Raw genomic sequence first — 274,131 nt, 5'->3', positions numbered from 1 at the left:
CAATACGCGGTTTTATATCCAGGTGAGCTCAGGCCAACACCACGCAGACCACAAAGAAAGGACGCTGCACTATTTAAGATATGGCACCCGAGAAAGCCTTTCCATCTCCTCTCATGATTTACAAGCTTCACTTGCCTTTTATCTAACGCAAAACTGAATTCCACCAGTAACCCAGCCCTTCAAGAATTAAAGTAATTTTGTGTTCGTGCGCCAGGAGAGACCCGCTCCAAATGCAGCTAAACACACTTCCAAGAAGCGCTCTGGTTTTAATTTAACACGTGAAATGCTGCTAATGGCTGTTCAACAAAGGGTGGAAAATCTAGCGCTGTCACTTCGAATCCACGCTGACCTGTCTGCTTCTCAGAGGTATTAAGGCTCATATTTGTTTGCTCCTGGTCTGAAACTTCTTGTTGATACATGCTTTCTTTCAAGCATTTCTGTGCGCCCTGCCCAATTCTAAAGTGTCTGTATGGTACTGAGCCAAGTCTTCATTGTATGGATTCCTCTCTGTCATGTTCTCACATGGTTTCATTGTATTAAATGACAGCTGTGAACGGTTCATTTGTCATCATACAATCTTCTCAATTCACATGTTATTTTTGTTTACAGTTTTATAGTAAGTCATATTGGAGCTCTTAATTATTTTATACAAGGGCAAGTCTCTCACGTGTGGTTCTTTAATGTTTTAATGTTATGATCTCTTCAAAAATGGCTTTGTTCTGCGTAAAGGAACACATGGGCCACAAATGAAGAAATTCCAAACATACTTTAAGACTCCATATTTAAGCTTTCCATGCTGGCTGATGCTTATGTTCACATTTGACAATGTAACACAATCACACATCTCTGCTCATCTGTGAAATAAAACTGAATAACATTTTTTTTAAGGTCAATGGAAAAAATCAGACTGTCAAAAAAATGTCACTCTGTGATGTTTTCCTGCCTAATTGTTCACACTGATCAAAACAGGAACAAGCAGGTGTAGAAAATGAATGAGAGACAGTCGGTGCTTATGTAAACAGGCTCAAATGTACGGATGTAATGTGAACTCGCTTTGAGCAGATTACAATAAAAGACTGAGTCACCTAAAAGCGGAGCCACTTGCTAGACATGCACGTTCAGTTTAGGGAAGGAAGTTGAGGGAAAAAAATAATTACACTACATATTATCTCATATTTGTTAGAAAAGCAATTACTGAATAACATATGATTATTAGATTAATTACATGTTTTGATCTTTTTTGATTTATCTACCACACCCTTACAAATGGCTACTACACTGCCTACAACTACTACAACTACTACTACATGCATGTACAGGGTCCACTTGTACCTTAAAAATTGAGTCGGCCATCCATCCATCCATCCATCCATCCATCCATCCATCCATCCATCCTCTTAACCACTTATCCAATTAAGGGTTGGAGTGGGGGATGCTGGAGCCTATCCCAGCTGTCACAGGTAGTTGGTATACAGCCTCGACAGGTTGCCAGTCTATCGCAGGGCTAGCACATTAGAGGCGATACACACAGAGTCACCAGTTATCCTAACATGCATGTCTTTGGATTGTGGGAGCAAGCCGAAGTACCCGGAGATACCCCATTCAACAGGGAGAACATGCAAACTCCATACAGTGGCTGGCTGCTTGGCCGGCGTCATGGTGCATGGTTAGCACTTGCCCCTCACAGCAGGAAGGTCACAGGCAGCAGAGAGTCTTTCTTTGTGGAGTTCGCATTGCATGGAAAAATTATTCAACTGCATTTTTTTGAGTTGAAACTGACAGAGCAGATTATTCAACCTCTGTGTATAATTTTTATGAGCAATTATTAAGTCCATATTTAATCATTAGTTTCGGTCAGTTACGTATGCCTAAAAGGGTTAGAGAGAGAGAGATAGGTCAGGATGACAAAGTCTACTGTCTACAAGCAAAAATATAATATAATAAGATATAATAAGATATAATACCCATCTGTTTGATTACTGGTCAAACAGAACAAGAAATGGTGCAGATGTCATCACATGTAACGGGAAACTGAGATGGAGATTTTATACTATACACCAAATGATTTATCAACATGGTGTCAGCTAGAAAATATATTTCAACAACATTAAAAATGGTCACTTAGGACATTAAAACCACCAGCTTACAGTCATCATTAAATTAAGTACATTCTCATTTCTAATGTTTCTATATCAGTATGAAGTACGACACATGCCGTGTAACACCATGTCATTATTTATTTAACAGCAATCAAGCCAAAATGCACAAGCACTATGTGAAAAATTAAGTAGACCTTTACTACTTCCATAGGAATGATAAGGGTAAGTGTCATCCATGTGCTGCTAATCAAATGCATTTGATTAACTGATCATCAGCAAGTGTGAGCACCTCTATAAAAACAAAAGTTTTGGAACTTTATAAAATTGCATCTTCTGGAACAAGACTGATGAGCCCACAGTGGAGATGTTTGGACATAATGTACAGTGTCACATTTGGCAAAAACCAAACACAGCATATCAGCACAAACACCTCAAATTAACTGTCAAGCACAATAGTGGACGGGTGATGATGTGGGCTTGTTTTGCAGCCGCAGGACCTGGGAGCCTTGCAGTCCTCAAAACAGCCATGAACTCCTTGGTATATGGCTGAAACTGGGTCATAAAACAGGACAATGATCCAAAGCACAGCAACAATACTATAATAGTCTAAAATAGAAAAGAGTCAAGGTGACGCAATGGCCCAGATAAAGTTCAGACCTCAAGCCGACTGAAATGCTGCAGGACCTTTGTGGCAGAGAGCTTTGCATAAACAAATACCTGCAAACCTCAATGATCTGAAGCAATCCCGTGAAGTAGAATAGGCCAAAATTGCTCCACAATGATGTGAGTGACTGATAAAGTCATACAGAAAACAATTAGTGACCCTGATTGGGGTGTTTTTGACACACTTTCTGCATTTTTGAGTACTTTTTGTGAAATAATGACAACCGTAAAATGCCATGTGTTGTTGTTCAAGTCGGGTTCAGTTGACCTAAATTTAAGATTTCCTGATATGTAAGATCCTAAAACTGACAGAGGCCACACCTTCTCTTTACCACGACTGTATTAATGCAAAGATACTCTTTAACATGAGCGCCCTGATGTGTCCGGCACTGTGACGTATGCTGTGCTTCCTGCCACACACTCAGTGTATGCAGCAGATCTCTTAGGAGATACTTTTACACGTCACTGCGTGTGACATTGCAGGCTAGTGTAGGACATGGCCTACTCAGAGATATGACAGACAGAGACTGTATTGTTTATTGATATTGTCACTCATGTCACCAAAGGAGTCCTCTGTGACCCTCCTCTGCCTCACACAGACAGAGCTGTGAAGATAATGGTCACTGAAAATAGACCCATCTTAGAGAGTTCCTTTATGTGAGAGTGCTGCGCTGTCTGTTGGGTGTCAAAAATCCCCCGAGCTGAATGCCTCAGTGACTATAATAAATATTAATTTGTTAGGAGACGAAACGTGAGTAAGCTCAACGAATCACCACCACATGGGGTGTGAGGAAGAGCGTCGTCACTCACACAGAAAAGCCTCTTTCATTATTTGTGAGATCGACAGAATGAGCGCATTAATGTTTGATGTCACGTCTCCGCGCCGCACTCGACGGGACCTCAGATGGAAAATACCCACGACTCCCCACAGAGTTTATAAGAGCATCTAACAAAGCTCACATAAACAAAACCACATCACGGCGTCTGCTTCAGTTTAGCGACAAACTGTAAAATAATAATAATAATAATATGAAACAAATGTCACATGTGGCTAATCGGCTTTTCTTTCTGTCTTTCAGTATCCTGTCTTCTCGTCATCTGTATCCACCGATGACTTATTAGATTTAAATGGCTGAAATTATTGAAAAAAAAAGAAGAAGGAAATGTCAAACACCTCGCAACCTGTTCATAGTCCTGTTCATGTTTTCTGCCTCTTGACTTTATGAGCCATTGTTGCGTGCCTCATGCAGCCAAAATGGGATACCTGTGGCTCTGTTTCCAACTAAACTTCTAAATAATTAAAACACATAGTGCACTGGGACAAAACAGTTAAACACATTTTACTCAGTTAACAGTCTTATTTAAGGATTTACTTTAGGCAGAAGGTTAGTGCTTTGTTTGATCCACCCTAATATATTCACGATGAGGTCAGTATTTAACCTTTGTCAATGTAAGGCTTAGTTTGAGAAATTAACGGGATCTTTTACTTACCTATATTAGACTATTTAGTACCAAGAGAGCATAATTAGATTTGCCATGGTTCATAACTTCAAAATAAGAGTTATGGGAATAAAATATGACAAAATCAGTGCTCTGGTGTTTTCCAGAAAAAGCAGCAGGAACTCTTTTTGGGGGGTTGGAGCAAAAACAGATCAAAATCATTGAATGCTCAACTCTTTTTCAGAGGAATGTAACAGGTACACAAGGTGCACTGTAATGAACAGGTATTGTCATGATCCTGGAGTTTTGTGCATGCAGCAGATTCCTGAGTTTCTCTTCAGGTTTCCTTTGTTTCTTTTGGTGTTTTGCTTGGATTTCTTATTTTCAGGTGCTCTGTTTGATTTAGTCAGTTTCCAGAGACGTTAGTACTGGATGTCTTTCAGTTCTAGTTACTGTTTATAGTTTTAGAATTCAGTAATTATTCATGTCATGCTTTACTTTGATATTTATGTGTCTCTGGTGTTTAGTTTTTCTTCCCACCCTGTCTGATTGTTCTTATTGTCTACACTAGTGTCTTGTTACCCTCTTGTGCCTGATTCCCTGATTGCCCTCATGTGTATAAAAAGTTCTGTCTTCATTGTAGCCTCTGTCAGATTGTCTGCTGGTCTGCAGTCCTCTTACCTGTCTGCTGTTTTTTTGGAAAACTAATATTTGGATTCCCCTTTGCTTGTTGCTGTTTTTGGACTGGAGCTATCATCTTTAAAATAAAGCTCTCCTGTTTTCACTTTGAGCCCTGAGTCTGCATTTAGGTTTTTTAACCTCACAATCCATGGCAGGTATACTGTACGTATAGTGTTGTGAAAAACGGTTTGCTCCCTTCCTTATTTCTTAGTCGTTTGCATATTTGTCCCCCTTAGTTAAGGTCAGAGTTCATGATTCAACAACAAGTGGTAAGTGGACTGCGCTTTTCTACTTTGCTTAAGCACTCAAAGCACTCTATACTACAAGCCTCATTCACACAGGCACTTTTTCTATGCCTAAGTGCTTTATATCTAACACACCGATGAACGGATCAAGTCGGGGTTCAGTATATTGACCATGAATACTTTAGCATGCAGACCGGAGCAGCCAGGGATCACATCACCAGCCTTCCGATTAGTAGAGGCTGATGATGGCTGGTGGTACATTTGCATTTACTCAGGTTACAAATATTTAAAAATCTAAGGAATCAGGAAGGCAGCAAATACTTTTTCACAGCACTGTAAATGGTTAGGTGGTGGAAAAATATAAATTACAACAAAGTGTTTGGATGCATGCGTAGTTGATTTTATTGAGACTGTTGATAAAGTAAATCATGGAGGATCATTAAGCACAACTCAGCAAGAAGACAGATACAATATCTTCTCTACAGACCTGTGACAAGTCCTCAGTGGATACCTCCATTACATAATGCCCATTAAACACCAGGGCAGCTCTTCTTCTGTGCAAAAATCTGCTCTTTAGCACATCTTAATATTTTTCTTTGAGTGCCTTTTTTGCAGCTCTGCCTAGAAGAACAGCATTCACGAGTCACTTCTTTTCACTTCTGCAGATTAAAAGAAGGATTAAGTGTCCAAACTGCATACTAGCCTAGAAAACTCTTCATGGGTGTCCCGTAGTTTGAAATATTATGTCAAACTGTTGATAAACTCTAATGATAAAGATCTCCCTTAAATTAATGTGAATAATAAAAAAAATGAGAAGAAGGGTGTTTAACACTGATCATTACAAGCATGAAGTTAAAACAAATAATGTTAAAATAGCGCCTGACTCACTGTGTTTTAGACAAATTTATGTTTTTAGTGCATGTTTGACAGATGAAATTTATTATTGGGTTCATGAGAACACTTTGCCAGGATGAACATCAGCATTTGGCAGCTACCCCAGAGACTGAATTACAGCTTTTTTTTCCTTTTTTTTTTTATTGATGCACAGCAAGCAGGGAAATATACCCTGAAACAAACAACGTGTTTAAGAAAGACAGGCTGCAGAGTAGGTGACCAAAATGACCAACTTTAGCTTGCATTTGAATTCCGTGTTTGTGCAGAAAAATCTGATTTGTAACAGAACTTTCTGCAATTCATTACTGCAAGAGTACAAATGTCTTATGTTCCCTTTTACTGTCGCCGCCCTTTGCACATTATCTCAGACTGGATATCGTTGTACTTCGGGCTCTTGTGTTGATCTGTATTCCGAATGTAGTGTGCAGAAGTGCCAGTTATCTGCCAGAGTAAGTTTATCTGTCAGCGGGCACAGAGGCCCGGTCACCCTTGGCACAGAGACAGAGAGACAGGGAGCAGGTAGTCAGGGCAGATATGGAGGGATTCGCATGGCTTTCAGCTTATCCATTAGGACATGCTACAATTCCGATATGGCCCCCCGCCAAATACCCAGCCATTGTGGCACTCAGCGCAGTATTTCCATCTGTTTCGCTCATTGCTCAAACATTGTACGAGTATTTGTTGGCATCATTCACAGATAGATTGTATGCATGCAAAAATATGTGCTAGCATGAGTGTGTGTGTGTGTGTGTGAGTGCGTGTGTGTAAATGAGATCACTTGGTACTATCAAAGTGCAAGCAGGCCTATGACACGGTTATAAATAGAAGGGAGGAAGTAAGGAAGGTTAAATCTCTCAGACACAGTTACTAAATGAGGAGCCATTTAAAAACCCGCATGTCCTGTTAGACCTTTTTTTTTATTTTTATAGCTAAATATTCAGCTAAATAGTCTGGCCACGGCCACACAAGAATCCAGTAAGAGGGAGTTTATTGAGCCATGACATAAACAATTAAGTCTAGGTCCTTAGAGTGCAGCAGAGAGCAGTGAAAGTTGTTGATGTGTAAGCATTTACAACACTGCATCCCACAAATCTTTAACCACCTACTCTATTTTTTTCTGCGAGTCAAGGCTGGACAGATGGGGTACATAGATGCACTTCTTGGCTAGGACCCAAACCAATGAAACTTGCCAGGAGCATCTGCATTCAGCTGTCTGTGCTACAAATGCAGAAAGGAGAAAGAACTGTGTGTATTATGTATTGTACGATCTGCCATATGTGCAAACATATGGGGCAGCAAGGATGTCTCAGTTAGGCTGATAGAGTTTCTCAGCTCTTTCATTTCTGCCCTCGATCATCCTCCTCTCTTGCTGTAATCCTGACTTCTGATATTTACCTGGCATGACTTTGACCCCTGACTTTCGGCAGCTGTCGGTGGCGCCCCTCTTCGAAGAGGGGACGTGTGGAATACTAGCAGTCCTCCCCAAGGTGGCACGGTGTCAGACTCTATGCTGGCTTTACGGTTTTTAGTATTCAAAGAGCGTCCGCCGGAGCCTCCTCCGACTACATTACTAAATAAACAGGGCAGGCTAAGTGTTGATCACAACCACTGAGCAAACATAAAGCTCCCTGGGGAAGGGACACTATTACATTGCTTGTTGTCCATTTGTTTAATGTGTCTGGATCAGTTTACAGATTCGAACTGAGCTATTTTGTTTATAACCTCAGGCCTCCGTGTCCGCTCCTTTGGCCGCTGTGCTAAAAGTGTGCTGCATGCAACTTGTTCTTGACTTACACGAGACCCACAGACGTATCCCAATGAAACAAGGTCACACTAATTGGAGGAGGAAGTGTTGAAGATGTCTTTGGGAAGTGGCGGCAGGGTTTGAGAATGATACCAGAGAGAGTCAGATCCTGTATCTGCTCTGGTTCCCTGTTCTAATCCAGCCTGGTATGTGTTGAGATCAGAACAGGTCCCTTTCACCGCAGCCATCCGGTGGCTGTGCAGTGGGAGTTGCTACGTCTGTAGTTCCCTTACTGCTGTGCACTAAAGTAACAGACAACGGTCTGGTAGACACTTGAACTAACAATCAAGTTTGCTAAAAGAAACTGAGGACTAAGAGACCCAACAGAAACATTCCCACAGTCCATTTCAAGGTACTAAACCCCAGGAAACATGGCACTAGACAGCTGTGTGTTCCCCTTGATGTATTTATATGTCAGCCGCTTACATAAATACTCTGTGTCACACATTCACACTCATACATACAGTCCTGTGTAACTGCACACATTCACAGTGAACACACACAGGCATACAGTGAGGCACAGACACTAACACACACACGTATCATGCTCCCTGTCAGTAAAACCTCAAGGATATTATGTCTCTCTAGGCAGACGAGACAGTTGATCACAGCAGCACAACCACATGATCACTTTGATGTAAATCACGCAGCACCGTCAGCTTGAAAACTGCTCGAAACTAAAGCACAAGAGAGAAATCTTGTCTACCATCAGCAGCCATAACATTAAAATCAGGGATGATGGTTAGGAGACAGATGACGTGAATAACTGCAAAACCTTGCATCCTGGAATTCATTCTGTGGCTACTACTTTGGCACTTTCAAACAAATTTTTTCCTGATGTTACCGCACTTCCCCAGCAGGATAATGCACCACACCACACAGCAAAAACTACTAAGTTACACCTCAGGGAACACATCGGAGAGCCCATTGCACTGACCTAGCATCCAAACTCCCCAGCTCCCAAACCAATCAAGAACCTGCAGGATGTGCCCGAACAAGCTAGCCACATAGGTCCCACACCACAACTCAGAGACCATCACAAAGACCCATATCTATGCCTCAGCAGGCCACAGCTGTCAGTGAGGCACAAAGGAGATCTATACCATATTATTATGCATGTAGTTTTATTGATTGTTATTCATTTTTAACATGTATGCTTTATGTATGCTACTTACCACAGTTAAGATGCATGGAAGGATTTATCTGAGTGAAAATGCCTTGTTGATGCCAGAGGTTGAAGGAAAATGGTTAGATTGCTTAGATATGATACGAAGGCAACGGTAACTTGAAGCAGATGAGTTACAACAGCAGAAGACCACACCAGGTGCCACTCCTGTCAGCTAAGAACAGAAATATGAAGCTGTAGTTCAGCCACCCAACATTAAAGCATGTGGGGGATATTTTCTTGAGACACTTTGGGTCGCTTAGTAGCAACTAAATGCCACAGCCTACCTGAGTATTGTGGCTGACCATGTCCATACCTTTATGACCATGCATGTACCCATCTTCTGAAAGCTGCTTCCAGCACCTTGTTGACTCTATGCCATGAAGAATTAAGCCAGCTCTGAAGGAGACTCATCTTTTATCACTCTTTTTTTAAACACACTGCTCACGATGCTTTAAAATAAGCCAACACTCTGCTTTATGACAAGGCAAGTAATGAAATGAGTTTGAAGTTTTCTCTCATTCTTAGATGACTCACTGCCGTGTATGATCCACCCCATTCTTGGCCTTGAAGTTAAACACTTTAGTGATTACCAAATAAACCTGACCTTCATATTCTCATTCCTATTTTTATAATTACGCATGATCATCCCAATATGGTAATGGCAAGGTTTAACTAATGGAGCGAAGTAGCCAGTGAGTGTATTTAAAATCAAATTACTAAAAGGGGAAAAAGGCAGAAAAAATATTTTAACATATAAAAACATATGCACAGTAACAAAGCCATAACATGATCAAACAGATCAGTCAGTGGGCCACCATTATATGCATCAATAGGTAAATAACTTTTTTTCTTTTAAAATCACAAATTGTCCCATAACACAGTCGGGTATTTCAATACTGAAAGTCGAAAACTACACCCAGATGCACACCTTCACTTAACGAGGCTCTCACACTGCAAAGGTTAGAAGTTCAGATTTTAACTGGACCACCCATGTGAACACGTATAAACTCCTGGTGCTGCCAGGCAGTCTAAATCCATTAAGGACACATGTTGGCAAAAAGGAGGTGAACCTTTCCAGACCTAAAAAATATGACTCAGGATCATGCTAAACAGGATGTGGCATTTCCCGGTCCTTTATATTCTGCTACTATTACATTACATTACCACTTTAACACCTAACAGACTCAACGATAAGGAGAATTAGCACACGTTGTTACTCACTGTTGTTATTCTTGTGATGATATGAAAGATGAGCGAAATGTGGCAGCAAACTTGAACTTTGCTTCATAACAAGTGGCTTCCAGTAACAAACTAAATGGAGCATATGGAGAGACAAGTGAATATAATGCCATGATAATCTAATCAGATCACTTGGGTGTAGAGGTTATGGGAAAGAAGACTTGCAGTGTCAACGTCCTTCCAAGGTTAAATAAATTAGTAATAGCTATGGGCTGCATGTATGGATCTTGGATCCTGGACTGAATCAGACGTTAAGTACTACTAAATATCAGAATCAGAATACTTTATTGATCCCTAGGAGAAATTATGTTGGTTGCAGTGCTCCAGTTCAAACAGTAACAAAACAGACAATACAAGAAGTAACAAGTAGCACAATATATACAATATATACATACATGTAAGTCACTTACTAATAAATATCTGAAAAAGAAAGAAGAGCATGTGCAAAAAGGGTGTAGCTATTGCAGTATATAGTGTGTTAGGTGGATGAGTTGTACAGGGAGATGGGCACAGGCAGGAATGATTTCCTGTGTCGTTCAGTGATGCTTTTTGGTAATCTCAGTCTCTCACTGAACGTGCTCCTGTGGCTAGCCAGCATGTCATGAAGTGGGTGGGAGGAATTATCCAACATTGTCTTTATCTTGGACAACATTCGCCTCTCCGTCACCACCCTAAGAGAGTTCAACTCCATCCCCACAACATTGCTGGCCTTGCGGATTAGTTTATTGAGTCTGTTAGCATCAGCAACCCTATGAACTAAAGAGTATGTTATAACCAACTGGAAAACACTGATTGACAGAGTTTGGCTCAAAGATCTGGAGTGATAATGCATAGTTATAAGAATAGGAATCAGAATATGACAGTCTGGTTTATTTGGTATTATTTACGAAGGTCTCGAGCTTCAAGGCCAAGAATGGGTTGGATCATACAAGACGGTGAGTAATCTAAGGATGAGAGAAAAGTTCAAACTCTTTTCATTAGTAGCTTTGAGTCTATCCGATAGCTGGAGTAGCGGCAGGCTTATCCTTGAGTTCACAGGTCATGCTTCAGGTGTCACATGCTGAATGGCTCTGGGCACAGGTTTGCCTATCATCCAGCTTTCAAAAAGTCAAGTTCGTAAAACACAGCATGGACTCATTTTGAAGCATCGTGAACAGTCTGTTAGTAAGCGTGATAAAAACATCGAAGGTTTGTGGGACACATGACAACATGTGAAACTTATCATGACTGAAACAAGATAATCTGGCATCGTATCGCACATCGCTCCCATTCCAAGACACTTTATCAGCTTAAGCCCAAATCTGAAAGCTCTACAGCTGTCTCTTTGACCTGTGACAGGTGATCTCACTGCAGGTTAGGATGCTGCGTCGGCTCATGTTACTAACAATTGGCATGCACGGGTTTGTGCGCGGAATCACAAGTAACGCCGCTGACACGCTGAAACAGCTGAGAACACTATGGATGAACGACAGCCTCTTTAATGGATGACAGACAGATAAACGTATACATGCTTATACGTATAGAGAGCCAGGAGGGTGATAGATAGACATGAGCACACTACATGCATCTCAAGGCACAAGTAAGATGTTTGAGTAAAAGAAAAAGGTTGCTAGTTGGATCTTTTGTGGTGAATTGTCGTTGAAGCAAAGGATCACTTATCCAGTTCTTGCTGGGGATCAACACACTCATGAATTCCTTTAGAAATTTTTTTCTGTTGTGTAAAAAAAATTTCACCAAAGGCATAAGAGTGCAAAGGGCAAAGCTTTGGAAAGAGATGACTATCATCTTTCCAATACATTTCTACCGAGAACAGAAGAACTTCGGTACCTGTCGCATGTGCATAACAGAGAGGTGTCAAAACTGAAACGTGATCGGCACGTCTGACAAAGGGGAGGCTGCTATGAGGGATCAGTTCAGAGAGAGACAAGCCAGGGTCTCCACAGCAGATGGGCGCTTTATCGTGACCGCCGCAGGGGGAAAAGAGCCCGAGAAGGGAGAAACGAGACCACAAAAAAGGCTGGAGACATGGCTGGACCGTGACACATGTCCCACTGTGGAGGGGGGATTTTATTCACCTGGCCTTTGGTGTGTCATCGTGTTACCAGTCCTGTCATGAGCCTCCACCCTGTCCGCCTGCGCTGCATTGTTCTGCGCTGCACGTGGACAAGTGAATAAAAGAGGAAAGATAATGAAAAAGAGAGGAGGGTAGGCAGTGGGAGTGAGACACATTTTGGCCCATTGTTGGTGCTGTATTTTTTTTAACACGACTAAAGTGAGGGATAATTCTGATCAAAGGCGTGTATATGATTGCTCTGGTGGGTTTTGAGGAGAGTGAATACAGTGGAGCGGGGGTGGGGGTGTGCGGCTGAGGTACCATGGAGGAGTTAAAAAAAATCATAGTGTAGAAACATTAATGTCATACTTCATCATGTAGCTCTTGAAAAGGCATGCCTGAGGAGCGCTCACTGTGTACCGCACCTGGGGTATGTTTTTAATATCATCCAATGTCTGTCACCATCTGTTTCGCTCAAACTAGGTACGCACAGTGTCTCCTGCTTGCATCTGGGACATCAAGACATCTTGTAGCCTTTGTTATAAGTTTTGATGTGCTTTCACACAATCATAAAAAAAGGAGAGAGAGAGAATAAGTCGGTGATGATCTTAGGAGAAGAGAGTGCCTTAATCATAACACACCCCAGATGTGCTTAATCCCAGAATAAGCAATAGGTAAAGCCAGTTTTGCTGTGCTGAATCCTTTTTTACACTGACGTAAAGACGAACCTTCGCTTGCACTGTTGAGAATCGTCATCCTTGGAATTAAAAAGATCAGACGGCAAAGGTGAAACACGAGTCAGCCGAGCAGATCCGCGTTGCAAACATAAAACAGAGGAAAACCATAATACGCAGGATTTACACAGCACTGCATGTGCTTCAACTTTGAGTCTGACCTTGTTTTGACTGAGATATTTATAATATAAACAAACTCTGTTACAAACATATTAAAAGTAATGAGTAGGAACACAGTCCCAGAGAGCTCCATGTCAAATAGCTTTGTAATAGAGCTGTTTTTCTAGGAAGGACCCAAAACACGCACACACACGCACACAGACGCACGCACACACTCACAAACACACGCATACACATACACAGGTACTGTACTTGACTGTTTGTGCACAATAAATACACCTAGAGGTTCTTCACGGGGAAACAGAGAGAGAGCTCTGTGCCAGCCTCCTGGAGGTGCTGTGAGATCAAGAACAGCCTACCTCCAGGTGGTAAAGCTAAGTTTTCAGGGGTGAGAGGTCACCAACATTGGAGTGGTCACACACGTGTTGGAACACTATTTACAGCTGCAGAGGCCCACCTCAGACCACCTACAAGTGCTCTTTCACTATAATACTGTAGGTACGGAGGAGGCTATGTACCTCATGGTCCACCAGGTGGTAGTAAAGGTCCACGCGGAGCATCTTTTTTTATCTGACATCCTAAAACGAATGACTTCCATCAGCCATCAGCCACATGACAGTGTAGCTGTGGTATCTCTGAACTTTGATCCTTGACTATATAAGCAAAAAGCCACTCAGGACTGCACAGACACTGATTTCCCTGCAAAATGAAACCACAGCGTAGCTGGATGTAACTATAAATGCGTAAATGGGAATGCACGTGTATGCATAACTACGACTTTAATTTTAAACAGGGTCCGTAACCTTTGGGCTCTTGTTCAAGGTCGCTAAGAAGTCCAGGTCAGAGTCAGAGTGTGGCTAACAGTATTGGAATGCCTGCTGGTTGTCTTGAGCAATGAGGCACACTTACTAAATTTATTATTCAAATAGTTAAAATAGAACTAAACTACGCAACATGAGAGCATCATCTCCCGTTCCAGTGCCATGAATAACCTTCGATCCTTGATCTGTAACCACTGATCATACTCAATTACACTCCTGCAGGTCCTCAAATTCCAGGTTTGATGAAAAGACATGCAATGAATTAGATATTAGCTACAGCTAAATGTAGAGCAGATGACACAGAAATTATTTATATGTCAAAAAAAAGTACAGTGTGTATTTTAACTGATCCTTTTATCACTTATTATTTTTTGTTCAATAAAACATATAGCATATAGTAAACAATGAATCTGTAAACAACAGCTGTTGACATTTTTTTTAAAAATGAATGAAAAAGCATATTTAAATAATCAACATACATGATTTAAATATAAACACACACGTGACAAGAGACAGAACGTGTAGAAGATATATGCAGAAAGAGCTTTCAGTGGTCAGCTGATAACATGATATCTAAAAAACACATAGCTCATTTTCCTGTCTGTTAGTTGGACATCCACCTGTTAACAAGCTCCTATATTCATCCATACAGTTTGTACAATCATTTTGCTAAAATAGGTAAAATCTCCACTCTTTCAGGGCACTAATAGACTAAAGGCATATTACAAAAGGTCATTCATGTGTTCACAGATTCTCTGTAGTTATTCTGCTGCCCATTCACCTGTAAAAACCACACCGATCATTATTTCAACAGCCTTTTTTTTTACCATATGGAACAAAAGCATTTGAAGATATGACTTACAGGACGTTACCAAATTCATGAAGCTATATTTGTGAGTTTACTTATCAATATCAGTTTAATGTAAACAGACTGATGTAGTAATAGACAGTAAAATGTTGGTGCGTGTGTAATATATGAGCGTTCATGTTTCTCTACATGGGTAAAAGTACTCCATGTCGCCCTCTGGTGGCAACAACCAACTATGAAAAGAATGGATGTTGTATCTTAACTAAATGGTAAAAAGTTTCATTACTTTGTATTACTTTCTTTAGTTTGGTAAAATTTACAGTTTTAATCCCGTAAGAAAATAAATCAGTATCATAGAGAGGGATATTAGTAATTTCTTTGTTAATAAAACTTTGGTTGTGTTTGTTAATGTTTCGACAGGAAAATGGTTTTCTACAAAGTTGTTTCATGTACAGAGTAACACACACACACGCACACGCACACACACACACACACACACACACACACACACACACACACACACACACACACACACACACACACACACACACACACACACATCCATGCTCTTCACCTTTAATAACCTCTTACAATACAATATGGGCTCCCGACTGGTGCTGAGGTTACTGACTATACACAGCAGTTTCTTGATACAATAAATTTTATATAGCAAAGTTGAGTTTAACAATTTGGATTTTAGATTGTGTGTTGTAATTGTTGCAAAAAGTTCTAATACTAATGGATGAAGCAGGCATCAGAAGGGACATGGGAGGCTTTGTATTATCTAGACTGAGACCACCAGCTAACAGGAAGAGAAAGAGGATATGGAGCAAATGCATCACAGCAAGGAAGTAGAAAGTTAAAGCCCCATTCACACAGGCCTAGAGACTGTTGACCTCCCAGAGAACCTCTGTGCATTCCCAAACACTGACCATGTAGTCAATGAAAACTTTAATTTTAGCACCTTACACATCTTCTGTGTTTCTAGTAGTTTCATGCAAAATGTCTACAACATATTACATTAAACTATTAATGCGATCTTGATAATAGCTCATAGAGACATGGCATTCCCCACATAGTGTCTGGCGTCCTCTATGATAATGTTTACCCCATTAATTATATTAATTGCTTACTGTATGTTGTTGGCAACCTGCTATGTAAAGAAGTCCAATGCAAACAGCCCCTTTTGAACAAAACATATTATTCTAACTACAGCAGAAATGATTTTAAAATTATTAGTACCATATGTGTCCATGCTTTTTTTATCCACATGCTCTCTTGTATAGAAAATCTAAAAGCGTGCTATAAAATATCTATAAACACATCATTGTGTTCTCATGAGCTGCATGGTCTTCACTGCAAATGACATTAGGTAAAACAATCAATACCTACAATTTATTGATTTCTCATTGCAGCTCATTAAAGAGTCCTTTGTGCCACTGGGTTTATTAATAACATCTCATTCCTGTGAGTTCTTAACAACAGGACTACAGAGCTTATCCAAATCTGGATCAAAAATTTTGATTTTCATGTTAACTTTAACCTATTTGTTACAATCACATTGTATCTCATTCTAGTTTTGACATTCCATTTGGATCCTGCATGGTCTATTTTAATAGGTTTACTTTGATTTTTGTGATTCTGATTTTTATAAGTGCCATACAACTAAACGGTTCATTGTTATTAAGTGAGTACTTTATTTAATATCTTTTTTAGACCTATTTTAGGAGACCTCTTACATGCACATCATCTTGAATTTCATTCTACCGCTTATCTCAGGCACATTAAATCTCAAGTACAAGCTACCTCATTGAAGTGTACAGTGCCGGACGTGCTTGTCTTTTTCGCACGTTAGACGGGGTGACGTAGGTGACAGACTGCTTTGACAGTAATTAGATGTTTGATAGTTGTGACAGGGTGACCAGAGGCAAAAGTGGCAAACAACCAGCTATTTCATCAGCTCTTCTAGAATGACTTTGACAAGTGCTTTGTTATTTTTTTGGTTTATTTTTTTTTATTATTATTTAATATCAACAATGCAGTTTAACTACTACTACTTCCAATACGGACAGTTTACAGCTATTGCTAATTTCCAACCCTTGACCTCAGTTGGACTCTTACATCCACAGTTCACAGGCAGAATTTTACAGCGTAAGTATGTGTTGGTTTACAGCCATCTCAGCTCTTGAGATGGCTGTAAACCAACACATACTTATGTATAATACTATCCTCCTGGTCTAAACAGTGTTAGTGATCAACACATCTGCTACTCACAAGGTGCAGCGTCTTCCTTGTGCCATAGAGAAGTCGGACAATATGGCAGCACATTAGAGTCTCCCAGCTTAAAATAGTCGTGCTCATGCTCACTCTCTGGACAAAAATCACCTTAAAATTTTCCAGTTAACAATGAGGTTGTGTTTGCTTCGATGGACTGAATGTTTACACTAAGTTGCCTTCCTGGAAAACCATCACTTGGAAACATTAATGTTTTCCTTTCTGATTAACAGAACAGAATTGCTGAAAGCTTTCTTTGTCTCATCTACATGCTGAGAACAGTGAAGCCTTGTACCCAAGACGCTAAAAGCATTTCCAGTGAATCAGCTGGTCATCACAACTGTATCGTTTGACCTGGAAAATCATGGAAAAAATGCCAAAGAATCCCCCAAAAACAAATAAATAAATAACAAAAAAACCAACAAAAGTGCATGAAACAACTAACATCTGCCTCCCTGAGGTATTATGTCAGGGGTTATTATTAGTGAGGCTAAGTGGTTGGAAATTGGCACATATTGATAGGTTTCGCTAGGAAGTGCAGCGACCCAGAAGTGTGAAAGGCTTAGCCTCCTCTGGCAAGAATGTAACCATACTGAGTCTCAACAGAGAAGAAAAGGGGGTATAGACGAGGATGGGCTACAGTTGGCAGCATGAGGTAAACACTGAGAGGCTTTTATCTGAGCATTTTCTCTTTACACAAGGATGAGCAGGAAACATGTATGACACTTTGTAAAAGGTCTGCTGCTTTTCTAAAACCCCAATCTGTCTCTCTCTAATTCTCAAAGCACCCAATGGGATGCAGCAGAGAGCTGGGGTGTGTCATTTCCTCACTTCCTCTGAAAGCAGCTTTAGATGTGGGGCTCACGTTGTGCCTCCAGCAATGGGTATCGGACATGCAGTTATTAATGTGCATAAGAGGAAAACAAAATTTGGAAAAGACACAGAAATCTGTCACGTGTAATGTCTTGACTTGACCGCGCCGGCCACATGAACAGCAGCACATGGACACCCTCATGCACGCATCACACACCAGCTTGATCGATGTGTTTTGCCATAAGAGAGCTGTGTGTGATGGGAAACTTGCAGGGGAGGTTGGGTCAGTGCGTTGCTTGCTTGCTTTCTGCCCTTCTGGGTATTCTCATCTTCTATCCAGCACTGACAGCAGCAGAAGCCTGCATTTGGATTTGGGGGGGGGGGTTCACTATTATACGCTGTGCAGCTTCACTGCCGCAGAACAAAGGGGCTTTCTGGAGAAAACGGTAAAGTAATGTTCTGTTAATTTAGTAAGTTTTGCATGAGTAGTATGGAGCAAACTGCTCTGAAGTTTATTTAAAGAAATTATTACTGTTATTACAGGGAGATTCCTTTCAACTCTTATTTAGGATTTAAATAAATACTTATGAGCAGTAATTGAATTAGGACAGATGCATACCCTGTCAGCAAGGAGCAATACGTGAAGCAGACAATGCAAGTTCAGCAGTGACATTGATTAGATGTGCATGCAATTTATGTGACTTGAGCCTTTCATATGAAACAATGCTTTGATGCCTAATGTGGGGAAGTAAGCGGTCATTTTAAGTTCCTTTGACGCACAAAGGCTTTGCTGAGAGGATAGCAAGAGATCAACGTGTTGATTTTGTACAGTGAATGTCTATGTGTACTCCACCCACTCTGTGGCATGTCTATGTGTACTCCACCCACTCTGTGGCATGTCTGTGTGTATGATCATGGTTAATAGCACAAAAGAAAATTTAGCTCCATCATTTCAAAAACATAAACACATTTAGTGGATTTTAACAGGTGTGCAAAAACAACATTGCAAAGACAATTTATGCAATATCAATAAGACTCACCACAGCTGTGACTGATTAAATATCGTGCCATCACTTAACTTAATTTTCAATGAGTCAGACTCATTGTTCTTGTTCTTAAACAATCAAATTATGAATGCAGTAAAGTGTCAGATTTACCGGTAACTAACTTCTTCTTATTCTGAAGATGCAGTTAATATTACATGGTATTAACTCCATTACATTAACAAAACATAACCCTATTTAATCAGAAATTCCTGGACTTCATCTATGCCATCTGTGTAATAAACATTTCTTATTTACAGAAAAAAACTATAATTTGACATTTAAACAAAATGCTGTTATGCTTCCATAAACCTCAGCTCCCAAAGAGACATCAATTTTGAAATATGTGTCTTGAGAATGACCGGATTTATGAAAGCTCTGGACTGTATGGAAGAGTTTTGTGGTGCATATATATTAACAGACATGAGTTCTTATTCCACCGCATAGGGAAGCGTGTGCGTCCCAACACTGAGGAGACACTGAGCTAATGGTCAATTTCTCCTGTCATTAAATCTTAAATCAAAGAAATTGAGAAATTTAAAGAGGGTTAAAAAGTCTCAGAATGTACAAAGAAAACAAAATCAGAGCAACCTGAACAAAATAAAGCGAGATGCCAGATCTAAATTTTTAGTGTCTGATTTCTTACCCCACCCAATGATGTCAACCTCAGATCCTTCTATAAACTTGTATACATCTGCTCTGTAACCCTGAGAAAGAAAAGCTCCCCTCACTATTTTTTTTGTTTGCTTTTAGCGGCATTGTTGGTAATACACATGGCCCCATGATATATCCATAAGATTAAAAGTGTACAGACATGCTCTCTAAAGTAGTTTTCAAATGTGCATTCAGTTCTGAGCTTTTCTATAGATTAACCAACAAAGATGCATGCGGGAAAGGACATCTCCAAAGCAGCTAGATTATAGAGTTTTTAATCTAGATACTTCCTAGTGCACTGGTTTTACCCAGTGTCACAACACAACGGTGTCCTCTCCTAAACCAAACAGTTTTCAGTGGGAATGCAGCTGGTGCCCACTACTCCCTACTGCGTGCTAAATGTAAGAAACGACAGCTATGAACAGGAAGTGTGAAAACATTTAAAGCTACCCCAAAATCAGTGTAGCTTTAAGCTATATGCTAACACCTGCTGTTTACAAAATCAACTTGTACATACACTGATGTTCAGCAATTATTGCAGGGATCTTTACCTTACAATATAAAGTGTCTAGAGGCCACTGTTGTTGTGATTTGGTGCTTTATAAATAAAACTGAACTAGACTGAAAAACTGAATTTACCATCACAGTTTACTGCAGTGTTTTTAAAATGAGGGATCTAATTTTAAAAGAAATTAAAAAAGGATTCAAGTTGACTATTATTTTTTAATAGACATAAAACAGTCACTCGAAATCATTCAGGACCATTATAGCCAGAAGAATTATAGTATGTGGAAAACCAAGAGCAGCAGCATATAACAAAGCAGGCAGATGACAGATGTCGTGTTGACTAAATAAGACTCGACACGAAAGGAAGAGCAGGGTCTGAGGTGAGTCACAAAGCTGGCTGGAGATGTGCAATAGTTTTGAGCAGCCTAAACAGCATGTGAGATGGACGTGGGCTGGCATTGGGATCAGCTGACATGAAGAACTGAGGCTGAGGATGATTTCATGGCCTGCCTGATCAAACTCTAAGCTCAATTTGTGAAAGTATGTGGACAATTTAAATGTTGACATTAACCTAAATTAATATGTATATAAAATATCAAAACAATCCTCCAATTGATACAAAAGAATATCACAATATAACCTCAAGACCTTTAGGGAACAGGAAAAAAACAGTTCTCACCAAACCTGACATGATTAATCCTATGATGATGCTTAGATGGCACATTACTGAAGAGAAATCCACAAAAATCAAATGCAGTGAACAGAAACAGTAACTAAGTAAAGTGTTACAGTTGCAGTCTTGCAGTCTGTTTTCAGCCTCACATGCAGTATTATAGTTGTTGATCATAATATTTTTTGCTGGGGAGTTAAGCAGCTCAAAGCTGAATATTGTGTGTGTGTCTGAAAGAAACCGTTGTGCACAAAGATCCACTGATGCTGATGTCTGTGTGGTTGAAGTCACAGAAATGGACGTGGAGCGTGGCTTCTATCAGCTGGTGGAGGTCCAGGACCACGTTCACTACATCTTTGCTTTCGTTGTTTCTGTGATTGGAACAGTGGGCGTTACCGGGAACGCCTTGGTCATGTATGCCTTTTACTGGTAAGCCACCCTACACATGGAAATGATCATGGGAACAAATATGCTTATCTTTTAGAGCTGCATCTTTGCGGACCTGAAAATAAGTTTGGAATATTTTAATATTTGATACATTTTTTTGTGTTCTATAAAATATGTGTCTTATTTACTTTTTACACGGCACCCTGAGTGTTTTTAAATTGTGGTTACACAAAAAATGTGATGGACGGATGAATTTTCTGCTATTCATTTGGATTTGATGATGCTCATAACATTTCAAATAATTTCAGTGAGCCATTTGAGGTGGCTCTATTCTGAGCCCTGGCTGACTGACCAAGCTCCTCATCCTGTCTGTAAGGGAGAGCCCAGGCAGAGGAAGGTCATTTCTGTCAATTACATATATCAGGGTGGGATCGTAGATCAACTGGTATATTTAAGTCTTTGCTTTCAGATTTCTCTTTACCACAGCTGCCCAGTACATCATTCGCATTACTGCAGATGTAGACTGTACCAATCTGTTAGAATTCAGTTCTATTCAATTCACTTCTATTTATGTAGTCTCAATTTCCAACAACAGTCACATCAAGGTGCTTAATATTGTAAGGCAAAGACCCTAAAATAATATAGACAAACCCCAACAATGATGGGAATCCCCCAGCAGCCTAAATCTATTGCAGCATAACTAAGGGAGGATTCAGTATCACCTGATCCAGCCCTAACTATAAGCTTTGTCAAAAAGGAAAGTTTGAAGCCTAATCTTAAAAGTAATGTGGGAGCTGGTTCAACAGAAGATGGGCCGGAAAACTGAAGGCGCTTCCTGCGATTCTACTTTTAAATATGCTCATTGCACCAGAACCCTACAGACCCTCCTGGAGGCGGTGGATCCACAGGAGGACAAGGCCACAGTGTGCAAATTTTCTCAAGCGTCTTCAATCTCCAGTTCTAGCATCCCTATTTTGAAGTTCGCTCAGGCCAGATACTGAGCCTGAAGTACCCTCTGATACGTCCATCTTTATGTGTGTGTGTGAGCATTAAAAAATATATCTGTGGATGCAGGTTGCAGTGAAAAAAAGACATCGAGATTAAAATGTTGTTAGATGAGTTATGAGTTAGCCAGTATAACAAATATCTGGGCAGCACAGTGGCACTTTAGTAACCTTAAAGCAAGTTCTAGATTTGAACCCGTCCAAAGACATGCTTATCAGGTTTTGATTTTGTGATTACTGTGCAGCTACAGCTATCATTTAAGCACTAGATAACATGTAGCATATAGTCCATTACAATTGTTGTATTTTACTTGAAATAAAGAAGCTGTGGAGAAGTTTTTTAATGTATAAATTCTACTTACTTATAGTTAAAAATCACAAAAATCATGTGGAAAACCTCTGAAGTATATACAAGTGGTTGAAATTCTAATGACAAAAGCGAAAATAATATTTTCCATTGAAGAAAAGTTTGTTTTTGTTTGCATATTCTTAGTTTTATAAAGTCAAACTTCTGAATCAGGCAAAATTGTAACTGGTGCATCTCTAGTTATGACAGATAAAATAAAATATAATTACATCCTATTAACATGTAATGTAGTAAACAATAGAATTTATTAATAATAATAATAATAATAATAATAATAATGCAAGTGACTTTTAACAAATACTTACATGTGTTACACATGTAACAGATGTGTTACATCTGTTTTTCTGAGTGAAACTAACCCACAATCAACACAAGCATTTCTCTTTCTTGTACAATTTTACAGACTGCAGATATTCAGGGCAGTGAAGAGGTAAACAATTTATTCATGCATTAAGATGCAAAGTACAGATACTCCAAGCACATGTCTTCACATTAGCCCGTAGGCATTCAATACGAAGAAATAGCTCAGCGCTAGACCTCCAGATTGAAATCAATGCATGAATTCAATAATTTAGTCAGCTACTATATTATTCATGTACAGTCAATGCTGTGATGCCACCTTGACTAAACAAAGAGGGTGGACAATAAGAATACTGGCGTTTGAGGTAATCTAACCAGCTACTACAGTAGCACCATTGTTTTCTTTGTATTTCTATAGTTTAACTAATATGATCATCTTATTGTCCCTCAAATTCGTACAACATCATTTTAATGCTTGGGGATCATCATTGCAACTGACCAATCATATTATTTTGATGTCATCACTTTGCAATTAAGTGATGTAAAAGAAAAGAAAGAAAGGCTGCGAATGAATTAGTCAGACACATAATGGGACTTCCGGGCAATGTTTAATTTGAATTTTTAGACTTAATTGACATATTCTTCTTCTATTCTTTTCATTTAAAAATATTTTTGGGTTTGATTAAAGTTGACCTCTTTGGTACATTCATGGTGTGTTTGAGGAGAAATGTTGCCTGGACAAGCTTTACTTTGGAGAGATTTCTGGGAAGTTAAATGTAATGTGTGTAAAATGCACATACAGTAATGCACAATTGCAGTCCAGTTATTTTCCTGACCTTGCTGACCTCAATATAAAGAGACACTTATGTTGACACTGTATTATTGTTCTCTATATATAATCTTTTGGATTTGTTGTTTAGAGGTTTCCCTATACATTGGATTTCCATTAAAAGGTCATTCACAACTGGCTGTCTGACCTCTGGAGATGAAATTCCAGCTTTGATTGATCTTTATTGCTAACAGGAGAAAATCTGTGTCAATATATCTGGTAACTGATTGATTTAGTCCTTAGGCAAGGCAAGGCAAGGCAAGTTTATTTATATAGCACAATTCAACAACAAGGTGATTCAAAGTGCTTTACAGAGACGTTAAAAACAAAAACAAATAAAAGGCTGTAACAAGGTAGTCATTAAAAAAATCAATTGTTATTGAAGCTGTGCTAGCATTTCATCTAAAATGTATTTGACACTGTTATTTGGTGTTATTATTACTTTGTAATTCCTTTGTTGAGTGGGACTATAACATACAAACTATTGGATGAACACCGAATTGACCATGTCTACAAACAACTCCAGAGCAAACTAAAGCTCTCATGATGAACACACAATGAGCACTGTGGTGGAGTAATAATGTCCCTGCCAGTCATGTTACAATGAAGAGCAGTGTGACAGTAAAACTGGTTTGTGGGATACTAATCGCTTTTAATGTGTTTCAGCAACAAGAAGCTGCGGACGCCCCCCAACTTCTTCATCATTAACCTGGCAGTCAGTGACTTCCTCATGGCAATTACACAATCACCCATCTTCTTTGTCAACTCCCTTTACAAGGGTTGGATTTTTGGTGAAACAGGTATTTTTCCTACATCCAAGGTTTTGCATATCAGAGCATAATACAAATAATTATATCAGGTCTTAGAATGAGATAAATAGAATCTGACAACAAAATGTAAGCCGACATGAAGAAGCAGTGTGTGAAAGGCTATGATATCCCCGTGACTCAGTAGCTCATGCAAACAACAATAACTTAAAGTAGTAGTTTTCAGTATCAGTGTTTTTCTGTATATCTTTCTGGAGGAATTTTGGCCCACTCTTCTTTACAATGTTGCTTTAGTTCACTGAGGTTTCTGGGCATTTGTTTATGTGCAGCTCTCTTAAGGTCCCACCACAGCATTTCAGGCAGACTGAGGTCTGGGCTTTGACTGGGTCATGGCAACTCCTTGATTCTTTTTTAGGCGTGCTGCTGTACATTTAATCATTTGCTGATGTGCTCGGGATCATTGTCGGCATGACACAATTTCTGCCAAGCTTTAGCTTCATACTTGACTCTAGAACACTTTGGTTAACAGAGGAGTTCATGGTTGACTCAGTGAGTGCAAGGTTCCCAGGTCCTGTGGCTGCAAAACAAGCCCAAATCATCACTTCTCCACCACCACAGCTGGTATGAGGATAATGCTAATTTGCTGTGTTTAGCTTTTACTGATCATTGTGACCAAACACTTTGGTCTTGTCTCTCCAAAGGACATTGTTCCACAAGTCTTGCGGTTTGTTCAGATTCAACAGGGGAAGAAACACAGACTCGAAACCAGGAGGCTTGTACTGGCAATCCTTTCGAATAAGTCTTGCTTGTTCAGTCTTTTTCTAATTGTACTGTCATGAACTTTAACATTTAATGTTCTAACTGAGGCCTGCATAGTTAGAAATGTAGTTCATGAGATATTTGCAAATTCTGCAAGCATTGCAAGGCCTAACCTTGGGGCAATATCGAGTTATGGGAAGATTGTGGGAAACCTGAATGCTGCAGACCAGCAAATTATCACAAACTTGTGGTTTTATAGAGGTGCTCACATTTGCTGATGAACAGCTAATCAAGTTCATGTGATTAACAGTGTCTGGCTGATACGCTCCCTTTTAGTTCATATCGAAGCAACAAGGATGTGCTTAGTATTTCACACACTGCATTTTCTGTTTCAGTTCTGCATTTTGGCTTAGTTTCTTATTAAATAAATGATCTGCTTGCAGCTTATCTGAGGTTGTATCTACCTAATGATAAGGACCAGATTGTATTTATTATGTCCTGATATGTAAAACCTTAGAGTTAACACAGGATGTGCTTTTCATTTTACCATGACTGTATAAATAATTTACATTTAATATTAAATATCTTTATCCTTTACACATATATCTGTTGTTCATATTGTAATCATATTGAAATCTCTTATTGAGCTACATACCATAACTTAATTTTAACTGCTGTAACGAAGACATTTCCTTACCAATGGATAAATAAAGTATGCACTTTCTTACTTTATATAGCACCTTTTTTTAGTTAGAATCTGTTGATGGTGGAAAAATGTTTAGTGGAGATGTGTTCACCAGTCTAACAGAGAACAAAAATAAATAAATGTGTACTTTTTTCCTTTCCCCCCTGCAGGATGTAAAATATATGCCTTCTGTGGTGCTTTATTTGGAATCACCTCAATGATAAACCTTCTGGCCATCTCTATAGACCGCTATGTTGTTATCACCAAACCTCTGCAGGCATTACAATGGACCTCCGCGAGACGCACTTACCTCATTATTGCCCTCGTGTGGCTATATTCATTAGCCTGGAGCCTCGCACCACTCTTAGGATGGAGTAAGTGACTTAATTTTTCCCTCCTTACCAATTTTTAAGTAAGCGTCCACCTTATCGTACTTTTTTTTTCTCTAAAGGTTCATATATACCAGAAGGTCTGATGACCTCGTGCACATGGGACTATGTGACCTCCACTCCAGCCAATAAAAGTTACACTTTGATGTTGTGCTGCTTCGTATTCTTCATCCCTCTTGGCATTATATCCTACTGTTACCTCTGCATGTTCCTAGCAATTCGCCAAGCAAGCAGGTACATCTAAATAAATAGATTTATAATATTCAATATTATAAATATTACTTTTTTTTGAATATGCATAATTTAATATTGTTTTTAGGAAGTCATTTTAATACATGTTTGCTGGAAGTCCTATTCTGGCCACTTGCATGTAAGCCAGTAAAAAAAAGGGGGAAAAAAAATACCTTTTCCAATAAACAGTACTCACCTTTATGGCGAGTACTGCAAGAAGTGATGAAAGTAGGGTTTTTGGCTACAACCCAGGGACCAAGCATCAGTTTTTAGTGGACTAAACTCAAGTTTTTAAGTCTGAGGTCATCAGGGCAGGATCTCAATGTTTCTGTCTACATTTGCAGGATTGTACATAGTCAATTTGTCCTATAGGACAATTAGTGCAGTTCTACTGCAAGCTCGTGAGACATCTAACTAATAACCTTTCCCTTTGACTGCCTGGGCTGTAAAGCATTCCAGCACATGCCTGCTTCAGCATAATTTAAAAGGAGTTTTGTGGCCATCAACATAATTCAGATCATAGGGTCGGTACACACTGTAAATGCTCACATGCACCTGGTCAGTTTGGGACTTCAGTTTAAACTAAGTGTATGCATGTGCAATGATGTTTAAAAAGGTGGTAAATGTCAAAGTGAGATCCCAGTTTCCCAGTAGATCGCTGTATGTGCTGCTTTTAAAGATCCCCTGACTCACTCCTCTGGCCTTCATTTCACCCTCTAAAGTCTTATAATATGTTACTGACCACAAAATTCTTTGTCTTCTTATAGAGATGTGGAGCAGTTGGGCAATCAAGTGAGGAAGTCAACACTGATCCAACAGCACTCCATCAAAACTGAATGGAAGCTAGCCAAGATTGCTTTTGTGGTCATCATAGTGTTTGTGCTTTCTTGGTCCCCCTATGCATGTGTCACCCTCATAGCATGGGCTGGGTAAATATGATACGTTAGCACTTAATGCTAGGATATGTAAAAATAGCTTGGTAGACCCTGGTTTGCAGGGAGTTGCAGGTAGTAGAACACCCTTACTTAAAGCATTTCAAGCTACAGTATAAGTATGATCATCTCTTATCATGTTTCATCTCTGTCCATCAGATATGGAGGCATTCTCAGCCCTTATTCCAAAGCCGTCCCAGCTGTTATAGCCAAGTCATCAGCCATATACAATCCTGTAATCTATGCCATAATTCACTCAAAATACAGGTAACTGCGATCATCTAATTAACTGACAAACTAATTCTGAAACGTAATGGCACAATTTGTTAAAAGATCATGTTTTTTTTCAACAGGATCACCCTTGCAGAAAAAGTACCCTGCTTGCACTTCCTAGCCCATGCTCGCAGGAAAGACTGCATATCAGTATCGCTTAGCGAATCCTCCTTAAGGGACTCCGTGCTGAGTAGACAGTCATCAGACTCCACATCCAAGCTGCACATAGTGTCCTCCATTACAACAACTGACACGGTGAGTACTGGATGCTGCACTAGTCTTTGAAAGTGAGAAAAATCCTGAGCATGTTAACTGTTTATAGCAGTATACAATTACCGTCCCATTCATATAAAGTGGGTTTAGTTAGATATGTCAGTAGTTGTAGTAGTTTTACCACAAGAGCAGTTGCATGTTGTAAATATGCAAATGTAAATTCTTACCTTGATATACATACGTGTCTTGTAGCATGTTTGGAATGATGTGGAGCTGAATCCTATTGATCAGAGTCATACTTTGGGATCCAGCTATTCCCTTGGAACTCTGAGGGATAGAGAGTGTCAGTCATTGACTAAACACACAAAAAGAAAGAAAAGCCGAAGCCAGGAACAGCTAAGGTAGGCCCTAATCATTTGAACTGTTGATTTCCAATTCATATTACTGGCAAGTCAAACGCTTTGAAGATAAAACATGTCTTTTTCCCACAAAACACTTACATTTATATTTCATTTTAATTCTCAGAGCAAGGTTCAGTGAACAGTTGTGATCACGATCTATTGACTGAGTCAGTTAAAAGACTTCTATTGCATATTGGAAGGAAGAGGAATACGGACAATCTGGAATCAGCCAAAGAAATGTAAAGATGGGTATGATAAGAGTTTAGACAAGAAGAAAAAAAAAGCACAAAAAATAGAGAAGGAAAATGATGATGATGATGAAGTCCTCATCCAGCCACACTTTGGATAAATGTTGAGCAAGAAAAATCCAGTGTAATCTTCACACTCAATTTCAAAGACTAATGTTTGGAGGAAGGCTGTTTTGAGAAAAATAAATGGAGTTACACAAAGCAGACAGAGAGAACTGTGAATTGACTTATGGTTCAGCAACACTAGCGTAAAAATAGGATGTCAACCTTCTTGCAACTAACTTGCTAAACTCAACAGTTACCCAGTAACTGCAAAGCAAAGAAACAATTGCAAGTAGTTACAGCCACTAACTAGTCAACCAGAGGTTGAGTGCTTAACAGTCTTAACCTCTGGGCAACCAGTTTTGACCACAAGGCAATTACACGGGTCACATTGTAGGAGGAACCTGTCTCCAAACAACTGTGATCTGACTTGAATTGACTGCAATCGCCAAGGTTTGCAAATAACTGCCGTGTCATTTATAAATGCAAACAGATCGCCAACGTGCTGCAATCAAGTCTGTGCTGATGAGCACAACTTGTAACAGTGGACACCAACTAAACTGGGTGCCAAATGGTTGTATTCTGGCTATTTTCCAATAACAAAGTTGCAGAGCACCAAAGACATTTTGCAGTTAAATTACAGTCACAATTGTGCAACCATGTTCAGTTAATTAATGTGCGAAGATTTCTTTCAAAAACAGTAGCTTGTTAAATGTTAAAGAGATGCACCAATCCAGCGCTTGGATCAGATATTTGTCCGATCATGATTCAAAAAGCTGGAGCAGAAATAAGTGGCATGATTCAATTGATTTGACTTGATTTGATTCAGTGTTGCACTGCCATAACCATGCCACTACTCAATAGCAGGCCAGAGGTTGCTAGCGGTTGCAGCAACATGTTTTCTTTGTATGTTTGCACTATTTCTTGACAAAATGTGGTCAAGTGAAATACCACAATTGTAGGTCTTTGACATCGTTGCTTTCCCTGTTGGCGTCTCTCTGTCTCTTGCTTTCACATTATATTCAATGTAACACTCGTTGGGCAATTTCATTGCAGGCTTTCATTGTAGTCACTTAATATTATCTCAGTCTCTTGCCAGCTCCACTCCACAACTGACACACAAGTGCACAGTTAGAGCAAGAAAATGAGAACCTTGTGCAACTCTGAATAATAGCAGCATATAACAATGCCTCTCACTAAGCTAAAATAAGACAAGACCATATATGTAAAAACAAACAAACAAACAAACAAAACAAAAAAACGTACTTTGTTTCCCATTGCCATTTAATAAGCTGTTAATATATGCATTACAGTACATTTAGAGCCAGGATATATCATTTTAATAAAAAATGTAATAATATTTCTCAATCTCTTTCTCAGAGTGAGGAATACAGCTTGCCAATTTAACATCAGCATCAGATATTTGGTATATTTGGCATCAGTAGATATCCAAAGCCACTGTGCTGGTATTGTATTCAAACTGGGAAAACGCTGGATAGGTGCATAGTTAAGGATGTTCTTTGTCTGCGTGTGCGTGTGTGTGTTTGTGTCCGAGGACTTGTTTATTATCATCTTGTTGTAAGGACGCTGAGGATTGTCTCTTTTTAAAACAGCACTGAATGAGGAAGCTAATTGTATCCATTTGTTTACATTATAACTAAGGCTACATGTATTTATATGCCTCAGTAAAATATGATCACTGCTGTATTTCATGTAAAAGTCTGTTCTATATTGTATTATTTAGAAGGTTAAATATATTTGTTTATAATGAGTGTTGCTCATCGTTGAACTGATTTGATTGCATTAAAGACACTGAATAACAAGAATACATTTTGTATTTGTTGACACGTGCTCTAAGTTTTTGTGATCCCGCAGATTAGGATTTTTACAACCTAAGACTGGGAAGACAGTGACACGGTTAGTCTGCAACTCAACATTTATCTGAAACAGAAAGCATTCTGATCCAACTTGGATCACAGTCAGATCAAAATGTTCTTGTACCGCTTTTATTCACTGGAAGTATTTTGGGAACTATTTTTATTATGAAGCATTGTGCAAGTCAAAGTATGTGAATTTATGTGCAAAAGACACAACAAATACACCGTTTTGTCAGTACATGTTCTCAGGCATAGAACTGTCACAATCACTGACATGCATCGAGTCTTTGTTCACATACTTATGTGTGTATTTGCTGCCATAAATAAAGGTTTCCATATGGTCTTTTGCAAATGATTTTCAGTATCTTTATTTTAATCTAAAGCAAAAATACATCCAAAATAAATCAGTTCTACTATTTTACTTTTAAGCGATTTATTACTGAATTTATTACTTTGCATATAACAGTCGACACTTTTGCATATAATGCATGAGAGCGAGAGGAAGCAGACATTCAGAGCAGGTAGAAAGGTAATTACTTTTAACAGTTTTCTGCTGCCTCCAGCTGAAAAAAGTAACAACTCCCTGTTTCATTCAATTACAATTAAATCATACTAAGATATAGCACTAGACCTTTTAATCCTCCCAGATATGGCTGATGTGAAGAAATGTAACAGTTAGCGCCCCGGTGTTCAAAAAATTCACACTGCCACAAAAATGACTGATTAAAAAAAACACTGGATAAAGGTATCACCTGCCCTTTCACCAGGATGCTGGGAAATAAAGGCTACGGCCTACATTTAGTACATTACTGGACTACTGTCTCAAACTTATCTCCCTAACAGGTGTGTGTCAGTAAATAAATGACTGGTTTTGTAATTACTGCATTTTATGTGTGATTTTTTTTTCCTGTGATGTCATCAGCTGTGTGTTACCCTTAAAATCCAAGCATGACATGACATGCAGTTTCACAGGATGTGAAGATTAAAGCTTTGCCTCTAGAAATGGTAACACAGATGTGTATCTAACCAAATATTATAGTATAAAAATAAAATACTGCAATCTAAATCATATTGTAATCTGTTTCATGCTTATCAAAAGTAAGATTAAGACAATAGGTAATTTTTATTTGTGCTAAAAACGTGAGACACATACAAAGATAGACATGCATACTGTAGGCTTGTGAAACAGTAATCGGATCATTGTGGATAACAAAATAAAATACTGGCACACTTCTGTCCTGTCTGAAACTTTAGCTCTGGCTATACTGATACTAACTGCTTAAGGGCCTTTAAGTAACAAACAAGTATAGGTCGAGGCAAATCCCTTCTGCTTTCATTTTCAAATGACATTGCACCCTCTGAAATAAATTTCTACCCTGAGGGCATAAATCACGTGGTATCTTCAGTCAAAGTCCACAGTGCCTGTGGATGTGAAGCATTTTTCTGACCACTAGAGGGCACACTAACACTAAAACCTAAATCACTGCCACATTAAAGCAGCCACATGATAACAAAAATCAAATTTATAAATGTAAGTGTAAAAAATGAGAAAAGGCTTTATTGGTTATACAATCCAAATCAATGCAAAAGGAGGCCTTAAACTCACACAAAGGAATTTGTGTGGGCTTCCTCTGTGAATATTTTACATGTATTTTACATGTATTTTGAATTTTAAACATTAATGCAGTTATTTTTTTTAAAATTCCCACCACAAATGCAAAGCAGGGAACACTGATGTCTCCGCTGATAATTCAAAATGTATTACAGCATGTCTGACCTGCACACTGGTACGCCACACGTTAGTGGAAAACATGATGACATCGCTCAGTGATGCAACAGGGGAAGTCAGTGCCCTGTCAGATGCTTAAATATTTCTTTCATAAGATCATGCAAAAGTATCAGCCTCATACCTTCCAGTAACCACTGACAATCAGCTACTGCTGAATGACTAACTTTCCTTGGCTCAAAAATGCCAGTGAGACTATTTTAACGTCTTCATTTTTGCTGCAGGCCTAAATCTACTTCTGTGCGACACTGCAAAGTTTGGCATTAATCCAGTACCAAGTAAATACAGGGGCACTATTGCTGATACCAATACTGATACAGATAGTTTTAACTTACAAAGGCAGTTTATAGGGGAGCTTGTCATGACTTGTTACATGAATCACTGTTCATTTGAACACATTTTAATGATCACTTTTTTAATATTACACAATAATTAGCTAACACAACAAAACACACCTTTTAGCTTTTCATGTATTTTTCTTTCTCTGTAATGTAAATGTATCTGTCTCCAAAACACTTTGGATCAACTTCTTTTGTTTAAGTGTGTTACAGACTATACATAAAATAGACATAACAGTAAACACAAAAAGACATTTCTCAAAGTGAAAGTTTGAGGTTCTTTTTTTTTCATTCCTAAAAAGAAAATTAATTTAACCTCCTAAGACCTGAACTCTTTCATGGCATGCATTTTTAATTTTTCTTTGCTATTTGGGTTGATTGGGACCTGATGAATTTAAAAACAAAGAATTAGCAGATTTTTTTTTTACCTAATTTTTGTTTTTGAGAAAAATGAGATCCACATATGAGGACATTTGTTTCAAATTCTGATAGAACAGTGGCAGTATAATGTCCTCGTAAGTGGATATCAGGCCCTTGCAGAGAAAAATTAAGTATTTTGGTCTAGATGTCCCAAAATGTGATGTCCACATATGTGGACGCCATGTCCTAGGAGGTTAACACAATTCAACGGGCCACATACATTACTGAATTTAAATGACAGAAACAAAGTATTGATTCTGTCAATATCAATCCGGTATCGATACTATTGATATTTTGATAGCATTCACTTGTAACTAAATCCATCACAGAGGTAAAATTATTGTTAATTAGACCGTTACATCAAGCAAAACGTTAACAGGTTGTAAATGAGCCAATTTAAGAAGCTATGGACACGGTTACACATTCATAATATAATACTGACATAGAGCAATAGCAGGGCAGTGTAGGTAGGCGGCTAGTGTGAAAAATTTGATCTTTATTCACACTTGACAGCAAGGTTTGTCAAGACTTATCTCAGGAGCATTCGGGTAAAGATTAAAGTCTCAGGTTTACTCTGAAAATTTAGGTGATACTATTATTTTGGGTCCTTTTTTAAAAAAAAAAATTAAATTCATTTTTTAAGCTTTCATATAACACAAGCTAGATATTGTCTATTTGTCAAAAGTGACTAAAAACAAAACAAAACAAACAACAAAAAAAAAACAGTGAAGATGGAACAGTTTGGGGGTTTTGTGGTTGTAGTAGCCTCTTTCACGAGTTTGAACTCTGTTGTAACTGTAGAGGTGGAGGATTTGATCTAAATATCGATAGTGTCAATACCAGCGTTGGTACTGGTATTGGACAGGATTGATACTTACTTAGGATCGATACTTAGTTTCTAGGAAGTTTCTAGGAAGTTCAGTATGTAGCTCACTGAATTGTGTTAATTTTTTTTTTTGGGGGGGGGGCGATATACCTTAAACATACAGCATAAGAAATGTCCAAAACTTTTTGTGTTGACTGTTCTATCTAATTTATTTATAGCCTATAACACACTTAAACAACAGAAGTTGAGCCAAAGTACTTTAGAGACAGACACGTTTACATTCCAGGGAGAAAAAAAGAAATATTTCAAAATACATTAAAAAAAAACCCTGAAAAGCCTCTTGTCTTAAGTCGTGGTTATTAAAATGTGTTCAGAACTTGTGACGATTCATGTCATAAATCATGACGCACTACATAAGCTGCCTTTTTACGGTATCGGTATTGGTAACACCGACACCGGCCCTGTATTTACTTGGTATCAACACCGAGATTTGCAGTATCGCATACCACCAGTTATCAAGTGTGCACTTGCAGTCTCATCCACTTTGCTTTTTATTCACCACCACTCACCTGCACTGCCCCAGTACTAAACAAGCCCACGCCTGCAGGGAGCCGCGTCGCCCCCAGTGAACTGCCTGGCGCACTAAAGCCCTCCTACCCGGTAGCCAGATAGGTTTGGCTTTAACGCGGAAGTTTCAGTTCCGCTCAGTCCAGTTGTTCAAAACTGAGAAGGGACTAAACACACTGCTGCTCCTCTCTCACCACCAAACCCGGCTCCACACAGCAAGGTGAGTTCTGCGCGGCACATCTCGCCAGTTTTCTTAGTAACAATTCAGAGAAGTTACGCTCGCTATTTTACAGCTTCATGTTTCCGTTACAAAGCATTTCCAAGAAGGATAACAGTATTTAAATTTTCAGTCCTGCAAACGGAGTTACGCATTTGTTTTACCCAGTTTGCGTGAGAGCGGTTTCAAGCAGGCTAAAAGTCCATGTGGAAATATTCACCATTATAGTAAACGTGTGCTTTATTGTGTCTGAGAGCTGCTAAGAGACTTTTGGTTCGGCTTCATTTCGCTTCTCTTACCTCCTTCAGAGGGGACACATGGGTGCAAACAACCATAGCTGTTACTACTAGTGCACTCATCGCGCACTGTGAGGCAGCACGCTAAATTAAAAGGGTGCATTTTGAAAAGCAGGCTAGAATGTTGCATGGTTGATAAGAAGTATTTTTTAATTTTGACATTGTCATTTATTTATGCAAAATGCAATCATTTGAGTATGAACAATTTCATGTGATCACCATTGCCTGGGTATGACAATGCAAACATACTCCACTTAAGTGAGTCAACATATCTTGCAGTAACTGCACAGGACAAGCGTTTGACGTGCAGACCGTTTAAAGTTTCGTTCTTCAGACCGCGTTACCTAGAGATCACATGTAGGAAACCGGACTTGACACAGCTGTAGTTTGACATGCTGGGAAAGCAATTTGTGAATGCTATTTGCATTCAATGTGTGTGATTCGTAACTGAGAAGGCTTTCCTACCGTGAATGGAATTTTCATTTTGAGTTTTTTATTTTGAGGCCTGTGCCATGTTTTTTTTTTTCTTCTTTTTAAATCTTGCTACAAGCAGGAACTGATGTTCTGAGTTACATATAGGTCTAAATGTAAGTCAAAGTGTGATTTGACACAGGTTTTGTGAGGCCACGTGTGCAGTAACATACAAGTTTTACTGTTTAATGTAAATCCAGGAACATTTGAGTTCAGACTGTGTGGTTAAGATCCAGGAAGTTAAATGAGTACATTCAAATGCCTGAGCCGATAACTTGATAGCGTAATTGTGCTGAAATGTTTATCAGAAGAAAGCAGCATTGTGATAGGAACTTGAACGATTTAAAAAAGGCTCAAATTTGTCCCCTAACCAGTTTAGAGAAGGTTTGACGTTAGTCTTGTTAATACTTTCTCATGCCCAACTCAATTGCTTTTCTATGAAGACATTAAAAGGTGTGTCTGCTCATGTCTATGCATGATATCACTGCAGATTGCAAAACAAGCAGCAACATGAGATGAGCGTAATGTTTGTTCTCTCCATATTAGGTAATGTGTGACTTGAGTCAGCGTGAACCAATTTTGTAGTATTTTTGCTTTCTTGAGACTCCTGAAAACTCATACTGAAAGAATAAGTTAAACAACTGAGAAACTTCAGGCCTGCGTGTGTGCATGTGTGTTGCCAAGACGTCATTTTCTGGGTCAAAGATCTTCCCGTAGCACAAACGGTATTTGTTTGTTGTGTCCTGTCACTATCCATAAAATGATTTCTTTGTCAGCGTTGGAGGTTCAGCGAAGTGAACTCAAGTGGGATAGTAAACAAAGCTTCTGGCAGTGTCAAAGGTGTGGTCGAGTTCCTTATTTTGAGGTTAGGAAGTTAGACGCTTTCATGTTCTTGTTTTTGGAGCTCTGTTGGTTTGTGTAGCTCTGTTGTGTTACAATAAATTGTTAAAGAATAAGACAAACATTTGTATTTGTGCTGAAAGAATGATTTATTAAAATATTTATATCAAATATGTTTCTCATGTAACGCTGTACTTTGACGAGCTGAATTGGGTGAATGCAGTTTATGGACTTTATATTTAGGAAGGGATTTTTCATTTTAGCCAAAAATACACTTCCTGGCTCACAACTCAGCCTTAGGTCACCCTGAGCAGGCAGACAGCTGTTTTCAATCAGTTTGAGTCTTAATATAGACTTGCATATTTTTCCTGTTGATTAGTTTGGTGTGATAATATTATTATTATGTTCTACAAATAACAGAGCTATGGCCACATACCCAAAAAGTATGTGTATATATATATTGGTAGTAAAACTCAATTCACGTACCCTTAATTTCTCACAGTTGCCACTACAGCAATGACTACGAGTGTGTTTTAATAAGTTCACCAAGTTGACAGTCAATGTTTTTCATTGTCATATAAAAATGTAGCCTAATGTTTTGTAAAAACACAACCCAGTCATATATTTTAGAAGAAAAATTACATTTAGAACGGCGTTAAAAGAGGTTAAAATGCCAGTTTTTCTTTCAAGTCACCCTGTTAACCTCATGGAGGTTTTGTGACAGCTTGCCTTACCTGTCCTAAATACTGCATACTACTGCTGTGTGTGTGCTTTGTGCTATCCAGGTGTTCACCTTCTCCATATCACTTTCACACATGATTTTTAGGCTCCCCCCTCCCAACAGTCTTTTGTGTCCTCTTCTTTTAAGGGTTCGTTCCCCTCTGGGCGTGATGATGAGATGATGTGCGCAGGCCAACACTCTGATCTGATTTATGTCTCATACAACTAACCAGGTGACGGGTTCTAACAGGTGCTGCTTTATCCCTTAGGGAACTTGTAATGGTAGCATGAATTATGACACCAAAAAGGCATAGCTCTGGGATGACAAGGCATTATTATTCATGAAATACCCATTGGGAAAAAATGCAAAAAATGTGTGAATATTTTTTTAATGCTCCTTTTTCACGCCAGGCAATGAAATTGTACACGGTACGAGTTTCGTTCTCTGATGTGTTTCAGCTGCCAGGTTATGTCCTTACAGGGAAATCTTCTCCACGAAAACCAGTAATAAAAGAGAAAGTTATTCAAGTACAAGGAATGCTTACGGATCTCGTGTCAGACCTTTAGTTAGTTAGAAAACCGTAGCTTTTTGGTTTTTAGATGTTTTTGAAGTTATTTGCTAAAAAATGTGCTTCCATATTTCATTTTCTTGTAATTAAAACATACAGTGTGTGACATATAATGGTTGTGGGTTAGCCTTTGATGCCATATTTTTGTGTCAGCCTGTTGGCTCGGGTAGAGATTAAATGTTTCTTACATGATTTGTGGTTTTTCAGACTTGACAGGCACAGTGACAGATTCACTGCCGTTGACAGAAGAGTCGCAGTGATTTTGTCTCTCGCTCACACACACGCATACACGCTAGAAAAGCATATTTTGTAAACATCCCAGTTTCCTCAATAATCAGTCTAATGAATTTTATGAAGCGCTAAATCGTAACATGTCACTGGATTTAACCTCAGTCTCACTTTCAATAAATGTTTGCCGCTTCAGTCTTTTAGGGGAAAAGGAATGCATGACAGGCAGGGCTTAAACCAGTGAAACTTAATAGTGCGTGAACTACATTACTTGCACCAAATAAGTTTTGCTCAAATAAGTCCTACTTTCTTACTAATTTCCATGTACATAATTCACATAAATAGCATATTTGGCCCAAAAGGTGATGTAGGTGGTGTCTCATTTAGCCAAAAAGGATGGCGGTGCAAAAAAGAAAATCAAACTGTTGCCAGTGAATTGAAGCTGATCTCTAACAAGTCTCTGGCAGTGCAGGGTATGCCTTTTCTTTACTCCCTTCACAGGCTTAGTACACTCTGTTTTTTTTTTTTTTTTTTTTTTTTTTTTAAGGAGAGGCCATTACTCATTCTGTTACACACCACACTTGGGATTAAAACAAGTTTTTAGCAAGATGTGAATGCAGATGGGGTATTTCATCTCTCATCTGTTGATCCTTACAGCCCTAAACCCCAGGAATGAAAAATTTGACCAGTCTTTCTATTAGAAAAAGAGTGGTGCATTTATCAAAATGCTTCTTTGTTGGATCATGTGTAGAGGAAAGTGTGATTATAATATAACATAATAGCCCCAAAGTGAAGCTTCAGAATATTGATTTGAGATTGATATGTGTTGTTCTGTTTCTAGGTACATCATGAACACCAACTACAATGTCTCCCTGGATGGCCCCGCCCCTTGGGGCTTCAGACTGCAGGGAGGGAAGGACTTCTGTCTGCCCCTCACCATCTCACGGGTGAGTGGGACACACACACACACACACACAAGTTATGCACGCTTCACTTCATGACAGTCACTTCAGAGGAATGCTGGTCATTCCTATTATGCCATTTGCCTTGTCACTGACAAAAGTGCGTGTGTCATTTGTCTCGTATGTGACACTCAGTGCTGCATTTAGACACTTTTGTTAACACTTCATGCCCCTGTCACTCTATCTCCCCTGACCTTTACATGCGTCACAGCAAGGCCATGCCTATTGTGAAAATAATGTGACGTGACATTATTTTCACAACATTTGTCAATTAGAAAAAGTCCCTTGAACCTCACGTGGTTGCTCTGGAAAGATTTGGGGGACGCGGCGTATAGGTGTTAATGGCTGATGAGCGATAGTGCTAAGTGTGCTGACCTTTGCTGACCGTGTGCTGTGGAAGCATAAGAACCTGTCTTCAAATGTCTTAACTGAGTGAAACTCTACAAAGCCACAATGGATCTGTAATAACTATTTAGGACTCGAAGTCACATAAATTCAGAAGTTGAGTGGCCGTATTCTTTCAAGTCCTGAGCTGGCTGATGGATCGCCCGCTGTTTAAAAAGTATGATTGTTTATGAGGTCTGGGCCTCAGCCTACACACAGACATACTGTTTAGGTACACAGTGTGAGAGGATTGTGTGCAAATTGCTGTGGTTGCTGCAAAAATTAAAGGAAGCCTTCAGTGCAGCTCACTGTTTGCAAAGTCAGAATCTATTTCTTCCCAAGGACATCTGAGTTGTCTTTATTATAGTAGCCTTTCCTGTTGTAAAGTAGGATTATAAGAAGGCAACTTGTCCTCTGTGTTTTGAGTGCAGCTGTGCTTCTGTGGGCAGTATCATTTAGTTCCCACTATATCCTGTTTTGAAACTGTAATCTCAACTCTATGACAAAGGTCAGTCACTTTGTTTATTTGTTAGTGGCAGGATCAGTTACAGAACTTTGAATATCATGTGAGGAGAGAAATGACTTTTCTTCTGTGTTTGACAATGTAACTCTGAGAGCATTTAAAAGGCCAGCATAGCTTCCCCGTCTATTTTTAGGTTTTGCAGCTATGATAATAGCGGCATGCAGGACATAACGGCGTGGTTGTCAGCAAACCTTCTTGTCATCGCATCTTATAGTACAAAACGCATTCACACAAAAGCATTTTTCTGTCTATCCAGATCACTTTGAGCACCTATATACTTTATGACAATTCGAAATTGACTTTATAAGTCTGCACAGCTATATATGCCCTCATATATAGCTATAGCTGCTGTATAAGAAACAAAGTCATACAGGTGAGCTTTGGTAGGGGGAAAAAAAGGTCAACAGAAGCCCTCTGTTGAGTCATTTGTGGTGTGGAGCGTGCCATAGTACTGCTGAACCAGGAACCACAACTTTTAGTGTCATTCCTGTGACACATTTTTGTCCCACCACATGACCAGTGAATGGCTTAGATTCTTTTTTGTTATTGTTAAGGCACCAGGAATAAGCTTAATCCTTTTCTTTGATTATCTTAGTCAGAATCTTGTGGTCACAAATGGCACTGCCTATAAATGATTGTGTGTAGTAGAGCGGTATGCCATCTGTAAAATTGTCAGAGATATCAGCCACATCCAGTTTCCAGGTTAGTAAAGGTCACTGTTAAGTTGGTAGGCAGTACATATGTGGAAACATCTGCCAACAGTTTAATCATTGCTTCAGTTCCTTCATTAGATGAGTGATGAGAAAATTGCGTTGACCTTGAGCTTATTTTAAGGTTCATTACAGATCCACAATGTTAAACAGACTTAATTTGGAGTAAGACTTACTTTGTTGACATCACATTAAAGCGTGCATGTATTTTTGCTTAAATGGATGAGATTGCTGTGGAATAATGATGTAATCACTTTACATATGTTTACCATATGCACGTAATTCAAAGATTATACAAAGAAAATGAGGGTGGTCACAAGAACACAGCAGCCTGTTGTTCTGATGCCTTTTTTAAATTTTGGTCTTTGAAGGAGTGTTGAAAAGATATATGCTCTGCATGAACATTTTCTATTTTTAAAAAAAAGGCAGGATTGATGTGCGCCTCAGATGTGTTAGAAAAATTTGAGTGAGTGGATATGTAATTGTTTACGTAACCTTCCAACAAGGCTGCACATTGTGAAGAGTGGATCACTTAATACTGTACGGCTGATTTATGGAGCAGGGATCCAATTGTGCATATTACTTGTGTGCGTGTCTCTGTTTCTCCATCCATGGCAGTCTGTGTTTGTTCACTTTTTAGGCATGTCTTCACAGGCTGACAGAAGAAAAGTGCAATTATATCATTACAGTCTAAATGTGTTGAGTCACCACTCATTGCTTTATTCTTTGCTTCCAAGGACCCAGACTTTCTTGTAATTTTTTTTCAAAGTAGTCTTGATCAGTAGTTCTTCAGGCTTTCTGAAGGTTTTTCAAAGGTTTCCTTTGGACATTGGCTGCTTTTTCACCCATTTTCAGTTCAGCCCTTGTATCTAAACATTTTTAGAGGAATATTTGGAGTTTTTTCCCCATTTGTTGAACCACTTAACACTGACCTATGGAGTGAGGAGTGAATTAATCTTGTGTCTACATGTAACAGACAACTTGGCAGTGCATTTTAAATTGTATCTTTGGGTACTTTATTGCTAGCATCCAGTTACAAAAAGGCAAGATCATCGGTGTATATACGACGAGATCTGGAGAGAGGTACAACAGTTAGTGTCTACAGCCATCTGTAAAACACAGTGGAAGTACACATTTTGATCCACAGTGTAATACCATCTGGAAAACATTTGATTGGCAATGGCTTCATTCTTCAGCACGACAATGATCCCAAACACACTACCAGTGCAGTGAAAGCATACCTGGATAGACAAACACACAGTGGAACACTATCAGTCATTGACTGGCTTCCCCAGTGTGGGATCATCCTGACAGAGAACAGAACGTAAGGCAGCCAATATCCAAAGAAGAGCTTTGAATGTCCTTCAAGAAGCCTGGAGAACTATTCCTGAAGACTGCTTAAAGACATGACAAGAAAGCTTGACTAAGTGAGTTCAGGCTGTGTTGAAGAATATATGACTTTCAAGCTTATTAGAACAATCTCAAATTTTTGCCTCTTATTGTATATCCATGTATGTTTATGCGTGTTTCAATAAATTGCTGCACTTATTTCTCATTTTCCTAACAGAATATAAAAAACAGGAAGGGTGACTCAAGACTTTTGCACAGTACTGTAATTCTGTTATGCCTGTCTGCATCTATCATGCCTGCTTGCTTGGTCATTTGAGGGTCACCACAATGATTTTTTTCCCTTTCTTTTTCCTTTCTTTTCCCCCCTGACCCCTCACTTCCTCCTCTTGTTTTTCATGTTTTTTGTTATTGTTGTTTTAGTGGGTTGTGATGCTTTAAGGGAAAATAATAGAAACTCATTTTGGCCCTGTGTTTACTTTGAGCGTTTCCACCCCAGCCAAGAGTACGTGTATTGTCAAGCACCACCGGCATATCACATTTTTGTTTTTGTTATGGTAATGCTATTTTGACACTGAAAGAAGAAGAATCTGATGGCGTACTATATCTGGGCAAAAACATCAACAACACAGTAGGTACATTTTACAGTTCGCACATTCACGTTAGGGAGGGGAAGTTTTGTTATGGTATGATAATACTGTTCATGTATTAATAGAAAACTCCCCACCGAGTAATAAATGAACGTTCATGTTTTGAGTCTTCAGTAAGAAACTGTGAAACTATTGCTCTTTTTGCAAGTATTGTGAATATTTTTGGTTTCCAGCACCCTTCACTGCGCTCTCTAATTTAACTTTAAACATGTTCTTCACTCGCCAAACATTCCTCTTCACAAACATTTTTCTGAGCCACTTTAAAAATCCAGTGTTTCAAAGGCTAACCAAAACTGCAGTTTAACTGCATCATATTTGTCACACCTCTATAAAACATTGAAATGGTGAGGATAAGCTCCAGTGACAAAGAGCTGCTTAAAATGTTTTCTCTGGAATCAAAAGAAGAAACATTTCTCAACTAAAATGCAGGTGGTTCAGAAAAGACACTTATTTGAGGGTGTTGTATTATTTTTGGCCACATAAGGATCAACTTTAGATATTGTTCTCAAAATGTTCATGTGAACTTGTCATGGCAAATTTACAGCAACTGTTGAAATCCAAGTAACAGGAATTCTCCTGGTTGCATAGTATGCAACCAGGAGAATTGGTTTTTTTTTGTTATTGCTACACAGTATTTGAATCTTGTTAAGCTCTTTGGATAAAGGATATTCTTGCTGTCTGACTATAAGCCATAATTTATGGCTCAGCCCAGGCCCAGAAAACATAAAAGCAAGCATTTCAGGAAACCATTGAGACAGATAGCTTGTGGCCTTTGTTGCAAAGCACCAAACATTGTTTTGCATTTTTTCCTTGTATAAAATCTCTTGAGCTTTGTTACATAGAAACTAAAATGTAGAAAGCAGTTAAATCTACCCAATATCGCTCAGTTTCATGATGAATACATGAACATAAATGCTACAAAGTACTTTTAACATTATGTGCTATATGCTGTTGGGTTTTCTGTCAGTCCTATTCTAGTGAATGTGAAATCTCTACAATGCCTTGGGGGAATTTCTTCATATTTGGAACTAGTTTCTTCTTGAACTTGAAGTTAAATCAGAATTTTGCAGTCAAACCATTTTTCTTGGCCGTCCTTGAAACTTTTATACACTAAAATGCTGAACAGTAAACTGGTAACATTTTAAAAAGTCCAAGCTTAACTTGCACTGTGGTATCATAGCTCATGCAAAACCACATTTCCTGCCATTACTCAATGTTATGATTCAGCAACAGAAAAGCAGATTGTTACCATATTTCACATTTATTTGGATACTTAATGGGTGACACGAGTCTATGGTCCCCACATATATACATATAACTGCAAGGTCTTAATTCTGGTTTAAACAGTCTTTCAATATGTGCCGGCTCTTGAAGATGCGTTCAGGTTACATATGGGTTTGTTGGAAACGTTATTTGTAGTATGTGTTTGATCTCTCTGGTGTCTGTCTTGAGTTGTATTGCGAGCATCTGCTTCCAGTCTCCCTAACGTTACATGGCAAAGCTATAAAGGATAACTAAGCTGTCACTTGATTTTGATTTAGATCACTCACACTTTTTTGGATAAAGTATATTTAAAAGTAAATCTACTTCTTTGATTTGACTTGCCAGTTTCCATGAACTAGAATAAGCACATATGCAATAAATGTATTGAAATGTTAGGTGACTACACAATTTTAATTTTATTTTTTATTTTTTTGCCAATTCTGCCATTAATGCGTTAATGTAGCAGAGCAGTAGGTAAAAACTGAAAATTACCGTGCCACTGAGTTCAATAAAAGTATAAAAGTCCAAAAAATCCCCTTTTTATTAATTCATGTAAGAGTTGCACAAATTATAGATAAAGGTAGAAACGGGCACTTGGCTTAATCCTCACCATGTCTAAAAACCTTTTCATATCATCTGGCTCAGCAGTGTTAGTCAGCCGGGTTTGTTTTTGACCTGACTGGAGAGCATTCAGTATTCAGTGCAGGGTTGGTACTGCTTTGTGTGTTTTGTTTGCGTTGCCATGGTGATTTGACTAAGACCTCCTTGTAGGTCTGCTTGGCATCTCGTGCTTTCTAGCAGCCAGACTGATGCAGAGCGAGACCGGGGTCAAACCATGACAACCGCTTTCTACCTCTGTTCAAGTGCCCTTAATTGGGATGTTTGGCTTAAAGGAGAAAGAGTAGCTACAATGTGGTCCCCTCCCAATGTATGCTGCTTCTCCACTGATGCATACTCTTCCGCTTTACTGTTTGAACAGTTTGCGCAAGGTGTTGCAGGTGTGCCATCTTAAAGATGACGTCTTGACAATGAGCTGTACTGTACGTGCTAGTACAGCAGGTTGCTGCACACTGTGCTGTCAAATAGAAGAGACTGTGCGGTAAATATTTACCTTTTGATGAGCTTTAAAAGTTAATTTTTTATGTGGAATTGTTTTCTATCACTCCTATGGACTGTTAACCTTAGGGCTGTATTGTATTTTTGGCATTTTTTCAAATAAAATCTCAAACATGTATTTAGGCTCTTTAAGGTTTTCTATGTGGTGTTCCCAAATAGTAACGAATCTACAGAAGGAGGTTGACACACTGTATTATTTGCAGGAAAGAATAACACAGGAGTTTGAAAGCATGCTAGTCTAAGGCCACTTTAATAGTAAGTACCAGTGAGAGGAGGTCAGTTTGCTTTATCATGTGCGTTTGTGATGGTATAATTTTAGGTCTCTGTCTTTTCCATATAAGGTACTCTATCTTACACTATCCTATACAGACGTGACATTCATTTCGCAAGCCTGCCAGCTCTTACCACAAGACACTTCCTCCAACATGACTTCCCAGATGAAAAATGACCGCAACCTTCTTCCTTACTCCGTAATTTCCTTAAAGCCAGGAAACTAGACACTGACCAGCCAGGGGGATGATTGCTAACCCCATAAAATTGGAGTGTGATCTTAAATACGTTGTATTACCATAAACACACCCAGTTTATTCAATTTATTATTGACAGAAGAAGTGCCTTCCTCTTCTTCTAGGAAGAGTTTTGCCTGAACTTAAGAAAAAAAAAGTTGGTGTAACAATGAAATCATAAATCAGTGGTATAAAAATACAGCACTGAGTTTAGTAAAGAATCCAAGAGTATTAAGACATTTGGCACCAACAGACTCCAGAGAGGGAACGCATGTGTCATAAATTTAGCTGTAAAAACAGAATCTCTTTTTTTCCACCAAAATAAATCTTATAAATGTGTTTTCTTTGTCTTTGTTTGCATATCACTATATTAAGGATACATTCATAATTGAGTGCACATTTAATTGTTCACAATCTTTTAAAAGAAACTTTTTTCCCTTTTTTCTTTGTGTCTCTCTTTGATTATGGCTTTATAACAGATGAAGACACATGGAAGCAATGGACATTTTGGAAACAGTGTTACTTTTTCTTGACTTCTGTTCCACTTGTGAGGTTTCGTAGGTGTCCTTTTTTGGTTTTGGTTTGTTTGAATATTGAGTTCTTAAAATGCTTTTTGTACCAGGAATAAATTTGGCGATCCCTGCACAAATCTGCCATGTATTGGTGAATTTAACTGCAGGCAGGATGTAGTAGTGCTGGAGTTAATACATGTTTAGTTGTAGTGTGGAACAACCAGTTATTATCAGTAACTCCACAGCAGTAAAATCACCAGTATGGGAGGACCACTGTAGCGCCACAGTCACACCATTATGCGGCTGGAATCCCATTCATGTAAACAAAGTTGGAAAAAGATGTCATTAATTTGGAAAGCACCAAATTTTTCAGATGTTGATCAACACACCGCTCTCTGTTAGCCTTTTTACTCCAAGTTATGCTGTGTGAAACCCTTTTGGATGATTTTATAGCAACATTTGAAAAGAGGTTTTTGATTCCACACATTATGTAATATGGCCTGGATAATTGGATTTGGCATAACACTTTGCTAAAACATGTTGATCTTTTGAGAGAACTGGAGAAGCACAGCCAAAGTTCCTGTTCATTACTTATCTCCGCTCCATCACGAGTGTCTCAGGCCTCTCCATTTATATTTATAGACCACGCATGCCGGGGATTCTTACTGTAACGCCTATTTGTTTCGTGGCCACATGAGAAAGACGGTGTTTGAGTGAAGGTTATCTCTCTGCTCTCTACAGACTAAAGCCCATCCAACAACGCATTTCTTTTTCTCAGAATATTACAAGAGCCTGTTTCTTCTTGTCTTGAGGTGCTGCATTTCTGAGAGCTTTCCATGTAAAGAGCAGTAGCAATCGCATCCTTACAAGGAGAGAACTTCCGATCTTGTTTTCCACCCTTTCTCTCTGCCTGACACTCACAGGCACAGGAAAAAAGAGACTCTGTTTAGTGGAGAGCCATGTCTCACGGATGTGTGCATTCACAACCCCTCAGCAGCTCTTTGCTGTTGGCCTCCGGAGCTGTGCAGCAGATTTAGACATAGCTGGCAGATGTCAGTAATCTCTGAACAGTGCTTACATCACTTTTATTGCCCCGAAGAGCTACAAGTTACTTTGCTGAAAGTAAATGTGTCACGGGAGACTCAGAGGCACACCTGCCATCATTTACGGAGTCTGGTCTGTGTCATACACTGAGTCAGTTGAAGCTATGATTGTGTTGTGGCTAGTGTAGTGAGCGCTCTGCCTTTTGTTAGTCGTACTTAGCATGTGACAGTGCTATAGTTTTTCCTGGACGCTGGTATGGGTAGATCCATCTAAGCTGGGCATTTGACACTTCCTGCTGTTGAACTAGTGGGAAACATGAGGAATGCACAGCTCCAGAGAAATGTGTCAGTCAATTCAAACCACTGTTGTCATTTCCTCATTCTTTCTGCCCCCCTCTTTCCCACTGTTTCCCCCTCCTTTTGTTACTATGAGAGCTCACACAATGGCACTTTCATTACGTTCAACTGGCTGCTTTTAGTGTTACTGATAACCTAAAGGTATTATCTAGCAGTGGTGAAAGTAAACACCTCGTTTGTCTTTTCCCCTTCTAAATCAGCTTTAAAATGATTAACTTAAAAGATAACTTGATGTTGAGAGATGAAAAACACGTGCATTTGGATACATGTAAATTTTATAGGTTAATACAGAGTTTTATGTACAAAGCTGGTACATTTCATTCAATAATCCACTGAATCAATCGACAAAATCCCTCCCTCAGGCTTCACACCCTCTTCGCTTGCATGTGCTGACACTTTCTGAGTTTTGCTCTTTCACAACGTTAAGAGACATTAACAAGGCCAGCACAGGATGAGTACGCAGAATCCCTTTTCTGCCTAAACGTGGCTGTACAGGTTTTGAGTGTTAAGAGTGTGCTGAGTGATTGATGAAGTGTACTCGCCCTTCTGTAATCACTGATCAGTCACCGCACCAGTCATGCCATCATCATGTTTTTTTGTTGTTGTTTTTTTAATGTTGATTCCAAAAAAGTCCAGCATGATAGCAAGGGATAGAAAACCTAATAAAACTCAATTTAAATAAAAATACTTCATGCTTCTCTTTGGTAGACAGTGGTAAAAATGTAAGCTTTTAATGTGGATGTAATGCTTTCATTTATATTACTTATGTTACTTTTCAATCTTGATTTCATTAAGTGGATACTACATAAACAGCAGTAGCTGTGCTACACAGCAGGTAAACACACTGATTGTGTGATGCACCCAAAATTTTAATGAATGGAAGGTTGAATCAAGCCAAGAAGTGGAACCAAATAAAATTAACTTCTACAAGAGAGAACACAATCTGTGCATCAGCACCTTTTACCATCACAATAACAAATTACGCAAAAGGGAGAAAAAAAAGCCTGGAGAGGCTCCAGGAATGCTTCTGGAAGTCCCTGCCTGACCAGGCGAGGACTCTTATTTATTTTTTTTTTTTTTAATGATTAAAATGAAAACTTTCAAACCATATGGTTTTGATTTGTGGTCAGTTGTCATTTGGTCATGTGAGTCATCTTTGTGGGAATGTTTTGGCTTTTTTATGGGCAGATGGTTTTGGGTAGATTTAGAGTCCTCTCGCTGATGTTGTGATGTTGATGCTGTGAGGAGAATAAGATGACTATCTTATCTGACAACGATTACATAAGACAGGAAGTGGAAAGGAATTCACAATAGTTAGTGATTACAAGGGAAAAAAATGAGCAAAGTATACATGCATCATAATTACTGGTTAACATTCTTTTGCTCCTTCAACTACACAGAGGCAGAGTTGTTTAAACTTAAATGCTATGTGAATAGCATTAATTTGAGTGCATAATAATCATACTTTTCTTACTGGTATTTTTTTTTCTGCGTCTTTGCAGCTGACTGATGGAGGCAAGGCCGCCAAAGCCAAGATGAGTGTTGGAGACATCATTCTGTCGATTAATGGGATTTCCACAGACAGCATGAATCACCTCGAGGCCCAGAACAAGATTAAGGCCTGCACAGGCCATCTCAGCCTCACTCTACAGAGGTAACTGCATGAAAATCACATCACTCACACATCTTGGGACTTCTTCAGGACAACCTATGAATTTCACTTACTTATGTGACTAGACAGACTTCCCTGGGACTCCTGTCAACATTTAGATTTTTATTAATATGCTGTCATAGCTGGTTTAACACAGCTTCAAAAGCACTATGAAGTGATTTTTCCTACTTGTGTGTATTGAAGCAAGTTAAAAGTATTTTGACAAAAGTTATAGTAAATATTTTAAGGTACTTTTTGTAGGACAGAAAGACTGACAACTGCAATAAGAAGCTTGATTTTTATAACTTTACTTTATTTGTGCTTTATTTAATTAGACATTTTTATTATTTAAAGCAGACGAAGTCTTGCTGTGCTAATTAAAACAGTTCAGTGTTTTTGCACTGAGCTGCAGTAAAATCAGTGGAAATTGGTTTTATTGGCATAATATTTTATTATATTTTTTTTATTTAATCATGTAAAAGCCTTATTTATAGTCAACTATAGCATATAATAAATCCTTTTATAGACTAACTTGGCCTTGAATGCATTGGTATAAACATAAAATAATATACCCAAATAAATAATAATCAATCATTTAAAAAAGTATTGTTTTATGCCTGGTTCATTACAGAAAAGTTTGTAATCAATAGTCTACAGATGTTGTTTTGTTTTTCTGGCTGGTGTAACGTATGGCACCAAATCTGCAGGAGGCATCCAGCTTTGTATCTGATCATGCTGAGTTCGACTGTTTTTCCACTAATTTCATTAGGAAAGTATAAAATTCTGAGACCCACGAGGATATAAAAGTGTAGTGTTAGTGTTTATTTTGTTTGCTTGTTTGCTTTTTTACCAATATTTTTATTGATTTGTCTCATAAGCTAGCAAAAGAAACAGATGAATACAATATGATCCACAAACTGATAGTTTCCATTCCACACATGGCAAAACACATGACAGTGAAAAAGAAATGCTTAAAAATCACTTAAAAAAGCAGCTTTCACGTAGTTCAAAAAGAGTCCACAAATCTTTGAAAACTTCAATTTTCTTGACATTCAGCAACTATTTTCTTTCTTTTTTCCCTCCATATACTTCTTCATTTCTAATGGGTTATCAGTCAGAATGCATGCTGAGGCAGGACGGACACACTATAGACATATTTCCCTGCACAACACATGTTAATCATGCTCTGTTCTCATAGCTGAGAGCAAACAAGCCTAACTCTATGGGAAAACACCCATAAACACACATTTGGATGTACTGATGTTTAGAGGAATAAACTTATAAATAGAGAAAAATGTGGATTTTCTGCCAAATGCTTGGCAACCATATCGCCACATCAGTGAGAAAAAGTGGCCTCTATCAGTTTCCTGACTGAACAGTCAAATTTGCTGTTTATCTTAATGGGAGCCATTCAGTTAATCTTCTGGAAGGGGAATGGAGTTGACCAGGGAAAGAATAAAATCCCAGGTTTTATGAAACTACTATGCTAATATAGAAGTGTAGGAACAGCATTAAAATCAATTTGAATTGTAGTAAATATCTCAATGTACTTATTGAACACAGAGAATTGCATTTAAAATATACAATACAATTTAATGTAGATAGTTAAGTATATTTATTGTAATGATCAAGATATTAGTAAATATATTAGATATCATCAGATATTTTTGTATCCAGTTTGTGATACAATAGGGAAAAAGAGGAGGGATTAAAATTAGCAATAGTGAAACTCTGTACTATTTTTATTGGCGAGTCTTTTGTCTGAATGAGGTGAAGTGGTGAATCTAACAGTGTATACGAATCCAGCGAAGAGCGACTTTACTGTCACATAAACAAAGAGAGCCAAAGCAAGCACGCACACTTTCCAAGCTATAAAATTTGTTGACAGAAAACTTAAGCCTGGTTTGCTTGTACTGTCATTCCATCACCACATCAAGGGAGAAAGGAGCCTCTGTGCTTTAATCGTGGGAAAACTGTCTGAAAATAACCCCGTCCTGCAGCTGTATGTAATCTAGTGCGGGTAATGGATGCGCAATGAAACATCAAACATTGCCATTTCAGAGTATGCGTAAATTCACTCAATAAACAACAAAAGCCTTCTTGTTGCAAATATTACATTACTGCAGTATTTTGTTTATGGCTTCATTTTCATATGCTGCTCTGAAATTTTATTATTGCTTATCTTGTTGAGTGACAGAGTATTTGAAATACTCTGTGCTTAAATACATTATTTATAGTGTACAGGGTGCATTATATTGGTTTGTATAAAAACTCTTAAGAATACTACAGTACATAACCTGATTAGTACTTTTATGCTGCTGTTTTCTGAAATACTTCAAACCCAGTGTGCATAACTGACACTTGGTGTGAAGCTTTACCATCTCCAATTATGTGCTATGATTTGATTGACTGTTTTGATCCTTGCTGATAAGACTGTTTGTGCCATAGCAACATTACAAGACTAGCAAGAGATGATTAATATGGCAGTTAAAAGATTCCTATATTATGTCACTCTGAAAAATGTGAGCTATGAAAAACAGTTCACTTAGAAGATATGTGACCATCCAAATAGCATCATTCATCTGACAACATTTAACAGTGCATTTTCTAGACGGCATATATGTATTGATTTTCTATCAGGAGTTTGATATGAAAGAATATTATGGTCATTAATATCAAAGTCTAAAAAAATGACACTTTAAGTACGTTTAATCTTGCATGAAAATGGCTGTAAAGTAAATTAATATCAGAACGCAATGATGTACAAATCTTATGAATCTGTATTTTACTCAAAGTAGAACACAGAAAATGAATGACATATTTAAACTGAGAAAATGTAACATTTTTAAGTTTCAAGTTTGAATTTAATGGCATCACAAAAGTTGTGACACAACCAAATTTACCACTGTGTAGCATTTCGTCGTCTTTTAAAAGTCTGGAGACCAGTTGCTGGATTTTTGAGAAAGGAACGTTGTCTCATTCTTGTCTGATAGTCCCGGGTTGTCTTTGTCATATTTTTTTGTTTCGTGATGTTTCAATTGGTTTCAGTTGGTGAAAGGTCTGGATTGCAGGCAGACACCCAGCACCCAAGTTCTTGTACTACGAAGCCGAGCCATAAAGCCAGTAGATGGAATATGTGGTTTAGCACTGTCTTTCTGAAATATGCAAGGCCTTTCCTGAACAAGATGTCTGGGAACATGTGATGCTCTAAAACCTGTATATACCTTTCAGTACTGATGGTGCCTTCCCAGATTTCCAAACTGCCAACTCCACATGTACTATACGTGCTAGAAATAATGAGATTTTTAAATCCTTTGCAATGCTATGTTGAAAAAATATATTATTGTGTAATCAACAATTTGTATACAGTTTTTTGCATTTTGATAAAGTTCTGCCGATATATGGCCATCAAATTCAAACCTAACTAGTATATGACCTTTACTGGTACATTTTCTCAGTGGTACATTTTATATCTTTTCTGTTTTGTGAAGAAAATACTGGTTTATGAAATGTAAAAATCATTTATTGTCCATTCTTCTTTTATTTACATTTAACAGTCTCCCAACCTTTTTGTATAGCTTCCAATGTGGAAAAAATAGGCGATCACTGAAGTGAATCTACATAAGGGCCCGGAGGAATTTGAAGTCAAATTGCACGACTTGCTTGTACCACACAGACACTGATTTCAATGCATTAATGTTATTTTATTGTTGCTAGGTGAGGATAAACATGTTATCATCAGAAAGGAAATGAACCTTGGAAGTGCCCTTCCTATCCTGTTGTTGCGTTATACAGTAAGTCATAACAAATGACTAGATGAGGGTGAGCTATCATAGAGTTTCTGGCAAATGGATAAAACCGGTTTTATTTTCCAAGACTGTAGTATAAGAAAAGGAATTTAAGCATCTCTGTTTGCGCATTGTCAGAATGTCATTAATCCGAGTGGAATATATATTATTTAGTTTTGCGGTTTCGTGTTTTGCATTGGAATCACAGCCAGGAAGACTCGGTATAATTATATTTAGTTTGGCTGTTTTTGTGGTGAATCCAGTCACTTCTATGGTTTAGTTTTACCGGCATGCACATTTACACACAAGACAGCATTTGCTGAAAATGGTTATTTTTAATGACCTCAAAACACTGGCTGTCTAAATGTTTCAGACTGAGATCTTCCACATCTTCCACATCATCTTTGTTGATGTGCACAGAGTCAACATGAAGAGTGGGCTTGAGTGAATTTTATCCTTTTTTTTGTTCCAGTTTCATGGAAATCTTGTTGCTGACCAGCTAACATTGGCAGCTGTGGAAAGAAGTCTTAGGAAAGTATGATAATTGATGTTTATTTATTGTCACTGAAATATGCAACACAGTGTAATAAAACACCATTTCCGAAAGCTTGTGGCAGGGTGCACCTGGTTCCAAAACCTCAAAGATAATACAGATCAGCACAGCCAGCCCCTGTGAACCACTCTTTTTGGATTTTCTTTTCCACATTTAACACTAACAGCGTGAGAATCCTTTTGAAAGGTGTTAATTGTGCAACTGCTATATTAATGATCCGATACAGAATGTTTGCTGCCCAGAAGAACCGATCATTGTGCTTTTGATTGTTTTCAAAAAGTCAAAAGAAACCAATAAATGGGAGGGAGAAAGTAGAAAATTGCAAAAATATCCTCTTCTAACCAGAATCCTATGAATTTGGCATCACTTTTTCTATCATTAGATTTGTATCTGCAGCCTGTGCTTTAGCTGCAGTCTATGTTTTTAGCTAAACAGTAGTCACCTGCTAGGCTGCTCTGGAGTCTGTCTGCAGACACATCTATATATAGCCAATGTACACCCAACCTGTCTTATGCTGTTTATATCACAGGGAGATACAGAACAATCCAATGCAGTCCAAAGCCCTCACTTACTGCTGGCTTAGTCAGATGTGGTGTGGTGGTTGGAAGAAACGTAAGAAAGGATGAGGGTTTATTAAATTGCTTGGACACTGCTTTCAAAAAATACATTAACTAGAATCTGTTTATTCTGTTGTGGGTTCAGTGATTCATCCTTAAGGAAAATTCATTTTCCAGCATAAATCAACCTGGTCTGGATGTGACTTGGGTTTGCTGAATATAATCAAACTGAAATCTGAATATCTTGTTATGATGCTGTAGTTCACTTTTTTTACATATTGCAATTTTCTTGCCAAGACAAGCACACGCGATCAGTGAGTATCACTTTCACGTGTGGAGGAGCTGTAATATTCAGAGTGATGCACGTGCAAATGACTGGTATGAATGTCCTCTATCAATCTAACACACGTGACAGCTGATACGGACAAGAGCGCAGGGTTCTGGCTTGGCAAATATACACACACCGGACGTGCAGAGACAGGAGATTACTATGTTAGTTAGTATCCAGGCAACTGACTGCAGCTTCAGACTGTCTAGTTACATGCTGATAAGCTTTACCTCAGTGAGTAGCATGTGTGTGTCACCTATTTAAACCTCCGTCCCCACTCTTGAACTGTCTGTTGTAACATTCACTATTTCCTCTTCAGAGATGCTCATTCATATTGAAATATGAAGGGGGGGAGGGCGCATGGACAGACAGGAAAAGCATTGTGCCAAACACATGCCGAGTTTTGCCATTGACCGGATAGGCTGGCTGCATAAAAACACAAATACAAAAAAATGTTTTTTCCACCACATCCCCTAATGTCTCATATCTGTTGAACTTAGTTGTTTTCTTTCCCTTTTTGTTTTTGTTCATCTTCTTTCTTCCATGTCTGAGAAAACACATTGTGATTTCCACATCAGCTACAAAGTTCCAACAGTTTTGCACAAGTTAAACATAACAGGGCAGACTTTGTTCAGCAGAGGTTTTGGAATAATGTAACCTTTTGTATGCATGAATTATACTCAGCCCTATCTTCCCATGTGTCATATCTGAGCTTTAATCAGACAGATGTTTCTATAGAATCTTTCCAACATCAGAAAATGCGTGTGAAACGCGTATGGGGAAAATTAACGGCCACTCCTATGTGAGCAGTTTTTCCTCTCCATCAAAAAGTGGATATGCGGGTCTGCAGGCTGGTAAGGCACATGTCTGTGTTGAGAAAGCTGTGTCTATTAGTCTCTCCATCATTCAGTCAAATGCCATATGCCAGACTGTTTCTCTTGGCCCTCAAAGAGACGCAGGCAGAGTGGAAATACGTCACATTGCTTTGCCCTCAGGCTTATTCCTCCTGTTGCCTCCTCATTCTCGTGTTCTGGATCTGTGGGTGTGTGTGTGTTGGTGTGTGACAGAGTGGGCACAGTGAGAACTCTATGTTGATGAAAACCATGCTCGGCTTTTTTTCTTTTTTTCCTCTGAAGAAATCTTTTTGGTGTCTAATTTAGAAGTCAACCAGATGTAATATTTATTATTCATCATTTCATTTGGTGCATAATCTAGAATTTTGTGCACATAACACGTAAATCTTTGCCTGTGACACACGATTAGACAAATACTAAAGGTGGAACTATGTCTTCATGAGTATATACAGTAATACAAGTAGTGGTGCTTTGATACAAAAGGAAAACAGTCCAGTAATCTTATATAATATATGAAATAATAGTTAGTTTCCATAAATTACAATGAGAGAATACTTCTCAACAGAAACCAGCTTCATAATGAAAAGTAGAACAACACAGATAGTTGTCACGACACCTTTGACACTCTTAGGTCTGAATATCTAGTTAAACTGAGCTTAACCAACACATACAGCTGGACTTTGAACCTTAAATACACACTTGTGGGCCCGTTGTGTTACGCAGTGTTTGTCTCTTTGTCGTAGGAGAACAAAAGCAGGTCCAGCTAGGATAGCAGAGGGGCTGAGCGGAGCAGATGTTCACGGGACCACCCTGTCAAGTGTTTGTTCAGTTTGCTCTGGGAAAAGGCTGACAGAGTGAATCCGCCCAGCTGCCCCAGTCTGCGACACTGATATCGGATACATACTGCCTCATTTTAGGCTGGTTTCTGTTTTTCATGGACTGTGCTGTTTGATCTTTAGACCTTTTGCTGTTTTCCTTGGCACAGTGTGATGTTTCCTTCATAAGCAACTATAGCCTAATGGTGCAATGGAATAGTACACTGGAAAATAAGCATACTGTATATTAACTGTTAAGTGGAAAACCGTCAATGCAAGTAAGGGCACAGATGACATCAACATCTGGTTGAAGGGTGGGGCTCTTTAATAACCTGGTTTTGGCTCAGTTATTGCACTTCAGCACAGTCAGAAAGGAAATGCGTGAATTTGTTGACTGTTTTCCTTATAAGGGATGGCAGCGAAAGGAAGCGAGCCAGGGGACATACCGTAGCTCCTGGTCCGGAACCAGCCTTGCTGACTCACTGTCTGTCTTTTTTTGTTTTTTTGTTTTATCTTAACGAGGCATAAGAGGCACATTGTCTTCATGTTCAGACCAAATATAGGACACATTGTTATCGAATGCCTCTGTCTGTATTTGAATCTTAAGAGATCACTAAGCGTGTTTTGTGCTTGTCATTATTTATATATGCTGTTACAGTGGTGGTGGCTCAAGGTAAATGTAGCCAAGCATCCAATTATGAAATTAAGAAGAAGGATATGTACAAGTAATCACTTTAGACTGCTCTAAGTGTCTTTGTATGATGTCAGTGAGAGCATATATCCCTCATATGATGATCGCAGCCATACATCTCTGGTTTATGACAGGCAGCCAATCACAAGAAAGTAATAGAAAGATGCATAAAACAGTTTCTTTTAGACAGAGAATGAGCTGAGGGGCTGCAGCAAGGCTCAGCATAAGATCAGTAAAGACTATTGTGAATTGTAAAACATGCAAGGTTAGTGAAGTAGACTCTAAAAATGTATATGCGTAAAGAAAAGACTTAATACGGTCCACTTTTAAGGCCTTAAATTTACCTAACAAGGGCTTACAATTGGTTAGTTTTGTTTGACGCTAAGAACTGTGCTGGTTATGATACTTGTGAATACGTGATGCAGATTTCAATGTTTTCCTGAACATCTCGAGAAAAACAGATTAGTCTCTTCTCCCACAGCAGCTAAAACTATGGCAGCTGCTTTGGTCATAAGTACAAATCAAATCTATCCCACACTTCCACACCAGGGTGCACAAGAAAACATGCTTTAAATTACTGTGAGTTCACACATACTGCAGGTTGTGCTTGTTGCAACACTTACACGATTTGTTGTTAATCACTTATGAAAGAATACTGTGTTGAATATTTCCTTCTCTCCAGGCTGCTATTTCTTTGTATCTGTTAGAATACATAAAAAGTACGTTTAGGTGCCAAAGACATTATATTATCACACATTGTGATTATTATCATTAATACCTTTACTCTGAATTGGTGCAAGGTGATTTTTGTTTTTAAAGAATATAGTTTGGGTTTTGAAGAGTTTACAACTTGGGCAGTAAATTACAAAACTTTTTTTAAATTAAATTTTCCATGCAGCCATTAAGTTTCTACATTTAGGTCTGTATAACAGTCTGTGTAAGCCTTTGTTTAATTAAATTCCCCTTGTTATAGTTATTTGTTTCTCTGCATTAAATCTATTCAGCAGGTACACTGCAACCGCAAACTGTTCTCAAACCATGCGATGAAACATGACGTAATCTTATGTGCACTTCCCTAGAAATGTAACAACACACCACATCAACACAGTCTGTTACAGGTATAAATGCTTGCAATGGCGTCAGCCACTTGCGTAAGCTGCATTATAGGCTCTACGTAGAGAAACTCTAAATTAGGGTTTGGCAGTGGCGGTCATATTCAGGCTTGTAAATCGGGCTGTTTTTAGTGAACTGTATGGTTGAGAGTTGTACATGAGATGTCTATACCGAGTGTGCATTTTGCATTAAATTGAAGCATGTGGATAAAGTGCATATGTCTGTCCTTTGAAGTGATTCTCTTTTCCCACCATGGCCTTTGTTGAAATTGATATTGATTATGCTTTTTACATGCTTTTTTTAATTGCAAAATGATGCTGCAAAGATGTTTAATGAGCGCTGATTAAATAGTCTTCTTTCTGTCTTTTCAGGCCCTCTGCTGCCCCTCCTAAAGATGGAGTGCCTAAGGTATGAAGGAAAATATTTTCTATAAAAAATAGATTAGCTTAAGCTATTTTCATCTCTATTTATTTATGAAATAGTATAGGTTTACATGCAAGTAAGCATCCTCGCTGTGCCCTTCTGAGATTATGTTGAACCACAGTTTTGGTTTGGCATGTGCAATGGCCCAGAGCACCATTTTTAACCTATATGGCACAAACAAAGTGTGTGAAAACACAGTTTATTTACATGTTGTGCTGTGCTGTTGGGAATGCTGGTTTAGAGTACACGCATGGGATGTTTTGTTGTGAACTTGTTTGTGCATGTTGTTTGTCTTCACTTTCATGCAGGATGAACCTCAAGAAATCATTAAGCCCGTTCCAATCACTCACCCTTCCCCAAGCACCACATACACCAAGCCAATAAGTCAGGCCACTCCTGCATACAACAAGACCGCTCGTCCATTTGGCGGCAGCAGCAGTGGGGCTTCCTCCTCACCGGCTGCTCCTAAAGTCGCTTCTATACCCTCTGAGTCATCCGCTTTTACACCAGCTGCCCCTTCCCAACTGCCGCAACCTCCGTTTCCGCTGAGGTCGAGCCAAGCTGCCACAGACTCGGCTCCAGCCAGTTCAGTTCCCAAACCCAGCCCTGGTCGCTCCACCTTCACGTCCTCATCCACCTCTTCCTCCTCATCCAACTCCTCCTCTCCTGCCAGAATGACAACCACCTCCTCCCATCCTAACGTCCCACAGCCCTCTGTCTATAACACACCTATTAACCTTTACTCCAATGCCAATGCTTGTGAGGTGGCTATCGGACAGAGGCGAGGTCTTTTGGAGAGCCAGGGAGTGTCAGAGCATGTTAATGGGTATGTACCATTTATCAATCTAAAACGAACTAAAGATGGAAACTGGTCTATGTTAAGCTGATATAAGCGCAAACTATTATTTAAGAATATAAACACAATATGTGCTTCAGTAAACCACAGACATCGTAGCGTCTCAAAATTCCTAAAATATTGCCTTAAATGAATATGAAATATCCTAATCTGATTTTCCGCTCTTACCTCACTGGCAGTGGGAGCCCGTTTACACTTTACAGCTGTCGAACAGATACTCTACCTACACTGCAGTACTTGCATTAACATTTGTTTTTAATTAGCTTAAATCCTTGCAGCTATGTACTTCTAAAGACCACAGACGAAGCAGTTTGGCTGGATTGGTCTTCATCAGCAGGTTTTTGGATCAGTAGCCGGGCTACAGTAGCCTGATCTAGGTTTACCACTCATTATTTTTTTCTGTCAAGCGAAAAAATACGTCATAGCGATGTGATTTATGTTACCAGAGTGCACTGTTGAACTATACATTGGTGAATTTATTTTTTAGTATATAAACTATGGAAAATAACAGACATTGAGCGCCATGATACTGAAGTACAAAATCCTTTACATGTAAAACTACTTTCTCGTCAGTCTTTTCTTTGCCTGCAATCTTGGACTGTCGGCCTCTAGAGGGTGTGTGTGTGTGTGTGTGTGTGTGTGTGTGTGTGTGTGTGTGTGTGTGTGTGTGTGTGTGTGTGTGCTAACCTGCATGTCTTCTTGTTGTGGTTTCTGTGGTTTCCTCAATGCACATTCTCTCAGAAGGGTGTTCTGAACTATACTTGTTCTTTCCAACTGGTCTATTTATGTTCCTTATGGGCTTCAATTATTTTCCATTTACCCTTTCTTTACCCACAGGAGGAAGAAGAGACAGATACCAAGTTAGTGCAGTGAATGATAAAGTAGCTTTCTAACCATGTGGAATGTGATTATAGCCTTTACATCTCTCTACTTTATGATTACCGAAGGCATGCTGCTTGCACCTCTTTGACCTAATCCTCACAAACCTTATGTTTCTATTCATTAACTCACGATACTTGCTTATTTCAAGGTCCGAGGAACTGTGAAACCCTGTAAATAACCAATCTCTGATTCTAACCCCCACACGACACCCAGCAGGAGGTCACTTCATACTGTTAATTATTATTTTTTTAGTAGCATCAGGCTCTGTGCTGGTTAATACCGTGTTTACACCCAGTGAAGTCTGGCCTGTCATCACACTGGGCCTCTTAAGTCACTCAGCTCTGCATCTGTCTGGCTCCATCTGCTACTGTGTTTATTCAAGGCCAATCAAATCACAGCCAGTGTATTGTGTTTTGGTTGAGAATAGCCTGTTTTGTGCGCTTTTTGATCACACCGTGTCTCCTCTCTCTTGAAACAAACACACAGTGGAGCAGCTTGCATAAACTTGGGCTTTTGACATTCAATCGACTCAAAGCTTAGACCAGTACTCGAACACTACACTTATTGTATTCCAGAGTACGGTAAAATTAGTTTGGGTGGAATAGACGAGCCCTTAATTCGAGAGCACATCACTCCCATCTTGTGGTGAATTGTGGTCATTGTCGCTGTCGTTTCTCAGTCACTCCCTGCTGTTAACATGCAGTCCGTGTGTTGAATTAAACTGTTTTTGGCTTCTCTTAACTCATGTCATCAAGCATTAGACATTAAGCAGAGTTTTTAAGGACATTTCATAGATTTTATTCACTGGCTGACTTTTACTCCAATAGTGAAATGTAGAAAAATCTGGGCAGTGTCACATATAAGCAGTATAATGTCATACTAAATATTTGGAGCTTTATGAGGCTTTAACTTTGAGATCATTTCTGTCCTTGTTCCTTTTCTCCTCTGTACATTCTCATTGCTCGCCTGCAGAACTTCACCTCCAGCTAGACCTCGGAGGTAAAAATCAAATAGCTTTTAGGTCACATTGTGAAACCTGCATCTACAAGCTGCACCTTCTATTGATACTGACTCAGTACTGAGCTTTTTGCACATGTGTGCACAGCGTGTGTGTCGGTTGCCGTGATGGCAAGAGTGTTACACCTCAAGTGTGCATTTAAAATTCTTTGACTGTGTTCAATATTTGAACTTGTACTAAATTCATTATTTGTGTTATGTCGGGCAGTTATTATCCTCCTTGATGCATGTTTAAAGCACAAAAGTTTATCACGTCCTTAATATGATTTCTTCGTATTTGTTTAATTATAAAGGAAAGCCGCTGTGCAGCCTGAGAATCATTCATCCCCACTAAGTGATGCCAGCAAGAAGCGTCTGATTGAGGACACAGAGGACTGGCACCCACGGACAGGCACCTCCCAGTCACGCTCCTTCCGTATCCTGGCCCAGATGACTGGCACTGAGAACGGTGTGTACCAAAATAAAATGCTGAAACTAGCTGGACATTATTTCAGGAGCCAAGAAATACTGTAAGGACCAGTTCAGTATTAAATTCCAGTTTCTAAACCACTGCTTGTAATTGCAATGTAATTAATTATATTATATTTATATTATATAGTATATTTCTACTTTCTTTAAATCTGACTTCTAGTATAATATTTCAAATAACAGCATTTTTATACTCAGACTTCTATTGCTGGTGTAGATTATAGTGATTTTGCAGCTTCCTCAAATAATAGAAAAAAGCTTTCATCACCATATGATTGATTTATTATTTCATATTACAGTTTTGACTGTAAGTGACATTTGATGTTACATGAGCAGGCTGTGGTTTGGGCTTTTCCTCCAGCTCTAAGGGTAGTGTGTGCAAGTGTTTGTGGATCAGTTCAGATGCATGATGACATTTACAGTGGCTCACTTCAGTGAAGTAAGATCAGATGTCTTTTCCTCTAATTTTGTCAGGCACACTTACCAGACTGGTGTGAAACACATGTGATGTATTCTGTCTGGTGTGTCTGCAGCTGAGCAATTGGAGAATAGTTCAGGAAGTCTTATCACAAAATGAGCCTAAAATAGGTTTGAGTAGAGGTAAAGCTACAACCTGTAGAAAGCTGACCGTAAAACCTTTTCTGGCCTTGTCTTCCTTCAGAAGCCGATAAGCTTTATGTCCACAGCCCCTAAATTATAAAAGCATGTGTCTTCATACATGTTCACTGACTATTTACTCCACATTCAGCTTCATTTTCATTGGTGTTTTTGGTTATTTTCTGTTGCAGAACAAACCCCAGACAACAGTGGAAAGAAGTAAGTACTGTAATCTTATTTGGTGTATGTTTGAGGGTTTTTTCCCCCCCTCTGTCTGGCTTCATTCTTCTCACTGTCTGGGTGTCTGCGTTTTGAGTACTTCTGCAGAAAGAAATGCATCTGCTTTGGCAGTTGTACTGTTATAAGAAGTTCTTGATCGCAGAGGTTTTGGATTCAGAATTGGCCCTCAGAATAATTGTATAAGCATACGGACGAGCCTGTGATTTAAAGTAAATCACTGATTTCCTGATCTTAACGCTCGAATTATTCTTAATTTGGAGAAGCCAATTTCAAAGCTCTCGGGGGGGAAGATGGGTGAGTGGAGACAGCCACGGGCTTAGCCTAGGCCGTGATTTCTACGGCTTTTCTCATGTTGAAGTTGAGTTAATCCGCAGTAAACACAGTCTGCCCGCTGTACCAGAACCCCAACCAACCAGTGTGTCATTCACTCTGCGCGTTGTGGGTTGTTAAATGGTACGTGGGTAAAAGCAGCTCTGCCAAGAGGAGATTCTTGCTCTCCTTCTGTTAGTGACATTTAATTCAGAGAACTTCTCTTAAGGGAGAAGTGACTATTACACATCTCCTTTGTTTAATAAATAAAAGTTTATAAAGAGTAGGTTTTTGCACTTCTTTTCTATACTTCCTTAATTCATGCCTTTGCTTCCTTGCTTGCATGTGTTATCTTTACTTAACTTACTTAACCTTTCAACCTTTCCCTGTTCTCTTCTTTTCTTTAATCCTTTCTCACGGGGCAAATCAGATTGAACAAGTTGGACCCAGAAGTTATAGGACACAAGTACAACAAGCTGAGAGACTGGCATCATGGCGTTTCAGCACGAGTGCTAAATGTGTAGTAGAAAAGGGTTTGTTTTGCTTAATGCTCTATTTAATTTTGACCATTATTAAATTTACATTGTCGGCCTTTGCGCAGCAGCATAGTTGCACCCATCATTTGGCAAACTCTTTTAAAATGTCCAATTCTAAAGTAACACAAAAACAAACGATGTTGCAAAAATTGTTTTAAAGTATATTTTTTTCTGGTGACATGTAATGTGTTTGATTGCAAATGAAGCACAACATGATTCTGTAGTGTATAGTATGTGTTTCTGTAGTGAATTGTTCATATCTGAGCCTCCACTCTTAATCTTATTCTTTATCATTCTGAGCATTTTCTGTGTCTTTTTCTTGTATTTTCTATACTAACCAAAGTGATATTTGTCCACCTTGTATGATTTTACCTCAATAAACTTCTTTCTGTATTGCTCTTGATCATTTCCCACTGTTTTATTCTTTTATTCTTCTGTGATGGAAAAAGTCACTTTGCCAGTAAGAAATTTCCAGTTTTTGAATGTGTGTGATGTGAAAGAATTTTCTGTACATGAAGAATTTAAATTAAAATTTCCAGTCATGTAATAAAAACTCCACAATTCTGCACCTTGTGGGGCATTAGTTTAAGCACAGTCCCACCAAAGCGTTTCAGTTAGGTTGAGGTCTGGACTTTGATGGGGCCATTGCAGCACACGCGTTCTTTTCTTTTTCAGACATTATGTTATAGATTTCCTGCTGAGCTTGTGATCATTCAATTAGCTTTAGCTGTTGGACATATGGCCTCACATTTGACTCTAAAATACTTTGGTATTCAGAGGAATGCAAACAAACCATATTTGTGCTAACACAAATGCTAAATGCTCCAAACCAGTAAAATGACAAAACTCATGCTGCTCACACTCTGATCAATTAATCAGTTGGAAGTAGCTACACACCCTCTTAATTCCTATGGAAGCAGTAAGGATGTACTTTGTTTTCCACAGAACTGTATTACATTACATTATTCCAAATAGCATCCAGTTTGAAACAGTTAACTATTTGTCACTAGAAGAACTTCTCGGTGTATTTTTGCTTGGATTGTTTTTTTTATGAGTTACTGGTCATTCAAACAGTAACGCATTACAGACAGCATAAGACAGAAAAAGCACATTGGATGAGATCAAAACTACAAATAAACATAAAACCTCAAGTCTATTGTAACACACAGACCTAGTTGTTTGATAAGATTCAGTGTGATCTGGCTGAAAAATAATCCAGATGTACAAATTGTTAACCTGTTGGAGCAAAGCTGGTCTGCCGAGTGATCGCTAACTGGGATCCCTTGCCGTCTGTCACTGTCTCTCCAACGGTTGCAAGTTTTCTTACATCAAGGGAGACGTGGTTAAAATGGTTCCATACACACATTTATTTTCAGTTCAAAGAAGACGGTTGATTATGCAAATGTGAGCCAGTGACTCATCATACTGCTAGTCATTAAAGCTTAAGGTGAAAACATGGTTCAAGTCTAACTATAGGTTAGGGCCAAACAAGTAGTAGTTATGGGTTTATACTGCATCAAAAAGTCAATGTAATGTCCTCTGAAGTCATGGAGAAATTGCTGTGCACACATGCGTGCGTGTGTGTGTGTTGCTGAATTATGACATATGTATATCTGTTTTTAGTGAGTCTGTTGAGAAAACCAATCCCACTGTGCACACCTCACCTGCAGCGAAAACATACTCCAAACCTGCAGTGGCACCCACAAATGGCAAGGTTGTCCCTGCTTCCTCATTTAAAAGTCCTGCAGCCCAGAACAAAGCCCCCTATCAGCCTGGAGCTCCATCAGGTAGAGTAACATCCTGTACAGAAATCCTCCCCTTTTCTCTTCCTACTTCTGCTGTTTACAGCCACTTACACGGTTTTGCTTCTGCCTTGAACATAGATCACGTGATGTAGTTGTTGCTTCTAGCCTACAGATGGCAGCACCCATTCATCTTACCTGACACCAAGCTATTTAAGATTATGAGCTCCATAAAAGCCAGAGTTATTCAGTTAATGTGCTTAGATTATTGGCTTTTCCTAAGATCCCCTTAGCCAAATAGATTGTGAAAGTGAGGTTTTATAGGTTTTATTCTTTAAAAGCTGCTCTTTAAATACAGAATACCCTGGCATGAAAACTTTAGGAAGTAAAGCAAATTTTCTTTTGTTGAAAGGAATCAGCCTGTGATCATTATTATCAATCAAGCTGTATGATAAAAGCATGCTCTTGCACATGAACAGATGCACTGTGCATCCAAAAGTATTTCCCTGGAAGCCTTTAAAAACATCTGCTTAAAGGTGCCTCAGAGAGAGAGAGAGAGCAGGAGGCGACACAGTTAGGTCTTTGTTGTCTGTTATTTATCAGATTAACAAGTGCCTGAGTTCAAGTAAACAAGCACATATCTGTGAAAGGGGAGTATGTGGAATGTGCCATGCATCATTCAGATTTACAGTGTTTATAGGTTTAATTTATCATTTTCACAATTTAAATTGCAGCACATCATCATCATCACATCAGAATCATTTTTCATTGTGTTTGGATTAAAAGCTTTTCTATGCCTGTTTTCTAAAGCTGTGAGGAGGGCAGAGATAAAATCACAGCCACAAAAACAGACTGAGGTGAAAGAGCTGCTGCCTAAAAGGCAAATAGCATTTGCTACACGAGAAAACATTTTCCCCAGCTTTAAAAGTCTCAGTGTCCTTTGTGTTTAAAGACCTAAAAATCGCTTCCAGTAAGAATCAGTTTCTGTTAAAAACCGTTCTGTTTTTCCAGGTGTCTTGGAATTTGTTTGCCTCAGTAGGAAAATCACAGTTGGGTGGCTCTGTCCAAGCCTGATCTGTCATGGTTCAGGCACTGAAGTCATTAAATAATTCCCATTCCTCATCCGACCACACACACTCCTAATCTCTTCTTTTCTATTAACTGCATCTAGTAACTACTAGTTGTTTGTTTTCATTTTGAAACATAAACCAGGACTTTATCTTTTTTTTTTTTTTTTTTTTTTTTTTTCCTTCAGTCGTCTGACCCATAGCTTTTTCTCATTTAGGTTTTCCTAAGGGTGGAGCACTTCCTTCATTTGGCAAAATCACCAATCCTGCTCCAAAAGGACCAGACCGTCCCACCCCGCGGCCACATCCCGAGGACCTCAACTCTCTGGTACAGCGTGCTGAGCACATCCCAGCTGGTACGCGCACCCCGATGTGCTGCAAGTGCAACAATATCATCAGGTACGTCAGAAAAACTGCATTCGCCAAAGGAGCTTTGGAACAGTAAAACATTCTTCATCAGCTACATTTACATTTAAATAAGTCTAAAGGTCTGTACAGCCTACAGCTTATTATGCAGAATGTTTATATAAAACTCCTCAAGTGGTGCTTTGCTTATGTTTATGATCTGTGCTCAATCCCACCAGGGGACCATTCCTTGTGGCCATGGGTATGGCATGGCACCCTGAGGAGTTCAACTGTGCTCACTGCCGCTCCTCCCTGGCAGACCATGGATTTGTGGAGGAGGGGAACCAGGTGTACTGTGTGCAGTGCTATGAGCAGTTTTTTGCTCCCACCTGCGCCCGCTGCCAACAGAAGATTCTGGGGGTGGGTTAAAGTGTCTTTGTCTGCTTTAACTAGAAACTCATATTACCCTCCACTCTATTCCAGGAAATGAAGCAAACACTGATCAAATCCACTGAAGTGTGTGTGATTGCACATTTAAAAATATACAGCACATACTGTGTGTTGACATATATTCAAAAAAGAGCTGTAATATGATTGTAACACATATACATATGTAAGCTGTAGCTAACTTTCCTTAATATTGTTAACTGTGTACAATCATGTGTTTATAGCAGGCGCTGCTGTCCATCTGCTAACACTGAAATAGTCACTTTATTTTAATTCATTTTGTCGTGATAAATACAAAAATGATTCTCATTCAAAAGTGTTTAATTTGATATATTTTCTCCACAGGAGATCATGAATGCCCTGAAACAGACCTGGCACGTGTCCTGTTTCGTCTGCTCGGCCTGCCACCTCCCAATCAGAGGCAACACGTTTCACATGGAGGACGGACAGCCATACTGTGAAAAAGGTTAAACTATGTTTTGTAAAGAAAATAAAGACAATGTCTTGTTCAAACAGACTAACATTTGGTCAATTTGCTGTTCACTCAGACTACTACAACCTGTTTGGGACCAACTGTCATGGCTGCGACTTTCCCATTGAGGCTGGGGACAAGTTCTTGGAGGCTCTAGGATTCACCTGGCACGACACCTGTTTTGTGTGCGCGGTATGTTCAGGAGATGAATTCTCTGTGCAACAAGAGCTGGAAATCCACATAAGTAAATACTGCCAATGTTGCATTAAGTAAACCAAATATATTATGTTTGTTTCTCTCTACAGGTGTGCTCTACTAACCTTGAGGGTCAGGCATTCTTCTCCAAGAAAGACAAACCTTTGTGCAAGAAACACGCCCACACCGTCAACATCTGAGCTGACCTTCTGTGAATATACATAAGAGAGAGAGGGGGCATCAGTTTGCAGCAAGTTATATTTCAAGCAAATGTTAAATATGTTCTTGATTTAAACAAAAATAAATAAATAAACTGGATTACTGGCATTCTTTAATAATAATAATATTTGGTCATAGATTCCACTGTAAGCTTCATTCTGTGCTCTAGTATTGGTATTAGCTATTATCATTAGTTATTTCACATAACTTTTAGTAGAATATGCAAGAGTAAATTCAGTGCACTGTTGACTTCTTTGTCAGTTCCGGATCTACACTGATGCATTTTTAATACCCATGTTGTGGTGGTGGTGTGCTGAAGATGAGAAAAAATTAGTTTACAGGGTTTAAAAATTAAGCTTATTTAACTTTAAATAATAATAAAAACAAAGTATATTTTAGACAGGGATCACTCAGTCTGGCAAAACAATGGGAAATATTATTAATAGTAATTTTTAGTAAAATCTTTAAATGATGTGCTGTTTAGTTATCACAATGAAATGAAAACACCAGGCAGTAACCTATTAAAATGTGCAATTTATATATTGTGCGTGTATTTTATTATTGATGCATCTAGGAGTATTTTTGAAAAGACTTCCTAATGTCAAGTGAATAAAGTGGGGACATCCAGCTGTTTCTGTTCATGTTGTAAAGTCTATACTTCAGTAGTTAAATGTTTGAATGAGCATCCTTCCAGTGGTATTGAACCAGCTCCTGGCATTAAAATGCATTTTATTTTTCCTATTTTGTGCTAAACCATTCAATCACAGTTTTGTGGGATTTTCAGGTTACCAAAAAACAATTTTAAAATATATTTTCAAAAGTGGAGTTCTGCTGTCAGGTTTTGGTTTGTTTGTTTTGCACACTTTCTATGCATTCATTGAAATAAAACAGTCCAACATTGGCCGCCATGCATCATTTCAAAACCATGTTATTCAATTCTTTTGCACCGGACACTAGATCAAAACTGTTGTTGTTTATGCTCTGGTTATGAGACGTTAGATGGACAGAAAGCATTGAGACGAGTGTGTGATGTATCACTGCTTGATATGTGTCTGCTATAACTATTATTATGAGGGGAAGCTTAAGAGGCAGGCAGACGGGCACCATGCACTTAAACTTCAGTAAGAAATTTAAGTAGCTTACAAATGTCTATATAAGAATTAAAGAAACTATACTTGGTCTTCTGTCTTGTCTTGTAACTGCTATAGGCTATAAAGTGTGAGAGATTCAGGAATAACTGAAAACATATCCAGTGATATTCAAATAACTGCACCCTGCAGGAGCTCAGGTTATTGCCATTCTCCAAGACGTCAGAGGTGGGAGCTGTGGGACACGAGATTTAAGCAGCCTCCAAAAACTATCGGTAGCCTACACTTGGAAAACTCCAGACATAGAGGCACATGGGCACAAATAAAAGAGACCAGAGTAGATCTGAAATCAGGACCGGCTGGGATTTTATTGTGCAGCTTTAAGAAGAGACGGTAAGTATACTTTTGTTGTCTCTGTGGGAGCGCAGTTTCAGCTGCATTGGGAAGTACTCATGCAGTGGATGTCCAGACTTTCGTCAGTGAAACCCGGAGGGGTCCGTGATTTGTTTTCCGTGCTGCTGTTCAAATGAATTCAGCCGAAGTGCTTATTTGGCTCCCTACGAGGGGGGTTATTTAGTGGCAGCAGCTGCGGGCGATCTGCGCGACGCCGGACAGCGTTATTGGTGGAGTCTGTGACGGTGCTGATGATGCTTAAATTGATCGCGGCGGTACATCTTTGATGCCTGATCAGATGGACAATGGCCTCGGAGTTGCGTTATGATAAGAGACAGCTGTTTTAATCCACTGAGTAAAGTTGTTATCAAGGTCTGCCCTGTTAAATTCGACAATTTGGCCAATTTTGCGATAGATATTCAAAGTTGTTTTCATTGCATTGATTATGACGGTCATCTTCATCACCAGATAAGGTTAGCCCAGTAGTTCACTTATAATATATTATTGGCGCTTAATCTGACTTATTAAACTGATTACATATCAAAATCAAATTGGGTCAACTCCATCAGCTGATAAAGATCATATGATATAATCAAAGTCTATGTAATAATGTAATCACTGTGACTGATTTGATTTGCCACTGTTGTACTTATTGGTCAGCTGGGATGTAGATAATGCAGGGGGAATAAAATACATAAACAGTAAGATTTACACTGCCTCTATGACTAGAGGTAGATTGAAGGTATTAACAGTTCAATTCAATTTTACTTATATGCCACGAAATCACAACGACAGTTGCCTCAAGGTGCTTGATATTGTAATGTAAAGACCCTACAATCAGATAACCAGCTATGAGCAAGCACTTGGCGACAGTGGGAAGAAAAAACTCCCTTTCAACAGGAAGAAACCTCAGGCAGAACTAGGCTCAGGGAGGGGCGTCCATCTGTAGCTGAGGGGAGGAAAACAGGACCAGAGATGGGCAGTAACGCGTTACTTGTAACTCGTTACTTTACTCGTTACTTTTTTCAAGTATTACTGCGTTACTAAAACCGTGAGTTTTTTGCAAGAATGTCTCATGACAGTGACATAAGCCAGTGCGCTGTTTGTGGCAACAGCTGTGTGCAGATCAACAATGGATAATATATGGAGTGCGGGAGAGAGTATGAGCGTGCAGCATTTAAAGCGTGGAAGTACTGACCTTACTTTAAGTTTGATTCCATAAAAAGTGACAAAAATATTAGCGTCCGTTGTGCGTGGGAAGAAAACTTCTTTTTACAGCGAAAAAAACCCCCTAAACTTCCAAGCAAGCGCTGCGACACACCTGCACCAGGGCAAACCTCCGCCTACCCCACTCCTGCTTTACAGGTGAAAATAGAGCAACAGGACTGCTGGTCTTTGATTTTATTTATTTTCTGCTGTGTTTTACTTGCATCTATTTGAAAGAGTGAGTGTAAACACAAAAAAAATATTTTATTTTATGTGCTGGACTGTGCAGAAAATAGGTTTAAATGTTAAACACATTTCTTCCAGTCAGAGAATGTTACATATAATTAAATTTTTGCTTGATGCATAAAGTTAAAAGATTAAAACTAATAAAACAAGTTTTAAAAAGAGACTTTTCCATTTGATTACATTTTGTATGGTGGATTATGCAGAAAAAGTAGAATTGGGCTGAAAGATCTATTGCTTTATTACCTATTCAGGTTGTAAATCGTGTTTTTAAAAAGTAACTAAGTAACTAAGTAATTAATTACTTTTGAAAATAAGTAATCAGTAAAGTAACGGGATTACTTTTTTGGGGAAGTAATCAGTAATTAGTTACTGATTACTTTTTTCAAGTAACTTGACCAACACTGGACAGGACAAATGACGAGCTGTGGAAGAGAGTCAGAGATAAATAATGATTAAATGAAGAGTGCTGTATAAAGACCCAATGAGTGAAGAAGAAATACTCATGGGAATCCCCAGAAGCCTAGACCTATTGCAGCATAACTAAAGGAGGATTCAGGGTCACTTGATCCAGCCCTAACTATAAGCTTTATTAAAAAGGAAAGTTTTAAGCCTAGCCTTGAAAGTAGAGTAATGAGAGTGGCTGTCTCCTGAATCCAAACTAAGAGCTGGTTCCAGAGAAAAGGGCCCTGAACCCTGAAGGCTGTGCCTCCCATTCTAATTTTAAATATACCATGAACCACAATTAAGCCAGCAAATCTGAGAGTGAAGTGCTGTGTTGGGATGATATGGTACCATGAGGTCTTTAAGACAAGATGGGGTCTGATTATTCAGGAGCTTGTATGTGGGGGACTGTTCTCTCTGTGAGAGTTCAGTGGCATAGGGTTGATGGAAATACTTGACCATTGAACGGATGACACAAAGTAAACTGTCTATGACATCGTCTCATGTTTACACGACTATCTCTGAGCCCGGTGGGAGCAATACACCTCATTCAGGCCTGTGGTGTAGTCTTGGAACACATCAGCAGCCCCTCTAACTCTCTACAAGACAGAGAGGCTCTTTGAGGCACAACAGAGTGAGTGTTTATTGGTAATATTAAACTCACAGAGAGTGATCAAACCACCGCCCACCACCCGGTTCTTGCCCTGGCTCTGCCCCTGGCAGGAGTCACGCCTGTCCTTAGGCATGATGGCATGTCAAGTAAGGGTGGCTGGCAAGGCAGCCCTTTGTGGTCTACCGCAGACTCCTGCTACAAGTGTTTCAGTGTGGTGGACTCTCTGGCACTGATGACTAACACAGTGTGTGTATATTCTACTTGTTAGGCCTGTTATGCAGCAGCATGAGGGCTGCCCTGTCTGTGAAAAATGTCAGATGGAGTTCCCACAGAGCTCTGTATGGACTGCAGTGTTGACTAAGAGTAATTAACCAATAGATTTCTTCATCTGGTTGATTGAAACCTTCACGGGTGGAAATGTGTAGCAATGATGAGGAATCACAAGTGATGGATATGTGGCTTTAAACAAATCAGAATTTTAAATCAAATAGCATCATATTTACGTGTGTGGTGCACATAAATGCACAAACACTCCCAATCACTGTGGTTAGATACTGGCCTATGTCTGGATTTGTCCATAGGGCTAAACTTAGCAAGCTGCAACCTTTCACCTCAAGTTTCCTCCCTTATAATTACAGGAAGCAAGGACAGCCAATCCAGGCAGAGATCACTGCCGCATATTAACAAGCTCAATAGGAGCAGTATTTGAGGACTGCACAGGTAATGACCGAATATGTGGGAGGAGGGAGAAGTTTTTACCTACAGAGTTTTGTCAGGGCTGCAGAAGAAAAGCAATAATGAAGACTTTAGCTCATCACCTCACACTCATGTAACATGAGCACAGAGACAAATGGAGTATATCGAGATACAAACTATCAGAGATCCAGTTACAGACAGGCTTTGCTCAATGCCTTTTCCAGCTGCTAGGACTTTATATGTTTTCATCATTTCTTTTAGCTTCTTCTCCTCTGTGTGCACTCCCTGAAGGAAGAACATCTCACATCAAGAATTTTCCACAGGTATGGCTTTTCCATCTGCCATTCATTCACTCATATTTTGTCCAGTATTGTCTGTCATCCCATCCTAAAATCTCCATACTAAGCTTCTCTTTGAAACAGGAACAGTATTTAACATAGGTTGCACCTGGGAAGCTTTTCTCTCAGAAATCTTATCCTGCCTTAGTTAAATTCTTTATTTTAAATGATAAGTTTCTGTCGTCATTACCATTTGTAGATTTTTCCTATTACTCCTCTCTGGATATAATTAACCTGGAAGCACAGGTTACATGTTCCAATCTGAAATAGTCGATCTTGTTTCAGTTAGCTTAGATTCCCCTGGGACTTTGACAATTAATGCTAATTCACAAACAAATAAGTACAAATAAGTACTCATCGTTTTATGTAGGGTTGCTGATGAAAGACTAATAAGATGATGGGAGGTTGCCTGTAAGTTCATCGTATTACTGGAGAAAAATAGGATTGTATTAAAAAAAAAGAGGATGAGTGGAAGATGATTGAAGATCAAAGAGCAGAAAGGATAAGGGTACCTTGCGTGATTGGGTTAATGCAAAAGTGGGGAAATGACCTGAGTTTGAAATTTAGTCTGCAGTTTTATGACAGACATATGAGCTTCTTCCAGTAATTCCACTTTTTTTTCTTCCAGAGAAGGACAAGTGCTGAAGCTCTGGCTGGGCACGGTGACAGGATGCTTTCTGATGCCCTGGGTTTGGATGGTGAGTCAAACTCTCATGCACTCTCTATCCATGTGCCTGAGAACATTTCTTATAAATGGAATGAAATAGTATCTGTTTATATGCACATGACTGACTGTAAAACCGAGCTCTTTTGTTAAATGGGAACTCACAAATGTAAAGTTGAGTGGTCTCACTTGAAGCTCCACACCGATAATATTGTGAAGAAAATGTAATCCAAAACTAAAAGCTATATTGATCACGATAGGCTGTTTTCCTGGAGTTAGAGGTAGTATTTGACAGAGCTCATCCTGTGTGTGTGTGTGTGTGTGTGTGTGTGTGTGTGTGTGTGTGTGTGTGTGTGTGTGTGTGTGTGTGTGTGTGTGCGTGCAGTTAGCCTCCAAAGTGGCAGGCTAATTGACTTTCTGCTCGGCCTGTTGATAGGCTATGTAAAATAAACCGCTCTGACTATAATAGAATCCTGTTTTCTCCACTCAAGTTTTGGGTCAGGCTCAGACTCTCTCTACTGACCTGACTAACTGAAACGAAGAAGATCAACATCTGATATAGTGTAGTAAATTTTAGACACTCTCAGAAACACACCTGAGTAAATTACTAGAGCACTGTATTTATGAATGTACCTTCTCATAAAAATAAGACAAACAAAAAAAAGAAAGAAATTTAATTATGGTAACGTTAAGACGATGCTGAAACAAGGAAATAGACACAGAAATCCAAAAATGCAAAATGTCAGTATAAATGAATACCAGAAGAATTCATCAAATCCAATTCAAACAAGGGCAATATGATAGTGTAAGTCATGTTATTTTCACCCTTTGATTCTGTCTTTGTGTAACCTGCTGTAGCCACAGTTGTAGTCTGAGTTCTTTGGCAGTTGTTTGTCTGTATCACAACTGTGAAAGACAGAGTCACGAAACCTTACAGGTGGTTAGTAAAAATGAAGGTTTGAAGATAGCCATGGTCTGACTGATGAGACAAGAGGACCCCTTTTCCACATTCCTTTTAACTGTGAAGTACAATTTTTACCTCCCAGTATGATTTACAGTGGCTTGCAAAAGTATTCGGCCCCCTTGAACTTTTCCACATTTTGTCACATTACAGCCACAAACATGAATCAATTTTATTAGAATTCCACGTGAAAGACCAATACAAAGTGGTGTACACGTGAGAAGTGGAACGAAAATCATACATGATTCCAAACATTTTTTACAAATAAATAACTGAAAAGTGGGGTGTGCGTAATTATTCAGCCCCCTGAGTCAATGCTTTGTAGAACCACCTTTTGCTGCAATTACAGCTGCCAGTCTTTTAGGGTATGTCTCTACCAGCTTTGCACATCTACAGACTGAAATCCTTGCCCATTTTTCTTTGCAAAACAGCTCCAGCTCAGTCAGATTAGATGGACAGCGTTTGTAAACAGCAGTTTTCAGATCTTGCCACAGATTTTCGATTGGATTTAGATCTGGACTTTGACTGGGCCATCCAAACACATGGAATATGTTTTTTTAAACCATTCCATTGTTGCCCTGGCTTTATGTTTAGGGTCGTTGTCCTGCTGGAAGGTGAACCTCTGCCCAAGTCTCAAGTCTTTTGCAGACTCCAAGAGGTTTTCTTCCAAGATTGCCCTGTATTTGGCTCCATCCATCTTCCCATCAACTCTGACCAGCTTCCCTGTCCCTGCTGAAGAGAAGCACCCCCAGAGCATGATGCTGCCACCACCATATTTGACAGTGGGGATGGTGTGTTCAGAGTGATGTGCAGTGTTAGTTTTCTGCCACACATAGCGTTTTGCATTTTGGCCAAAAAGTTCCATTTTGGTCTCATCTGACCAGAGCACCTTCTTCCACATGTTTGCTGTGTCCCCCACATGGCTTGAGGCAAACTGCAAACGGGACCTCTTATGGTTTTCTGTTAACAATGGCTTTCTTCTTGCCACTCTTCCATAAAGGCCAACTTTGTGCAGTGCACGACTAATAGTTGTCCTATGGACAGATTCCCCCACCTGAGCTGTAGATCTCTGCAGCTCGTCCAGAGTCACCATGGGCCTCTTGGCTGCATTTCTGATCAGCGCTCTCCTTGTTCGGCCTGTGAGTTTAGGTGGACGGCCTTGTCTTGGTAGGTTTACAGTTGTGCCATACTCCTTCCATTTCTGAATGATCGCTTGAACAGTGCTCCGTGGGATGTTCAAGGCTTGGGAAATCTTTTTGTAGCCTAAGCCTGCTTTAAATTTCTCAATAACTTTATCTCTGACCTGTCTGGTGTCTAAATCCAATCGAGAATCTGTGGCAAGATCTGACAACAGCTCTTCACAAACGCTGTCCATCTAATCTGAGCTGGTTTGCAAAGAAGAATGGGCAAGGATTTCAGTCTCTAGATGTGCAAAGCTGGTAGAGACATACCCTAAAAGACTGGCAGCTGTAATTGCAGCAAAAGGTGGTTCTACAAAGTATTGACTCAGGGGGCTGAATAATTACGCACACCCCACTTTTCAGTTATTTATTTGTAAAACATGTTTGGAATCATGTATGATTTTCGTTCCACTTCTCACGTGTACACCACTTTGTATTGGTCTTTCACGTGGAATTCCAATAACATTGATTCATGTTTGTGGCTGTAATGTGACAAAATGTGGAAAAGTTCAAGGGGGCCGAATACTTTTGCAAGCCACTGTATCTTTATCCGGTTTACATTCAGCAGCCGCTTTGTTAGGCACACCTGTTCAACTGTTCGTTAATAGATAACAGTTTGTTCTCTAGTCAGTGCATTTAGGCACTGTGTGTGTGCCTAAATGCACTGAGCTGCAGGTCAAGGCAACCTGCAAGCTGAGCATCAGAATGGGGAAGAAAGGTGATTTAAGCGAGTTTGACCATGCATGGCTGTTAGTGCCAGACTGGCTGGTCTAAGTGTTTCAGAAACTGCAGATCTAGTGGGATTTTCCCATCACTAGGGTTTACAGAGAATATTCCACAAAAAAGAAAATAGTGAGTGTCAGTTCTCTGTGTAGAAGTACCTTGTTCATGCCACAGGTAAGAGGAGAATGTCCAAACTGGAGCAAGCTGATAGGATAGCAAGAGTTGAAATAACCACTCGTTACAACCAAGGTTTGCAGAAGATCATCTCTTAATGCACAAAACATCAAACCTTGAAGCAGATGGGCTACAGCAGCAGAAACCACTCTGGGTGCCACTCACTGAGGTGGTGCCCTCAGTACCAACTGAGAACAATATAAAACCCACAATTTACTTGAGCAGATGCTGACCATGCCCATCCTTTTATTACCACAGTGTACTCATCTTCTGATGGATGCTTCCAGCAGGATAATGTGCCATGTCATCAGGCTCAAATCATCTCAAACTGGTTTCTTGAACACGATAATGACTTCACTGTACTCAAATCTCTCCATCGTCACCAGATCTCAATCTAATAGAGCGCCTTTTGGATGGAACAGGAGATTCACGTCTTGCACGTGCAACTAACAAATCTGCAGCAACTGTGTGATTCTGTCATGTCAATATGGACCAAAATCTCTGATGAGTGTTTCCAGCAACATCTTGAATCTATGATGCAAAGAATTTTGGCAGTTCTCAAGACAAAAGGGAGGTGTACCTAATAAAGTGTCCGGTGAGTGTATAAAAAAATGTAATACTTCTTCAGGATGGATGTGGTCTGAGAGCTCAGTGGCATTATGGAAGGTCATCTTGTGATTGATACTTCTACATATTTTCCTGCATAAAAAATATTTCAGCCTACTTGCCTAGTGCATTTCAGCAATATAAACATACAGTACATGAATATAACTCATGGATACATTTTTATATCTTTGCATCTTGGTTTCAGCCCTGAGTTGGCTTGTTGCATCGTTTAATTAGCATTCCTTTTACATTAAGCAACGAGCGTGCCACTGCAAGACCCATCATACACAGCAAAATATGCTGACGCAGCTCCAAACCTGGAGTCCTTGTTTCAAGCGGTGTTCAGTCAGAACACCGCTTGAAACAAGGGTGTTCTGACTGTTTCAGAACACCCTTGTTTCAAGCGGGACTGTGAAAAATGGACTTCCTGCATGTAGAGAGGTCAATAATAGCCTGTATATGTGGGAAAGGATTGCTTGAACTCCTTCTGCGACAGTGACCTGCTGTCCGGAAAGAAAAGCGTCCTGAAGCCAAACACCAGTTTGAGTTGGAGAGTAACTCACACCCATAAAGAATGTCAAGAATCTGTGTGTTAAAGTTCACAATGTATCACCATCTGCTGCTGGATCCTGGCAAATAAAAGACAGCTGTGTGAGTCTGCATGGGTGGAAAAAAAGATGATACTAAAACAAAAAAAATTACAGTTATGCAAATATTTTCTCCATTTTTGTGTGTATATGTTTCACATGTAAGTTCACACAGCTGATATGACACTGTCAGCACTTTCACTCACACATACAAGTCTGACACGCTGGCAGCTCGACAGCCTATAATTAAACCCTAACTTACTGGTTTATTAAGAAAATACAGGTCAGCCGAGACCACCCAGAAACACAGTACGAGTCACCTGTTTCCACCGTGAGGGAACTTCACTGTTTCACTTCAGCACCCAGCTGTGGCTCACTGTAATTTTGCTCATATAATATTGTCTCAAGGTCTCTGAAATATGTTTCATGGCGCTTGCCTTCTTTTCCTGAGAAGTTCATGTTTCCTTATATGTGTATAAAGAGCGGGCTCTGCCTTTCACCTCATTCAAAACATGTCACCCTGATCTCATTTGACAGTTTGATCTTTCAACATACTAATCTGAAAAGCTTTGTTCTACGCTCCTCAGCATGTCTGCTCTGCTGTCGACCTTTTTCTGCACCGTGCCTGATTAATAGGAAGCGACAGTGAGTGCCAGTCAGACTGCGAGAGGAGATGGAGAAACACATGAAATCAATTTCTGTCTCGTGCGTATTTTTCCTGCTTCCCAGCCCTTGATGACAGATTGCAAAATGGGTTTTGTGTGTGTCTTTTGTTTTCCAGCAGGTTTGGGAGAGGGCAGAGGGTATTCAGAGTCATACCTGTGAGGCAGTCTGCGAGGAAATGTGCTGACATCAGAGATTTGCATTTTAAAGCCAGGGGATAGAAGAGGAGGAGGAGGATACTTCAGTAGAAGAAGCTGAGTTTGCATAGATCAGATCAGGTGAGTCTGTATTCAGAATGACATCTCATATCAATGCTAATCTGTTAATTAAAGACCCAGTCTCATCCTGGAACATACGGTGAAGAATGAAGCACTCTGTGTGCCGATGATTAAAAATAGCATTACCTTGAACCACATGAGAAGATCCTGCCAAGATAAAGTGTTCCGCATTTGTCACTTGCGTTCACGGCGTTTGGAGATTCACTTCACCTTGTCGTCAGCTTCTGTTGTGATGTTTGGATCCCAGCTGCTCGCTCTGCTTTATTTGGAAACAACCACACACATACATTGTCACACACGACACACGGTGGAATCCCTGACAGGGTTTGGGATTAGTTGCGAGATTAGGGAATGAGCCAAAAGAGGTAACAGGTGACAAACTCGTGTCAACACTTCATGAAAAGCACTATAACCTCAGATTAAATAAACTACTGCAGCAAACAAAAGGTGAGTCAAGTTACTGTATGTTGCATGAGAGCAGGTACAAGCTGCTAAGCCTCGTTTACTGAATGGTGGACAGTTACACTTTAATGACACCTGTTGTCCTTTGTTAAAACTGTTTGCATTTGTGTTGAGCTGTCACGGTTTTCAAGGCTTTCCCAACTTTTTCTTCTTTTTTTTTTGTGATCTGTTTTCCGGAAGAGATTATTTATTCTGTGTGGAAGTTTATCGCGTATCGTGTTACTCTGGAAATCTTGAAATTTTAACTGTTAAACCTTTTACAGCTACTCGTTGGCATTCAGCCTAATTTGACTCACCTAGGTAGCGGTGTTTGCAATTGCGATTAAGTTACTTGTTTTCTGTATTTGCGGCAAAGATGACTGATGACATCAGTGAAAGAAAAGCTCCAGGCTCCTCTAAATAAATTAGTTCAAGTTGCGTTGGGTCTGCCTTCAAGTGACGATATGGGAAACAACTAAAGCGACGCCTTTGGAAGACTCGTTGTTTTAAATGTGACTGCTTAGTAATATCAGCATATTTATTTTAGCCACCCAGCCTCACTGGCAACTCTGTGTGTATTTCAGTTCCAACTGTGGTCTAAAAAAGACTTGATACAGACTCAGTGGAGAGTATGTTCTGCTTTCTAAATGAACGTCCAAGGGAAACACATGTTGGCCACATCAATCTTTCATTCTTCCTTCATCTTTACTTACGGTTGTATCCAGACTCAGAAGAGACCGGCCTCTCTGCTTTGCTTTCCAAACCTCTTCTGTAGCTCTGAGAATTTTACGTAGGGCAGAGGCTGGATCAAATGACAATGCAAAGAAAGAGAGAGAGAGCAGGGAAGCTAGCTAACCTGCTACACGCTGGATTGTTATTGCAGGTGTTTAAGAGAAGTTACAGCTGTTAATTTCCTCTATGTGGTGACACATGTGGAGCTGCACGCACCAATGTTGCTGTGCCACAATGCACAGATCACATTTTAAGGATCAGGAGACGGTTACTTGGTTTCTGTACTCTACTGCTTCAACCTTTTTACTGACCTCGTTGCTGTATGCATGTAGACGTATAAGGAATTCATGGTTAGTTTCATTCCTGCAGTCAAATTCACTCATAGGCTACTTTGCATCTGTTTGTAAAGCATTGAAAATGTGCAATCTGGGACATTTTGTGCAGTCTGAAAGCCTGTTGGATCCACACTCTCGTATGTGGGTCTGATTCTGTTAACTCGATTAACTTTTTTTCTGTTTAAAGAACCTAATATTTATACCTGATCTTTGTCTGATTTCAGCTTCAGCTGCTTCAGTTTACGGTTATGCAAAAGATGAAATAACTAGTTTGAGTGACTAACCTGCAAGACTGTATCATGAAACAAGTGCAACAGTTATGTGTTTTAAACAACCACCTACAGCTATGTCCCTGTTTTAGAGTTCATTCTCACTCCCCAAATTTTTATGAAGTGTGTGCGTTTTGATGTGTTTGTTTGTGCTTGTACTTGTGTTGGTAGACAGGTGCTCCTTTTGTTCTCCAACTGTGTGCTGTAACCTCGAACAATTATTTTGATTGGTCATTTTTTCATAGGATCAAGCCGAAAGCTCATGTTTTGAGCATAAAACATGAAGAAATTGGAAAGTCAGTAACTTTTTTCTCTCTGATGCCAACGTAAAAGGTAAGCTGAAAATCCCCGATTTTAAAAACACTAATAATGTAGGCACACACACAGGCCTTTGCACAAGAACTGTTTTCTATTTCATTACATAAAATGGTCAAGATGCTGGGTGGTGCCCACTGTTTTTTTAAACCTATGTTTGTTTTACTTTTTGGAAGTGCTACAAATTAAGCAGTTAGAAGCTTTGGGTGGACAATTCTATGGGAGTACAAGTGGGTGAGTGGGAAGGCGGGGGTGGGGGAGCTTAAAGAAAAACCTCAAATGTGAAAACGACTGGAACTCCCAGGGTTTTCAAAACAGAACTCAAGATTTTGTTACACATACCTGGACAACTGAGGGCATGGAAAAAAAAAACCCTTCCATATGCACTCGACAGCTGGGCTGGTCAGAGAAATAAGACGAATAATGTAAACAAAATAGAACAGAGAGGACTCCCGGCCAACAGAGGCAGCACGTGTCAGCTTCAGAAATATGCAGAGCCACTGTCATCAATCACGGACAGGAGTGCCACAGTCACATTGACAGCTTTGGACAGAGAGGAGGCAGAGTTTTTTGGCCACTGTCTGTGTGTGGACTGAACTGTGGTCGCTGTTTCCCAGATCTGCCTCCAGCTTCATGATTCAGGTCTGACTGGGATTCATCCAAAGCACTCAAGACTGACTGATGATGGGGCATCGCGGCAAACCAGTGTCAACAAGCGAGTAAAGTTAATGGTCTTAACTTGTCAATAAGGCCTGTTGGCAATGCTCGTAGAGGTCCTCCTCAGTGTTGTTTTACTAGGTTTCAGTGTTGGTGTAAGCTGCACATCAGGACTGTACTGTGGGAATATTCCCTCGCTCTTGTGGGAATATGGTGGCTTGACAGTGGTAATAGTATAACTGCAAGCAGTAAATTGGCCTAAACCAAGCAAAACAGAGCAAAGGGAGAGAGACAGTCTTTAGGGGCAAAGCTGGAGTTTAGTCCCTAAAATTGAACCTTCCCCAGGGTTTCATCAGAAGGATGAATGATGTTGGGATAGAAGACGGGGGTTGAGAGATGCTCTGGCAAGGACAAAGCCCTTAGGGTTTTCACTCAGAACAAACTTTGTCTGTTCCAACATGTTTGGAATGGTACATTCTGTTGTTTGCGTGCATGTTTGTCAAGTTTAGTACAAGGGGTTAGTACAAGTGAAGTCCACTACATGTATAAATTTGAAAAAAGGAAGGAGGATCATCATTGCAACTTAGTGCTGAACATATGTTGCGTTTGCTGCTGCTTTTTTGTAGCATACTAAATGTTTTGCAGCTGTTTGTCCCTTCTATAATAGGTACAGTTTTAATTACCAGGTTGATGATTGAAAGGATCGCTTGCATGTGCATCTGTAGAGATAGCTGTCTAATGGCAGTAGTCATCAATACATTCTAACTACTCTGGTTATGTGATTTAGTGGCAAACTGTAATTCAAACTCAAGATATGAAGCATCATACCTGTCTTTTATCATGTGACAAGGGTTCCCCTTCACCAAAGAAGCAAAAACGCGAAGGAAAAAGAAAACGTGATCCACATCTGGAGAAAAAATCATCCTTTTCCTACTCAAGTTAACCCTCATGTCCTGAACTGAAATCATGGCACTAACACACAAAAACGTGCATAAACATGCTCATTTGCTCCCAATATTGTAACAATTACTTCTTGTCAGCAGATTTGACATGCAACCCTCCTTTCTGATAGCTGACAGTGAGCTAGCTTAAGATCAACAGCAGAGGGTTTTAAGCTACCATTATGCCAGCTAATGTTAGGCTTGAGTGTCCAAAAAAAAAAAAAAAATCTCATGTTCCCTCTGATAAACAATTTCATCACATTCTCCCATCTTATACAAGTTTATTTGCAAAGTGTCTGAGCCCAACAATGTTTGGTTCACTATAAATAAAGTTTCACTAATGCCCACATAGCAAGCAGGTCTGGCCCGGATCTGGTATCAAGCCGGCACTGCTGGCTGACTTCTGGCATGATAAGACGTATGTCATCCAGATATGGGCCAGGCCTGGCATAGATGGCACTGTCTATGTGCCACATCTGGCTCGATTGTGGTTTGGTTTATGTGGCCCAGGCCCATAGAAAACAGGTCTGGCCGGGATCCGGCATCAAGCTGGCACTTCTGACTGACCGGTGTTATGGCAGGGTGTATGTCAACCAGATGTGGGCCAGGTCTGGCAATGATGCACTATTTATGTTCCTATTTTCCTATTTTAGTTAGAAGACCCAAATGCCATGTTGCAATACTCTACTGCTATGGTAGCCAACGTTTCAAATGCAGGTTTGACAGGTTTGTGAGTGTACACTTTATCCAAAACCTAGTGAGGGTTTACTCATCTTTGCCAATGGGTGGCCGTAACTCAGGCGGTAGAGCAGGTCACCTATTGATCGGAAGGTTAGTGGTTCGATCCCTGGCTCCTCCAGTCTGCATGTCAAGAGTGTGAATGTGTATGAATGTAGTTAGGAAGCACTCAGTTAAGAGAAAGTGTGTGTGATTGGGTGAATGTGGCATGTTGTATAAAGCACTTTGAATAATCTGGGAGAGTTGAAAAACGCTATATAAGAATCAGTCCATTCACTGTCTGAACTGAGTTTTGTCATGTTACTTTTGCACTATTATGCACATGTTGTTATTACATGGCTTGATTAAGGTACACATTAGGCTGACATCTGGGGCCAGAGCTGAAACTGTTCTGGACCAGCACAGGGCCAGCAGTGTGTCTGCAACTGGCCCGTGGCTGTACACAACTTACACATGACCCACATACCGCAAAGAATGATGGCCCTTTGGTGGCCCAGATCAGGTTTGCCAGAGATAATCCACACATGGGCCAGCAAAGGAACACCAGTGTGTCTGCAACTGGCCTTGTGCTGGCCCATGTATGGGCCACCTTAGGCAAACCAGATCTGGGCCACCAAAGCGCCGTCATTCTTTGCGGTATGTGGGCCATGTGTAAGCACATTGTGTGGGCCAGATCTGGGCCATACCAATTTTGCTATGTGGGTGCTGACTAACAGCAGCTAACAGAGGCTAAGGGCGGGAAAAACAGCAGCGCCTACCATAAAAAAAGTTCAGGATATCCTCAGCAAGCGGACAAGAATTCGTCAGAGCCTTATTAACTCTTCGACTTGTATTGGACTCTTTTAACTAAGTTTGACAGTCTCCTCCAGAGTGAATAAACACTGACACATATTGGTAGCTGAGGTAAACAGAAGACTGATATCCTACACTACCAGAAACCACCATAGCTAGGATTATGCACTTGAAATGGGAGGGGTAAGAAAACAGATCTCAGATGACCGCACATCTAGTGGTGATATTTTACACAATGTAAATCGAAGCTATTTCTCCAGTCACACCATGATTTAATTCATTCATGTGATGGTAAATTTGACTGCCGTCTGTATTTAAATTCATACATAATACTTAAGATCAGACTTTGAAGATTAAGTTCTTGCTATAGATCTTTTGTTTCACTTTATATGTTGCTGCAGAAACCTAATCAGGCTGTAATTGTCTTACGCAGATGCACAAGTTTATATTGAGGACCCAGTACAAATAGAGTTCATAGCCATCTCAGTCCCCCGTGAATTCAAAGGATGGATCACTGCGTCCAATCGTTTCTTTACCCACTGTCTGTCTTCATTAGATACGGAGTGACAGGACAGCTGTTTCTATGCCTGGCATGTATAACTCAGTGTGCCGTCTCCTTGCTTTGACATTGAACCATAAAGAAGAATCATCACCAGTGAATCTGACAGACTTTGATCACAAGCCAGTCCAATGAAGGTGCAGGATTGATGCCTCATGTGAAGGAGAAAGTATGCCATGCTGAAAACTGAAAACTGTGCAGTGTGTGACACAATTGTACAAAACTTATCTGCACAGTGGACTATGAATGTGCTTTGCCCGTTAGGCAGATGTAAAATAGCTTACAGTATTACAGTAAATTGCCAATCAAAACCAAGGACACAGCTTTTCTGCAGTGACACACACACACACGCACACAAATACAGCAGCAGTTATGACTTCATCCTGAAGGCCAACAACCACAGATTAGTGTCATAAACAAACAGAAGCCATAATGAGACTGAAGTTGGTCACCATGATTGTTTACATTCCTTCACACAGAGCCTTCAAATGCAAACTGCAGAGATCATAAGAAAGCCATAACTGCTGATTAGCATCCAATAAACAATGATAAACATACTGCAGAGGATCATCGTGACATTTCAGTGACTTTTTACCCACTTCACTCTCAAACAGGATGTAGTTAGTCCTTAAAACGGGCCATCCCAATCTTCATGATGAATATGTTGTTGTCTCCATAGGATTAAGTACATGAGAGCTAGTTATGGGTTGCAGCGCTGAAAAGATTAAATGAGTTGCTGTTTGAAAACACTGCAGCAAGCTAATGATATTGATGGAGTAATGCCCTTCAGTTAAGAGTGATATAGTCTGCAGTGGTCTGAGATTCCATTTTCTGTGTTAGACGGACACTTCAGATGAAAAGCCTTGTGGTTGTCACCCTTGGATACCATTAAGCTGAACAGCAGTAGGAGTCTTTTACATAAACTTCTGGAGAAGGCGGAAACTGCCATCCATCATGTGTAGCATGTGATGACATGTTTGACCGTTTGTCCTCTCCCACTCTACACACACTCATACACACACTCATACACACACACACACACACACACACACACACACACACACACACACACACACACACACACACACTAAAAATACTGCCTGTTTGGGTCTCCATTGACATTGCCATGCCTTTCCCCATTGGAAGACATTTATCACTACATCTCAGTGTAAAAAAAAGAAAAGAAAAAAAAAGTATGTGTTTTTATCTGTATTTTCCACTAACCTTTTCATTTTCAGACAAGTGCAGCTCAGAGGCTACTTTCTGGAAGAGGGATTAAATGGAGGGCAATTCTGAAATGAATTTAGACTCATACAAATCAGTGTGATTGTCTGATTTGGTTTACAAAGCATGCATTTGTGTAATATGGAAATTGTTTCTTAAAGTTATTTTCTTTGTATTGGCTCAAACCCAGGCTGGATATAATTATAAAAGAATACCAGGCCACTCACTTAACAATACATTTCTCCATGTTGAGTCATCTGTAGGCTCACAAAAACTTTAATCCCCCCTTTTTAAACAAACATGATTTACAATAAGTTAATTCATGCAACCAGTAATTTATTGCAGCAGTAATAAGATACACAGCATGATAGTTATCTGAGTTTCATTCAAGTTATTTCTTGTTCTTTAGGTTCTCTGCTTTAAAATGTATTAAATCTGAAAACTAAGCATAAAGGTTGAAAGTTTCCTTTTAATATGAGTTGGTGTTGTCTTTTTGTAAGAGATGAGAATAGGTGGGTATGACAGCGAAAAGGTCATGAGGCTAAAAAAAGGAGCAATCAGAGATATATCAGCTAGAAAATGGAAACCAAGACTACGTTAAAGACAAGATATGTGGGTGATAAGAAAGATGTTCATATTGCGAAGGAAACCCTCTTTTTGACCGCACAGGAAGTGCAGTGCATGTTTCCATTTACTGTAGGTGTACATGTTTCTATGTCAGCAGTCAAGACGAGGTTTTGTGAATGCAACCTCATAAGATGCGAACCATCATCAAGCAGAAAAAGCAGAAAGAAAGGATTGCAGTTTGTGAACACAAATCAAAAAGAAACCAGCAGATTTCTTGATCAAAGATTTATCGACTGATGAAAAAGATTTTTATCATATATATTTAGCATAAAATGACTAATGACTATTAATGACCCAAATCTCATCTTTTGGAAGTGGTGTTTCAGTTATGGCTTGCAGAAGCAACAAATGAGGCATGAAAGAGAATTTTTATATGCCTGTTTTCAGTCAAAGCTCAAAGACTTCATCTTTCTTAAGGATAGCAATCGTAAATATATACCCAAAACTTATCTGGCATTTGACCTTTGCCATTGCTTTGTGAAGCTAAAAGTGAACCCAATTAGAAGAGAGGGTGAAGTTATCAGCTAGCACTGTTTAACTAGAATAGCATCCATACACTGTATGGGTACGGTGATAGACTGTATATAAAGGATGGACATAGGTTCAAAATTTAAAATGTGACGTGACTTAAACCTGCATTCTTCTGTGGTGCTGACAATTCAAATGCACCAGCAAATAGAAAAAATGCTTCAAAAGCTTAAAAAAAATCACTAAACAAAATGAAATCTCATCTGGTTTCAGAATACCAAGATGGCAAAAAACTCAAACTGAGTGTCTAATGCCATCTTTTATATACAGTGTATAATTGTGTTACTAAGACCCAAAACCTGATAATTATGGCAACAACTAATGAATTCAATAATAATAGTATTACTGAATGCCCCCACCAACAGCACAATAAATAAATAAAAACAAACAAACTGGTACACAGATTTCTTGGACAGTCTGTGGTTACAGTTAGCTACAGAGAAAGCCATTTTATTTTTCAGAAAACTGTATCAGAAAGACAACAATGCCAGCATAGTATGCTCAAGAGGTCCAGTTCAGGGGCTTGTTAGCAAAGGTGAAACCTAGCAGACATCTAGTGGTTCTAGTATGTCCACAGTTTCAGGACCCACTTGTAAGTCAACACCTGACCACGCCAATAAGCAAAAAAGGGGCTTGGCTCATATTTGGAGCCAGCTTCAAGTGGCTATTTGAAGGTAGTGCATTTTATGTTGTTGCAACAAAGGTTGCCACTAGAGCCAGTGTAGAATTTATAAGTCAGCCAGATTTCGAGAGATTTTGCATGTTGTCACACAGGTACAATACTTTACTGGTGAACCTCTTAATTTCCTACAGCTGCTCCTCTTTAAATACAATTAAACCGAGCAATTGTGTGATGTTGACTTTGGGTTTGGTACACTTTCTCTCTGGTCCTGGTAGCTTGTGCTTTCTGAGGATGACATCATGGGTTTCAGGTTGCCCGTTGTGGCTTTAGTTCCCAGGGGGTTGGGCAGACTGAGTGTAGGCCTGGTGAGCATGCAGTGAATAGACACTCATTCTCTCCTCTCCTTCTGCTCAGTCCACTGACCTCTCTGCTACCTCACTCGGAGCTCAGGGTTTGTTATTGGTTTTGCTGGGATGTGTTGACAGATGAGGCAGATGTGTGTTCCCCTCTTGTTGATAGTTTGGCAGTGTTGCTTTCAAAGTTTAAAAGCTCTCGGAATTAGCTAAGTAAATACAGTAATTTGGCTCAGTGCCATTGTAGTTTGATATGTTTAAAATATCCGTGTTACAATTAAGAAATACTGTTTGGTCTATCATTTGTTTGAAGGATGGAGAGTGGTTATGTTTTATTTGGGCATACGCAGCATGTGTGGGTCTGCTTAGATTTTTACTTACATTATTTGCATTAAAGCCAGTAGTTCCCTTTAAAAATGTGATTGTTGTAAGTGGGTAACATTTGCATTTTGTGGATAATAAACAACTTTTTTTACAATAGATTTCATTTTAAAACTGCTGGAGTGATGATGTATTTGTTAGTCTTTAAAATGACCAAGCAAGTATAAGTTTTTACTCAAGGTTTTTTTTGTCAGTTGCCACCAGTAAACCGGTTATCAGCGTGATTAATATAAAATATTTCGTAAGTCTGGCTGTTGTATCTCTTATTTCTTTTCATTGATTGGTCTGCTCTCTTTTGGTAAAGAGTTATGTTGATCACATGATTTAGCATCATTAGCTGTGGTACCATTTCTCTCTGCTTCATTTTCATAGTTGCTATGGTAAGTTGAACACATTTGAACGACGGCTGCAGATTCAAGTGTTAAATTATCAGCTAACAGTTGATAGCTTGGTTAGTGAGGTGCGTCACACAGACACAAATAGCTTCTAAATATTGCTATAAATATAAAAACAAAATATTAGCCATAAATGCAGTTCATGTAAAATACATTAAACCATAATATTGCTGGTTATTTCCATTAAAAATCCTCCAAAACGCAACCCCACTGGATACTAGTACATGTTGGGTAGGTCAGCGACTTGGAAAAGCTGATCACACTGCTAATAGTCTGTAAATTTAAATCTTTTTACAGTTTAACAAACAGCTTACATAGTTTTAGGGTCAAATTTGACACATTTTGACAATTGAAAGCAATAAAAAATACTATAATTGTCATCCTTTTAGTGCAAAATTGAGATACATTTTATTTGTATTTTTGGGTTCTAAGTGTTAATTAAATATTTAATTAAAATTTGACATTTATAAATTAATTTATTACAATATAGCAGTGAGGATGGTGTTTAATAGTCGTAATGTTTATACATGATTTATACATCCCAATTCTCTCTTGCAGTAGATATATAAGTAAATAATATATTTAAATCTAAGGAGCTTGGAAAGTTGCTTGAAGACGTTTCACTTCTTATCCGAGAAGCTTCTTCATCATTATGACTGCTTTGATTTCATGTCTTAATACAGTACACAAAAAGTGTCAGATCATTATGGCATTATGATGTGTGATAACATGTGTTTTTCTCCAAATACAACACACTCTCCCTGCTCTATGAAACATTAATTAAGGATTAATCATTCATTCGTTTATTAATTTTAGTAGATGTGTGTAGTTCAACATTTTGTAAAGACACTTGCTGTGTGTGTGATGGCCTAAAATATGCCCAGTGTGTAAGGGATGAACTCATCCCTCTGTGCAGTAATCACAGATGGGAATGGGGGAATTGAGTGTGTAGACTAAAGGTCACTTTAGCGTTTTATTCTTACTTTAAAGTTTAGACATTTTTATAGGAGGAAGCTATGGGTATTGACTTTTGTTTTTGGAGCCAGCCTAAAGTGGACATTTTCAAAACTGCAGTTTTTGGCACTTGTGCAATAGCTTCATTTTACAGCCTCAGAGGGTGATGTTTGCTCAGGATCTGACACTTTTTGTGTACTGTATTAAGTGCTGCCAGACCAGTTGTTATTGGTTGATTTTATGGATATTTTACAGGCAACACAGAACCCAATGTCCTAGTTGATTTCTGTGAGTGTCACTCACTCTGTCAATCATCTGTTTTAGTTATTCATAGGACCCTGCAACGTGAGCCTCGTCCACTGTGGGGTCAAACAGTGTGAGCCAGCTTTCCTCTGTTTCCCTTTTTCCTCTCCCTGCATGGACACACATGGTGATGGCAATCACACACACACACACACACACACACACACACACACACACACACACACACACACACACACACACACACACACACACACAGTTATCTTGAGATTTTGTGAAACAAATATTTTAAAGAAGTTTTCTTGTTTTCTTGTTTTGCCAAACTGTTTTGTGTAAAATAGAGAAGCACAAGGCTGATGTTGTTGCCTGTCTGGACAGTTCAAGAAGCTTTGCAAGGGAAAACTTAACACTTCACGATTGTGCATAATTGAAATCAAGGTCTGAAGGGAGGGATTTGCCTGTAATCCTGTATTGATCCTTCCTAGACAGCTTGTCTGGTGGACTGACAATCTGCTGTACCTATGGGCACTTAGCCACACAGGCTGCATGCCTTGCCACATCTAACTATAGCAGCAAGTACAAGCTGAGCCCAATTTGTGGTAGATTTAACGGCTCATAGTGGAGTCATTATGTTAGGGCGAAAAAGGCAAACTTGCGTAGTTTGTTTTCCAGTTTAAATGTCTGTCCCAGAAGTCTTTTCATTATTAGTTGTCGTATGTGCTTTTAATTCTTCATTCCTCCTGACTAACACACTGTGTTCATCTATCCTAATTAAGCTAAAGTGCACTAGAGGGAGTCCGCTCCACTCAAAAAAGTTGCCAGCCAAAGTTCAGGTTTGGAGGAGTCTTAAACCCTGTGCGTGTTAGTGAACGAGCAAACAGCTAGAATTTGTTGTGTATGATTATTTTTCATTACACAGGAATAATAAAGAGCATTTTTTAACTCAGCCAAAATCATAAAAAAAATTTAAAAAAAGCTCCAGTTTTATTATGTCAAAATACTTTGTTTAAATAATAAATTTCTTTTGTCTCGCAAACAAGCCTGCAGGGCTCAGCTATATTCATGTAATTACCAAATATGAGATTACTATCATGCTATTTTTGTTATTATTGTAGTATTTTGATGTAGTAATGTGAAATTAAACCAGTGCCCTGGTTTAACTCCTGAAGCGACCGTGTCTCCTCTCATTATTTTTGCATATTTGAGCTGTTAATTATCAAATGAACTGTGTGCATTTGGACTAGCTGAGAGAAATAGAGGAAAAACAAGGGGCTGACTGCAGAAATGTATATCCTGTTTATACACCACAATAGCTTGTCAGTGTAGGGACCCTTAACCTTGCTCTGTTTAAACATCATCTGTTAAAAACCCCCAAAACAAAACACAAAAACAAAACTTTTTTGCCTGTGGGTATGTGAAAAAAATGTTACCTTTCTAAGACACAAATACTCTGACAGAGCATCGAATAGTCTGACAAATCCCTTCCGCGCTTGTGTAGTAAAGAGATGCAGCCACGAAGGGAGCAGTGTTCATGTGTGCTGTCAAGAGCTGCTGTCAACACTTCATTGAGAAAGTGTCAAAGAGCATGGAAAGATCTATGAATAAGAATTTTAATGAGTCGGATAGAAATCTTTGTTTGAAATTTCTCAGACATTAATGCTGTACGTACACTTCTGGGGAATGAAAGGAATTAAAGTGTCATTTTCAGCAGATCAACTTCAAATGCGCAGAATTGCTGCTAATGATCCACATCTTGCTCTTAGGTCATGATTCTGTCCAAGAAGAATTGATAACAACCATCATTAATAGGAAACAATGATAACTGGTTCACTGAAAGATCCAGGAGTTTTGTGTAACAGTGTTATAAACTAGTGTCTAGACACATTCGCCGTCTTGCTGTCGCTCTAATTGAGTAAAAATATTCTGTAGTTATTAATCCAATTTTACTCATATTTTTTGCAACAATTTTGCATAATTTGCTTTTAAACATTTCTGTGAGACACCTAACTTCATAATTGTACATTATTTAATGCACCCCTCTGTTAATAGGAGCAACAAGACCACTGTAGATGATAATAGCAGGCATGGCTAAATTGGTAGCTACAGTCTGTCTGATGCATCTGTCTTTGGGACAGCAGTTACTCAAACACCCCTGATCAGTCAGTTGGAAGAACCCAAGCAGTGGCCTTGGTGACCAACTGGGTGCACCACTGCTTTACAGGATAAGTGTGTGAAGTATGGGTGAAAGATGTTATATACAGTGAAGTGTGCGAGCATAAAAATACCAGGCAGAGCAATTGCTGATGATAGATTGAAAAGGTTAAAAAAATATCCATGCCATCAGTTGACAGAAGAAGAGAAGGTAGACAGAAAGAGAGAGAGGGACAGGGACAATGGCTGGAGTGTGACTGAACAGCCAGTCGAACCGTGTGGTTGCATTCTCGCTTTGTTCCATTAAATCACAGTTGTGGCAGATGCAGGATAGACTAGGAGCAGCTGTTTTGCTCTCCGTTCTCCAGTTACAGACGCTGGCACTGCTTGCACTCTGGGGATGGGCAGAGGGGCACATTGTCGAGTCTTAATAGTGTTTGTTCTCTGAGGGTGGGCACAAAGAGTCCTCAGACCAGTACTCCATCAGTATTCTTGGCATCGGAAGAGAGAGATGTGGCCGAAGGTGTCAAACAGATTGGGACTGGTGACAAGACATAACATGCAGCTGGTCCCACTCTCATAGGACCCATGGCGCCATTAATTACTATGACTGGGGAGGCTACAGTGAACTCAAAATATTATTGAAATATGCACTTTTATTGTTGCTGTCAGTGGAAGTTAGATCAGATAAGAAGTGGGTATAAATTACATGACAAATACGGGGAAAGTGTAGAAATTTGTCACAGTTAACTAATTCAGACATACTGAGACAGTAACCTTTATTCCAGTAAAGAGTGACAAATGCACTATAACAAGGGCTTGTTTCCTTGGACAGGAAAATAAAAAATAAAAGCACTAATGAGGTATGAAAAGTGTACCCAGCTGCCTGACTCAGTTTTGAGAACCAAGCCAACAGCAGTGTCAGTGTTTACATTGTAAGGAGATTTTCTTGTTCTGTAGGATTCGCTTGTTTGTGTCCTGTCATTTTAATAGAATTTGGCATCTAGAAGCTCAGTTAACTGTATGTATGTATTACTTTGAACAGATGCCTCCCACACTTGTCATCTTGTTCTCAGTAGCAGGGGCATGTGGTGGTTTTGTTGCCCCTGTAGTCTCCTCTGGTGCCCCCATCAAAGCCACTGCATGAGAGTACTGTTAACAACAACAATCTAGCAACAGTAGATTCACTGGCACTTGAGTATTTTACTGTACCAAAGTACAGGCTCAGTGTATTTCTACTTTAAATATATACTTTAAATATATATACGACTACTTTCAATGATACAGGGAAAACCAGACAATTGAATGACCCCTTTATGAAAATATTTGGTGAAAGTGGGAAAGAAAAACTCCCCTTTAAAAGGAAGTAACATCCAGCAGAACCAGACAAAGGGAGGAAAACAGCGCTATTATATTTAAATTCTTGTGTAGCCACTTTTCATGTAATAAACCTGTCCAATGACATAAGGCAGCCTTCAAGTGCATAAATCACATCCAATGTGTTCTAGGACACTGATTTTCTCTCTGATTAAATATTCCGATGTCCTGTGGAACAAAAAAACACCCCAAAGCTCCCAAATCCCAGGAAACACCCCTGCAAAGAGAACTAATAGCTATATTTTTAAGTGTATTCAAATACATTAGATGTAGTTGTATAATGTTTTTGCTCGAAACCTAATAAAAACACCATGTACTGAATTCACAACAGTAATAATACCTTCTGTGGGGAACTCAAGCATTGGGTGATTTGGCCTTGAAATTTTCTTCACACTCTCCACATCTTAATGGTGCCATTTGACATTGCATATACCTTTATGTGTGTAATAGTTTCCCAAGCTTGATGTATCACAATAACCAAAACCAGGTGTATGAATACCTTGTGAAAAATATGGAAAGCAGAAGGTTTTAAAGTGGAACAGTCTAATAAGAAGCTTCTGCCAACACTTTCCAGTCTTCACAGCCAACACCAAGAGTCAAGAGAGTAGAAAACAACCAGATACAATCATTTGAAGAAAATCAACACTTTTCCATGAAGTCAGGGTGGATTTTACTAGTGTGTTCTGACTGCAGACACTTTCTGCTTCTGCAAGAGAAAACGTAGGCCTCGTCTTATGGTCCTGTTCACAAATAAAAAATAGATATTTGGCAGAAACTGCTGCTATATGCCCCCCCCACCCCCCCAAATGCTTTTTAACAATACAAATCAATATAACCCCATTTATTAATTTAACCCCCCCCCCCCCCCCCCCAAAAAAAATGCAATGATTTTCAAACCTTTTAACCCATGTTAAACGGATAATACATCATATGAACAATTTCATCGGCCCATTGAAACCCAGACACAAAAGGGAAAATACTATTGAATGGTCCAGAGACAAGCACAGTTACTTTCATTTCATTTAAATGCTAATGAAGAATCCACAATTACAAGTACAGTCTAATATGCAAAGATAAAAAAATATACGTGAATATATGAAATTGTGGCCTACTGACTAATCCATCACCATCCCTTGGATCTCTGTGCACTGACAGTAGGAGGATCTAGTTTTTCAGTTGCATCTAATGTCTTTGCATTTCCCTGACGTTTATTAAGAAACACGTAAACATTATTTTTTACAGCATCCTATCCTCTCTGGAAATGCCGTTATACATCAGCCAGACTGACTTACTAGTTTAGTTCTATTGGTCTTTGCAATCATTATATATCATATTGCAAAAAGTTATGTTTGTATCTAATAGCAGGAGTTGTTTAGTCTCTTTTTTAGTTGTTTTTTTCCCTTCATTATTTTATATGGCTCAGTTGCCAGTGTGCAGCAATGATGGATTTTTGTTGAAGTTGCCCAGAACTCATAAAAGTCAACATTAAAGCCAAGAAGTATCGAAGGACATAAGAACAGAGCTGCACATTATCATACTCCATTCCCAGCGACGTCTTTTTTAAAGTATCTCTTACTCCTGGAATGATGTGAAATACAGGCTCATATCTTAAAATAAGAGCCCAATTTAGACACGCAGTCTATACACTGCAATTTTAGTAGTAAAAACTATGTCTGTGGTTGCATATGATGATGCTCTGTCATGGCTGGGGCCGCCTGGTGTAGTCTTCCTCCTTGTCAGCACTGTGGGGATGGTGCCCTCCGTGATGTGCACTTACAGTAAGTGAAGGAGTGATGTTTCAGAGATGGGTAGCATTTCCAGTATATATCGACTGATGCGAGACGCGCTGGATGACACTGCATTCAGATACATTAGCGGTTGAGGGAAGCTTGACGGGCTATCGCAGGGAAAGAGAGGTTTAAGAAGTGAGGAAGGCAGCTGTTAAGACATCACCTAGCTTATAGTTGGACACAGAGACATCGATCGCAGGCCCCGCGCTCTTGAGGCTACTTCCTGTGTTTTCATTGTGCTATCATTGGAAGAGAGCAAACAACACTGTCAGGGGGAAAGGGTACTGATAGCTCCGGATCTAATGCACTCAGACCTCAAGGGAGAAAGATTTACATGGAATACAATGCCCAGTAATTTACTGCATGTCTGGACACCACAAAATAAGCTATTGCCGCTGGAGAGAGATATATATAATAATACTTAAAATTCTCACAAAAGAATCACAGCATATCCTAAAGTGTATTGTGGAGTATTAATCAGTGGGTAAAATTTGATTGTGACCTCATTGCCACTAGTGTGTGAGAGAAAGAGAAACACTAAAGTTCCCCACAGAATAGATCAAAAGATGCTATATACAGTATTGTGCTAAAGTCACCACTCATCTCATTATATTTTGCCTGAAAGTCATTATTTGTTATGACCACTTTTAGCCTAAACTCTCTTAGGCAAGCGTTTCTCGTAATTTCTTTAACTAGTTTTCAGGAATAGTTCTCCAGGCTTCTTGAGAAATCAAGCCACTGCTAGTCAGGTTCCAGATGTTATCCATGATGGATCAAAACCTGGCACTTTTTTTGTTTATAATTCTGTAAATTTTGATAAAGTCTCCAACACCTCTGGTCGAAATGCAGCCGAACACCTAGCCGCCACCGTGTTTTACAGATGGCTGTAGATAGTCACTGTTGCACTTCTCTCCTGACTCCCTCCATAAATTAGATGACACACTGCACACCATGGTGAAATATGCCAAGTATCTTTTTAGGAATCACCTTGATGCTGTAAAATACTATTTTATGCCTGTCAAACTGTCATTTATGACATTTTTCATAGCTTCAACAAAAAAAATGAAGCAAAAATAAGAATAACCAACAACAAAAGCTTCTACCCTTGTCCCTTCTTTAATATTTTGGAGGTGCAACTACAATGAAAATGCTTAAGTACAATTTTATGACAACTTCTTTTCGGCTTATCAATCTGTTTTCAGTTTCTTCTGAAAGCTGATTTTGCATTGGCACTCCATTTTGTTTGCATTTTGAAGTTGTTGGAATTTTTATAGCCGCGATTCCCCAGCATTCTTAGAAAGTAATATTAAAGTGTGCATTATGGGGTATGACTTTATTGTTAGGGTTTTTAGTGAAAAATAAAATAATAAATTCCATTGATTGTTAAATAATTGCAGGAGGAGAGGGTTCTTTATGATAATATATCAAATTGTTTGAGACGTACAACTCAGTTATGGCCAAAGTGCTTCATAATGTCACACAGATGTTAGATATTCAGAGAAACTAGTGCGTCTCTGATGTGGCTCTCTTTCACAGACGGTCCATCATGAACATCTCACATGTCTTTTATTACTCCCACACTGAGGATATGAATATTTCTCTGTGTATTAGACTTGTAGTGTACTGCATATTTGTCTAAAAAACAAATGGGATGCCTAAAATTATAAATATCCTACATCTTTTTGTGAAATTACACTATATATATATATATGTGTGTGTGTGTGTGTGTGTGTGTGTGTGTGTGTGTGTGTGTGTGTGTGTGTGTGTGTGTGTGTGTGTGTGTGTGTGTGTGTATGTGTGTGTGTGTAAAATCAAAAAATCAAATGATTCAGTGTGTTTTGTTTTTTTCATTTTCATCCAAAGCTGCTGAAATCCGTTTTTCATAAGACAAAAAACAGGTGTCCATATTTTCCACCATGTGTAGGGACTGACAGATTTGAGGGAACGCAGACTATGAAGAAGAGTATTATAAAGCAAATTACCTTTCCCACTGAAATAAGTCTTTCAGTGGAGCCTCAATCTAAGCTGATGGACTGTTTCTTCTAATTAAGGCCAAAGTTGTCTGATTGATAAATGAACTGTGGGTCAACCAGGCAACCAGAGACAGGATTTCGCTGCCAAGACTGCAAAGCCCCTGGGTTTCCCATCAGCCACAGGAGCAGATGGTTTAACACTCACTCAAAACTTCCTGGAGGAAAACAGGAATGTCTCATCTGCTTTTGTTAGAGCACGGGGATTATTATGGGCAGCCCCTTGAGTGCAAGGAAGCGAAGCCAGTGAGATTAGAATAAATAAATGGAAAAGTGTGTTTTGTGGTTGTTTTATTGGACACTATAATTAGTTGTTGTTCGCCAAGTGGATAAGAATTTGATTTTGGAGTCAAATCAAACTTCATATTTGACCTTCAGTGACTTCAAATTTAACCCCTGAATGCTGACATATTTACATGTGTTTGTAATTGGATTGCATGGCTGCAGAATTCGCATATTGGATTGTTTTGGGGGGTTTTTGTGCTCCCTAACTATGTCACAAACAGCAGGGATTACCTATGGCTTTACTATTTTATGATAACAGAGTAAAATTGAGACTTTTTTGATGGAGTTTGGTAATTAAGGAAAATTAATATGTTGACGTGTAAATAAATGGGAAAAATTGGCATGGCATATTTTACCAGCAGTTTAGTCTGACAGACAAGAATAAATGATGTAACTCAGTACTATCTTCTAAATTCTGACTTATCAAAAAAAATGTTGTAGGTGTGTAAGTTTAGTAAGAGCCATTTCAAAAATACCTTTGATCTTGAAGTGTGCCAGTGCGCCACCCGTAACTTTACTGCTCTTTTAGGCATTACCAAACTGCCTCTGATGGAAAAAAAATCTACTTTAGCAAAAGGTCAGTGTCCTTAATTTGCTCCAGCATGGAAGTGAGAATTTTACTGAGTAAGTCCAGCTGTGAGATTCACACATTTCAGCTACTGTGTGTCCTTGTCTGGTCAGAAAACGTACACCTTATTCCATTTACTCATTTAGTTAATTTAATAAGGCAGCCATGTGCTCAGGGAGGAATCACGGTAACTGAATCTTTTCATCTCAGTGTCTTTACTATGTTAGTGAACGGATAGCCTCTCAGTCTTATATTTGCTCATTTTGTGCTTATTTGATGTAAGAGAATTGAAATGTTTTAAAGAGTTAAGAGTTTGTTTTTTTTAAATAAAAGGACTTTTAAAGCCTCACCTTAATTTGCAATGACAAAGAAGCTACTAAGTTAAGCACAAATTTAATATTAAAAGTTGCTAGTGGCCGTGCACGTTAAACTTCTGTGGTGAATACTTTATCACTGTAGCCTTCACACCACTCACAAACACACAAAAGAGCTTTCAGCACCACAGTCGAGGGAGGGGTGTGGGCGCACATGGAAAATATGTGCTGAAGACTCCCTCCCTCTCTCTCCCTCCTGCTCTCACCCTGCAGCCCGTCTCAATCACACTCCAACAACACAGAGCAGGTAGTTTGACCAGAGGCAGTGGGCCGGCTCCTTCTGTTAATTCCCTCTGATTTATATAAAGCTGTAAAACGAAAATTTGTCCAGACACCATTAATCACAAAGGCTCAGAGCGTCTAGGCGTAGTGAAGAGATTCTTTCTGGGGGCATCTACGGGCAGTTAATTTGCCATTTAAACCCCACCTGTCTGTGTCAACTAGTCCATAGAGAGGTGCATAAATGTAGCCCAATAACTGTTCCAAGGGTTGGGCTGTATCCTTTCCTTCTTGCGTTACCGCAGCCAGGGGCAGGGACCACGTAAAAGGGGATTCAGTGGGCAAATAAATAACACAGGCTTGTTGTTTGTCTAAATAGACTGTCAGCACAGGGGCCAATTGTTCTGAAAATTTCTTGTGCAGTCTTTGTATTAAGACCGTTGCTTAAAAAAAAAAAGAAAAGAAAAAAAATTATTGAAGGTTCAAAAAATAGAGAGGAAAAACATCAATATTGCAATAATTTAATAATTCAGACAATTCTTCCAACTGTGTTATGTTTTCTTAAATAAATCTGTGTTATCCTGACAGCTTTGTTTGCTCTGAATTACAGCAGACCGTATCCTCTGGCAGCTGAAAATGGAACAAGATTAAAGACATTTGCTTGTTTACCAACTAAAATGTTAATTGGCTTTTGTTTTATTTCACGGTGTGGTAGTTTGGGCTCACACTTTCCACTTCTTATTATTCTTGACAGATTTGACACATTATATGTTGCCCGAGCTGGTCTCTCTATTAAATGTCCCCCTGCAGCTTAGGAATGACATTCAGTGGGCACACACTCTATTAGAGCTCGTTAAAGAGCACGCGATATGGGAAACACTACATATTCACAGCATCACAGTCTTGGGTGAACCTTAAAGGAAGCAGGTGCTTTGGTTGACTCGTGTCACCTTGTCCTTTTAAAGTAAAACTGAAAGACAACTACTGTGTCTTTTCATCCTTTGTTTTCCCTACACAAATGGACATGTAGTTATGTTTCACGCTGGCTACATTTTCTTTTGTTTTTTTTTTGAGGGGGGGCTTTTCAGTTTCTTCGGCCCTATTTTGCAATATGTCTCTGCAGTGGCTGGAACAGCTAATTGGAGTGAGAGACAGGTGGAGCCACTGTGTAACAATCAGTCCTATTAGTGGCAGAGCCTTAGCTCACACTAGGCAGTCTTTTTGTTTTTCCAGGGTGTACACTGAAAAGAGGGCATGAACTTTTGACGCTCTCGCCTACGGGGGCCCTAGGAGCTTGTCAGACTTCACTTACTGTGGTTAATATTAAAGTATCTATATTATAGGGTTAGTTGGTCAAAGCACCTCTTTGCACAAATATAGGAAGGGAAAAAGATTACACTGATGCCTCTGATACTCTGAAAAGATGATCTGCCTTTCATTATAACTCCTTTGATGTTTCAGATTTGTGTGTGTGCACATACAGACCTCAGGATTATACTTCTCTGCACTGATCAACACTTCCATGGCTGGATTTTTTTTTCTAAATTCATCATCACACATTTAAGTGTAATTACTTGCCTATAGGTCTGGTTGGCTCTTGCCTCATTCTAAAATTTTGTCTCAGCTTGTGTATGTGTGTGTGTGTGTGGGTGGGTGGTTTGTATGAGTACCAGTTCCATAGTGATGTGTCAGTAGGAGCCTGTCCAATGTGTGCAGGCATGTTGCAGTGTAATGGAAGCAGGCAGGTGTGAGGGTCACGGCCAGTTTGTGAGCCAGCGTCTTAACCCCTGCTGTCTGCTTTGTCTGACCGTCAGAGGAACCCCTTAATTAGACCCTTTAGTTAGTAACGTCCGCCCGATGCAGCCCAGCAGACATGCCGCAACAATCCTTTCATTAAATGCTCCTGGATGACTTGACAAGGAGAGATTTGGTTTTCCAGTTCCTGCTGCACAAAGGCCATGTTAAGGAAATTTCCTCTCATTTCTCAGTTTGAGAAATGAGAGCACTTTTTGTTCCCTTTACTGAGAAACGAGCACGTGTAATCCTTAGTTTGTAGACTATTTATATTCATCTAGTTGCTAGGTAAAAAGACACCCCCCCGTTCTTTTTGCAAAGGAAAATAGTTACAAAGCAATAAGATTCACAACATACTGTGGGTGATAGTGACATTATGTGCCTAACTGTTTATTAGTCTGTTATTTCAAAGCTGTAAAATCTTGCTTTTTTGTCATGAGCCATTAATTATAGGTTTACACACTGCTGCATAGTGTTATTTCAGCAAACTGCTGCTTTTGGTCAGTGTATGTTTGCAATATGAGTTACGTAACTTGCCAAACTAAAGAGATCCAAGTGGCCAGAAAATGATTGGAAACAGAGCTGTGAGGGAATTAGCTAAAGTGTGGCTCAGTGGTAGCCAAGTTCGCTGACAAAGACAACAGGTCTCACTCTGTAGAGATCCAGGACCACAACCTGGTCCAGTGACCTTCAGAGGCAGACACAGAGAACGAGAGTGAGGCAAAAGATTTCATTCTGCTGTTCTTGGCCAGTCTGCGTTGTTGCCTTGGCCATGAAAAATCACCTTCCTAATGGCACCTTCAGAGCCAGATGGACATCTCGGAGTGTTGTGCGGCTGTTTGTGCCAGTGCTTGAAATCTGAGCCACAGGTGTGTTTCAGGTGCAGCTACCAGTTTGTCAACAGAAAGGACCTTGTGCTTTGTTGTAACTGTAGGCTGAGCTGGGCTCCAGTGCTGGTGGTTATTTCTAAAGAGATTACGACATTGCTGAAGCTTTAATAAGGTTCTCACGAAGAAGCTACATACACAAAGAAAAGTATATATTTTAGTAGGAAATCTGATCATGTTGAAATGCACTGCAGCTGTAGATTTTGAGTAGCAGATTGAGAATAAAGAAAAAAAAAATCCCCTCACAGGTATATCAGTTAACATCTCAGAACACGAGGATGTAGAGTTTGCATGTTAGTTGTGAAATGAACGGTATTAGATAAACTGGATTACAGAAATAGACATTTATATGTTTATATGTGTGTATATATATATATATATATATATATATATATATATATATATATATATATATATATATATGAATGTTGCAATTATTCCATTAAAATTAATATATTTGCCATCTTGAGTGGCACAGTGGTTAGCACACTCACCTCACAGCAAGAAGATACTGGGCTCGAATCCAGATTCTTCCAGCTGACGCCTTCCTGTGTGGAGTTTGGAACTTGTGCCTACATGTGTTCTTTGACTTCCTGCTACAGCCCAGACTTAAAAACCAGACCTTAGCAAGCCAATGACGGACTGATGTGCTTCTTTGCCAGGAAGTTTAACAATTGCCAGTCTAAAAGCTTCCAAAATTAAACAACAATGTAGTGTAGTTATAGTTAGCTTTATCCTGAAGCTACTGCTTCATCCCATCATTCGACTCTTAATAAACAAATCATATTAATTATTGAATATTTCTGTTTTTATAGAAGATAATGCAGTCTAGTGGAGTGGGGGTCAAAGACAGGCAGGCTGCCTTAGCATGCATTCTGAAAATACAAAGTCCATGAGGCCAAAGCAAAATACTTTCCAACAAAACTTTAACCAGACAGGAACAACTAAGGGGAGATTAACAGAAACACTGAGAAAGAACAGGGGAATAAGACAAGGTACAATTGAAACCAATCAATTAGCTGGAGGACATAAAAGCAGCGTAAAGGTAAAACAGACAAAGGACTACTAAAAAAACAAGTAGTAACAGGAAAACACTCAACAGAGACGCCAACTTAACAAAAAAAAATACAAGCAGACACAATGGGGGCCAAACTAAAGAAATACAAAAATAAAATGCCAAAGCATGAATGAAATCAAACCAGAATAATCCCTCTAACCAAATTCAGAACACTAGAATAATCATAAAAACCAAAAGACAGCAAAACGTATTCCTAAACAAAACTAAGGCTCAAAAGTAACAAAATATGCAGATTAGCTAGGAAATCCAAAATAACCCCCAAAAAACCATGACCCTCAGTGGCTAAGCATGTAATTGAATTAAAACCACAGCGAAAGAACAAAAACTGAATGTTGTCACAAAATAAGCTACGAAAAGGGACAAGCATACAAATTAAAAATAAAAAAAAGTTTAACCCTGCCTTGTATCAACAGTTCAAGCTGGGCTGGTGGTGTATTGGTGAGGGGGGTATGTTGTCGGCACACTTTGGGCTCCTTAGTACCATCATTAAAATACAACAGAGTCCCTGAGTGTTGTTGCTGACCATGTCTATTATGACCACATTGTCTCTCATTATCTCTCATTATTATTAAATGTTTATTTACTTTAAATGAAAGAAACAAGGAAAGAACTTCAGCTAGCCCTGATGTGTAGCATAATCAGAGGTGTAAATTAGAGCATGCTTGAAGAAATTTAGTGTGTAATGTTGTTTAGCACTAAAAAATGCAAATACAGCTTTACATGTCCTCTCTGCATTCATTTTACTTGACTAGCTGGAGGCAGTGTGCAGTGAAAAGTTTATGAGGATCACAAACTTTTGACATTTATAGTCTGATGAAGAAAGTGCACGGTTGTGACAGACTTAATTATTACTTGCGAACTCTGCATTTAATGGTCGTCTTAATGCCGTAAATGCTAGTACGTGGATACGTGTTCCCAGAGAATTTCAGAGGAGTTTACAAGCATTGTTATTTTCAATCAGACAGGTCACATCCTAAATCAAACATAATTGCATTACATATTCTATCACAAGCTTTTTAGTTTCAGTTTGAAACTTCAGATGAGCATTTAACAGCCAGCACGAACCCTCCAGCGTTTTTTCAGAGGTTATAGTGATTAACAACAATAATATTGGCTGAGAAAAGTGATTCAACAGAAGTGTGATCATGTTTCAGTGCTCTCCGGTGTCACGTCGTAGTGTCATTAAGAAAGAGAAGGTGAGACGGACTGAGTGAGAGAATGAGACAGCATGACAGACAGAGGGAGGGGAAGGAGGGAGAATCTTGCTGTGACAGCCTTTTCACTCTTTATGAATGGAGTTTTTCTTCCCATTCAGCATTCTAAAAAGTATTCAAAACGTCAGTCTCAGCGCAGTGATTTGGCCCTACTATTGTGGGAATCTTTAATATTCATGAAGATCTTTCTTTTACTTGAAGGCTGAGGCTCTGCTGGGGATATTCACATTTTCCCAATATAGTTATAGATTTATATTCTGAATTATCCTTAGAGATTCAGTAGAGAAGGTGTCCTGTCTACACATGGGCATTGTTAAGTCTTAGCATTGTAGGCTGTAGCCTATTTGGAAATTAAAAAACAAAGAAACCCCCAAACAAATACATATAAAACAATAGAATTGAACATGGTTGTTGCATTATTTTAATGCCTCACACAGGAGTAAAGTGACGGAGAGTAAAGGTGCAGATGAGACACCGAGTGACCAAGGTTCTGTTCTATTCAGTTTAGATTTAGTTATGCAGCACTAATCAAAAGCTGCCTCAAGGTGCTTTATACCTCCTACAATATAGTATTCTGGAGAAAACCCCAACAATCAAATGAACTCCTATGAGCGAGCACTAGGCAACGGTGGCAAGGAAACAACATTATCATTTCTATGCTGATGACATTCAGTTGTATGTCTTTTAATCCTCACCAGCTGGATAGGCTGTTTAACCCTGATTTGTGCTTGGCTCTTCAATTACCTTGACCTAAACTTGAACAAAACTGAGGCCAAGATCATAGCGCCTCCCGATTTACATTCTGAAATCAGTCAGACTTACTTCTTTTTGTTCAGCTACTAAATCCAGTGTTCAGAATCTTAATGTAATATTTGATTCCTTCCTAGGTTTCCTCTTGCTTGTAAAGTCTCTTTTTATCTCAGCTTCTTACCAAATGCACTGCTGTGCGCAGTGTTCAATCACATGCTCAGAATCTGCTGTTCCACCTACAAAACTGAAGACCAGATGATAGAGCTTGTCAGTCTGGGGCACCAAGGCTTTGAAAGAGTCTCCCACTAAAATTACATTTAGCTGACTCTGTGGAGTCTTTTGAAAACCAGTTAAAAACCTTTTTGTTTAACCAGGTACCTTCATTAATTTTTTATTAATTACATATCTTAACTTGTTTTTGTAATTTTTTATGGCATTCAATTTTCTTATTTATTTTACACTTTTTTGCGTACATCACTTACCTATATTAAAACACACACACACAGCGATGTCACCTGGATCTCTGAAAACTAAAAGACAGAGCATTAGTTCAGCTCCATTGTATCAAATGTGGTTAATAATCTTTTCTTATAACTCAATGAAGAAAGGAAGCTAATCTTTGTCCTGCTGGATGATGAAGATAGTGTCACGCTTTCCTGACTCTTGCACCCCGATTGGACCATTTGGTCTAGACAGCTGTGTTGCCACGGTAATAAAGTGCTTTCCAGGATTCGGTGACAGCCGTTTTAACACTGAGCTGCTGAAAATCCTCCTAATTTCACAGAGCTGAGGGTCAGTTTGGCCCCAGCTGAAAAATCGTTCAAGATACGCATTCCATCTTCTGAGAGTAATTTCATCATCTGTGTTCTGCCATGGCTTTTTGTTTCACAGGTTAGCGGTGATTTTTCACAGTCATCTATCCCGTTCCTCTTGCTGTGTGATGAAATGCGTGCCCGCTTCTTTAAAGTCACTTTCTGAAACAAAAAACATGGCTCATTTTCATGGTGCATTGCAATGCTAGTGCTGGTATTAAAGTAGGGTCTCTGTTTCATAAGAAAATGTTTACTTTATGAAATGGAGACAGATTATTACAAACAATGCAATAATTGATCTCTGACTGCTAGAGAGCAGAATGTGAAGCATATAAAATCTGCAAAACGAAGTGACAATAATCTCTGAGCTAATCTACTCTCCACACAAGCCCTCCAAATCAAAGTGGGCGAAGTAGCACAGCACCCAGTTTACTAAGCCAGAGCTACGGTAGAGCAGCACCAAAGAAGTTACTGTACCTAAAATGGCAAGTGAAAGGGGCTCATACAAGTTTGTGGTTTATAGAAGAAACAAAAAACAAGATTTTTTTTATTTTATTCAGGTAAAAGCAGTAATTTGTTCTCTTCAAATAGCTTAGTGTAGTGCAGTTTACTGCTATTTTACGCCTCCTTTTCATGCTTACTGGAATTGTCTTGATTTTTTAAGTTACAGCATACAGCAATACTGCAACAATATTGTCAGAAAAGAGCAGTGAGAAGAGTGTTTTTGCGATGCATCGATGAGCTGTAATCAGAACCAACAGGGAGAAGGAAAAATCTTTAGTCTGATAAAGAAATTTTGAGCAGACATAAAAATAAAATGAGGTTATAAAAAGATATGTCCCAGGATGGTCACCCAACCATTCTAATAAAAGTGTCTCACTGGGGACATGTGCGTGCACACTTTTTCGGCTATGTATTTTTTGGCCCATGAAAGCCCTTCTTCGGCTTTGTGACCTTTTGATAACTCTGCATAATATTGTGCACAGGAAAGTACATCTGAATCAGTGGGTGTCTTTTGACCTAAACCCACCCTGTGGTCAGAGCATATTTCATCGCAAACAAACTAGACAGTAATAGTTGTTGCACATTATATTTCACACTGTAAGCAATAGTCATTAAATGAGTTCTTCATTTATTTAGGTCTGCAGCTTCTTAAAGGTGCAAGGCTGCAAGGCCTGCAAGAGAACAATTTATTAAGGAAAGATCAAGCCAGTACAAGCTGAAATATCCAATCGGTGATATTGACCAAGGTGTAATTCATACATTTAGAACAAAAAAATAGTTACGATCATCATAGATTTTATTTTCCTAGAAAGACAGAGCCACATAGGGAATTCCCATTCATTTTGAATTGATGATTGATCCTACAGCTGACTATGAGACAAACAATTTCTCAAGCAGTATAAATCATCTCTAAATATGTGTGATAGCAGATGTGCTATCACACAGGAAAGGAAGAATTAATTTAACTGAAAATCGCTCTCGCAACCAGTCTGCCCCACTTTGAACCCCTTTGTTTGGTGGAGTGACGCCCACCTACGGAGCTGCTTACTCCACTGGACCCCCCGTCACTGGCCTTTGGGCCCGAGTAGGCTGTGTGAGAGTCCAGAGAGGCTCCACGCTGGGCATTTGATGGAGCGCAGTAGGGTGTGTAAGGTGCAATGACCCATTCACATTGCTCCCCACGCGTTCATGCTCCAGAATAGTCTGACTTATCACAAGTAATACACAGAGATGCACAAATCAGGAGTGACAGCTTTAAGGCTGGAGCACTAGAAAGATGAAGAGGCTTCTGGGAGCCGATGTTCCCACCCAGTGAGACTTTCGGAGGGGACAGTTGTGGGTGGAGAAGCCCATTTGGCTGTTGTTGTTTTTGCCTTGTTTTAGCACCACATTTGCTTTTGTTTGTGTCCCCTTGAACCATTTGGAATGAATGAAACTCCACCCAGAAGACCCATACATACGGCATGTGATTGTGGAAATTCTTCCCTCTCTGAAATGTTTATGATTTCTATAGGCGCTCTTGTAGAGTTGACGCAATTTGGCACACGGCTTAGTCAATCCACTTGACTTTTGCTGTGCAGTGTGTCCCTATTGTTATTCATGTTTCTTCTGTTCGGTTGTAAGTTTGCATGTGTGCTGGATTAGTGTGAAGTTGCAAAGTTGTGGCGGTGCCTGGAGGTGTGAGCTCTAATCGCCTCTAATCACCTGACGTGTGATGGGCTGATCCCTGCTGAAGCTCTTCTAGTGGTTGTGTTTTCACCCCTTTAACACACAGGCTCACAGGAGCAACTGAACAAGATTGAGCCTTCATCTGAACTTTAATACCATACTGTTAGTTACAGATTAATGCCTGCGCGATTTTTGCCATTCACACAACACCTGCGTCTGCAGCTGTAGCTCAGCACACTTTAGGTCAAGATGGGGTTGTGGAAAGGTCGGTTTCTTTTTCTTTTTCCCTCTGATGATTATTGTGGAATGTGCCGCCTTTCTTCTTCAACTATCAAACAAATGAAAGGTGCAGATGAAAGCCTTTTATTTTATAATCTTTCTTAAGATTTTCTAATTGTTAAGGGGGAAACTTAGATGCCATTAAATAACCTCTGCGATAAGAAAGACATAAATGTCATGTCTGGAGCACTGGTGCCGAGCCAAGATGGATAACCCCGATAACCTATTTGTATTAACAACAAATGCAAATTTTCCTCTAGGTTCTTGCTTTAATTGTTCATACTTTCTCTGCCTTGCAGGATTTGATATCAGCTGGCTTTACCATAGTATATATACACATGTCCTCTGTAAGTTTATAGTCTTGAGTTCACTCTGTAGCTTCTGTGTCCCTCTTGGCATGCTGTGTGTTTGCATGCCTGTGGCACCAGTTCATAATGGCTTCATGGCTACCTTTCACACCTCATGGAGCCTCATGCTTGCATCCATCGCCCCGGTTCACCCCCTAATGCCCCCTCTGCACTGCTGTCTTTTCTGGGTATGAGGGATGAGAAAATTTGCACCGTGTGCCTGTGTTGTAGCAGCACCTCGGGGATCTGTAGATATACTCAGCTGTTCCCTCTGCGGTGGACATCGAAAGGGCTGGACAAATAGCACAGTGAGAGAGCAACAAAGTAACACTCTCCTCCCTCTCTTTTGCCCCCCCCCCCCCCCCCCCCCTTTTCTCAGTGTCTGTCTCTCCCAGGCTGTCAGTGTGGAGTAGTGCTGGAGGCTGCAAGGCGACTGTGCTGTGGGAAGTTCCTGAGAGTGCTGAGGGGGAAGTCACTCACAGAGAAACACTTGTACAGAAAAGAGCACTGAGCCTCTTTCACCAGAAGGATATAAAGTGCACTCTCGCACCTCCTCCTTGTTGCGCGGGGTGTGTTCGCTGTGCCAGGACCTCAGGGGCTTGAGGAAAGTTAATGCTGGCATGATGGTGGTGTGGCTGCCTCAGGAGTGGGCCTGGCAGGCTGTTCTCCTGGTGACTGGACTAGCATCACTGAGCCCTGGGTCTGATGGTGAGTGTTTTGATGTTTCTGCTGTCCTGCTGTCTTTATGTTTTGATTAACCGTTTGGCTCTTATCATAGGCATGTTTTCTTCCTGTGTATGTTGAGACTAGACTGGTTATGCACTTCTTTTACTGGTTGAGTTAGAAGCAAGTTTTCACATGTTTTATAGGCGATATCACACGCTGACAGGTTGATCGTGCTAGCTGTGAGCTAGTCGGTCTATTTTTTGCCCTGCGGTATTTATGATGAAAAGCTATTATGATCTCCACAGGGGCTGCCATGAAAACCGGTGTGCATTTATCTCTGCCGTCCTGTCCACCCCCCCAACCCTCATGTCCCCAAATCCCCGTTCATGTTTTGAATTGTTTGAAGATGGACAGCCAGTTGTCTTTTATTATGAATGCCAGCAATGTCACAGTGCCCCGTAAGGTTGTGACAAGCTGAACTCCCAGTCTCAAGAAAATGACACTTGCCCATTTGTTCTGGTTGGAGTAGGTCAGTATGGGTATTACCATGTTTAGGTGGTTTTCAGTTTTTATTGCTATTTGCAGATATTATGACACATAAATCAACACTTAAATTCTTTGTTTAAAATCTAAAAATTAATCAATGAATTCTGCAGTTTTTCATGTTGCATTTTCTTTTTCTTAAAACCTTTTACACCAACTATTACAGATAATTTTAAAAAAAAGTTAGTCCTAATATTAAAAAACAGAAACATTAAAAAAATCATTAGTTGCACCTTGACTTTCATACTTCGTAACAACAGAGTTTGGTGTCAAGCTGTAAAACCAGCATCTGCTTGCACACAGTAACATGCAGTGTTTATAAATTCTGCCATAAAGAGATGGTCTGGAAAATTTCAGCATGACTCTTAGCTGTGAGTGGATTTCCCTTAAGTGATAGATGGCATGCCACTTCTCTCATTTGTTCACCCAGTGCTGTGTTGGCCTCATTTTGCTCTCCGTTAGTTAAATTGTTTTCTTAGTATAGGATAGAGGCTCATTGGAAAACAGAAGGCTTCAGAAATTCAGCATCACAATTAATATTTAGATGATTTGATATATATGTATATATATATATATATATATATATATATATATATGTATATAACTTTCACAGTTGCTCTTGCTGATGAATCCTTTTTAGTGAATTAGCCCAACTCAGATCTAAACTATGCGGGTTACTGGAGCAAAACTCATCAAAAATGCCTCAGAAGAGCAACATTGATTTTCACTCTTCCAAAACTGCAGCGTTAACTAACTGGAGGCAAAGTGTCTGCTTATTCCTGTCAGCACAGACTGATAAATACCTCCCGAAATGAAGCTGAAGAGCTTCTTGGAAAAGTTTTATACTAAGGTTATTCTTGAGCTTCCTTAGTTTCACTCCCCTATGCTCAGCTTTTTCCCCCACTAACTTTTATCAATACCTTTTCTGTTTCCCCTGTGATTTGATCTTTTAAAGGTCACCCAAATGAGTTTAACATGTGGGAGGTAGCCCATAAATCTAAGTAGCACAGCCAGTTTGCCACCTGTTTCCCTAGGCTGGTAAGGTTCACAGAGAATAGATGAGTCCAAACACTGTTCATCCTGTGGCAATGGAGTGGAAATATAAAAAATATGGTCGGTTATATCATAATAAGTTAGGCTTTTTTGAAACTGATACATTGATATGTGTTAATTTCCTCCTAGCTATATTTTGGGTTAGGTTTTCCCCATGTTTGTCACTGATCGATAAAATATCTGTGGTATCGCTGCTGTTTCAGCTACTACCATTCAAGGAAAAAATGAACAAAAGTTGACGCGGGAGAAGTTGACATGGTATGTGTTTGGCTTAGTGACATGAAAATATAAAAGGTCTGAAAGTTTGCTTGAGTACACTGGAGGAATTCTCTTGAAAGATGTTTATAATCAGGAGTCTTCACTGAAGAGCTGCTACTAAAGTAACTTACCATTTATATTTTACTTCCAGCAATCTTCACATATTTGAAAAATGTGCATTGAACATGCAGGGGTTTAGACAGCCTGCAGGAAAACCTGAATAAGTTTAATGTTCTGTAGGTAGTGTTACATTTTTACTGCAATTAATAATTATGTTATTTAAACGAGATAAAAGTCTTGACTAATGCACGTACTGCATACATTATTTGAAGTTATTTTAAATGGAGATCGAGCGTTTTTGGATGCTCAAGGAGGATGATACCCAACTCAAAATCTTCCAGACAAACTTGCAGAAGCTTTTGCTCAGTACTTTGCAGGGACAAAAATTATATGCAACAATAATATACCTTTCCTTTGGAACATGTTTGTGAAGCTAAGCGCTGCACAGTAAGGTCAGAGTGTAGCGTGGCGTAGCGGTCCAGCAGTACAAAACAGCAGCAGTTGGTCCTCAGCAGGACCGAGCTCCTTCAGCGTTCTGTGTGCTGCTTCCTGTCAGGATGTGGATACGGTTCCCCCACACAGAATTTGATCCCCAGGCAGATGTGCTGCTCCAGCGGTCAAGCCTGGGAGTAAAAACTCTATATGTGTGTGTCTGTGTGTGTGTCTATTAGTCATTCATGTGAACCATGTTAATATATCTGCTTTGTGAGGTTTGGAAACTTGGGACTACTTTTTGTGAGTTTTAAGAACGTACTGAAGGGACTACTAAACCCTAGTTGAATCCTTTTGAAATATGAAATTATATAAAAGGGCCCTGTTGTCTAACAATTAGTTAACAAAGTTAACTATGTTTGCAGGCTTCAGCTGGGATTCTTACTAGACTTTAGAGGTGGCAGCAGGTGGATTTTGGGATTGTGCAAAAGTCCTTAGTCAAAGGCAAACATACTTGAAAATGGAATATATAAGGCAGAAAGAGAGTTTGTGTAATTCTAATGAGCTTCAAATTTAGAATTGGGTATGAGCACCTTTATTATTCCACACAGCCATGTTAGGCAAGCTTTCTTGATATTTCTTTAGGTAGCCTTCAGTAATAGTTGTCCAGGGTTTTTGGAGGACATTCAAAGCTCTTCTTTAGGTGCTGCGTGTTTCTTTTTTTTTTTTCATTTTCTGCCAAGATGATTCCACACTGTTTTTGTCTATCCGGGCATGCTTTTAGCACACAGACAGTGTGTTTGAGAACATTGTCACTGCTGAAAAATAAAGCTGTTGCAACCAGATGCTGTCTAGATGGTATTACATGGTTGATCAAAATATGATTTGATAAGATCCCATCAACACTGTCTGAAATGTAGTTTTTGACAGCCACCCTTCCACTGAGTGCTACTGAGGCTTCAGTGAACAGTAGAACAGTAGACTGATGAACTGAACGGTCAGATTTATCTCTCAGGTCCTGCATCAGGTGCATTTGGTGGATTTTTTCCTATTTCTTATCAACATGATTTTCAGATATCTGCTGGAGATGGTTTCTTAAGACTGCCATTTTTTTCCCTCCACTAGACCAGTTTGCTCAATTTTCTTAAGGACAATCTGTACTGGATACTGAGAAGTTTTTAGCTAATAGCTCTTTGGGAATCATGTTGTTGGTGCAAAAATACTTTTTATACTGTCAAACTGTGTTATTTTTGTCATTTTTCATAGAGTCAACTAAAGAAATGGGAAGAAACTATGTTTTTTAGACAGGCTGCTAGTAACAAAGAGCCTAAAGATGCATTTTAAAATTGGTTCCTGTAATGTCTAGACACAACACTGATTCATCCCTTCATTAAGGTGTCCTTTTATGCTTGACTGCACTGAACTGGGCTGAAAAAGAATCCAATGTTCATAGAAAAACTTTGAAAGACCTTCAGAAAGCTTGGAGAGCTATTGTTGAAGACCCCTTTAAAACTTTACATGAAAGTCTGTAAAGCTCCTTGAAAGCAAAACATACGTAATGTAGGGGTGGCTCAAGATTTTTGCACTATCCTGTATGTCCTCATGTTTTTCACCCTAAGATACTACTCTCCTGGCTGTACTTTCATATTTAACATATAGACATGTGAGTGTACTATGCTATACTTATAATATACAATACTTACATAGATTAAACAACCTTAAGTACAAAAGAGAAGCGTCTGCCCACATTTCTTTTTTTTGGGGGGGGGGGGGGGAGAGGCAGAATGGCTAAGGTGACATATTGTGGTGGCGCTATGGCTGCAGTCTGTAATGAACCCCAGAATTTTTCAGTCGCTTGTGGCTTTTTCCAGTAAGTCCAGACCACATGAATAGATAGACGAGCAGTGAGACGCGTTGATGGGAATTGTGGGTAGATAATGTTAAAAAAAATAAGAGAAGATGGGTTTGAGATGAGACAGATACACTTGTGGTGTCAGCACCTACACCTGTTTCTTGTCTATCAATGTGTGTGTTCGTCAGCCAGTGTGTGTCTGTCTGCAAACATTTTGCAAGATTCATACAATTATATGCAAGATTAAGAAGTTTAGTGCATCTGCGCACCCTATATATAGGCCTCTGTGTCTCTGTCTCTTTATGTTGCTGGCATCTGTTGTGAATAGAGCAGTTATTTCGTCTGTGTCTGTGTGTACATCTGCCTGTGTTTGAGTATTTGCATGTGGATATAGCAGCTCTTTGCTGTATTCACACCCATATGTAGAATTTCGTTTCTGACAGTGGAGCTAGTTTTTTTCGAGGGTGGGATTTGAGAAAAATGCAGGGCAGGGTCAACTCCATAAATTTGTTGTGGCATTATTGCTCTGTCTGGTGGGAGCCCCTGTCAGTCCTTCAGAAAGGCAGCCGATAAAGAGAAAACAGGTTGCTGGAAGCTGCGCGCTGGAAACCGATGACCTGATGTGGGTGTAGCAGCAGCAGAGAAGAAGAAGGGAAGAGTATGGAATGTGCTCCTCGGACATTTTCTTGTGTGTACGTGTACAATATGCGCACATGTGTGAGTGTCTCATGTGGCACAGGCCTTTGAAGCCTGTAGGGGGTTAAGAGGAATGAGAGTGCAGTGGCAGGGTGGAGGAGGATGTATGGCCCCTTTGCAGGTTGGTTGTGACCCCCTCAGGGTCAGAGTGCACCCGGCAGACAAGGGGGAAGATGCCTCTTTTTGAGAAGGTGATTTATCATGGCCACCTGGAGTAACTTATCCTCCTCTGCACCCATGACGAACAGTTAACAGTCTGTGCAGTGGTCACAGCTCACAGATTAAATGCCTGTTGTCTAGTCTGTGAAGTCTGCTCCTGTTATACAGCTCTGTTAATTGGAGTGCTTATTTTTCAAGGCATGCAAACCCTGTCGCATCCCATTTTTGTTACTGTTTTTATTAAAAACTTTTATTTGTAAAAAAGGAAAGTAAAAAAAGTAAAAAAAATAAAATAAAATAAAAAGCTTTTCCTTTTCCTATAAACTATCAGTAAACTATTATACATAATGTGCTCAATGAAATGACAATGTAGCACCTCAAACTGACTCAACTTAAAACAATCAGTAAAAGTCTAACATTTGGTTAGAATAAGGAAAAATGGAAGCACGTCTTCCATTAGAACTGGCAAAAATAAAGAAGTTCATTTAAAAAAATGCATGTCTTAAAAAACGTTTTTAAAAAAACACCCAAAAACCTAACAAACAGAACATGTTATCAAGTGGGAATTTCCATGATTCTTCCATGATGGCTCCCGTTTGTCATTACTGCCATTATAAGATTGTTATAGGGGTCATAGTCATGCTTCGCTTAGCACCATAAAAAAAGGAAGGAGGTTGTGTCACAAACAAGGCCAATATTGCTCAGTCACAGCCTTCAGAAATGAACAGAAATGAGAAACATGGTCATAAAGGTGGCAGATAAACTACCGTCAATAATGCAGACATGTTTGGAAAAGTTCAATCCAGTGTGGAAGTGCCCGCATGTACAGTGCCACTGATGGTGCTGAGCTGTGACTGAAGGTTCTCCAGCTGGAGTAATTCACCATAATTACACTTCGCTTGCTCAGAGGGTGTGTGTGTGTGTAATATTGTGTCAGAGACAGAGGAGCTGCCTGTGGAATGTGTGAGGGATGCAGATCAGGTTTCTGGGTGACCTTCAGCATGCTACGTCGCTGACAATGCAAGTTTGTGTGAGGGTCTGTGTAAGCTTATGCATCTCCAAGATGAGAGTAAATATAAGGAGGAAACGAAACGAAAGGTGGGCAGTATATATATGTGCATACATGGGTGACAGTGCACTGGTGTGGTGTTTTTAGTAGTTTAATGAGTCAAACTTAATGTGATTTCCAATCACCTTAAGTTTGACTCATGTGATTGGAAATCACATTAAGTTATAGGACACAGAATATTAGTAGAATTTGATGCCACTCTCCTGCAAATACATATTGCACAGACAAATAATGAGGCGATAATGGGTAAATAAATAAACCTCCAGGGTCTGCAGATGGAAGTTGGGATGTTGAAAGGCTGGAAACAGCAGGAAATGATGAGGTGGTATTGGCAGTGAGATGTAAGAGAGAGAGGGATGAGACATTCTGCAGCTAAATTAGACCACCTAATCGGGAGAATGCATTTGACACATTATGTGAGAGTCAATGTGAAGAAAATGTCACATCTTGGTTATTTTTCCTGTCTTTCTGTGATGTTTAAGTTAAGAGAGGTAGTTTCTCTTTGATTTTTTTCTTCCCATCATAGAGGCTTTTTAGTAGTTTGTTGAACATCAGTGACTCTGCAGTAAAATTACTCATATACTATGTACAGCAGGCTTTAAAACATGTTGGATAAATACCTTCATTATGACTTACATAACAGACAGTTTTTATTGTAGTGAGGTTGAGGGCCCATCCAATAGTGATTTTCGGCCTTATCTATATCCTCAATTTCAAATTGATGGCAACAACATAACTATATTTTTAATGAGATACCACAATGTCTCAGTTTAAACACTTGATACATTTTCTGTGTTCTACTGTGAATAAAATGTGAGTTTATAGAGTTTGCAGATCATGTTCTGTTGTTTAAAAATTTTACACAGCCTCCCAACATTTTTTTAATTGGAATTATATATTGGTCCATCGGTCAATGAACTGGCGGATACGATAGAATCTGCATACTTTGTACAGCAAGATTTAAAACTTATTGCCTTCATGTCAAACAATATATGTAATCAAGCAAGTTTATTTATCAGTACAAATTGTTTGAGACTAATCTGTTCGTAGCCAAATGAACTGTTTAGAAAATATGTAATCCATGTGCTGCTCTACGTAATGCTCATTTGTGTTTATGTCATTGCAGTTAAGTGGTGTCATGGTACAACATGCACCTTGTTTAACAAAAGATTAAGTGAGTCAGAGCTCTTCAAGACAGAAAGTTCCTTACAGACTCGTGAAACATTCCATTCTTGTGTCCTTGTTTTGAATATTTGCAAAACAGATGTGATAGAGAGACCAAGGCCACTGTGAGGGAGGATCTGAACACCTCCACAAACTTCTCCTCTGACAGAAACAGCAACACAGAGTGAAAGGACACAGAGTCCCACTTAAAGAATAGTCACTGTATTTGGTACTGCAATCTGATTTAGCCTTTTCATCACATACTCCTCTGGAGGATTAATCATGTCCCCCTTTTCATGCCTGGTTGGTTTTCTGGCTGTTTCTGCCCTTTAGATCTTGTTGCATCTATCAGGGGGAAACTTTTCTTGGATTTGACTGACACTGAGCACTAACATGGAAATGGGCATTCTTGATGTCTTGAAAGCCTTGACTTTGGCTTTGCTGTGTATCATCTGTTAAACAGGTTAATTTTTAATATATATATATATATATACATATATACATACAAGGAAAATAATGTGAAGGAAAAAGGAAAAGTGAGAATCGGACAGCGAGCAAGAGAAAGACATCCATCTAGTGTGGCACAATGTTGTTCCGCTCTTTGACCACAGTGGTCTTTGGGGATTATCTGCTGTCATGACTGGTTTGATTTTGCACTGAAAGACTTTATGCAGCTTCAGCTACTTTACAGTAAGAGTGAAAAAAAAAGCACATAAGCTGCACAGTTATTTTTAATTGAAAAATGTTTCTATACCAATGAGCAGGGTTATTATAGTGTGTCATACTGGTTTAAATAATTATACTTCTTTTGGAGATTTCAGCTTGCATTATTTTTTAGCCCAAATATTTGTTACACATGTGTTTTATTAATTTTACAATGTACGATTACAGGTCATAAATCTGGCATTATTCACAATCTAAACAATTAAATAACTAATTTCCTTTTGTTTAGCACACAGTAAGGTCAGGTCAGGGCAATCCATCCATCCATCCATCCATCCATCCATCCATCCATCCATCCATCCATCCATCCATCCATCCAAACCTCACATAAAAAGGCCTTAAACAATCAGAACCTATCAAATGTTTAAACTGAGAAAATGTACCATTTCAAGAAGAATATCAGGTCATGCAACACATCTCATAAAAGGTGGGGCCGTGTTTACCACTGTGTAGATTCCCTTTTCTTTTAACAACAGTCTGTGGGAGACAGGCTGCTGGACTCAGGAATGTTGTCTCATTCTGGTCTGATATAGGATTCTAGCTTCTCAACAGTCCTGGCTGTTCTTTGTCATATTTTTTGTTTCATGGTACTCCAAATGTTTTTAGTTGGTGAAAGGTCCGGATTACAGGCAGGGCAGTTAAGGATGTGGAAGTCCTTCCCTGCAAAGATGTAATCTGGATGGAAGAATATATGTTCCTCTAAAAACTGTATATACCTTTTAGGATTCAAGGTACCTTTCCAGATGTGCCGGAACCAATCAGAGACGCAAGATTTTGAAAGGAGCGCTGATAACAAGCTGGATGGTCCCTCTCTTCTTTAGTCCACAAGGACATGGCATCCATGTTTTCCAAAAAAGGATTTCAAATTTTGATTTGTTGGACCACAGAATAGTTTTCCAGTTTCAGGCCAGAGAGGACAGCAGCCTTTCTGGATCTTGCTCATTTGTGGCTGCTTCTTAGCATGGTAAAGATTTAACCTGCATTTGTGGCTGGCAAGCTGAACTGTGTTCACAGACAAAGATTTCTGGTCTGGTTCTGGTGTTTCTGATGTCCATGACAGAGCCATGCTTGTTTTGAGTTCAGTGAGGATGAGAGGAACATCGAATGCTGATTTTCTGACAAAGCTAAAAATACTGATTTTCAGCTTTGTCCCTTGCACACAGAGCTTTTTCCAGATTCTTTGAAATTTTGATGCTATTATGTACTGTAGATGATGATATATTCAAAGTCAATTAAACAGTTTTGCATTACAGAACATTATTCCTAAATTGTTCTGCAATTTATAGATACAGTTTGTTTGCAGGTTGCTAAACCTCTCCCCTTTGTTTCTGAAAACTCTTCCCCAGCTGTTTCTTTTTAGTACCGCTTCCTTTTTTCAGTCTTTTCCTCCCCTATCCCAACTTTTTTGAGGCACGTTGCTGCCAACAATTTAAAATAGAGCTAATATTTTTCATGAAATACTAAAATGCCGTAGTTTAAACACTTGATATGTTATCTATGTTATGTGTTCTACTGTGAATATGAGTTTATGAAGTTTGCAAATCGGTCCATTGATCAGTGAGGTGGGAGATGCAATAGATCCACATACTTCATATTATGTTTTCACTTGTTTCCTTGATCAGCTCCTTTATCAGCTCTGCTAAACTCTGACCACTTGGAGTTAAATTCAGAACAGCAGGGTTTCTTTCAGCAGCACACTGTTAAACTCCAAACAATGCTAAGATAGGAAGACATCTGACAGGCTTTGAAAAAGGGATGTGTTATTATTATTGATCAAATCACAGATTTTCCTGAGGTGCAGTGTACTAAAGTTCTCTGTCTCCTGTGTCTTCACTGTACAGCTAATATGTTGGACACCATGCTCCTGAAGAACGGGGGGAAGGGGGCATCGGATCGAAGGGTGGAGGAGAGCAGCAGCGCAGCCACAGTTTTAGCTCAGAACATGCTTTGGTGCCACTGCTACCATCACTGTCCTGAAGACTCTGTCAACAACACTTGCATGTATGCTGGACTACACACTTCCACGCTCACAAAACAGACACATACAAACTATTAAAAAACACTGTATTAAGCCCATTAAAAGACAACGCAAACATTTACTCGGTGTAAATAGCCAAAAGACTCATAATTGCGTGATTAGATCAGAAGCACACAAATGTTTTAATTCAGCTCCATTCTTCTGAAACCCCTGAAGCTTCGTGAGACACAGCTTATTTCTACTCTCATTATCCATTTCAGTTGTTTGTTTCTTTGTTTGTTTTTTTTAGAGATTACATTTTAATACTTAGTGGTACAAGGTCTATATGTGCTTAGATGCAGTTATTTAAAATATAAGGATATGAATGTACTATTTGTCATCTTTGCTATCGATTTGTTTTGTGTCATTATTACTTCATCTCAATTTTTTTTACTATATTTAAAGGTAAAAAATGTACTCATAAATATACATCATTTAGTGTGTAATTACATCTTCCTACAAATTGATGGATTCTCATAAGCTTAGAATGAATCCATTAAAAATATATAGGCGTTAATTTGTGGAAGCCACCATGTTGCCCTGCCATGAATACAGTGGCCACGATGGACATCACTGTTCATCACCACCGCTCTCTGCCCTTCCTCATTTCCATTTCATCCTCATCGTCCTCACCTCAAGCCTCATCTCCTGAACTGAAGTCAGGGCTCTTTCACGTTCAAAACATTCATAAATGTGCTAGTGTATTCCTGATATTGTCACAATTACTCATGCCACTAGATTAGACACGCGACTAACATGCTGACAGTCAAAAAAAATTATCTTCAAATCTAAATATTTATTTGGATTTCTGTAATGGTGAAATTGTGTGCATATTCTTTGTAGGACTGATGGTTACTGCTTCACTATGGTGGAGGAGGAGGAGGGGGGGATTGCTGTACTCACTGCAGGTTGCCTGGGACTGGCTGGCTCTGAGTTTCAATGCAGAGTAAGTCTGCTGCATGTGAATGCTGTATGTGAATGTGCGTGTGTCACCCGTGAAATCTTTTTAAACCTTTATAAGCTTTCCTTGACTTACTGAAGCTGTTGATGAGACCCATTTAAATAAGAATTGTCCAGTCCATTGTGTTTACTTTATACACAGTAGAAGAGCTTTTGTTATATTACAAAATGCTAACTAGCCTCCTCTCATTAGTGTTACATAGACATGCACAGTTCTGACATTTTGTTTGTGTACATGAAAGGACACGTGGAACGCACGTTCAAGGAGAGCTCTCGAGTGTTGCACGGATCAAGACTTCTGCAACAGAGACTTGCATCCCACCCTTCCTCCACTGATGACATCAAGTAAGACAAACACACACACACACACACACACACACACACATGCACTCTTTCACACATTTTTTTTTTTCACATAATGAAATCCTGCCCCTCTTTAAAGTGTGAGTGGCTTTCAAAACTGGCTCTTTTAGGACACGCTGGGTTGGTGATGGGTAGTGACAGTTTAAGCTGTTACAAACCACAGTGTGGTGCTGGAGTGAAGTGGCACATGCAGAGAGAGAGAGAGAGAGAGAAGGAGGGAGGGAGAAGGAGAGAGAGATGAAACGGAGCCTGCAGATTTGGCTTGTTCTCTCACCCTCTAATGAAAAGGACAGCCTCTCCCCAGGGCCTGCTTGAGTTTCTTGCCTCAGGACGGATGTGAGATATCTGTCCATCTGTCATGCCACAACCCACTAACTAACACACACATACACACACCTTCTCTCTCCCTCTGTCACATACAGTAACCTATGTGTATTTTTTATACATTCAAGCTACCTCTGCTGTTTTGTTATTTGACTCTTTTTTCGTAGTTTGAGGTTCATTCTTATCAGTTTTAATAACAAGGAACAGTTCTTACTATGATCTGAGGATAGGATAGAACAAAATCTCAATGGGCCAGAAAGAAGTGTTAAAAAAAAAGTTGCAAACGCGGCTTTATCACCAAGTGAAAGATTAGCACAAGAAAACAGCAAGCGCTGCTCTCACGTCTGAAGATGAAGTCAGTTTTTAAACAGTAACAATGGACAGTTATGGTAGTAATTTATTCTATGCATTATCTTTTCCTTTAAATGTAGGTTCATTTTAAACATTACTTATCATCAGTTAATTTGCAGTGACCTTATAAGAAGTTCTTTATCCACTAATTCTTATTGTGTTTGTGTGTGTTATTTTCTTCCCCACCATGAAGTATCACTGTTCAGGCATTCGTGTTTCTGTGCTTCTGATTGACAGGACCAGTGCAGAAAGTCTAGAGCCCCAGAGCTGCTTCAGACCTCTGGGGTTTCTGTAGATGTCCGTGTGACATCTGATATGTGAGATTTGGGAGCGGGATGTGATCGATAAGTCAGTAGGAAAAGGGGGTGCAGGGAAGAAATAGAGAGATGGAAGGGGAAAACCTGTCCCTGCCAATGAGAGATATTTGGAATGACACCCATGAACAACTGACTGTCACCACCATTTATCAGTAGTTGTTTTGTTAACTTTCCATCTTGACCAGACCAGGATTTTTTTTTTTTAATTTTTGTTTCATAATCGCTAAATTAAAATTTTTTTAAAAAAAACTAATTTACATCTTCTCATCATTACATTTTTAGATTACCACAGTATCCAGTACATGGCTCTCTTAATTTCAGTCACAGTTTGCAGCATCATCCTTGGTATCATCCTTGTATTTTGTTACCTAAGGTAAGAAGGTCGTCTCATACACACATAATTTAAACACTTTCACACCTCTAGATGTTCACTCAGCAAACTTTCTTTCAGATATAAACGGCAGGAGTCACGGCCACGCTACAGTATCGATCTGGAGCAGGATGAGACCTACATTCCCCCTGGGGAATCTCTGAAGGACTTGATAGAGCATTCCCGTAGCATTGGGTCTGGCTCTGGATCAGGACTCCCTCTACTGGTAAGCAAAACTCTCTACACCTCTGCTTCACCTCAAGCTGAGATTAACTGTGATAAAATAATCACTGTGTCACTCCATTTTTTGTAAATATATGCAGAATATGCAGAAGAAAATGTCACACAATGATTTTTAGTGCAGTAAAATTTCTGAATTACATCAACCTGTTCACCCGTATAAAACTTAAACAGAGCAAGATGCTCAGAAGGAAGTTTTTCTATATTTATAATGAAAAAAAAAGGGATTTTAAAGAGACTTGTCTTTGTAAAAATGGAATTTATTTTGTTTTGTTGTTTCAATAATTTGTTTCCAGGTGCAGCGCACCATCGCCAAGCAGATTCAAATGGTTAAGCAGATTGGAAAAGGACGATATGGAGAAGTCTGGATGGGCAAGTGGAGAGGAGAGAGAGTGGCTGTCAAAGTCTTCTTCACCACTGAGGAAGAAAGCTGGTTCAGAGAGACTGAAATTTATCAGACCTTCCTGATGAGACATGACAACATACTGGGTAAGGTCCTGAAAACTGCGAATTGAGTGTAAAAGAATGAATGCACTTAGTTAACAGTGAGCATCGGTTGCATTCAGCACAATTAAGGGTTTTTTTTTTCTTCTCAGAGGTCAGTTTAGGTCAGGAAAGTAGTTACTCTACGGAATGTGTTAATGTTGCAAATATAATGGTAAAGACAAAAATCCAAGAAAGAACAGTCAATTGCTGTATTAAATGTATGAAAGTTCATTTAAGAAGAAAAAGGTGAACTTCCAAATGGTACATCCATGAATACAGGAATAAGGCCATAAAATAACTAATACCAAAAGGAAATCTAAAGTCCAAGTTTGATATGCAATTTTATGCAAATGCATAAAAGGATCGACAGTTCCAAAAATAATTTCCCATTCCAAGTTGGTGTCCCATGGAGCCCTGGCACCCCCATCTTTTGCCATCTTGGGCGGGCGTACCACGTGACTTCCACAGACAACCATTCTAACATTTCCATCGCTATCAAAATCGTTTTTTTGGTGGGTTATTTTGGAGTTTCGATAGGGGACCATCTTGTTTGTGCCACACATTTGTTTTTCTCGAAGTATCTTGATGCATGTCCTCAGATTCAGCAAAGACTGATTTATATTACCTGCTTCAGGTATATCAGTGCCTTCTGTCCCTGTCCTGCCAGGTCGCTCACTTCATGCCAAGTCCACCAGGCACAGCTGACTGACACTTATCTGGTTCTTATCCTGGAGAACATTCTTGCCTTTTGCATCAAGAGGGGCCTGAGCCAGTTTAATAATGAACACACTGTGGGAGCGATTGGACTCTCTGTTCAGCCAAGTGTTTGCAACCTTCCTCTTTTTTTGACCTCTCCAGAACACTTGAAAAGCCTCCTCTGCAGATTTGACTTCCACCTCCAGACAACCAGCCACATACATGATGTGGGCATCTTTCCTCCAGGAGATCATAGATGTTGTAGTTGTAGATTTCTACATAGGAGATGAAGCTGCTGTAGCTGCTGTCATCATCCATGCCATCTGATTTAGAGGCCTCATGGCAGCAATTTCAGGATCAACCTTTAGGTTAATGGAGGGCGTTTTAGGAACAGACAAGTTGTTGTCCCGTCTTTGGCGCTCCAACAAAGCATCTACTTCAGTCTGAATCTCCATACCATTTTTATCATCAGTCTTAAATACATATCTCTTGGCCTAGTAAGGACCTATACTGTTGAAGATCATGTCAACGAATAGTAATATAAGAAAAAAAAGTACAATCTCCACAGTTTTTTCACATGTTAGAGGAATGCTGCTGTAATGAATGAAATGAATCTGTCAGCATGACTCTCTGGCAAATGTGTAAAATTACTTTAATAGTTATTGTATAATCATATTTTCTTTCTTTCTTTTTTTTCTGTGGATCTATTGTTAAAAAAACAGAAATTTCTGCAGTAGTGAGTGATAAAACATGATCTCTTCTGGTATTTATTTGCTTTTTATTACTTCATTACTTTGGTATGGTATGAATAGCCACGGGGGAGGACTTTATCAGAAGGAAAAGCTGTAAAACTTTTGAAAATTCAGGTAAAAGTCCAAAATTTATGCTGTCATTCCAATCTAGAGGGCTGGATTGGAGTGTCTCAAGCCAATTCTGGCCCCCAGGCCTTACGTTTGACACCCCTGGTTTAGGCTCTTCTGGGAACTCATTGACTGGACTGCTGACTTAGTCTCTGGGGTTAACGACTAATTTCTGGAGTTTCAGAGGGCTCTGGAAGTTTTGATAACTGAGTGCCAATGTCAAAAGCCCGGGAATGATTGATGGTTGCACATTTAGTATTTATGCATCTGCTCAGAGGGCTATATTTATATTTATGTAGGTTTTATAGGTTTTTCAGGTTTATTAACATTTGATTTCTATGTTAATGTTAAGACGATTTAGATTTAAAACTAAAAAGGTCTCATTTTGTTCTGCTTCCACACTCTGACATTAACTGTGGATGCCAGTTGCATGCAGGTCAGACTTTGAAATCTCTAGATTTAGAGGAAAGGAGTGTTGGGTTTGCTCAGAACTCATTGTTAACAAGTGCAGCAATTAAAGTCTGAACAGCAAGAGCATAGACAAAGACAAAAAAAAAAAGAAATATCTGTAAAGATACACATTTTTTTAACATGTCTCCAGGGAGATATAGTGATACACTGGGTTTTGCATATCAAAAGCAGAGGTAATAGCTGACTAACAAATGGAAAATGAGTACTAGAAAGAAAAAATACAGTGCATGGTTCCTACTTCCACCTCCACATCGTCTGGCATGATGTTAAGCATGCACTATGTTTGATTCTAAGTTTTGGAAGTTACACACACAAATGGATGTTCAGTGACTGAGCAGAAGTTGGTGAAATGTCCCCAAAAGTGAATGAAACCATGCGCATTGATTTCTGTGTGTATATTTTAATCCCCTCACACCAGCTATCTAATCCCCAGGATTCATTGCAGCCGACATCAAAGGAACCGGCTCGTGGACTCAGCTGTACTTAATTACAGACTACCACGAGAATGGCTCTTTATACGACTACCTCAAGTCCAACACCTTAGACGTCAAGGCTCTTCTGAAGCTGGCGTATTCCTCCATATCAGGCCTTTGTCATCTCCACACTGAGATCTACGGCACACAGGGCAAACCAGCTATTGCACACAGAGACCTGAAAAGCAAAAACATCTTGGTTAAAAAGAATGGATCCTGCTGTATTGCAGACCTCGGTCTGGCTGTCAAGTTTAATAGGTACACAAGACATTTTGAGTCTTTTGAGCGTTTATTTTAATTAAGGGGAATACTGGACGATGCTAAAAATTCTTTGACTCGTTCCTTTTTTTCCTCCCTGTCTCAGTGACACCAATGAAGTAGATATCCCTCCTAACCTACGCGTTGGAACAAAGCGCTACATGCCACCTGAAGTACTGGATGAGACCCTCAACAGGAGCCACTTCCAGTCTTTTATAACAGCTGACATGTATAGTTTTGGCCTTATTATCTGGGAGATGGCCCGACGATGCATCTCTGGAGGTGAGGAAGATGTGTTTATTTTGACTTGAAGTGTCTTAATATTTTATTAATGATAATTAATGGACATTTTCTTTCATTATAACTCCAGGTATTGTGGAGGAACATCAGCTTCCCTATTATGACCTCGTCCCCTCCGATCCTTCATATGAGGACATGAGAGAAGTAGTTTGCATAAAAAAACAAAGACCTTCATTTGCTAATCGATGGAGCAGTGATGAGGTACTCTTTCTTGCTTTTGCTTTATCCATTTTTAAAACTTAAATTTAATAGTGTTTATCTGTGAACGTCATTACATCAACATGGTTACTTACTTTAAAATAAATCCATGTAAATATGCATTAATCTGCATTCTAAGTGGAGATTTCTGCATCATAGTATGAGAGAAATGATGCATTGAAACAGCTGTTATTAGCACAACAGCTGTTAATCATACACTTTTCCAGAGTATTCTTTAGTTTACAGTTTACCTGTAAAACTTTATCAGTAAAATTATTTCCTCTGCCAAGGAGGTTATGTTTGTAGTAGTGCTTGCGTGTGTATCATTCTTCCTGTCTGTAAACATGATGACTGGAAATGTCTTGAATGGATTCTGATAAAACTTTGTAGCAGTGTAGATCATCCACAAAGGTCATTCAAGGTCAAGTTTATGATTTATTGGTCGGAAATTGAGAAAAAGGCTTATAACTTAGAAACTATTATGAAGTGTGGTGTGTATTGTCAAAATATAGAAAGCTTTGTATAAGGATTTAAAATATCATTTCATATTTCACCTTTGAAGTGATTCTACATTGGACTTTTTAAACTATGTTATTTCTACAACATATAGAGTGAGCATACAGGGAATGATATATGGGGATTCTTAATATCACATTTTTTTTTATTATTACTGTGTTATGTGCATTACAGTTATTGATTATAACCGCTTTTTCTAATTGATATTTATTATTAAATGCTACCCATTTATTATATCCACATGAATAAAAAAATAATTATACTCAAGTATATTAAAATGGGTTTCAGCTTGGCAAAGAATAAAAGCCTGCACTTTGCACATAAACACAACGCTATTCCCTTTTAAAAAAGTACAGCCCTGTTTCTAAGTTATAGGTTGACCTTGTAGGTCTTGGTGGATGTAAGGTACATTTTTGCTAAACATGTTTTTGCATGCCCATAAATAATTAGTAATCATGGATTAAACCATTTGCCTAAAATGTATTTGTATTCTTATGCATATGGTCGTGTGTGTCTTTAGTGTCTACGACAGATGGGGAAACTCATGTCGGAGTGCTGGGCTCACAATCCAACTTGTCGTCTCACAGCCCTAAGGGTGAAGAAGACTCTTGCGAAGATGTTAGAGTCCCAAGATATCAAACTGTGACAGAGAGTCCACAGAAAAGATATCATCTCCCAGAGTCTCGTCATTACCACTGGCACAGGCCACTCAAGCTGGCCAGAAGAAAGGGAAGAAAAAAAAGAGAGACTGTGAATAATAGAACAAATATAACTGACAGGGAGGATGAGTGATAGAGATAATGGTCACCGTAGGGCCAGAATAATGATATATACCAAGAAATTTATTATATCAGGGGACATCTGCCCTACCATTGTCTGAGGCGCCTCGCCCTCAGTGTTCAGACTGTGCTTTCTGTGAAAGCTGAGTGGTTTCTGGTTCCAGACTGTTCAGGGGGCCTTGCAGGACTAAAATCTGGAGGATGCTCTTGCGCTGCTCCTCTAAAGCCATATAGCAGTATTCTACGGGCAGTCTTTTGTACTGTCAAAGCTGCTTTGTGTGTGTGTGTTTTGCTGTTTCATTTTTTTTTCCTGAGTCAGCCGCTGCATGCTGTGATATCACAGTGGACTTATGATGATGATAGTCATCCATTGACCTCAGTGTAGAAGATGTGGATTCATACCATTATTATTATTACTGAACAAACAGAAACATGATTAATATATATATAGATATATTAAACAAACAAATATACATGCATACACACACTCAAGGTGAATCAAAAAAGAATCATCTGATTTCTGATTTCAGTGTGCTTTAATTCAACAGCCGGAGACAACAGACAATTTGTGAGGTTCATGTGGTTGTTTTTGTAATTTGACTATCGTATGGACATATACCATCCGTCCATATTTAGCCTTTTAGTTTAAAATGTACAGGATGCCATTTGAAACCAGATGATTCTTTATAACCTGTGTATGTATTTATATATATATTTATACATTTGTGTGTGTATGTATGTATATATACATACAACCTCTTTTTAGATCTGGGTTTTGCTATCCTGCATCGTCTCATCTTTCTGGTCATATTTCTTTTTCATCCATACAAAGCTGATCTGAAATCTATGTATTATTGCCTTGTTGGATGGTAAAATGCATTTTTGATCAGTGTCTATACATATATATATATATGTCTCATCCACTCTGCCACTGTAGCACGTGCCTTATTTAATCTGTACATATGTAAGTAATGATGGTGTATGAGTGGATCTGCAGAACATTCCCTATTAAAAAAAAATTTGAAAAATATATCTTGAAAGCCCATAAGGTTATTTTTTTTTAACACAGTCTCACAAGTCAAATGGTCGCACTCCATTTTCAATGTTGCATATAAATATAATTTATTATTAGTCTTAAAAATTCTTTCTTACAGTTTGTACAATAACTTGACAGATGAAATGCAAGCTGTTGCGAGGAACATCATGAGTGCAAGAAACAGACAGGCTACATTCTCACTATACACAATATTAATCATGAAGCTGAAGAACAACCAGGGAATGCAAAGGCTAGCCCACTGAGAATGTAGAGATTGTTTCAAAGGGATGCAAAGTTTGCATAGACGGCTTCAAGAAAACTGGGACAACTGCCATTCAAAAAAACAAAACCAACCAAGAACACTTGTATGGGCGCAACTGCTGCTCCATCAAAGGAATGTCACATTTACAGATCATTTTTATGCACAGAATCAGTGTCATCGTGATATTGATGGCTTCTGTAGTGAATGTACAAACATCGTTGTCTGAGTTAAAATCTCTTATCCTCCAAAAGTACGCATGAACGTCGGTTGATTGAGACAATATTTAGATGATCACCCTCCGTATTAAACCTTACATGTCAGGTATTTGGTAAAAAGCAGTTGTTTTCAGTTGGACTGGTCCTACAAAAATATACTGGTTTGATTTCCCTTTCTGCACCATCTCCCTCTTCGCTCTGCCTGGTATCTTATGTGAACGCGACATCATCAGGAACGTCACACAAATTTGCATCACTCATGACTTTTTTTTCAGTCTGGCTAATTTCCCATATCCTTTTGTTAACAGGATATACGATATGTAGAGATATGTAGTTAGCCAAATGATCCTGCTAAAAAAAGAAAAGAAAAGAAAAAGCAAAATAATCACCAATGCAACTCAAAAATATCACCCATAATAGAAAAGCAATAATTATACATAACATGACTAAAAGTATTAATAGCAGTTATAACAATACGTAAAAAACTGTGTAATGATTATGATCGTTGCGTTCCCTCTGTGTTATAAATGTGGCCGACAGAAAGAATAGTTACAGCGCCAGGTGTCCACCAGGTGGTGCTGTAATACAGTCAAACGCAATGAAAGAAGAAACGAAATAAGGTTCAGTAACAGACAGCATAAGATACAAAAAAGACATGTATAAATAGGCATATCATTAAATACTATGTTGTCACAGAACACATACTTTTCCATGGAGTTGCCATGGAGACTGATTTTTGGAGAATGAGACGTTCTTTCGCCGATCTTCCTCCTTTGATCCATTGACCTCTTTAGCGCGTGTCACTGTTGTGAGGGCATCATCCACATCTGCACAGTCCATCCGAGTAAACCGGAAACATGTTTCCAAGGAAACCATAGCCAAAAATATCAAATCGTTCGTACAAGAGAGGGAGAGAGAAAGAGCGAGGAGAGAAACAGCCTGAAAATGACTGGCAGAGATTCTTGTTTACTCTCCAAGTTTTCACAACCTTTGTTGCCAATATTTAACTGGGTCATGGCAGGGTAGACCTGGCTGTGACTATCTCCTTACTTCTTTGAGTGTACACACAGGCAGCTTCTGTGAGTGTGTGTGCGTGCATTTGTCATCGAGAATGACTTTTCCTGCTTTTTTTTTTTTTGTTGTTGTTTTTTGGGGTGTGTGTGGGGTGTGTTTGAGGGGTCCACCCTCTTTTCATATTCACTTTGTGTCTTCTTCCTCCCTGGAATGTCACTTGTCCCTGGCAGGCAGATGTCAGTGTTCAGTCACCGCGGGAACAAGGCTGTCATGGCGTCCCATCTCCTCCAGTACTTGGGCAAGGCGACTGAGGTTGCCGTCAGGAAAATGCTGGGCCTCCCACAAGTCCAGGATCACTCCAGTGGGGCTGGATTTGGTGGCAAAGTAGTTAAGATACCTAAAAGAGTGATCATGTGAAACCAGAGAGAGGTAGGTTAGAAAAGCAGATAAATGGTTAATAGAGAGGAATGAGTTTGCTTATTAGTAATAAAAAACTCGCTGGTGTGCTGCAATAATCTTTTCATCATCAAATACTTTAATTCTTACTTTCTATTTTTTCCTTCTATACACAGTAACCTTTCTGCTCAGTAATGAGATACTGTGGGCATGAGAGGAAAGCAAAGTGAGCACTGATATACATCCTTAAATGTATTTGCAGTCTATGCAGAACTAATGATCGCTTTGTTTTCTTTTAATGACTTTTGCTTTGGCTTTAAATTGATAGAGATATATTTATATATATATATATATTCATTCATTCATTCGAGTCTCTCGCCTTCACCCTTTGTCCTTCATGCCAAAGTCTGCCAGTGGTCTCGTCAATCTGCAGCTGCTGTCTGTGATAAGGCTGCCCTGCTGAGCTGGGACCTTAAAAATGGGTGCGCACTGTACGTCCATCACAAACGGAAGACTATCAAAGACACGGGGGTGATGTTTTAGAAAGAGGAACGTCACTCTGTCTCCATTGTTTTTTTCATCTTTCCTCAGCTCTGATGTTTATCAGAATGAGTCACATTCCCACAGATCACTCACAATCAAATTAAAAATAGATCACTTATCAACAGTTTGAGTCCCCATGGACTCTTAATGTTTACTTCTAATGAAAAAACAGCCGTTCTTTCTTTACTGGTACCACGCTATAAAAACCACTATGAATAAACAGAAAATTGACAGTTAATTAAACTGTACTTAGATGCTATTTAGGTGTTAGAGCCACTTAGACCCTATCCTAGGACACATTGGGTGAGGGGTGCGGTACACTGCAGACAGTTGGCCAGTCCCAACTAACACAGCAACTCAGATGATTCATGCTCACATATGCATCTAAGGCCAATGTAGAATCATTAATTAACCCAAGGGATCCCAAGGAAAACACACAACCTTCATGACAAAAGGCCCAAGCTGTGAAATGACAAATAAATATGTTGATAACTGGTTTTTTAAACCAATCGATGAACATTATCAGTGTGGCTATTTTAAAGTTGCATCTGATATTTCTAATACTTGTGTTTCAGCGGACAGTCCGGGTCCCAGTGGGAAAAAAACCCCTTTAAACCTGGAGCTGCGGTTTATGTTCTGTTCATTATGTATGTGTTCACTGGTTGTTTAGTTAGGTTAATAAATCAAAACTATGCCTGTTCAAAACATTAATCTTGCAGGCTGAAAAGTGACACTTGAATGTTTTCCAAGTGAGACCACAGATCAGTAATTAAACCTGTATGACTAAACAACAACCTCTAGTAATATGAACGAATGCATAATGTAATATATAAAAGGCTTATGGGTCATCTCCTCTCGTTAGCTATGATTCAATACATAATATGTAATATATAAGATGTATGGATGGCTGACCTGCTGGATGGATAAATGAATAATTACTTTTTTAAAACACATTCTAATATATTTCATTTTAGTCGTCTATATTAACAGAAAAATATTTTTTATAATTTAATTTACTAACAAACTAAACTTTAATGTTTTGTTTAAACTATTAAACTTTAAAGTAAAGCCTGTTTCTGTGGCCAGACTGTGATCCCCGAGGTCCTAAATGTAAGTCACCATTTCACCCTTTTCATTGTTTGTCAACCCACCTGTCAAGATTGAGTTTGTGGGCCAACATCCTCCAGTCATTGCCTCTGGTCTGCGGTGCGTCCAGGCTGCCGCACAGCTTCTGACGGATAGAAACAGGGATGCGAAAGGCATTTGGCCCTACCAGTGTCGTGATGTTGCTGGCAGGATCCAGCAGGGATGTGTCAATACTCTGGGAATCCTGTAAAGAGAGAATGAGAGGGATTAAAGCAGAGACACAGACTGTAGCTGTGGCTTTTTTCCCCTAGTTTGCAGACTGCCTGGACATAATTCAACACCTCGCAAAATGAAACATAATGTAGTTCAAATGGATTTGTAGCATAGGAAATTTCTTTTTCCAGGTGCCATAAAAAAAATTGAAAACCCTTCGTTGCGTCGCCATCCATTTACTGATGCAAGCTGAGTGATTTTCTTTTAAATATACTGCATCTGGAGGATTAAGCACTGGATGTCTGGCTACAGAAACCAGATCAAGACCCAGAGACAAATGAACCAAGGCCAGGCAGTAACACAGCTCTGCACTGTATGTACTGTAATTTATCTCATTACTGAGCACAAAGCATGAGTGCTCCTCCATCCCTCAAGCTCTATTCTCCTAGCCAGATGGCCTTTGTAAAGCAAGTGCAGCATGACTGGGGGGGGAGGCTTATTATACCCTCCTGTGCTCCTCTCTTGTCATAAGCAAGACTCTATGTAGGCGGCATGGTTGAAACTCCCCTGTCTCACACCTTGCCAGTTTTTGTGAACGTTGCAAAAAGCGGGAAGAGGAAATGGAAACGAGGTTAAATTCATTCCGAGCGTCTGGCTCGGTGGAAGGACAATGAGGGCAAGGTGGAGGGGAAGAGTCAAAACAGCTCTGGATGCAAAATTCATGTGAAAGCAGAGCACAAAAGTCACACAGACCTTTGAGGTTTCCATTATAATTTCGAAGGGTATGCCCCGTATCCAGTCAAGGTGAATAATTACTTTAAGCCTTTATAAATCAAGTGAAAGCATTAGGAGGGAAAACAGTTCATTACAAAATCAAATACAAGCATTTTTCCTCAGCCTGTGGTGCTAGTCGTGTAGTGCTCTTTTATGTGAATATAATGAAATCGGATGGTATTTAATTTGTTATACTTAAAGGTCTGGCATCCAACTTGAGCCTGACTGTCATACACATTTACATGCTTCACTCTCCTCGTGTCATACACCATCCCCACCCAATTTATTGTTTTTTTTAGGCTCCAAAATCTCCAATCTCCCTCTGACAAGTCAGTGGGGCTGATGCCCTGCATCACTGCCTGCTGCTTCAACCCCTCCACCGGCCCAGCATCCACCTGCAGGGGCGGAGGGGGATGTTTACTCCAAGTATCAAACGCTACCTCCGACAGTGTAGTGTCCAGCTGAAAAATCTGTCCTTCTCCTTCCACTTGGCGCACACATATTTTGCAGGTCAGGTCCACCGTGCTGGAAGAGAAGCGCTCCAGGGTAAAGCAGCAGTGGAGGTTCCTTTGTGAGCCGCTCCACACCTGCTGAAAGGAAAGCTCCTGCAGAGAAGTGGAAAGTGTAGAGGAGTTACATCGGTGGGAGAAACCATGTGGCACACTGTGCATGGCCTTTTACTGAAAAAGGAGTAAAATGAGCAGTTTACCTGGTACTTGGCTAGCAGTTTGCTCTTCCATAATGTGTGGGGAACATCATGGATGGAAAGCCTCAGGTTGTGGGTGCTGTCCTTAAAGATGAGAGTCTTTGGTTCATCCAACAGTTTCCCACCCATCTGCTTCTCCATTTGAAGGACTTCCTAAATAAACAAAAGCAAGCTTGAATAGCAAGGACACCATCTATGCCGACCTCAAAAAGCTTCTTCTTTATACCAGTTGAAAAGCAGACAAACTGCTGCTGTATTCCTGTGATAATAGTCTCTGGGGAATTCTCACAAGTACATTTACAAATGATTATTTTTTAATAAAATACTATATTACATTATAATCATCCGCAGGGCTTTACAAACTTAAATCTAGACATGCAAACCTGAAATCAACTTCTGTGTCCTTGCAGCGGGATCACTATCACTTCTCATTATTCATTCCCAAACTTAATAACTGTGTTCAATATCCCTCCTCAGTACAATAATCCTTCCTTATCTTTCCTTCATGCAGGCGCATGAAGGTATTAAACAGAATTGAGGTGATGAGACAACAGTAGAGAAGGAGGGATATATGTGGCTTATTTTGTGTTGTTGCAGCAGCTCTGTCTTTCCAATAGAGGCAACGCTATTCAAATACAGGCGCTTGTATCTCCTTATTGTGACACACCAACACAAAGATTTCTCATTCTGCCTCCCACACATCATCTGCTGGCTGTGCTTGCGCATAAACAATTCAGTTACAGTGAAAAAAATTCACAATTATATTCATTTCAGTGATACAAATAATGAGACAAAGGCTATGCACACATTCAGTACAGCATGCTGCGCATTTACCTTGAGTGCGTCCTGTGTGTCGTCCAGGCAGTAGACTCTGATGTGATACTCCATGGCTGGGCAGGTGACGGGGCCAAAGATGGCTAGTTTGAGGCGCTTAGTGGTGGCAGCGCTGAGAGATTGACCCACGAGGCAGTAGGTGCCCAGCGTCTCTGTCAGGATGTGGCAAGCCTCGTCATCCATTTGGATATAGCAAGGTGTGGTGAAATTCTCTTCTCCTACTACCACTATATCCTAGAGCGTGGACAAGGAGAAAGGGGAAAAAAGAGGAATGTTGAAGAATAAGCCTGGGTTTTGTTATGTATGTATCAAGCAAAAAATAGAAGTGGGGCATGGTTAATACAATTTTTGACTAGAGCAAAATATGCCATATCCAATTTTCCCTACATATCTCCATTTGCTGTTAAGTAAGACCAAACTATAGCTCGCACAATACTGCTACAGCAGTCATTTCTATTTGGTTGTATTGATCTGTTTCGTGAAGCAGATAACTTCACATTACAGCAAAAATGTTCACAGATAGATACAAGTACCAAAACTGGCATGTATGCTCTCTTTTGATTACTTTTTTGATCGAGCCCATTAGCCATTTGAAAACTGCAGTCATTTTCGTGATGGCTGATGATAAAGGCGGAAAATATAATTTTTCTTTACATAAAGTAAGCAAGACTTTCATTTATGAATGATTTTAGTGTAAAATTGTGCATGTTCAACTATTTAGAAGTCGACTTTAGTACTCTGAAGTTGCTTTTTCTTAAATCATTTGCACTTAAATCATTTGCACTTCTTGTTTCAGTTACATTTCATAGATGGACCTGCACACTGCTCAATGGTTACCCATGACCTCCCAAAAACCTTGTTGTTTTTAATGGCATAGGGCTGATTGTGGTTGGTGGTTTAATCCCCAACTCCTGCATACAACGCTGAAGTGTCCTTGGATAATTCAAGATATTAAACCCCAAGTAGCCTGCAGTGCTGCGTTTGCATACGCGCATAAACCTTAAAATTGTGTCCATGTTGCAGTGTAGAAAGTGCTATAGATGTCACAGTTCTGTTTATATATATGCATATGTATATATACACGCACATGACAGGGCGTGCCAGCATGAGAGAGCTACACAGAGGACATGCATCATGGATCAAATATATGAAATTCACTGAACTGGGGAATAAATTGGCAAAGGAAGAATGTTGAATGCCTGAGCCTACAGTGCTATGAGAGGGCTAAATCCCTCGACCTGCACAGCACTGTGTAGCTACAATTGTCATTGGACCACTGGAGCAAAATATAAGATTGACGTAATTTGAATTATTTTCTTTTAAGTGAAATGAAGAAGCTCAGATGAAGTTTTGAAGTCATAAATTTGACTTACTCAGTCAAAAGCATATAAATCAAGAGTAAAGCCTCTGAAATGCATCCAGTGGTTGAAATAATTTCCTCAGCTGTTTCCCAAGATAGAAATGACCCAGAGTAGACATCAACAAACATCACCCCGATTACTTCAAACACAGCATGAAAAGGAGGTGACGGTACAGAGGAGGGTTGCAAAGTGGCTTTCAGGAGAACAGCAACTGTAAACGGTTTAATGCATGTTGTCCAGGGAAACCTATGTGAGAACCATATTCTTGCCTTATTTGTACATCTGGCATTGCAGAAAAACTGCAAAATATGCAGCAATTTTATCAAAAGAATAGAAAATGTCACAGCTTGTTCGCTGAATTCCATGTTTGAAACCGATTAGATAAATAATCGGTACAGTGTCTTCTTTTTCTTTCAGCTGCCTCTTTATTTGCAAAGGGTCACCACAGATTTTTCTTGTAGATGCACTTCCTGTTACAGCCCTTCCTGGGATGTGTGTCTCCTCCTGGTCTTGAACTACTGTGTGATCTTTTACATGTTATTGTTAACCGCTAGACTACAGAGTTACTGTATAGTATATAGCATGGAGTTATGCATATATTAACTGGCCTACAGTAGTGAGTCTGTGTATTTAAAAGAGTGTATTTAAAAGCCTCAAGTGTGGATTTGTAAACGTTAAATTGGATTGGCTAATTAATGAAAACCACATATTTTTACATGAAATCTTTGCCACTGGGTAATTAATAGCCAAACTTGTACATGTGTTGCTTTTTTGCCACACATAAATGTGCTCAGTCACATTTAACTGAAACAGAATGAATTTAAATTTCATTTTAATGTAGAAAGCACAATTAATGTCCTGACCTTTTCACAGAAGCCGTGTACTCTGGAAGTAACACTTAGTGTGTGTGTGTATTACTAATATTTGAGACTGTCTCACGCGGAAAATGGAAGCATAAGTATCCCGACTATTTGCAGTTGACCCCTGTAACGACACCAATGCCAGGACACATTTCTCTTTCATTAGGATTGCGAGGTCTGAGAAGCCTCCTGCGACTCTCCCTCTTTTTCTTTAACCCTCTCTTCATCTCTCTTCATCTCGCTTATTCTTTCTCTCCGTCTCTCCGTCGTTCTCGCTCTAATCCAAACACTCTCACAGAGTGGCACACTGGTATTAATTCAGCCTATTATGAGAGACAGAAGAGGAATTACAGCATTTTATTGTGAGCTAGGCCGTTTAACAGCAGTATTATGGCAGATCATTAGACTCTTAACTGCTCCTGTGGGATGGCACTAGGGATCCTTATTGGGGGATAATTGGAACGCACAGTGAAAAAGTGGCCCTGCTTCATATGTAGTACTGTGTGCAGGCAGAAACAATTAAACATACAAACATACAGACGTTAATTTAGTCAAAAATTCATCAGCTGGCTTTTTTTTCCTCCCATGTAGACGTGGGAGGATTTTAAGTAGGAGAGTTACTGAAGCAGAAATCCCCACATGTTCCTCATTATATGACACGCCATCTTCATCATCATCACAACACCATAAGATTGTGTGTGAATCGGTGTGTGCGTGCGTGCGTCAACTGGGGAGGGCTGCAGGCTCCCAGACGCCAACGGAACTGATTATTCTCAATATAAATATCCGTGAAAAACTCCTTTGGAGGAGCTCATCTCTCCTGTATCCACTGCAGTGATGAAAACACATTTTGACAGAGCATGTCATATAAAGCAATATTTCACTCATGCAGCGCCGAGGCTGGCCTCAGAGGGAAAAGGAAACTCATACGAAGGAAGCCGCCGTCACATCGCATATTACCATCTGCATTTGTGGCAGGACGGAGATGTAATCAGTAATCATTTCTTCCTTAAAAATCCTCAGTTTACACTGAGCTTTATTGGTTGTGTCCAAGTAATTCATCAATGTCACGAAGGCATGTGGGGGCCAGTTGGGCAGTTTTTCCTCAGCTCTGTAAGTAACGTCATCGCATCAGCAAGAGGAAATTATGCAAGGGCTTGCTGAAAATTACATTATTTAAGTCACTATTTAATGATGATCTGACAGAAGGCCTTATTATTGGGTATAGACTGATGCTATATATTTGGACATGGCCTTCCTGAGAGTAATGCGCATTTTGATTATCATCTTATCATTTATGCAATAAGCCTGGATAGACTGGAGTCGTGTTACGTATCACTAAAGCATTGCCTTTCATTATGCTTCCTGTACTGCGCCCTGCTCCTGCTAACCTTTATTAAATGCTTTTATCTTTAAGGGAGCCTTTCTCTTTAAAAAGGTTTGAGTAGAAAGTTAATTAAAAACCACAAGGAAGGAAGACTTTTTTTTTCTTTTGACAGCTAAGAAAAAGATGCTGATAGCTGCCCGCAAGAAGGTCGGCCACGTCAGGTGAGAGATATGTTTTGGAGTAAAGCTGACCACCTGGCACATTTCTAACAAAGTTCCCTTCTAACAAGCAGATTTGTTTCAAGTTTCTCTGCAAATGATCCCTTGGTAATTGGTCCATTTCTGCATCAGTGTGTGACAAAGACAGCAAAAGGGAAGACTTGAAAAAAAGCAACACGAACAGAAAAAAAAAAAAAAACCATACATGTTCACACCTGATGAAAAACCTGCCGTTATAAAGGTACAAGGAAACAGCCTGGGCAAGAAAACAGTCCCAGTCCATTCCCTGCTATTAGAGATGTACTATTTCAGCTCCTAGGTGCAGCAGGGGTTTACTTTGACCGCTAGTATAAGTTGGACAAACAACGCAGGGGACGTTGATCCCTTTCACCTCCTCCATCCTATCAGTTCTCCCATGCCATATCATGGATTTATTTCTCACAGCATCTTTTCTTTTTCACTGCTCGCTAACACACTGAGCAGAGATTCGCTTGTAAACACATAATTTCAATTCTTGTGTGCGTGCGACCGTCAGAAGCCCATTTTCGAAACTCGAGCGCAGTCGATAGACATTAGAGTCTACTGTAGCACAAATTTCTCTGTGAATCTCACATCTCACCTCCCACTGATTCTGCGGCGACTGGCTTTTGAGCTGGATCAGCCAGTCCTGCTGGCCGTCGCACACGGCGCAGTGATGCATGGTGATGATGACCGGACGAGTCAACAGGGTCCCCGGGGGTCCGCAGCTCACCACGGGGCTGAGCACCGTTTGGCCATCTTCCACCGAGGGCCTGGAGGTGCACAGGGATAGCATACATACAATATTTAGCCACAATCTGACGGCACTCTCAGTATGTATGTGTGACACGGAGCGGTTGACAGCAGCAAATAAGGTTCTGGGGCGTCGTCGCATACCTCATGTTGTCCTTCCTGTGAACTGTCACATACATCTCATACACTCTGCCCTGAGGAATAGCCCCTGCAGGAATTAGCAGACTAACCCCTGGGAAGCAAAAAGCAAAAAAAAAAAAAAAAGATGAGTTGACAGGTATACAAGAGGTGTCTTTATACTGTCAGTGCTTGTTATGAGACTTTTGTAAGAATGTGAGAGTATAGAGAGTGAGACCAAGGCACAACAGGCTGGTGAATCCTGGCTGCTCCACATATTGAAAGGTAAATTATAATTTTACATTTAACTAGTGTGTCTTCATGCAGTGCTGCACAACTACAGAGATATGAATTGAATTTTTTTCATTTTATTCAAATGAATTTTTTACCTGGATAAACACAATAATAATTGCACTGCCGTTCAGTCCCACACACAGCAACTAGGTAATTTTACCACCTTCTTTTATGGTATCAGGAAATGATGTGGAATTTCATTTCTAAAAATCAATGATCTCTTTGCTCGTCACAGCATTGCCATATTGCTGCAGCAGGCGCGATTTACATTTTTCCATCTCAGATTTATTTGATAAGATGTCCTATCCGATATGCGCGTGTGCGTTTTTTAGAAGCCTATCCCCCAATTTCCATCATGCATACGCACACACAAACACACACATGGCTTCTCTCTGGAGTGGTGGTGGGGGAGGGATCTCAGATAGCTCATTGATTTCCCATGTCCTTGTACTGAACTTTTCAAAAGGTGACAGACAGCTTCTCCAGCTAGCTAGCGAGGCAATCACAACTCTGCCAAGGGAACGTCTCGCGCGCTGCTACTCTGCCTCACAGCAAAGCTTCAAAGAGATGAGAAATGCATTTTAAGATGCAAAATACCAAACAGCCACAGTGACAGCACCACAAAATATTTCATTACCCAGACTCACAAACAGATCAAATATCAAATGTGCTCTTTCCTCTCCCTATTCCTATGTAACATGATGAGGTGGCTGAGCGCAGCCAACAGCTGAGAACATTTTACAGTTATCAAAATGAAAAAAAAAGAGAAAAATTTAAGAAATGTGAGAAGTCTGCGTATCCTTTAATGTCACTGCTAGTTTGCCTCTGCCTGTCAGCATGCATCTGCGGCGCGTTACAAACAGTCTGCATGTGTTTGAAGTGAGGACAGCATGGCTAATGTAAGCTGCCTGAAACGGGACACCTCCAGCACTTCTGGTGCACACACCTTGGGTATCCATCAACTCTTGTCATACTATGTGCAGTCAATATGCTGATGGGCTGCACATGGCTTAGCTTATTTCAAAGTCGCAGATCATCAGGGATATACTGCTACAGACAGCAAAGTATTGAATGATAGTCCAAATCATGTGGAACATTTTTACTGCACATGCTTTAAAAAGAATTCTTTTATTTTTACTGAGAGGTTTGCTTGGGGCTTGCAAAGATTAAAAACTCTTAAGTTAACATTTATGGTTGGTTTGAACTGCCGTGTCTACTGAGAGCTGCGATGGTTTTGTATTTTTCACTTTACTGAAGAGCTCTTTCTATTTAAGCTCTCACATACCCAAATCTTCATATTGCACTGACAGCGAGAGCAAGTGTAACAAGTTTGGAAGTTTGTTTGAGCCCCAGAAAAAAAAAATATATATATATATATTTTGCCATTAAAATCCAATTTTGAGGGATTTTTTCCTCTTGCTTCTTGCTTAAGTCAGTAAGTCGCAATTTTGAGACACCCAACTTGAAATCTAGAGATAATAAACTGAAAATTTGACTTATGGATGGCAAGTCTTTTTTCCGGGGGAGAAAATGAGCTTCTATTAACAACTGAAATGAAGCTAAGCTTTGAGTAAAAGCAATCTCTAAACAGGAAGCACTCAGGGAGCACAAATCTTCACCAAGGCAGCTCACTCTCTGGCCAGTATTTACTTTTAAGGGAAAAGCACTGTAATTTGTATATATTCATTTTGTTTTCTTTGTTCTGTTTATATGTACTTTAAGAAGTTTGTAGTGCTGTAAAAGGCAGTTAAGGGTAGAATCACACATGTTTACTTGTAGGCGTGTGTAGGAGTAGGTAATGGATAATAGGTAATGATTTGTAAATAGCTTGAGCTTATTATATAATACTATACAACAGTATATTTCTAACTAACTAGGCAGCTCATTCTCTTTCTCTTGACAATACTTTCTTTAAAGATGTCACACATTTTGGGGTCAACTTGAAAAAGTGAGGGCAGAGGTCAAATGTCATATGAAGACGTAAGCCAAATTTGAATGGATTGCTAAGTTGACCCCACTATACACTCCTGCAAAATTTTATCAGAATTCAGACAGAATGACACGCATGCATGCAAACCCTACCAAAAACATAACCTCCTTGGTGGAGGTAGCAACTTTCTGAAATGTATTTTCTTGCAGAGAGTTGATGGCAAGATTGATATCACTGTCAAACGTCTTAACTAAATCTAAATCAAAGAAAATCTGCAGCCAGTAAACTTTTCTCAGCATAAAGACAGGAGGAGACGGCCAGCCTGGCTCTACCACAACCTCTAATGTTCACTAATCAAAATAAATAATGTAAACTTGCACTTTTATGAGGAGGGTATTATGTGCCAGATCATTTCCTGGTCAGACATAGTGACTTCCCGGAGTCTTGTCATCACTATGAGACTGGCAGAAATCCAGTGGAGACACCAGCAAGTTTTGTGTTTGAAGTTTCTTTTAATGTTTTTTTAAAATGGGATCTTTAAGGGAAACGTGGGCCGAGATCATCATCACCAGCACATTATTAAGTGAAACAAGAGTAGACATTTAAGGACACGGTGAGAAAAGCTGATGGTATATTTCATCTCCTATCAGGCTATACAATGAGAGGAGTTTCCTTTCAGTATGTGCACACATATAGACATTCACACATGCACATACACACAAGTGGAGGTGCTATTACTAAATGCTGATGTGCCACTGAGTGAATGAAAAATGTGGCTCCAATCATAACTCACAAAAGACAGCTAATGAGTTTTAAGACGAACACTGACAGAATCTGCTGGAAGTAGCAGATGCTGCTTTTCATGAACCCAACTCGTTTATTCATTTCTTAAACATTTTTTTTTACATTCCTGCATACTTTGAAATATGCAACATTTTTTCTTGATATCCAACTGAATCATCTATAAAATAAAAATATATAAATATGGAAAATCACTACCTATCTTTGGCTAGTATAGTACCTGAGTTGGGCACAATAAGCTGTCCTCCCTGGGAGCTGAACGAGCCCAGAGCAGTGCATGATGGATCCCTGGTGCGGAGCAACGTCTGGGTCTGTGTGCGCCGGCCCATTGTGTTGTCACCGTTGTCCAGTAGGCAGTGCGGCAGCTTAGGTGACAGTTTAGAGGAAAATTCCCCTCCTAGGTCATCCTGTGGAGTCACTAAGCCTGAAGAATTGTACACCTTAATCTTCAAGTTAGGGAGCGGGTCGAGCAGAGGAGAATTGGTCATGGGTATTTTGTCACCCACATCATGGAGAGCGTAAACTGGGCCGCGGTACATGGCAGCTGCCGAGGTCAGGTCAGGGGGTGCTGATAGGAGATCAGCTGAAAAGGAAAGAAAATAACATGGGTAAAGCAGAATAAATGTCTTAACACATGTATTGGGAAAGGAATCAGGAAGAAACTAACTTGAAGCCTATATATCCATGAGGAAATGAACTGCTGGCAGCAATCAGTGAGACTGCAGCACGGCTTTGCTCATTTGGTTTTTTTTGTTTTTTACTCATTAGGGAGGTCCACTTCACCACCAAGAAACATTACTCAGTCAGAGAAGTTTTAGGTGCAGCTGTGATTTATGAGTAACAGATGGCATCGTGAACGTTCGGTTTACCCAGTAGGATAAATGTTCAATAGCTGGACTGAGTGGGTGGAGCGAGGGTCAGTGGGGGCCTCTCTGTCCTCCAGCTTCTCCACTGTCTCCACCCCCTCACAAGTTTCTAAATGATGCAGATGTTAATGAGAGTCAGAAAAGTTGTTCCAGTAATAAATTAGAAGTAGTGCAAGTACTAGTGTGTCACTGGAGGGCATGTTTTGCAACATCCATCTTCAAGAATGTATGGCTCATATTTTCACAATCTGTATTAGGAAATTAAACAAAATATGCTTCTGCTCTCATCATATAAAACTGTATATTTTCCTTAGGTTTTCCCCCAAACCAGGTTTCAGATAACCCCCCTCCCCCCTCTTTTGTTAATTAGATTGCACAGGTGCCACGGACTGCAGGATGAAAGTGAGACCTACTTAACAAGGGATAATCTCAGCTAAGTGTCGCATTAACGTGGCTTGCAGGCTTAAGCTCAAGTCAAAATGTCATGACCAGCAAACAAGATTTGAGCAAAATATCACAGAAACTCAAATTGCACCACTGCTTGGTAATTAAAGCTAACACAATCATCTCCTAGCACATCATTAATGCCTGTGTCTAGCACCGTAAAACGCAAAATTTGAATGATTCCCTTAACTGGTCTGCTTCTATTCAAACACCAGTTCCTACACCACCATTCCTACTGTGTATTTGACACAGAGACATGAGAATTTGTTACACACTGCCACATTTCAGAGCAGAGAGCTGTCAGCAGAGATCAGACCTTGTTATAGTTCACATACTCTGTCAAATTAGATCAATCTTAGGCTTGCTCTGTTAATTTTTCTTTGCATGTAGGAATATTTCCCCTGTCACTGTTGCTCCTGCACACAGCACGTGCACTGATGGCAACACTGAAATAAGGGACCCCCCCTCCCCAACATTACAAATTCCAATTTAACCCTTGTTTGCACTGAGCACTGTGTGGAGGATGTGTCATTTCCACCCATGAATTATCTTCTTCACAGCAAATTGTGTGTGATGTGCTTTATGCATGCTTCAAACCTGCGCAAATACAGTATATAGAACATAAATTACAGCTTTTAGTAGGCTACTTTAGGAAAGACAGAGATAAGGTGGAAGTAAAGTGGATCAACTTATATGATTCCTCCAACACCACTGTTTTTTAAATCACCACCAATTGTTTCTGTCATGATCAGGTGGTTCAAAATATGAAATATGAAAAACCCCACAGTAACATCGATCTATATTATAACACTTAATATATTAACTATATCTGTAAAGGTGAAGGATAATGTTGTATTTAAGACTAAGGATATATAATCAACAGAAAGTGAAATGATTTAAATATAATGTTATTCATATAAATTCAGCTTCATTATACAGTTTCAGAGTTTGGATTTATTTTAGAAAATAATAAATAAATAAAAAAGCTTGAATATTGGTAGATTCTTTAACCTAAGTGCCTTCTGCTCGGGAGCTGTCTTAAATAGGCTTGGCTTCAAATTATCCTTTACTTTATAAGAGCGGTGACAGAAGCAACACCTTTAACAAGGGTTGTTGTTCGATGGTGTTTATCTTTTTGAATTGTCCCAGATTAAAAAGCTTCCTCTCTAGTCTCCTCATTGTATTTTTATCTCTTCTGCTTTTATTTATTTATTTATTTTCTCTTTCCAAAAGCTCACACTAATCATTTACAACACAGTTACATATTTCTGTCTCTCTCCCTGCTGTCTTTTTGGCCAGTTCACAGTGACCTGTCCTCATGCATGTAACTTACTTTAAGTCCTGCATCAACAGTCCAAATGTAATTACGCAGAGACTGGCCTTATTGTGCTTTAATGACTGGGCATAATGTGGCCTCCCATCACAACAGCAAGCTTTTTAATAGTTTCACCACGGCTGACGCACGTGCTGCCAGAGTCAGACGTGTCTCAGTGGGTTAAGGTAATGTTTGAAGATAATGAAGCTATTATTAATGCCAGTACTAATGAAAGTCATTCCATATGCCTGACAACACAGGTGTGTCTAAGGTCGAGTATTACATTTTTTTTTAAATCTGCTGAACTGAGTCTGTACCATTAAGTAGCAACACCTTTACTAAAAGAGGATTGAATTGTGCTTAAGTTTCAACAATACATGGAGCCACTTTCTGTATCTTAATTTTACGGAAACAAAATATTCTGTTTTTAACGCGGTTTTTGGGCAGGTTTTGAGAAAACATTTGGCACATTAGGTTCTTTCAAAACTTTGTGCATTTAAGTTTAGCCTCATTTGTTAAATTTATGACACTTCTTGGTAAAATAATAGCTATTTTCATTTGTGGGAACAGCTGCCACAGCAAAAGCAGACTGTCTGATGCAAAAAAGAAGTCATCAAGGAATGCTTGAAAACTTGATCCCATGATTTGCGGGTTTATTTTGCAACTGTTGGGATGCAAGTGCTTGAATATACAACCAAAAAATCTTAAAATCTGACGTGCGTGAGAGGCGTTCCAGGAAAAAGTTGAAAAGTTGTCCAAAAAGAACATTAGAGCAAAATCACAGCTGGCCAGTGAACATACAGGTACAAAACAGATGTAGACAGGCGAATCGAGGGCAGAACTGTTTGGTCAGAATACATAAAAATGTTTGGCGCAGACCAAAAACAGCTCACCAAATGTAATGGATTAGGGTTAGCTGCATCTGGGACCGGGCAGCTTGCAGTGATTGATTTAACAATGAATTCTTCATGATATCAAAGAGCAAATGAAGATATTGTGAGACCATTTGCCCAAAAGCTGAAACTAAACCATCAATGGACATTTTAACAGGATAATTATACTAATGACAAAAGGAAATCCACTAATAATGGGCTCAAAAAGAACAAATGGAGGGCTATAGAATCCCATTCAAATGGCCTTTTCTTCAAATATCTTGCAACTGAAGGGATTTTTACTTGGAAAAATGGTAAAATGTTTAAGACAGTGACACAGTTACGGATCTAAAAGTTCCTTGGATTAAAGGGGGCAACTCTAGGACAGCAAAGGTGCACTTACCTTTCACACAGAAGAAAGTTTAATCTATTTATGTACTGATTTGAGATGCAGTTACATTTTGATATATAGAAAAACCAACGCTCAAACGCTCACACACGCCTCTCTCGTGTAACTCACCTTTGCGAGCGGTCTTAATGCTGACCGGCTGGAACCCTCCGTTGAGGGCAGAGGAATCAATGATGTCAGAGCTGAAGTCCCGGTGGTTCTTCCTGTAGATGAAGAGCGCCACGACGACGGAGATAACCAGGCACATGATCACTGCTATCACAATACCCACATAAAGAGCTACATCATCAGTAGTGGGGGCCACTGGAGAAGGAGTTTGGGGACGAAAGACAAAAAACACAGACAGAAAAAAAATAGTCTTTTAAGATCTCGTAATGCTTCCATTTATGACATAAAGCCTTTTTCTCTCAGTATGCAGGACTTGTGATGAAGCCATTATCAGCAGGGTAATATCCTGGTTTACGATTGAGCCGGATATTAATAACTATCTACTGAGAAATAAATGCACGAAGTATAGCTCCAGTCTTTTTTGATTAATGCTGACCTGCTGTGGGAAACACAGTTCATGAAAAAAACACGAGGCTCTCTTGATTGTTAAAACTGAGGCGAGATAATGATGCAGGCAACTTAGTTTGACACACATCATCGGGCCTTTTTTCACTGTTTGCTTTGGACATGTGCGACACACTAAAAGGCACGCCAACATCTGTTCACTATCTTGTAGGCGAATGTTAAAAATGGCCTCAGAATTCTTGAAATAATACATACTGCACTGTGTCATGTGCAAGACCTTGATAAAATAACAATGTAATAACCATATAATAAAGTAAATGATGACAAAAATTCATTTAAACAGCACAATTAATAAAGAAGGCTGTTCCACCACAGTCCAGGGACACAAAGATTTCTGCTCAGAACCAAGATCAAAAGTTCTGAAGACAGAGATGTCGATGTTTTCATCTTCAAATTACCATGCTCTGTGCTGAAGTTCAGAGTCCGTCTCTGTTTTTGTTCTTACACACTGCAGATAAGATCTAGACATGGCTCACATTTCTCAAATTGTCTTTCATCTCCGTCTCCCTCCCAGAGACTTTCTGTCCACTATCCAGCTGGAGAAGCCTCAATGATTAGTAGGCCTGGCATGGATATATGTGCCTTTTAGAAATACAGACTCAGACAGGCTCTCATTAAAGATCAAACCTTTTAATGGATGCCTACTGACAGTCTGAACTCTCTTTGGTGTTTGATAAGGAATGTCCTTCACTGTCACCAAGTTGACAAATGGGGGTGAAGCTCTTATGTGGAGGACACGAAATGTCAAAAGGCATGTATGAGCATGTATGCACGTATTGTTCAACACATGCATGGACATTGCACAAGTGAAGTCATTGTCCAAAGAAAGGCAACCGCCAAAGCAAATGCTTACAAACACACTCTTATCAACAGGAGAACAAAAAGGTGTTGTGATCGGGCAGACACAACAATTTTTGAGATGATGTGTGTGGTTAAATTGCACAATATCTGCACCAGTAGATGGCAGTGTCACCCATAAATCCATACAGGGCGCTTTGAAGACGTGCATGATGGCCGAGCATTTGTGTAAATTAGCCTCGTGTGTCTCAGGGATACAGATGGCACTCAGCCTGTGTCTCTTGTGTTCTCTTGCACAAAGGAGGATAAAGGAGCGGAGCGAAAGGAAACCAAGAGCAGAGTGCTTTCGTGACAAGTGAAAGTCACGCGTTGTGTCATTTTAATCACATAATTCCTTTCTGGTTTCTTTTTCAGTAACTTATGGTTTGATGTTTATTCCGTAAAAAGGATTTCAATGTAATTAAATAAGTCCACTATTCAACACTTTATTTAAATCATATTACATTTAATTTCTTGATTAATCCCTATTGAATAATATTCAGAGTGACCTCCATTTCAATTAAAGATCATTTCTGTAATTTTTATTGAAAGACTACAATTTAAGTGGGGAAAAAAGGGTATTAATATTGTAGTGCTCCCATAGATGTTTTCTGTGAGGAAGGACATGCATGTCCCAGCCATGACTTTTCAGCCTGGAGTGAGACATCGCATTAAAGATACATCCTCTAATCCTTCCTCTAGCCCAGACACAAACAGAAAACAGAGCAGGGAGTCAGTGATGAAAGTTTGAAAATGTAATTTCACTGCGTTCCCTCTGCCAAGCTTCCCCGCAGTTATTTAACATATATCCCCTCAGTCGAATAATCTTCTATTCATGCTTTGATGATAAAGGCAGCAACCTGCTAAGTGTACGCATTAAAATGTATCACTTAGATTAATACATCGCTTTGAACGTGAGCCATTGTTGGAAAGTACAAGGAATGAAAATGAAAGGGATTATTGAACACTTCATTCTCAGCGAGGTTGCAAAAATTTACAAAGGGATGGGTGAGAGATGGAAAATAATGCCCCCCCCAAAAAAAGAAAAAATCAGCATAGATGTGCAAATTCTTGACCATAGCACATACCAACAAATGGGCTCTTTGAAAAGGACACATTTAAACTAACAACAACCAAAAAACAGCCAGATTTACAAAGACCTTTAGAACCAAGAAGCAACAGTCTTACAGAGGCTCGCCCCTCACTCCCACCAGAACATTGAGTCAGCCCTAAATTATACATGAAGAGACAAAAATCTTAAAGCAGCTGAAATCCACAGAAGAACTGTGCAAGAACAACCTACAAAAATTCTTCTAGCTGAGAATTTTGAAATTAAAAAAAAAAAAAAAAAAAAAAAAAAAAATATATATATATATATATATATATATATATATATATATATATATGTATATATAATATATATGCACACACACATACTGATGATATTTCTATGAGAACTGGTGATATTTTAAAGCAAATGGAGGTCACAGCAAATATTATTTTGAGTTTATGCTCTTGCCTGGTAACTGATCAATAAACAATGTTCATTTCCGAAAGCTTTACTATCTGGTAGGTTAAAATGTCTGCTTGACACGATGCATGAGCCGCTGGTGAGGCAAAGTTCGCCAGGGTAAAGAGCAGGGTCAGCTCTTACTTCGAGAATAGTAGCGTGGCTGTAAACAAGCAGCCTGCTAGCACAGACACATTACGAGGAAAGGGTTAGGGCGATCAAAACGGATCATATCCTGAGGTGGTTATGAAGTAAAAAACAGAAGAGCAACAATAACTCGCAGGTGGACACAGAAGAACATTCACAAACATGGGTTTTCATTTTCTTATGGACACGTTGTTGTGTTTTGTTTTATGCTTTTAGTGCAAAATGGCTATTTCTGAAATGTTGCTTTTGCTAAAAAGGAGGATCTGTATGTAAGACTGCAAATTCAGGTCGTGCACATTAAAGCAATAAAGATGCTTTAAAAAAACCAAAACAAAGGCAGACGTGAGAAGAATGCAGAAATAATGAAAAAAAGAACGAAATGGGGGGGAAAAAACAAAACAAAACAATAACTCACATGAATTTCCAATATCACTCTTGTCTTTTGCCTCAGAGGACTTCTGATATAAGGAACCTTAAAGAGAGAAGCGGATATGGATAGCAGAGACAGAGGTATGGAGAAGGGGAGGGAAGAGAGAAAGATGAGGGTGGGGGGGGGGGGGGGGGGGGAGGGGGAGGAGGAGAGGGATGATGAAAATCAAATTTCCAACAGAAAAACAAACTCAACAAATGAGACAGCAACAAACTCATGAGTAGGAGTGATGGCACGGGGAAGCGATCTTTCTTGATTTGGCCCCTCCTCTCTATATCTGTGTATGGAGATGGATGAGGAGAGCAGGGGAAACATGGAGGTTCTGTAAGAGAGTGGCGCGATCCATCAACTGGGCTTAGTGCCTTAGCAGCAGCAGGACTGATGCTGGCAGGTGAGGGGGATGGAGGGGCTGATAAAGTGTGGGCTCCAGCCGAGTCGGCAGAACCTACAGCCTTTCATCTGTCACTGGAAGGTGGATGGAGAGGGTAGTGCGCGAGATAAAAGGAATGATTATGTTAGGGAAGCAGGAAGTGGAAAAGGGCTGAAGGACAGTGATGTGGAAAGTTGAAGACATGCGATTGAGAGATTAGAAAAATCTTCAGCTAAGATAGGTTGGGTTTTTTTATGTGTGTATGTGTGTGTGTGTTTTTTGGCCCAAACTGGGGTCTTGGTTGGTTTTTGTTGTGGCCAGGTTTTTTACTGAAATGAAGTGCAAAGCAGGCTAGAAAGACAGAGCCAGGAATAGTGCACAAGCACACATAATATTCAGTCTCCCTGGGACATCCATAAACAACTATACAAACAATGAAGTCCTTATTGGAAAAGGGAGAGAGCCACGGGCAGACAAGTGGACTGACAGGAAAATCAATGGCCTGATAGATGGGATTGGTGTGTACATGTAATCAGGCAACCGGGATGCCGGGACGGAGCAGGGGGAGGTTGGCTGTTGCATTCAGTCTAACTGATGGCCCATTTGAACCCATCCTGTGGAGTTTCTATTCAGCCCAACCGAGTCTACAGCACAGCCGACATTAAAGGCATGCTTCAGTGGGTGGGCTCCGAAGGAAACGTCAGAGTGCCGAAGTTTATTCTTTATTGGCAACACAGAGCTGGGAGAGGAAGAGGGAAGCATAGTACAGGAAATCATTGTCTGTGTTTTAACAATTACTCCTTTGAATGTGACAGATTTCCAATCTCTGGGAAATACACTGTCATTTGGGGAAGAGAAAGTCATTTGTCACGTTATTTAAAGGCTCCTTACTCGTCTATGTTTAATGAAATTGCTAATTACATGACAAATAATATTTATTGACATTTTAACTAATCTTTGAAACCGCATATAAAACATAGAGGATATAACTTTATGGCGTTTGGAGGCTGAACTGAAACTTAAGAGTCTGATCTGAGGCTTAGGAGTCACGGCTGTCCTGCCTCTGGTGTTCGATAGCAATGAAGCGTGTCCCCTTGCTGGAGTCGGTGTTCCCCTCTCTCTAGATCAATATGTCAGAGAAAATGTTGTGTCAGAGAGCAGGGTTACCAAAGGCTTGAAAAACAACATCAGTATCAAGGGCTGCAGACCACAGGGGGAGCGCAAAATAGAGATTTAGATAGGTCAGGCTAAGTGAACAGTGAAAACTCTACATGTGTAAGAGTTGGGAACTTGTCTCTGAACACGCAGAGTGCAACCTTTCCAGATCAATTTAAAGACACGTAACCTTGTTAAATCCAACCCCTCCCCCCAAAAAACTCCCTGACAGTCTAAATGTGATAAACAAGCTGCAAAGTTAATTATAACAACTCTTTTTGACACGAGTCAGTTGTGTTTCTGCAGGAGGCAGTGATGGAGCTGAGCACCACGTTCTATTTCAAGGTCTGGTCTATCAAATTCCTTCGGTGGATTTCGGTGATGGACTGCAATTGAAATGATTTAAATAAATTCAAACAACAGAAAATAAGATCAAGCTGCAATGGAATCCACAGACACGTGTTTGCTCAGATCCCGGCCCTGCACTACAGGGAGCAGACCAGCGGTCCAAGGTGAGTTCAGATTGCACACAACTTCCATTCCCAATCATATTTGCCATAACATGAGCTTTCAGATAATGGGCCGTTCTCCTAAATGCTTGTGGAAATGGTCATTAGCATTGACATAAGTGGCTGCACCCTTTTAGCTTGCCCAAAAAAAAGAAAAGAAAGAAAATCAATCTCTGAAACGATCCTAAATCTATATCATTATGGCTTTATATTCTCTGAAAACTAGCCATCAATCTACCAAGAACTAATGCTTTTGGTGTAGGCTGAGTTGCAAAGGGCGTACAGAAGGGCAGGAAAGTGTGGGGTGAACATATGTTGTGTTGCAGAGGGAAATAAAACAAGACGAAGAGAGACAAATAACAGCACATCTGTCACGGCCTTCTTATTGATTTTTTTTTCTCTCTCTCTTGTGCTTCTATATGCCGTTTACATACGTGCTCCCTCGTAATGAGCTAATGCAACCTCTCTCTGATGTTAAAACGTTTCCTGAACACCGTCCTTAGCACATATAGAACATGCGTGTGACAGCAGGCATTTACTTCAGAGGCGTACAGATCCACCAGCCATCTGCATCTGAAGATGCATATTGATCATCAATGTAACCTACGCTACATCACATCGACAGGTAGCAGTTTACAACCTTATGGTGCAGCAAAAACTCAGATCTGCTGCACACAGCAGTCGCTAGCTGTATCAAATTTTATACATCTAGCAGCTGAGCTGCTGTTATATTATTAGTGTCACATCACCATCTGTAATAGGTTATACAGACGACAGAGGCATTTGTGACAGTGATTGGGTCCAACACCTACAGAGATGTTTATTAAATAGGAATTTTATTCAACTAGACACAGAGTTTAATTCACTTACTCTGCGATGCTCTCTCCCTTTCACAGACTCTCTCTTTTTATTAAAGGCACAGAATCACTACTAGCACTTTTGGTTTAGTTTTGATGTTTTAGGATGTAGGTGTTTCACCCTGTAACAACATAATACTGTGGCGCGCATGCAAACACATGCAAACACATACACACAAACGTGCATCAAAGCAACTGCGGCTCGATTCTAATCTGTGAATGTGTTATAAGGCAGAGGAAGCAGGATTGTTGGCTTCACTGGAGTGCGTGGCTGTTTTTAACTTCACTGGAACAAAGAGGAGAAGAAAACAATTCTCTGCCTGCAGAAAAATATCTGGCTGCACCACAAACTGGCTTTAGTTTGCTACTTGAAAGACAAAGTAAAAGCAAAGAAAGAAAAATGCTGGTGCATCTGGATGTCTTTTGCGGTTTTTTAAGTTATTGTAATACCAAATGATATGTATTTGTTCACTTTACAGTGAACATAAAGGCCAGCTCGGAAAAGAGGGCGAGTCCACACACGTGCTACTTTGTGGCCTTGCGTTTCCTGTCGTTGGACGCAGGAATCCAGAGTTTTTCAGTAAAGGTAGTAATCAAAGCAGTTTAGTCGTTGTGCCCCCTCCCCTTTGTGTAATTAGCGCATAATGACTTATTATTTTCAAATATACCTCCCAAATTCTTAGCTTGTGACAAGGATAATTAGTTAGATTGCTTCCCCTTGCGGCCAAGTACTTTTTTTTTTTTTTAAACATGTACTTATGCTTGCAATAGCATAAGTACACAGGAAGATGTGTGGTGGTTTTTGATTTTATGTTGCTTTGATCAAAAAAGCTTTTGTCTGTTGTGTACATAAAAATACAGAGAAACAGATCAAGTGCAGAGGACAGAGAGGCGTTTCGGCTTGTCTTATTGTTTATGTATGAGCGAAGTGAAACAGACTGGGTGAGGACAGGGTGAGTGTGTTATGTGAGGATGTGAAACACAGCGCGCAGTGATGAAAGAGCACAGTGAAAGTCCCGGTCAAAGGGTGAAGAGATTTCTTTTGTTGGCAGGTCAGACAGTCGCAGAGGATTAATCGGGTACTCACTCTGCATGCACAGCCCATCGGTGCAGTTCTTAGACTGGAGCACCATGCCCTCACAGTCCTTTCCCCCGTTTTTGGGTGCTGGGTCGCTGCATTCTCTCCTCCTCCAGTGAGTGCACTCTGTCCCACAGGTGGACCACTTACTCCACTCTGTCCACAGGCCATCCACTATCACATAACAGACAGGACAGATGAGGGTCGAGTGAACGAGATGGCAAATGAGAAGATGAAGATGAATTTAGCGCGCGAGCAGGGGGAGTGGGTGCGGTGGAGGCACAAACAGGGCGGAATTTGTGCAAACGTACAGAGTCGCATCAAATTGAATGCATTTCGTTTATGTGCACCTGAACTCAACACGCCCACGTACACATGGGCGTGTTATCATTTTAATACCTGGGCAGAGAGGATTACACGGTAGCTTCTGGATGCCTTGCCCTTCACAGATGGCACCGCCATTGAGTGGCGCTGGGTTAGTACAGCTGCGTGTGCGTTTCTGGTAACCACGGCCACAGCGGCTGTTACACACTGACCACTCTGTCCATGTCGACCATCCACCGTTCACTGGAAACACACGGTGGTAAAACATGTTAAATATAACTTGATTATGGTCTGTGAAACTGTTAAATTGAATAATAAAATAAAACACAAATTTGTGTGAATTAGAGTGAAAGAACTAAACCCATGAAATTAAAAACTCTGCATGTTTGTTTTCAGTGACCAGCTCATTAATTTGACTGTCTAAGAAAGCCCAGCTCAGAGGTTCAAGTGATTTGCCTACTATAAAATGTACCAATATTGTTCATTTTGTTTTGCATTTTGACCTTAAACTATCGGGCAATTACTTTGCACTGCAGACAGACAGTAAATTCTGGTCAGACAGCTGCATTTTCCATTCACTGATTCCCTCTAATGCCTCTCTTCCCTCTCTCATCCATCTCTGTCAGCGACTAAATCCAGCGCGGAGTGACACCAGGGCTTGTGGCTGAGAACAAGTCTGTGGCATTTCAGATGGTGGAACCAGGCCCCTTGGAGTCTCAGACCTTCAAATGTGACATGCTTATGAGTGAAGCCCAAAATATTGGACTCTGGGGGAAGACCCACATTTATTTACTGTCTGCTTTCTCTCCTCCATGAATAAAGGCTCTATCTTCTGTCTTTCGCGCCTCTTTTTTCTTCTTCTCTCCCTGCCATTTTCTTCTTATCAACTTACTGTTTCTAGTATCTTTGTCTGGGATTTTGCTGGAAACCTCTGGGATATAAACATGCTCCCTTTCCTTCTAATTTATATATCACTAGTATTAGGCATAGCCCTTATTCTCTTGGTTTTCTCACACTTCTTTGCAGGGAAATGTGTATACTTTCATGTACAGTAATATTGTACAATAGTACTGTCAACTTATGCTTCCCCTTTCCAAAAGAGTCTTATTTCCAAAACAGCTGAACGACTGTGTAAAATGCAAATGTTTCCAAGAGGTCTGAACCAAAGGCAGGCCAGTTTAGCACCTGGACTACAGACTTACTACGGACCCATATCCAAAAAATTGTACATACTGTTTAGCATCAACAATGCTGGTCACATATACCATGTGCACTAATGTTCCCCCCATACCATTTCTGATACTGATACTCTTAAGCTGTGCACCGGCCACAAGACCACCATCCTTTTCACCTTCAGCTCATCGCCCACAGGATGAGGCAGAGAGAAAGCTGCAGTGTTTCTGGATCTTATTTTTATACCATTTGTTTTTATTTGCAGAGGTTTTCAGAAGTGTTTCTGAACTCAAGCTGTGTTTTCCACTTTTCCACCACAGAATCATATCTGGTGCCACATGAGCAGCCAAAGGACACAGCCATTCGATAACAATTTGCAGCCTTTACCCTGGCGTGCTGAGATTTATCCAGATTCTCTGAATCCTTTAATGATATTACAGTATATACTACAAATGATACAATCCCCAAACTGAAACACTGCAGATTAACCGAACAGATCCTGGAGTACCAGGAGGTCCTGATTCTCTTTTTAGCAGCATTAAACAACTGTTTTTTGTTGGCCTATCCAATATTTTGACATGTTCAGCTTTTTCTTTTAGATGAATATAGTGTTTAACTGATTTATAGATCAGTGCAATCTCTTTCACACTTAAGACAGAGTCCCAGCCTTTTTAGGAAATCAGGGTATACATGAATGCTTGTGTAGTCCTCTTTGGAAAGGAAAAGGACAGGCTGACATCAAAGTGCTTTTTTGACACTTGGCTCTAATATACTCTGCTAGTAACATGAAATTCTTGAGGAGACGCTTGTCTCGCTGCCTTCCTATTATAATACTAACCATGCAGTAAGTCCAGGGAAGAGATAAGGGAACATGATGAGAAAATTCTGGCTTTGAAGCTAAACTCTGATAATGGTATCAGACATCTGGTCACCTTTATGGTATGTGCACTATATGCACATCCCCATTTATACGCCACCTTCATTTAGAAATATGCATTACACTGTTCGTGCAAAGTGAACAAAATCTGTAAGCACTTCTGCACCTGAAAGGGGGCAGTTGTTTTATTATTCAGTTTTTAGAGTTAAATTGGCAAAGCCATGAAAAGTTCTATCAAGCACAGGATGAACTCTGCTGGCCTCAGTTAAATGAGCTATCAAGCCAGTAGTCATTTCTACAGAAAAAAAAAACAATGTCTGAGGTTCAAAGGAACATTTGCTTCACGTGTCATTTGTTCTGTCTTAAGTAGCCTCCAGCAGCTGTTGAAGTTTAACGTCAGAACCGTGCTGTGCAATAACAGTCATGTTAGCTGATGTTAGAGAGACAGTGCGCGAGACTGCGTGAAACCACAGCAGGGGTCTCTTTAAGTACAGCTCAGCCACATCAGCACCTCTGCAGATCAAAAAAGAGAAAAAAAAAATCAAATCTTCCATTCCTTGCACACCTTCTGGCAGGAACAAAATGAGTGAATGTTACACGCTGCAGGAGAGAGAGAGAGGGAGATTTGATGTATGCAGAGTGACTTTGAAATTTGTTTTTTACTTTGAGCTGAGCTGAACTTCATAAAGGAAGTTTCCTCAACACTAGTGTCTCACTTTACTAATCAGCCGTGTGGTTAGTAAGAACAATGAGCTGGTCAGACACATGTAAACAACTTTGAATTGTATTAACATGTAGAAAGGTAAGACTGTAGGTTACCATAGACGATAACTGTGGCAGTTGTGCTGCGTCTTTTCGCCACAATGTTCTTTGCCACACAGGTGTAGTTGGCCGTGTCAGAGAGGCGAGCCTGTTTAATAATGAGGTTGTGGTCGATGGTGATGTAGAAGTTTCTATCGTCTGCAGGGTCGATAACCTCCTCGTTCTTAAGCCACTCCACCTACAAAAAAAACCCAAAGCAAATCAGGAATGTGGAAGTGAGAAAAAAAAACTGCGAGCTTGGAGGCAACAGAAATGCATTTTTTTTAAAAAAAGGAGGATGTGAAAGGAGATATAAGACAGTTTGACCTCATTAAATTGTACCAAAAATCAAAGTGAAGTGTTTAAACAGTGATCGTTTTTGTGTAGTTTCTGTCTAACCTCTCAAATAACTGTGAGTGCCAGGATTACTATGTTTACGTCTCTGAGGTCCTGCTACAAAAAGTCAATAGCTATCATGCTCTTTTTATTCTCCCCCTAGAACAAAGCGCTGCAGTAACAGCAGCGCTGTCAGACAACAGAGACAAGAAAACTCTCCAGAATTCCTCAGGCTGAGAAGCTCTCTGACCTTTTCTTTTGAGTTTCATTTTTCCAAATGAAACTGATATTGCACTCCAGGCACTATCGCGGAACAGAAGATCATTTCGAGCCTTTATTTGCTGTAATTCACCGAGATCCCTTTTCTCTCTTCAAGAAGAGAGAAAAGAAAAACATGTGCCGCCTCACAGTCCGCAGCCAGTTTGATTCAAAATATTTCCTGGTTCTCTGGTTTTCTTCAAAGAAACTGTCCAGTGATGAAGAGGCCTGGCAAACAGCTAACTTCCTGTGCATTGTGATAGACCATGAGTAACAGGGCCTGATAAGAGATAAGACACCAAGGAGGACTACAGAGAAAGATAAGCAGGATGTTTATAAAGGGGCTTTCTCATGAGAGATAGAATATCGCAAAAAGTAGGGCAATAACCTGATATGAGACTGGCCAAGACAAAACAGTCACTGTTGTTTTTGAATTTCTTAGGCAACAACACAGAAACAGCATTTTGTGCTGTGAAAACGTACAATACACTGGCCATTGTTATAAGACCGGCATTGTTAGGAGTTTCTCAAAAGAGAATACAGGCCGACTATGACATGCACTGGGATATCAGCATCACCGGCATCGCACCTCAGCAAGACTACCTGCTCTTTCTTTTTCTAGTTTTTGCTATGTACTAATAAAGGTTATCTTATCTTATCTTAAAACAGCGAAGAAGCTGTAAAATAGAGACTTTAAATACTTCCTTTCACAGTTAATTCTCAGTAAACACGTCCCAAATTGTTGCATACAACACATCAACAGGTACTTATCCCCATCACACACTTACATCGGAAAAAACACGGGGTTTAAAACACAATATCAGCAGAGCATTTCAGTGAACCTCTGTAAACTTAATGTATATTCACTGTTGATTTGGTGCTTATGAATTTCTTCCTCTATAAACATGTATCAGTCGAATCAATCTCACAGAGCCACGAGGGACGCAGTTCCATCACTTGCCGTCTATTAAATAAAACTAAACATTTCTCTCCCTTGAGAACAAAGTGCAGCATGACAGACTGTATATTGCAATATATAGGAGATACATCATTCACAGATACATCATTATTTAAAAAATAATAATTTCTGCAAGGAACTCATGCAAAAAGAAATGTTTTATGTTAACCTAGTTCATTAGACTTCTGTCTAGATTATTAATAAAAGCAGAATTTTACTGATACAACTGAATGACAACTGCAATATCTACATACACACACACACACACACACACACACACACACACACACACACACACACACACACACACACACACACACACACACACACACGAAGTAGCTGTAGAGGAATTTTAGCATTTTAGGCAGAAGTAGTTCTGTATTAAAGCAACTCAAAAAAGTTAGGCTACAGCTGACTTACAAAATTGGACACTTGGAAAAATGTTGCCTGGTCTGATGAGTATTAATTTCTGCTACGGAAATCAGATGATGGGTACAGAATTTGTTATAAACAACATGAAAGCCTGGATCCATCCTTCCTTGTATTAACGCTTCAGGATGGTGGTATTAGTGGAATAGTGCAGGGACACACTTTGGGCCCCTTATCCAGCAGGGTAACACATCATGTCATTCAGCTCCATTCATGTGTTCACTCTATTCAAATGTCCTCTGCAGTCACCAGATCTCAATCCAGTAGATCACCTTTGCAATGTGGTAGAACAGCAGATTTACATCATGGATGTACAGCTGCTGAATCTGCAGGAACTGTGCAAGAATTAGGACAGATTGAGGGTAAAAAGGGGTCCAATCTGGTACTAGCAAGGTGTACCTAATGAAGTGGCTGGTGAGTGTTTATAGGTAGTTGTTTGCTGCTATTGAGCTGTCTTCTTTAAATTATTTTGAAAGCAGCTCAGGTGGCAGTCAGACATCTTCTACAAAGTTTCTCTTATTATACACCGACACAAATAAGTCACATATGCTGTGTACATTACCACGATCTCACTACACTAGGGGCGATCGTGGCTCAAGAGTTGGGAGTTCGCCTTGTAATCGGAAGGTTGCCGGTTCGAGCCCCGGCTCGGACAGTCTCGGTCGTTGTGTCCTTGGGCAAGACACTTCACCCATTGCCTACTGGTGGTGGTCAGAGGGCCCGGTGGCGCCAGTGTCTGGCAGCCTCGCCTCTGTCAGTGCGCCCCAGGGTGGCTGTGGCTACAACGTAGCTTGCCATCACCAGTGTGTGAATGAATGGGTGAATGACTGGATATGTAAAGCGCTTTGGGGTCCTTAGGGACTAGGAAGGCGCTATATAAATACAGGCCATTTACAAAGAAGGCAATAACAAACTGTAAAAATATAACAAGAAGGTTTATATTCTATACGTATGTATAGAATTCTATATTCGTATATTTATATACGTAGAACTGACTAATTTAAGTGCAGGCATCAGGAGAGTTACTGAGTACGGGTCCCATACATTTTCTGTGCATGTGTGTGTCACCCTCAGTCTTTAATAATGAATAAAACTCTGAAACATTTCGAGCACTACGAGAAAGAAGGACCCCTATGTTCAGAGAACAAAGATTTGACAGTGATCTGATTGCCATTTTTTGTCTTTTGTTCCCACACACAAGCAATACCAAAAGCAAACAATCTAATGATGCAAACAGGAGAAACAATGGCTGTTTTTTTTTTTTGTTGTTGTTGTTTTTGACATGATAAATATTTTCTCTTTTGGTGCCTGCATCAGTGTGTGTTGGGCACAGGGAATTAAAAAGTGAAAGGTCTCTTCTTAGAATAGAGATTGACAGTTGATACAAAGAGGTGGTTATCCAATTTTGCACCAATCACAGAGGCTGCCTCTTCAAATGTGCTGTGTTCAGATGTCAAGAGCACTTTTATATGAGAAGGTAATTAAAAATTGAACAAAAGCGCTTTTCAGTGCAGATGGAGGGGTGGGAGGGAGACAGAGTGACAAGAAATATAAAGTGGTAGAAACTCATGTCAAAAGGGGGAAACGTGTGAGAGAGCTAAACTGAGCAATGGTTCACCGATTATTTTGTACTGACTATATTTAGGACTCATTTATAAAAGGTTGTTTGGCTACAGGGCTGTGACTGATGGTTTCTTTGTAAGGCAACTGATAATGCTCTGGACATTCGAAAAGATCACAAAACAGCTAAATGGGTCAGTTTTAGACTTGGCTAAAATGCATGTTTAATGTTTTTTTTTTTTTTAAATAGAGGTTTGCTGCTGACAGGTAGCTTAAACAGGTTTTATTATCAAACTTCTTAAAAGTAAAAGCAACAAATTTGCACATTTAAAGGATGAAACCACTCTATTTTTTGGCATGTTCCTTCATGTGATAGGATTTCTTTGTACAATATCACATATGCTCTGTTAATTTGAAACGTACTTTGAACAGGTAAAGCTACATGTTACAGAAAAAGATTAGGGTCACTGAAATTCATACACACACACACACACACACACACACACACACACACACACACACACACACACACATATATAAATTTTGTAAAATTCAAAGTGCAACATGCAAGCATCAAAAACTGTAATATTGTGTATATATATGTTTAGTGTGTATTGTGTAATATTGTGTATAAGTTGTATATGTTGTGAAAAAATACTTTTAGCATGACCTGTGCTTTTTCAGATGGATGTTTTTTAGAGACTCTTCTTTGCAGACTGTCTGTTTATGCATATGTGGTGTAATAAGTGTGGCGGATCAGGTGATCCTGAATCCTTCCTTAGTTATGTTACAATAGGCGTAGGCTGCTGGGGGCTTCCCATCATGCACTGAATGTTTCTCCTTCACTCACCTTTTTTCACTTACTATGTGTTTGATTATATATATATATATATGTATATATACATACACACACACACACACACACACACACACACACACATATATACACATATATACACACACACATATATATATATATATATATATATATATATATATATATATATACACACACACACACACACACACACACACACACACACTAGGGGTGCAACGATACACAAAATTCACGGTTCGGTTCGATATTTTTTCGATACAAAAAAAATGTTCATGCCTTTTTAATTTGTCATTTATTAAAATTATAAATATATATTTTAACTCAAAAGTACAGTTTTTAAATTTAATGTTGCTGAAACAACAAAATAATTTAAAAAAATCTATCTGATCGAGAAATCACTCATCTTTGGAAAAGAGAGTTAATTGACTATGTGCACGTTAGCATATGCTACTTCCGGTGCGGAAACTCCTGTGGGGAGCTTTGTTTCCGGTGTCCTATTCGCGCCTTGTTTACGGTCCAAAACAAGTTAAGCAAATGAATGAATCAAGCGGCGATTTACATTTCTATAGATGTCTTGGGCATTTACCCAATATATCTGTAAATGATGTTCATCGACTTGTCTATATTTTTCCCCCGCGCCTCAGAGCAAAAGAGAAAAGGGATTCAAATGTTATATTTCTCAGCTGTCCCTCGTTTATCGCGGGTGTTATGTTCTAAAAATAACCAGCGATAGGTGAAATCAAGTAGCCAATTTTATTTTTTGACGCGTGGACATCGTGGACATACAGTACTGCACTTCAGAGTCACACTGCTAGCGATCGATGCAGCGATTCTGTACTGTACAGGAGAGACGTCACGGAGGAGATCGTCTGCAGCGATCAGGACGCAGGACACAATGTGATGTAAAAAAAAAAAAAAAAAGCATGCGAACTTGCACTAAAAAATCTGCGAAACAGCGAGGTGAAAGGTGAACTGCGTTATAGCGAGGGACCACTGTAATTTTGAAGGTAAGTCACAACATACCTGTAGCACTCTCGTGTGATGCAACGAGCCAATAATCACTCCTGACGTTAGTCCGCTATAAAACTTTAATGCGCACTCCAGCACAAGGTAAAACACACACCAAGCCCGCGAACCGGAAGGACAAAACTCTCCCACCTTACTATTCCGGTTGGACTAGTTCTTAACACAACTTCAACTTAACAATGTTTATGCTCGGAGTAACCCCACACCATAACATAACAGCAATTATCAAAAATGCAAATAGCCAGCAAGCATAATATTTCAACATATTGACAACAAACTGATTACACATGAGGCATCCTAGTGTTTTCCATTTACATGTATCTTGGGTTGGGTCTGCAGATGCGACCTGCACGTGTAGTGTATGGTGTCTGGTTCACAATGTTCTGGCCGGGCACCTGCACAGCAGGTTGGGGCTGAGGAGAGGATATGTTTTGTGAGTCTTTGTCTGAGCATGTGTGTGATTGCGGTGTGAGTGTGGAACTGTCCATTGTAGAATGGTTAGTGTCCTGGCACTCAGGGTCATAGTCACGGAGCGGTGGCGGCGGCAGTTCTGCCACTGGGAGAATGTGGCGGCGATTCCTCCTGTAGGTTCTTCCATCGACCTGAATGATGTAGGATCGTGGCTCCTTGCTCTTCCTCTCCACAATGCCCAGCTTGTCGTAGCCTTTCTCTGTCTGCACGCGGACCACTTGTCCTTCTAGCAATGGCTGTAGCGTGCGGCTGGACTTATCATAGTGACGCTTCAGTCTGAGTCTTTTGTCACGAAGTCGGTCACAGATCTGTCCTGTGTCTTTTGCGATGGGCGCCAACAGCTTGCTGCACACGGGAATGCCCGCGCGTGTCTGACGAGACATGAGGCGTTCAGCAGGGGAGCCAAGCTGTGTGTCACGGGGAATGTTTCTAAGGTTTAGGAGGTCAAGAAACACATCGGTTCCATCTCTGTGTGATTTTTCCATGAGCTGTTTTGCACTGCGCACCGCTCTCTCTGCAAGGCCATTTGACTGTGGAAACTCTGGGCTGCTGGTTAAATGGGTGAAGTCCCACTGCTTTGCGAAGTCGATAAACTGTTGACTCTTGTATTGTCTGCCATTGTCAGTGAGGAGCGTGTGCGGTGTGCCATGAACTGAAAAGTGTCTCTTTAGCTTGGAGATGACCGCTGCTGTGGTCAAGTCACGGAGAAGGTCAATCTCGATCCATCCTGAATAGGAATCTACAAGAACCTGATATTGTTTTCCATGCCAGGTAAAAATGTCAGCGGCCACCGTTGACCATGGGAGGTCTGGAACAGGGTGCAGTTGTAGTGGTTCTCTCTGCTGATGTGTCTTAGTGCTGTTACACACAGTGCAAGAGAGCAGCTCTTCTGTAATGTCTTTTGACATTGCTGGCCAAAAGATGACACTCCTAGCTCTGCGCTTGGTTGCTTCGGTACCTGGATGACCTTTGTGTACTATGTTAACGTACTCTTTGTGCAGGGACTGGGGAATGACCGTTTTGTGGCTTTTCATGATAATCCCATCCTCCATGCTGAGCTCATCTCTATATGGAAAAAACGGAGCTACAGCAGGCTGTACTTGGCTCTCTCTGCTGGGCCATCCTCGCTGAATGACTGTGCTGAGCGCTTGTAGCACATCATCTTGTGCTGTGTGCTGCCTTAGCTCCTCCAGGCGAGCAGTGGAGATGTAGCTGACTGTCATCACTTCATAATCAGTGTGTTCAGCCAGGCAGTGTGACAGCGGGGCGAGCGGGGCTCTCGAAAGGGTGTCGGCTAGATACATGTACTTCCCCTTTTTGTAGACCAGACTGATGTCGTAACTCTGTAGTCGCAGTAACATCCTCTGGAGCCGGGCAGGGGCAGCATGGATGGGCTTTTTCATTATGGTCACCAGGGGCTGGTGGTCGGTTTCAATGATTGTTGCTTTGCCATAGACATAATCTTTGAACTTCGTGCAGGCAAACACCAAGGCGAGGAGCTCCTTCTCTATCTGAGCATATCGCGTCTCTGTGTCAGTGAGAGCACGCGAAGCGAAAGCCACCGGTCTGCCATTTTGCAAACATGCGGCACCTAGTCCATAGCATGATGCATCACATGTCAGTGTGACTGGCTCCTTGACGTTGTAATACGCCAATACTGGCGGGCTGGAGAGGCATGATTTGAGGTGGTCGAAGGCCTCCTGGTGCTGCGGGAACCAGCACCATGCAGTCTCCTTGTGGGTTAGTTTTCTGAGGGGTGCGGCTATCTCACTGAGGTTCTGTATGTATTTCCCAAGGTAATTGACCATACCGAGGAAGCGCTGTAGCGACGTGACATCCGTGGGCACCGGCATTGCTCCTATTGCTGTGGTTTTGGAGGGGTCTGCTTTCAGCCCGTCCTTTGTGAAGATGTGGCCCACATATGACACTTGATCTAGGCGAAATTTGCACTTGTCAGGGTTTAGCCTGAGTTTGATCTCTCGAGTACGTGCCAGCACTTTCTTTAGGTTGGCATCATGTTCGGCCACCCCGTGTCCTCCGATGATGATGTCATCCACGATGACAGAGCACGGGTAACCGGCAAACAGCTGTTCCATGGAGCGCTGAAACACCTCACTCGCAGAGTTGATGCCAAAGGGCATCCGTAGAAACCTGTATCGCCCAAATGGGGTGCTGAATGTGGTCAGCATTGAGGATTTCTCGTCGAGCCGTATTTGCCAGAAGGAGTTTTTTGCATCTAGCACTGAGAACACTGTCGCTCCTGACATCTGTGCTGCCACTTCCTCAACGCTGCGCATTGGGTGATGGGGTCTTTTCAGTGCTGTGTTGAGGTCTTTTGGATTTATGCACAGTCTGATCTCATGCTTGTCTTTCTTGTGTGCTGCCACCATCGAGGACACCCAGTCAGTAGGCTCGGTGACTGGTGTTACAACGCCAATGCGTTGCATGCGTTCAAGTTCAGCTTTGACTCTTTCTTGCATCGCGACGGGGATGCGGTGAGCTGGACGGACCACAGGTTGTACATCAGGATCTAGCATCATTGAGTATGTGACTGGAAGTTCCCCCAGTTCGTCACTGAACAGGTCATGGTACTGTGTGAATATGTGGGAGCTGAAATCTGTGCTGCTTTCTGTGCTGATCTGATGGACCTCAGGGCTCATTTTCACAATGCCCATTTCCATGCATGCTCGAAATCCTAGCAGTGGTTGCACTTCCCTATCCACCAAGAAGAAAGGCAACGTGTGACACTGCTTCTTTAAGCAACAAGGGAGTGTAACAGTTCCATTGGTCTGAATTCTCGTGCCTCCATAGGCAACAAGGCTCACAGCATTCTCTTGTTTGACAGTCTGTCTTCCGCCATTCACTGTTTCGAAAGTCTTGAGGGACATGACATTGCATTTCGCTCCTGTATCTACTTTCATTTCGGTGGGCTCGCCATTTATGTGTATTGTGACAAATCCCTCATCTTTCTTATTAGCTTTAGCGTGGATGCAATCAATCTGGCTGTCAAGCTCTACACCATCCACATAAAACGTTTCATCTTGGAGTGGTGGCTCACTCACTGTTAATTCGTTCACAAGCCGCCTTGCAGTCTGTCTGTTAGGGTGGGCTCTGTGATGGCTGCGTGGTTTAGACTTGCAGCAACTTTTGTAGTGATTCAGTTTTTTACAGTTGTGACACTGCTGTCCGAATGCTGGACACTTGTCTCGTTTGGCTGCATGGCTGCCTCCACAATTGGAGCAATTGGTGACAGTTTGTGGGAATGAAAGGGGCTTAGGCTTGTGCTTGCTGTTCAGAATGGGCTTTACTGCATCGACAGTGGTAGCTTGTGTTGCTAGTGTCTTGCTGTTTTTTTCAGTCATTTCATGTATTCGACACACTGAGATAGCTTTAGCAAGTGTCAGCTCGCTGTCTCTTAGCAGAGCTTTTCTCAACGTGTCGCTAATGACACCACAGACGATACGATCACTGAGCAGCTCGTCAGTGAGGTCCCCAAAGTGACAACATTTAGCCTTAATCTTCAAATCACTGATGAATGATTCAAGTGTCTCACCTGGCTTCTGATTTCTGGTGTGGAATCTATATCTTTCCATCGTCCTGTTGTGTTGAGGATTGCAGATTTCTCGAAATTTTGCCTTCAAACATTCTGGATCCTCTCTGGACTCAGCAGCAGTGAGTATCTCTCCGTCTGCACCAGCTGCGCGAACGGCAGGAGCATAAACGAATGAGCGTTCTCGTTCAATGGCGTCCGGTCCAGCAATATTTAGGAGAATGTAAGCCCGTGTCTTTGCCGGCTTGTCAGAGTGGGCAGCGGCGATGAAAATATCATACTCCCTTTCAAAAACACGCCAATTCTCGGCAATGTTCTCATCAAAAACCAGAGGGTCGGGTCTGCGAAATCCGTCCGCCATGACGGGGCGACTTCTTTTCTTGTCTTTTTTAGCGGCTAATCCAACACAGCGCACAATAAGCAGTGCGGTACCCCGAGAGGGATGCAAACATACGCGCTGGCGAGAAGTCCGTGCCGTCTTCTGACACCATGTAGCACTCTCGTGTGATGCAACGAGCCAATAATCACTCCTGACGTTAGTCCACTATAAAACTTTAATGCGCACTCCAGCACAAGGTAAAACACACACCAAGCCCGCGAACCGGAAGGACAAAACTCTTCCACCTTACTATTCCGGTTGGACTAGTTCCCCACAGTTATGGCAAGTCTGCACAAACAAATATTGCTTGGTGATCATTTAACCAATGATCTACAATACCCTTCGTAAATACTAATGTATAGAAACCCTTTGTTAGGTCTAATTGTTGAATGTTGCCATTGTGTTTCTTAAATTTGTACAGTCTTAGTTCAAGCAGTAGGATCAAAGCCATTCCTTTGATCCTAACCACCTCTAACCACTTTGTGCTGGGGGAGGTTTTATTGCAGATACATCCTATCTGGAAGATCTGCTTCTTTTGATGTAAACTTCCTGCGTTTACGACCCTTTGGTCAGCAGGAGGTAACACACACACACACACACACACACACACACATTCTTACCTACATACAGAAGTTCACACATATACATATAATGCCTTAGAACCATGTGGGCGTTGCTTTGTTGTGTTTTGTGTGAACTGTCTCTCAATAAAAGGCAGCGAGAGGAGGCCGGATTTGGGGTCATTGTCGTGCTGGACACAGATGAGGCCTCCCTTGCGCAAGTAATCGATCGAACGCTGTTGCCTTGTTTTTCTTTCATGGGAATAAGTCCTGGATACAGCGGGGTCTGAGTTTAGACCCAACACCCTTACCAGCAATCGTTCATTTTTTTGTGTGGCTTTTTTTCATGGTTTGTTAACATGCTGTGTAGGTGTGTACTTGACTAGCTGATATCGACATAATGGGGAAACATCTGGTTTTACTATTCTTCACCTGTAGTTTGAATGCTGAACATTTGCCTGTTTAAATCATAAGACCAGTCACTATACAGAGATGTGCTTCTGAATGTGGACGATGTGTCTTCTGATTCTGTAATGCAGTTCTGCTTGTTTTGAGTGATGTAAACAACTGATCGATCTAAACTCTTTAAACGTCAAAATTGATCATTAGATTTTTTATGACACAACAGTGGTGAGTGTTCCCACCTTCTCCTCTTTGTAACTTAATGCGATCTTTCCGTTTTCAAGTTTTGGACATGATTTTGGAGTATATCTTCGCAGTAGCGATTGACCGCAAAGTAAAGCTACCGGAAATGTACAACCCCACATCCGGTCTCAAACCAGGAAGTTAGCATTTTCTCGTGCACAGGGTCAATTACAGAGAAATGGCTCTTTCCAAAATAAAAGCTATACTATACGCTTCTTCTGGGCTCCCCATAAGGAGAATCATGTGCTAACGGCTGTCTAAATGACTCGGGTAAAGTCTGTAGCATGCGTGCTTGTTGTTTTTGTCTGCTTCCATTTGTCTTTGCACTAGGATGATGTCGGCGAAAATGTGCAGTCATATTCATTGTGTTCCCACTAGTGCTGTCAGCGTTTATCTCGTTAAAATGACATTAACGCCATAACGCGGCAAATCTCCGTTAACGAGTTACCGCGGATCACCCCGTGCGTGGGGCTGGACGGCGTCAACACGTTAACAAGCTAACTGCGCTAACGCACTAGTTCCCACCAATTGAGCATTGCATGGCACATCCGACATACTGTTTTACTTTTGTCCATGACCCGCTTACCTTCAGGGTCATGCTTCACATGAAAACCAAGATAGTGCCAAACGCCAGATCTCAATGAGGGTGGGGGAGGTTCAATTTCGGGTAGCGTTGAGGCAGTTGCCATGTTGCAACGAGCTTAGCTTCTGTCTTGCTAGCTTGCGCTGCGCTCAGTGGATCTGCACTCGACAGTGCAGCCTAGGCGGATTAGTCGAACGCAGATCCACTGACCGCTCAACACAGACAGCATCGTCAGAAGAAAAGTTGATAAAATAAATTAAAAATTTTGTATTGTTCGATACATATGCGTACCGAACCGAAAGCACTGTATCGAACGGTTCAATATCGATACGAGTATTGTTGCACCCCTAATATATATATATGTATATATATATATATGTGTATATATATATATATATATATTCTCAATTGAAAAGAGGAAGCACAGAGTTCAGATTCTTCATTTATTAGTGGTGAATATATATATATATATATATATATATATATATATATATATATATATATATATATATATATATATATATATTAGTATATTAGTTATTATTAATTATTATTATTATTATTATTATTATTATTATTATTATTATTATTATCAGTGTTGGGGAGTAACGGAATACATGTACCGCCGTTACGTATTCAGAATACAAAATATGAGTAACTGTATTCCGTTACAGTTACCGTTTAAAAAGGTGGTATTCAGAATACAGTTACTTTGGTGAAATAAATGGAATACACGGCGGTACTTCCTTGTTTCATATTCTCGCGGGTCAGGATTGTTTGGGTTTGTTTGACAGCTACGTTTTGTTGTTCCAGGCGGCAGTGTTACGGTTGCCATGGTTACAGGGTGACGCGCTCTCTCTCTGCCTGTTTCCTGGGTGAGAGAGCGCTTTTTTGTTGTTGTTGTTGTGCTAAGCTAAAAGGCAGAATGCTACAGGCATAGCTCTAAAGAATGTAGCCTGATGGGCAGTGTAGTCCGTGCTGCAGGGAGAATGGACTGTCATACACGTTATGTGTCTGTGAGCGAGGGAGGGAGAGAAAGGAAAAGTCCGAGCTGTCACGGAGCAAAAACGGGAGCTGGAAGCATGTAAATATAATAATAACCACTGCAGCCAAGAAGAGTGCCTGAGGAGCCAATTTGTAAAGTAAGCTATTAAGACTCAACTGTACACTGTGTTCGTGTTTTCCTCCGGAAACAATAAGTCCCTTTACTACGTTTCGGACCTTCAGTAACAGTAATAAATCACAGCAATAGTACATTCACGTAGTTGTAAACAGCATGATAATATATTAAGTATTCCATAGTATTCAGAATACGTTACTCTCATTGAGTAACGTAACGGAATACGTTACAGAATACATTTTGGGGCATGTATTCAGTATTCTGTAGTGGAATACATTTTAAAAGTAACCTTCCCAACACTGATTATTATTATTATTAATATAGTTATTATTAATCTCTGGCTCTCTCTGCTCAACAGTGCATCTTTTGTCCTGTGTCCCTCTCCTAACTCCCAACTGGTTGGAGCAGATGTCTGTCGGAGGTTTTTTCCTGTTAAAAGGGAGTTTTTCCTTCCCACTGCTGACAATTGCTTGCTCATAGGAAGTCATCTGATTGTTGGAGATTTCTCTCTATCATTATAGGTTCTTTACCTTACAATAATACAGTGCCTTGAGGCAACTACTGTTGTGAATTGGCGTTATATAGATAAACCTGAACTGAACAGAATCACAATCACAGCACGGCATTCTTCTGTATGATCTAATCTAGTACCAGTCTTTAAAGGGACTAAGCTACACAGTCTGTATACTAATTGCATATGTGCAGAAAACTTCATGTCACATTGAACTTGTTCAGGTTTCTTTCATGCCAACAGCTTCAAAAGACATAAACACAGATACACAAAGTTGTACACACACATCCAAATGCTCACGCTCACAGCTCGTTAGCGTCTGATTGGCAGTAAAACATCCGGAGAGGTAATTGGCACATTTCTTGTCATTAACGAAAGGAAATTGCCACATGTCAGCTGCCATAAAGAAAAAGCCTGTCTGGCTGAAGACAGCCAAGTGACACACAGTGAGAGAGTGAGCGAGAGAGGGAAAGTGAGTGTGGGGTGGGGGGGCACGTAGAACTAGGAATGGAGGGGGACAGGTAAATGAGAGATGGTAAGACAAAGAGGAGAAGACAGATGAGTGAGAAGGAGAGCAGGTGCACATCCAGGAGAGCAGTCACTAGTGTTCCAAAATATATCTAATACATCATCACTGAGAGGCAAGGACGGACAAGAAAGAAGAAAGATGGACGATTGGGGGAAAAAATGTTACAAACAAGTGACTTTGGCTTGAAGAAAGGAAGATTTAAGATGAATGAGAAGGGACAAAGTCTAAAGCATGAGGTTAACAAAGAAAAATCACATCGATATTCACAGATCAACATACTGAATTGTATTTACACAAATAATATGGATCGATTAAGAAAATGAAAGACAATGAAGCCAATAAAAGTCCATTGACTTCTTGTGCATGGACTAGACTAAATTATTTCAGAGGTGGGATCATCTGAAGTTTGCAAATCTTGTGCAAATATAAAATGCTGGGTTATTCCATTGGAAAGCCAAATTTGTTCAAGAAATGCAGCTTGTAGAAATTTGCATGGAACAAAAGAAGTGATGAATTGGTCAGTTTTTGATTAATTTAATGCATTTTTTAGCCTTTACTTCAGACAGATAGAGGAGAGAAGACGGTAAAGCAGGCCAAAGGCATGCAGTAAATGGCCTTGGGGCAGATTTGAACCAAGGCCTCTGCAACTGCCTTAAAGTACATGGGTTGCCTGTTCAATCAGATGAATTATACCAGAACCCTTTATTTCATTTCTAAATGAAAATCACAGAAAACGTATTTATAACCCACACCGTGATAATGTCACATGAAGATGCGAACCGAAAAGCTACATTTGTATACTAACGTTTGTTCCCATCATTACTGATAAATAAAGAGTTCATGGAAGGTTTTTTACGCAATAAGTTGTTTGGGGCAGAGAACCAAAAGTTTGTTGCACTGGTAAACACTGGAGGGTGAGCTCATGCTGAGCTGCTCTCGGTATCAGAGCATGCAAATGTTTGAGAAGTTTCGTGAACCACAGTGCCACCTTATGGCATTAAGAAAGTGCAGTCAGTGGCAGTGGGGCATGGCAGAGCACATGGTGTGACTAGCTTGTTCTGCTATGGATGATTAGTTTATGTTGTTGCCTTGCAAACTGTCCGCGAGTATTCTCAGTTATTGCATTTTAAATGTTGTTACAATGACATTTTAAGTTTGGTCAAATTTAACTGAAGCCAAATAACTGATTTTGGTATGGAGTGACTCTATATCCTTTTGCATTCCTGTCAAAGTATTAGGGCTTTACACCAAGTGGAGTCACAGTAAAGTTAGTACGGGTTTATGCTTTTCTGCAGCTTTACTCATGAAAAGCTTTAATAAAGTCAAGAAAAGTTACACCTTGTTTTATATTGGAAAGATTCATAGTGTAATCTGTCCAGCTTTGAGCCTTGAAGATGGAGTCTCATCACAAGGAGGGAATGAAGGGTGTACTCCCCTCAGATAGGCTACAGCCCCTAATTTTGATAGAGTAAGATAAGCAGCTAAAGAATAATGAGTGGAATTTGATGTGATAAAACAGACAGCAGTATTCTTCACAGAATTGGTGAGAATCTACTCAACACGTGAAGTCTCTACTGAAGATGCAGTTCTCCAGGAAGGAACATATCTGATGTTTAATTTCTGCTTTTGTACATCCATCCACCCACCCACTTATCCATCCATCATTGAAACATCTATCCATCCATCCACTCATCCATACATCCAACATAATTTTTTTTTTTAGCACGACCACTTGGGGTCAGCAGACATGAGCGCTTAACAAGACTGACATATTGAGATCTCATGGAGTTGATAAGGTAAACCTTTACAGTGTTTCATAGTTAGCACTAGCTGCTAAATGCTTTGATATGTTGTGTTATGTTATTTTACATGCAACTCCATGACCTTAGCCTGAATGTCTAAAATCAAAACTTAAACTAAACTCAGGGCAACTGCTTACAATTTTGACTTGATAAATGGAGCTGTAGCCCCTCAGTGCACCATTAGTTTTGCTCTCAGTGAGGCATAGCTCTATTTTGAATGACTACCCAGGTGGCCTACGTCCTTTAAACCACCCAGCTTTCAAATAAGAGTGCAGCTTCGGTGCGCTTCCACTGTCACTTCTTCTCCCACTAGCAAACATTACTGGCTGAAGACCTGGTTACAGCAGCAATGTAGGAGTAGCCACTGAGTGGGATGTTTCTGCCTGGGTGTGCCAGCAAAACACTAATTAGCCCAATAGACAGAACACACTGTATACAATCCTCTCACTTGTTAAGAACCACTGCAAAGCAAAACCATTCATTACTCATCGCTGTTGTGTCAGAAATAGAGTGTACAGAAGAGTGTGGGGGTGGAAAGGGGTGTGAAAAGAAAGAACGGGGAGAGAAAAAAAAATATTCCACAGCAATGTGCAAGACTTCTACGGAGAAGTCATTATGAGCTCTTCTGCTTTTCCACATGCACTATAACTATCTATCAGATGTAATTTATTCATTTCCCTTTTTTCACAGTATATATCCGCTCCAGGCTTGAATGACACACCTGGAGAATGAGCCACTAAAGGTTATAAACTGATTATTCAATCATTCACTTCCAGACAACAAGCCATATGCTCTGCATCTGCCTGCATGACAAGTATGGAAATGTGAGCTGTATAAATATTAACAAGTCGAAATGCTCAAACGTGTGATATCTTGAGATGTGATGGGAAAAATGTTAGTGTGAGCGTTAATGCCGGTATTACTTGTTGTAGCCAAACCAGTATATTTGTCTGTGAGGGTGTTTGTGGAGGAGCTGGAATGGGACAGGTTAGGGAGGAGGAGGAGAGAGGGCAAATTTAGATAACAGTAGTGGAGTTGGAGCGGTTACTACTGTAGGTGTCCATAGAGGAGATGGATCGCTAAGACTCGAGCCAGGAATAATGACCTCTCCCAGTTCATTTCCACCTTTAGCTCTCCTCTACAGTCTGCTGAGGGAACACAGGCATTTCTTAAACTGGCTCCAAGGATAGCGAGGCACTGCTTACTCTGTTTTCCCCTTTCCCGGTACATTTACCTCATACGTGTGGCAAAATGATACTCTTTTACCAATGTCTGTCTGTTGGGAAACTACCTTAAGAATCCATAGTTTAAAAATGTCTCTATAAATCCTCCTTCTGTCACTAAATGGATGATTAAATTCTGACAGTGATGATGTGATTATGGGATTTCTGCCAATACTTTTTAAAAAAAATAATAAATTCACCACATGTGGGTGGATAAGTGCAAGTTGGCTATTGAGAGGCATGGCACACATGTTATTTCATTTGAATTTTTAAATAACAACCTAGCACAAGCCATTACTAAGGCTCTAGCTTTCCCAGTCAGAGAACTGTTTAATACACTCTCTGCATTCAGTCCTTGGTTTCCCTGAGACTGCCCTGACTTTTAACAAAGCTTAGATGATAACTCCATCAAGGGAGAGGGTTTCTGTGCTGCTCAAGAGGTCAGATCTCACTTGATATACAGAATGCAACCTTCAGGAATACGAATAAACTGAAACAGCACAAGCCCAGTGCAAACAGCTTAAAGGTGGTAAGGAGTTTGTTTTTTTTAGGTGATAAAGAAATAATTTTCCCACCAAATAAGAACAGTCGCACTATATTGTATTCTTTGCTTGGGAAAATGTGGGGGTTTTGTTATTCTTTTACTATATTATCTGTAACAAATGTTATTTGTTTGCTAAAAAAGGCTTGTGAAAAATATGCTTCCAGATAGCCAAAGTTTCAAAATCTTACAAATGGCGAGTGGGACTTTAATACATAATGTTGGTTTGGTTTTGTCTTCCAGAATCAGTTTCTTGCATGCGGATTAAAGTAAACAATGTCTCAAGGGGCGTTCACACAGGAAGCGATTTGATTCACTCGTCATGTTTTGCTTTTTTGTTTGGTTGTTTGTTTATGGTCAGTCGCTCGCGGACATTGCCAGAGCAATTCTCTGATCCATTTACCATCCAGTCATACCAGTTGTAGCCTTTATTCTTACCAGTAGCTGCTTCAGTTGTTCGCAAGTCAAGAAGACTTTAACTCGGGACTCACCCACTTCATGTTGCCAGTGGTTATTTCACCTGTCATCATAATGTTGCCAAATTTCACTTTCTATGATCTCTGGTAAGAACGTTGCTGCAAATTGCTTCCTGTGGCCATCAAACATGTTAGGACGAGATGCTGGACTGCTAGGATATCAGCTGACACAAGCACGGTTGGTTACCAAAGAGCACTTATAGACCTTAAAAGTGCATCAGAGAGACACATGGGCACCTGCTAATTATTTCAAGAAAGTAATATCCAAATAGGATGAGCTGTTAATACAATTAAGCAATCCACTCAGTGATTCAAATGAGCAACTACTGGCTACAGCTGCTGTGTCAGCATCCACCTGTCACTAAAAGCAGCCACAACTATAATAATGTATAACTAATCTTTAATATAAGTGAGTGAGTTGTAGAATACATTCATGGATGGATGCTGTTCATTTAATTATGGAAGTCTATGGGGTCAGTGATTCTACAAGTTCTTCCATCTTTACTATACAAATAGATTCCACATGCTGTTGCTTGGTATGAAACTGTACTTTATGATCCACATCATTTTCTGAATTAACTTACTCGGTGACCTCTTATACCGCAAAAAGAGACACAGAAATATTTTCTGAGAGAATAAAGTCACTCACAACACCTTTATATTGATCAGAGACCCAAAATACTTCCCTCGCTGTAACACAACCACCACACACCATTACTATAGGGAGCAGGGATTCAGGAATTTTTTTTCTACAACAGTTTCTTTCCCTTCTCAGCAGAAGTCTGTCTTAATATATGCAGGGAAAATCATCTTCAGAATGAAATACATTTGACAAATAAACCTTACCCACCCAACAGTAGAAAGGGCTGTGAAGGCAGCAGACCTCACAAATGCGGGGCTACTAGGATTAATCGCAGTCTTTTCACGGGAAACCTGCAATGATTGACAGGTGAGTGCCTGAAGGGCAATCTTTAGTTGGTTGCCACAGGGATTTAGACTGGCCTTCTGACTCTTTCTTCCCATGGGTTACCTTAATGAAAATGCCCTCCCTGTTCCACTGGGCACTAAAGTGTTTTTCTCTTGACATTCTTGGCACTCTCATAACGCAACTATGCAGCATTTTTACAGCGGTAAAAGCACTCAGCTATTTTCTGACAAGGTGAACATATGGGCAACCGGTCGCAGCATGCCTTCATATCACTAATTAAGTAAAAGTGGGCTAAAAAACACTAATCGCTTACATGCTCTATGTGTGAAATGGGGTTGATGATGAAGCTTGATAAGTGCCGCATACCAGATATAAGAACTATACTGGATTTTATATAATAATGAAGCATTTTGAACATATTTTTAAATTAGCAATGACATCTTTCATGAACTGAAATGGATTGAATTTTGTGTCTCAGCTGTTTTAATTCATCTGCATTAGTTTTCTCCCCTCTCTGGATGAGAAAGTGTGAAGTAAAGATCTTTGTGTTTCCCATCTTTCTTCTTAGTAAGCCAATGGACTTAATCATGGCAGCAGGGCCCGTACCCTGCAGAGCATCAATGACTCGTTACCCGTGATAACACGGCAGGACCCCGACCGACTGAGGAGATGCCTGAATTAAAATCCTGCTTCCATGGAAATAGGCACAGTGCCTCCCAGTCCTGCGTAACCTCTGAACTCTTGTCTTTGTCTCAGGACTGTGACAAGCGCTCCGAAATGGAGACGGAGGGAATGGGCGAAGAAAAGAAACAATTCTTTTTGCTGTCGAGTTTATAAGGCTGCCACATATTAAGTATAAAAAGAGGCCGCTGCTGCTTGTCTAGAGGTCCTTTAGATGTGGATGAAAGAGCTTCCTGAGGGTTTTCAAAGGGAAGGATCTGCATTGAGCTGATGAGAAGCTCTCAGTTCCCATCTTTACCTTTATTACTATAACTACGGATAGCACTCAGCCACTAAGCCGATATAACAGTGAAACAGTGCACAGAGCCTTTGTGCCAAATCACTCCGATTCTCCTGTTCCTAGAATAGCCTCAACAGTTAGATTTTCCTTCTGCTCTTCATTAAGTACATATCAAATATTCATGGCTATGGAAACGTGTAACAATGACTTTAAGGGAGCCTGTTGAGTGTCTAATTTATTCAGACCATACAAGACATTCAGATGACTTAATCCCTGTGCTATTCCAGAAACCCAACTCGCTGTATTTCAGCTCTCAAAGGCCAAAGTTCCATTGGTAATGGTCACAGGGAGAGCCAAGATAAATGCCTGCTGCTTGTTTTCTTTGTGTGTGCAAAACTGTGTGTGTGTGTGTGTGTGTGTGTGTGTGTGTGTGTGTGTGTGTGTGTGTGTGTGTGTGTGTGGATTCCACAATTCAGCAACTAACTGTGCTTCAGTAAAAATAAGTTAAGTAAAGATGAAAATGGCTCAGATTGAACTTCAAGTACCAAAACCTCTGAGATGTTTCATGTGTTTTTTTATGAAAACTTGCTGCATCATCACAGAAGCAATCCAAGCTATTCAGCATAATGTTTAGTTTTCAGGGCAACAGCCCACGCAGAAAGCCAAGAAAAACTCAAAACCACTTAAAAAGAATCACAGGATGTCATTACTATGGTAAACCATCATGACAGCTTATAATGTAAATCATCTGAAAAAGTGGGAAGACAAAGAAGAACCAGGAGATAGATAATAGCTCACATCAAACAGAGCAGTTCTTTGTAATCTGAGATCAAAACTAATTAGGATTGACTTACTTTGATTCTGCAAAATGTGGGCTTCTTTCTTCTTTGAATGTGCAAGTATGTATGTGGTTGGGAGGACGCTGAACTACTTTGGTAACTAATCGTTTCAAACAGCCGAAACACTTTTGGCGTTATAGCTGATCTCGACAGAACGCCTTTTTGAAAGCTTAACTAAAACTATTCACCTTGAAGTAACACAAACTATCAGTGCTTTCAGTTCTAATGACAGCTCAGAATCTTTTCTAAAGCGAAACAACAGAGCAATATGTTACTACCTGTGGAACAATGTTTTTAGACACCAATCAACAGTAGCAATAGACAAGGTTATTACAGTTAAGTAAAAGTTAACCGAAAAAAAAAACTACACACAGAAAATAACAAAAAACTAGCAAGAACAATATTATGCACTTAAAATAAAAATATACTACATTGACAAAGTTACTGTTTTATCTGCACATTAAACAGAGAAGCTGCTGGGTCATTGAAACCCATGTCACAAAGCTCCTGGTGAACAGTTTTTGTGCTGATGTTAATGCAAGAGGAGGTTTGGAGCTCTGCAGTTATTAAGTCAGCAGAGTGTTGGCGACTTACGCATTATGTTCCTCAACACTCGGCAACCCCGCTCTGTAACTTTAAATGGTCTTCCATCTTGTGACTGTGGTTCCTAAATGCTTCCACTTCACACTTTGCCACTTGTAGAATATCTAGCAGGTAAGACATTTCCAAACCTGACCTGTTGCAATGGTAGCATCCTATAACAGCAAAATCTTCAGTGACCTCTTTATAGAATGACCCTAGTTACTTGATTTTACACACCTGTGGTAATGGGACAGAAAACACCCCAATCTGTAGACCAGTGCTTGTTTGTATATTGTATATGTATGTGTAGGAAATGTCCCACTTTGTTAGTTTTAGTCTGTTAACACAACCAGCTTGAGGTGGCTTTACTTCATCTTACGTGAAACTGTGGTGTCTACGTGAGTGTGATCTAAGTGTTTATACTGTAATGCCTCCTGTGTATGTCTTAAATTTCCCTCTGAAATACATCCATCTATGCTCTTTCTCTACTACTTTTGGAGGCTGTGGCTTATCCCAGTAGTCATTGGATGAGAGAAACTAGCAGAAACTAACACTGAAAAAAATAAGTAGATAAACTAAAGCCAAACACTTTTGAGCAGTCAACACTGAAACGTGCAAATATTTAAAATGAAACCAAACTGTAAAAGAAAAACTGCCAAAATAAATAAAACAAATATGCAGAGCCATGTATACAGAAGAAACTGAAAGTAGATTAAAAACTATTTAAAAATCAAGACAATAATAACTCTGGTAACAGAAGATGATGAGTGTATTTTGTAATACATGATGAATGAAATGCTAGATTTTCTTTAATATATATATATAATATATATATATATATATATATATATATATATATATATATATATATATATATATCTATATATATATCTAGATATCTATATATATATCTATATATCTAAGATATATATATAGATATATAGATATATATATAGATATATAGATATATATATAGATATATATATAGATATATATATATATATATATATATATATATATATATATATATATATATATTCTCAATTGAAAAGAGGAAGCACAGAGTTCAGATTCTTCCTTGTCATTTATTAGTGGTGAATCTATTTTGCAGTCCATGTGAATTAATTTTGGCTGGTGAGCCAGGAATCACACCGGTAATTACATGGAACGGACGAACAGTCTTTCTGTGTTTAGTCGAGTTTTTGGCAGCAAGTTCTCTGTATGCAGGCAAATTAATGTCCTTGCTGGTACACTGTCATGGGAACATGTCAGTGGAAGTTAAAACATGTGACAATGCAGTACATGGACAGTCAGCAGATGTGCATGCCTTACTTGTACTTTTTTATGACAGAGAAGCCACACGGCACATGATTTAAAAAAAAAAAAAAAAAGTGCTGTGAGAGTATGGGGTTTTTATGGCTCCGCCACAGCTCTGCCATCCTGCCAGCCTCTTGCTCTCTGGGCAAAGGCCTGCAAAGGAACCACAGAGTGAGCTGACAGCTCATTGGAGGCCTGACAACAACTCGGTGGATCCAATCCCCGACAAACCTTAACAGCTCTTCTCCTTCTGCCTTCATCCTCTCTATATTTTTTTGTGTCTTGAGCGGGTGAAATATGACAGATCTTTCCCTCAACAGCGGCTGCTACATATTTCTCCAGATTCATATGTAACCACAGACTTAGCCCATCTGCTTTTTCCAAGGTTTTTTCTCTGGCGAGCTTATGTGAGAAGAGGCCTGACAAACACAGATGAAAAAGCAGCATTTGGTTTTGTCCTTTTTCCCTCCAAGGCAGCTGAGTTTGAGTTCAGAAGAAAAGGGTGGGGGAACTATCTAGTGAAATGGGACTGTTGTCTTTTTTAGCAGCCATGAGGTAAGAGGGACTAGTTAAAAGAGCTGGAAGTGTGCCTCTGTACACACACTGAAAAGTCAGGTAGATCATGGAAAGAAAAGTAAATAGAAAGCAATTACTGACTTTAGTCTGAATACAAGTGAAGGGAAATCTGAAAAGACTATAATGTTTTTAAAAGATGTCAATTACTACAATAGCTAAACATCGTATGAGTACTCTGTTTTCTCAATTGATGGCCGCCTTGGGTATCTACACTAAAACAACAGCGGCTCCTTTACTCCAGGCGAACAGAATCTCCTGTTTACTTTTCACTGTACATCTGGATTGCCACAGCAATTCAGAAGGATGTGGTATGATTGTAATCAAGCTAGGTCTTTGATCGCTACACTGAGCTAATCCAGGGCTTACAGTAACCTCAGACAGGCTGTAGAAATCACCATTACTATACAGCTGTTACAGGAAAACTATCAGACTAAAGCCTGGATTGTATGAGGAGAGTCTGCGGAGTGCTACTCCTAAACTTTCGTCCATTGAGCTTGTCAGCACTTTCAGCAGGGATAAATGCTGTGCAGTTCCACTCACTTAACTCAGCTTTTCCGGGTCATTCATAAGCTTTTACAGAGTTCAGTCCCTACAACTCACAACTGAAAAAAACGCCTCCCGACCAAACCATCAAACCACACTTTCATCCTGTATCTATGGTCCTGCAATCTCAACTGAGCCTTTTCAAATACAGTCCTAATAGGGTTCTACTGTCGGGCAGGGAGAAAGAACGGAAGGGAGGAGATACTGGCCAAACTAAGGTAGCAAAGTCACACAACTGAATTTTTATTTTTATTTTTTGTCCCTCGGCAGATAATTACAATTTTCTCTCCTCCAAATTGCAGTGACAGGCCGATGTTCAAGAAATACCCAAAGAACTTTAATAACCCGTGCAGTGGTGAAAAATGTCCTTATCTGCGCAGTGTGGCGTGTCAGATTTATTCAGTGTTATTTTATTTGAAACCTCTGAAATAGGCAAGTTTAAAACTGAGGCAAATTCTGTAATCAACACACAGTTTCTACCTGAATTATTTAGAGAATAGAAGAACAGAATCAGTGACTGGCACTACCAAAATTACAATATATGCTAAAAAATGCATGAGCTCACTATGCAGTACAATATTGTAGGTGATATTTTAACATTTTATATACTTAACAAAAAATAATGCCAAGAATAATGATGGCATATCTCCAAAAATCCATCCCAAAAGTCAGTGAAAATTACCTCTTTTTAAAGAAGTCATTTGGGTGGATTTGAGGTGAGAGCATTTTGCCTGCATTTCCCTGAAAAGTACTTACCTGTTCAAACCAATTATCCTAACAACAAACGTGCACTGGCTCGATGAAACACCTTTTGGACCTTACCTCAGCAGCTGGGATGCCTTCGGGTGGGCGACATTGAAGTAACACTTCCTGTTCAAGTGACACTTCTTTTCCAAGAGGTTCCTGGTCAAATGTCTTTCTCAAGTCTGAAAAAACACATAAAAGACATTGTGTATTAGTGCTAAATGAAAGCGTATCATGCTGGAAGATCGATATGACAGTATATCCTGAAATATGGTTAAGATTAAACACAAAGCCGACCAGTGTTAATGTCACAAACTATAAAAACAATTAAAAGAAAAGAAAGGTTAAGTTGTCAATAAGACCTGCCTCTGTGCAAAAGCAGTATATATAAAACAGTCTATAGGTGAGTGTTATGTCTCCAAGCTCATCTTCAACACACACACACACACACACACACACACACACACACACACACACACACACACACACACACACACACACACACACACACACACAGAGAGAGATTGTTTGAAATAGATGGATGGAAAATAGGGAGAAGGGGCTCACTTGCGCTCCATCAGAAAACCAACATTTTCTTGGCGTGAGAGCCCTTATGGATTAGTGCAGGGAAGGTATAGTGGAGCTGACAGGCTAGGATTACTGAAGGTGTCATGCTACACTGGAACCTGAAGCCCATTAGACATATATCATGCTGCACAGACTGAGACAGTAGCAGTGGGCATCAACTGACGAGAAGGGGAGAGGAGAGGAGGTACAGTAGTACTTAGCAACGTTAGAGGCACTGAAGCATCATGTCTACAATCAATCCTCCAAACCCCAGTGATACCATTTTCACAAGCATTGCAAAATTCTCGTCATACACACTTTTATTGACACATTCGGTTTGGGGGTGAATAACTTCATTCAGCAAAGCACAAAAACATATTTTATTCCAGACAACAATTCTACATAACTTTGTTCCCTTTCCTGAGGAGACAAATGTACAATATGTGGCACCTATACTGTATGTGGATGGGGAAACGCGCACAGTCAAGAATGACTGAAGGGTAAAACAAACCAAAATGCTCTATCACCAGCTGTCTCTTTCTTTGTGTGCGTCCGTGCGTGTGTGTGTGTGTGTGAGAGAGAGTGTGAGTGTTTGTGTGCATGCGTGCGTGCGTGCCATCACAGCAAACTGCAGCAAGAAGTACCACAAAGGTGGCCTTGAGTAGTTGGTAGATATTTATACATCTGTCAGTCAATCAGAAATATGACAACCTACCAATGTCGAGAATGCAAGCTTTATAATCTAACAGATGTCACTGGTTATTCTACCAAAAATGCATTTTGAAATGTAATGTATTGTAATGTATGTTAATTTTTCATCAAAATAATGAAAAATGATGTCATCTACTGTATTTTATTTTACCAGGAAGTCTAACTGAGATGAGATGCTCAGAGGAGAGACTTGGACATGATTGCACCCATTAGAACTCTTTTCTCTAGAAAAACAACCACATGCCACATGTTACTTACTACATTTAATTAGTTTTACATTACGCTTCAAAAAAACAAAAAACCCAGTTATAAAACTGTATTTTGCATTACACCAATTTCCTGTAGCTTTCGATGTTGGCAGCACTGAACAATACAAGCTATAGAATGAAGGCTGACCTGAAGATCCTATCTTTGATAAGCCAACATGGGCTCTTAATTAACATTAAAAAAAGTTCACCCATCCCTTGGTCTATTTTTTAAATGCTTAACCAACCAGAGTCGTGACACTGGGGACAGAGAAGCGGGGCAGAGACAGAAGAGGTTGCCTGTCCATCACACAGCTAACAAACAGACACAGAGACTTGCATGATGACATCCACCCTTATGGCCAATTTAGAAAGTCCAGCTAACCTAACCTGCATGTCATTGGACTGTTGAAGCCGAAGTACCTGGAGGAACCCTAAAAGCAGAGGGACCACATGGAAAGTCCACAGCAAGCAGATATATTAGTTTTTTCTTCAACCCACACCTAACTGTGTCCATGAAAACAAATCCTGCAGTGACCTTCATTCAGGGACTCGATCTTTTAAAAGGATATAGCTGTTCTTCTTCAGAGAACACTGCTAATACAGTAATGTACAGCTGCTGACATTGTGTACCAACATAAGGCACAGATTTATTATATTTTATAGTCCTAGAATAGCACATGGACTTTAGATGTGCGCATACTGTCTGAAGTGACACAGATTGTATGGCAGGATTTGCACTTGAAAAGTCAAAGCAAACTGCGTGTAAATCTCTAAAGACTCTCAAGACTCTTAGGCACAGTGTGTAACAGGATACACTTTCCTTATCTATCATAGTAAAGAAATGCTTTTCAGTGTCTGGGGAGATGGTGTATGAATGGATACAGAATGAAAAGAGCATTACCACCTGTAATAAAACGAGAGATCTCCAAAGACTGATCACAACAGATTTTTTTTTTTTGTTTCTTCATTTGCTTTCATTTCATTCAATAGCTATTAGGTTTAGAGACATTATTTTAAAATAGACACGTTTCACTGTTTAGAATGAACTGGTTTGCATCCCCGAAGGGAAGAAGACAGATCATGTTCCTATTACAGAATACATGATGATGCAGCACCTGGAAACACTAAAGAATACCTATAGTCATTTTACGGTTCATTTTTTATTTGGAAAAATGATCCTTAAAATAACAAATTCATGAGGTATCCTTGTTCCAGTTCAACCCGAGAGTACCCGTGTCTTCAGGGGAATATGTTATAATTCAGCACATTTCAATGTATTGTAATGGCTGAAAGGGTGACTGCTGAATTGAAAGTAATTTCCGTAAAAGTCTGGTATGAAATTAAAAGAAAGAATGACTGCAGGGGTATATTCTTTGACAGAGGTTTTTCGAATTCAATCCAAGGACACACAAGCTGTTTGGTTTCCTTAAGATAAAGTGGGCAGGAGGAAAGGAAAGGAGATACATCAGAACTACTCTATAGCGATGGATGCTACCTTAACGATAAAATAATTAGAAGTCACGCTATGACAGGTACACACTGATAACTTTATGATTTATAAAATTTGCACTACAGTCAAATCTAACAAATTAAATTATCTGTCCAGGTACTCTGACTTCCCCCACAGTCCAAAAACATGCATGTGTCAGGTTAACTGGTAACAGTTGGCCATAGGTGTGAATGTGAGCGTGAATGGTTTCTGTCTAAGCTCTGCATTAGACGGGCGACCTGTCCGAGGTGTTTTGGCACCCCCGCCCCTGATCCTGAATAAAGTGAAAACATCCAAAAAAGAGAAAATATCTATTGAGCAACAGTTTCTGAAATACCAGACTTGCTGATGCCAGGTGTCAGAGGAGAATGGCTAGACTGCTTCATGTTGATAGGAACGCAAAAGTAACTCAAATAACCGTTTGACATGTCAAACCTTGAAGCAGATGGGCTAAAGCAGCCACGCGAGGCGCCACTCCTGTCAGCTAAGAATAGGAAACTGCGGCTAAAGCTCGCATGGGCTCAGAAGATTGGAAAAATGCTGCCTGGTCTGACAAGTCTCGATTTCTGCTGTGACATTCAGATGGTAGGGTCAGAATTTTGCATAAACAAAACTCAAATCATCTCCAGCTGGTTTCATGAATATGACAATAAGTTCACTGTATTCAAAGAACTCCCATGGCCACGACATCTCATCTCACATCACATACATGCAGGCGATGAATCGGCTACAAATGTGTCAATATGGACCAAAATCTCTCACGAATGTTTCCAGCACCCTGTTGAATTTGTGCCATGAAGAACTGAGGCAGTTCTGAATGCAAAAAAAAGGTCCAACCTGCTATTAGCAAATTGTTCCTAATGAAGTGGCCGGTGGGTTCATATTACATATTTTATTCTCTTTTTGTTTGGAACAAAACCCAATTCTTTTTCTTCCTTTAATTTCATAGCTCTTCTTAGTTAAATTATGCATTTACTATTCAGAGCATAAATTCGCTTAACAGGCAACACTGTTACTATCAGTGGCAAAGGCCAGTGTTTGTGTGTTTATGTGGAATATTCACACTTTTAGTCCTCAGCCTTCTTATTCAACTAAAAATTGAACACCTGCTGCTTTTGTAGTTCACTAATCAAAATGTACCTGTGATGAAACAGTATGTAGCATACGAGCGATTATTTTGCAATATAGATTTTTATTGGATGTCGGTTTAAATTACACCTCCCCGCTGGAGTCTCTCCTTTCCTCACTTCTCGTAACCCTGAGCGGTACTGCGGCATAGAGGGTGTGGGAGCAGCTGAGTAGACATTCCTGCGGGAGACACACCATTCTCCCCTCAGCAAGCAAACACTTCCAGCCTCGCAGGCCCACAGAAAGATACACATATGACAACCATTACCTTAAGTGGCTACTTGTCAGGCAAAATTACACCAGCACTGCGCACTTCAGAAATTATTACTTTTCTTGCTTAGTAAATCATTAGCTACTGGTGCAATCCGATATCAGGAGGCCTACTCTGAGAGTTTTAATCCCGAGGAAAGTCACATGCAATGCTGCTTCGGTTTTACCTGCTGCAAAAGTCCACAAACAGACAAGAAAATCAATTTGCTCTCTCTGTGTACGATTCCCCTCCGCCAGTCCTGAAAGCCATTTCTTCTGATTTGATTAATTTATTTAATTTGCTTCTGTGAAAATACTTTTATTACCCCTCGGTGGCAAGCAATAACTGCACCCCAAAAATAGAGGCCAATTAAAACGGTTCTGTGGAGGTCACATGAAGGGAAGGACACACAAGAAATGCACACGTTCTCTCTTCCTCTGACAGGCTCTCACAATAATTTCAGCCAGACTTCCAGCAAGTCTGAAAGCTCCTTCTTCAACACGGCAGCCTCTTAACTCATCTGCGCTAGATGTGACTCACCGTCTGATTAAAACTGTATATGTTTAGATGATGGGAGAGGAGAGGAAAACAACCCCAGTTTCCATTAGCCTAACGGGATAGAGTCTGGCTCTGACAAGAAGCCTGCCTGGAGAGAAAGCCCAGTAGAGGAGCTAATCCATTCAGCAGAAGCTAATGGGAGGGGAAGAGGGGTCCATTGTGATTTGAGGGATAGGTTAGTGCTGGCAGGCTGCTCATCACGGGTGATTATAGGAGGTGGAGCAGCGGGAGTGGACTCAGTGGGAGACTGAGAGGCGTGATTCGGATTCACCAGGCTAGTATAATAGAAGCAGTAATAAGAAGAGATACTGGTGTTGGAAATGAAGGGGAATGCACTAAATTCAGAGACAAACTGTGCAGAATATGGAGCAAATAGCAAGACGGAGTTAGTAATACAAAGAAGTGGAGATGATCGAATAAAAATAGGGAGAGACAGCTCCATCACTGCTAAGTTGCTTTTAATTGAGCGGTTCAGGTGAAATCCTGGATATTGACTTTGCGAGGTGCTTTCTGATGCACTGTATAGCAATGATGAAATCATTCTGACAGTTCCCCACCAAACATCAACAGCTCAAGTCATATCCTTATCCAGTGTTGACAATATATTTGACATAAACTACAATACACTCTCCAAGTGTGTATTGCAGGGTTTTTTTTTTTCCAGTTTGCCACAAGTCTAAAGAGAAACAGTGAAGATGGGAAAGATGCGTCAGTCACGGTGCCTTGAAACTACTTGACAGGAGGTGGAAGTGCAATGATCTAGCCGATACTATAATAGGATTTCCTTCAGGTGGAATTTTGACAAAAACGTGTAAGTAGTTGTGTCACGTAATAGCTGTGTTGCAAAAATGTTGCCTTGATGTCACAGTCAGACTTAAGCAGCTCTTGCTTTCTGCATCATGTCTTCTGGGGTTTCATTACCCTTTTTTTTCTGATTTTCTTTGCCACATCCTTTGGGGAAAACTGTTAAAAAAACAAAAAACTTTAGATCCAGTACAGAATGTTTCTCATTATTTAGAAACAATTGCGTGGTGCTTTTTCAGCAGGACGACAAACCGAGAACAAAGGAGGACCATACACAAATGAAGTCATAAACATGCACCACAGCTCTCCTAGTGCACAGACGCCACTTCAGCTCTTTTTTTCCCCCTCTGTGCTTCTTCTTCAGGTCTGTGCTGCCCGCAAGGAAACCAATTCTGATTGTACTGGCTTTTTACCAACTCAAGTTCAAAGGGACACTTGAATCTCATGTTAGCAAAACCTCCTTTTCACTGCTACTATCTCCAGAATCTGTGAAGATACACAAGTCCGTCGCTGAGATGCGTTTTCTTGGCAACCGAGAGGTTTTGTTTGGAGAGAAATACAAAGATGAGAGAGAAGATACGTGAATAATGGCCTGAAGAGAGGGATGAAAGGAGGGGGAGTATACTCACAGGCGATGCGGACATGAGCTTTGCGGCTCTTGGTGGTCCCAGCGGAGCTCCAGGCCACACACTGACACCAGAAATCCTCTGGCCCAAACAATTCCTCCACTTGCTGCCGAGTGATCTCTATGCTGGCCTCCCTCACGACCAAACCTGGGAAAAAGAACATAAAGGATTTTTTTTTAAATCATGGAGACGTGAAACAGTAAACAGAACAAAAAACAAAGAATTGGCCATGCAGGAAAATGACATTAATTTGAACACCAGAAAATATAAACAGATGGACAGCTGAAATGGTTAAAATAATGTGACATCATACACACCAAACCCAAACAATACATATTTGTGTCAGTCTGTCCTGATTCTAGAGCCAGAGCACTGAGCTGCTTGGGTCTGGGCCTTGTGGGGGAGGATTCTCGGCGTCATGGCTAACACAATCCTGTTTGCTAACTCCTCTGATTACTGCTCATCTGGGTGCCAGGGCCCAAACAAACAAATCATCCCCAAAACAAATGCCTCTACCCACAGCTGCCCCTCTAGAGCAGATTATGCTGCTACCATAGCGTGTGCACATCTCTGCATGTCTGTAAATGCCTATTTGTTGGAGCATTTGAGTTATGTACATGCAACCTAGGAACAGTCTATGCGTGTATAATGAGGCACACCGGCGTTTCTTGAAGATACAAGGACTTTCCCGTGCAATACAGTGCTTATTTCATTTCTCAGTCCATAATATTTTTTCTGACAGGATGGGACATTTAAGAGGACAATGATGCATTCAAAAAGGCTAGGTTGAGAAAAAAATGCATTTGCAACAGACTGCGTTTTGCAGACATCATGAGAATCTCAACAAGCATCCAAACTAAAACGAGAGCATGCTTGTAACTAATAGAAGTAAAGTATTCCATATGTATGGAGATGGTCCCTATAACTGCATTTGGATGCTGCTGGGCGCTGGAACATCTCGCATTTTGCATGGATCCACATTCAGCAGTCCTGCAACATGTGTGCAGATTTTTTAAAAAGAACTTTCACGCTGTGAATATCCCATGCCACCTCATCCCAACAGTGCTGCCCCATTAGGCTTAGATATGGGGTTTGTGTATCCTACTGGAAAGAAGTTAAGCTGATGTCATTTTCCTGGAACTCTCATGCTCATGTACCTGGTCAGCAATGATGTGAAAGTGGGACTATCAAATCGCTGCCAGTTGTTCTTGAATCGCCTTTTTGTATGCATTCCCCGCACCATTACACCATCAGCAGCTGCCTGTGCCATCAACACCATGTTGTTTGTATACCAAATTCAGGCCCTGACATCAGTTCCAAAACACTGGCTGTCATTTGTTTCCCCCCCAGTCATTAGTCATCGAGTTTTAGTGCCTTGCCCTGTAGAAAGGTTTGTTGTTAGCTGAGACGATGACTAACTGTTTGTTGAATTGGTAACAAATCTATTTTAACTCAGCACTTAAAGAGTGGTGCAAACTTTTGCTTTTTTTTCTATTTTTTTCTGCAAAAATGTTCAAATCTTTGGGTCATTTTAATCCTATTGTTGAACATTAGGTTGTCTGCAACAATCCCCTATCATTGTCTGTTAATTCAAAAAACCTAGTGTGGCTGGTGTCTCTTGACAGGGCACAAATTAAAAGGGCTGTACAGAGTGCATGCTAATTTAAACAGTGGGCTGTGGTGGAATTAATGATTAATGCCTGTGTTGACAAAAGACTACAACTGTTAGTCTGTAAGGGAGGGTTTCTTTTAAGTTAGAGATACTGTATTAAATGAATAAATTACCTATTTGCAACTTTCAGGGTAGGTATTGATAGGTACCAGTTTTGAATTTTGCACTTTTTGTTTTGCTACTGTACCATTCTCCAAGTCATAGCTGTCAAAATCATTTTACATCTTGGGTCGGACCAGTGAAGCTGCCCTTTCTTTCAATGTAAAGAAGTTTAACAACATCCCGAATGAATCTCTGAGACATCTTATCATAAGATAAAGAAGAGCAATTTCAACAGTACGTCTCAGTTTTCATACAAGATGAAGAAATGCTGCTCAAGTAAATGAAAAATCTGTCAGCATGACTCTTTGGACTTAAATTGTGAGAATGAATGTACAAAATTACTGAATATTTTCTGGTATCTCATTGCTCAGAGTGTTTTGTAATAATAAAACAGACCTTTTTTTTTTAAACCAAAGACCCATATAAAAAAATTTATAAGTATTTCTATAGCAGATGGTGAAAAAAAATGTTCCTGTCATGTCACTGTTTATCTCTATTACTTTGGTGTAGCGCGAATGGCCAGTGGGGGAGGTCTTACGAAAACACGGTTAAAAGTAAAAAATGTATGCCCTCCTTCACTTTTCCACAGCCTGATTGGGCCGATTCTGGCCCATGGCCATTATGTCCGACACCCCTGCTCTAGATAATCAAGTTTGGAGATTTCCACAAAAAATAAAAATAAAAAAAAATCACAAAGCAACAAAGCTTACAGTGTTTGGGCTAAGCCAATAAAGCAGAAAATATCATTATGTAGGTCTTACTGTATGTGTGCCTTATAGCAACCGCTGACAGTAGTACTGACTATTCTGTCAAACCATTATTGCTTTGTATTAGATGCAACTGTGTTATGTTGACAGATCTCCAAAAACAGCTCTGTGACATCTAAATCCAACATCTGCCAGAGCTCTAAACTGTATATCTGAGTGTATCTAACTTAGCCATTATGCTAAAAATATCTTTTTAACTAAGCTTACCTAAGAGACACCATGTGCTGTCAATGTGGCATCGCTATTATGTACAGTCTCAAAACTGTGTCATAGATCATTGACTCATCTGTGCTGCAATGTGCATTTAATCAGTGATCTAATCTCTGACTGACATCCAGCTCTTTGCAGCGTGAATCACTGCCAACTGATTCAGATGATAAGCTAATTTGCAACAATTTGTAAACTTAGTTTGTTATATGAAAACCGGAGAAGAAAAGAAAGAAGTAATCTGAATCAAGGCTCCTGGCTCAAATCAAACGTTGTGCCGAAACAACTCGGTTCAGTGTTACTTTAGTTTTACATATGTGCAGTCATCTCTGCCACTCATGTTAATGTAACAGCAGACTTTCTATCACTAATTATTATGTGAGAGATTATTGCCTGATAACTGCCTGAGACAGCATCTCAGGAGTGAATACTAATCCTGCTCTGCTGGTATGCCCATTAAAAACCATTATCTCTGTGTAAATCCTGAACCTTTTTCCTTAGATTATTAGAGCACAGCTCTGATTGGTTTATATGGTAGCTGTGTGACATTCTGGTTGAATGGAAAATGCAAAGAAAATGGATGGTTAAAAAACGAACATGCCATTTTATTTCAGGTTCAGTGAATTCACACAGCCTCCTTGTTCTGGCACAGAGCAAGCATAGTGACATCCCACACACTAGCTTACCTCTCATGTAAAATTTACACAGTGTGCCAGCAGGCAGGGGTACAGCCACGTCTATTGTGTCACCGTTTGCTTCGGCGTGTATGGCTTTCAACACATATGTGCGAGTGCCAAAGAGTGCGCCTCTGGTCGTCGCTACTTGATGCCAGTATGCTCGCCTGAGAGGATGTTTTGTTAGTTTGAGAATGTGATGATGGATGTGCTTTTGTGGGAGCATCACATCCAGTCTAGCAGAGGGAAAATCAATAGTGGAAACAGTAAGTAGATTCTCATAATTCTCAGAAGGTCTAAAACGTGCGCAAGAATCAGTCATTTGTTTTTTTTCTGTCAGCGCTGCAGACATAAAGGGCTCTACAGTGATCAATTATCCGCCTGATGTTGTTAGCATACTCTATACCATTAGAGAATCGAAGATGATGACGATGCCTGCAGTGGTTATCAGTCTCCTCTAAGAGTCATTCATGACTTCACGGGGATTACTAAACCTGGATTAAACTCTTCCTTTCCTGTGTTGCACTTCAAACACATCAGAAGAATCACCCTGATGGAAAAATCAGAGCTCTGAAACGAGCCCGCTGACCTCATCCAGTGACTTCATATGTGCTCAGCTAGAATTTCTAAGTCTGCTTTATATCAATACAATGATAACAAAATAAAACCGGCCATTCAATTTACAATCAAGGTGTGTAAACTGTGTCAGGGCCAGTGAGGCAGGGCTACTATCTTCCTAAGCCATTAATAACTGGCTAAATTAGGGGCTTCGTTTTGAGAGGATTCATTATTTATGTGGTTTTTAACATGAGCTAGCCTAGCAGCCTATTGTTAGCACCAGCAAACATTATTGATCAAACCAGCCAAGCAAAAAAAGGCGGCATTGGTCACTGAGGGAGAGATGGATGAGGTGGGAGGCATAAGTGCCCTGATATTCTTGTGAGATGAAGAGTGCATCTGTTGGATCTTTTAACTTATATCTCAGAGAAAGTGACAAGCTGTCTCCGGTGTACGTTACACTACCTGCACCTACTTATAATTAATTTGCTACTCATTTGCACAGATCAATGCACTCTCCACTCACAGAGACTATGAAGTGCCTTTAAAAATGCTACAATGTTTTGGGCCATGTTAAGCACCTACAAAATCTTCAAAAAGGTTTTGCATTCAATACCCAGTTATTTTGCTCGGGTGTTGTATCTGTCCAGGCTTACTTGCATGTCCTTTCTAGTTCTTTTTGCACCCAACAAACAAAATTAAGTCCTATAGAAGCAGTAAAGGTGCACTTACTTTGTCACAGGACTGCACAAAATGTTCTGTTCTGTAAAAATGTTCTTTTCACATGATTGTAGATGCGCACACGAGCCAATTTCTTTTGACCTCATATTCAGGGTGGGTAGATTACAATCTAGTATAGCATTTATTCAACTATTTCCTAGTTGACATCCCTTGTTTGATCATTTTACACAATACCACAGGAAAGGGTGTAACATAATCAGCAGAACATCACTCAGATATATTTATTGAAGCCATAATGTGCAATGATATTTTAGTAATGTAAGCTAGGTAGCTAATGCCTTGTTCTTACCTTTAAAATTATGAATGTTTTCTCAGTGGCTTTGGTTCTAAATGACCTGCCTTTCTTTGTGAAATGCCTGCACATAAAGTGAAGCTCACAGTGATAAAAACATTTCAGACAGTACTTTTTAATTCGCTTCTTCTAATGCACCTTTATCTACCAGATGGTCAGGAGAGTCTGTCGTCACATACGGCAGACAACTGAATAACCAATCACAGCAAAGCAGCCCTCCTGCTGATCCAATCTAGCACCAACCAATTTGAAATGGTTCATGGCCACATGTCAGAATGACGCTTCCTTCTGGCAACTGTGTAAATATAAGTTCCCTTTTTCTTTTGGACTATTTTTCCTTTGCACAGGCAAATGCACATGCTGTTTTACTTTTATAACTGGCTGCTGATCAAAAGAAACTCTTCAAATGGTCCCTTTATTCTGCATGTAATCACCTGCTCCTTACAAAAAGATCATGTACAATCATGCCACTTGTTGAGGTGTTAATCATTTTTATGCAGTGTATTATTTTTTTTAATGCTCATGTGCTACTTGTGGCTTACAGCACCTTAGATTCGTGGGAATAAAAAAACCTTTAGACGTTACATATACCTGAAGCCACTTCAGCACCAATGATGTAAGGCAGCAGGTAAGTTGGTTCATGCTGTGGTTAACACTGTACAGTGAATCAAGTCCTGTATTGCTGATTGCATTCCAGCTACTGATGACGCACACATTGTGCTTTCAGCCGGTAGGATTTCATGACGCAAACATCTTAAATTTTAAAATTAATGTCATTTGCGTTATTCAGTGCCTTTAAAAAGTATTCGCGACATTTACGTTTATATGTTTTACTGCCTCACAGGATTGAGTCAAAGCTGATTTGTAGCCTTTTTAACAGAAAAAAAGTCCTTTTTATAAGTAAAAGAGAGAGAGAGAAAGAGAGATGTGTTTTTGAGGAAAGCTTTTAGTTGGCAGAATTACAGCTGTGTAATTCTCTTTCCATTTCTTAGAGGCTGATGTTCCTGTACTCCAAAGCATGTTCAGTGACAGGAAAATTGTATCTTTTCCCTGACATGTGCTCATCAATCACATTTTTCCAAAGTTTTTTTCTGGGATGTCCCTGTGTTTTATTGTATGGTTTATGCTACAATACTGATCGAAGAAGGTGAAATCTTTTAAATAGAACCTAGTGTTATCTTTTTAACTATGTGCCCTTTAAAACCTTTGCACTATGTCTCTTCCCTTTGTTTGTGTATATTTGGGATAAAAGTCAAATATGTATACAGTGTTCCCCTGTATGTACACCACTGTGCAAAATTGCAAGGATAAAGAGTAAAATTTTAAGTTTTAACAATTAATTCAAACTTTGGTGAGAAGTAGAAAAAAAAAATCAGTATTCGGTGTGACCATATTCTGCCTTATAAAAAACAGCACTATTTCTCCATGTGCATAGTTTTTCAGCTTGTTAGGTGTGGTCTTTGCTTTGTTCTGTCTTCAGTCAGACTTGCCACACTTCTCTCTGTCTTCTTTGCTTGATGTAGCTAATCCCCGTGGCTCTGTTGTAGGACTATCTAAGGATAGATCGTTATGATTATGTCCACTGGGGCCAGATTTATTTCAAAATTCAAAGTCACTACCTGCAGAGGCTGCGACAGTGAGTTAAACTCCTGATCTTGGGATTCAGAAGCATTTGCTTCCTAAGCCACCGCCGTCTACACAACATCTGTGTTGGCAGAACAGGGTGATCTCTTCACAGAGCTTAAATGAGATTTAATTTGATACGACGTGCAAAATACCCTCAAAAGTCATGTGATATAATTTCAGACTTGTGTTTTGTGTTGATTACGGATACAGAAACACAATCACGGGCCAGAACTACACAGATTTAAAGCTGCAGCAGCACATTAGCACATTGTCTTCTTTCTTGTGAAGAAAGAAAAACAAATCAAGTGAGGCATCTAACAATGAATTTAATTGATTGTATTTAAAAGAAAAGTTGAATGGAATCCAGGAACACCTGTAATTTCTATCCTTTGTCTCATAAACATTTTTAATCTCGCAATCTCTTATTTTATGATCAGAACACCTTAACAGAGGTAAGACGAGAGAAAAAGAGAAAATCAAGATTTACTCGTACAGAGGAAGAGATCATATTTCTTTGGCCTACACTGTCGGTGTTATTGACCATGCTGGCCAGTTTCTATTGGTGCTTCCTTTTTGTCAATCTGGGGAAATCAGAGAGCAGTGGAGTGGGATGAGAAGGGTTACACACATCCACTGAGCTCTTGTGGTGTTGTGTGTGTTTGTGCTGGGTGCAAGAGCATAAATGAATGAATATCTTTGCAGTAAATAGCCTGTGGATATGGCTATGTAGAGTGGGTGCGTGTATGATGTGTGGGTTGTTTTCCATGTTGATGCTTTTAGCTAAAAACCTTCTGACATAAAGGCTAAGAGCCACTGATACCTCACCCTCTTCTTTGTCATAATCATAACTACGAAACACAAGCTCAGATCGGCGTATTCTACCTAAAGTACACTAGGTCACAAAATAAAAGTATTTCAGGTTGGAAAGCGTGTTGTTTTTCTTGTTTTTTTCCCAATACTCCTTTCATGTTTGTGCTCACTGCAAGAATCCTTTTGTCTGTGTATCTGCTTTTGTATCTTGTACCACTGCTGTAACACTTCTTTTGTATATGCTCTGGCTGTCATCTTTAACACTACTATATTTTTTTTTGCCCATACTGTATATTTCAGTAAAATGGAACTTCAGAGGTATTTTTTATTAAATGCCAAAGTTAAAACACGCTTTCCGATGTTCAAAGTGTATGCATATGTGTGTGAATTCACGTTTAAGTAAAGGAGAAACTATCTGTGTGTGTGTGTGTGTGTGTGTGTGCGCGTGTGTGTGTGTGTGTGTGTGTGTGTGTGTGTGTGGCAAAACAGTGGAATGAAAAGGGTAAATGCGATGTGATTGGTACCTGTGGGCGACAGAACGAACTCAATTTCCAATACAGCAGCTGAATGCAGCCAATCAGTGCTGGGCTGTTGTGTGTAATGGCTCTGGTGCCTTTGGGGACTGAATTCTTAAAAAACAACCGTACCGGAGCTTCACTACCATCACTTCCTCTTGATGCCCAACAAAACAGGTACGTAAACAGACATATCCCAAAAAGTTGATTCTGTTCATCTATGCGCAGCGTTTTCAGTGGAAGAAACGTTTCATCACTCACCCAAATGAACTCTTCAGTCTCAGCTGCATAATGACCGAAACTGGAACCACTGACTAACAACGAGGCACAAGCTCAGTTTAAAATGTAAATTGACAAGAACACTGATCAACAATCATGAGTACTATTCACAGAAAATTGGGAAATGACTGCAATCACAGCACTGAAAGATGTACCCTTTTCTTAGTTCAGAGATGGCCGTTCTCTTTTCACATATGCTGCTTCCTTGACTTCCCCGCTCAAACCACCTTTTCTCCCCCGACAAGGATGTGACAACATCATCGCTAAAGGAGTGACACCTGGTCTGTAGGGGTTCAGGCCCGACAAGGCAGCTCTTCTGTGTTGTGCCAAAAGTTGCTTGGTATCCCCAAATTACGGCAATCTTCTCAGCACTTAATCGCGTACACTGTTTTGCTCTTGTGCCAGAGGACCCAATCCTCGGGGCAGAACAATTTTTGGTGTACTGTAGGGTGTTTTCAGGTTTGAAAACCAGAAAAACATTGTGTTTTTGAGAAAAAAAATGCATCTCAGCTGTTGCTCAAACTCTTGACACATAAAGGATCACTAATGGTGATCTCCAGTGGTGATCATTTAAGCAGCAGTTATCCCAATTGAAAAGGGAACAACCATCTTGAACTGACGAGGGGGCCTACGAGTACATCTTTCCCCATGTTACAGTGCTGTGCAGCCATTCCCCAACTCTCTGTGAATGATCAGTGGCCAAGACAATTTGCATATTAACAATCAGGAAACTGAGCATGTGGCTCTTTGTTAGGCAATGGCGCTTGCTTCGGTCATTATTGCATCTGTGTTGTTTATGAAGTTGAGGAAACCTGCAGAAACTGAAGAGGTCACTTGAATGAGCGGCAAACTCTTTCTCCACTCCACAAACACTGTTTGAAAAGCTTTGTGGAATTTCCTTATCTGGATTATTGAGCAGGCACCAAAACAAAATATACACACTCAAATGCATAAACGCATGATTGTGATGGAAAGATGGTGCCAAATGAAAGATGCCACTCAGACTGTGAGGTAAGGTCAGCAGTTAAATATGCTGGACAATAAGATTTATAAGCAGAGATTCACATTGTGCGTATGTTTGTAAAGACACTTTTGTCAGAACTCATACTCATACACTTGCTTTTGGGAAAATATGAAAACATTATATTGTGATTCAAGGTTATGTTTTCAACTTTTTATCAGAACAACAATCTTCTACGAACCTTAACCAACTGCTTTGATTTTCTTAAACAATAATATGAAACCAAATCATATTTTAGCTGTCAGGATGCATTTCTGTGAAGAAAACAATTTTTATTAATGGTCTGTGCAGCATGATGTCTTCTAAAACAGAGTTGCTAGTCAGCACGTAGCCGATCTTTCTACTGACCAGAGTTCTCGTCAACCCTCTCCTCCACAGTGTGCTCCTTCTGGTGAACCCACTCGCTGTTGCACTTGAAGTAGATTTGGGTGGCAGGTGTGGCCTTGCAGTACAGGTTAACAGGCTTGTTCTTGACTATGTAGGCCTCCTCTGGTTCCATTAAAAATACGGGCAGCGGCTCTGGGGGGTCTGAGGGAAACGTTTCTGGCAGCTCACCGAGACCAATGAAGTCATCCTCAACTGTGAAGAGAGAAACAGAGGAAGAATGGTTAGAAGGAAAGAGAGGACGAAGTGGAGAACAGAAGCCAAAATCCCAAGACAGAAAGTGAGAGGACGGGATGGAAGAGCGGAAAGCAGACAAGAGACAGTGGGACAGTATTATAACCACAGCCTTTGCATGGGATTATCCATGTGCACAGCACACAGTGAAATCCCTATCATTTGATATTTTGGAATGTTTACACAAGTGTATTTTAGAGCGCAGGAAATTCTGTGATTCCTCTCCGGCAATAAGACTGCCTCCTCGGTCTAACCACAATCAGCTACTGCTGAGAAGCGAGCACGGCAGAGCCAATAATGAGAAGCAGAGTTCAGAGGTCGACTCCGAGGAACTGAAGTTATAAGCTGATCTATCCGTGTCTCCCATTTTCTCTCGCGTGCGGGCTCTTTGCTTTTGTCACTTACTCTCACACGGGCATACGAGCACGCACACATGCTCCAGATCTAATGACCTCAGGCTTCTGGCCCATTTTATGCCATTCCTCGGATACTTCTGCAGTAGACAGATATGCTTCCCTGTAATTACAAGTCCCTTTCATCTCCCTGTCTTAAATCACATACACACAACTGCATGTGCATGCACACACAAACATGGAGGGAAGAAAAAAAAAAGTGGCACAAATATATGGGTGTACACGCCCACCAAATGAGCCCGGCTAACTTTGTAACTCTTTGAAGAAGGAAGGATGAAGCCTATTGGCCATCCCATTTGTCACCTCCAGATCTGTTCTATTATTACCATCGAACCGGTAGACATTAATTATTCACAAGCGCGAAAGAAAGAAGGCAAAGTAATAGAGACAGAGCTACAGTGGGAAACATAAGGTGAGAGAGGGAGGAAGGAGGAACACTGGGAGACACTCAAAGTAACTCAGCCAGACAGACATGGATTGAGTCATTGAAAGAGAGTTGCAGCAGACAGACAGTAACATAGCACAGGAGGACAGAAACAGGAAGGCAGACTGTTCAGATAACAAAATACTTTATCAGCCCATCAGTAATTCTTCCATGTCCTTCTATCTACCCATTTCTCTGTCCTGTGTGGACATGCTGGAGCCTTGTTGTCTGACAGAGGTTGCCTCCTGGATGCTTTGAGAGCACTAAATAATGTCTTGGCTGAGCAGATATCTCCCCATGATGTCTCCCTAATGTTATCTCTCCCTCCATACCTGCCACAGATTGAAGCTGATTGCTAGGAAATGAAAGGGCAGGAGGAGTCAATCAGAAAATGGCCAAAGCCACCTTCAGCAAGGCGGAGGAGGGGTCTGTCTCTGTCCTGTTATGATGCAGGTGAGGTCTTATAAGAACCTGTCCATTTACCATTTGCACATCCTGTTTTGTAGGTGTGTGATTGCATTTCATCAAAAAAGAGTAAGCTTGGATGTATTTTTTATGGGCTTCTAAGCTGCTGCTAATTGAATATAAGCTATAAGTGACCTTTGACCTTTAGGGTTTGTGTTTGTGTACGTGCAATAAAGAGCCACATCAAGACCATTAGTTGTTTTGATTAACTTCCATCATTCGCTGTCAATTCAAGAAATAAGCTAAACATTGTGTGGCCTTTCCTCCCATGCATCTTTATGTACTGTAGGTGATGACTCTATAACGTACAAGTCTATTTCAGCAGACCTTGGCTTACACTGTTCTTTTCTGCTCTATCGTCCTCAGTCCACCCACATCCTCAGCCAGGGGACCCTGACCCAGAAACAGGCAAAGAGAGCCAAGGAAACTCATTAAAGACTGTGTTAGCCTTCTTTCACCCTCCATTCCTATTATCTCTCCATCTCTCCCTCTCGCTTCTGGCTCCGTCGCTCTGTCGAACTCTGAGGCAGGGAGATCTGAAACAGCCATGAAAGCGTGGCTCCCTTACACATAAAGAGACGCGTGTCTCATCTCCTCGCACACATACACCCGGCACAAGCGTTAATGTGCGCGGAGGCACGCACAAACTCGCTTACAGACATTGGACTTCATCAGCTTCCTCAGTGCAAGAAATAATAAATTCAAGTGAATGGAACTAGCCCTGCAGTGAAAAATCAGCCCAGAAATGGGGAAAAAAGAAACATGACAAAATGAAAGACCCTGACTCTTACCAATCATTCTGCTCCCCCTCAACACCCTGCATTAGTAGTTTTATGTTTGTGGCGTACGTTTCCCGTATAAGAAACATATACTCACATTCACTTCCCTGGACAGATTTGTTATTTTCGTTCTTTGAAATGTGACTGGAAAGCTTCTTCCTTGTCACCTACAGCCAGTGAAAGCTGGAAAGTAATGTGAGGCACCGTGCTGTAAGGCACAAGTGGCTGGAAACTAGCATAGACCGAATGTACAGGTCTACAATGAGCAACCAGGGAAATTAAAAGGACCCATCCAGCGTCGGCCGAGTGCATAAACAAACTATGCACCTCAACAGAGTCAGTTCACAAAAAGTAGAAAATAAACAGACTGAACTGCAGGAACATTAATCAGGAACACTTGCTTTCTCTGATGTGCAAGGTTTGTTAAAAGGCAACATACAAGGGTCTATTTAAGCAACAACCTGTGTTGGGAGCAATCTGAAATTATATATAAGTGATAACATTCTTCCTTTCATAAATGTGGGAGGATTTAGTTGGGTTGGGATTAGCGTGACTTGACAGTGTGGACTGATGCTAATTTGTTTTCATGCTTGCATAGTGGTGTGGTGATTAGCACTGGTCACCTTGCAGCAAGAAGATCCTGGGTTTAAATCCAGTCTGGGGCCTTTCTATGTGGGCTTCTTCCCCAATTCCAAAGACATTCATTGGTCATTTTAAATTGGCTGTGTGTCTTTCTGTGTTAGCCCAGAAAGTGACCTGTCCAGGATGCATCTGCTTATGACAGCTAGGATGGGCATCCACCCGCTGTAACCCTGAATTGAAGAAGTGCAAGAAAATGGATAGATGGATTGTACTTGGAAGTTAGCCAGTTAATAAGCCAGGTTTATTAACACCTCTAACCTGTTCATAGACACGATATGCTTGTGTGTTGATGTAAATTGTCCGTAATCTCTTTAAATGCACTTTTTGAATCACGACTGTTTCATGATATAGCCAATTACTGATCCCTGTGTATCGCATTTTGTCAATCACTGCTTAACATCTCGTTCCACCTTGCTCCCTCACCGAAACAATGCAGAGGGCAACAAAAGCTCAAACTTTTTCTTTTTCAGTTGGTGATAAAATAGTTTAGATGTTTAGGCACTGGCATATTAAAAATAATGAGTGCTCGTGACAATGCACAGTTATGTTGTGTAATGGCATATTGCAATGCTTCTAAAGACCAAACATGCATTATGAAATACATTTTTAGTGTCACTGTCCTTTTAACAAGAACATTAATATGGCATGCCTCCAGTGTTTGATATGCAATATGGACTTTTCCAAGCATCTGCGATTCTGTAACTTGACTTTAATCAGAAAAAATCTAAATTGCTTTCATATTGAGTGTTTAAAATTTAATGAAATATGTCCTTGCAGCACTTTTATTCAAATTGTATTTTGCTCTGTAATTGGGGTAAGTTTTCCTAATGCATACTGTAACTCTTATTAGTGAATATTTTAAGACTCAAATTGAATATTACTTGAATTTTAGATCAATTTCACAACACAAGAACAAAAAGAATTTTGAAGACAAATGAGCTGCTAAAGAAAAAGAAAACCCTTAAAAATAAGTTTACTGGATGAATGAATACTGCCATTTTGCATCGTCAATGAATTTATTAGGTAGAAGGCACGCTGGTCTGGAAAATGGAAAGACAGATCAGAATTAATCGAATTAATCCGAGATTAGTGAGTGGGAGTGAAGCAAGATAAGAGAAGGTCTTGGCAGTGACTCTCTATTTTGGCTTGAGTTCACTCCAATAACTGTGGGAGTGCAGCAATATTAAGGGATGTTTACATTTTGGACATGAACAAATCATAGTCAAAACAGGCTCATAGCACTGGCACAACAACATATATTAAGACAGAGTCCCTGAGATAAGAGGTACACTAAAAAAAGAAGTGTTGCATAAATAAATCACAGTTGCATAGAAAAGTGGGAAACCCACATCAGAGAAGAAAGAAAGAAATTCATAATAAATATGAGATCATATTTCGCAACTTCAATGTGGTCAACACTGAGATTTTGCAAACATGTGAGCACTAACCACGTGAAGTTGACCATTTTGGACGTGTGATAATCACAATAACAATGTAGGATCAAGTGAATGCTTCAGTTACACAAGCCTAGAAAGCAGTTTACAACTATCGGGCAACCTCTGGAAAAAATGTGTATTCTTAGAACCTTATTAGGTCCAATATGGCAAATGGTTCTAATGTAATACAAGCACAACATAACAGGAGAAACCTCTATACAGTAAATGCTAAACATATTGCAAAACCAGCAAAACCAAGAGTGACCAGTTTAATTACCCAGTGTTTACTTTGCTGGTTATTATTTTGGCGAGTTGACATTTTTGGCTTAAAATCATGTTACTGCATCTTAGATATGGAATAAAGTAATAATGGATAATTTATGGGAGTATTTATAAGTGAAAACTGGTTGACTTCATCAAAAGTCGTCCGAACAACGCAGTTCAAGTCAACAACAAAAAACGACCATAGCATATCTGGGGTATTCTGGACTTCAGTTGCTCATCCATTGCCCCTTTGACACACACGCACACAGACACACACAATGAAGGCATGTCATGGATTGACAGTTATATTGCAATGCATCTATCAAACGCTGATGGATGCACTGGAAACGAGTTGGGGTTCAATATCTTGGGCAAGGGCAGTTAGCCATGGATCGAACCACCGACCTGACAGTGGATGACCTGCTCTCTCTCTTGAGCCACTGAAGTCAGAAAAACTTGTAAAAGCTCTTGTTCTTTTAAATTTTGTGTTTAGGTGCCAGCTGTAGCCAAAGTCAGTTCTTCGCAACAGACACTCTGGATATGTCCAAATCTGGAACCAGAGAGATTTGTGTGGATTTTCTACAGTGAGTAGAAATAAATGGGATTTCAAAGTAAAACATTGAAACACAATATTACTACAAAATTTTTAGACTAGATGATAGGGCTTCAGTTTTCAAAAACCATTTCTGAAATGCTGAAAATACACTGTAAGGTGTCGTTTACTGATACAGGTGATACTTTTGATTTTTACATAAAATAAATTCTCATTATACATCTAGAAAATAGCCTGTATTATGTACACTATGTTTGCTGCACATACTATAGAATGAACCGTTTTCCTGCACCGCATGCCTGGTGTGAATATTTGTAAGACCGTATATCTTATATCATATATTGTATGTGAGTGCTTCTGATAACAGCATTTCAATGCTGGGCTGTGACATCACCGTGCAAGATAAGCTGTCTCCACTTTATCTGTACTCAAGCTGATTTATTGTCCCAAAGAAAGCACTGTATCAGTTGGACCAATGTTTCCCTTCCATCAGCGGTGAGTCAAGCATGAAAAAGAATGAACACCAACATAAACCTCCTGTCTGTTCATCCCCGTTTTATTCTGATTTGTCCACTTTGCTCTCCTCTCATTCCCTCTTGCCTTCTTCCTTTCACCTTCTTTTCACTCAGCCCTCTCATCATTCATGTATACATTCCTCGTCCGGATATAGAAAAAGACTGGTTGGCTTGATCGCTAGACAAGGGTGGAGTTTTACTCGGCGGTGTTTTGCTACTCCGCTATGGGGAAGGACAAGAGGTGCTTTGCATCTGGGTGGTCAAGCAGAATAATAAACCATCCAGCTGTCAAGTCAAGTGAAGCAGGATAAGTAGACTGTCAATCAGATCTCCCAATAAATGTACTTTAAGCACACCTACCCATTATATTGAGTGAACATAAATCTATGGTAATGACTTTCCCCAGTCAATACTTGTTAGTATTGGATTAAGTAAAGACCCATACATCCCACTGGCTCAAAATCGATATGTATGGCTGTTGGTTTAAAAGCAAAATCCTTTAGAAGCTCCATGAGAAATGGGCAGAATAAGTACAGGCTTCCTTCCACTCTGATGTCTCTTTCCAGCTGAGTGCTTTATATACACTCGTGTGTCTACACACATTGTCTGCAGGGTCCCGTCTCACACTTGGCTGCGGCAGGTATTTATTGATTACTGTTAAGGGCCAGTGACCTCTCCCTCGCCCCGTCCTATCTGAGCCTCTCTGCTGAGGCATGCAAAGCACACTCATATATCATCTCTAGGGAATCCTACCATCACACAACCTAGCAGGGGAGGAGAAATTAAAAAAAAGAAAAAGAAAAACAACAAGACATTCCCTAAAAGTCACCATTAAGCTCAATCAGTTCACTGCACATAGTCATGTCATTGCAGGCTGAAATCACAGCGACCTGGAGGCAGAGTTCACGTACACCAAATAAACAGAATGAATAATTAAATGTGCTCAGTATAGCAAACCCCAATTCATGGGTTTTATCTTTACCGGCGCATGTGATGTAATTGGAAAAATTAATGCGCAAACTGAGTTCGGCCACTGTGGTAAAGTACAAACACGCAGCTGAAAAATACTGGAATACTAAAGAAAGGGAGAAAAAGAGATGCACATGTAAAGTTTGCACGATAATCAGCTGCCTAAACTTTTCCACAGCTTCCCCTGTGACTTATAAGTGGCCAGATAGGTGGAGAATAAAAAAACAATATTAAAAAATACAAAAAATAAATCAGCAAAAGCTGATTGTGGTTTTTTTTTGTTTTGTTTTGTTTTTTGGGAGGACAGACCCACTTCTGTCTTTGTGACTTTGCACATGCAATCATGTCTTTCTCACTGTCGGCGTTTACATGTTCTCTCTGATCATTATCCCCGACCTTCACTTGGTTCTCTCTGGCTGCACTCTGGCAGGAGGCAGCTGGCGGTTGCCAGGGTCATGCTAGGCCTTGGTCACTGCCTGTCCAGTTGCATGATGGTGCCAGAAAAGACTAGGTCAAAGCATCATAATTATCAAGGTTCACCATTTCATTTTTTAAAACACATTTTCACTGCCCCAAAAACTATATTTTGATGTAATAGAAGACTAAATGGAAACTTTTAGATCAACACATTTTTAATGTTACTGCCTGTGGTTGAAAACACCCTGTGTGCCAGTCAAGCAGTTAATCTGGTCAGACTTTTTAGCTGGTAATAGAAATTAAATGATGGATTGAAGACTAGAAATCTGCTCTATGTTTCTCAAACCAAATGTAATTCTATTAATTAATAATTATTCAGTTATGTGATAGGAGACACTAAAGAGGTGAGAAGAAGCACGAGAGAAGCCAGAGACCTCGACAAACGAGATAGGTGAGCGATCTTTTTAAACTAAAGAAAGCAGGATTATATTCATTGTTCATCCAACATCCGCTTATGAGATTTTTCCCTTTACAAGTGGGAACATGAACACTGAAAAGTAACTAGGAAAAAAAACAAGGAAAAAAACAAGACATTTAAAATTTATGTGTAAAGACCGATAGTAGGCTTTTCAATTCAGTGAGCAAGTGGTTGAATTGCTTTGATGCATAAACGAGTACGACTATTGGCAATTAAAGCCCATTTAGATGATTTATGTTTCTCCTCTTTATTCTTTTATAATGTTTGAGAATGTGTTTGCATTCACACTTGTTGTCTTACAACCTTAAAGTTGCCATTAACTTAATGCATGACCAACATTTTACATATTTAATTTCATTTTGGGATGTTATTTTAGCTCCCCTATCCTTATGTGTCACATTCTCTGTTTTTCTATTGCTTTTTCTAAATGTTTTTTTCTCCTCAGTCTCCTGCAGTTATGATTACCTTCTCATTGGATACAATATACTCCCCATCCACCCCCCCTTTCCCTCCCGCATGTGCTCATGGATGAAAAGTCATTTCGGTGCTTGATTGGAGAATGATGCTGCTACTTAGAGAGTCAGTCCATCAGCACTGAGGGAGGAGAGCGCAAGGAGACAGAGAAAAGCTCTGGAGGAGAAGTGGCTCCCTGGGGCGTTGTAGCTGTGATGGGTGAGCTGTCAAACGCCCCATTGTCCAAATTACCCAGCAAGCACCATGCCGCCACCCAGGACTAATTTATGGTGCAGCAAGGCACGGCACATACATTGCTAGTCCACGGGAGAGAAAAAGAGAGGAAAAAGGTGTAAGGAACAAGTGGGCTGTTCAACCTAACCCATTGCAAAGAGGTACAGCAGGGGTTCAAACACAGACAGTACAACACAAACCCCAATTAACTTCACACAGGATGGGTATTTGCCATCTTTATGCTTCAAGTCCTCAATGACAGGTGTCAATATGAATATGTGTCATGCTCCCGTGCCTCCCTGCCCACCCACAATCCGAGCACTTGCATTCACTGATGCACAAACACTTAAATGATGTTTTAAAGCGGCCATTGCATACATAAGCCCCATTGCTTGGCTTCACTTGCAGACATAACGACTGGTCCTTTTAGCGCAAAAATGGCAAGCCTATTCACTTGTCACATGTCACACCCCTGGGTGCCCCAAACCAGACAGGGCCATCACCCTACCCCATACTGACCAGCGGGCCATGGAGTGGAGCTGTGCTTGTCAGAAGGAGACGCGCTGCACTCTCTGACCCCTCACTGTGCCCAACGCCTTGATGCGATGCCTCTACTTGGCTAATTGGCCCATAGCAGTAGGCAGCCTGTTTCTGCCACTAGCGAAAGGCCAAAAGGCCAGACATACAAACAAAAGATGACAACAGATGCACAGGATCATCTCATTAAAAAAAAAAAAAAAAAACTACGATCAGAATAAGCTACATAACTTATCAACAACATAAACTCTGGAGAAATTAATTGTGCATGCAAGAAAGTGTCAGCAAAATAATCTCATTTACATTTGTTTTTGCATTTGACATTTGGGCATTTGTTTTAAACGTAGCCATAAAGTGGTTCAGAGCATTTCTCAAATACCTCACATCAGCTTTAGAAGTGGTTTACCAATGTACCCGTGTCTTCAAAAAGACAGTGAGAGAAATCTTACGCCTTTCACCACCAGTGTAGACTGTCTTCACACTGGAGAAGAGCTGCTTATCAAAGAAAATTAACAGTAACAAACTCATTTTCAGCACTAAATTAGACTCCTGAAAAGACATGAGTACCGACAAGTAGAAGCTGCCAATCTGCTCATGAGCTACACTTCAATATTTGTCCTGTGTATATCAAAACATACTTTATCTGCTATACATGAATTAATTACTCTTATGGCCTTTTGTTACTTGCATGTAAAGCTCAAGAATTTTCCATTCTTCAAACCCCTTCAACATGTTTATGTTAATGTTTCTGTGTCTCGTCTAGCCTTGCCTTAGTGTAAAGCCATTGATAATTTGGACATATGCATACAAAGAAATCAGAGTGTGATTTCAGCAGATTTTTGAAAGCAGAATGTTTATTATACCATGTCTTTCTGCTTTGAATTACACCGCTCCTCTACTGTGCAGCTATCAGCCGAAGATGACATGTGACACTGCAAATACATTCAAAAGTTCTGAGTGGAGGACTTCTAAATGTAAATCATTTGTATTATATTATATAGACATTAAGACTCAAATTGAATTTTTGTGTATTTTTCTATGGATTCACAAAGCAATAGCGGTACCATTGATACAAGACAGCAAGGTTAGAGAAGACATAACAGCGATGTACAGGTGTAGCGATGAGGATCGTAACTGTATAACTACATAGAATCAAGACAAGGCAACCATCTCATCATTTCTCAGTGATGTGTTCTCATTTTATATGCCTACCTCACACATATATTCTAAAGCACTCGAATGTCCAACCTCACAAAAATCCCTAGCAGCACTTTATCTGAAGGACATTACAGACTGGAAGTGTGTCAGAAAGTGTGAGACACCATCCCCAGAGCATAGTCTATTCTGCACGTCTGTCACAGAATCTGGCTGCCTGCTTATTCCTCCGAGATGCACGGGCACATACAGCCCTCATGCCCACATCAACCTAAATCTTATTCTCGCCATCTCGTCAATCAAACTGCAAAGTGAGAAACCATAAAGAGACATATGGTGCCTTGAAAAGTTCTCTCTCTCTTTTTTTTAATGTTCTCTCCACAATTGTGCCTTCTACTGTGTTCACAGGCCTACCGCTGAGCTGAGGATTTGTGTATTTTGACCTGCAGCCATCTACTAAAGACCTCAGATATGATGGGAAATGAGAAGATCAGGATTTGTTGTGCGCCGTAATACACCAAACATGGGTGTATGCTCTAATGCGGGCTTTGATAGTCTAACCATGGGTGTGTATGTGGGTGTGTTTGTGTGTGGAGGGGTGAAGTATGCGTTTGCATGTGTGTACATGTGTCTTTGTGTGATGGCTGAATTAATGTGACAAGGCAGATGTAATGCAGAATCATAAATCTTAGCCCCGGGATCACTAGAGGGAGAGCAGGAGGTGATATATTAAAGGGCAGAAACGCGCACACACCCACACGCACAAATGCCGCCGTTATGATGCTGATAATAAAAACAAGACCCCGACCGCAATAGCCAGCTAATAGACATGACTCCGTATCTAGGCCTAAGGGCGATGACATGCACACACACACATGCAAGTGACACCAGATACACACCGAGAGCACAAAACACAAACTCTATCCGCTTTTCCAGCAATTTATTATGCCGCTTTGGGCCTAACAGCTCAAGTGTTAGATATGGCTGTAATACTGTTAAAATCTTAATACTGTTACACAAGCTCGCTGTTGTACAACATGCTAATTCTTTATTTACAGTGCAGAGAGCATTAGATGGCAGTAAAAAAAAATTGCAACAGTGCTTCTGTCGAGAAAACTGCAACCACTCACTTTATCAAAAACACAGATGAAGCCAGCTAGTGTTACTATAAGTTCTAAAAAGCCTCAGTCGCAAAAGAAGACTGACCAGCTGATCAGTTATCAGAGTGTGTCCCAACAGTCTGCTCAACAAAATCTGACAGCTGTCACCATCGACTCACTTGCTTTTATGCTGTAAAAAAGTAGTAGGATTTGCTACTACAAATCCATCTTGTGCTTCCAGATACATGACTGCCTGATCCAAAGATAATAAATGTAATTCACTTATAATAATAAAGGCTGATTTTTCTATGTTTCAAGCTTTATTCCTATAGAAATAGGTAATAAGCTATCTATATTATGCACACATACAGTAGGCTGGTTTAGCTACAAACACAATCCCCCTCTGAATTTAAGCAATAATTAATGCATTTCTACTTTTCTTCCGCATTTCTGACAATTCATATTCAACTTGAATTTACAGTCAAAAACTTACATCTCAGCAGGCCTGCAGCATATTTGCTCTTCCACGTAGATTAAGTGTGTTATTTTAAAAATGCTGAATTCATTCGAACAAGAGGAGCTGCACAGCAACACTTTCAGAATTGCAGCTTGTTTGGCTGCTTTACAAATAGTTCTGCGGTGCAGAATTTTTCCATTGTATTTCCGTACCGCTAGTGTGTCCTCCTGCATGCTTATTTAAGGGTAGCCAGGACGCTTGCTGGGCTTACGCCTAAAAAGAAAAGGGCTTTGTAAGCATTCGAGGGTAATTGCACCACACTGGTTTCTGCACACGGGCTACATTACATACATGTGTAATTACTGTAGGATGGTGACTGTGTAGTTTTTGGGTGTGCCAACACCCATTAGCTCACATGCACTTGGGTCCATTTGGGGGACTCCCTTACATGCAAAGCCCTGGCAAAATTGGTTTAAACAGCCCATGATCATCATGACCATGAATCAGCCCATTTCATACTGTTCCATTCTCTTGCAATAACATCTTGAATGATCCTCTGTATCCTTGCTTACTCAAATATCAAGTAATGAATCATTTCTATACAATCCCTGCCTTATGATCCAATGAATGCTTCTATAGGTGGTAGAGCAGGCTTAAAGTGACAGTGAGGAATCTGCAGTAATTATGGCGCTACTTCATTGTATAACAGACACAGACAAAAATGGACATATGATGCCAGTGCTGCACACTCATAAACCATGCCACTATGCTGCTATGACCCCGACCAAACCTGGTATCACAGGATCATATCCTGACTGCTTCCATATCCGGCTGAGATAGATTGCAGTTCACATCTGGAAACAGAGTGCATCTGAAATATATCTTGACTGACTACTTCAGATCAGATTCTGCTGCCCTGGTCAATTTTGATTTTGATTTATTTATTTATTTCACTGTGGGAAGAGAAACTGCACACTGATTCAAACCAACCCAGACAAGTTTCCATAAAGCCAGAAGGGAAAGTTTGAGGAAGAAATATGAGATTTCAAATCAAGATGTGAAAATAGAGAATGAAAAAAAGCTAACTAAAAGCTAAGACTTTAGTCTCTCTGCTTGGGAACTATGTCTAGTCACACAAATGTGACATCTCACAGAGATGAGACCCATCTCCATATGGAGGTCCCATGCACCTTCAACTATATGAGACTACATGTCGTATCTTGACAAGTATGCTTGTGTTTAGAGTCGTCCACTTTTGACTCGAGCTACAGACACAAACCCACAAGCGCAGAGACACATGTAAGTAAAACAAGAATAACGGCCAGAGGCTCACAGGTATTCGATACATGAAAATATTATGAGGCATTTGCTATTGCCTTTGGTTCTGAACCCAGTTGAACATCTATGGGGAATTTTGGACTGGCTTGTTAGCTTCGTCCTCCGCCGCCATCTAAACACCAAACAGCACTTCACTAGAGCTCCAAAGACTGAAAGTGTTCTGCTGGCAGCAGAATAAGAAATGATCTATTCCACTGAAACACTGTACATAAACAAGAACACGTAACAGAAATACAACACTGCCCAGCAACCTGTGTTTCACACACGCGCGTGCACACACACACACACACACACACACACACACACACACACACACACACACACACACACACACACACACACACACACACAAAGACACTCACGCACAGACATCACACCTGTTAATGGATGTGTTAAGAGGAAAAGACAGTTGGTAGGAGGGCGGGCAGATATTTGGTGCGTGTTTGTTTTGTGTGAGTGTGTGTGTTTGCGTACGTGTATGTGTGCGTGATGGGTGGCGGTGATGGAGGTGGGGGGGGTGACTCCATTAGGCAATCACACACCCTGCTCCACTCACCAGGGGACTACTGTCAGCCTGTGATTTTGCCCTGTACCCCTCCCAGCTCTCTGCTGCTCACTGCTGAAATAGGTCAACCACATATAATGGAGGGGCAATGAGGAGTAAGTATGCACTCCCCCAAGCCTCCCTCTCCCCATGTCCCTTTACACTACCCCACCCGTTGCTTCTGCCATGCCCGCAATAGAAAAGCAAGCCATGGCACCCCACGGACAAGCAGAAACCGGCTGGGGAGAGAAAGCCAAAGACAGCCACAACATGCCGACCTTGCAGCCACAACACTCGTTTACACAGCCACGCTTGAGCAGAGCAGATTCCTGGCATCTCATGTGGAATACGCACATTTACAAGACAAATCTGTAGCATTGGCTTAAAAAGTTAATCTCTGCTAAATTAAATGAGAACGGGGAGGGGAAATGGGAAAAAATCTAATAATGGATATTGTATGTATTGTGTGGAAATGTTTGCAAACACAAGACGGTTCATCACTGTCACTCTCCAAGGAAGCACAAGACTGAAAAATGTCTTTACAGGGACTGCATTATTTCAACATTAAGTTGTCAGTGAATTTAATGGTCATGGGGAGCTTGTGAAAAGGAAAACTTGAATAATGTCTTCTGTGGCTCTGGGGAGATTTTAGCCAAGTCTGAGAAAATAAATCAAGTGGAAGCATCCAGGTATCACAGCCTGGAAATTTACAGATAATGTCATTCAACATATGAGTTGAATTATGTATTGAATTCATAGACTGTAGATAAAAGATGGATGTAGGCACTCTAAAGTCACTGACTGGATCTTGAAGTCTTTAAGCTGAGCATTTTGAAGCGTCTGCCCAAAGCATGTGGACTAAAACTGGTCAAAGAATGCATCTCTAAGGCACCTCTGTACTGGCTTTAGTTTTCAGATCAGGAAGCTACATCAGTCTTTTAATTCTTTATTACCAAACTCTCATTTGCAGATCTATTTTAAATTGCTGGTAAAATTGAAACCAAATAAGTTAGAGCAATAATCCTTTTTACCATGCAAAACTGGATGAGTATATCACACATTCAATGTGTCCCAGACTGTTGTTTTCTTCTACTAACACAGAAATTTTGCAGAACTCAAGTGAAAAGTGAGAGCAACAACAAAAACTTCATAATCCAATTATAGGTGCTTTATTGATCTAATCAGCTGTTCACAGCAGTTAAATTATACATCATCAGGTTGTCAGGATAGACTGTCACGTGTTTTTGTGCGCACAACTAACTGTAACAACAGAAAAGTGATGTCATTTTCCCAGGAAAGTAATATTTAACTTTATACCTTTCAGTAAATACAGTTCCTGGGACACTATCAAAAATTGTACACAATATGCATTCTTCTTGCCATTTATAAAAACGAGAGTATGTCAAAAATGAAGCTATGCACATACTCAAAATACAATTTCTGTGCTTTGAAAGGATTTTGTGCCATGTCCATTTACAATTTTGAGGGATACAGCTTTGACATTTCTGTATCTAGAAAATTTGTGCAAAAGGAATTTTTCAATTTCTTTGAGGCTTTTTGCACTTTTCAGCAATTTATTTAGTTACTATGGACGTATTACAGATGTACATGACTAAAATTTGGGATACAAAGGTTGCATCAATGTCTCGCAAGCTTTTTTAAAAAAGGATACTGAAGCAAGTAAAAATGTAAAGATAAGCTTTGGCAGACTTGGTATTTTGTAGGTAATAAAGGCTTAAATATCTATCCTGACACTTGTCACCTTGGCTTTTTAAAGCTGAACGTGATGAGTTAGCAACTGGATGTGAGTGAGAACCTGAGGACAATGCATGGCCCTACAGGAGCAGGCTATGCAGTGACTTTGCACTGCTGTTAGTGAAATGGCATTTAAAAGAGAAGTTGGAGAGTCCCATTTTTAATGCATTATTGAATGTATTAAAAACAGACTAGTACAGTATACACTTGTGTCAAACTGAGACGTGGTGTGTGCTATTCCAGCCTGATAATGCATGCCAAATATCTCTTCGGGGAAAACATGTCAATGTGTGTTTTCCATTGTTATGCCATTAAAGACTACTCTCAAGTACAAACTTCCTCAGTGTTTATGTTTTTCCCCCTTTGGGAACGTTTTTGCATGCTTCACCATTAGAATCCACTCTAATGTAGACATAAAAGGAACTGCTTAAAACATTGTGTTTTTTGTGCAAAATCGTATTAAATGTGAGGATTTAAAGTGTTTGCAGCTGAATACTGGAGTGGTGGGAAAAATCCCTGATAAGTAATCATAGCCTTCATATTGACAACCCAAGAAACCAGATTTATTAAAAACTGCCATGTTTAGACTAAATTCAATAATTTTCCTTCTGCTGTACATATAAAATATAGCTATTGATTCAAAGGGCAAATCAGATATACTGGGATCGCTTATCATAAAACATGCATGCATGCACAGGCAGTACAGTGTATGGACAAACCTGGACAAGTACACATACATTCATACATATATACAGTCAAACATAACACTGCCACACTAAGAATTCTTCTGCATACTCTGGTTTTCTAGCCTCATTCTCTTCTACCCCTTCTCTACCTCCCTTCTTACTTTGCATCTCCCTGCACCCTCAACTCATGTTGTCTTTCCTCTGCAGTCTCCATTGGCTGTGACCTTTTCTCCAGTGGAACAAGATACTGCCCATCTCCATCGCCCTCATGCATTAATGATCTGTGGTAAGCTGAGGGCATCTGTCTGACTCCCAGCCTGTCCGCTGCTCACCCCACTTCCAAGGACGGAGCTCAGCCAGAGCCGAGCTCAGCCACGTTCCCTGTCACCCGCAGGAATATGCAGATAAATAGCCACAGATAGCAACAGCACAGCGGTCTAAAAAGTAGGGGCTGCCTCTTCTCATCTCTACTGCATACATCTCTTTGACACTCCCCAATGGCAGATATCTAAAATACTAAAGGCAAGAAATGACAGTACACAGCAGACATAAAGAAACAGCCAATTATCCTGGTTTCAGACTGAACCTCACTGCAGACACAAGCAGCTGAGGTTCCTCCACAGGGCAGCGATGCACAGTGTTGCATTTCTTTAACTTTATTTGGCGGAACTTAAGAAACACGATGTAATAAATAATGAGAGCTAAAATATATGAAGATGCCCTTTTTTCAGTCTGGCCTCATGTCCCGTTTCTCAAACAACTCACTGCAGCTTTTTGCTAAAAGATCCCTAAAGTGCTTTTTTGGCAAAAGCTGAGTCTTGTCAAGTTAACGGTGGCCTAAAAAAACAAGAAAGAGGTAAATTGATTACGTAGAACAAGATGCGGCCCATTCAGCTGGCTGTACATTTGGAAGTGGTACCAGTGATCATTTCTCAAGTTTCCTCTAATGTGATTTAATTGGTCACAAATTCCCTCATAAAGCATGGACATTAACATTAAAATATTCATATGCAACATCTCCTTCGTGAATCCAGTAAACAAATCAGGACTTTTTTCAGATGCTACAGTGAACTCCAGATCATTTGTAGTTCCTTCACTGTAATAATCTTCTCATATGGCTGCTGTGAGTACACTAATCCCGGGTTCCTCCCCGTCTCCGATGAATAAGACATCAAGATTCCTGAACTTGCCACTTCAGACACTAACAGTTAAAAGTGGTGCCTTACAGCGATGATACTGTTATTCCTTTACAGTGTGGTATTCAGTTCGTAGCTATCTTATGTTTCACTGCTTTTAAATTGTCTACACTAAAGGAAATTGCACCGCAGTCTCGTGGTGAAAATGTAAGTGCTTTTGCTTTCCCCTCTCAACGTTTTAGAGACTAAAAAAAAAAAAACTGCTACCATGCCCTCGGGTGGACATTACAGAACTCTCGTATTCACTTTCATCAAGAAACTGCTGCTCCAGCAACAATAGATTGTGTATCGCTAAAAGTAACAGTAGTAAAATTAATAAGTAAAAAAAATAATCAGATAATAGATATTATTAAAGGTATCATTAAATAATACCATTGTCAAAATAAACACCTGGTTTCTACGCACCATAGGTGTTCTGCCAGTATTTTTCCCCATTTTACTCTGTTTTTCTAGTCAGTATTTCTCGGTCTAGCATTATTGTCTGCAGTAGCCAATCATGGCCTCTCTGGTACCAACAGAAGGAAGAGAGGTAAATCTTTGTTGACACAGACCAACGGTGGGATATACTGAAAGTATACCATACCATAAATTTAGCAGTTTTGGGGGGGAATTCCAACAATAATGGTGAGCCACTTGTCATAACACAGCCATACTGCAATCACTAATCAGCTCACCCTGTCACCTGCCAGGACTCATTCCCCAAAACCCTCAGATGCATTCTGACAGCTGCAGAAATCCTCATCTGGGGGGAAGGGATGAAAAGATTTCTTCTATGCACCTCCCAGACACTCCATAGCCAAATATTTGACTTTGCCTGTGATCCACAGCCCTTGAAGGCTTCTGTTGGGCTTTTCCACGCGACTGATCTCTGTTTTCAAAGCAGGTGTTTAATGCACGTCAGACACAGAAGCCTCACTCGCGAACCAGGACATAAAATAATATGGAGGGAGAAACAAAGAGAGTAATGAAGAAAGAGCTAAAAGTTAGATTTTTTAAAAATGTGACAAACAAGCAGTACGCATTTACGGACATTTATGGTCTTTGATTATGTGACTCAGACTAAGCTCAGAGGTTAAATTAGATGACACGCTTTAGATAGCTGCGAGCCTGGCTGTCGTGCTGATTCAACTCCCCGGGGTTTCTGTCCATGGCACGTCCTTGATGTCACTGCTAAAAACTCGTACACACACGGCCTTCAGTCAAAAAAAAATACTAACTGGCATACCGCAAATGCATGTCCAACAAGGAGCATGCATTCAATGGAGACACACAACATAAAGGGAGAAACCTCTCGGGGAAATCGTGCTGACAGATCAAAGAGTAGACATACAGGGATGAACCTTTAAGAATGTTTGAAAGTCTACCACAGAATGTTTTCCTTAAAGAAACCAATTATCCCCGCGGTTGTGTTAAAGGAATGACCACTGCTGCTTCCAGTTCATATCAGGACTTTGCAGATCAGAGGCTCTCTCTTTTTTCTTTTTTTTTTTTAAATTCCAGGCCTACGTGAGCTACACGCAGTGCACTTGACATTTAAAACCAACTCAGAATGACAACGTTTCAAAAAAGTGTTTATTTAATGTTTTCAGTTGTCAGAAGGCGTAAGCGTTTATGTGACAACAAGTCGTGACTGACACGAGCTGTAATTTACAGTCTTGTTTTTAGCTTGATGACCATGGGTTTTGGGGGGTTTTATCTAATTGGTTTTGAAATGGTTTCGTGAATCATGGGCCTCTACAAATTTGTCATCCTATTAAGAAGCATGCAATCCTTGGACTGAATTTAAAACATCAAAGGCTCGGCTGTGATGAAGAGGAGCTACAATGACATTTACTCTCAAATCATATTAGTCAGTAATCACAAAAAAAAAAAAGCTCCACGTCTGACTAAAGGGTGAACTTAATGCAACTGAGCTACAAGTGATGTCTTTACAGCATACCAACATTGGAAAGACACATTACTTTTTTATGTTATTATGATTTGATGGTCATTGTAACTCTAAATGCAACACTGAACACATATCTGTTAGTGAATAGGAAAAAGCACCCCTAAAATTTTGCCCCAAGTCAATCATTCATCTGCTATCTCTCTGTAAAGTTCTTCACTTTACCCTTATTCATCTGGCAACCGACACGCCACAAGGAGCCATAAAAAAAGTGACTGTGCAGGATCCACATAGAGAGGTTGCATGTTTAAAAAGTAAATATATAAATTGTTGGTATGTGCGTATTAGTTTATGTCAGCCCATGTACCTACAAAATACTGAGACATGCAAGTCTGGATGATATAGGCAAAAAACAAAACAAAAACAGGCATCTATTCAGTTCTGTTCAATTTTATTTAAACAGTGCCAAGTCACAACAACACTCTTTTCAAAGGTAAAGACCTCACACTTAATTTTGAAATCCTTTTTATCTGTTGAATAGTAGATATGAAAATAATAATGAGTGTTTTGGTTGTCCAGGGTCAAAATGCCAACTATTAAACTGAGTTTTCTGGCATTTGAATAAACATCAGTGGTCCCCAGAGGTAATGAACCTGACGACTCCAATGATTCCCTAACCTAAATGTTGTAACTCACAGGTCAAAATATATCATTTGTTAAATAAAACTGAAGAGCTTGGATTTGTATCCAGTGCCAGCCTCAGAGCGAGATTTCTATCAGCACCAGTTTGATCATTTTGGATCACTGCACTTTACACATAGAGAATACACTGTGTTAGTAATACTGCTCCCACGTTTAAAGTGTTACACACCCACATTTATGAACTCACACCCCGTGAACTCAATATATCCTATCACCATGTGATATGTGGGGCCTAGCACTCACAGCGCGTGAGTGACATTCGGGCCCAGGAGATACACACCGGGGGGTAAACACAGTGCCATAATAGAGGGAATGAAAATGTGGCTGGTAAGATAGAAGAAGGTGACAGAGAAAAAGAGAGCGGAAGCTACTGAGGGAGAGATGGTGTGATATCGGGGGAGATTGAAGGGAGGGGGACTTCTCCACAGGCTAGTAGCTCGGCTCACATCACCTTGCCAAACTGTCACTGCCCCTCACACCCCACCCTTACAAACCACCCCACCCCGACCCCTCGCCCCGTGGCCCTGGCTCCCTCCCTCCTCGACAGAATGATTAATGGCGTATCTGGTCATGCGAGCACCCCTGTCCCCGACTACACTAAACAATATAACATAATATAAACATCATAACTTTTTTTTCTTTTCTTTGATCACAGAGACTACGTTAGATCCCAGGGTTCTCCATAAAACAGCGAATGGGACGTCCTTACCAGAGACTTTTATTTAATCCATTTGTCTGCCGTTGTGTTAATAATAGGTGGAATAAACAATGCACACTCAGATTAATGGCACAGTTCAGTGGAGGAGACTGATAAAATCAGCATCATTTCACATCCTATCTCCAAAACAGCTGAATAATTTCAAACCATTAAAATCCCCCCCAAAAATGATCTTCCATCTCCTGACAAAGGAGAGCCTGGCTCAGCAATCCACCTATTCTATTATTTTAATGTCTTTTTAATATAGCCATGTCATAATCCTGCTGTTCCTCTAAACATTCTTGCCCATCACGCACCATACACAGAGTCAACCACACAATATTAAAGGCAATATACCACAAGAGTGGCCTACAAGTTTCATATCAGCTCTGTATTCCCACTGGATCTATTACGTTTTATAGGACTGTACATTAGCCTCTGTCTAGTACCATTATCTCCTGGTGCTGGTGACACACTAGGATAACACACTTCACAGAGTGAGATTTTTACACTTTGCAGACATGCAAGCAAAAACACACAATACATCATCTAAAGAGGTATGAATTCGCACAGATACGTATGCACAGAGAATAGTGTATGGCACGCACACACACAACAAAATCTCATTCCATACGGCGACAGTCCTCTCAGCATTCAGAGCACAAAAGTGGTGTGAAGTGTGTTCAGCTGCAATGTGTTGTGCAGTAAAAATGCAATTTGAATGTGTAGCCTTTCCAGACAGCCTGCAGAGATTTCTGCCTCTTTGGAGGAATCTGAGTTTGATCCTTGATGAGGTTCAGTTTGGAGTTTTCATTCCTCCAGTCACAGAAGGAAGACAACGAACACGCACATGAGAAAGCCATGATTCTGAATTCTGTTTTTATTTATTGATTTATTTATAATTGTCCATTTGGTGCCACAATTCACTTTTACTAAATAGTGAAGTGACTGAATGAAAGTGAAACTGAGCTTTCATTTCTTGAAAGCACTAGTTAATAACACTAAGGTCATTTGATGTTCACTCTATAATACAGCATGGTAGGAAGAACTGAAAAGAGAAAGATGGAAAATTTTTATGATATATAAATAAAAAGTATTGTAATAATGACTGATACAAAAAACAAGGAAAAAATCATCCATATTATAACAATATACTGAAGATCATGCAAAGTAACATTATAATAATGTGATTCCATCTGAACATTTAAATGCAAAGACATCACCGTGGATAAATATTATACTTGGACACGACATGTCTTTTTGTTCCGAAAACCTTAAAGTTGAATTATTTCTGTGCTCCACAGTGACAAAGGAGGCCATGTCATCTGCTGAGCTGTGACCTGCTCAAACACAACCTCAACACCCAGCACATTTCAGTGGCCTCCCAGGGTCTGACGCTAGAAGGCATGTGCTAAAAGCTGCACACATAGAAAAGAGAAAAGAAAAAAAAGTGTGATCTACTGGACAAGTCTAAACACACACACAAATCAAGTCCTCAGTGCTCAATCACATCTACCGCAAATGCAAAAAACATCTGGTCTAAGGGAGGCGTTGTTATTTTCACTGCATTACTAAATAATAATAATAGAAATTTTCAAATTTGAATAAAAGGCAACATGAAGTCTGAATTTGTTTATAGTCACAGCAATAACCTGACTAAAAGAAACTATGCCCTCTGATTAGAAACTCTTTAACAGCACCTGACCCAGCATGTGTTTACAGGCCATCCTGGTGAAGCCCAAGGCTTATTGCACCGAGCTCTGAGGTCGCTGCCTTCACCGAAGCCTTCAGGCATCACCACAGAGGGTCACGTAGAAGGTCAGCAAGCATGTCACCACTCTTCCTCTAGCAACAACAGATCCATCCCAATTTCTTACTAAAAACATCATCTTCTTCTTGACCTTTCCATGTATTTTTTATACAGGCTGGAACACACCCATATCAGTTACTCTTTATGCTTCCCGTGCTGAACCAAGCACACAGTGTAGGGCTCCTCTTTCCTTTTTTTCCCCTTCTTCTTGGAAAACTTGGCAGCTCTCTAACTGTGAAAGGGACATGCTCAAGATGCTGCATGTACACCAAATGAAAAACAACAATTTTCCTCCTCAGCTCGCGCAGATGATGTACTCCACAACTTATAATTGTGCTACTGATTAGGCTCATCCCAGTGCATATCTCTGCCACTTCACAAAGCTCATCAGGCACATCTGTTCCCAACAGCACCAAACAAGAGGCACATTAACAAACAAATAGATAACAATTAGTCACGTTTGAAGTCCTCTGTTCCATTAGACACAAAGCCGGGACTGCTGGCTGCAAGGAAGCACAAACGCCATGCTACAGTAGGGGGCTTCCTGGAGATAAACTTTCAGCATTTTGCATCATGGTGTCAATGCATGTGAAATCATTAGACTATGAAAAAAAAAAAAACAGGTAGAATTTAGCAGCTATTTACAACCTAGCCATTGCAACTTTGGGTTTTTATTTATTTATTTTTCAGCAATCTGAGCTTTTCGTCTCTCTGCTGAGACACAGATGTAAGAATGTGAAAAGGCTGCCAAGGTATCACTCATGCTACATTAAGAGACAACTCATGACACAGCGCAGGGTCATAGGTTAAAGTCATTACGAGCTGGGTGGCTACACTTTTTGACCTTTGACCCTCTTTTCACAACGCCCTGTCTATCTATTCTGCTCAGTGCTTCAGGTTAAAACTGACCCAGCATGAAAGCAGGTGTTACAAAATCTGCTGAAACGCATACCTTCGTCTGCACTACCAAACCTTACTTTCATAATATGTTAACAGGGCTTTTAGTTTCATAATTGCCTTCATCTTTTATTTTGACAATTAATTTGCTTGTTTTTCGCTCATGCACTCGACCCTGCTACACACACACAAACACCCCTAGCTGCTGTAAAACCCTCTCATCTCCCCCACTTCTTTTTCCATTTTTTAAAATACTTTGCTGTCCTTTTATTTTTGATGAGAAAGGGGAACAGAAGGTCTACCCCAGTGCACTCCCAGCCTTGTGTTTTAATTTTTAATGGGGTTGTGCAGCAATACTAGCACAAACACACACACACACACACACACACGCTCACACTAGAGTGGCTGGTTGCAAGCAGGTGTCGTTGGCAAATGCTAATTGAACTGATCCATGGGTCAGTGAGCCTTCCTGTTTTCCCTGTGCGCGGACACACTCAGGCAAAGCAGAAACGGTTGTTTCTGGAGGGCACTTCTGCCTCCCGCTGTATGACAACTGAGACACTCTCTGCGCTTTACGGTCAGCTAGAGAGGAGCCACTGAGCCCTGCGATGGGGAGGATTACGGAGAGTAGCAACTTGATATTTTCTTTCAGCGGTGGATAAGAATGAGCTGGTGAAAAGACAGACGTCCACCTGAGGCACTCTAATCTGCTGTCTCGTTGTCATATCACAAGACCTACATAGGATCATTTATGTCTCATTCAGCCTGAGCAAATAAGGAAACTGAACAAAAAAAAACAAAAAAAAAAAGGAAAGCTGATCCGTTTCACCTTCAAATGTGGCATTTGATTTGCAGTTAAGAACACATATACACACACACACACAAGCACACATGTAAACAAGTTGCAGCCAACACAGCTATTCCTCTGAATAGAAGCACTGTTAATGGAACTGACTCAGTAATATAAATGAAAAAGTGCAGTAATGCAGAGTGACACATGCCGTGCAGGGGCAGGTTCATGTGGCTGATCCCTTTGGCCCATTAACTTAGTAGCCAGCCAGTGCTGATTAGTCTGGAATTACAGTTATGTAAGTTCATACGATAAGCATGCAAAAGCATTCTTAGACCACGCTTGTATAATTCGTACAAGCAAACTTTATGAATTGCTACAAATGATTCAAAGTATTCAGATGAAAAGGTAATAATGTGGTGGATTTTTTTTTCCTTACCTATATGCAGCAGAATCAGCAGGCACGGGAAAACGTGGACCGAGAGGGGAGAGGGGAAAAAAAGAGAGAGAGAAAGAGAGAAACACATGAGTGCAGGAATACTTTTTTCAAGGGGCACGGAAATACACTGCAGTGCATTAAAACATTATTAAAGCATTACACAATCGCTTTTCACTCGCTGGTATCTCGGTTATATGCGAATTGGTCAAAATGTAAAGAAGCCGCGGTGCAGCCACACATGGCTCTGTTTCAGAGATGGAGGAATTCGGGAGGAACACATGTTTCCGGGAGCACTGTCAAGTATGTAGAACACAGCAGAGTTTAGAGAGTAGGGGAACCGGCTTTAATTAGAGTTAAGCCGACCTGGCTCTATTTGTTTTCATTTGCGTGATTTATCCCCTTTCATTTGGCAGCTGGCTAACATGTCCCAGATCATCGGACCAACCCCGCCTGAGGTAAAAGGATACTGCTGGCCTTCGGAAAGGAGGGGCAGAAAGAAAAAAGGAAGCTAAACAGGCTTTCGGAGTTTATTGGGCCACAACTGAGGCCACCTTTTGTGTGGAGATGCTTGCATGCATACCAGCGGAGATGCCACATCTGTGATTTTGCATGTCATGAGCCACATTTCCCTCAGCCAGGGCTTTCAAATGAAAACAGAATCGTATAGGATGAGGATGGGTATATATTTTAAAGACCATAGATGGATTATTATATATTTGGACAGGCCCTCCAGACTGCATAAAGTTCTGGAGTCTCGAGGGAGATCTGCTGATGGTCTTAAAGGCTTTAGTGTGTTTCTGTATTACAAATAGTCAAGGAACACAAAGTGAGCATCTGTGAGGAGCTCTGTGGCAAGAAGGAAATCAATCAAAAGCTAACATCTGCCTCAGAAAATACGTTCTTTACTGCAGTAGAATCTACAAACCATAAACTCCAATATGGAAGGTGAAATGATCCGAGACGTATGATCTAGATGCCTGTCATTGTTCACTTACAACCGGCACTCTTACACACTTTTCTCTCTCTTCTCATTTTTTTTCCCCCATTTAACTTTCACTTGCTGGAAATGGGCCTCGTAAGATTACAGCTAATGTGTATACATCTTAGCTTTGTGATCAGATTACCCATTGCCACTGAGGCTGATCCATTTGATGTAGAGACACATCTTACTTACAAGAGCTGAAGTCACCGATAACTTGTCACTGCCAGCTTGTCGTTGTGCACACGCACGTACAAAAAACAAGCAAAAAGAAGCCTCGAGCTAAAATATATTAGAGTCAGATATAGGAGTGCACCAGTTGAGTTGAGAACTTTTTCCTTGTTTTAACCGCCGTGTCACTGCGTAAATTGGCAAGCTACATAATGTTCAGCATGTCCCATCTCAAGTGGCAGCAGACACCAGAAGGCAACAGCCTTAAAGCAGAACAAAAGGCTCGCAGAGGAAACACACATATCACTGTTTAGTTTTTGACGAATGGCCATACTTAATTTTTTTTTCTCCCCTTTTTGTCTAATGACCAAGCCTGCATTTACTCAAAGCCTCCCCGCGAGCAGGTGATCAAGCCCAGGTTGTAGATTTACAGGCTGGCCAGCCTGCAGGCAGCCGAGGGGTCTGGGAACATCAATAAAGGGTTAACCAGCACCGTAAAGATTTAAAGGGGCAGTAAGTGGCTCTATTAGCCCGGCTGACTGTAGCAGCCGTAGGGGTTGAGGTGGAGGTACAGTGGATGAAGGAGTGAGGGAGAGACAGGAGATGAGGTGCCCCTGAGACATCAGTCCAGGGTGGAGAAAGGAAAAGAACTGGAGGGCAAAGTTAAAGACCGCTGCACAGGCACCAAATCAAAGCTACTGCTTTAACCTTCCAGCCCCAAGACAGAGGCAGTACAGTCATTGTAGGAAAAGAGCAGGAACTAGCACAGGAAAGGAGACGAGATGAAGAAGTGGTTTTATATATCGCTGGGCCTACACCAGTTTCAAAGGCTGCACATTCGAGTCTCATCAAAAGAATCAGTGTAGTCGCTGTTCAAATTCTGGCAAATCTGTATTCAGATTTCATTAATCAGGAGCATTTCCTGCTCTGCTGCCTCTCTAAACTTTGACACTGATGCATTTTGGTGGGGAGCTACTGAGTGATGCACCAATCACCAATGAAGGAATGTTTATAATGTTGGTTGTTGCCACTTATTTAATGCTCTGTCAAGGACGTTATTAACTAGCGGCCAGGGTGCCCAAGGATTTAAACCTGCCCATGGCGTTTGAGCTTGTTCACCCTTCTTTTATGCAGGCAGTTTCTGTGGAATAGCTACATCCATTTACTTCACTTTAGCAAATGCCCCCCAACCTGTCAAAAGGCTGTCTAACATGCACATTCAACACGCTCAAGCATGATGGATTTGTTATCCGCGTTCCAAAATCTGCAAGGAAGTGCCAGCTTCAAATATACCTTGACTCAACCGTCAAGTAGCTAGGGACAGCACAAAACAGCAAAAAGCGCCTAAAGCATAGACACAACTTTAAGATGAAACCTTTTCTGTACCCTCAAACACCCTGATGTTAAACTCATTTTACATCGTGGGCCACGTACAGCCCACTTTGATCTTAAGTGTTAGTCTTATCTCACCTGATAAACGTGTGAAATTACAGAAAAAAGCAGAAGTGTCCTGTAATTACAAAAAAAATCAAATTTTACCTTTTATAAAAATTATAAAATATAAAGTTCGTAATTCACATAAAGTTTTTTTCTCCCTAATATCTATAGATAGAAAAGTCCCATTTTTTATTGCTATCATGTAATTGTATATCTATTACTTTACTTAATTATTTATGTGTATTAATGGTTTAACTTTATTTTCATAAATTTTAAAGTTTAAAATCTTTGTACTTCCTAACATTTTCCAAAACCTTCCAGTGGCCTGGATTGGCTCCCTGAGCCTTATATTTGACACCCGTGCTCTAACGCGTGTCTTTTTTCAATTTTCTCTGAAGTGACAAATCACACACGTTTCCTGTGTAACTGCAAAAATCTAGCAATAAACTACATAAAGAGAAATGGTCAAAGGCTATTAGATATTATCTCACAATGAGATCGCATCAGCCAGTCAGGTCTCGGACCACACCAGTCGTGTAAAAACACAATATGTTATTATGCTAGATGAAAATACTATATGAGGCAAACTGAATTAAAATGAGCTCATTGCAAATGTATAACTATGAAAATACAAACACTGTTTCTGTTGCTGTGCTCATTCCAATTATCTCTCTGGCCCTTGGTATAAACACACAGATGATAGGAGTGATGGTGCCACCTTTTAATTTTCCATCCTTTTAATTCAGCATTCATTTCAATTTGTGCTTTTACAAAAACACATAACACACAATCCCTGCTCAGCAGTTCTGCCCCGTAATAAGTGGAGGTCTCAACCCAGCACTTTAATAAATGTGTTAATTCAGAGCTCACCAGGCAGAAACAATGCCAGGATGGGAGATAAATTCCCCAGCGTTCATTTCCTCTGTCTGTCTTATGGCTGGTGCTGAGCTGGAGATGGCCCATGGGGGGGGGGAATGAAGATCATACATCACACTGAGGCATTCCTGCAACTCTAACATGGCTCCTTCTCTCTCTGTCTATGCATCTGTTTGTGTATATTCCACGCTGTAATGATACCATTTGGACATTTGTAGTGCAAGATGTCGTTTAAAATCAAGGGATTTTCTAAACGAGAGTTCATCTTAGGTATACATCAAAGCCCAAGATACGACTGTGCCATTTAAAGACCGTGTGGGCATGAGCGTCCACTGCATGCTGACGGGTAGGGGGGCTTTTTATTTCTAAACAAAGCCCCTGTGGAAATGCTGCTTTTACTCAGCCTGAACGTGTCTATTATTAACTCTCGGTGCTACAAAATCCCCAAGGCGAGTGTTCTGCTGGTCTGTAAGGGAGAAAAAAAAAAAACGTCTTCTCAGGATAATAGCCCTCCATCTAATTACAATACGAGCAATCATGAAGACAGACAGACAGCCACAGCATAAAGGAGGAGGAAGAACAAGGTGATATGCACCACATATACAATTCGGTGAAGGTCTATGTGTATGGACCTTGTTAAGCTTAGCTTTATAATCGCTGTTGCAAATTCTGTGACTGCATCAAAAATAGCATGGTAAATGAAAATTAGTAGGCAGATTAGTGTGTGCACAGTATCAAGAAATATACTCATCCAGGGACTTGGGAGCAGAGACAAACTGCCTGATGAACTGGGTATGAGTGAAGCTGAATCATCAAGCTAAATGGAGTTAATAATAAAGCTGTGCCCTGAGCCCTTCCCTTAGGTATGTTTAGTTATCTATTTGACCCTTCTAAATTCTCTCCATCCTTTCTTTTAAGAACTCGTGCTTGCGACTTCTAATTAGACTCCATACGCAGGGGTCAACAGTTAAGTTGCTCACATCTGGGATTTCTCAGAAGCTTCTCATTCCTGACTAACCCGCGCTGTAAACACGGCGCTCCATAATCTTGTCTCCCATCACATAAACGCATACAGAGAGAACAGACTCAGGTTCCAGGCCGTCAATAAAGTGCACAGCACCTCTTTTGTGTCACTTATCCCCCCTCCCTGCTCCACTTTAATGGCTTTTTTGAAGACTGAAAGCTTTTCTCCTGACTCCCCCTCCCAGTTTGTTTAAACAAGTTAATTAGTGCAGTTGATCTGATGGGACTCTGGTGCCTCTCAGATCTGTCACAGAGTCTGAGGTTCCAGTCAGTGGGACAAAGGGACACTAATCCTTTCTCAACTCGCTGGCTGGAGGTAAGTGGGGCAGCAGACAACTTGACGAAGCATACTTTCAAACTAAAAGAGGAACTAGATGGCTGAAAAGTACAAGTCAAAGTTGAAAAGGCCTGGGCAATAAAAGTCCAATTAGCACTGTTGGACTAACTTTGATAACTAATAAAGAAAAGTTATGATACAGCCTGCCCGACGAACATGGAAAAACAACCTTAAAATCTGCTTTTGAGCTGTGCTTCATGTCTTAATCAGGCTGCTCGATACCGGATCAATACTGAGATCTTTATTGTAAAACTGACTTTAAAGCTCTTCTTTTATGGATCAGAAGACTCATTAGTATGCATGAACTACTAGCTCAAATCAATGCATCACCAATGGAAACTATCTTCGCTTGTTGAGAGCACTAGTCATTGATCACAGCAGCAGTAAATATGGATTTGTAAGTCTGCTTCTTTGCTAAAGAACAGCGCTACTCCAGACTGAGGTTTTGAGTGGGCCAAGCAATGGGATCTGCAGGAATAAATGATAAAGGAAACACAGAACGTTCCTCAAGGTTTTAAGGTTAAATTCATTTGCTGGAGGGCTGCTTGGGTGTTGTGTGCCATGTGCGCCGCACTCAGCCACAATGTAAAATTCATAGCCTTCCCTGTTAAGGGCGTCTCACTAATCAAAGTAGTCAAACAATAGACGTTTACCGTTTCTTGCAAGAGGTGAGAGGCTCACATGACCACAGAATTTCTTTGTTAATGAGCTCCTAAGTGACTCAGCTGAGAATTGCAGGTACAAGAGCAATGAAGAGACACCATAGGTAGGGAGGGGAAAGAAAGAAGTACGCCGAGAGGTCACGTCTCTGGAGTGATGGAGCTGAATGAAAATGGCTCCATATGAGGAAAGGCTGTCTGACATCCTCTTCAAAGTAGAAGTGAGACACAGGGAGCCGGAGGAAATGCAGAATGCTGAGAAGCAGCTAGGGGGGTTATTGATTAAGAGACCACGAATGCGTGAGAGGAGACAGCCCAGCGAGGGAGGGGGGAAGAAAAAGGTAGGGATGAGAAGGTGGAATAAAAGGATATCTAAAATAGTAAGAGGAAGGGGAAACAAGGGGAGTTTAAAGCAGGTTCAGACTCAATCACCAGGTAAAGAGGACAGAGAGAGAGAAGAAGTGGGTATTGTGAGTAAGACACAATTATACCCTCACATCTCCCAAGTAAGCCTCTGGTGGCTGATGAGCGGATGAAAGTGGAGTAGAAGAGCAACCAAGAGAGATAGCGATACCGAGATAGTTAACATGTTCCCAGCTATCCCCAGCACCCCTGCTGTCCCTGCCAGTCAGCAAGCATTCTGCTCTCTGCCTAATGAGTTGTTTACATCCAGAAGCAGAAGATCAAAACCTCACCTCCAAGTCATGGTTGGCAGCATCAATACCTCCAGATACATTAAGAATCTTTGGATTTTTGCAGCGACTCCTTATTTGAAAAACAGGGGCAAACACATCATTACAGTTATAAGTACTTCTTTTCCCGCAGTTCATCCCTAATTCCTATGACTCAGATGCCTGGGGATTGTGTATGAGTCTTCTTTAATGACCAAGATTAATGTTAAGTAGCATTATGGTAATGGAGGTACCAGGCCTATTCCACTTTATTAAATAAAGCTGCTTGAAAATGAATACGATTATGGATTCTGCTGTTGTTAATGGAGCGTGGCAGAGAACAATGTTGACTTTTCTCCTCATTATTGTTTTGATACGATGATCAGGGTGCATTCTGCTGTGCCGTATTCTGCTTCATGCGCACAAACTCATATACGCGAGGAGACACAGACATAGGTTTCAATCAGCATCTTGTAGCATACAATCTCACATCACAGCAGGGACTTGCTGTGCCTTATGTATGTGTGCGCCTGTGTGTGTGTGTGTGTGTGTGTGTGTGTGTGTGTGTGCTGAAGTGCACAGCAAGAGACAAAGCAAGAGGCAGCAAGAGCTACTGTGTGCTCTACTGCATCCCCAGCACTCCCTTCAAATTTCAGCAACAATAGAGTCATACGGCACTTTGAGAAAAATCCAGTTGTGTAGTAATACCCCATGAAGATCTGCATTAGCCCAGATATCAAAACCACTGCTGCGCGAATTTTCTAAAAAAAAAAACTAAAAACTTCATTGACAGTAACTGGAATATTATGCCTCTATCCTCTTCGGAGGGGAATAAGAGGATTTTTACAGAAAGAAACTCGTCCAGCTGCCTACTGAAAGCAAATGTTTCAAATCATTAGAGAAAGATTCAGCCCTGAATCTTTGAGTTGAGCATTTATTTTGTGACAACTGGCGAGAGAACTTGAAATCAAAAGTTGAACGTTACTCTTGTTACTGACCCGATCTCCTCTTGAAAGAAAGATCTGTGTTGGTGAGCAGTGGGTGATGTACTATTCTATTTATTTCTTTATATTTTGATAGGAAAACTCAGATACTATATTTCTGTGTTTTTCTAAGGCAAAAACTGAGTTTTCATCATTCTAACAAGCTTGAAAATCAATATTTGGTGTGACTGCTTTTATTCAATTTAGGTTTATTTATATAGTGCCAAATCACAACAACATTTGTTTTAAGGTGCTTTATATTGTAAGGTAAAAACCCCTACAAGAAGACAGAGAAAACACCAGCAATCATATGACCCGCTATGAGCAAGTGCTTTGGTGACAGTGGGAGGAAAAGGTCCTAGGACAGAACCCTGTGGAACTCCATAATTAACCTCTGTGTGTGAAGAGGACTCTCCATTTACATAAAGAAATTACAGTCTATTAGATAGATATGATTCAAATAAGCACTACAGTGCCGTGTTTATTCTTCAACACAGCCTGAACACTCTTTGACAAGCCTTCTTGTCAGTTCTTTAAGTAGTCTTCAGGAATAGTTCTCTCGGCTTCCTGAAGGACAGTCAAAGCTCTACTTTGGATATTGACTGCCTTTTGTTCTGTTCACTATCAAGACGATCCTACACTGCCTCAGTAATGTTGAGAACTGAGCTCTGGGGAGGCCAATCCATGACAGATAGTGTTCCATTGTGTGTTTTATTATGCAGGTATGCTTTCACTACATTGGCAGTGTATTTGGGATCATTATCATGATGAAAAGAGATGCAGTTGTCAATAAGATGCTTTCCAGATGGTACTGCATGGTGTATCAAAATCTGATGGCACTTTTCTGCATTTATAATTCCATCAGTTTTGACAAGATCTCCACCACCACTGGCATGACAGACCTTAACGGAGTTATACGGATGGTTGTAGAAATTCACTATTGTACCTCTCTCCTAAACTTTGCATATTAACAATGATTTGAACCAACAATTTAAAAAAATAGCATTCATCACTCCATACTTATTTATTTCCTGTTGCCTGGAAATAAAGAAATAAAGGAAATGACCACATTCCATCATGGAGTTGGTTCATATATTAAAGGTTATTAGCTTAAAAGCCACGTAATAATAAGATACAACAGCATTTTGAACTTGTAAGAGCCTTACAACTTAGATGCATCCAGTGTAAGCAAGAACTGGCATCATATTCAAGGTGAAACTTCCAGGAATAAAGCCAAAAACTGCAGTTCACAAAATGGCCACTTGAGGTTAAAAATGACTCAACTTTAGAGGAGAAATAAACATGCAGTGTTGGGAAGGTTACTTTTAAAATGTATTCCATTACAGATTACAGAATACATGCCCCAAAATGTATTCTGTAACGTATTCCGTTACGTTACTCAATGAGAGTAACGTATTCTGAATACTTTGGATTACTTAATATATTACCATGCTTTTTACAACTATGTGAATGTACTATTGCTGTGATTTATTACTGTTACTGAAGGTCTGCGGCTCCGAACCGTAGTAAAGGGCCCTCTGGCTAATACGGTGGGTTCCGTGTCGGGCTCGTAGCCAAAAAATAGCTTTACTTTGTTGTGTGGGTCAACTTTTCTTGCAAGAGACAAAGAGAGGCGTTGAAAGGCTGCTCCAATGGAACTTATTGTTTCGGAGGAAAACACATTTGACTCTTGAGCTCCACCATCTGAACAAAATATGTTTATAGTGAAAAAAAAATCCAGACACCAAAAAATCCATTTGTGATGTCACCTTGGTTGTGTCGGATTTTTATGCACGGCCTCTGGTATCATAACAACAACTTGAAATAGTAAGATATCAGTTAAATTTACCTGCTACAAAATAACTGGCACCTTACTGTGTTAGTCGTCAATGAAATCCAGCTTCTCTAGCATACTTTTAAATCGCTTTAAAGAAAGTCCAAATGTACCGACATAAAAAATAAAGCTATGAAATCACATTGTTTAAACTGATTAAAAATACACTGGAAAAGGTTGATTTAACTATATAAACAAGTATGTGTTGACCTGTGTAACATGTCTTATTTTAGCCAGACTTTAGAAAAATGAATGAATATTTGAATTGTTATAGTGAACATTAAATATGAATGGACTCACACAATTTTGGGGGCAGGGCTTGAAACATGAGAGCGGCCTGGATTAGGTGATCGTTTGTTTCAGGCTCACCAGCTGTACGTCTGCTTGTCTGTATATGTCTGTGTAAGAACGCACAAGCTTCGAGTCTAAACTCATAAAATCTCACCCTAACTTTGAGGTCTCCCCTCATGGGACGATGTTCCCGTTGTTCTCCGCACCCCTTTTCTCTCACCTTCAGTTTCCCTCAAACTACACCCCTCCCTCTTTCTTCTCTTCATGTCCCCCGAGTCACAGACACCAGAGCACTTAACCTCAACAGGCCCTCCCCTCCTACTTAGACGGCCCCTGACACAGACGCAGCGTCACATCAACTCGGCTCATATTTAGCCCTGGATATAAAAGATTAATGGGAAGAGAGCGGGGGGGAAATCAGCGTTTGGGCCTGCCAAATGCTCTCTGCTCATCCAGACAGGAAGCTCTCTCTTGTGTTATGGTGGAACTGTAGAGGGTCTGTAGTTTGAGCTGAAGCGCTGAAAGGAAGACGGCATCATGCCGAGCTTTCCACCCTGGTGTCACTTTCAGTTTACCTTCCCCTGCTGAGAATCCTCCGCCAATTATTTGGGCTACAGCGCACACCGCTCTCCTTCCTGCAACAAACAATGACATCAAATACTGCGTCTTCTGGGATCTTTGAAAGTTAGAAAAAAAATATATATATATATATATATATCTTTGGATTTTTAACAACTTTCCATGAAAAGAGGAAGCCCCAGCAGCAAATTCAAACACAGCAAGCGATGAAATTTATTGTGATACCCACGCTACAGAACCTACTGACTGCTTATTGAATATGCAGGGACTGTCGATAAACATTTAAGCGGGTGCAGCTTCATACTATGAAGAGATATAGCCCAGAGTAAGGTTACAAAAGGAAACACAATTGGATAAAAAGATAAATCAATGATATAAGTAGGTTACATAGCACCATCTGTTTCCTTAAGCATTCTAATGTCTCTTTACAATCGCTTACCTGAGACACCATGAGAGAGGCAGACTAAACGAAACAGTGATTTAAACACACGCCGAGCTCCTCTGAGTATCTCAAATATTAAAAGCTAAATTTTAACCCTATCTTTGTCATCCTATTGCCATTAACACCCTTGTGAGAGCCTGTGTGTGTGCTTCTGTGTCTATGTGTTTTTTCTTGTGTTATGAAGCAAAAGTAATCGGTACAGAAGCATTTGTGAGAGCAGCAGCTGTGAAAAAGGAGAGGTCATCCATAGGGCGTTGCTTTAACAAAACAAAAAAACAGAAAGAAAGAAAAAAAGCTACTCCCACATTTTTGAGGTTGAGAGGTTTTTAAAATGCATATTTGTAGTGGCTAGCACATCGCTTAAGAAACTGACTTCATCCAGTACAGCGACATGATCCTACTGATGTAAAAGTTTTCACATATGCTTTCTCCCCTCCCTCGCCAGAGTGTCAGAAGTTCAAATCTGTTAAATTTCACTTGCATGACTCAACGTGCAACATTTTTTCATTTTTTTAACCCACATGTCAATAAAGGATCCAAGCAAAACATCCCCTAAAAGCCAGCCAAGGGCAGTGGTGACAGGAAAACGCTCTCAGAGGTTCAGAGTCACTTAATGGCAAGTATTTTGGGGCTGCAAAATAACTTCTTGGTCTTTCAGCAGCAACAGTTAAGGTTACAGAGCGCTGCAAAGTTGTTTTGAGCTCACGCTCCCCGAGGACCTCGGTTCTCTTGTTTAGCACTTCCCCTTCTCCCCTCGCCAACACAACTGCTTCCATCAACCCCCGAGACCCCTCGAACACACTTTTCACAGAATAAAACAGAATATAAAATTACTGGGAGCACTAGCTGTTACTGGAGCAGCTAAAGCGGGGTTAGATAATGCAGAAAGTGAAACAGCAATGTGGGATTCGCTCAGTGCAGGGTAGCATTAACTAAAGGTTGGGGGTTTGGCATGGGGCTAAGAGGTGTGGACCGCAATAACTGAAGTGCTGCAATATGCTACTCCCTGAAGTACTGTGCTAGGGAGGTCACATCATCCCGATTACAGCTACGAAGGCATGAGGCAGTCTTGGCCTATTTAAAGCAAATATCTTTTTTTTAATCCATGCTACAGATATGTGCTGACACATACTGGATGAAATGAATTCTGGAGGATTTTTGGTAATACTAAAATTCTTTCAAAACAAACCACAATCAGCTGCATTTATGTTACTTTGAGCTAATTTTTAGAATCAAGGCAGAGAATCACTAAACACAGGACAGCTTCCACTCTCAAAACTTTCACTTTTACTAAGGGATATTTGCGAGCTAGGCCAGAATGAATCAGTCTCTCAGCCACATGAGCCACTTTATGGCATTTGCCATTTTGATTTCACACAAAATCAAACGAGGAACTGCAGAAAATTTCCAGTCGATAGCAGTCACCACCGAATCCATCCGCTTCCTCTCATACACACAAACAGCTTCTGTCTTGATTTATTAATATTCCTAACATTGGCTGTAGTTATTGTTATAAAACCGGTGCAATCAAGGGAGTGCGTCTTCTTGTAAATCCTTAACGGATCAATCAGCATACATTAGCGCTAATGTTTTATGGGCAGTTCTCTATAAGAAAAACAAAAGGGACATTAGTTCAATTCATATAATATTACCATAACATATAATCGATACCATATTTGTGAAAGCTAAAATAAAAGTTGGCCTTTTGTCTAAAAGTAAGTGTAATAACTTTTCTTTTGCCATTTATTGCCTATTTATTTAGGACTATCTCGCAAGAGCACTACTTGAAAAACAGCCAAGCTCAGTACAATGAGATTAATAGCAAGACAAATAGGTGGACAGGCTCTTAATTTGTATATAAGATTAAGAATATAGACCCGATTTTATCTTTAACAAAGTGGTGCTTATAGTCACATTGGCTAGAATCTTATTATAAACACAAAAGTAAGCAGTTCAGGCCCAAACAAATTTCCATCTCTTCTTCTTCTGTCCACTTATAGCCCTTTAACCCAGGGACACAGCACCTTATTCATTATTCAGGTAACACAGGACCAAATCGATTTCCTGCCCTCACATCTCGCCTCTCACCTGCCTCCTCTTCCTCTTAGATCAACATTCCACGCTGAGTGCAAAGGGCCCAGCCACACGAGTGAGCATTCGGGGGTATTTGGCAGAATAGCCTGCATTTGAGCTGGTTTAGGGTTTCACATAAACACACCTTGATCCCTAAATCTCTGCTAAGCCTGTTTCAGTTTCAAACAGCAGGAAAGGAGCCTGTTCAAACACTTAGGCAGGCAGGCTGCTGAAATGATCATGTACAGTAAAAAGACTACATCTGGCTCAAAAGACCAACTGAATGTAAATGGACAGTGCCTTTTTTAAAGAAACATCCAAGTCTCTTTTTGTGCACTATTTGCGTGCCCGTGTGCATAAGTGCATGCATGCACATGTGTTTGTGTATGCATGTGTGTGTTCATAACCCCATGCATGTATGCAGCTGCTCTCCCCACAGGGATCTGCTCCTTCAGACACATTTTCACCTCATCTGCGTTTAAGGGCATTAATATTGCACCAGTCATGGTGGCAGGGTTAAATGGATGACTGGCGGGAAAGAGGGGGGCTGAATGTCAAATGCAGTCCCTCCACTCCGCCTCGGTTCCTTCCTCTTTCCACTTCTTTTCGCTCTTATCTGGTATGACATGATGAGTGCAGGGGGATGCTGTAGCTGGTTCTCCGCAGAGAGATGCTCCAGAGGCCACAGCACCAGCATGTGTTCTCTGTTTAGGGAAATATATTGTCCTTTTCATCTACATTTACATTTGCACCGCCCGCTGTTCTAGCGCTTTCCCTCGTTGTTGCTCTTAAGCTCCCTATGCATTTGAAAAAATCCATTGAAACAGCCAAGAAAAAAAGCGACAGAATATAAATGGGATGTGACGCACACTTTCAAAGGTAACTATTGCAATTTCAAATCCACCTTAATCACTGTTTATTATAGATGTTATATTGTCTAATTAAGAAAATCCATTTACCAGCTTGTTAACGTCTTAAAAGGTGACCCTACAGCCCAGTATAGTACGCACAGTTTAATACATTATCTAAACCATCCCCATCAGCCCTGCTGGGACTACGGTGCTATGCAACCACCAAAGTCTTTTATGTTGGTTCTGTAATTAAGTCCCAATCCTACCATTGAATTAATCTCTGAGACATTTTGCGGGCTGGTTTAAAAGAAGAAGAGGAAAAAAAAAGAAAAGAAAAGAAAAGAAAAGAAAGGGGCGAGGCATGGCAACCCAAGGAGACTGACATCAGCGAGGTCACTCTAAGGTTAAGTTAACAAGCATGAGCTTCTGAAAAATTAAAAGCCTGAGCTCACAAAAGCTTTGCTCCGAGCGCAAGTGGCATGACCTGGAGGAGTTGTGAAAAGACTACAGTGAGAGACGGGCATGCACAGACCCCCCCCCCCACCATCCCAACCACCTCAAACACGTGTGTTAATTCATTCAGCGTGTTGATCTGCTTCCACATGGGTAACCTTGCAACACATGTATTGACACACACTCATTCCTCTGGCACAAAATTCACGCAGACCAGCCCCAGTGATTGAGTGCTCAGTGGAGTGAGCAGCCCCAGATACGCACCTACAGGACAGATGCACCGATAAAGGAGATGACGGACAGATCGTATCTCCTTCTCTCTGTTTTTCTTTCTTTCTTCCTGTCTTTGTCCACACACACACACACACACACACACACAGGGCAGTGGATGCGCTTAGTGGAGTGTGATGTATAAGCGTTGCTATGCACGGTCACATGGGGCAAGGCGCTGGTACTTCATCTCTGAGGTGTTATAATGGCAATTACTAAGTGTTAGAATGCCAATATCTGAAGGTCTTAGTCCGCATCGCTGCAGAGTCACGCCCGAAGGTTAGGTGTCGGAGAAAAGAAGTAGTGGCACGGATATCTATTCCATAAAATAAAAAATAAAGAAATAAGTAATCTTTGATAAATCTTACTGCCAATATCAGCAGATAACACATTATAGATAGCACATTACAGTCCTTCTCTTCCATTTAGGTTTGCCAAATAGGAGAAAATCGCTTAAAACAAGATTTAAAACCTAAATCCTCCCCTTACCTTTAACGGCTCATTGTTAACCTGGTATGTTAAAGCTACGTTAAACACTTCCAATGTTTCTTGCTTTATCCTCGATGGAAAATTGTGACTGCTATATTGCTTATTAAATGCCTTTCACATCTGTCAGCAGTGGCTCGTCTGTACACAAACATGTTTTGACAGCAGAGATTCAATGAGTTGATACAGAATAATGAGTCAGTTAGTCAGTTAGGAGGAAAAAAACAAAACTGCCGAGCCTGCGTTATTGACTGTCTGCTTGCACTGACAATAGAAGCACTTTTGTCCATCTCTAGACTGCACTTAGAAACAATTAGTTAACATAAAATTTGCTCTATAGAATCTCAGAGCGAATTTGTCTGAGACTTCTAAAGAAAATGAAAAATGCATCATCCCCACCACAAGAAAGCTTTATTTTTAAGTTCTAGGTATGGTGCATTCAGAATGTCCTTGGGGGCACACACTGAAAATGTTCAAAATCCAGCTTTTTCCAGACATGTTGAGCACAGGAGGATAAAAAGTGGCATTCATCACTCAAAACTAAAACCATGCTTCTCCCTTCTCTTCTCCCAAACCGTATGCCACTTCATTTGGTTTCATGAGTCTTGTTAAAATGAATTAGATGCTACAGATATTCATCTCTTGTCACACTATTTTTAGATTTTCAATAAAGCGCTTGTCGTCGTTGCTGAGGTTTGGAATTCTGCAGTGAGAGCCGAATCCCGCGTGGGTTCAGCGAGCACTGCAGTTTATGCGGCCAGATGTGACTGCGCACTGTCCCTTTTTCCGAACGCATAACACATTCGCAGACAGGCGCATCTACGCTGATGAACAGATGAAGATTTGACATGCACTGCTACAGATGCGGCACAAAGCATACCTAACACAGAGCAAATGAGGGCGAAAAGCCTATATTCATTTGTTTGATTCACTGAACTGGATGAAGCAAGCATTTTCATGTCTGCTTTCATCAAGGTGCAAAATATGAGAGGAAAACAGTCCAGACAAGGAAATAGAAAGATATTTCAGAGGGAGAAACCTATTTTTATTAGGACTATTGTATTAGGGTCACAGTGTTAGATTTTCATGACACAGCTAGAGTGGTAAAATGATTCATGATAATGATAATATCGCAATGTGTTAAAAAAACAAATAAAAAAAACAAAACACTGCTATCAGTTAAATTCCTCTTCAAATGTATTAATTGTAGTCTTGCATGCAAATGTGGCTGGTGAAAACTGTTACCAGTGTTTAATTCAGAAAAAAATTATTTAGCTAAACTAGGATGATGAAATGTCACTGGTATGTGCAGTACTCAGTCTGTATTATAAAAAAAAGACCCCAAAACAAAAAAACAGTAAGAAAGTAATACAGATCACAAACCTGCAGTAACTCAATTAGACCAGCAACAAACTGCAGCTGAGAGCACTCGAAAAGCAGACAGGAACAGATGAGCAGACAACAGGTCGGTAATGAAATGAAGAATTGAGTCCTCATCAGTTCACCTGTCTCCACTACTTCACTCAACAAGGTAACAACAGCCTTGCTACACCTGCGCAAGCGACTCGGCATAACTTGGCACATTTGCCGTGGGGAAGCGAGTGTCTTCCGGTTTGCGACAGTAAGTAACTGCCGCAATAGAAAAGAGGATCCTCTTGGAGTTGGCCAGCGTACTTTAATCAGTCACCAAGTGAAAGTCAGTCCATAAGCACACCTGCACATGTGCTTGACTGTTTGTGATTTTATTATATTTGTGTTAAAATACAACGGCGCTTGTTTAAAGACACCAAAAATCATAATAAACATTAAAGTGGTCAATAATCTAACAGAACTGAACACAGCCATTCATTAACAAACATTGTGCATTTATTGAATTTAATAAAATCATGTCTTAATTTTTTTTTTTCAAAAACAGGGGATTTTCTTGAACTTTAAATACTGTTCATAAAGAAAAGAGAAAAGAGTAAAGAAAAGAGGTGAGCGTGGTGGGCACGCGGGATCATCCGACAGGGAGTTGGCTGCGGCTTTGACAGTAAAGCCTGTTCTCACAAGAGCACTGACAGGCTGGCAGGGAGGCAGACTGGCAGGGACCATGCTCCCTGCCAGTCTGCCTCCATTCTGTGGGGGCAGAGGGGGGCAGAGAGAGGCCCAGGCAGCAGCGGACTTATGTGCTTTGGGAGATGTTCACAGCAGGCACAGGATGTGTGACAGAAAATGGAAAACCAACAGGCACATGTTAATATTCCTTCCACTCGTTCACCTACCTTGTGATTTTACTTGGACTTTTTATTGAGATGCAAAATCAAACTACTGTAAAAGGAAAGGGCTGCACTGGATTTATAATAACAACAAACAAAAAAGGAGAGAGAAAGCCTCATTTCTATTATGGCTGGGAGCCAAAATCGTAACAGAAAATTTAGTTTAATCACCCACATCCCTTTCTCATTTTTAGATAATACAGGTATTATCAATAGCAGTACACTCAATCGTGTAAAACAACAAAAACTGTTTGGCTTTTTTGTTTGGTTTTAAAGGAATTATACTTCATATAGGTTTTACTGTATTTTGCATCGATGCTATGACTTAACAAAAAAAAGATCAGGGCTTTAAGTAAAATACAGCTCGCTACAATTACAAAAATCTGAGGTTTTTGCCACTTTGCACATCATGAAGGAATCAAAGAAAAGCAGACAGTTCAGCGGGGAAGAGCAACCTTGAAATTATCAGCAAAGTCAAATTTAAATACCTCCTGATTTTCAAAAACATACATCAGCCTCTCCCTCGCTCGGCTTTGCATTCATTTGGAAGCAGAGAAAAACAGGAGCCATGGTGAAATGGTGAAGGAGACAAGTGTGTCATTTATCCTTCCAGCTCCAGGTTAATTGACAAGATAATTACGAGACTGAGGCGAAGGATGAAAACTGACAGTGGTGCAAGCATGCCTGTAAGTGCATTTTTAAGACTGAAGCATAGATGGGCTCTTGAACATGTGCACATGTTTTGAAGTACATTTCATTATGCTGGCAGCTGTATTTGTTTATTTGTAATGAGCAAGTACATTGCTAATTTTTTTTCATGGGAAACTTGGCTGCAGTAAAGCTACTCTTGTTATTTTCCCCTCAAAAACATTCCGGCAGTCTTTCACACAGTAGCCTCACTAGCCAAATTGTTTAAAAAAAAAAAAAAAAAAAAAAAAGCTTAAAAAAAAAAACCCACTGTACGAACATAATATGACAACAAGACCAGAAACCAAGCAGAAAAGTGAAACTGCTTACTTGAAAATCTCAAGTTCTTCTATTTCATGGATAGTGTTCAATCCATTGGAATGAAAAAAACAATTGTTCAAGATGCACTATAGTGGTTATTTTCAGAAAGAGCTACTTAGAACTTTTTTTTTGCTTTGTTAACAGAAGTTCAGTCAGTAAAGACCAGTGTAGTCATAAGATGATTGTTATTTCCATCCAAGCAGTTCAGATTTGGTGCTATGAGTCTCTTCTGAGACCTGTTTGAGCTTCCACATGCACATGAAAGCCGGAGGCATTGAGAGCAGAAGCACAACCCCTAAGAACAGAGCATTCAGTGATAACAGAGATGACACTGATTGAGTACAACATAGCATGAAAGGAATAGCAGAAAAAAAGGTTGGTTGCAAAGCGGCTAGCAGATACTGATCCACCAACATTTCAGGCTAACCCTAAGTTTATATCCATCCATATCCAGTTCAGGACCAGAAGAGGCCAGGTACACCCTGGACAGATCTCCAGTCTGTTGCAGGCCTAACATTGTAGCCTGATTGAACTAATGCTTTGCTCAATTTTGGCTGCATATAGAAGCAACAAAGCTATTAAGCTCTTTAAGGGAAAACAAATGGCAACCATTGGCTCAATCACTGAGTCAGTCCTTTCAAAGTAGGCCTTAAATAATATACATGTGGCAAAAGATTGAACCTCAGTAATTACTATTCCATGGCAACACTCTTCAGCCACGCCTTGTGAAAGCTTATTTCACAAATTGTAACATCATTTTTGTTGCGGCTGCAGTCGGTGAGCTATTACTGTAGCCCAGGTAATATAGAAGGAAGCCCTCAGAGAGTTAGTTTAACACAAATAACTGAATGATGAATGTGGCAATAAATGTCGTGGATTTTAACTTTTTCTTTTTCTAGCATTGACTCGACATCGAAGGCAAGCCAAGCGGATGTCAGTGAGTCATTCATTTTGCCCTAGGGACTATGGTTTCTCACCTCTGGTGTCCATTCTCTCTGTGTCCCTCTGTTTCTGGTGCTGCAGCTTTCTTTTTTCTCTTGTTCAGCAGCTGTGGAGTAGGGTTAGGGTCGAGGGAATCTCATGCACACAAGGATGTGCTACTGTTAGGCTTGAATGCAGCTGAGGGTGTGGAGGCACTGGGCTGGGTTTTCCCATGCCAATAGTTAACTGTTGGCTGTATTGGAAACTGTGGGGAGACTTTCACTGCCCTCTGGATCCCTACACTGGCCCCTGGCCCAGAGGCTGTGTCTTCTCTCCTGCTGGGACACTCAATGGACTCTGTGTGTGTGTGTTGTGTGTGTTACTGGCCAATCTCAGGAGGGGGTTCTGTTATTCAGTCATAAGCCATTCAGCCACCAGCCTCAACATTGCAGGCCGCCAGGCAAGTCATCTATCTTTAAAAGACAACAAACTAGAGCCTTTCCCATTCACACTTTAAACTATCCTCATTTTCCCCATCACTTTTCTCTTCAAAAAACCCCTATTCGTTTTCAGAAAGGTACTCGCTTCATAAATGCATCTCCATGACCATTTTTCCTTCCCCCATTTTGGATGACAAAATTACTGTTTGCCTTTGTCCCTCCCTCCTTTCGTCATCCATCTAGTTTTAGGGTTTGTGTAAGACATCTCCTGCAGAGGAAGTTGAAAGCATTCCTCTGCCTCCCCTGTCATCATGGCTTATTTAATAACTATCCCAATAAAGTCAATGATAAACCCCCACCTCTTTTGTATGTGAGACTCCCACCCCTCACCCGCAGGTCTGATGAATGGGGCCATCAGGCATGCCAGCTGCCCCGGAGGTGAGCAGGCTGCCCCAGGCCACTGAGCCAGGGGGAGGAAGTGGAGCAGAGTAGAAGAGGAGGCCAGGGCAGGGCCAGCATGCCAGAACTCACACCAGGCAAAGCTTGGACAGAAAGAACTAGTGGAAATATGGAGAAGCGTAGGGTGGGCTGTGAAGCAGAGGGGTACAGGATGCACACGCAAACAGGGGGCCAGCCTGGACGCCAGCAACGCAGTGGGCAGAATGGATACACTCACAACATGGTTTTGCTCACAGCTTGCTCATGACTTTCCACTTCTCTTGACAACAGTTGTTCCATATTTTACTAGGCATTACATTGACTTGGCAACGTCTGAAAAAGACACATTTGCATTTGTCCAGTGATTTTTGCATTAATTAGACAAAATGTAAATCTTTTAACTGATCGTGGTTACAGCTCGGGGTCACAGCGTATACCAAAGCCTGCTACAGGAGCTCATTCTATGCAACGCAGTGCATCAGTGCATAAATTGCAGAATGTTTAGTATATATTTTTTGCATTTAAAATAACACGTTTAAGGTGTGCCTGTATGTGTGCTTGTGTAAGACTGCAACAGGGAAAATGGGGCATGGGTAAACGGCACTGTATGGATCCTAATTTGGGGAAACTGGACATGCTTGCATGTGAATAAATCTCCAAGGACACTCTCTCATGAATGAAAAATAGGTCAATAATTAGAGAAAGCTAAGCATGGTCAGAGAGCATAAACACATATGAGTGACAACTGCTCCACAGCTGGCTGTTTAATTCCAAACCAGAATTGTTCATTAAACATGATGAACGTCAGTTATTGGCAAGCCAAAGCTGTTTCCATACTACCTGCCATATTTCTTGACTCTGCCCACTTTAACAGCTTATGTGACCCCCTCCCATCCACTTGGACTGCCAAATAGCCATGCCCTCTATTCATTACACCACAGTTTCTCTCTGTTCCACTCACACTGATGCTGCCAGCCTTGGGTCTGTTGTGCAGACACACAGAGATGGTAAATTGGTCAAAGTAACAAAACTGGCTAAGAGAAATTTTGACTCAGTGACTAAAGAGGAGAGGCCAAATGTTTACCCAACACAAATCCTGAATCTCCGGATGAAACAGAAAAAAAATGCCCATGATGTGGGACTCATTTAGTGGAGGAATGTACATTAACCCTGCATAAGACAAGGCTGACGCAAAAAAAAACCAACCCAAAAACCATCCAGTAAATGACATTCACACCAGCATTTTTCTTAATCCAACCTTCTAGGGAGAGACTGGCTAGATTTACTCAGGGAGAAATTGCCAGCCTGAACCCTCAGCCTACCTTTGATTTGCTGAGGAGTTGCTAGTATATTCCCTAGCAGCCGCTGGGTTAGCTGATTTGCTACCTGTTAAAAAAAAAAATCTTTTATCTCCATCCAGCTCGCTTTCTCTCTTTACGTTCCCATCCCTTGCCACTGGGGAAATCTTTATTTTCATATCCAAGCAAACATTTTTATAAATGCAAACAGGCTCTCTAAAGACAGCTTCAGAGGCGAGACCTGCCCAGTACCTGAAAGCATAGCAACACGTCTCTCCTGGCCCCTGCCCCCAGAGTAAGCACAGCTGTGTTGAATATTTCCCTCACTCTTCAGTTCATTTGAGGGTGATCTGAGCTCGGTTAGCCCCCAGGACATGGAGCGATAAACAGGCCTGACTATCAAAGCAAACCACCCCTGTCAGAAAGACTTGAATATGAGCCTCTGACCACTGAAGCTGTGGATGCAGGCGCAGAGGCAACAGCGGGGTAAAGCTCAAAGACTCCTTGACAGCAGCTGGTTTGACCTGGCGCTATACAGGCTGAAAAAACAAGATTCCCTAAACCATCAGTGGGCAGCAGGATTGTACATCTACTGTAGCCATTATGGTGATTACTGCAGTCTAAATCACAAGCGGCTCTAAACTAACTTAATAATCACCCAGACACATTAAACTGGTCGGTTTCTTTTTCTGAGCTCTACAAGCTTTAGCTACAATTTTGTTTTGTATGGGTGGCTAAAACTGAACCAAGAAGAAGTAAAAATTCACACGATTCCTCTGAAATCTTCATATGCCTCCATACCCATTTTCAGTTTAGGCATGTGGCTGAGCTTTCAGTAAAGAAATAAAAAAGACGAAAACAACAGATTTAATGGCCAATGTCCACGTGGCAGACCGGCAGGCAGTAAGGCACCAAAGCAGCCATACTGTGACTACCCACATCCTCAGGACGTCCCGTCACCTAAACACAGGCTCGTGCTCCAGGGGAAATGACTGGATGCATTTAGCCCGGCTCATCACAGAGTAGCATTCATCTTCAGGAAATAGCATGCTCTGTGAGATGTGTTTAACTTGAGACAGTCAGAGGAGAGAGAGAGAGAGAGAGAGAGAGCTAATGTCCTAACCACTGGCCTGTTGTTGCTTTCTGCAGTAACATAAAACTAGGAAAGTGCTTCTTTCTTTTTGGATTTGGGGTATGCAACAACTTCTTGATGACTATCTACACTCAGTGAACTAAATCATACACTAGTCATTATTTCTCTCATTACTCTTATGTTATTATGGTGCGCAGAAGGCCACAGCCCAAAGGGCTGATCTTCACCTCTGTCAAGTTTTGTCAACCTCCATAAATTTCTTTTTGCCCACAGCTGCACACTTTGGCAGTGTTACTACAGAATTAATGCTAATTAATGCTAACAAGTCCATCACAGCCTGCCCAGAGTAAACACAGATTAAGTTTAGAGAATTTATGCTCCTCTAGCCCAACACACATCTGAAAACATCATCTGCTGGGGCAATCACAGTCAATTCTTTTCACACATTGAGCATTAAAGAAACACATGTTTGATATAACTGTCTGCCTTTGTAAGCTGCTGAAAAGTATGGAGTAATAAAATCACATGGAAACACTGAGTTCATGTGTTTCTTTTACACACAGCTGGGCATGTTTTGCTGAACGTGTCACCAAAATTAGCAGTGATGTCAATGATGGATGTCCCCCGGCAGAGTGAACTTCAGAACCTCTCTTCAGAGGACTCTGGGTGTTTCAACATTTATCTGGAACAAACTCTTTAACCACAGCCATTGTGAGACAGCACTGAAATCCCTTTAATGTCAAAGGAATGACACGACTGGTAAAGGAGAAGACGGAACTGTTTTAAAGGGACGAGGAGGAAGGGGAAAAAAAACACTGTGATGGGGCACTTAAGAAATCCACTGCGATATAATGTGTCCCTCTGGCCCTGACCAATTCCACTGTTCACTCTTCCTCAATATCCTTTCATTTCTCTGGTGTTTACCATGTAATTTCTGCAGAGGACTTAACAAGATCTCTGAGCCTCATTGGTTCTGCTGGGGAATTTGCAGAATGACCATTTCTCACTGAGTCCAATGCTCTCTATTATTTACAGGGCTCATGTAAATACTTCCACCCCCTTCCTTGGAATATTTTCTTTCTAGCTATAGCGCCATTCCCTTGTGAACTACAAAAAAATAAACAAAAAAAAAAAAAACCCTAAATGGGAGAGTGACACAGAAAGAAAGACTCTGTACGTGTGTGTTCTTGGTAAGCTCCTCAGAGGTGGGTGGGGGCTGTGAAAGGCCACATTGTTGATGTCAAGGCCAGTCAGCATCAAAGGGCTGATTCAGGTTGCGAGAAGAGTCTCTCTTGCTCTCTTTCTCCTCCTCTCTACACGCACACATACTCTCACATGCTGTTCCACTCAGACCCCTGAAGACCCCAAAAGAAACATCATAGTTTACTGTTCCTGCTCGCAGTCAAAGAACAATATTTGGAGTTGACGTATAAATTTAGAGTGAGGGCGACAAGAGGGAGTAACGTGCCTGAGTGAAAAATAAAGTGGAGCTCTCTTTATTCCCCATCCGTCCACTTGACCAAAATGCCTTCCAAGGCTCAAGCGTATCTTTCAATTGGATGCCTACCTGCTCACTCTTTCAGGGCTTGGACCATTTTTGAATTTCTATTATAAATGTTTATTTCTTTGATAATCCATGGGTTTTTTTTAATGTCCAAGGCAAATGTTCCACAAAGTGCACCACGCTGGGTAGTAATAATAACAATAAATAGAAGAAATAGTAAGGTGGTTGAGTTTGGATTTTATTTTTCACCGAATCTGTGTTGTGTCACTTCTCTGTTTCTGTTCAAACTAAGCAGCTGGGAAAGCCACAGGGCTTACTGAGAGCTTTAATTACACTGAACAAAGTGCATTAGACCGGTGTGTGCAAGTGTGCAAATCTGTAACTGTTCCTTAGCGTGTGTGTGTGTGTGTGTGTGTGTGTGTGTGTGTGTGTGTGTGTGTGTGTTTGTAAGGGGTAGGGGTGGAGGGCATGTTTCTGTATGAATTTGTAAAGTTAGGCACCAGTAGCGGCGCTACCATGTCAGGATGAGATTTAACGAGCTTTAATAACAAGCTTTAATGAGCTTAATTAGGAATCCATGCGATCCCCATGGAAACGTCTCAACCCCACAGAACCCAGCTCAGGGTCTGAGGAGCTTTCAATTGGATTACTGTGGATAATGTCACTGGGACACAACAGTGGAAACAAACAGAGCCCAGTGGGGGTGTCAGTTTGGGAGGGGTGGCAGGTGACCTGAATGGCAATAAACATGGGATGGATGTCAGTGAGGGACTTTGGCAGTGGAGAAATACCTGCTGAGGGATGCAGGGGAGACCAAGGAGAAGAGATAACCAGAAGAACGAGCGGGATTAGTGTTGCTCAGAGATTTCGCTTCTGCACAGTAGGCACAGGAGAATGATTAGCTTTCTCCGCCTATAGACTCAAATTTATTTATTTCACCATTCATTCTCAGTATTTTCCATTCTTTGTCACAATTTTCGAAAAGAACAATCGACTTTGTTGTGCTCGCAGAATTTTTTGAGTACTCCGAGATGAGAAGTAGTAAAAATATGTAATTATTATACATACTTAAAAAGAAATAATGATTAAAAAAAAAACCAAGGTCATAATATTGTTGCTTTTTATTCGTGCGTTGCAAAGGAGCGGAGGAGTAGGGCAGAGGCACTCATTTTAAAAAGACTGTGAGAGGATTTAAAGAGTGATTGAGCCTATAGAAAGATATCACACATTTCATGACCTAACTGTTCCTGTTAATGCTGTCTATAAACTATTTACATAAAAAAAAATACATACAATAAATAAGATGAAGAGACATCTGTTCCCATGTGAAAAAGAAATACAAAAACTTCAAGTGAATTTTTATGTTTCATCTGTTTTGCATGCCTCATACGATTTACTCGTGAAAGGGGCACCTTTTGTATTTTTCCTCTTACGACGTGACTGTAAGATTAAATATGGATCAATAAAACTTTATACTCTATGAGAAAAATATGAACGGAGAAATAAAAGTACAGGAATGAAAGAGGGGAAAAATTATTTTTAGGACATCCGACAATGTTGTGGGAACTCCTTTTTGCTTATTTTTGTTGTTTAATCTGTTTAATTTTAGATGAGAAGGAGCTGCTATTATCATTCATCATCACTACATACCAGCAATGTAACAGGACTATGATCTTGTTGTCCTGAACATAAGTGATGGGAATGCACATTCTTTCAAAGTGGTGCAACATTTCAAGGAACAGGCTGCGTCTTTCAGCCTTCTTCTGTCTCTCCCAGATCAGTTTGCCTTGCGGTGACCACGAGAAGGTTTTGTGAAGCGCGCTCTGACAATGACAGAGTGACCTTTCAGATAAGCATGATAAAGCTGCCCATCCCAGCTCTTACCTCTTCCTCCCATGTGTGTGTGTGCACAAAGAAATGTGAACGTGCACAGACGCAGAGGTGAACACACACAGGCATATCTGATGACCTACGCTCTAAGTAGATGAAAAGTCCTCCCTAAGGGATTTTTCCACACCCGCACACATGGACACACACACACACACACACACACATACAACAGCTAGACCTCTTCCCAGACACAAGATCATGGGATGTCATCTGGCAACTAGGGTATCACTAGGCCCTGGGAGCTGTGCAGGTCACAGAAGTCTCACGGACAACAACGGGCATCTATACTCTGTCAGCCTCGACTTGGGCTGTGTGGCTCATCTTTCACTATCTGTCTGCTGAATTCTCTTGTGCCTGTAGTCCCTTCGTGGTAGCTCTATATATAGTCCCAATGCTTCCCAGGATTCTTTGTGATGTCCTGCTGTGGTGGAAAGAGTCTGGGACTCATCATTATAAATCAGCCTGTTAGAAGGAATAAAATTTTAAAGAGCTTCTCCTTGGATTCGAGCTGAACTCTCCATTAGTGAGACCAGAGCAAATGGTTGCTTGCATGACAACACGTAGCAAATCAACACAACAACCCCTTTAATCACCCTCTGAGTCCTTTTGTTCTGCTCCCTATCTTATTCTGCTCTCTGGGCTCCCAGTGATAAAGTCTAGCGACCTCTCTGAGGAGGATAATCATCACAGGTACGCACTGTACCACTGAGATCAAATTTATGGTTTATTACATTGCATCTCCTTAGTTCTTACCCCTTATCTGCTGCATAATATAAAAATACTTCAGGAGATATATTTTTCTAACCTTGCATAGGTCCACATAGGTCAAGGGGGATTAGTAGGGAGGAGAGTTTAAGCTCATCTTATCATGCTGTATTCTCTGGCAAGGGGTAGGACTGCTGACAGTATACAGATATCAGGCTTTAGGGATATAGGAATGCCAGAAACAGAAACAGGGCCACACAGCAGGAGTGCCCAAAAGGACAGTGATTAGAAGGCAGAGAAGCAGATACAACGAGTATGACAAAAGAGCAATAAAAACAACAGAACATGCAGTGCAATATACCAGCTTCAGAGCACAAATGCACACAAACCCGCTCACACACACACACACACACACACACACAAACACTATGATTTCATGATTTCATTTCATGTCAGCCTTGAGGGAGAGCTGAACTCCTCGCCTCATCATCATCCCCCTTCCCGATCGCTCTGTTCTTGGCCTGCTGCACGCCTCCAGGGCCAGCGAAGGCAGCGATTAACGACAACAGCGAGAGTGTGTATGAGTGTGTAAGTGTGTGTAAGGCCCGATCGTTAGAGCGGCCAACTTGTGTAATACAATTACAGAGGCTGCAGAGAAACTGCTAATGTGCACGCAGGCAGCTCCGTCAGATGGATCAGGTATTGAGTTTTCTATGCTTAATTCACTTTCCAGCACACACATGGGTGCATTAGTTAGATTAGAGTAGCGGGAGGGGACGGGAGCTGGGGTTGGTCTACCGCCGGGCCGAGCAGATTTGTTTAGTGGTGGCTGTCAATTACAACCCTGACCCTTGCACTAAATGGCTGCTCATCCAGTGGAAAGTAGACAAAAGCCAGACAAGATTGGTCAAGACATGGCCATTTGCTGCAGAAGATAACAAGTGGCATGTTGTGGAGTAAACAACGGTCAAAACACTGCACATAATGCTCCGCCAATAAAACAGAGTGCTGGGGGCCTGAGCAGGCAATGTGACCATCAGCAAGATTAGTGGGGCAATGTTATCACTAGGACGCGACAGTAATGGGACAATGCAAGGCCAGGGGTGGATGGGTACTTAAAAATATGAAATGGAAAACAAATTATTTAATTCACTCTTTTCAAAAGTCTCCTGCAGTTTAAGAGACTGATTGTAGAGGCAATCACTTAAAAAACTACTGACCCTCTTGTGGAAAGCCAAAAATATGAAAGAAAAAATTAAAATCCAATTATGTATTCTCTTTGGTTTCATATTATGTTGTTATAATTTCTTTGGAACTTTATATTATTAAAAAATAGATTTAAAAAAAAACATTTTCGAGAATAAAACATAACTGATATTTTAATCTGCATATGCCTACAGAGCCGCATATGGCCTGTATATCCATTATATTATAAAGCAACAAGAAACAAGCAAATGTGGGCACAGGCTGCATGAGCTGATGCTATAGATCCCCACGCACAAACATATGTTGTTTGAGGGGCCTTCTGTCTAATTAGAGGAATTAAATGTACAATGTACACATCAACTTTTTTTTTTTTTTTTTACAGTAAAGCTGGAGCGGCTCATCTCAAGGGAATGTTACTCAGGAATATACAATCACAATGTTTGTCAGGAAATCATAACTCTCTTCAAGTGATGATAAATATCGTTAAATCTCACAGAAGCTCTTTTTTTTCTCTCCAGTAGCTAAATGAGCGTTGAGGGGTGGGTGGGCAAAGTTTCCGCAGTAAACACCTCCCTCCCATGTAAACATATATAATCACAACAAGATGGCCAACGCAGAACAGCTCGTAATTGTATCAGCGAAGTGAGATGAGTGAGTTTCGCAAGGGGGGGGGGGAGCAGAGGGAGGGGGGAGCATTGCAACTGATTGAATTTAAATGTCTGCTTCACTCCCAAGAGACCACCCCAATTCAAAGGACAGAGATTGTCTGCATGTAACTGGGGCCACGCAGTAACAAATAATCCTGTAAGCCTTCACAAAAACTCTCTTTGTAGGCACTGACAGTATTTTTTTTCCCCGTCTTGACACGAAGCTTCTTCTAACAGAGCGCGAGAAGAGAGCCAACGGGAAAAAAGAAAAGAAATGAAATGAGTAAAGTTGGATGTGACAGGCTGAGCAGAGAAAACCTTTATCCACTGATAGATGTTAGACAGCTACATCCCCTCATTGTGACACATCCATCAAAGCGCTGATCACTTTTGTCCTCCCACATGTCCAACCCTTGTGTGTCAGAGCTGCATTGATCAATCCAATTTGACTCCGCGACTTCAGACAAAACAGAGTGTTAAAGGAGTGACCGCTGACACTCCTTGGATTCGACATGCCTGGTTTAAATTCCTTCAACAGTGTACTGCATTCTGTCAAGCTCTTATTAAAGCAAACTACAGTAACAGAAAGAGAATGGAAGCTACTGTGTAAATATTCCAGCGTGAGTTTGCATGCCCTTGCCCCCTAAATTCAATCTCTGTGTGAGCAACTGCCAACTAGAAAAATGGCAGTCAAAACCAAAAACAGGTTGCGCTGGTATCTGGTGTTCCACAGAGAAGAAACACAATAAGGTTCAGATTACTCAGCCAAATTTCCCAAGAAACTGCAGGGAAATGGAAATATGCAAGTGAGCTGGTAACGCTCAGAGCTGCCCAATCTTTACAAAACATTGGTTTGTTCGACACTGTTGTATTTGTTTACTAGATTTTTGCTTCTCTTCCACGAACAAAAAGCCACACAAAACAGCCCAGAATAGCTGAGGGTTAATGTGTCTGAATCCTGGATGCTCTCAGGCTGTTCATCCTGTGGGTAAAAGCCATGCAGCTTACGAGTGGCTCTTCTATTCCTGGCTCTGAGATCCTTGTATCCACCTCGCCTCTTTTCTTTTCCCCTACTCTTCCTCTGGCCACATATTGTTACCTAGGTGTCATAATGAGCTGCCAAATAAAATATCTGGTAGAGAAAAGAAGTGATAATAAAAAAAAATGTGGCTACCAGAAAGCAAGTTAGGCCTTTGTAGACTTCTAAAAAACAAAAATACTGCGATTTAGTAATGTGCAGCTTTCTAAATGCAAGAAGTAACAAACGCGGGCAACGACTACCGAGGAAACTCATCAGCAGGGATAATTTACTATGGTAATGCTCCTTCTTTTACACAGCAGAGGTTACCCCGCTCGCCCCCACCACATCTCCCCAGTGTAACCCTTTCTGCTTTTACCTGAAAGATCAGCTTACCTCACGTCAGCCTAAAAACTATGGGAACCCCTATGCGTGGTGTGTCACCACTGAATTATCGGTTTCCGCTGCACATGCTCCTGCATATCTACAGCAAGCCATTATGGTGTATCAGTTTACAGTTAGTGTGCTGACTCCAGTGCAGCTGGTGTACTGTATGGAGTCATAGTTTATGGATGTCTGGAATTAGAGAAACAAGCCTGTTATCTTACTAAGCTCTGCCATTTTATTTATTTTTTTCCCCTAACCGAGATTGCGCGTCTCCATCGATTTAACTCAAGGGAGAGCAGCTCTACAAACCCTTCAAGTGTGTTATGAGCAATTATCTTTAAAAAGTGATGGGTAGGTTGGCAAACCCCTGATACCAGAGGGGCACTCCTGTGCCTTGGTGGTTAAAATGCTGACCATAAACCACATCATCCACTCCAGGCCAGAGGGAGAGCTTTGGTCCACGTCTCTCTCTCCTCCTCTCATTTCCTATATGCTTGTGTGTGACTAGAAGTATAAATGTTGCTAACCTTCCTAGTCAGCTAGAAATACTAGTCAGTAAAATGTATTCTCATTTTATTTTACTTAAAAACTGATAGTTACCAGATCAGAGATGGTGTTCAAACTATAATAGACCCAGGTTTTACCATTATCTGCACTGGGCTATAGCAGCTAGCATGAAAGAGACCGAGGCTACTGTTACGAGCACTACTGAGGTTAGCAAAACAAACAAACTAATCTGACACTGTGCGTGCTTGCAAGGTTATACACAGCCAAATGTTTCAACAGGCTAACTAAAACATCATTTGACTCAAGAAGAAATTTTGATATAGCTCATAAAATACACACAAGATATTGGTTTGGCCAATAGTAAACTTTGTCTGTTTCAAGCATGCTCAGTATTAAATGTTCTCCATCTTTTAGTCAGTGCAGCTAGTCCAGTTTTTTTGTTCTTTTGTTTAAAAACCTAGCAAACTAGTTACCAGGAGCAATCCTATTCTAAATGGAAAATCGAATAGAACGTGTGATGTTCCAAAAATTCTAGATTTAATACAATATTAAGGTATTATTGCCAATATTGTAACTACCAGTAAAACTAAAGGCCTGACAGCGGGAAACTTTTTGCTACTTTTTGCTTGTCAAGTGAACGACTACACTATGAAGCCACAATGACATGCTAATGGTAAGCACTATTTGGCCATTATTGCACTGTACATCTTTTATAATGTATTATTGTAGGGCCTTGACCTTATAATATGAAGCATCTTGGGGCAACTGTTCTGATTTGGTGCTATATAGATAAAGCTGAACTGAATTGAACTGCATTGAATTGAAAGTACAGATGACTGATTGCAGAGCAGCTAGCTTTGTAAATAGGCAGTCAAACGCCATGATGTGAAACAAGTTCTAGCAAATAACTTTATACTGGTAGAGGGAAGCTGCATCTATCCTTCTGGAAACACCGTAAACACATTTTAAAAACAGGTTGTCAAAGACCACACAGCAATCACCCAACTGACAGCTTCAGAACCACCAAGTTTAACTTTGAGCTATTCATGCATATTTCTAAACTGCAGAAAATTATCCTTTCAAAATGGAACAGTACTGGCGCTCCAATATGCATGTATCCCTAAGTCTGTAAAATGTGACAGCAGCATATAAAACACAATAAACGTCTATTTTGTGTTCCAAGCCTGGATGGACTAGGAGCTTGTGAAGGTTACACATCAAACAAGAGTTGTGTTGAATGCAGTAAAGCTCATCCTGTATACAAAATATATCCATTTCAGACATTTGACCTGGTTTGGGGGGGGAGGGGGCTGCCAACCCCCCTCGTATTTCTGAGAAATCATCACAACAACATCCATTATTCAATTTCTGCCTACTCTTTGGTTAAGTCCTTGAAAGGGGCAAAGGCAAAGCTGCAAGCTCTCCTCTACCACCAATTCATTATTGCACCGTACAACTTTTATAATGTATTAAAGTAAGCGCATTTAAACCAATGAATATATGAATGCAACGCCCTGCAGGAAAATATTGTGCTGCTTTTTCCAATCCTTTTGTCTTAGAAGATAATGTAATTCTGACATTTAGCTACAGAAGTGAACTTTCAGATTTGCTCATTTGCCTTCTGTTATTAGCAACCTCATCTCAATAGCATTCATTAAAATAGGAATGCATACAAATCAAAAGACAACAGAACAACTTATTAGCAGCGCCTTTTGGTTTCCTGACAGATTCCAGAAGAACAACAATACAGTACATTTTGCCTGCTCTGGCAAGCCCACAAATTGCAGCAGCTTCAACGGTGTGCTTTACATGTTAGGAGTCATAAAATAACCTTTCACCATGGGGCTTCTGTCTGGGCCCCCTTTAAATGAGACCCATTGAGCCTGCCCCAGTTAAACACTGTCTGCCAGTACTTAAAACACCAGGGTCTGATCATGGAGATATGGCACACACACACACACACACACACACACACAGAGGAAAGTGCTGACACCCAAGTGCAACCTCAAACTATTACTGGACTTGCAGCAATAAAGCCTGAAATGCTGAAAACAGGTCAGGCACAAGGCTGTTTGAGCCTGTGGTGGTAGACATGATGATGGTGGAGTGTGTAGTTAACGCTGCTTTTAAAGTCATCTTCTTTTTTTACATTAAAACCTGATGAATTCCACAGTGTTTGCTGAGACACGCACAGTGTAATTACAGAAAAAAAAGACAAGACGAGCATGATTTCAAGAGGCGTGTGTTTTTTTAAAATATCCCTCTCTCGCATTTTGACTCAACAGGAGTGTATGGAAGGTTGGGCGGGGGGATCAATCATCCAGCAGTACATAACAATTGTGAAGCTTTAATTTAGCACCTCATTTAACTCAGTAAAAACAACAACTTTACAGGCTGGCATTCTGACACACATTTAATTCTGCCCCCTGGTAATGGTCTGCTCTGTTTAAAAGTCTGTTTGGCAGCTCTGTAGATAACAGATGGAAGAAAAATGAGGGGAATTATGAGAAAGATTGATTTCCTAGGGATGAATGGTCTGGTATTCACACAGATTTATCTGAAACAGACTTTCTCGGACTCTGTTATTATTGAATAAACATACACTCGTGCATGCACACACACTCTGTCACCATATGCAGGCAAACAACAATGTGCGCGCACAAAGAGACGCACAGCACACAAAACACCGTAGTCATGCAAGAAAGCTAAGAAAACAGAAGCACGTTGAATTTATGAGTGTACAGTACATGAACATTTCTAAAATGGTAAAAGAGTGGAGCGCAAAGGACATAGCTAGGAATTGGGATTTTCAAAATATTACCAATTTTCACTGCCCAGATCTAAAGGATGCCAAATAATCTGTAGGTAGAAACAGATATATTTAACACAGTCAGCACAAATGTGGCTTTCCAGAAAAAAAATACAACTTTTCCTAAGCCTCTTCCCCAATGTCTAGTAAAAATTTACTCTTTTTGAAGAACAAGAGCTCCCATTGTCCTTTTAGATGTCCCAAGCCTATCTTTAAGGAACCATAATATAAACCAGAGACTATAACTTCTCTTGTGGCATCTCAAAAGCAGACAGGAATGAGGCAAAAAAAAGAGAGAGAGAGAAAGAAGGAGGGGGACGGGTGGGTAAAGTACCTCATTTGAGCCCCATAAAAAAAACAAGACGGCACAAACATTTATCTGTGGTCAGGCTTTCATCAGATGCTTTAAGAGCGCAGGAATAACAAGAGAGCCGGATGCTGATAAAGTAAAGACAGGAAATGGGGAGCGTGGGTCTCCTACTCTCATGTTTCACACGGGACAAGGGGTCCTATAACCTCCACCCCCCTTCCTCTCTGCTCTGCTGACATACGTAGACCACAGCCCTCCCCAACCAGACATTAGCGCAGCAACTGGAAACCACCACCCCTCTAACAAATGCAGAGATGAGACAACAAAATGAGGAAAACGTTGAAGTCTGCAGGTATATAAAATGTGCGGCTGTTTCCACTTGATGGTTTAACTCAATATAAGCCGGCTTCTCAAATCATTTATTACAGATGAGTGTTGTTCCTTTTCATTGTATATATTTGCTTTTGTCTCATTCCACGAGTGAGGCTCTGCCTCTGAGCACAAGACGGGGCAAAGCCGGGATTAAGGGTTTAGCTTTGTCAATCAGAGTCAGAACTGAGGGAGAGATAGCAGCTGCATCTCCATTCTGAGAGGAAGAGACTGAATTTCTATAGAAACACCAAAATCTGAGTGATTCTGTGCTATATTTGTGACTCAGGTCAGGTGTTATGAGTCACCACTGACATCATCTCGCTCATTACCGATTTCCTCATCAGAACTAAACATTTAGTCTGGTTTTAGCAGAAACGATGGTAACGTGATGGTAACAGAGTAGAGCACTGAAAGAGGACTATGAAATGATGATATTTGTGTTCAAGACTGTTTGTAGAGCCCCAATTATTTATTAATCAGCTACAATAAGTTTGTTTTTGGGGAATTTCTTACGTCTAACCAGGAATATTTAGTATGCATGTATGTAAGAGATACAGGCACACTAATGATAGTGTTAGGGTTCAAACGTTGGTTGTCAACAATTTCCAACGACTGGTGATCATCAGTATTTTAGCAGAGCTGTGCATGTGCAGTGCCCCTAACACTACAGATCCAACCTTGCCACCACTTCTGTTGCTTGTTGAGAAAAATAATGCAAAGTTGTCTATTCTCGATGTTTTAAAGATGAGTACAATTCTCCAAATGAACAACTCTGGTCAGAAACAGCATGCTCCGGTTACTTTGTCAAGTGCCACTTTAGCTTGAAATCAAGCAACTGATTTAAGCTACAATTATCGGCTGGCTAGCTGACTGAATATGTTATCCCTGCAACAGCATAGTGACCTGTCCAGGGTGTACCCTAAATTGGCATGAGAAAATAGAATATGGATTGACTGGATTATCATACCTTTAAACTTCCTACCACCCATCTCTGGCCTAGATTATTGAGCTATGCCACATAAGACCAATGCTTGCTCTGTAGCAGTTACCGAGGCTGCTCATACTCCATGCTGGGCCAGGAAACTAAGACTACAGGGAACAACGTTAAAGGACATCAGGGAAATAACTGCATTCTGTCAGCCAGCACATTTTGCTTTTTATAGTGTCTGTGCGACTACATAAGATTAGCCACGTTCTAGGAGCTTCTCAAATCCCCCCTAATTCTGTTTATTTTGTATCCTAATCAACTTTACAAGAGTAAATAGCATGTCTGGAAACAGCAACAGCTCAACTGTAGTAAAATGCAAATGATTATTAAACAATTGTATTTAAAAAAAAACCCAAAAACAAACATCAGAAATAGGGGAAAAGAGTTAGTTTACTGTATAACAAATATATTTTGTATATTGAATATTGTGCATCTTTAACAAATCTGTAAGAAACATGTATTGATTAATTAATTGGTCTTCAGGCCTTTCTGTGTGGACTTTGCATTTTCTCCCTGTGCCTGCATGCCTGGCTTCCTCCCAAAGTCCAAAGATGTGCACGTCGGGTTAATTGGTTATTCTAAATTGGCCACAGGTGTGGATCTAAGTTAGATAAAGTGCTTAAGTCCATAAAACACAAGTGCTCTATGGATGTGTTTGAAAAGGTGCAGTGTAAGACTAGAAAAGCCCTACGTAAATGCCAGGCTGTCCTTCCATTTTAAAAAACATGACGCACAAATACAGTGAGACTTCCTTTGAGTTCCTTCCACATATTTTTCCCCTCATTTACCTGCCTGTCCTTGGCTGATATCCTGTTAGGAACACAAAAATGCAGGAGGACATTAGTGGTTGAACATCAGGGGGGAGGCCATGATGCCAAATTAAAGGGCAGGAGTGGAGTGTGTACTTATACTCACTCATGATGTGCTCTGTCAGCCCTGCTGCTTATAATGGCATGAGAAGGGCCACTTAACTCATAATCACTTCTCTCTCTCCCTTTGGCTCTGTCCTCCTCTGTACCCCACCTCAACCCTTGATTTTCTGACTGCCGGCTCTGATCTTTAATCATAAATGAACTGTAGATCAAGAGCAGGGACAGTGGTCCACACCCCCTTCCCCCCCTTGCCGAGGCTCCTGTAATCACAGGGCTCTTGGCTAGTAAGAGGCCAACAAGCCTTTGAATGAGAAATGACTGTACCTCTAATGCATCAGCCATCTCAACTTTGGAGAGCCGTTTTCTGGCAAAGGGTGTACAGCAGGTAGGAAATCAGGTCACCACTATCGTCGTCTTCACAATCATTATCTCCGATCTCATCCAGTAGCGTAATTGAAAGTGGGACCTTTTATACAATTATTTTCATTTGCTGTCCGTAGCCTACAATACGTGAGTAATTTCTGCCCTGTGGTGCACTCCAACTTACTGTACCCTAAAAAGAAAAATCATATCAAATGCACAGACAGCAATCTAGGTGGTGCAGCATGCATTGTATTGAGACACAAGTCACCCTCCCTGGCAAAGGCCTGCTTGTCAAGTGCTGCTACTTGTGCCGAGCTCTGCTAATGGACTGCTAATAGGAGTGAATGTTGCACTGTGAAGCTCCCCTGTAGTTGAGAGTGTCACACAGGGTGATTAATGACACACTCTCTTCTCCTTCCAAGCCTGTCCCTGTCCTCGCTCCATATCTTGCTTTCACCCTTTTCTCTCACCCACCCTCTCCTGCCTCGAGGTCCCTCTCCTCACCTCTAATCTTTCTGTCCCTCTCTGAAGTCCTTGCGTCCTCCTTCCCCCCCCCCAAAAAAAATTTATTTTCATTTACTTCAAGATTTTAGCACACGGCAATCTGAAAGCATTATTATCCACCCCGCAAATCAAGTATACTCACAATGCTAAATTTTAAATTGCTTTAAAGGCATGCAGTATGAGCACAACACATCAAAACTGCATGGAAGCATTAACACAAAACTCAGTAGGAAAAAGAAAACGTTTAGGTTTAGTTTACAAGGAGCTTCAACTTTCTATTAGGCTGATCAGGGATTACATTTTAACATAACTTGAGAAAAACAAGGCAGAATTTATAGGAAATTTTAAGTTTTTAACTCTCTGATAAGGAATTTACATTCTAGTGGTTTTGAGGGGCAGATTATGGTGGTCTTAATATGCTCATTTCCAGGTCCACAGTTTATCCAAGGATTCTACTGGAGCAGCTTTGTATGATTCAATCAAATATTACTTATTAATCTTATAGCGTGCCTCGGTTTATCCACTGTCGGGAACAAAGCCGTATTAACTCCTCTCACGTTCTTCAGATTGGCTGTCTCTAACAAACAGCAGGTTTGAATAGAAGGTGGGAGGGGCAGAGCTAAATATCCACTAACTGGGATTACTGTGTACAGTGTTGTACTTGTACAGTTTAAAGAAGTAATCCCAGTGAGCCATTATATATACACATTATTTGAAACATTAGCCAGTTTAATATTTTTAGGCCCATTAGGAGGGAGAGAAAGAAAAATCCCAATGGCCCCCTTGAGTTTAGGCATTTTAGGCTTAGTGTTACTCAAAATGTCGACTGGCTTGACTCTTTCACCATGATGGAAGGCTAGCAAGCTGGCTAATGAGTATATAGCAGCAGGAATGGTTCCCCACACCCTAAGAGATGAGTGGTTTCATGAGAAACTGACATGATGTATCACAATGTCAGAGTTAATTTTGGCTTTCTTTTGATAATATTTTTTGTTGACATAAATGGTCACCGACTGATCACATGCAGTTTTTAATGATATAGAACACTTCAGTTATTTATAGAAAATTATCCTTGGATATGGGTCACGTTCCCCGGGGGTCCCCAGACCCCACTTTGTGAACCATCTATAAAAATGTGACTGATTTAGACATCATTTGGTACTCTGCCATATTTGCATCATCAAACTGAGGTAAAAGTAAAAGTTCTAGTGCTGTAGTAAGATTGGAAAAGAAAAGAAAAGAAAAGAAAAGAAAAGAAAAGAAAAGAAAAGAAAAGAAAAGAAAAGGCACAAAATAATCAAATCAAGGCACTCTGATGAACTGGCCAAAAAATTCTTAGATAGACGACTTGAACTAAAGGGAATGTGAACACACAACCAAAGTAAATTAAAAAAATCTTCATGACAGGCCTGAGTGCAATGACAGACAGTATTCGTGTCCACCGCCACAGCTGTTCCCGGCCCCAAAATAGCAACCGAGTATATTTTTTGCTTTCATAACAATAGCATATGACATCAAGTAGAGCAAGGAAGCAAACTCAGCAGCTACTTTTCACAGTAATTATCACTCGCTACCAGGCTCCGTCTGGCTTAAATCGCAACCAGCATGCAACTGTGACCTCACACAGCCATACTGTGTACACACTTTTTTTTTTTTTACTTTGCTCTCTTCGTTCACCTGTGCATATCACAGCTCAATCTTAATTTCCTTCACTTACACAAAATCCTTCAATTACATAAATTTGCTTTAAATATCACGTACTGCAAGCTCGCATTGATGGCAAAGGCTATCACAGGAGGTCATTTATATGTACTGCTTCTTCGCACAATGCTCTCATTGTGCATGTAGACCCAGTTTATATAATGACCTCTATGGTTGTAATGTTAGCAGCCCCAGGGGAAGCCTCTTAGAATAATAATAGGGAGGGGAAAAAAACAAAAAAAACAACATTCTCATTTACCTGCATTCTTTACGAAGCACATAGAAGTAGCCTAAAAGCTGAACGAGTGTGTCGCACAAGGAAAACAAAGAAGCCTCACTGTGTATGAGTTACAATATATCTGAAACCATAGCTGTCCTTTAACTTTTTCTCTCCATAAACAATCCTCAGAGGACACATCATCAGAAAGTGGAGAGGCAGGAGAGACAGAAACATGGTGTGAGAGGCAGCGCAAGAACAGCGCTGTGGAAAAACTGAACTAATCCCAGGAATGCCAGCGCCCATGTATCCACTGCCTAACACAAGAGATACACTATATAAATGCCAGCGTTAAGGTCAGCCATGGAAATGAAAGGAAATCGAGAAAAAGGAAACACCTTTAAAAAGTGATTTTCCCTCCCTTATCATGCATGTAGCACAACACATGCATGTTACCTACTAAAGAGTATTGAGCAGCATATATGGTTAATATGCATTTATTGATTTTTTTTTTTTAATAAACTTGGATAAATAAATGTGAACTGGACTAAAATGAGCCACAGCCCAATGGTGAGTGAGTTTGGACTTTTAGGGAGGGGCAATGTGACGGAAAAGAGCAGATCCACTGCTAAATTGAATGCGGCACAATAACTGTTTAATCTCAGATGTGTTGGTTTTTTTTGAAAAGATTTTAAAAAATAATAATAATAATTAAAAATACAACCTGATTGCATGCCTGCCAAATAAATATTTTATCAGAGAAGCTATTCCATATGTTCCCTGTAAGAACTTGACATCCTCCATCAGCTTTAACAGTACGGTGGAGTTCTGACACCTCCATGGAAAAAACTGAATTGTATCTTTTCTTGCACCAAGGGTTTCACATCAAGCTGCTGTCAGAGCCCTCAGCTACCTTCCTGGCAGCTCATTGCCTATATCTGTCTCAACTTGTCTCCTTTCTGAAGAGTTCAGCAGGTTAATGAGAAGGATCACTTCCCGGTGCTCGCCTCTGTCTAGATGGGATTAGAAAGCACTCTCAAAAAATAAATAAAAACTGTAAACACATATTTACAGCCACAGAAAGTAGGTCTGAAGAGCTGCGAGTAGAAGCACAGCATTACAGAGAGCGCCCGGGTAAGTGAGCCACTTTGATCACCAGTAGTTTTACACTGAAGAAGTGACTCTCCAGCGATTAGAAAATGTGTAGAGCTCATCAGTGCCCCAAAATAGCGAGGCCCATTAATTAGGCTCAAACAATGTTCTCCTAGTGTATCGACTCCTTAATGGACAGATAAGAACCTTGTTCGTATTCCCATCCAGTCAATGGCACAGGGCTCTCTGGGGTTTTGGAATGGGTATTATGTCATCTCACCATGCCCTTCAGAAACTGGACCTGTGCTGGGGGGGTTTTTCCTCTCTCTTTCTTCCTCTTCCTCTTCTTGCTCATTAACTATGTAGGAGTGAGATGAAGGTCTGGAGCAGCTAGATAAGGTTGCTCACAGACCCTCTTCCCCTGTCTGGGATATGTGCTTAGACTTCAATTTGAGCTTGTAACACTTTTGCATGAGCACTGAAGCCTCACAAAAAAAAAACCCCTAACTGTTCATGATGTCACTGCAGAAGGGAGTATATCTGAAACGGTCAAACCTGCCCTCCCATCCCCTGCCCTCCATCTCATCATGTTATTCAGACAACAGTTGATTCCAGACAAGACAGACCACCTACCTTAATTCCACAGACATACACTCTTGGCGTCTGATACACATGCACAAACACATAGTGAACACTAAATCCTAACACAGATGGCTTTTTCTCAGCTCCCTTTGTTTGACAATCTTGCACGGTAGAAAGAAGATTAAGTAAATGGCTTCAGGTGTTGTGGCATTATCTCCAAGATTTCTGTGACTGACAGCCACTCTGCAGTTTACAGAAAAATCTTTCACCAGGCAATTCTTTGAAGGAGAGGTTTTGTAAATCTGCTTACTGATTGAAACCAAGCATAATGAGAAATTAAAGCTCGCTGCCGAGATGTGTGTGTGTGTGTGTGTGTGTGGGGGGGGGGGGGGGGGGGGGGGGGTTGTTGAAGATTTTCTTGGCAAACTTCACGACTGAAACTTCCTTATTTAATTAGACATTCTCCTGAGCAAAAAGTCAAGATCATTTAAGCATTACTAGCTTCACTGGGCTTTGAGATCATTCTTCATTCTTAGATGATCTGATTGTTTTCAAATAGTGGACCTCTAATTTGGGGATTACAGCAGTCATCAATCAACACTGAGTAAGATTGAATAATATGAGAATGAATGGAAGTTCAGCTTTCTTGATTTGATTAATAGCAGCCCGAACAGAAATATTCTAATATGACTGCAGGTAATGGTCTACGTGTTATATTTTACCTGTAATAACTTGCTGTGATTCACGGTTCTTGTGGCTAATTACAGTTTTCTAATAGGTTTTTTTTTTTTTAATGTGTAATGCTATTTTTTGTGTGCCTACACTAAAATCTTTAACGGTTTAGGAAGATGTAAAGCAACAGCCACAATATTAAGGGCATCTCTTGAGCTTCAGAGCAACACTTCTCCATTTCTTTCCTCGGAGAAACAGATGCAGGGCTGTGATGCTTTGGTTTCCAAGTGCAAAGCGTAGTTAATATAAATTATTGAATGAAAACTTTTTTCCCCAGTGAAGGCTTCTTTGGACGTAGTATCTTCATATTTACCTCACATAAAGCTGCTTAGCAGTAGGCAGCCTGCTTTAATGAAGGCTACAGCCTATTATTTCTAGTACAGCCGAACTTCGGGGGCATGAGGTGGCACACTGTATTCTTCTATTAGGAGTGTGACTAATTATGATTCCGTTTTGTCTTGCCCACTACAACAGCGCCACGAGAGTTCATAAAAGTTTTCCTGAGAGCAAAGCCGAAAGGTTCACTGGTGAAGAATACACTTTAAAGTTTACCTTGAGCCACACCGATGTCAACCAGGAGGAAAAGCAAAAGCCAGGATACGGTCGGCATCTCAGGAGAGGATCTCGGCGATCTTCCTCCTTCTCTGTCAGTCCGCGCAGAGTACCCCATGATGAGGAGTCAAACTACGCTCTAAGGCAAGTCCCAGTCACTGAGAAATTGATATGACGCGCACTGGTGTCCCTCGTTACGCTGCGCAGCACTCCACAAACCCTCACAACCCGGGCGTAAAAGAAAGAGAAATGGCTTTCGAGAAAATATATCCAGCGCAGTGTTTTTGCAAACATGTGACACTTTATGAAACAAGAGGTGGGTGCATCGCCCTCCGTCACAGAGGATGTTGCATTAAAATCTGTATCCGCTTGCTTTTCCCTCTAAAGGTTCACTTGCTAGAGGTGTGGATCGATGTTCTGACGGCAAATTCATGCTCCCACATGAAAGCAAAGTCCGTCCAGCAGAGTCCGAGTCTGTGCAGAACCCTTTTTCACTCGTGCAGTGCGAGAGCAGTGTATGTGCGTGCACCGCGTCTCCAGCGCTCCACTGACGGCACTGAACGAACCAGGGCAAGGAGCCGTCTCTGCGGGCTACCTTGCTCCTTCAGCCAATCCAAGTGCTCCGGCAAGTGGCGGCGCTGCATCAAAACCTGGCCCGGACAGCAGCGAGGAATGGATGCTGATTTTTTTTTTCAGCTGAGAATTTTAATCATGCATTCATCCAGGTTAGACTACGAGACAGAAATTAGATTAACAGAAATATGAGTGTATGCAGTGGCGGAATGAATCCGTTATGTAACGCTTGTACTTGCGCGTAAATTCCTGCATCCAAAACTAAAGTATTATTAGGGAAAATCCTTTTAAGCTGTTTAAGCCCATTTCAATATGCTTTTTTAAAAACTATTTTAAATACTCATTTATGTGTAGTAAGGCTTAGAGATGCGCAGTGAAAATGTTTTTACCTCCATTTGAACTTTAGAAATACAGATCAGCACCATAACATCAACAAACTCCCCCCTACATATATAAGTCGTTAATTTAAGAGTACTTTGCAAAAATATTTAGTCACCCTTCATTTCTTTATATTTTGCAAGGAAAACGGGAAGGTTTACTGAAATGTGCAAACATACGTGGAAATACAGTATATAAGCTTAAAAGTCAATATGTCAATATGTTGATGCCAAACAGCTTCAGTAATGTTGAGGTCCAGGCTCTGGGGAGGACAATCCATGAGTGATAGTGTTCCATTGTGTGTTTTTCTAACCAGGTATGCTTTTACTGCGTTGCCAGTGCGTTTGGGATCATTGTATTGCTAAAAAATAAAGCACTGGCCAATCAGACACTATAAGGTGGCTCAAAATCTCACTGTACTTTCTGCATTCATAATTCCATCAATATTGACAAGATCTCCAACACCACTGGCTGAAACGCAGCACCAAACAATGACAGAGCCTCCACTGTGTTTTACAGATGCCTGTAGACACTCGCCGTTGTACCTCTCTTCCATTCAAACTGACGATAAACTTCATACTGACCATATACTTTAAATTTCGATTCATCATTCCATCAGACATATCGCCATTGATTTTCACACCAGTTTTTGTGTAATTTGGAATACCTCAGCTTTTTCTCCCTGTTTCCCTTTCTAAAAAATGGCTTCTTGACAGCTACTTATCCTGTAAGACCACATCTGTCAGGTCCCGTGACAGCTCTGTGATCTGGATTTTTTCCTAATTCAGTTTCCTCAGGTTTTTTTGTTTTGTTTTTTTTTGTAAGAAAAAAAACACACCATGCTGAGATATGCTAATTCATAGGTAACCTTATAGGTCAGTTTTAAGTTGCTTAACAAACAAACAAACAAACACATTGCTCTGAAAATAGTATGGTACAAGGACTGGACTGAAAATATGTGAAAAAGCAGCCAATGACCAAAGAAAGACTACTGCTATTATTCAAGACTTTTAAAATAAATACAAGAACTTCTGGCTCCTTTAAAACAAAATATTTCCCCTGGTCTTCCACCGCACATTAAGAAAAACCTGAATACCCACTCCCTTATCCCCACTGCTCTCTGGCAAAGGGTCACAAAATAAGTACAAGTGGCTATGAGATGATTAACTGGAGAGGAAAGAAGAAGAAACAAAATAATTTTTTGATACATCTAAATTTTGTTTGGTTTTCAGCAGGGAATGAGGATAACCACTTGAGAATTTAAAGTATTGCAGAAGTTGGTAAAAGGTTTGAGGGTTTTTGTTGATTAAAAGGAGACAACAACTCAGACATCTAAAACATGAAAATGATCCCCACGTAGATACGGCCACTTTTTAGTCACAAGCATCCATCACCTATAACTGCACATTTCCTTGTTTACACAGCTACAACATAAAGTAGCAGAATAAATCAGAATAATTTTTTCCTGTACAGTAGAGCACAAAATGTTTCTTATATTCCCTACCAGTATAGTGCAAATAGGTGCTTCCATTTTCTGCTCTATTTAGAAGTAATAATAGCATGTCACAAAACCTGATCGATGATGAGCTCAGCCTCGCAGACTTTCAAACCCACACACAGAGACAGACAGACATATACATGACTTTTGCTTTGCAGGGGGAAATTTGTTTCAGTGATTTCAATAAAAGCTGATAAGTAATTACATATGCATCAGAGATGCCTAGGCAATGCTCCTGGCACTGTGATTAATGTGGCATGTGAACTTGACACTATCTCTGTACCAAAATTTAACTTTTCAAATATGAATCTAATTCAAGAAACACAGTATTCTCCCCTTCTCTGTAATCCTTTTTATGCACAGTGCTGTGAAAAAAGTATTTGCCCTCATCCTGAATTCTTAAGTTTTTGCACATTTGTCAGACTTAAATGTTTCACATCATCAAACAAATTCTAATATTAGATCAGGATAACCCAGGTAAATACAAAATGCAGCTTTTAAATGATGATTTCGTTTATTAAGGGAAAAAGCTATCCAACCCTACCTGGCTAAGTAATTGTCCCCCTTGTTAAATCAAAAATGAATTGTAGCACACTTTTTGGAAAGGTGAGGGTGAACTTCACTGGCCACACCCAGACCTGATTACTGCCAGAGCTGCTGAATCAAGTAGAACTTGTCTAAAAGTAAAGTAGGCTAAAAGATCTCAAAAAGCAACACATGTTACAATTTAAAGAAATTCATAAACAGATGAGAAACAAAGTCATTGACATCTATCAGTTTAAAAAGGGTTACAACACCATTTCTAAGGCTTTGGGACTCAAGTGAACCACAGATAGAGACATTATCCACAGATGGAGAAAACTTGGAACAGTGGCGAACCTTCCCGGGAGTGGCCAGCCTCATAAAACTACTCCAAGAGCACATCAACAACTCATCTAGGAGGTCACAAAAGAACCCAGAGCAACACCTAAAGAACCGCAGGCCTCACTTTCCTCAGTTAAGGTCAGAATTCATGATTCAACAATGAGAAAGAGACTGGGCAAAATCCATGGGAGAGTTTCAAGGTGAAAAACTCTGCTGACCAAAAAGAACACAATCTTAAGCAGGTCTTTCATGCTCAACATGTCTCTGTGTGGCTGAATTAAAAAACTATGCAAAGAAGATTGGGGCTCTTCTTCACTTAAATCATCATCATTTAAAAAATCCCTTTTTAAAGTTTATTCAGGTTATGTTTGTTTAATAATAAAATGCATTTGATGATCTGATACATGTAAGTTTGACTAATATGCAAAAAATAAGAAATCAGGAAGGTGCCACATACTTTTTCACAGGACTGTATGGTGATGTCCATATATATATATGCTCTTCTGGACAGAGATCTCCGATGTTGTTCCTGGAACCACTCACCTAGCTTGGGAGTCACCACACCTAGTGTTCCGATTACCACTGGGACCACAGTTACCTTCACCCTCCACATCTTCTCAAGCTCTCGAGATCTTTTCGTTCAAGTAGCCCTGGCAGAAGGGGTTACATGAATAGGATGAGGCACCTATGTACACAAAACGGCTTTCACATTTGAGTAATTCAGTCTTCTGAAAGGAATGATAGGTATATATTCTACATATTCTGTACATAATCCATTGAGTGTATTTGTTTTATTGAAAATCACCAAGGTGAATCAGAGGGGCTTTGAGGTTTTTGAATATAGACCTGAATATGTGGACTCTTTCCAGCAACCTTTTGTCAATAGCATGGTTATATTAAGGCTAGGTGTTGCCCACTTTTAGCCTGAACATTATCGCATACTCACCAAACAAGTATAAGTGTTACACTTTGCGCAATATGAACTTATGAAATGGCAGATTGTTCTAAATTTTGACTGTGGTTAACGAAATAGATGAGCAAGATGAGACCTAGGAATATACAAAACTCACTTCCTCACTTTTCAACCTGAAATTCAGGAAGGACAGGGCAGTTTCTTTTTTCACCTGTCAAAAGAGGACCAGCTAAACCGAGTCCAAGCAGTCTGCGTGTGTTTTGTAGAAATGTCTTATGACCTCAAGAAATTTTGTAGGGGGCTACTAGGACGCTGCAGCTGTATCTGTATTCTTGGCAGGAAGTGGCACTCCTAGTTGGTGTCAGCCTCCACCGGCGTCCTCCTTTATCACAGATTCTGTTTGTGATTTTTATAGACAAGCTTTAAAGGTGCAGCTGGGGAGGAATGGTGCGGTCTGATTTTGGAATATGTTGGCTTTATCACACACTGGAACAAGTTTTGAATAAAATGTGAAACAACCAGCACCTCCAAGTTTGTGCCCATTGTTTTGTTTTTGGTTGTGAGTTAGAGTAAAATGCAGGGTGAACCCTGTGGTGGTAAGAAAGCTGTGAACGTACCCGTTTGTTCTGGTTCCACCTATGGAGATGAAATATTGATAGTGAGGAAAAGAATGAAATTGCACATATAAGCAGATGATGCTACTTTAGGTGTTGTCATCCTCCGATATATCAAAGGGTGCTGCTCAGACAGTCGAGGTGGCGTCCAGTTGGTATCTAATCAGGATTCGCTGGAAGCTTTCCAGGCACATCCAACTGGTAGGAGGCACAGGGGAAGACCTAGAACATGCTGGAGAGATTATGTGTCTCATCTGGTCATGTATATCTCATGAACCCCCAGAAGGAGCTGAAAAAAACATTTGGAGAGGGACCTAAGTCCAATGCCGCTACAAAATAACTCAGAGTGAGCACTATAAAATAAATGAGTGCCAGTTAGCATTTCACAACAGCTTAGATTCCACAAGGTGATTTCTCATGTGGGGGTTGGTCCACGCTGACTTCTCAGTAATATATTCATGTTGTTATCAACACCTTTCACATTGTCTCAAAGGTGGTCTGTATGCTTGAGATATGAAGAGTGAGCCGAGTAATGTGAAGAAAAGTGAGGCCACGGCCACATTCTTTAAATAATCTTGATTCAACGTGTGCACAAGAATGGCGTGTTATTTTGCCGTGTGTGTCCATTTGGGGGGGGGCGGTGCACTGTGACCATGAAAGCCATATCCCAAACCACTCATCAGTGTGTTACAGTACAATCAAGCTTTTTTATTTTATTTTTTTTTAGATAGCACTTTATTTTTTATTTTTGCTCCTCAGTCATCCAGTCCTGGTCATGGTTCACATAGCTTCATTTTCCTGTTCTTTGCTGACTGGAGTGGAAAGTGGCATAGCTCTCCGCTGCTGCAGCCAGTGCAATTCAAGGTTAAATGATGTGTGCTTTCTGAAACGTCCTTCTGCACACCGCTGCTGTACTGAGCTGTCATTTATTTGTGGCCTGTTAACTTGAACAAATTTTGACTTTCTCCTCTGACGTCTCTCGTGAGCCTCTGAGGTGCGTATCCTGAAAGCAGCAAGCGGCACCTTGTGTGAGTCAGTCGGCTTGAATTAAAGCAGGCCTTCCAAGATTTTCTGTAGTTGTTTAGTAAATCAGAAAATTATTAACTGCCTCTCAGTGCAGCTGAGTGGCCTTCTATTTGGCAATTACTGTATAGTGTAAAGAAGTGATGGAAGTCTTTCTTTGTGCATAATGAATAAGATAAATATTAAGGGACACATTCATGCAAAGTGTCTTTTAACATTTGCCACAGACCTTTGGAGCTTTTGAGAAGTGTCCCATGTGTCAGGAGTGAAAAGCCAGTGTATCACAGAAATATTGACCCACAAATTCCTCTCAGCAAATAACTCTTTTCACTAGCATGCCTTTGCCAGAAATAAGCGCACAGAACTGTTGCTAAACGGATGTTTCAACATTGTAGGAAACATTCTGTCTCTAATGCCTTAACCGTGCCTTTATTTTCATGGGACCAACTAAGTAACTGCTTACACTGGAAAGCATGTCCAAAGATAGCTATATCTAAAAGGAAATTGAAACTACATGTTTACTTCATGTAAATCGCTTTACATAATGAGAATACATAATGAGAATACACAGAAGAATATTTCTGGGAACCTGATACAGAAACTTGTGTTGTTAGTGGTTAGTTTGTATGGGAAGGAGTGGGAAGTTGTGTATGATCCTTACAAGGATGCAAATTACCTCTGAGCGTGGGAGAACACACATGGTACAAACACTTATTAGATTTTGTTAGTTGACATTCCTCAAAATAATTCCAGTGACTATTGTGTCAGACCTTCATGCGTGAATTGCCGTTACATTACGTATAAACATTCATGTTCCCCAGAGGATCAATACGGCGGTCTTTGACGATCCTCCTGCTTCTAATCTGTAGCACAAGGGGGTCAGTGCTGTCCTGTAAAACATCTGGAATACTACTTGATGAATGTTTTTATTTGTTTTCTAGAAGAGTTACCAGGGCCATGGTCCCCTGATGTTGAATCCCAATAGCTTTGATTCCCTGACCTTTTCTTGTAATGCCATGAAAATGGTGGCCATTGAACATTATAACAACATTTTTTTTAAAATAACAGGTAACTTCACTTCATGGATGAGTTGCTATGATTTCTAAATGCTTCCACTTTGGAATAATTCCACTTCCAGTTTGTGAAGTAACAAGGAAGGAAGAAATATCATGAATTGACTTGTTGCAATGGTGGCATCCAGTTACTGTGTTGCATTTAAATTCAGCGATCACTTTAGAATGACCAATTCTTTCATCTTTCTTGTTTCTTTCTTTTTTCTTTTTTTTTTTACCAGAGATAATGAGAATCAGACCTTCCAAGAAGTTGAACATTTAACCCATCAATCCCATTTTCCCAACAGTCTTGGGGATTGTTAAGATGTTTTTTGGCAAATGTGAAATGAGCCCTTGTGTTCATTTTGGTCAGCAGTGGTTTTCTCCTTGGAGCTCTCCAATGGATGCCATTTTTGCCCAGTCTCTTTCTTGTTGTTGAATCATGAACTTTGACCTTTACTAATGCACTCCCCCTTGCTAAGCAAGCTCACTACTGTTATTTAAAATATGGAAATGGCCACTACAATAGAACTGAGGCCTTCAAATTTATAAGAGATGTCACCTTGTCTATATCCATCTTTTGTATAAAAAATTATATTTAGCTTGACAATGTTGGCATCCAGTTAAAGCATCATGCCCAACTTTGCCTTACGGAGCTATCAGCATGGTTGCAGATTCTTAGCCTAGTTTCACACACCCTTCATGTTTTTTTAGAGAGACATGGCTCTCTGGGCTGTTCATGTCAAGACATCGCATACTCCTGCTGAGCACTCACAAAACCTCTGTCTCTCCCATCAGCCTGTGGATCAATTAGACCGACAGTGACAGACAGATTGATAGGCAGACAAACAAACAGAGATATGCAGGCAGACTGATGATAATGCAGAGGCAATGTAATGCAATTTCTATGTGGAAAGCCCATCCCCCTTTCCCACTGCAACACACATACTCACAAATAGACCCTGGCTTCGCTCTAATTTTAAAGATAAACATCACTGAGTGAAAATGGAATTGGAAATTAATCACAGCTATAAATTAAGTCACCTTTAGGGGTATCCTTTTTCCTCGTTAATAGAGTTAAAGGTAGCTAGGTAAAGTCAACCTGTGTACCAAGCTCCAGAATACTGAGGATTTTGAATTATGACAAATGGCACAATATGATTTGCAGACAAAGCAATGGTTTGCAGCTGATTTTTTTAAACTTTGCAACAGTGAGCCACGGTGAGACAGTGAATGGCGGCGACAGCAGTCATGTGCCACACAGTAAAGCTGCTTTCCATCGCTTTGGGCACACTTTACTGCTGCTCTTGATATCGGTATTAAAAGTGATTTGCTGCTCCGTATGTGGCAAGGAATCAAAACTTAATTTAGGCAGATAAAGATGCCATTTGGGAGGGAGATAAAGTGCTGCATCATGGGAGATGTGTTCCCCAGCTTGCTCTCAGCTCCTCACCCTTACAGCGTCCTCAGATTTACTAGCTCTTTTTTCTTGCTCCATAAAACAGCAAATCTGCTCGCCAGGCGACACAGGCAAATGTTAATGGATTCATTTGTCAAGAACCTTCCACTTATTTACAGTCCTCTTCCATTACCGTCTCTCCTCCTGTAAGAGAAAATCTAGTGGACAAAGTCAAAATATCGATTTGCCTGTCCATCAGACTGTGAGTCATCCTGTAAAACACACCAAGCCGAAGACACTGCTGCCACCAGGAGTGTTTAAACATGACAGTTACACAATCAGTGCACACGGCTCCCCCCCCCCCCCCCCCCCCTAAATTATGTAATGCAGTACAAGTGAGATGTGAAGCTGATCACATTTGCAGCACATTTTACAAAAAATAAATAAAAAATAATCATTGAATTTGATTCTGATCTCATCTATTTAATAATTTGCCGGTTCTCTGTTATTGATTATTTTGCAACCACCTGAACTTTGGGGGAAATCATTATCAATTTTTTAGTATTTGAATTAAATATAATGTTGAGAGTTGGGGAATCGGACACGTTGAGCGACCAATACATCTGATTGTTGAGCATTTTTATTTAGGAGTAAATGTCTCCCAAGTTTCACGTAGATAAGCTAGAAAAACACTCAGTAGCTCTGTTTACCTATTTATCATGTATAGCGTACTCAAAGTGCTGGTGCTGATAATATTGGCTTCCTGTAGCTCCTTAGACCACCCAGGTGGCTTCAGTGTGTCTGAGATGCAAGCCAGGCCTTGAGCCCGTACTATCAGTACCAGGTACTGATAGTTCAGACTTCTCATTTCAACACTCAAGCCTGGGGGAAGGTGAACGCCCTGCTGTGCCACCAGATATCCCCCTACCTCGACACATCTTATATCGTCTCCACTGTCCCGGTTTGATCAAAGCACCCAGCACCAGTCCAAACTTCCCAAGATCAGATCCATCTAAGCAGGTCACAATCTGATCAGAAAAAAAATGACCAAAAAAAGATTCATGGCTACTTATGTACAGTAATAGTAGCAGTAAGGTTAGATATAGGGGGAATAGTGGCGCTTCATTAATTATTACCGAAACATCAAAAGCAATGCAAGACACAGTGGCAAACATTAGCAGGTCACACACAAGCCAACAGCTCATAAATATACACAGCCAATTAACTGATTTTAGAACAGCATCCTGTGTGCCATGCAATAATGCTTGTGGAAAGTTCTAGGAAATAATCACAATGCCGCCACATGTTAACACACAGTGGGATGCATGCATTTTTTGTTCTTCTATGTTTAGTGTTCTTTGTCCCACTGATGTTTTTTACTGGAGACCTAAGCTCATTAAGACTCTTTAGACTGTTGTCCTTCAAAACCACATCACCTTAATTGCAGCCTGGACTGGTGGCATTTCAACAGAAGAGCATTACTGCAATATCCCCAAGGCAGAGACAGAATGTCTGTGATTCATTGTGGAATTTAAAAAAAAACATCACTGGAAAAAAAAGGAGTCTCTTTTCACTACATGCTATGATTCAGATCTGCAGAGGTTCCTGCATTTCTTTGGCTAACTATATAAAAGACCCCTATTATCCTTCGCTACCTCGGCTTAAAGGCCAGGCACATATGGCATGTTTAGCACGGTGGCATCTCACTGTCTGAATCTGTTTCGGCCCCTCTTCGTTTCCTCTTCCATTCTTTTTTCTTTTCCTACAGTCCCCACCTCCCATGCAGGGAAATGGTTTGGCCTTTCTGAAGTAAACAGGCATTAATCACTTCTTGAGAGGGAATTGTCTGAGGGACAGCCCAAGGCATTTGAAAGGGGCCACACAAAGTCACATGGGACTGGGAGATAGATGCTGGAGGGGTGGTGGGTGTTATGGCTCCCTATGGGATGTGTACAGCACCAGCTGATGGGGTCAGCGTGTCCACCTTGGGTAAGTGTGTCAAGGACAGTGAGAGGAGGAGGTGAGACTTTGGCTATGGTTGAAAAATGCTGTTGCAAACTGGAGCAGTGGGCTAAGAGAAATTCTTTGTTTCCTCTCGTTTTTCCCCTCCACCTCCTTTTTAGAAACAAGCGAGGAGTTTACGCCTGAACAAGTACAAAAGAGTTATGTGTTGTGAATGTCACAAAGTAACAAAAATAAGCCACATTTTCAATGTTAAATGTCAAAAATAAAAAACAAAATCTAGTCTGTACTGACATCTGTATATAAAATTAAGGTGTTATTAAGGTGTGAGCTGTTATTTTGGTATTTTGTAGTCTTTCTCTGATTTTTAGCACACAGCTTACTTGTTGTAGGATATTTATTTAGAGATTCAAGATAATCTCTTTGTATTCTTTGGGCTGTTTCTTCATTAGTTCCACAATAGTGAAATAACACAATCTAACACAATTCATGAACCATGTAAGAAATAAAATAGTCATTTTAGTCATAATTACTAGTTCTTCTTGAGTGACCACATCAAATTGACTTTTTATGGGGCTTTATGAATCATTTTTTTTAAGAAAAAACTTTACAAATAAGCCTTTGTATTCAAATATCTACAGTAATCTGGATTTTGTTTCAGACTTTTGTGCTAAAATAACAAAATAATACCTCACATATGTTTGGGGCAAGTACAAGTACATTGTTCCCCTGCCCTTAACCCTTGTATTGCTTTTTAAATAAACATTTTTACAGTTTTCCATAAAACAAACAAAAAACATTAGTAATGTTCATGACATGTTTAATGATCCATTTTTGCATTAAAATGCCACTGAGTGACTGCAGACCACTGATCAACTGCCATTGTAATAGAATCTCCAGTTAATTGCCAACAAACATGTTTGCAAGACATTATTATCCTGTCCACTAACTGTGATTGAATTCATGAAGTTATAGAGGGCTATATGTTGTGGACAAGAATATATTTTGTCAGCTAAAAAGTTGATCTTAATCCAAAGACAATCCAAATAAAAGATGATTAATGTCAAGTCTGAATACAGAACACAGAGGCAGAGGAAAAAAACACCTTTAATTGCCAAAAGAAAACTCAAAGAAACACAGGAGTCCAATGGATACAGTAACTCAAAGGCACATATTTCAAAGCAGTAATGTACGAGGAGAGGAGAATTAAGACAAGATGTGGACTAACACAGGGCCCACTACCCACTACTGCATGACTATTAACTAACTAACTCTGAAGCATAAAGACTGACTAACCATAAAGGCAGAGACAGGGGAGCACAGAAGGTACAAGATGAAAATAGCACCAGCGACCATGGATACCATAGGCACCACAAGAATCGGAAATGATATTGGTTAATAATTTATCTATCTTCTGAAGCAGGATCCAGAAATACCGCAGCAATACTTTTCTCTTTTTTCAGTTTCCATTGATGGCAAGATGACTGCATGCATCTGCTTATTAGTTCTGAGCAGCTCTTCCAAAAACACTCTCATTTGCTAATTCAACAACTTATTTAATCCTCTTATAGCCTCATAAATATATGGTTAACCAATATTTAAAGACCATTTTAGGGGAACGTGAAGGAAAACAAATGTTTTTCTTTTTGTTGGTGTGTTTTTACTGCCGTAATGTTTTAATAAAAGTCCCCTAAATATATGAGGTGGTTAGAAAGGTAAGTTTTGCAATTTGGCTCTACACTATGTACAGTGTGAAGAATAGGGGGTTATGTGATGCTCTCTGCAGCACCTGCTTCTGCTTTTCTGCATACAATGGTCACAAAATCTAACCCGATCTTTACATTTTTCCTCCAAAAATGGCTGAGTACTTGTCTGAAGCCCTTCAGTATCAGATTGACTTTGATATTTAGGATGATTATCTTGCTTTTTAATGTAGATTGTGCTGAGTCACAGATGAAGGACTCATACCCTGACATTAAAGATGCCTTGATAAACGTGGATAATAAAGGCAGTAGCCATATTATTGACAACGGGGGGAGGGACAAAAGGTCTAGGTCTGAGTGCATGAAAGCAGACTGTGATAAAAGCTGCTTGCACTTTAGTCAAACACGCAGTTATACAATACACTGCACAGTAATGAATATGCAATGAGTGAAAAGCTGCTGCTGTCTACTTAAATCTCACATGCAGCTCAACATAAAAGACACTTGACTTGGACTTGACATGGGATTTCTGACAAATATCGCCTAATAAAGACACAAATATTAGTTGAATATGCCCGTGAGCACCACTGAAGGTCTCTTGGTGAATGTGTGAATAGATAACTTTTAGGTAACTTATTGTGACAGCTAACTCTAGAGATGGCCGATTAATTTGCACTCACAAATGAGGCAGTTTTTTACCAAAAATGTCACTTTTTTTCCCCACTCGAGGCAATTACCGACACATTTTAAGCAAAATATTATTTATTTCCCCCAATGTGCTTTGAACACAATTACATTCCCAGTGCAAAAATAACAGCCATTAACATTATCCTTTCATGCATGTACTGACAGGAGTGAAATGTGTTAATTGGTACGGCGTTAATAATAACAGCAGTATTAAAAATAATAATAATAATAACAGTAACAGGTGACCCATCAACAACTGATGGATTCAGGCTTTACACATTGCAATGCCTCTATTCCAGTTTCCCAACTCCGTTATTTAAAAGTAATGAAACATTGCAATGCTTGACTCCTGATTTTACCTACCCCAATACACCACAGCAGTCCATCAAAGATCTGCTGGGGTGCATTTTAGTGATGAGAAGCGACGGGGAAAGAAATATGTTATTCTAAAATCCTGCTGAGGTTAATGCGCAGGTAGGAAAATCAGGGGAATATCTTGTGAAACTGTAGTCGTGTTATTAATGAATTACTCATTTGTGATTCCTTGCGATACAGGAGCACAAAAATAGAATTTTGTGCCATGAGGCTTTCACTTCAACTCTATCACCTCTATCCAAATAGCGTTTTTTAAAGCAATCTCTCCTTGGCCACTGCAGACAGGAGGTGTAATTGCAGCCTCCAGCAACACCCTCATTTGTACATTTTGTGTTATTTACATTGCACGTGTGGTTTGTCAAGTT

The 274,131-nt window shown here is 40.2% G+C and overlaps 4 protein-coding genes across 6 annotated transcripts; 3 read left to right on the top strand and 1 right to left on the bottom strand.

Moving 5' to 3' along the window:
* Nucleotides 1–18,285: 18,285 nt before the first annotated feature.
* opn4xa (opsin 4xa) lies at nt 18,286–30,744 on the top strand. The gene is made up of 10 exons (XM_063480654.1): nt 18,286–18,302; nt 21,024–21,159; nt 24,284–24,417; nt 25,999–26,202; nt 26,280–26,451; nt 27,216–27,377; nt 27,540–27,647; nt 27,734–27,908; nt 28,119–28,267; nt 28,392–30,744. Exons 2-10 carry the CDS (start codon nt 21,026–21,028, stop codon nt 28,414–28,416), a joined length of 1,263 nt encoding a protein of 420 aa, XP_063336724.1. The 5' UTR covers nt 18,286–18,302; nt 21,024–21,025; the 3' UTR covers nt 28,417–30,744.
* A 3,721-nt stretch (nt 30,745–34,465) lies between these two features.
* pdlim5b (PDZ and LIM domain 5b) lies at nt 34,466–68,151 on the top strand. 2 transcript variants are annotated; one of them, XM_063478531.1, is made up of 14 exons: nt 34,511–34,591; nt 37,064–37,148; nt 38,554–38,659; nt 48,588–48,739; nt 57,807–57,843; nt 58,167–58,684; nt 60,907–61,061; nt 61,870–61,897; nt 64,387–64,550; nt 65,791–65,971; nt 66,157–66,337; nt 66,710–66,830; nt 66,913–67,028; nt 67,142–68,151. In XM_063478531.1, exons 3-14 carry the CDS (start codon nt 38,561–38,563, stop codon nt 67,229–67,231), a joined length of 1,842 nt encoding a protein of 613 aa, XP_063334601.1. In that variant the 5' UTR covers nt 34,511–34,591; nt 37,064–37,148; nt 38,554–38,560; the 3' UTR covers nt 67,232–68,151. The 2 variants fall into 2 exon arrangements, with proteins under 2 accessions (XP_063334600.1, XP_063334601.1); XM_063478530.1 differs by lacking the exon at nt 37,064–37,148 and having other exon boundaries at nt 34,466–34,591.
* Nucleotides 68,152–68,634: 483 nt separating this feature from the next.
* bmpr1bb (bone morphogenetic protein receptor, type IBb) lies at nt 68,635–127,012 on the top strand. Its single transcript, XM_063478528.1, has 15 exons — nt 68,635–68,731; nt 72,195–72,256; nt 72,900–72,969; nt 77,949–78,108; nt 107,739–108,067; nt 117,876–118,035; nt 118,895–118,997; nt 119,254–119,356; nt 120,649–120,739; nt 120,818–120,962; nt 121,273–121,465; nt 123,923–124,220; nt 124,327–124,502; nt 124,591–124,721; nt 125,755–127,012. Exons 5-15 carry the CDS (start codon nt 107,980–107,982, stop codon nt 125,878–125,880), a joined length of 1,614 nt encoding a protein of 537 aa, XP_063334598.1. The 5' UTR covers nt 68,635–68,731; nt 72,195–72,256; nt 72,900–72,969; nt 77,949–78,108; nt 107,739–107,979; the 3' UTR covers nt 125,881–127,012.
* Nucleotides 127,013–127,125: 113 nt separating this feature from the next.
* unc5cb (unc-5 netrin receptor Cb) lies at nt 127,126–261,296 on the bottom strand. 2 transcript variants are annotated; one of them, XM_063478526.1, is made up of 17 exons: nt 260,726–261,296; nt 195,597–195,827; nt 185,988–186,131; nt 179,682–179,785; nt 155,337–155,517; nt 152,543–152,710; nt 152,153–152,317; nt 148,160–148,216; nt 144,789–144,980; nt 140,992–141,354; nt 137,774–137,861; nt 137,478–137,649; nt 133,093–133,326; nt 132,262–132,411; nt 131,993–132,157; nt 130,631–130,809; nt 127,126–128,937 (listed from the first exon to the last, which is right to left on the bottom strand). In XM_063478526.1, exons 1-17 carry the CDS (start codon nt 260,841–260,843, stop codon nt 128,778–128,780), a joined length of 2,871 nt encoding a protein of 956 aa, XP_063334596.1. In that variant the 5' UTR covers nt 260,844–261,296; the 3' UTR covers nt 127,126–128,777. The 2 variants fall into 2 exon arrangements, with proteins under 2 accessions (XP_063334596.1, XP_063334597.1); XM_063478527.1 differs by lacking the exon at nt 148,160–148,216.
* Nucleotides 261,297–274,131: the final 12,835 nt, after the last annotated feature.

The sequence above is a fragment of the Pelmatolapia mariae genome, linkage group LG7 (genome assembly GCF_036321145.2).
Source record: "Pelmatolapia mariae isolate MD_Pm_ZW linkage group LG7, Pm_UMD_F_2, whole genome shotgun sequence".
Taxonomy (NCBI): Eukaryota; Metazoa; Chordata; class Actinopteri; order Cichliformes; family Cichlidae; genus Pelmatolapia; species Pelmatolapia mariae.
This window is presented reverse-complemented; position numbering and strand designations above follow the sequence as displayed.

Excerpts from the sequence above, each read along its gene's own strand:
- opn4xa (XM_063480654.1), top strand. The coding sequence starts at position 21,026 with ATGGACGTGGAGCGTGGCTTCTATCAGCTGGTGGAGGTCCAGGACCAC. Across the intron at positions 24,418-25,998 it reads TTGGATTTTTGGTGAAACAG|GATGTAAAATATATGCCTTC; the intron begins GTATTTTTCCTA and ends TCCCCCCTGCAG. Across the intron at positions 27,378-27,539 it reads ACCCTCATAGCATGGGCTGG|ATATGGAGGCATTCTCAGCC; the intron begins GTAAATATGATA and ends TCTGTCCATCAG.
- pdlim5b (XM_063478530.1), top strand. The coding sequence starts at position 38,561 with ATGAACACCAACTACAATGTCTCCCTGGATGGCCCCGCCCCTTGGGGC. Across the intron at positions 57,844-58,166 it reads CTAAAGATGGAGTGCCTAAG|GATGAACCTCAAGAAATCAT; the intron begins GTATGAAGGAAA and ends ACTTTCATGCAG. Across the intron at positions 65,972-66,156 it reads AAGTGCAACAATATCATCAG|GGGACCATTCCTTGTGGCCA; the intron begins GTACGTCAGAAA and ends CAATCCCACCAG.
- bmpr1bb (XM_063478528.1), top strand. The coding sequence starts at position 107,980 with ATGATGGTGGTGTGGCTGCCTCAGGAGTGGGCCTGGCAGGCTGTTCTC. Across the intron at positions 118,036-118,894 it reads TCTGTCAACAACACTTGCAT|GACTGATGGTTACTGCTTCA; the intron begins GTATGCTGGACT and ends TATTCTTTGTAG. Across the intron at positions 121,466-123,922 it reads GAGACATGACAACATACTGG|GATTCATTGCAGCCGACATC; the intron begins GTAAGGTCCTGA and ends TCTAATCCCCAG.
- unc5cb (XM_063478526.1), bottom strand. The coding sequence starts at position 260,843 with ATGGGGTACTCTGCGCGGACTGACAGAGAAGGAGGAAGATCGCCGAGA. Across the intron at positions 152,318-152,542 it reads GTGTAATCCTCTCTGCCCAG|TGGATGGCCTGTGGACAGAG; the intron begins GTATTAAAATGA and ends GTTATGTGATAG. Across the intron at positions 132,412-133,092 it reads ACACACAGGACGCACTCAAG|GAAGTCCTTCAAATGGAGAA; the intron begins GTAAATGCGCAG and ends TTGTTTATTTAG.